Raw genomic sequence first — 221,771 nt, 5'->3', positions numbered from 1 at the left:
AATAAATAGATGGATTTCCAGGGATGGTGTCACTTTGGAGATAGTTTCTGTTGGAAGAGTAGCTTTTAACAAAGCTGCTCTTCAAGAATTCTCTGGCAGCCATCTCCTCTTTTAGGTGGCTTGAGTGTAACACTTTTTAGTGTATTTACTACATTGTCTGGGCTGTAGTAGTCAAGATGGCTTGTCAGTGAGATGGTCGGGAATTTATATGTAGGAAATAGACACTGACTACACTTAAAATCTCCTCCTTTAAAGTTTTAATTGTAACCGATCAGTGCTACAATACATCCTTAAGTCTCTCTTTTAGATCTTTGAGACATTTCAAAAAGGATTTTAATAGCCTCTGCAAAATGCAGGCATCCAAATTCAGCAATGTGCCTAATGTGACAATTGTTGAGAGAGATGATTAATTAGGACTGTAAAATATCCCCCCTAGCTACTCCAAGCCTAATTGGATTAGCTATTCGAGTATATTTATGTCAAAACTAAAATATCTCCCATCTGGCCTCTGTCACATAATGGCTGATTCAGCATAAGTAACTGTATTCGAATAATTGTGCAACTTTTTTTTGATTTGTTTGTGTTGTCCCATTGGGAATGTTCAGTTCTATGAAACAAATGATCTTTTTATTTTTATGTAAAGTTAATAGAAACAATAAAACTTGAAACCAATAAAAATTACCGCTAATGTCTAACGACTCCTCAACCCCCTGCTCTTATCAATGAAGTTAAATTGCGATGTGGCAAAACCCATCTTAAAACATGTGGTTTTTGAAAACGACGAACTTGTTGGTTCAAATTTTTTGAAAGATATCGGGAAAATAAGATAGTAGTGAACACCAGCATGTATTTATTCAGTGTATTCTAATAAGTTTTTAGCAAAGTATAAAATAAATTTCACTGTAAAGAGCAGAAGGCTAAGGGAGTGACCACCTCCTCACAGGTTTACAGCATTTCTGTTTGTTTTAACTTTTGACATTGCTCTTTAATTTCTTGTCTTAAAACTGATGTTTTTGTATGTTTAATTCAGAACCTTGTTTAATTTGCTCTTAAAAATAGACTATGGATTACCCAATAATGTCACTTAAGAACTAAACACGGGTTCGCGTGTGACTGCTGCAAAAGTTCTATGAATTTTATTATTCCAAAGATTTTGGGGGACATTTTTGCTCTACTGCATTAACTGGCAAAAAACAGTATTTTATTAGCGTATGAATTTTTCCGCCTAAAAAGGGCGCTGAGCCGTCCTAGCCGAGTGGTTACCGCAGTAGCCTTGAAATTCTGAGGACAAGGGTTTGAGTCCTGGTGTCGTTGGTTATTTGGTTTAGAACAGGGGTCAATGGTGTGATTCTGTAATCACAGTCAGAGTCGACCCAGCTCTATAGGGACACCCGGAGAAATCTGGGGGGGGGGGGCATGGGAATTTTCGGATGATTCGCCACCAACCAGACATTGGGCTCACTGCCAAAGGCAGAAAATTAAGAAATCCGCATCTACGTTACGCAGACCATTGGTCAGCATGCGAAAAAGTTGTTTTTTGAACAGCAATGGATTTGAACAAATTTTGTTCGAGTGATCCTTGTTTCTATTTTGGTTTACTTTGGCAATTATCCTATAGAGAAAAAATCTAATTTCAAGAAAATTTATGGAGAAGTCTGAAATGTGAAAAACGGATTTCCAGGTTACAATTTTACAGTGGATGGATTTTTTTTTTTTTTTTTTTTTTTTTTTTTTTTTTTTTTTTTTTTTTTTTACAAGTCTTTGTCTTAAAGTACCCTGCTCTTCAAGCCTTTATGCTCATACGCATATGAATGTAGTCGTGTTGTTTAAGCTCAAAATATTTTTAAAGTATTTGGGGATGTGCCAACACCTCAGCACCCGCATTCACCCTTAGAAGAAATACAATCCTAAAATTAAAAGAAGTTAGTGTGTAATCCCTCAATATTTATCTGAGTAGCTCGTGCTTTCCATGCATGGAAAGCCTCTCTACGAACTTGCCTGCCAAGAAGCGTCACTCTTGGGGGCTTCCCTATTAAATAGTTGTTCTTTTTCAGACTTACAGGCTTTTTCTCATATTGTAAATAAATAAAATCGTCATGAAGTATAAAAGTAAGTTTTATTTGGTTACCCGTAATTTGATTAAGGTTTATAACATTTTTGATTAACATTTTGAGAATGTGCTAAACCGAGATACAGTTGCAGGAAAAGATATAGATGAAAATGGAAAAGTTTGTAATACCTTGGATGTGAAGGAAGATTTGTCTAGTGAGGAAGAATTAGCCACAGTACTAAAATTTAAAATACAAATACGATAGATTAAAAAATAATAAAGCTCCAGGTGCTGATAGTGTTATAAATGAATTAAATGAGTTAATAAGCTATTGAAGATTATGAACATGATTTTTGAAAAAGAGAAGTACCTAATGATTTTAGGAAAACCTTAATTAAACCACTGTATAAAAAAGGTGACAAGAGCGAGTGTCGTAATTATCGAGGTAATAGTCTGGTCTCTGTAGGTAGCAAATTACTGAGTAATATGATACTTTTTAGACTGAGAGATGCTGTAGACAAGTTTTAAGGGAAGAACAGTGCGGTTTTAGAAAAGGTAGAGGATGTGTCGACCAAGTTTTCACTCTTAGGTTAATAATTGAGAAGTCCCTTCGATGTCAAACACCTTTGGTCCTCAGTTTTATCGATTATGAGCAAGCTCTCGATTCTGTTGATAGAAGAGCGTTAGCAAAGGTCTTATCCTTATATGGTATACCAGAGAAATACATTAAAGTGATTTGTGCTATGTATGAGAATAATATTGCTGCGGTTAAGGTAGGAAATGAGGTTAGCAACTGGTTTTGTATTAAATCAGGAGTTAAGCATGGCTGTGTTCTATCCCCCTTTATCATTTTGATGGACTTCGTCTTAAGGAGCACAGGAAAGGCAATTGGAGACCACGGAATCAAATGAGGAGGAAAAACACTCCTGGGCTTAGATTATGCTGATGATTTAAGCATATTAGATGAAAGTGTGAGCAAAATGAATGAATTTTTAGAGGTTTTGCGAGTTCAGGGTGCTATAATAGGCTTGAAAATTAATGTGAAGACGACTAAGTCACCAAGGCTAGGAATAAGTGAAGATGAAAAGGTGATGTTGGGTAACGAAAAGATTGATCAGGTTGGCAGCTTCACTTACCTTGGTAGTATTATTAGTAAAGACGGTGAGAGCAGTGAAGATGTTAAAAGTAGAATAGCTAAGGCTCAGGGTGTTTTTTCACAGTTCAAAAAAGTTTGGAAGAATAGAAAGATAAGTCTAAAAACCTTAGAATATTGGAAGCTACAGTGATGACAGTGGTCAAATATGGCTCTGAAGCATGGGCGTTCCGAAAAGCAGATGAAAATTTACTAGATGTTTTCCAGAGAAATTGCCTACGGATTGTTCTGGGTACCCGGCTGACTGACCGTATTTCAAACAGTAGGTTGTACAAAAAATGTGGTTCAATCCCGCTTTCTAGGGCTATAATGAAAGAAAGGTTGAGATGGCTAGGCCATGTTCTGCGGATGAAGGATGACAGATTGCCGAAGATTGTCCTTTTTGGCCAACCGTCTGGGGCTACACGGAAAGCAGGTCATCCTTATCTGGGTTGGGAGGATGTCATAAATAAAGATTTAAAGGAAATGGGAAAATCCTGGGAGGGTGTAAAGAGGGAGGCCTTGAATAGATTAGGTTTGAGGAGGAGCGTGCGTAACTGTTTTGGCCTCAGGCAGACAAATGACGGATGCGTGTTTATTTGTTTTTTTATTTTTCTGTTTTTTTTCCAGGGGTGATCGTATTGACCCAGTGGTCCTAGAATGTCACAAGAGGGCTCATTCTAACGGAAATTAAAAGTTCTAGTCCCCTTTTAAGTGACCAAAAAAATTGGAGGGTACCTAGGCCCCCTCCCAAGCTCATTTTTTCCCACAGTCACCGAATCAAAATTCTGAGATAGCCATTTTATTCAGCATAGTCGAAAAACCTAATAACTATGTCTTTGGGGACAACTCACTCCACCACAGTCCCCGTGGGAGGGGCTGCAAGTTACAAACTTCGACTAGTGTTTACATATAGTAATGGTTATTGGGAAGTGTACAGACGCTTTCTATCTGAAACTATACTGCAGTCAACTATCTGAGTTGACTGCAGTTTATTGCTATTGATAGTTTTTGGTGCCTGACAAACAATGAAATTGCCGTCAAGACAAAACTTGTTTTCACCTTGAGATTCTTGACACTAACTGCGGCGGTGTGGACCAAGTCGCTACTCCCCCATTTTCAGTTTTTCTACGCAAAATTTGTTTCGTGTTCATCATCGTAGCAACAGTTTACGTCTTTAGCCTATTCCGAAGCTTTGGCTTCATGTTTGACAAAACTGAGAACTGCCGTTCTGACTCAGCAGGCGAATGGGGGAGACAGCATACCCGCAACATAAATTCGCAAAGATCATCAAACATCGCTTTCCCCCTACCATCTTTCACCAACCGCAAATTTTTTCAGAACATATAAGGTTCAAAGCTGTCACTAAGTCTATTTTTCACAAAATCTGTCCTAGACTGTAATTCTGACCACTGAACATTAATAAAGTCTGTTTTTATTCTTTTTTCCTATCAAGACTCCCCAACCAATTTAGAAATCGACCCATGGATGGTACTAGTGTTCTGACTGAACTGCTCAAAGCAAGGGCAGGGTCGATGCACTTCAAGTTCTTGAGCGTTTCAACCTCGTTGTTGAAATTTCTTGGCAATCTGCCTATAGAACTTTACATATATGGCCTGCAGTTCTTCTGAATTCTGCAAGCTTCGGCAGAAAATGACTGTAACAAATGACACTCAGTTTTTGACGAGAGGTTCAACTTGCTCAGAGGAAGAACTACACTCTAGAGTGTCTAATCCTCCAGGGAGAGTTTCAAACCTTCCTCGTGTGCAGCACTTTTTATCAAACTGGGCTTCACAAAGCACTTCAGTAGCAAGGTAAGTATACTTTTGGTGCTATTCATAATACTGTAAGCGCAAACTGCTCCACTCTGAAACTCCAGATTGAGCACATTGATCTTCTTTAGCGTGAAAGACAGAAAGTATTGGAAGGCTTTGCAGAAAGGGTCGTTCATGAAACGGTAGATCAGCCTTGCCTTCTCTCGACTAGCCCTATTAGTGGCAGCATTGTTAGTTTGATCACCCAGGACCAGAACCAAGGTCCTCCAATGTTCTACAATCCTGTAAACCGCTACTTCAAGAGACAGCCATCGTGTTACACGGATGGACACCAGCCTGTGTTTGGCAATATTTGTAAACTTTTGTAACTGTTCATGTTCCTTGACCGGTCTTAGGACAAAAACAATATTGGTCTCTAAAAAAGTTTTCCACGCTTTCAGGTAAGAGTTTTAAAGCGTGAGAAGAGCACAGTGCAAAGGAGTGACTAGAACAATCAAAGTAAATGGGCGAGGCACCTGTTCTTTGAGTATATAATAATGATTTCCAATACAAATTTTTGGCAATAAGTTAAAAAGTTATAACTCATTGCCAGTATTTTCTTTTTCTTCTTAAAGTTGCATCCTTTGCAGAAGCCATATAACAGGTAGCATTGCAAACTTGAAAAAAAAAACTGTATAGAAAACTTTCCATGTTTTTCTAACCTTTCAAGTCATTTTTAAGGGTCAAGCACCCCTTGAAGACTCCTGGGTGTAATTGAAATCAGCGTGTTCAATATGACTGTAAACTGTTTTCAGATTGCATAAAACAGATGTGTCATAGACGACAGACGACCTGAAAATAAGCGTGTTTTTGTCAATTGGCACCTTGACTATAGGATATCTTGATTCCCTATGTTTGAACCATTTTTCCATGCACGTCACAATAACAGGCCTAGTGTATGTTTGACCTACATCGGGAGGAAACATACATTAGAAAAATCAGTCAAAATCTGTTTGGAGGACTCAATAGTTTTTGGTTTCTGTCCACTCATTAGAAAAAAAAAAACATAAAATAGTTCATGGGTCAGTTTTTCCTTCCCCGTGAGGACTTACCGCAGCAATGGGTGCTGTACATCCTTTTTTATTCAGCTTTTCACCACTTTTCGGAAAAAAAACCCTGCACCCTTGTTCTTTGAACACCTATCATTTTATTCAAAACTGTCATTAAAAATAAATTACTGACTGCAGAATTCATTCGTCAATAAAAACTAAATTTTTTGGTTGTATCCAAGCTTCAGATTTTCAAAGCTTCACGCGATATATTGACGTTAATAAAGAGGTAGAAGGGACTGAAAGCGAAGCCGTAGAATAAAAAATATCATTTCAGACAGAGAGAAATGTTCAAATTTTGATCAACAGAATGAAACTTAGCACAAAAGTCGTTAAACATTTTTTTTCATATTTCTGGGAAATTTACTAAAAACTTACTAAATTTCCTAAATATTCAAAAATTTCCTAAATTTGCCCTCGATTTACTAAATTTACTAACTCGGGTCTGTTTTTGCTAAATTTAATAAAATTTTACTGAGTGGCAACGCAAATACCAAGCAAACCATTTTTCAAAATAACAAGGGATTAAGATCCTAAACTAACGTAACAATTTTGAAGACAGACAAGTAACAAAACAGTGGGCTTCATGAAATCAGTATATTCTGGTAAGTTAATCAGATAATTTCTTAGATACAAAAAGAGAGATAAAAATATTAAATGAAAAAAAAGTGAACGCTGAGCTGAATATCTCAATGAGAGACATGCTTAACCTATGAAAAATTAATTCACGTACGACTTTTTCTAGTCACTCTTTTATTGTTAGGTTTTGCCAAAAATTGTCCACGACGTGTCCAAATTTTTCGTTCGCTAACTTTGTCCTTTGCATCATTTAAGATGTTAAGTCGCCATTCGTCAGTGCTTCCCAGATAAAAACACCGTTTGCTACTAACCTGGCTTTCGCTTTGAAGACTTTCTTACTACATCATTGTTTACATATTTAACTGATACAGAGGGAGGGGCTTTACTGTTTAGGGACGTGTTGTTAAAAGCAAGAGGAATTTTGGATATGTCTATATTCCTAATTCAAGCGGCATTTATTTCAATCATAATCTTTTTAGTTGCGAGAAATTGCTGGATTGTTGATTAGAGATCAGGCCCCGACTGCTCCTTTACAGAAAAAAATTCACGAATCAAGCAGAGCCTCTTGCTCAAATCTATCTAATTTTATCTCAATTTTCATGATTTTTTCTTCTTGATTCATAATCTGGAAGCGAAGAGATTGCAATGATTGTTATTAGTCAACAGTAATCGCATCGTATGTTTGACTAATAACGTCCTGAGATGACCGGTGAAACGAATAGGCATGTGATAACTCTGCATTCACTTTTTTTGCTATATCTTACGTTAATTATCGCTTTGTTGTCTCTAGGTCCTGCCTGTAGAAATGTTTTATCAATTAACGATACACATCCTCCTATAGTTCTTTCATTAGCTTGTAATGCATTGTAAATCTGCGAAATGGATTCGTAGATATCGGTTGAATTTTTCAATCCCTCGAACGCAGCATTTACACCTGCAGTTTATTTATTATAAGTACGACTGGAGCTTAGAATATACTCTAATAGCGTACGGGCTACAGCAATAAAAAATCCAGGAAAAAATAAAAGCTTCTTATACTGTTTCAATACTACACATAGACAAATTTGACTGGGAAGGGTACCTTGAAACCGAATGTCGATAAAAGATTGCAAAACATTAAGATGACTATCCCTCCATGAATTAAGACTCCTCTAACAAGTGTTATCGTCTGATTATATCACATAAGCACTCACGTTTCTATTCTTTAAACGTTCAACAAAAACAATATAATTGTATTTGTACATTTATGGTAAGTTCGCAGACATAGATAAAAGGATCTCTTGGCATGTCACAGTGGTCATTGACAAATGGTGGGGTTTTTCGGTTGCAATAAGATGTTATTTTGGTTCTAGACGTCTCTCCCCTCCGGTGATTACCCCTCCCCCAGGAAAATACCCCCGGAAAATTGTGTTTGTTTCTTTCAGCTTAGAGCGAGACAAGACAAAAACAAATGACATATTGTATGGGAAATATACAATTTGGGCTATATATTAGCACATATGTAGGGGGGGGGGTAAAGTATTTAGAGATTTTGAAGTCAGAAACAATTCTTACTTCATAATATGTAGAATAATTGTACCTAACACATTTTGCATGCAGACCTGCAATACTTAATCCCCCCCCCCATAATGTGCAGATCTATAGCCCAAGTTTGTTTCTAAAGTAACGATGAAACTAACAAAAAATGCTTTGCTCTGGGGTTTTTACACAGCGTAAACTTGAGTGAGTGGCGCATAATACATAAGTGCCAAAATTTCTTCCCTCTACGGAAATAAAAAAACAAAACTAAAATAAGATTCTCAAATTTGGAAAGCCTTATTTTTCACGAGGGGTATTTTCCCGGGGGGGTTCCGAATTTTGAAAGGGGAGGTATTTTCCAGGGGGGGGGGGGGGGGGTAAATGGCGGCCACCGTTATTTCGAATCAGAACAGGTCGTGTCTAGGTGATTATGCTGGATTTTTTCGAGGGGAATAATACTTTTTAAGGAGGGAGTCTAATGATGTGAAACAGATTTCATTTGATAATGTTTATAAGAATTGCTCAGAAAGTCAAAAACAATTAGGATTTTCATCCCTTCGTAGTACCTGGACGTGTCATAGAGGTGGGTGCATCTCATATTCAGGTGTGAGACATAATACCCTTAGATGGTCTAAAATTGCCACCTTTTAAAAACAGTAAACATGTAAGTAACCGCATGAATGTAAAACAGAAAACTAGATTTGTTCTCTAATTGAAATAAAAGAAAAGGTAAACAGTAGTGTTTTTCCAGCTCAAGTAATCATTTTTGCTCTGGAGGCCGTTTCTCGATTATGCTACTCTAAAGCTACGCCTCTCCACCAAGGACCTTAACTGGCCACATTGCGAGTGTTTTTCGGTTGTATTCGTGTTGTCAGCCTCAGTTTGATCCAACAAAACTTAACCCTAAAAATTGCATTTTATTTGGTTTTGTTTGAGCCATTGAGTTCTTAGTTCTCCGTAAGAAGATTTAGTTAGAATTTTTTAACACATACATTTTTACGATATACTCAATATTATAGTGTACACAAAAGAAAGAAATTCCCAAGATGTTGCTTAATATGTTTGTTTATGTGAGCTACACAAAATGTGCCTTTTATGTCCGTTCTACATGAAAAAAAAATGTAGTGATTTTCCAATTTGCGAATAATCTTCGATAAAAATTGTCACAGAAACGCTATTTTTACCACCCTTTCTCTTTAACGATAGAAGGGTAGGTATTCGTAAATTTTACAACACCCAAACACGTTTTTGTGGTTGCCATGGAAACGGATGAATTGCATGAACCCGCCTCCCATATATGCTAATATATGCTAATATATATACGCTTAATATATTAAGCGAAAGCTTACCATCTACGTAAGTTTTTCACCTGTTCCAGAAAAAGGGATTTTTGATCAAAATTGTGTAATTACTAAGCTTCTTCGTATTATAAGGTGAGATTGATTTTCTAACGTTGTTTACAAGCTTCGTAGAAAATTTCGTCAGGCATAGCATATGAAAATGCTGAGCTTGGCTATTTTTTTTATTTAACCTATTTGTTCCCACCTATCTGTCGAACAAATAGAAATGTCGCGCTTAACAACACGTTTACACTGATTCCATTTCCAGCAGACCTATTAAAGAACAGGGTCGACCGACGACAGTTGGGACTGTAGGAAAAAATAAGGATATTCCGGAAGACCTGCTTGTGAGCAAAGGTAGAATTACAGGAATCTAATGTTCTGTTTTGATCAGGAGCTGACTCTAGTGTCTTATCTTGCTAAGCCATTAAAATGGTTCTGCTTTTGGCAAGTTGCCTTGATGGTACTAATATCACGTGTGCAATCCAGAAGCCTGAGATCATTGAATACTATAATAACACTAAAGGTAGAGTTGAAACATAGGACCAAGTGTAGTTCAATCTCAGCCGCTGGGAAGATCAGCAAATGGCCCATGTGCATGTTTTATTGGCTGATCAACATCGAATGCATGAACAGTTATGTCATTTACTTCTTCACTTCCTCCAAATCTGACGGAAAACCACGGTCACGAAAAGTTTTTCGTCAATGCTCTGTTCAAAGAGTTGGGCCTGCTGTGTATGGCCCCTCGTTCAGAAACCTTAATTTAGCAGCGTCGATCAGACTCAATATCAGTCATACAGCGGAGGTGACAGGTGAAATACGTTTAATGACGTCTCTGGAAGGGAAAAGAATGACCAGTAGCCTTTACTCAGCGTGCATTCGCCAAATGACTACCAATTTTTGCAACCACTGCAAAAAAACTGTTCTGCGATGAACACCATGTGAAGGCATGCATACCATATGACTCCAAAAATGACAATGATATTTTGCTCTGTTTAAGACATTTTGTTCGTCCGTAAATGATTTACTATTTTTTAAAGACGGTTTTTAGTTCCAGGAAGCAAATATCCCAAATGCTTCTTAAGATGTATGCAAGGCTGTATTTGGGGGAGATGTTCGGGGTTTGACCCCCTTCCTTCCCCCAAAATGTTTGTCCGACCAGTATGAATTTAGTATCTGAACTAAAAGGAACTAGCTTATGAACCTAATCGGATTACTTTTTGTACTGTATTGTGATTGCGCAATTAACTTGCGGACTTAATTGTGAGGGATTGCTCACTTCATACACAGTGAGTTATTATTAGTGTATAATTGAATATATTGGTGTTATCGCTGATTAAAAACTGTGATTAAGTTTGTGAATCTGCAGTATCTCGTCGGAATAAATGACGGGAAAAAAGCCCCTAAGGCTACCACCCGAGAAGGATACTCCCACTGAAACCCTTAGCCGGTCGCCATTCCGACCTACCTATAAAACTCTTCCTAGAACCCCCCCAACTACGCGATCCAAAACTGTTAGCCACTTGTCAGGAATTCAGGCCTTAGCCGAAACTACCTCTAATGAAAGAGGTGAGACGCCTGGCAAAAAGAGGAAAAAGGATGAAACTCGTTCACCAACGATAGTGCAACCCCTCTCTTCAAGTGTCCCAGAAACAAGTGCTAACGATCACCCCAATTATTATACTGTCTCAATCAAGAAAACCAATGGCCAACCCTTTTCAAAAGATCGAATAATGCAAATTAGGAAAGCCGTCTTTCTGATCACCAAGGTGAATTTTGAACTTGTTTTCAAGCAGGACGAGTCTATTGATATTTACTTTACGTCTTCTCAGGCGGCAGACCATGTCCTGTCAAAATCCAAAGAAATAATTCTTGATGGCTCAAAAATTTTAGCCACAAAAAAAGATGTGGAAAAGTTACACAAGTATGTGCTGTATGGTGTTGATACCAGTGTAAAAGTGGAGGAAATACAAACTGAACTAATAGATTCTTCAGGTCTTCTCATCAATCCTTCAACTGCTATAAGGCTAAGTTTAAACAAAGAAGGTTTTCTTCACCCTAGCCGTTCAATCCTCATTTCCTGCAAAGTTGAGCTAAGCGGAGAAATATTCTTGTACGGTATGTCTCTTTTTTACAAGATTTATAAGCCTAAGCCCCTACAATGCTCCACTTGTCTAGCCCACGGCCACAGCAAAAAACACTGCAAACAGTCCCATCCGTCTTGCCTTAAGTGTGGGAAAACAGGCCACGCAATTAGTGAATGCCCTGAGTCAGACCCTTTCTGCAGAAATTGTAACCGGAAGGGACACACAGCCCTCCAAAAACAATCTTGCCCAGCTCACCAAAAGCGAGTTGTAATCCTTAGAACATCTGATAAAATGAACCTACCCTACTCAGTTGTAGCTGCAAGAATCCCTTGGCAACCCACACCCCATCGGCCCAGTAGAAGCCAAGCAACAGTTGCTGTAGCAGATGCAAAGACAGTATCATTTCCAAAAGAGGCAAATAATGTTCATACTCAAGGTTCTAGTCATTCCCCCCATCCCTTACCTAAGTTTACTTCAACATCCTGCCCTCCAAAAGATTCATCTAAAAATAGCCAAGAATGGCAAAGGCTTGCAACTTATCTCACAGTCAGTCACTTAATTGAGGTTAGTAATGAAGCTGAGGAAACCAAAAATACTCTCAAGAAGAAAGCTATCACTAAACTCCTAGGTGATGACATATTAGAAACAGCTATGGCTCAATTATCCTCCATGAAAAAGGACATAGATTCCACATCAAAGCTAGTTAAGCCTGTAGACTCAACTGCAAATCAAATCAACGCAGGCTCTGAAATTGCCACAACCCCCAAGACGGTAATCGATGCCACTGCCCTAGTCAAAGGCAAGAAATCTAAGAAAAAAACGGCAAACTTTCCATCCCAGTCCAAAATTACCACCAATGATATTTCGTCGGCTGAAGAAGATTTCCAATATTCTAATCAAGGAGATGATGAAACTCAGACCACAATGGATGTTTAAATGTGCACCGTACAAGATTTTACGTTTCTCACGAATTTATCACTGTGTAATAATGTTGTTTTTAACTATTACGATGACCAAAATAATTTGCCCACCAGCCCCTTAGCTAGCCCCGATAGCCCTTTAAACCAAATTAACTGTGAATATCTCGACACTTTTGATTTTGTGAAAAATGTGAAACCTAAGCTAATGGAAGAGACCAAACTTAATGTAATTTGCTTTAACATCAGAAGTATACGGGATAAGTGGGCTAATTTTAAAGACTTAGTTTTAATTAATGGTTACTGCCCTTTTGACGTAATTGGAATAACGGAAACATGGCTTTCAGAAATTGATGATAAGAATGAATTTTCCCTCCCTGGTTTTCAAGCTATTCATATTGAAAGAAAATTAACCAAGTCCTCTGGCGGCATTTCTCTTTACATCCGGTCAAGTCTGAAATTCACCAGGCTATTAGACTGTGAATCCTTATTCTCGCAACCTATAAATAATAGATGCATTTATTCAATAATCGTAGACATAAGTGTTGACGAGAATTCTTTTATTTTTTCATTATTTTATAAGCCCCCCTCATTTCCGACCCCTTTCTTTTGTAACCTATTTGATGATTTTTCTAGTTTTATTAATTTACCACAAAAGAAGGCAATAGTTTTTGGGGACTTCAATTGTAATTTACTAAATGTTAGCAATAATAATGATTGTGATACCTTTTTTGAAACATTCACCTCAAGTGGTCTTCTTCCCACAATCCTTTTTCCTACTAGAGTTGATCCTGTGAGGTCTACAGCTACTGTAATTGACAACATTTTTGTATCCACTTCCCTGGGAAACCACCTGTCCTCCAAAATAATATTTTCTGACCTGTCAGATCACTTTCCAATCTATCTCTCGCTACCCTCCCTACCAACTACTCAGCCCTCTAGAACTAAAACCCCTACGTATAATAGAATATATAATACTGTGAATATGAACAGGTTCACGGATCGTTTGAAATCCTTTGACTGGTCCAAGGTTTTGGATTGTCAGGATGTTAATTCAGCCACAAATGGTTTTACACAAGGACTGAGTGATCTTATCAGTTCAACCTTTCCAGTTCGTAAATCAAACCGAAAAACTAGCCATATACGCCCCTGGATGTCTAATAGCCTGATAATCTCTTCATACCGAAAAAATGACCTATATAAGTTAGCTTGCAAAACCAGTAACGTTATTGACCTGACTAATTATAAAAAATACAAAAATTTATATACCAAACTTGTCCGGGAAGCAAAAAAAAATTATTATTATTCGAAAATCTCTCATTGCAAAGGGAACTTGCAAAAAATTTGGTCAACAATAAATGAAATTCTTTCAAAAAAAAGAAGTTCAAGATCTGTACCTCTTAACCTTAAGGACATCAGTGGCAGATTAATTGACCCAAGTTCAGTACCGGATGCTTTTAATAATTATTTCACTAATATTCCAAATGCTAACTCCTGTTCCTTCTCCCAGTCAGTACAACCTAGCAAGAATCCTGGATCCATGTTTTTCTCTCCAACTGATCGTAAAGAGGTGCTTCAAGTTATCAAATGTCTCTCTAATAGTAGTACACCTGACTTCTTTGGCATAAGTAATAAGCTTCTTAGGACCGTATCTTCCTATGTTTGTGAACCCATTGTGCACATAGCAAACCTGTCTATGACCAATGGAGTCTTCCCAGAAATATTTAAATCAGCAATTGTTATCCCGATTCATAAAAAAGGCGATCCGTCTGAGATAAGTAATTATCGTCCAATCTCACTTCTCCCAGTTATATCTAAAGTGCTCGAGAGAATTATATTCCGACGTCTTTCTCCCTTTTTATTTGGGATTCATTCTTCAGATTCGTTGATTTCTCCCCATCAATATGGCTTCCGTTCCAAATTTTCAACTGCTCATGCACTAATAGACGCCACACAGTTTATACGTTCCCAACTTGACCTTAAAAATACTGTATTGGGCTTATTTCTGGACTTTTCTAAGGCCTTTGATATGGTTGATCACAGTGTTCTATTAAGTAAACTCAACAACTTAGGGATTCGTGGAGTTCCTTTCTCATGGTTTGGCTCTTATCTCTCTGGTAGAGTACAGAGTGTGAGTCTGGGCGGGTTGACTTCACATCCCCTATCTGTCCGAAGGGGCGTCCCACAAGGCTCTGTTCTTGGTCCAATACTTTTTCTCCTTTATATTAATGATTTGGTTACGGACCTGGGTCCATCAGTGCACCCAGTACTTTTCGCTGACGATAGCAACTTTTTCATCACCGGTCCTAATTTACCATCCGTTGTCGCCTCTACTCAAACCCTTCTGAATAGAGTAGAGGAGTGGTGTCTAGTTAACTGCATGACCATTAACATCAAGAAAAGTCAGGTTGTATTATTTCGAACCCCTTACAAAAAAAATGAAGCTCAGCAAGCACTTGGCCTAAAATATTCTACCAATCTCCTCCCACAGGTCGAAGTTGCCAAGTTTCTTGGTGTTCACATAGACTCCTCCCTATCATTTGCAACACACGTGTCCTACATCAGAGCCATAATTTTGCGACAGGTAAGTATGATTAATCGTGCGAATTATTTTCTTCCTCCCGATATCCTTGTCACCCTTTATTACTCTTTTATTTACCCATATATCTCATACTGTGGATCTGTTTGGGGCAACACTTTTCCTTCAGTTACCAATAAATTAAAATCTGCCCAAAACCGTGCCATCAAAGCAGTTTTTCGGCTGCCCCGACTATATCCCACCCAGGACTTGTACTCCGATTTTGGTATTATCCCTTTTGAACAAATCATCAAAAAATTAAATCTATACCTTGCATACTCCGCTTACCATAAAAATCTTCCTCCTCAATTATTATCTTATTTTAATATTAATAATTCTGAAGGCCTCTGTCTCCGTTCATCCAACCGTTCCTTCATTGTCCCCAAGTGTGTCTCTAGTTCCGCCCAGCGATCCCCCATTTATAAATCTATACTTCAATGGAATATAATACCCTCCAGTGTCGAGCTATCCACAAGTTTTCGCATGCTGTATAGCAATGTACTAAAATTTTGATATTATAACTCTCTAAATTCTTATTCAATTTGCTTTAGTTACTCATGTTTTCTCTTTTCTATTTTTTTCTCTCTTCTTCATTTTCAATTTTTTGTGGTTATGGTCCTCAACAAGTTCGCTTCCAGGATCTTTATTATTATTGGTGTTATATTGTAGTTTTATTTGAATAAATTGAATTGAATTGAATTGACTCGTTAAAATGTAATAAAATGCATAAAACACATTTGTTATGCAGTTTTAGAGGTTTTTAACCATCGGAACAAAAAATCCTCTCCGTAGAAAAATCCAGAATACGACCCTGTATGGGTGCGTTAATAAAGAATAATCTTGTCTGCTTTTCCGAAAACACTAGTAGGAAGTAGAACACAGCGAGTAAAGCGTTTAGCAAGACTCCAAGACAACTTATTTGGATTATTTTAAAATCTATAATTTCATTCAGCTTCTGTCCACCTTCAAATGACAACCGTGTTCAGACATAGCCCCGATACTTGAAATGAAACAGCGAGTAACTTCTTGTGAAAAACTACCCTAAGAATAATCCGTCGCTGTTACGACTATAGGTCGCAGCGGATATTTATAACTACCGATAGAATTACGAGAATTTGTTTGCTAAGCTTTTCTCAAACGAAGGATAAGCAGTAGAATGTTGTCATATGTAGATTGTATATGTAGAAATGTAGATTAACATGTTGCTGTACACGGATTGCCATGCTAATCCTCACATTGAGAACAGCTGTGCAATTATTTGCATTATTTAGATACATCAAAGTAATTAGCTTTTTATGCTGATTCAAAGTCATCAAGTTTAACGGTAACCATCAAAAGTTACAAGGCAGAGAAAATTTACATGATTTTGTAAAAAGAGGGAACAGTCCCAAAGAGTCAGGGAATCTTAATGAAAATCGCACTATCAGATTCAAATTCAGCATATAGAATAAATAGATTATATATCGAATATAGATTATATAGATTATATATAGAATATATCAGCATATAGATTCAAATAGAACTCTGTTATAGAGGTTTCAAGCTCCCATCTAAAAATAATGTGGAATTTTGTATTTGTTACCAGAAAAAAGATTACGGATGCGTGTTTGTTTGCCTCTGTTTAATTTTGTTTTTTGCCAGGGTGATCGTCAATGGCCTTAAGAGATCGGAAGAGAGCTCATTCAAACAGAATTGGGAAGTTCTAGTGCCCTTTTTAAGTGACCACCTTCCATGACCCTTTTTTCCCGAAAGTCATCAGATCAAAATTTTGAGATAACCATTTTATTAAGCTTAGTTGGAATGTCAAATAGGCATACCTCTGGGAATGATATGGCTCCCAAAGCCCATAGAGAAAGGGCTGTAAGGTATGAAATTTGCCTATTGTTTACATATAGTATTTTTTAACGGGAAGTAAATGAATATCTGTCGAGGAGAGAAAGTTTTGGTGAGTGAGGGGGAAAATTATCCACGGGGAGAACTTTCCATGGGAGGAAAGTTTTCGGAGATTAACTTTAGAGGGGGAATTTTACACGGTGGAATCTGCTAGAATTTCTATACGAAATTCTTTTCATTTGTCTTTATTTCTCTTTACCGAATCAATTTTACATGTAAAAAGGTTCTGGGAAAATTGACCGGGTGAAATTTTTAAAGGGGTTGGAAGTGTCTGGGGGATTTTCCACGGGATAAATTCTCCATAGAGATCTTCTGCGGAAGAAATTCTTCGAAGGGGAATTTTTCACGGTAGAAGTTTTCGAGTGGAGAGGTGGATTTCCAGGAAAAAATTCCATGGAGAGGAGGGATTTTCGGCATGATTTGAAAAAAATTGGAAACTAAATGAACAACAAGTCTTTTTTCAAATAAAAATAGGTTCAGGAGAATTTTCCAGGTGGATTTGAGCGCAAGAAATATTCTGGGGGAATTTTCAGCGAGGATGGAATTATCCGGGAGAAGAAGGATTTTACATGGGAGGAACTTTCCATGAAGAAATTTATAGGAGGGGATTTTCTATGGAGGAGGGGAAGGGTGGATTTCCCGATATTATTTGAAAAACGATCAGAAATTAAATGAAAAAGCAAGTTTATTCAATTGGAAGTTAGGAGCAACATTAAAACTTCAACGAACTTTAATTATTCCGTATATGTGGGGGATACCCATCCTCAATATATCTCCATTTACGCTAAAGTTTGACTTTATGTCCTAATTCTTTAAGAATGACTTCTGAAAAACAATGACAGTTTAGTTAGAATAAAAAGCTTTTTTAAAAGTTAAAAAAAAAACTTTGGTGTGAAGAGTGAGGTATTGAAGAGCGAGCAGCCCCCTCGTCCATGGAACAATTTCTGTTTGTTTTAATGGTAAATGTTTAGTTTCGTTCCAAGCTGTCTAAAGTGCGTATTACTGCATATAGCAAGATTCTGATGATCGCATATTGTTTCTTTGTTATTGTTAAATATAAAAAAAAAACTAGTTTGTTTAACTGAAAGTAAGGAGCGACACTAAAACTTAAAACGAACAGAAATTACTCCGTGTATGAAAGGGGCTGTTCCCTTCTCAACGCCTCGTTCTTTACGCTAAAGTTTGACTCTATCTCTCAATTCTACTTTATTAAACAGTAAAAAAACTTTAGCATAAAGAGCGGGGCGTTGAGAACGCAACAGCCCCTTTCATACACGGAGTAATTTCTGTTCGTTTTAAGTTTTAATGTCGCTTCTTACTTTCACTTAAAAAAAAAACTAGCTTTTTTTATTTAATTTCTGAACGTTTTTGGATTAATACATGTTTGATTTTGGCTCTCCGCACATAAATCATTAAAATGAAATTTGCATATTAATTCTTTCTTTGGCTGAATAGTTTTCTCTTAGTTTTGATCAGACGATTTTGAGAAAAAAGGGGTGGAGGAGGAGGTCTAGTTGCCCTCCAGTTTTTCGGTTACTTGAAAAGGCAACTAGAACTTTTAATTTTTAACGAACGTTTTTATAAGTAAAAAATATGCGTAACTTAAGAACTAACTTACGTAACGAACTTTAGTATTCTTATGTTTTATTATGAATATGAGGGGGTTTGTCCCCTCTTTAATACCTCGCTCTTTAAACTAAAGCTTAAATTTTGTCCCAACTCTTTAAGAATGACCCCTGAATCAGAAAGGCCGTAGAATAAATAGTCGAAATTACTAAAAATACTTTAGCGCAAAGAGCGAGGTATTTAAGAAGAGATGAACCCCTCATATGCGTAATAATCTCTGTTCGTTTTAAGTTTTAATGCTGCTCCTTACTTTCAGTTGAAAAGACTTTTTCATATTTATTTTTTCATTGTTTTTTTTTATAGTAATGTTAGAAAATCCTGCGCCCCCTTCTTTGAATTTCTCTTCCCCCATGACATATTCATCCAAGGAAAGATCCCCCCACATATCCCCCTCCCCCACCCCACCCCCAACCAAAATAATCCACCTGAAAAACGTCTATACACTTCCCAATAACCATTGCTGTATGTAAACACAGGTCGAAGTTTGTAAGTTGCAGCCCCTCCCCCGGGGACTGTGGGGAAGTAAGTCATCCCAAAGACACAGTTATTATGATTTTCGACTATGCTGAGCAAAATAGCTATCTCAGAATTTTGACTCGTTGACTTTGGGGAAAATGAGCGTGGGAGGGGGCCTAGGTGCCCTCCAATTTTTTTGGTCACTTAAAAAGGGCACTAGAAGTTTTCATTTCCGTTAGAATGAGCCCTCTTGCGACATTCTAGGACCACTTGGTCGATACGATGACCCCTGGGAAAAAAAATAATAACAAACAAACAAACAAATAAACACGCACCCGTGATAACGGCAATCAAAGGGATAAAATTAACCCTTGACTGGGCTGCCCACTTAATTCAACAATCGTGTCTTGGCTTTTTTCTACAATTGGCCATGACTTTGACTTTTCCCACAACTATTCCCTCTTTTTTAAATTCAAAAATGAGAAGTTTGCACTAGAAGAAAAATGCACTAGAAGTTTTCATTTCCGTTAGAATGAGCCCTCTTGCGACATTCTAGGACCACTTGGTCGATACGATGAAAAAAAAAAAAAAACACGTACCCGTGATCGGTCTTCTGGCAAAAAATACGAAGTTCCACATTTTTGTAGATAGGAGCTTGAAACTTTTTAAAGAGGGTTCTCTGATACGCTGAATACGATGGTGTGATTTTCGTTAAGATTCTATGACTTTTAGAAGGTGTCCCCCTTATTTTCCAAAATAAGGCAAATTTTCTCAGGCTCTTAACTTTTGATGACAAAGACTAAATTTGATGAAACTTATATATTTAAAATCAGCATAAAAATCTGATTCTTTTGATGCATCTTTTAGTATCAAATTTCCGTTTTTTAGAGTTTCGTTTTCTGTTGAGCCGGGTCGCTCCTTACTACAGTTAGTTACCACGAACTGTTTGATTAGAGAAGCGGATCCATTTTTTAGCTTTCTAAAATCCCCCTCCAACGAGACTTAAAATGTATAAAGTGGGCTTGCTTACAGGTAAAATTACTTAATAGAGCGAAGCGTATCATTCCATGAGCCCCGCGGGCAGCGGAACGAGGTCTGTAGTCTATATTTATTCAACAAAGATTGAAAAGACTAAAAAAAAAACGTTTACGGTTTAGGTTTATTAAATAAATTTAGAATACAAACCTCGCCCTTCGGCCCGCGGGGCTCATGGACTAATACGATTTCCTCTATAGGTAATGTTACATGTAAGCAAGCCCACTTCACGCATTTTTAGTTTGCCCCACGGAGGAGAAGAGTCAATCAGGAATGGATGTGCTTCTAGAATTAGCATTTCTAAGTGCTCTAAACTGGAAATTATGCTACTTCGGAGCATAGTTTCCAGTTTAGAGCACTTGGAACGAAACTAAACATTTACCATTGTAAGTTTTAATGTTGTTCCTTACTCAAAGTTGAAAAAAAAAACCTTTAGCAACATATGCATAGCCTACGCAGAGAGGATAGGGGAATATCTCCCCTGAGACTGATCAATTGGACCCGAGACAACCATGGGGAATTCAGGCTAAAATTTTGGAAGTTCCAAACAGAGGCACCATTTTGGCCAAATCTTGGGGTGGGCATGGGGCATTTGACAGAACTTGAGACTTTTATTATGAATCTAACCCACTTTCAAAGTTTACAATGATTAATAGCAAATAGCGTAATTATCCCAAGAGTCGTCAGGTAATTATGCTCTTTGGCTAATAGACGTGCAGTTGGTTCAAATCATTTGAATAGAATGGATTATGTTGGACATAATGGATAATTATGGCCGGAAAACGGCCCTTTGTGGTGGAAGCTTGGGCCCCCCTGTGAAATCTGGTTTGGGCATTTGCCCACCCCTGACTCCCCAAGTGGCGCCTCTGGTTCCAGAGGTTCTCTTCCCTTGTAACGGATGGACGCCAAGACACCCCTCCCCACTTTTCGCACATCTTCGTCTTTAATAATCAGTTAATTTGTTTTGTAGTTTCGACAATGGCCGCAATAGCTATAAGGCTTTTTGGCAAATTTTTCTTTTTTGTATTTTTTAATTCTCTCTCTCTCTCAAAATACCTCTCTTAAAAAGAACACCCCCTAACCACGTCTCATATCGAGGCATAAAAAAAAAAGGTGAAATGAAAAATGTAAATGCTATAAAGTTCTTTTGGTTACAATACCAGGCATACCATTGGCATGACGTAAGCATCGCGTTATGCCGCTTACCATAGATTTATTAAAGGTACTCAGCTTTTCAAGGATACTTAAAATTCCAAATGGCTATATGTTAACCCAATCACGTCAAACGACACCTGTGCTCAAGCAAGGGCGACCCTCAAAGATCACGTGGGCGGGTGTAGTTACCGAAGTTTGGTCATGTCAGATCAAGTTTACTCTTGCAGTTTTGGTGATTGCTTTCTTAGGATAATTATTACTTGAAGGCAGTCCTTTTTTCCTTATCAAGTACATAAACATCCGGTCTGAGGTGAATTTGTCAGGTGCCAGCAAAACTTAGTCGGAGACGTGAGTTTTTTGTGATTAGTTCATCAGTTGTATTTTGACATGATTCTGAAGGAGTTGGTGAAGATTCTTCAGGTAACGAATTCTTTATTTTGAATAGAAACAATAAAATACAAAAAAATTACTGGGGGTCTATTGGATTCAAGTCGGGGGTACTAAATCATCGGCTGCCTAGGATTTGCGTGACCTTGCTTTCCATTATTGATTGTCATATTCCTAGGCTAGAATTTTGGTTAGCCTACATGCTTTTATTGTGCTCGATAGATTCATAGAAATATAAGCGATTACTGCGAAAAAAACTATATTTTAGCCAGGGGGGGTGGTTACATTTGACATTACAGAGAAATCACATGAACAGCATTTGAAAGGTAGGCTATATTTCTTGGTAAAGATTTAGATTAGGGGGCTACTGAGAAGGAAACATGTCAAGAAAATTCTTACTTCATAGTACTCATAATATGCAAAATAATTGTAGCTAACACATCTTGCATCCAGCCCTGCTATACATTACCTCCAACCTCCGTAATGGGCAAACATATGAACAAAATTATGTATTTCCAAAGCATTCCACCACATGTCACTCTTGTTTTTCCAGGTTTTTATCCCATCACCGTTGATCCAATCTTCGGGTACACGGGTTGAAACAAGAGAGACACATTGAAAAAATACATGGGAAACGTCTAATTTCGATCATAGGCCATATTTGCACGTTAGGGAGGGAGGGCTAAAGTGTAAAGGAAATTCATACAAAATGTATTAGGTACAATTATTTTACATAACATGAAGTAAAAACTATCTTCTTAATATGTTATTTTCTTAACAGTCCCTAATAATGGAAAATTTTCCATTGTAATTGCAAATTCGACCGTGATTAACAGTGAAGCCTCTGAAAGAATCGAATCTAGTTGACTCTAGTTCGGCATTGTGGAGTGACATGAGAGTTGTAGCATAAGTGGGAGAGGGTAACGTCGGCAATGAGGGGGGAATTAGTGCCAGGTTTTTCTTCTACTCAATTGGATTATCTGTCTTGGCTTTTTCTACAATTAGCCATGACTTGATGCCCACAACTATTCCATTTTAATTCAAAAATCACGTTTCTTTACGAAGAAACGCACGTGGCCTATTCAGCGCTATTTTCAACTATAATCAAGTTCGCTATTTTGTTTTGAATTTTTTCCAGCTTCGAAAATATTTTGCCGTATCGACCAGGTGTTAATGAGACGTTAGTTCAGAAAAGTAATGAAAAAAGAAAAAAAAATAATCAGCACACTTATTTGTTGTTTAAGAGTGTATCGAAACACTGAAGGGGGTGGAACACAGTCAGTTATTTCATTCAGAAAGAGCTTAGGATGGGGAATCCAACGGTATATTTCTGTTTTTATTTCTGTGTCACATCAAGTATTATCACGAAGAGGGAGTTTCCCCTTCAGGCCTCTAAGAGACACCCTCTAAAAGTAACCTGATCTTAATGAAAATCCCATCATCAAATTCTGGATGCCCAAGGGCCTCTTCTTCTTTACCAGAATTTTTAACACCTTAATTACGAAAAAGCGAAATTTCATATTTTCGAGCTTATCTGTGTTGTTTTTCTTTCATCTGAGGTGACAGTATTGACAGACCAATGGTCGTAAGTTTAACAGGAGAAGTGTCATTGATTTTTTAACGACGCTTCTCGACTATGAAGGCCACGAATCGTCGTTATTTGAAGAAAAATTGTAAATCCAATCGTCTTTTAGTTTTATGGAACCGAAAGCGATCGGAGCCCAGGGTCAAAGTTTTGCAGATAACAATTTAATCAAAAAGGTTAAAATGTAGAAATAAATGTCACCGAAGGTAATACAACTATTTCAGATCCCGGGGCAAGGGCTCAAAGTGATGAAGATTTGATCATTTTTGTATAAAAGGATTCACCGATAAATTTTCAGATATTAGCTGGATGAAGGGAAGTTGAGCATACAAAGCCAGCTGTACAGCGTTGAAGTCAGGACCGTATGGATATTTTGATCCAAGATTTTTTTTTGGCGTTTCTAAAGAAATTTCGGGAAACGACCCCAATTTACACAAATGACTAATTTAAAATAAAACAGTTTACTATTGAATTGCAACAAACAAATTAGAAGGTTACAAATTGTTTGAATTTTGGCTCGTATAATATTTACAGGGAGGAATATAATGGGTCAAACATAATAAGTTTGAGATTGCTTACGCAGGATGTAAGCGATCTTATTCATAGAAGAGTGTCTCCAAGGACGAATAATCATGTAGTGGCCAAGATTCCCTAAAGTGAGCTTATTTGTTGAAGTAGTAGTAGTTTCAATTTGCAACACACAGAAATCGTATCAAGAACATTCTTGGGTACCAAGGACCCTCTCTTTTATGCAAATGGACCTGTTACGCAAATGATTTTTTTAACTAAGCACTATTTGATAAACTTTAGGGCAATATCTTAACATTCTGATCTGAACATAGGGAGCAGACGTAGTTTTGTAGGATTGATGGACACCATACTCTCTTCCTCTCTAAATCCCTTAAAACTACGGTCACAGGGGCTGCTGAAATCAAACCCATGGTCATGAAACGCAGCGAAAACTGGAATACTGTTTGAATAGGAATATCGGGTTTTTGAGTCTTTTTTTCTAAGTTAGAAGTAATTGGAGGGTGGGTAACAAAACCCTTTTTATTGCATTTTGGCCTGGGGTTCCCTGTGGCGAAATATGATCTGAGATCGAAAATCAAGATTGTCGTGGTTTTTCCAATGATAAAGAATAAAATGTAGGGAAACTATGATATTTAAAGCAAGATTCAGGCTGAAAATAAAAAGTGATATTAAAACCCTAAACCCATCTACCAGCACTCTTTCCGCAAGAAGTTTGGTTTTTTCAATCAACGTTTCAAGATTTAAGGCTCTTAGGGAAGAACAAAGTGATGAAAAGTTAAATGGGTACTTGTATGATGAACCCCCCTACCGCTCAAGAATTGAAGTTAGGTTAATCCTAATAAAATATACCTAAGCATGATAAAAATATAATATTTTAGAAACAAATTTGGGCTGTATATTTGTACATTAGGGGGGTGGGGTAAAGTACAGTGGGTCTGCATGCAAAATGTGTTAGCTACAATTATTCCGATATTATGAAGTAAGAATTGTTTTCTGACTTCACACTGTCCAAATATTCCCCCACCCCCCTAATGTGCAAATATATAGCCCAAATTATATATTTCCCATCTATTTTGTTACTTCTCTTTGTCTTTTCTGACGCCAAGTGGAAAGAAACTAGCGAAAGAAACCGGTTTACAGTGCATCAACGCTTAAGCAAGTATTGCTAAATGAAATGAAATTTTCAGTCCATGCCTTCTCAAAGGGAAATCGTAAATAAAATAGTTGAAATTATCAACTAGTGATAAGGTTAGGTTAATCACTAGTCAAAATTTATCATGAAAAGTGGAGGGTTAAGGGTTCCACACCCCCAGCTATGTAGAATCATTCCTGCTCGTAGTGAGTTTTGATATCACTCATTTCTTTCATTTGAAGAAACTTGTTTTTTTATGTAGTTATATTACCTACTTTTATTTATACAAAACGTCTTAAAACTGCAGCAATTTTTTGTGACAAAATCAGATTCATGCACCAAAAGCTATAGTTGGCACTTCTAACTATGAATGGTTTTGCTACTTTAATTAAATGGAAACAACTTGTAATTTATTTTGTTGAATTTAACAGCTAGGCTATGTCACGAGGAAATAGCAAATAATTTGTGAAAAAAAATTAAACAATTTGACTTTGCTTCAGAGTTTCATTTTCTTACTTACAGAGTGTAAGTTACTTTTGTATTTTATCGACCACACTCAAGAAATGAAGTTAGGTTAATCATAATAAAATATACCAAAATATGGTGAATATATAATGCTTTAGCAACAAAATTATGGAAACTACGATAAAGAATTATGAAAAGCAGGCCGCCCAGAACGCATTGTATTAAATACCTAACCTAACCAACTTTAGATATAAAATATTTAAAAGGTACTTGTGTTTTAACAAACAAACACAACTTGGAAACAATAGAGAAATTTTCTCAAGACAGTGGAATCCAATTCAGTGAATATTTCGGCCCTATGTCCAATGGCCGTCTTACTTTCAGCCTAGATTTTACTTTAAACATCATAGTTCCTGTACATTTCATTTTTATCATTGGAAAAACCACGATATCTTGATTTTCAATCTCAGGTTATATATTACCACAGGGAGCCCCAGGTGAAAATGCAATAAAAAGGGCTTTGTTACCCACCCTCCAATTACTTTTAACTTAGAAAAGACTCGAAACCCCACTATTCCTTTTCAAACAGTATTCCGGTTTTGGCTGTATTTCATGACCCTCGGCTTGATTTCAGCAGCCCCTGTGACCATAGTTTTAAGGGATTTAGAGAAGAAGAGGGTATGGTGTCCATCAATCCTGCAGGACTACGTCTGTTCCCCATGTTCAGTTTAGAGTGTTAAGATATTGTCCTAAAGTTTATCAAATAGTGCTTAGTTAAAAAAATGCATTTGCGTAATAGGTCCATTTACATAAAAGAGAGGGTCCTTGGTACCCAAGAATGTTATTGATATGATTTCTGCGTGTTGCAAATTGAAACTACTGCTACTTCAACAAATAAGCTCACTTTAGGCAATCTTGGCCATGATTATTCGACCTTGGAGACGCTCTTCTATGAATAAGATCGCTTACATTCTGCGTAAGCAATCTCAAACCGATCACCTTTGACCCATTATATTCATCCCTGTACATATTATACGATCCCAAATTCTAACAAGTTGTAACTTTCTAATTTTTTTTGTTGCAATTCAATGGCAAACTGTTGTATTTGACATTAGTCATTTTGCAGATTGGGGTCGTTATCTCGAATTTTCTTCAGAAACGCCAAAAAAACTCTTGGAACAAAATATTCGTACGATCCTTACTTCAAAGCTGTAGGCCTATTGCTCGCTTTGTATGCTTAACTTCCCTTCAATCAGCTAATCTTCGAATATTTATCTGTGAATCCTTTTATACAAAAATGATCAATTCTTCATCACTTTGAGCCCTTGCTCCGGATTCTGAACTAGTTGTTCTACCTTCGGTTATATTTATTTCTATGTTTTATTCTATATATTATTCTCTCTCTCTCTCTCTCTCTCTCTCTCTCTCTCTCTCTCTCTCTCTCTATATATATATATATATATATATATATATATATATATATATATATATATATATATATATATATATATATATATATATATATATGCTAAGCACAAATGCTACTATTGTCTTTAATTCGGCTAAGGGATGGTTGGTTTGGGGGGGGGATCCACTCTTTTTTGTGGTAATTTATGGTCGATCTAAGTTCAACCTGATTATTCATTTTTATTTCTGTTCGTTTTAGGTTTCTTCTATGTTCATCAAAAACAGCATCTGTCATTTTTATATTTCATGTGATTATCCATTTCATTTATGTGCGTCTGATTTTCTTTTATTGTTTCATAGGAATATTTGCTCATTATGAGTTGGAATTATTATAATACTTCATTTCTGATCGTTCTAGCCTCCTCACCTTTCTTTGAAAAACCTTTTTTAACCGTTTTTAAGCTAAACTCAAGGTTTGTTTTTTAATTCACATGTCGTTATTATGGTTTGAAACCTTTATTTTTACTTTTCTATGATAGTTTTTTAATAGCCTTTTTAAAATTAATCAAATTAAGATCATTATAACTTATAAGGGCCGAATCTAAGCACGAATGTCGGAAAACTTTTATAATACATTCTTTTTTTGTATGAATTTGTTCGCAATGGTTTTGTTACTTTATAACTGCACAGGTATAATTTTTTTTGTTTTTATTTGAACAGTTTGGAGATCTACCACACTGAGTGAGGTGTTGGTAACTCTGTAGAGTGATGTACCAGTCTTTTAGTTTCTGCAGTTTCAAAAATACTATTGTTAAGCAGTTTTAGAGACCGGCCAAAACGGAGTGAGGAGCTGGCATTTTCCTCGAATAATGTTAAATGCTTTACTTTACACAATTTACAAAAAAAGTAAAGTGATTACTGAAACCGGCCAGAGGTAAAGGGCAAGAACCGACATTGCCATGGGCGGTGAAAAACCTGATAGCTGCCTCAAGTACCGATGACAATGCAAAAATTAGAAGTGAGGCATCAGTTATTACCAACAGGGTCGCCATCAAGACAGTGTTCCTATCGAAAAGAAATTAGTAAGTATGTGAACGAAATTTCATTATTGATATTTTTTTAAGAAGGATTTAAGTAAAGCTGTTTACTAGCTGAAGCTGTTTATTACCACTGGAAAATTGTCAAACAAAAACTTTTTTATTCCAGATTTGTCAAGTGATAGCATTGATTTTAAGCTCGGCTAATGCTTTTCCACACGCAAAGGCTCGATTCGTTTTCCCCGAGGTAGAAAGCCTTGCATCCTTTGCAGAACCAAGGGGGTTGACGTTTGGCAGCTCTTCTGAAAGAGAGGAGCTTGGGAAAAGGCCTATTATACCTCGAACTGAAGCAAAAATTAGTCTAGGATTTCAGAAGGTAAGAAGCGGTGAAAAATTACAGGCACGTACGTAAGAGGGTTCCTGCAGGCCCGAGCCATCTTAAAAACCTCATAATTTGTTTTTTCTTATGTTTCTATGTAATTTAGCTATCTGATTTTTACTGTTTTCACGAATCCCCCTGAAACAACTTTCTACGTACGTGCCTCAGTAACTTTATTGCAATTTATTCCTCGAGTATGCCTATAACTAATTCGCATGTTTCTCAAGGGATAGTGTAAGAAGCTTCAGTTGTCTCCGGAGAGGTCAGCGATGTCTTTTCAGTTTCCCTAAGAAAATGGCTTTGAGAGCACGAATACTTCAAGGGTACTGGGGCGAGAGTGAAAAAATTGTACCCCTTTCCTCCCTCCTTGAGCAGATATTTCCTCTTTTGGTCCATACTTAAAAGTTTTGAACGAAAAGAAAGGAAGTACCCCTACAGTTTTCGGTAGATTATTCGGTAATTATGGACGGAATGGGATAACTAATATGTTACGATAAGGAACGAACCACAAGTTCCTTAGTTACATTCTACACACTCTTGAGAACCCCATATTTAACCATGACAATATTTTTTATTTAAAGACGTAATGTACACCTTTTTCCTAACAAGGGCGAATTCAGACATTTTTCTTGGAAGAGGGGAGGGGGAGAAGCTGACCAACCGGATTCTGGACAAAGGCCTTAATAAAGCTTGGTTTTTTCGAAAGTAAACTGTTCCACAAAGATTTTGTCGCCAATACGCCTATAGCTCATATTTGAAATTTTCACATTTCTGAGATAATCGCCAAAAATGTGTTGGATTAACTATTCTTAAAGAGGAGATGAACAGGGTAACATAGGTCAAGGGAATCAAAGTATGATTGAACGTATACTGCCCTGCCAATCCTCCTTTGAGATCAGATTAGCAAACAACTTTCATCAATTGTATTGGCAGTTACGAATCAGTAATAAATTATCTCAGAAGTATACTAGATATGACTTCTGGGCGTGACAGCGACTATTCACTCCTTAGAAGCTGCTCTCCATTCCCTCCCCTTGTCGATACCCCTTTTTTCTAGAACATGAATTACCAAGAAATACAGTGCACATTGAATTATTGTTTTTAAGTCAAACACCGTAAAAAAAAACGATTAAAAAGCAGAAACACATGAATTAAAGAAATAGATTGTCAAAAAATAGCAAAAGACAGATATCAATTTTTGATTCCTATGAGAATTGAATCAAATCGAAATTTCAAACCGATAGGAATTTGGTTTTTTAATGGTTAAGAGCATAGTCTATTCTCCCCAGAGCATAGCATTAGGCGAGGATTAATTTCTCGTGCACATAAATAAACGTATTAGACACTGAAGTAAAGTAGCTATCTTTAATAAATAAAAGTAAAACAAAACTGACAGTCATGCTTTTATGTGAAAATCGTGATCAGTTGTCTATTCTTAGAAGAACAATTCAGACAATGCTTTGTCATTACTTTTCACGTAGCAACATAAAATACAATACTTTGGTGTAATTCATAATTTCAGTAATTTTTGAATTATAGAAAATAATTACTCCTGCAATCCTAAAGTCTTTAGCCATCTTGGGGTGGGAGCATCGACCGTGTAGCGAAGAGATATTGCTTCATCCAAGATTACAGGATTTCCAGAGGGGATATTTTTGGTAAATGTTTTGTTGGGTTTTCTGCGTAAAAATAAAAGGATTATGAAAGTTTTTAGTGAAAGATTAACTTTTATTAAAAAAGTGTATATCGACAAAAAACAGACTATAAACTCAACTGAAAGTTAAACAGAGATCTGACGAGCCAACGAGCAGAAATTTGGCTATTTTCTACTCGCCTCTACGAACTTTTCCAAAAAACTTGCCTGCCTGTATATACTGCCAGTGCTGAGCCCCCTGGAGCGGCTAATTTTGGTGCCTGGACTCGAAAAAACATCTAAACATGTGAGTTACATGCCAAACACATGAAAATACGGAGCATTTGGGGTATCCGGGACCAAATGTTTCCTACTCTTAGTGCGTGTCTGTCAAAGGAATGAGTCACTCCCTTTAAAGTGTTGAAACGAGATCTTAATTCAGTGACATTTATATTCTGTTCTTTCTGTTTTCCAAGAATTATGGTTTTTAAGAGGGTACCCCCTCCCTGGTTCATATAGTTGGTCTAAAGGAGAATAATTCGGTATCCTGTGGTTGGGGGGATGCGTTATAAACCTACTTTAAGGCACAACTCAGTTAAAACTCATTTTTTAGTGTTGTACTGCGTCCTAATCTGGACGCAGATTATATACATTGTTGTACATACTTCTGAAGACTTTATTGTCGCGAATAAAACTATGAAGAAAATTGATGGCTCGCACCGCATGGGAAGCCTCAGCCAATCTTTCTTGGAGTAGCAACCTCCACTAGGTCTAAAACTCCTGAGCTCAAAAACTTCGACAGTTTTTTTTTTTTGTCCCAGGACCTGTCTTCCAGCTAGCTGTATCGCCCATCTAAATCATTCCTGCTGTCGGATATAGCCGTGTACTTCACTGTAGAACTGTGAAGGCTCTCTGATCATTCCAGAGGAATCAGAGTGGAGGCACGAGGGTACGCTGCTATATCACCTAAATTTTTCGCACAACACAGATTTAGATGTCTCTTTTTCAAGCACATTGTTGAGTCTCCGAAGGTTTCTCTCAGGGTTGCCATCCGGTGAAGAAAAAAATCACTAGATTCTTGAAAAAAATCATTAATCTAGCATATAAATCACTAGATTATTGACTATAAATCGCTTGAAGTCACTAGAATTATAATATTCTTTATCATTGTAATTAATAATTGTTTTTTTTTCTTTACAGTGTATTATGCGGGCGCAGCCACAGGAAGGGGGTGAACTTACCCCCCTGAACGTGGAAAAATACCTTTAGATTGACGTTTTGTTTTTCTCAAGCGAAAACTGCCCTAGAAATTTTTAAAAATGCCTTTTTGTATCTTTATTGGAAGAAAAAGGGCGCCGGCAGAAAATTTTCCAGGAGGGAGCTAGACGCCAAAATAGCCGTGGTGGTTAGGTGACAGTTTAAGTGACTTAGGGTACCAAACTATGACTTTACCCTGAAAAGGATGAATTTGCAATCAATATAAAATCCTGAGAAGCTAATTCATTTAAAAGCATCAATAACTGTACTGTAGGCTTCCCAGATACAAAAGAAGTAATGCCACACGGTGGCAGTACTGGAATCAACCTATTTGATTGGCTTTATATGTAATGAAATTAGGCTACGTTTGGTGATCTTTAATTTCGTATCAGCTATAATATGAGGGGTTGGATTGAGTCATTGTTTAGGTGGAGATAGGGTAGATTCCTACAAAAATACATTTTAATAGACAAACTGCTTACTTTTCATTAGGCTTCAGATAAATTTTAAAAGAGGTAGGGGGAGTAAAAATTAATTAAAATGTTTGTTATACAGCTAATATGTTACATCCCCATATCTACCAGCACAGAGGCAGAAAAGGCAAGGCAGGTCATATTCAGCCCCGCCATGAAATTTCTTTGGGGTGGCAAATACTGCTAGGAATTTAGTTTTCAGCAATTTTAAATGGTTATATTTATCTTTTTCTATTTACATGAACTACTTCAATGTATTTAAAAAATGCATGTAATGTGTTTATCGATAAGAAAATCCAATTGTAGAGGTTGTGATGGCTTCAGTTATGTACAAGTTCAACAATATCACAGGAATTCCATCCATACAAACACTAATATTCCTTTTCATCTAACCGGACTTCTCTAGTAGTAATATTAACAAGGACTTCTCAACAATATTACTATTCATTGCCAATTTTTTAAGTATATTCAAATTTTATCCAAAATTGAAATTGCAAATTTTAAACGTAGGACGGTACTAATCAATGTATAACTGTTGATTTACACATTTTAAAAGCAACCAAACAGGGATTTAAGGGACCTGTAGCTCAAATTATATCTTGGTTAGGCCTGATTATGATTTGGAAAACAATCAGAAATTAATTAAAAAAGAGCTTTTATACTAGATTATTCTTTTTATCAAAGGGGCTGTCTCCTCATTAGCTCCTTACTTTTTACTGTTAAGTTTGACTTTTTTCCAAATTAAAAAAAATTGCAATTGGTCGAAAAATTCAAAGCCTTAAAAAAACCTTTGTCTAATGGGCAAGGTTTTGAGAAGAGGGCACCCCCCTTATAATTCATGTTTGTTTTAAACTATACACTTGCTCCTTACTTTTGTTGAAAAACTTTTTCTATCTGTTCAATTGCTTTTCATGAAACTGTAAAGTTTTATGAATACAATACTTTTGGCAGTGCAGAAAAATCGATCAATATTTCAATTATCTCTGTTTGGGTTTTGATGGGTAATCAAACAGTTCATGGTAATGTACTGTAAGTAAAGAGCGACCCGGCTCAATAGTGACCAAAATACAAAAAAACGAATCATGATACCAATACATATATCGAAAGAATTGGCTTATTATGCTGATTCCAAATATATAATTTTAGTCTTACCCATCAATAGCTACGGGCCTGAGAAACTTTGTCTGATTTTTGAAAAAAGAGGGAAAGACTCCTTGACGTCATAGAACTCACACCATCGGATTCAGCGCATCAGAGAACCCTACTTTAGAGGTAGCTCATATCTCATATCTGCAAAAATTGGATTTTTTTGCCAGAAGAAAAATCATGGATGCTTGTTTTTTTTTCCAGGGGTTACCGCATAGATCCAGCACCTTGCTCTTTGCGCTAAAGTTTACATTTTGTCCCAATTCCTTAAATACGACCCCTGAAACACTAGGGTTGTTTAATTAGAGCAATAAGTAATTTTCTTTAAAGTGCCAAAGACTCTGGTGCGATGAGCAAGGTGTCGAGGAGGGGAGCAACCCCTCTCATATATGTAACAATTTCTATTCGTTTTAAGTTTTAATGTTGGTCCTTAATTTCAGTTGAAAAAAAAACTTGTTTTTATGGCACTTGGTATTAACCAAGTGACATATAGCGATCGCAAATTCTGTCGGTCTGTCTGTCGGTCCCGGTTTTGCTAGTTTAGGCACTTCCAGATATGCTAGGACAATGAAATTTGGCAGGCGTATCTGGAACTAAACCAGATTAAATTAGAAATATTCGTTTCCCTGATTTGACCATCTGGGGGGGGGGGTTAATTCGAAAAAATAAGGTATTTTTAACATACGAATGGGTGATCTGATCTTAATGAAATTTGATATTTAGAAGGGTATCGTGTCTCAGAGCTCTTATTTTCAATTCCGACTGGATCCGGTGACATTAGGGGAAGTTGGAGGGGGAATCCTAAAATCTTGGAAAACGCTTAGAGTGGAGGGATCGGATGAAACTTGGCGGGAAAAATAAGCACAAGTCCTAGATACGTGATTGAAATAACCGGAACAGATCCGCTCTCTTTGGGAGAGCTGGGGGGGGGGGTTAATTCTGAAAAACTAGAAAAATTAGGTATTTTTAACTTACGAAGGAGTTCTCCGGATGTTAATGAGATTTCATATTTAGAAGGACCTCGTAACTCAGATATCTTATTGTAAATCCCAGATCCAGTGTCATTGGGGGGAGTTGGGGCGGGGGGAACCGGAAATCTTGGAAAAGGCTTAGAGTGGAGAGATCAGGATGAAACTTGGTGGGGAGAAAAAGCACAAGTTTAAGATACACTGATATAACCGGACCGGATCCGCTCTCTTTGGGGGAGTCGGAGTGGGAGTCGAACGGGTGGTCAGATCTTAATGAAATTTGATTTTTAGAAGGATCTTGTGCTTCAAAGGTCTTATTCTAAATCCTGACCTGATCTGGTGACTTTTGGGGAAATCGGAGGGGGGAGCCGGAAATCGTGAAAATTGAGGTATCTTTATCTTACGAATGGGTGATCGAACCTTAATGAAACTTGATATTTAGAAAGATTTTATGTCTCAGATGATCAGTTTTAATTCGAGTTGGATCTGGGGACACAGGGGGCTGGAGGGGGAAGCATAAAAATCTTGGGACCAAAAATCTTGGAAAACGCTTAGAGTGGAGAGATCGAGATAAAACTTGATGGGAAGGGTATGTACAATCTCTAGATACATGATTAACATAATTGGAACGGATCCGCTCTCTTTGGGGGAGTTGGGGTGGGGGGGGGGGGTTAATTCGGAAAAATTAGAAAAATTCAGGTATTTTTAACTTAAGAACTGGTGGCCGGATCTTAATGAAATTTGATATTTAGATGGAAGTTATGTCTCAGAGCTCTTACTTTAAATCCCGAGTAGATCTGGTGACATTGGGAGGAGTTGAAGGGGGAACCGGAAATCTAGGAAAACTCTTAGAGTGGAAATATCGAGATGAAACTTGGTGGGTAGAATAAGCAAATGTCGTAGATACGTGATTTACGTACCGGACTGGATCTGCTCTCTTTGGGGGAGTTAGGGGGGCTCCAGTGCTTTGGCGAGTTTGGTGCTTCTGGGCGTGCTAGGACAATGAAAATTGGTAGGCGTGTCAGAGACCTGCACAGATTTACTTGATAAAGTCATTTTCCCCCATTCTACTATCTGGGGGGCTGAAGGGAGAGGAAAAGTTAGAAAAAATGAAATAAAAACGATAAATTTTGATATTTAGAAGGACCTCGTGTCTCAGGGCTCTTATTTTAAATCCCAGCCGGCATTAAGCCTCTGATATTCCTTTAAATCAATATATTGATTCTTAGAATTTTGCTAGAGTTCATGCCATATGAGCTTTTGGCTCTTCCGGCCTCGTCACAAGTGCCATATGAGCTCTTAGCTCTTGTTTTCTTTATTCAATGAAACTTAGAGACAAACATTTTTCTAAAGGCAATGGAAAAAGTATGTCAATTAAAGTAATTGTGTATAAAAATGAAAAAAGTAAGTAATTGCAAAAAATACTCAAAACAATAGTCTAGTTAAAAAGCTAAGATATAAACTCCCAGTATTCAGTTCTGTTGAACAATGTCGAAGCTATGGACGGATATTTTTTTAACAATATCGACAGTTTTGAACTTGGTTATCCAACACCAAAATATTTAATACCTTTAGACTCAGTGTTTATTATAAGAAAAAACGCATTATCAAAGCAGTTTGTTCAAAGTAAAACATTAAAATCAAGATTAAGAAAATCAAATAAAAATGCTTAATTCAATATTTTTAATTTAGTTTTGAATACCAAAATTCAGTATATTTGACATCTATATGCTTCATAACTGTAAATAATTAAATCTTTTTCAAAGTGACAACTAGATAAATACAATCACTCCTGAAAAAAAACAAAAACAAATAACGTATCTGTTCAGGGGCAAAATACAGAAATTCCCAGCATTTCGTTCAGGGGAAACATTTCTGATTACAGTGGCTTCATATATCAGCTCATGGGTACTCTTGCAATGCAAGCAAAGGGTTGAGAGCACATTCTTACCAAAATTGCCCCTTATTAAGTTGTTTTCCTTTTGTTTTCTAAGGGAATGCCTTATTCTGAGCACTTTAGAGGCTGTTTAGCTTGGCTTTGCGGATCTATTTGTATTATTCTCCCAGATGGTGCTTTTCTGTCAAAGCAATCTCTTACTTTCTTCAAATGAAGGTTTAATATATGCAGTAGACCTATAGATGGATAGGACCAGTAACTCGTCGGACATTTTCGAATTGCTTAGTGTCCTGAAGTATGTTATAAAAATAATACGTAATCATGTTGTATTATTACATCATCAGCTCCAAATGTATCGTGGTTACAGAAAAAGGAATATTAGAAGCAAAAGATATATGGATTATAGGTTCTGTAATAAAAAACCATGATCATCAAGCAGCGTTTTGCTGCCATGCAAGCAGCAGGTTTGTCTTTAAAACTTGATCTGTGGAAACCCGTGGGTGTTGCGAAATCAATCTTCTCCCTTTACTCTTCCCAGCCTGTCCTTGATTATCATTTATTTACTTCGTTTAAAAATTTTCATCAAAATAGAAGTAAGATAGGATTTTTCTTTTTTTGAACTTTGATAAAGATCAGTAATATAATATAAAACACGAGAATAAATAGTTAGTGGCTTATTCGTCTGTCCGTAGTTATTATGGCTACTCTGAGTTCCAGTGTCATCGATAAATGTAAAGTATATAGTGCATCTGATCTGTGTGTTTTTGGGTCCGAAATCCCACGGGGACGGATACTCAGTAGGGACAGTTTTCAATGATAAAATACAAAAAACAGGTGGGTTTGATAAAAAGTAAGAAACTGAGGAGAAAAAATTTAGAAAGCCATGCCCGAATCCCTCCTTGCTAGCAAAACAGTCCCCTTAAAAAGCTTTGCCCATTAACTCCACATGTATATTGTGGAAATACTGATCATAAAAATTATTTTCAGTATTTCGTGTTCCCCCAAGAAATATTAAAAGCGTGTATGTTTCAGGGGGTGGCAGCCTTCCTCAAATTTTAAGAAAGCCCTTGTTCAAGCAGGTCTTAAAAACAAACTGTTAAGTTAAGGGCGATCCTTAAACAAAGAAACGACCGCTCTAAAACGAAACTTTGATTACAGTGTAAAAATCAGCAGAATCTATTTTTTATGGCGATTCTAAGTATGCGAAAATCATAAATTTCCAATTTACCCATCATATTATTTCAGAAATGAAAGGTTAAACATACCATAGTTGCGAATCAGCTATAAGGGTTGAAGTTACCATATTTGATATGGGTTTGGGTACTCAGGGCTTTAAAAAGTGCAAATTAGACCCAAATTTCAAGACTTCCTGTGAAATGTGAACTTTCGTGAAATTCCGTGTCTTATGATGAAGTGATTAAAACCCTTTTAAAGGGAGGGGGAACACATTCCAGTATAAACGTGTTTGTGGGATCTGTCTGGTGAATTCTATTTGACAACATTTTGCTATCTACTTATCTTATATTTTGACTTGGTTTTTATTTTTTAGTACCTTATTTCATTGCTTTTTACACATTATCATTTCGTAAACTTTAGCCAGGATTTTGCTGTGGGGTTTCACCACCCCCCACGGGAAAGAGCATCTTCCCGTGTGCATTGTCTGAGGAAAATTAGAAACTATTCTCCTAGATCCACATCAAGAGCCCTCACCCCTTGTGAACGAGTATTCGTCCGCTAGGTATACTAGTGTATCTTTTAAAGGTGGTTTTCTTTTCTTTTATTAAACAGTGACGCATAAGCAGGAGCGCCAATTCACAATTATGCGGCTTTTTTCTTTCTTTTTTAAACAAAACATAAAAAAACTAGTTTTTTTTAACTAAAAGTAAGGAGCGACATTAAAACTTAAAACGAACAAAAATTACTCCGTATATGAAATGGATTGTCCCCTCCGCAATCCCTCGCTCTTTACGCTACAAGCTTTTTATGGTTTTAAAAAACAGAATTGTGGCAAAGAGTCAAACCTTAGCGTAAAGAGTGAGGGATTGCAGAGGGGAGAACCCATTTCATATACGGAGTAATTTCTGTTCGTTTTAACTTTTAATGTCGCTCCTTACTTTCAGTTAAAAAAAACTAGTTTTTTTTATGTAATTGCTGAACGTTTTTGAATTAATGCATGTTTGATTTTGGCTCTCCACACATAAATTGTTAAAATGAAATTTGCATATTAATTCCTTTTTTGGCTAAATGGTTAACTCTCAGTTTTGATCAGACGATTTTGAGAAATAAGGGATGGGGAAGGAGGCCTAGTTGCCATGCAATTTTTCGGTTACATAAAAAGGCAACTACAAATTTTAATTTTTAACGAATTTTTTTATTAGTAAAAAATATACATAACTTAAGAATTAACTTACGTAACAAACTTTTATATTCTTTAATTTTTATTATGTATATGAGGGGGTTTGTACCCTCATTAATACCTCGTTCTTTTATACTAAATCGTAAGTTTTGTCCCAATTCTTTAAGAATGACCCCTGAATCAGAAAGGCCGTAGAATAAATAGTAGAAATTACTAAAAATACTTTAGCATAAAGAGCTAGGTATTTATCTCCTCCTAAATACCTCACTCTTTATGCTAAAGTATTTTTAGAACCCCTCATATGCGTAATAATCTCTGTTCGTTTTAAGTTTCAAATGCTACTCTTTACTTTCAATTGAAAAAACTTTTCCATGTTTATTTTTTCATTGTTTTTTTATAGTAATTTTAGAAAATCCTCCGCCCTTTTCATTGAATTTCTGTTCCCCCATGACATATTTCTCCAAGGAAAGATCCTCCCACATAGCCCCCTCCCCTCAACCCCACCCCCAAAATAAAATAAAAAATCCCCTGAAAACGACTGTACACTTCCCAATAACCATTCTTGTATGTAAACATTGGTCGAAGTTTGTAACTTGCAGCCCCTCCCCCAGGGACTGTGGGGGAGTAAGTCATTCCCAAAGACATAATTATTATGGTTTTTGACTATGCAAAACAAAATGGCTATCTCAAAATTTTGATCCGTTGACATTGGAGAAAAAATGATCGTGGGAGGGGGCCTAGGTGTCCTCCAATTTTTTCGGTCACTTAAAAAGGGCACTAGAAGTTTTCATTTCTGTTAGAATGAGCCCTCTTGCGACATTCTAGGACCACTTGGTCGATACGATGACCCCTGGGGAAAAGAAAAAAAAATAACAAACAAATAAACACGCACCCGTGATTTGTCTTCTGGCAAAAAATACGAAATTCCACATTTTTTTAGATAGGAGCTTGAAAATTTTGCTATAGGGTTCTCTGATACGCCGAATGCGATGGTGTGATTTTCGTTAAGATTCTGTAACTTTTAGGGGATGTTTTCCCCTATTTTCTAAAATAAGACACAATTTTTCAGGCTCGTAACTTTTGATGACAAAAACTAAATTTGATGAAACTTATATATTTAAAATCAGCATGAAAATCTGATTCTTTTGATGCATATTTTAGCATCAAAGTTCCGTTTTTTACAGTTTCGTTTACTATTGAGCCGGGTCGCTCCTTACTACAGTTCGTTACCACGAACTGTTTGATTAAGATAGAGAAAAGACATTTTTAAAACTAAAGTATTATTTTTTTATTTTTTTTGTATTTTTTAAAAATGAGAATAACTAAAGAGCTATTTTTGACGATCTATGGTGGTTATCTTCCCCCTCCCCCGGGTTGGCATCCCTGTCTGTGAGCAGTCCAAGTACTTTCGTATGCGAAAGATTTGCAGAACGAAGTCTAAAAGACGATTTTTGTCCCCTTCAAAAATGTATGTGACGTTTTCAGGCCAGCGATCAATGACCAAGGGACAACAAGCAGGGCTAAACCAACCAACCTTTTTTGTTGTGCCAGATTTATTGGTCCTACTCTTAGCTTCAGGGCAGATACTATGCAAATTTTCTTTCATTAATAACTTTTAACGGGTAGCGTTAGACATAGTTCATTCTATATAGTTGAATTTTCAATGAAATACCAGATAAATTTGAGGTATATGTTACTGTGAATGACCAAAATCTGGTCTATGTCAATATTCACCGGTGAATGTCAGAAATTCATTTTCCTTTGCTTAGACTCAATTAGCTCTGCGAATCAGATTTTTCAGTCTCGTGCAAGCTTTGATGATTAAAGTTAGGTTTGGTTGGGCTTGGTTAGATTAGGTTATAAATCTCAGAAATGGGTTTTAAAACCAAACCCAACGTAACCTAGCCTGTCACCATCAAACTCGCATAAAACTGAAAAAGTTGACTGGCAACGTTGAGTAAATCCAAGGAGAAAAAAGAAAGTATTTCGGATATTCACCGGTGAATGTCGACATTCACCAATTTCGGACATTTACGGCAGGGCCGTGTCCAGGATACTTTTTCGTAGAGGGGGGTTACTGAAGGATTTTTCCGGGTGGGTGGTGCATTTAATCAATTTTTTTGGGGGGGATAAATCTTAAAAAAACATCAAAAATGTTTTTACACTCATTTTGTTATGGTTATGCGAGCCGGAGAAAACATTTCAGGAGGGGGATTCAATCCTCCCCTGGATACGGCCTTGATTCATGGTAACATGGTACTCAAAATTCTTTGGTTACTATCGGCACGTGTCGCTATTTCATGAAGTTAGTTATCACGACTTAAGTGATTACGATCATTGAACAACCGTGCGCTACAGTTTTTCTTATTAGTTAACGGCCAGAAACGATGATTTCACAATAGTAATAACTTTTTCCTCTCCCTGTTTAATTTAGTTAACATAAGATGAGATTTTATTTATTACCAATTAGGAATATGTTTGTAAAGAAGATGCAGGCGCTGAACGGCAAAAGAATTTAAATTAATCTTTTTATAAAAGTTTTTTTCCGGCGGAAGAGATGTGTCTAATGTCATTTATATTCTTATCTGGTTATGGTAACTGAGTCATAAAATTAGAAATTCAAGGTATCAAATAGACATGTCTAGTGCTAATTACCATTTTATTCCCGTTTAATTATCAAAAGAAGTTAATAACAGATGAATTGCCAATCACGTTTCGGTTCTCAGCTTTAATTTAATACTTTACAATAAATCTGTGTTAAAAAGGGCAAGTGTTTACAGCGGTGTAAGTGCATTTATATACATGATTTATTCGGGGGCAGGGATAAAAAGGCGAGTTAAAGGGGCACAAAACTGACGGAAAATTTATAAATCCTGTGATTCAGGGAGGGAAATTGAGGTGTCTTGCGTCCAAATCTGCAATGATGCACCAAAATATCGTCGCCAGGAGCAGAAATGAATCCTCCTGGGTTGCTACTCCTAGTGATTTATAACTTTTTTTCTTGTATTTTTGGCCAGTAATTCTTAGGGATGGTTTCCAAAAACCCGGATTTTTTTTATCTAGTGACTTTTATGGCATAGCGCGCCAATTCAAGCGAATAAATCATCCATGAAGCTAATTATTAAAAAGCAAAAGAACGCTTCACTGACAACTTCACTGACGGACAGTGGATACAGAGGCGCCATTTGGGCCAAATCTTGGGGTGGGTATGAACTCCATCTTGGCCTCCCCCCTGACTCACTTCATGTCACTTAAGAAAAAACGCGGGTTTTGGCAGCACACCGATCAAATATTCTAAGTAAAAACGCATTTTCAGCACCTGTATATTGCTTGGAAATGTACTGTAACTAAATGTGGAACTCAGCCGCACTGACCTCTAAGATTAATTATAACATCAAAGATCGCAATCAACAAGGTTAGATGATTAAGCTTAAACTGGAAAATTCAACCAGACTACAGGCTGGCCTTCCTCAGCAAGAAACTTCCTTGTTTAAGCAAACAATACGTCGGTGAAAGTAATCTTCATTAACATGCTGAGGGTTGTAACCGAAATCTTGGTTTTCCTTCAGCAGAAATCTTTCAGATCAAATATATTTACAAAAAGGAAAAACATAACCAGAGAAAAATATTACAACACTCAAGGTAACAAAAGATGAAACACTGAGGTTTCATCTTTGCAAAATTGTCAACAAGCTGGTCGTAGTCCAATTTTTTACTAAATCTTTCTCTGCAAACATCAAAAGGAGGCGACTGAGACAATCGTTTCCTGTTGTAGACTGCAGGTAGTTTTTCAATATTTCTAGGCTAGAAAACAATTGCTCATTGCTTGCTGTTATCAAAGGAAGTGTGGCAGCAATACAAAGTACTATAAATACCTCTGAGTAAGCCACTGGTAATGCATGAAGATGGTCAACAATGTCTAGAAAGTTTTCCGGCTTTTTCTCCTCATCAAGTAAGAAATGTTTGGCAATAGCAGCTTGAGATTCGAGAAGAATGTCGTTGATATCCAGCTCGCCGTAAAGAGCAGAGAAATGCTTGAGCGACTCTGTGTCCATAAACTTGGTCGAGCTTGGATCTAAGGCTTCAAGTGTACTCATCACTGGCAAATTATCTGTGAACCTTCTGTCAAATTCGGGTAGTATATGGTCGATAGTCTTGGAGTACTCTCGCTTCATTTCATCCGCTAAAGTAGTAGTCCGATTTCCAGATTGGATGAAGTTCTTTCCTAGCGTCAAAGCTGTCACAAACTGTTTCAGGTGCTTGGTTATCTTTTGAGTTATGATGCTAATGGCTATTAATACCTTTATATTTACCTAACTAAAAAGTTAATAGGCTTAATGATGTAAAGTCTTCTACTTCTCACTGTGCTCTTGTCTTTAGAGTAAAATGGTAGTGTTTGCCTACAATCTGGGGTTTGGCCGGTAGAGGATGTCAAGTGTCTCTAACTTGCATATGGTTTATGTGTTAACCACAAATATGTTTACTTACACATATGATACAGTAAATGTACATAAGACAAGAACAGAAACAGAATAAGAACTGACTCGAGTAATCTAAAACGGTGGCTTATATTCACTAAAACAAGGAAATAAACATCGAAAAATTTGACAGGAACTGACCTATTTTAATCTATCAACTTAGAGGAATTACTGCAAATATTCAGGATTTATAATATTTATATAATCATCTAGGAAATGGGCATTCGACAGAATTTCAGAATTTTATTATGTATCTAACCTACTTTCAAAGTTTACAATGATTAATAGCAAATAGCATAATTACCCCAAGGGTGGTCAGGTAATAATGCTCTTTGGTTAATAGGCGTGCAGTAATTTCAAATCAATTGGACATAATGGATTATTATGGTCGGCAAGCATTTGTAGTGGAAGCTTGGACCCCCTGGAAAACCTGGGGTGGGCATTTGCCCACCCCTGACCCCCCCCCCCCTAAATGGCGCCTCTGAGTGGATAGCCAAAAACTATTCTGTTTGTCAAACAGTTCGCGGTAACGAACTGTAGTAAGGAGCGACCCGGCTCAATAGTAAACGAAATTCTAAAAAAAGGAATTTTGATGCTAAAAGAAACTTCAAAAGAATTGAATTTTAATGCTAATTCTAAATATATAAGTTTCAACAAATTTAGTCTCTGTTGTCAAAAGTTATGAGCCTGAGAAAATTTGCCTTATTTATTTTTTGAAACACCCCCCAAAAGTCATAGAATCTTAACGAAAATCACACCATCGTATTCGGCGTATCAGGGAACCTTATAGCAAAAATTTCAAGCTCCTATCTAAAAAAAATGTGGAATTTCGTATTTTTTGCCAGAAGACAAATCACGGGTGCGTGTTTATTTATTTTTTTTCCCAGGGGTCATTGTATTGACCAAGTGGTCCTAGAATATTGCAAGAGGGCTCATTCTAACGGAAATGAAAACTTCTAGTGCCCTTTTTAAGTGACCAAAAAAATTGGAGGGCACCTAGGCCCCCTCCCACGCTCATTTTTCTCAAAGTCAACGGATCAAAATTTTGAGATAGCCATTTTGTTCTGCATAGTCAAAACCATAATAACTATGTCTTTGGGAATGACTTACTCCCCCACAATCCCATGGGGAGGGGCTGCAAGTTACAAACTTTGACCAGTGCTTACATGTAGTAATGGTTTTTGGGAAGTGTACGAACGTTTTCAGGGAGATTTTTGGTTGGTGGAGAGGGGTTGAGGGGAGGGGGCTATGTGAGAGGATCTTTCCTTGGAGGAATATGTCATGGGGGAAGAAAAATTCAATGAAAAGGGCGCAGGATTTTCTAGCATTACTATAAAATAAACAATGAAAAAATAAACATGAAAACGTTTTTTTTTCAATTGAAAGTAAGGAGTAGCATTGAAACTTAAAACGAACAGAGATTATGAGGGGCTCTAAAAATACTTTAGCATAAAAAGCGAGGTATTTAAGAGGAGATAAATACCTCAGTCTTTATGCTAAAGTATTTTTAGTAATTTCAACTGTTTATTCTACGGCCTTTCTGATTCAGGGGTCATTCTTAAAGAATTGGGACAAAACTTACGATTTAGTGTGAGAGTATTAATGAGGGTACAAACCCCCTTGTATACATAATAAAAATATAAGAATATAAAAGTTTGTTACGTAAGTTAATTCTTAAGTTACCTATTTTTTTATTAATAAAAACGTTAGTTAAAAATTAAAAGTTCTAGTTGCCTTTTTAAGTAACCGAAAAATTGGAGGGCAACAAGGCCTCCTTCCCCACCCCTTATTTCTCAAAATCGTCTGATCAAAACTAAAGGAAAGCCATTTAGCCAAAAAAGAATTAATATACAAATTTCATTTTAATAATTTATGTGCGGAGAGCCAAAATCAAACATGCATTAATTCAAAAACGTTCAGAAATTAAATAAAAAAAACTAGTTTTTCTAACTGAAAGTAAGGAGCGACATTAAAACTTAAAACGAACAGAAATTACTCCGTATAATGAAATGGGTTGTTCCCTCCGCAATCCCTTGCTCTTTACACTAAAGCTTTTAATTGTTTCAAAAAGCAGAATTGTGGCAAAGAGTCAAACTTTAGCGTGAAGAGCGAGGGATTGCGGAGGGTACAACCCATTTCATTATACGGAGTAATTTCTGTTCGTTTTAAGTTCTAATGTCGCTCCTTACTTTCAGTTAAAAAAACTAGTTTTTTTTAATTTAATTCTGTCTCAGAAATCATAGTTAATCGAAAATGGGTTTACCAAATTTAATACAGACTGGGTCGATAAAAATTTGTTCGTACCGATTTGCATAAACGGTACTATCTAACGACTTAGTTGAGAAAGCTCCCTATCCTCAATCCGTCAGATATGTTAGTTTAATTTCTATATTTAGCTTTGCAGCAAGAACTGCTTTCCTGAAATGAATTGTTTTGATGTACCTTAATCAAGCTGTGAAATTGCTTGATATACATAAAAACAAAACCAGGTACGTATACCTGATCAAGGAGGCACACTCGTGCCTCTATAAAGAGGCGATACACGACAATGTTAAGCGATCTTCGGTTCCAGTGGTCGCAGAGGGATGGGGAGGGATGCATTTCGTAGCCCGAGCTCCAACTAAGAAACCTGCAAAATTTCATCCCCCTCCAACTTTTCCTTCATAGGGAAAATCTGGCCGAAAGTTTCGACTCGTCAACCCCAGCCCCCCTTTAACGTTGTCCGATCGGGCTGAAATTCACAAGTTAAGGTCCCCTAGGGTCCAGGAGCTTATCCGCGAAATTTCAGCTCGATCCGATAACTCTTTCCCTGTTTTTCAGAAACCACGCATAGCCACTTAAAATTCATTTACTTTTTTTTCCTAGACGCCTACAGGTCACATCCGACATCGGATCTGGGTGTACGAAGACTCATTCGATGCGGAATTCTCCGAGTAATTTTCCTGGAAAGTTTCGTAGGAAAATCTTAACCCCCCGAAAGTTTCGACCCTCCAACCCCCCCCCCCCTTTTAACGTTGTCCGATCAGGCTGAAATTCACAAGTTAAGGTCCCCTACGGCCCAGGAGCTTATCCGCGAAATTTCAGCTCGATCCGATAACTCCTTCCCTGTTTTCCAGAAACCACGCATTAGCTATTAATTAACGGATTTCTCTCTATAAGAGCCCATGTTAATTTGAAATTTTTAAAATTTATTGAGAAGTTATATTTTCACACATGCAAGTTATTAGCTCACTTGGTAGTGCGTGAGACTTTTAATCCTCGGGTCAAGGGTTCAAGTCTCTTACGGGCGGTTTTTTTTCACAACATCAAAAAAATTTTGATAACACCTGGACAGCTTATCATTTGAGAGATAACAGAATATTAGCTTCTTATGAGCAAAAGAAACATTTCGGTCATTCTATCTATTTTTTTTCTATTTTATACAATGATTTAAAAGCGGGGGGGGGGGGTTTCCTCTCCTAATTCCTGTACGAGGAGTACAGGAATTATTAAATTACATCCACCATGGATTGTAGAAAAACGTACAGAAATAATATGAAAAAAACTTCGTTTTCTCAAAGAGTTAAAGAGGCTGCGTCCCAAAGTCGAACCTTAAAACGTACAGGAATTAGAAGAGGCAGTTGGGGGGCTGCCGCCCCCCAAACCCCCAGCTTTTAAAGGCTCTTTTGTACAGGTTTTTTGTTTTTTTGCTAACCCCCCGCTCTTGGCTTGGGAAAGGCCCTCTTTTAATTAACAAAACATTGAAATGAATGAATAATGGAATAACTTCGAAAAATGTTAAACACAAGAGGACAGGAGAACCATTGCGCCGAAACTAGTAATTAGTAACAATGAAGTCCCCCCACAAAAAAAAACCTGTACAAAAGAGTCTTTAAAAGCTGGGGGTTTGGGGGGCGGCAGCCCCCCAACTGCCTCTTCTAATTCCTGTACGTTTTAAGGTTCGACTTTGGGACGCAGCCTCTTTAACTCTTTAAGGAAACGAAGTTTTTTTCATATTATTTAGTAATAAACCAGGTATAAATGGAAGCAAGCAATTGTTGGCAAAAATTCTACTATTTGTATATAATAAAGCTATTGTATTTGTATCATGCACATTCGGACAATGGAACCCGTTCATAATTGTTTACGTCATTTTACCGACTTGGAAATCTTTGTTTAGATCGTTCATCCTCTAAAGTAGTCAGGGGAGGGGGTAGTTGCCTTTCCTAGACTTAGTAAAATATTTTGTTGATCTTGAGAAATTTTAAATCCTTAATCCTTAATCCTTTATCCTCCAAAAATCCCTGTTTTATTGACAGAAGTGCACTGTGGCATCAATTCGTCAATTTGAGGGGGGGGGTTCAAAATGTGTTTTTTAATCTCTAGGGGCACAAATTTTTTGTTTTTTCTTCACTTTCAATGAAAATACCAATAAATGACATTTTATAATGAAAGAACATCAAAAGAAGGTATTTTCCAAAATCCTCCGCTGCTGCCCCAGTAATAACGCTAGTGATAGTTTCAACCCGTTTCATTAGTACCCCTGTGTTCATTATGATATTGACAAAAGCCAAAAAAGTGACTAAAACCGGCGATTTCAAAATCTAAAAGCATGTTGTCTGATTGTAGTGATTTATTTTTTACCTAGCAACTATCGGTCCAGGATATAGTAGTACAGATGCAAAAGCAAAATTTTATTTTAGGTAGTATGAAAATATTTCGGGAGGTGGTGGGGTAAATTAAAAAAAAATGCATAAACGGTGAATTATACGACATTTTTAAGAAGATTACAAAAACTGTGCTATATTTCTTTTTCTGGTTTGTGTGTGTGTGGGGGCAGGGTGTTAATAGCCTTTTGTGTTGGCTACTTACCTGCAATGACTTACCCAACTTTAATCGCTAGCCGTAGAAAACAATTTGTCCAGAAATTGAAATTTTAGGCGAGGTGCTGGAAGCTTATTTTCATGGATTACTAAAATAATAATAAACCACTATTATAATTAACTGGATAATAAGGCATCTCTTATAGCCACCACATCCAAGTTCTTGGTCTGATAGAACTGGTATCATTCCGTTTTTCAGTATGTACTCGGTGATAATTAGCTTAGCTTGAGAGTGTATACACACTACAATGCAGGTATATTTCAATTAAATATTTAGTTGGGATTTTGGTTAGGATAGCTTGGAAACCATTTAATATGATGCGTTTTTTTTTTTGGGGGGGGGGAGGGCGTGATTTTCATAATTCTGTGTTGTAGTTTCCATAATTTTGTTACTAAAGTATTTAATTTTCATTGTACTTAGGTCTGTTTCACTAGAATTAACTTAACTTCACTTGTTCAGTTTGGTGGCTATAAGAGATAAACAACGATAATAATTTATAACTTTTATCTCATAACTGACCGGTGACAGCAGTGCCATGGGCATGAAACTTCCAGAAATATGGCATTCTAAGATGTCTCTAACAACTGCATTCCTTTGGCTACGGCATGTTAAATGGTGTATTGTTTAATTTCAGGTGATACAGTCTGCAACGAAAAAGCCAACACGGCACAAACCGCTTAATTTTAAGCCGGACAAAATCGTTTTTGGTCCATCTATAATCAATAAAACCAAAATTTATGATGAAAATGCGGACGTGGAAGTGCTACCATCTTTGAAACCAGGTGGCCGCACAAAAGAAGACATGGTATTTTTTCCAGATGTAAGTAAGGATATAGACCATTTAATCAATAAACTTTGTAAACCCTAGAACAATTCATACTTTTGGTCAAGCATTTCTATAAAATAATTCTGTGCCCATTTCTGACGTAAAAGATGGCATTACGATTTGTATTTGGTTGGGCAGGGTAGCATCGTCCCCAGGTGGCCGAGTCCCTTTTATGAACCAACTGACACATAATTTCATTGAGTATTTCATTGTCAAGAAGTTTGTGTGCGATCACTTTATCCCCCAAATCGGGTAGATTGCAGTGACTTATGAACTCTTTAATTAAGGGAAGTTATTTGTTTGTTGTGGCAAATCGAAGATTTAAGTAAATTCAATCAGCTGGAAAGAAGCTCAAATCATGGCTAAAGTTTCAGATTCAGATAGTTTAATTGAGTGTTTCACGGCTGTAAAACATAGGACTAAGGACAATGACTTCTCAAAGAATTCTTGCCCGGAATTATGGTTTAAGATAATTTGTATCGGGGGTAAATGTCGACACTAAATTAAAAGGGCCATCAGCAGCGATTCATTGTCACAGGTGAAACCCTTCAGAGATGCATGAAAGGATTAGTGAGGCAACCAGACGCAACGGACAATAGGTGCCTGGTCTATATATATTTTTTCGTGACGAGAATCATACTGAATGTGACACCTCCTTCATCCATTAACTTTGCGTTCAGCCGCAGCCTTGTCCTCGCCAGGATTTCTGATGTCCCTGAAAGTCCTCTTGGTGTCCCTGAGAACAGTTGGCACAAGCAGGGGAATCTACTACTACTAATTTCAGTTAGTTTCTGCAACTGATCGTCTCGCAATGTAACGCTAGCTCATTCTCCACTACCATCTATTAAGAGCTATTTGTTTGGTCCAAATGCTTTTGGGGTCAAATCAGTTCAAGGCAATCCATGGATTGTCAAAACCACGAGGCTTCGTAACCTGTTACCATTTGAATGATAACAATAAGGTTTCTTTTTACTTAAAAATTATCTATGAACCTCAATAAAGACTCTCGATTTAAACCCATTCTGATGGCAAGAATAATTACCGCGGATTAACATACGAACATTGTCAAGGCCTTTTAGAGGGGCAAATATGATAACAGTTGAACCACAAACTGGATTGATATCTAGGCGTTAGTTTGAAGTGAAGCTTCGGTCATAGCACTTGGAATATTTAGTTTTATATATATAAATTTTAATCTATGAAAAATTTGATTTTTATATTCCAAAAAGGATCAAACTGAAGATAAGGCGTTATAAATCTAATAGATTATGCATTCAAAATTACTTACATGTTTAGGCTTATCTTGAGTTCGCTTATCCATTATTGAAGCTCCGATTTCATACTGTTAGTAATGTCTCATTCTCAATCCGCTTTTATACGAAAACTCCTGCTGATAACGTATTTCAACTTTCATTGCGCTTGTTTCTTAACTAACACGAGCTCTAATTTTGTGCTCACATAAGTAAACAAATTATTTAGTCTTTGGTCCTTTTACAGGGATAGTAGCCGGTTATTCACATTTTGTTCTAATACGGTTATGCAAATGAGGTACACATAAGAGTAATTAGGGCCATACTACTACTTAAGATGATGGTACGCTGAATCATTTTCTAAGCTTGTCTGACTCTATTAAAAGCATATGTATTGGCATTGCAGCTTCACAGTTCAAAAGAATCGATGCTTAACGAGACGGTCTTATTTATTGAAATACAGCCATCGATCTTCAAAAGTCAAGGCATTTGTCTTTGACGTGCACTTCTAAAGCAAAAGAAGACCTTGTTCAATGATGGGGTAGGGAATTTGATTTATGATGACCTTAAAAGCGCTGTACTGTCTCTTCGTAAGCTACAACGTGAGTTCTAAATTTAATCTTATTATTAAAAATTAAGACTTAACTACTCTAATCCGAGGTAATAGTGACAATATGGAAAATGAAACTGAAAGAAGAGAAAAGAGAGAATGAAACTGGATGGAAAGAGACCAAAAGATAGCTTCAAAGATAGACACCATATAAAAACCAATTAATACAAGGAAAACAAAACAGAGACATTGCTATGTTGCGTTTGAAAATGTAAAGAATTTTTTAGATTTGGTAGCAGAAATATAAGGTAAACGATGTTAAAGAGATAATTAGGGTAAAATAACCGAAATAGTAGTGACTGTGTTCCAGTTTCCTCGACAGTTCTATCCCGCCATTTAATTACAGCCCTATCCCGCCATTCCATGACAGCCCTACCCTGCTTTCAAAGATATACTTATCCCGTCATTCCCAGGACAGCGAGCAGGTGCATGTTACATCCAAGGGAATGTTTTCAAGGAGACGTATGTGCATGTTACGCCATAGGGATGTTTACTTTTGCATGTTATGTTTGCTTTTTGCATAATACTTTCCCTGATTCTTAAAATACCCACAGGACCCCCTGCCAAATCAAGATTTCTTTGCTCGTTATGTTTAAAAAACCTTCACGGTTCCCGCCAAGTCAAGATTTCTTTGCTTGTTATGTAATAAGGAATGTTTAGAGTACGTTAGTCAAGCGGGGAAGTCCTTGTAAAAAAATCCGCCAGTAACTGTTTGATCCATGTTGAGTCATCGTCAATGGATACCTGAAAACAATAAAGAAATTTTAGTCTCTTGAAGCATTTATGATTTTCAGCTGTGAAAAGAGTATCAATCTAAGGGCCAGTGGGTCCTCATATCCCTGTTCATAGAGGCAACAATAAAACACTACTAGCATATACTATATATGTAGCATATAGGTCTTGAAAAAAACCTATTGGGCAATGCCCTCAAATCCTCTTTCTTATAACGTTAAGTTTTCTACATTAGAATACATTTTTTCTAGAAGCAGGAAGATCCTAGTTATTCCCCCTTTTATTCACCCGAATGGAATGTCTTATTTTTAGCCATTTTCCCGGGGTCTTCCCTCTAAATTATTGGAGTCGGCCCCCTATAGTAAACTAAAGGGAGTGTGTTACTTTTTAAAGATGGGTAATATTATCAATATTCTAACAGCCTGAGAAGTTTAACTCGCATAATAATTTAGTTTTTAGTGTTAAATAACAGCGAAAAGCCCTTCAAAGCCTTTATTAGGCTGAAAATAATTATTTTTAGGATAAAGGCGATACGGTTAACCCCCCCCCCCTCAGAGGTAGTGAACAAGGTTCCCAACATCCTATTTATTTTTCCATTTGTTAGTTTGAATAAAAATATACAGTAGGTAGAAAAAGTGGTTAGTTTTCGAGAAGCATAAACGAATTTACACTTACATTAAGATCGACAGCTGCATCTTGGTTGGGAGTAGAAGACACAATATCTTCGCCATGGGGCGGGGGTAGGTAAAACACCTCATATCTTTACCGCATTGTACTGAAGGCCCGGGAACTCCAACACCTTGTATAGGGGGCGTTCGTCTCGATGGGCCGGCACACAGAATGTCTGTTGGCCTTCAGGGGTTTGCATCTTCGCATTGCGCAGGCGGCACAGCTCTCGAAGGCTCTGCAGCTGGACTATCACGTGCCTGGGGTGCCAAAGGGGTAGTATCATCCCCGTTGTGTGTAATTCTTGCCTTCTTTTGGGCAGGACATTGGTCAGAATTTTCCTTAAAAAGAAATAAAATTTCAATTTTCCGTGAAGTTAAAAAATATATCTTATGGAAATTATTTTTTTTTATAAATAGGGCATATATGACTAAACTTGTTTTTTTTACTAACTTCACTGCTCTCCCTACTCACCTTGACGGTGCAGGGTCCCCCCAAAAATTGAATGATACCGGACTATGGATGACAAATGATGTTTGAACCCCTTTCCTTTATGAGTAATTTGAACTTTCTTAATCTCAATAAGGGTAGTATTTAACAGAAAAATATGAATTAGTGAATATTATCACCGTCCGTAAATGTTTCCTTGTGTTTTTTTTCTTGCTATAGTATACTTAAAGAAAACATTTGAGCTGAAAATTTTTATACAAGTGCGTTTAAATGTAATAGAAAAAAGAATAAATCACGCCCGTTTTGCCCCAGTGCCTACTTAGTTTCCCCCTTTTTTCATCATTGTCAGAAACCTTTCCTCTCCAACTTAAATGTCAGCTTTATCTGCAAGTATCTAAGTTTAGAAGTTGATTTCCTGAGAATAAAAGGAACTTCTTCAAAGAAAAGTATAAGATTTGAAAAAATTTGCCATTATTTATTCGTCTGAGAATATTAATGTGTCAGTTCCAGGGGCAAGAACTCAAAATCCAGATCGCAATGCAGCAATCGATTGAGAATACATGGTTTGGTTTAGATCCGGGTAAATTGATTTACAGATAATTTTTTTAAAGAGCGATAAAATAAGCCCGTTACATGTTTCAAAATACCTTCCTAGAACAAGTCTGTAGACCCCGTCTCATTTCCCTAACCTAACTCCTGTTTCAAGATAGTGAAAAGTAGAATTTTTCGAGAGTTAAAGTACTATTTATGCGAAATATTTATAACAGAATACGCTAGAAAAAAGCCATAGAATCAGTAAACTTCAGGGTTACATGTGACCCTATCCTGGGGCGGTGGCTCAAATAATTCGATGTTATTGTCAGAAAAAAGCTTGTTTGTTATTTTTATTAACATTTTGAAAGAATATTATCCACCCATTTCCTTTAATGACTAGATTATTTACATTTTTTCGGAGTGTTTCACGCTAAAATCAAGTATTATGTTTAATCATAACACCCCAATTTGCAATTCACTTGAAATAACATAGTTTCAAATTTACTGGCTGGAAAGAATCCCTTTCACACAATTATTTAGAGAGCAGCTCTCCGACAGAAACTAAGCCATTGCATGGTGGAAAGTTATCACTAGTAGTATAATACGTGCTGGTGCTTATACGTTTTTAGCAACCTGCTGGAAAGTGACTTAATAGTGTTTTAGTGAATTTTGCGAGAAAATAAGATTAATTTATTATTGTGAGAATCGTGCAATAGCAGGAGAGAGAGGGTTTTAAATGTCTATCTAATATAGAGAATCTTAGTAGGTTAAATTTGCGTATGATCATCTTTTTGGTGGGGGAGGAGGTATATAGAAAGAGAGGCTCACCAGCATATAAGCAGAGGTCCAATCCTTTTTTGAATTTCTGCGGGAATCCATTTTTTAAAAGGTGTGTAACTTTCAAAATCTTACTTAAGACTGATGGGGAAGTTCATTCAATACTTGTTTTTACCCCCCCCCCCCAGAGACAATAGAAAATTACTTGGGTCCCGTTAGAATAATAGTGGATGATGCTTCTGTTTTCGTGATAATAACGGAATACCAATAAGCCTTTGTTCATACGAAAATCAATAGTCTCTCTAGCGGTTCTGATTATAAAAAAGGCGGCGAAAATCTTTTTTTTGCTGACAAGAAATGGTGGAAAAGCACGAAAACATGGGAATGATGTAAGGACCATGCTCGTACTTGAGTCCTGTTTTCCTGGAAATAACGGAATACCAATAAGCATCTGTTCATACGAAAATCAATAGTCTCTCTAGCGGTTCTGATCATAAAAAATGACGGCCAAAATCTCTTTTTTGCTGACACGAAATGGTGGAAAAGCACGAAAACACGGGAATGATGTAAGGATCATGCTTGTACTTGAGGGAGGACCCTGGAGGTGTTTTAAACATAACAAGCAAAGAAATATAAATTTGGTTTGGACCCTGAAGGTTTTTCCTTGCCCTCGTGGGTTTTTTAAACAATCAAAGAAACTATTAGTTAATGTTTGCATCTTGACTAGCAGATCCTGAAGGTTTTACCCTGGGCCTCGAAGGCTTTTTAAACATAACAAGCAACGAAATCTTGATTTTTTTTAGGGGTCTCATTTTAAAAGAATGGTCTTTTTTTTTAAAAGAATCAGAGAAAATATTATGTAACAAGCAAACATAACATACAAAAGTAAACATTCCCTATGGCAAACATGTACCTGCGTCTCTTAGATAACATTCCCTGTGATGTAACATACGCCTGCTGGATGTCGTGGGATGACAGGATAGGCCTGTCGTGGAAAGTAGAACCCCGTCACTACTAGCCGACAGTGAAGTGAAAGTGTAGTGCAGTTAATTATATATGTACATATGGTAAATAAGATGCTACGTGGTAATAAGGTAGTTTTAAATGATAACGCTCGCTTTTTCGCTTAGTCACAATATTCTGTTTTGTTTGTAATACGTTTTATAGATACAAACAACACGAATTGAAAGTGTTCATCATGCCTTGCTTTTTGCTAGCTCTTTCTGCATTTTCGCCAAGATTTTTCTTTCTGTCTTTCTTTCTGTTTACATGGGTTATTGACTTGCAAGTTAAAGATTATGTGTTTTAAATTTTAGAATATGATTTATAGAAATAGTTTGCCGAACAATTCGGTGATAGCAGGGACTCCTCTTCAGTGAGGGATAATAAAACAAGACAATGAATGAAAAAAAAAAAATACAATACCAGGCTTTTGATCGTAAATGGGAACTACGTCAAGGGTAAACTCTCAAATGTAAGAAAAATGGTGAATTAATGCCTTAAGAATCTGTTATTAAGCTGAATTAATAATATATATATATATATATATATATATATATATATATATATATATATATATATATATATATATATATATACATATATATATATATATATATATAAATTAGCAATCTATATATATAAAAATAAGTTGTCTGTGGATGGATGGATGGATGTGTCAGGTGACGTCACCTGAAAAAACTGGATCAGGTGACGTCAAAACTGAAAAAACTAAAAAAAGGCAAAAACTACAAAAAAAAACTAAAAACTAATAAAAAAAATAAAAAAGCTAAAAAACTAAAAAAACTATAAAGGTAAAAACCAATAAAAAACTAAAAAAAAAACTGAAAAAACTAAAAAAAGCCAAAAACTACAAAAAAAACTAAAAACTAATAAAAAAAGTAAAAAAGCTAAAAAACTAAAAAAACTAAAAAAAGGTAAAAAACTAAAAAAAATAAAAAATAAAAAAAACTAAAAAAAAGGAAAAAACTGAAAAATAAGCTAAAATAAAGGTAAAAACCAATAAAAAACTAAAAAAAAAAGGAAAAAACTAATAAATGACGACACTCAAAGAGAAAAAAAAGGCAAAAACTACAAAAAAAACTAAAAACTAATAAAAAAAATAAAAAAGCTAAAAAACTAAAAAAACTAAAAAAAGGCAAAAACTACAAAAAAAACTAAAAACTAATAAAAAAGCTAAAAAACTAAAAAAACTAAAAAAAAGGCAAAAACTACAAAAAAACTAAAAACTAATAAAAAAAATAAAAAAGCTAAAAAACTAAAAAAAACTAAAAAAACTAAAAAAAGGTAAAAAACTAAAAAAACTAAAAACTAAAAAAAACTAAAAAAGGTAAAAACTAAAAGAACTAAAAAAGAAAAAAATAAATGACGACACTCAAAGAAAAGCGACCAGGACAAAAGGAATGTTCGATTAGCAATCAACAAAGCACCGGGACACAGGGAGTATAAATGACGACCCGGGGGAAACAGGGGGATATAAATGACGACCGGGACAAAAAAACTAAAAAGAAAAAAAAACTAAAAACTAATAAAAAAACTAAAAAATCTAAAAATCTAAATAAGCTAAAAAAGAAAAAAAAAGGAAAAAAATAAAGGAGAAAAACAAAACTAAAAAACGAATGTATATACAGACCGGGACACCGGGATACAAATGACGACCGGGACCCGGGACACAGGGAATATAAATGACGACCGGGACACAGGGACACAACTCCGGTACACCGGGATACAAATGACGACCGGGACACAGGGAATATAAATGACGACCGGGACACAGGGACACAACTACAACGGGGACACCGGGGGAAACAGGGGGATATAAATGACGACCGGGACAAAAAAACTAAAAAGAAAAAAAAACTAAAAACTAATAAAAAAACTAAAAAATCTAAAAATCTAAATAAGCTAAAAAAGAAAAAAAAAGGAAAAAAATAAAGGAGAAAAACAAAACTAAAAAACGAATGTATATACAGACCGGGACACCGGGATACAAATGACGACCGGGACCCGGGACACAGGGAATATAAATGACGACCGGGACACAGGGACACAACTACAACGGGGACACCGGGGGAAACAGGGGGATGTAAATGACGACCGGGACACCGGGACAGGGAATGGTCGATTAGCAATCACCATCAACAAAGCTCAAGGGCAATCATTAGAATCATGAGGTATAGATCTGAATACAGATTGTTTTCCCATGGACCATTATATGTTGCATGTTCAAGAGTCGGTAAACCTGACAATCTATGACACCGGGGGAAACAGGGGGATATAAATGACGACCGGGACAAAAAAACTAAAAAGAAATAAAAACTAAAAACTAATAAAAAAAACTAAAAAATCTAAAAATCTAAATAAGCTAAAAAAGAAAAAAAAAGGAAAAAAATAAAGGAGAAAAACAAAACTAAAAAACGAATGTATATACAGACCGGGACACCGGGATACAAATGATGACCGGGACCCGGGACACAGGGAATATAAATGACGACCGGGACACAGGGACACAACTACAACGGGGACACCGGGGGAAACAGGGGGATGTAAATGACGACCGGGACACCGGGACAGGGAATGGTCGATTAGCAATCACCATCAACAAAGCTCAAGGGCAATCATTAGAATCATGAGGTATAGATCTGAATACAGATTGTTTTCCCATGGACCATTATATGTTGCATGTTCAAGAGTCGGTAAACCTGACAATCTATTTATATGCAAAGACAATGGGACAGCAAAGAATGTTGTATATTCGCAAGTTTTACGTAGTTAAAACCATATATATATATATATATCTATATTCACAGGTGGGACATAGGGACACAACTACAATGGCGCGTAACTATTATGGCGCGTAACGACTTACGCGCGCGGGGGGGCTTGGGGGGGGCGCGAAGCGCCCCCACCAACTAGGTGTTGGGGTGGCGCGAAGCGCCACCCCAACAGCTAGTGAGTTATAATTATAAAAGCTGAATTTTTGCCCGAGAATCAAATTTTTAGCAAGGTCCACGGAATGGTCTTTTTTTATGGCTGCAAAGACATATTGGGTTTGAAGTTTGAATTGTATTCTGTTACCTAGTGTAATTGTCAGTTACGCCCTTTTTTCAATAGAACCAGACAATCGTTAAAAACTGGATCTTCATGTAAAAAAAAGGAAAAGGACAACAGAAACAAGACAGAAGTGGAGTGTTATAAAATGTTAAAAAGTATTGTTTTTTATACCTTAGTTTTAATGTATGTTGCTTTTAGCTTAGATTTACACGAGGTAACATATTTACACGAGGAAAAAGAAGAAGAAATAAACCTAGTAAATAAGGTCTTAAGGCTGACCAGGCAGCTTCTGTATAATTTGAAAAGACTAATGTTTGTGCTCTGTGGTGTAGCCTATTAGAGGTGAAAGCAAGCATTTAAACAAAACAGTTCGTATTCATAGGAAAAAAAATGCAATCAACAAAAATTATAGTTTCAAATGTGCATATGCAGTTTACCGGCGATTTGTGCAGGTGTTGGTAATGGGTGGTGGTTCTTTAGTCCTGTCGTATTTTCAGATGGCGTGGTTAATATCCCTCTTCAGTAGTATGTACAAATATTTGATCTCTAGACCTGATACATTTCAGGACGTGGAATTGATCACAACGAGTGAAACCCCAAGCGACAGAAGTGACCAAGACGACCAGCTTCAGGGACAACCATCTTTCGAGGCGAAACCTTGCGCTAATGACGTAATGTGTGACGATTCTGAAGAATATCCAGGGTAAATAATTTAATGTGCTTAGTCTATGTGAATTAATGTTCTGTTGTTTGCTTAAATTAAAGAGAAAAACCGCTTTAATAAATTTAACTCTGCTTCAATAAACCGAAAACACTTTTGAGTTTGCCTAAAATTTTGCCTGTTCAAATACTTATAATCAAAAATCTCTGGCATCGTTTTCTACCAAATAGCTTTGATTATTCTCCAGCTCAAAGAACAAAATGGGCACAGAGGATTAGTTGAGGAAGAAAAACAAACAGCATATGTTGTCGCATTGGCAGGCGTAAGGTTAAGGTGGTTCAGTGAGTTAGATGACATATATGAATTAATTGAAAAGATTTACACTGATAAGACTGTCAATATGCTGTAAAGGGAAGACCGATCTATTGTGCAAGAGAAAAGAATTGGCGCAATTTGTGGCTATTCAAGGTCAAAACCATTTGGTGAAAGGAAGTTTTTTATGTATAAATATAACAGTAATTTCAGATCAACTTTAAAATGGAGTCTTATCCTGCAATAACTGGTACTTGGCCTAAAATATGACAGTTTTAACGGTTTTTCTACTATAAAATATATCTCCGTTTTCAGCTTAATTTTTATAGTTATTCGCCCTATTTCTTTCTGAAATAAAATGGACCAAAATTAACAGGCACAAGTTGCAGGGATAACTCATCCAAGCGTCCTTGAACCTGTATCTACAGTGCAAAGTGCTTTTACAAAACGTCTCATTCCAAATAGTTTGATAATAGCTGCTGATATTTGCAAGCCATGACTTTCCTGGACTTTGAAGAACTTCTAGAATCACCGTTGCATGCGTCTATTTCTTCCATGGTTCTCTCGAAACTCAATTAAAATTACACTTTCTTGTCCCTTTAATACACATCACCGGCTTATTATTAGTCTTCTTTTTTTTAATCGAACCGTAACAAAAACCAAAGAAAAACTGAATTTACACATTAGATATTAAGGATATCTCACAGTATATCATATTACGTTTGGTGGGGATCATTTTCAATAGCTATAAGGAAGCTTTTGTAGTGGGTGCATAAGCATGCTTTTTGTTGGAAACATTGGATTTTGGTGTGGGGATTAAAAAAATATGCTAAAATAAAGAAAGTTATAGGAAAATCCTCAGACCTTAGAAATGGACCCAAGGATCACGCATGCAAGCCTGATGTGGTATAGATGAAGCATTAGCTCTCTGCACTTTTTTACAGACACATATAAAGGTCCATACGTACAATATGATAGAATACTCAAAGTATGGCTTATTAAAAGCGAAAAAAAAGAGAAAATTCATACTGATCTATTTAAGCGGAAATGTATATTGCTATAAAAGCGAAAATTTAATGTCACCCCGCCTTGGGGATAAAGAAAAAATTAATATTCATAATGATGATACTATTCTTGTAAGAGGTCCTGATTGCACGTGTATTGTTAAAAACGAATTATGTTATATTGTTGTTAATTAACCACCTTAAAGTCATATGATTGTATAACTAGAATTTACCTGTTTTACTTGTTCATGATACATCACTTCACTGATATTTACTTTGACCAACCAGTTTTAAATTCTTGGAACTTGTTAAGACATTTTATGAGTTGCCAATTAAGGAATTGAAATCATTTGCATACATTTTGGTTCTGCATCTAATTGTTGCTGTTGATTGCTCTAAGATTGGCGATAAATCTCTTGGTAACTAATTTCAATGCTGTAGTAAAGACAATCACAAAAATGTTATCTAATTATTTTGGACATATTTTTAGGTTTTTAGTTTCTTGTCACACTTATTTAATTCTTCTTTTTAAGATTTTATATTTCCTTTGTGCTAAGGCTACGCAAACCAATAACAAGACGTGTTTATTGTTCAATTCTTTAACGATACAAATAAACTATTACATTGGATATCTGCCTAGAGATGATTCTTTCATGGACGCTTGTTCTCTACTATTCTCTGCATTTGCTTTTCTGCTTTCTAATAATAGTAACAAACTATTGAACCTAGTATTCGTCTAAAAATAATGCCCTCATACACACTTATTCTCTACTAATTACCCTTATTCTACTAATTATTCTTCGCTACTCTCTACACAATGTTTTCTGCTTTCTGATGTTTCTAATCATATATTGCACCTGGTATCTGCCTAAAGATAAATATATTCTACGCATTTATTCCAGGGGTGTATTTGCTATGGGGTAGGGAAGGGGTCAGATGCCCCCTCCCAGACCTAGTTTGCCCCCCAGACCCCAGTTCATCCCCATCTGAAAGTTAGTTTCTTCAAAAATCTTGTCAGAAGAAAGATAAGCCTGCATAATTGAAGTATCCACAAAAACGGTTCAGTTTTCTTTAGTATATATTTACCTTTATGATACTATATGCCTCATTTTTCAGTTGACGCTGTCATTTTGACTTGATTCGGGAAAAATGGCTCCAACTTTGTCCCCTCCCCCGGGATTTTGACCAAATTACGCTACTGATGTATTCTATAGTATTTTTATTCTACTTCTTATTCTCTGCTATTCTCTATACACTATTTATTTTTAAGATTTTTCATATTACCAGTGAACTATGGCACCTGTTAGCTGCCTAAAGATAATTCCCTCGCCTAGATTTATTTTCTACCAAACCCTATTCGAATTCGCCTTTGCCACCGCATGTTATTAGGCACATAGGCGGAACCATGTTCCGCAGTGGTTGTTTACAAATTCTATAAACACAGAAAATATGGAAAATAATTTCAAGGAACCGGCCGCAAGGCCCGTCCTCCCTTACCATATAATGGAAGTTATTTCTGGCTTATTTTGTCACTCAAACTCATTTGAAATATGTTGTCAAATATGTAAATCCCTGACAGGAATTTAATTTTAACTTGTTTTCTTTTTTTCAAGTTTACGATATTACTTTTGATTTCAGTATTTCGTGACGTGCCAGAATATTTATAACTTTTCTCTGAATTTTCACCCGAAATCAATCATCTTAATATTCAAAAGCGTGTTATCTTATTTATGATTCTTTTGGTTCCTCTGAAAACTCTCCCCTGTGATCCTTACCCCCCAGAAAACTTACCTTTAGTGAAAACTTACACGCAGACCATTAATCAGCATCAATCCCGAAGCTGCGCCGACAATCTTTTAGCGTGCTGCCGCCGATACGGTGGGTGGCGGTGCGATGCCGGAAATTTCAAGCGCCGATTGATTTCAGAGATTATTGAGAGGCAAATGTAACGCAAAGTCTTCTATCTAAAAGTATAATTAAAATTTTGGATCCTTTCAATTTGTTTTTGAATCTATTCGCCAACGATGGACTTTAGATTATCATTCACTTATTTCTGATTTCTTCGTTATAGTGTAATATTTTCTAATTAAAATGAGTTTTGACTAGCCATGATATTCCTCGAATACCTTATTTATAAATGTTTTACCATATGCGAAAATGAAGCTATTCTACAATGGCCAGAAAGCAAGGTGGAAAAAATTTATAAGTAATAACACGCAATCAATCCATCTATTGCCTTCTGGAAAAGATATTCTACTCAGCTGCAATGGATTGCAGCTTTGGCAGGAAAAGTTCCATGGTTGTCGGCAACAGGTGCTGCAGCAGAAAGCGTTTTTTTGTGGTGCAGGACTGATTGTTGCTGCTAAGCTCTATGCTATGCACTGCTTAGTTCTATGTTGGCCCCGCACCGTGTAAATAAGCTTATTTTCGTACATGATAACTACAAGCTGGTCAAAGCTTTAAAGGAAAGTTTATAAAGTTTATTTGTAGCCAAGTGTTCTGAATTTCTTATTCTGCTTCCTTAAATTGCCTGAGAATTGAAAAAATAGGGAATTTAAAACTTAGTTGAAATTAAATTCAGAAATTTAAAGCCATATTTGAAAATGTAATAATATATAGTATTTTTCGTTACAAGATTCTGCTTCTTTTACTTTTCACATCTGGGCACAGCTTAGATTAGCTGGAGTTATGAAAACTCCTATCTTGCCCATGAGAAGCTTTTGGTACAGAGCTCTGAACTTGGCGCCTCCTCTAAGCCCACGCTCCGACGCGTAGATCGTACCACAACACCATAGGTGGGAACACAATTGTGTTTTGTTGCATACGTAGTGGAAATGCATGGGAGGTCTATTGGTATCTACGCTTTGGTTTCCTGTCTCCAGCCGCTAGCATCGCTACCGCGCATTGTGTCCCAAAAATAAATCGAGTTTTCATAACTGTATTGGTATCTAAGCTGTGCAAACTGTTCATAAAGAACACCATGCTAAGTTTTCTGAAAATTGGCTGGGTAAAAAAAACAAAAAAAACATCCAAAATTAAATTCTATACGCTAAAGGAAAACTTTGATCGTTTGATATGTTTACCCACCAAGTACATCCACAAGTTCAATTACATCCACATCAGCGAGACCTTAATTGCTGAGATTGGAAGGAGAATAAATAAGCTCTTATCCTCTATATCTATAGATTATTATTATATCTATAGATTACTATAGATATAGATATACTATACTATATATACTATAGGTATACTATAGATATATATATTACTATATCTATAGATTATTATTAGAGGATAATAGCTTATTATTATAGGAGAATAAAGGTTGAAATCTTTAATTCTAAAACTTTTACTATATCACTATTAAGTATATCAATCTTGAAGCAATAAGAAATAATAACTTCTGTAGTACTGATAGTGAGGGGCTGAGAGGTAGGGTAGTAAAAAAAAATGGAGTTGTGGTTCCATTGAGGTTTCATAAATTAGCCATGGATTTATGGTGCAAGTAAATTTGTTCAATCCAAATTTTAGAGGTTCATTTAGATTAAATTTAAATGACCTATTTTGTTGGATTAATTCAAATATCAGGCAGTTCAAGGTCTCGCTGTCAATCCTTTGGGTTAAGGGAAACTTTTGTGAGAATTAAGATTGATATATCGTCCTTATTTTGTCCGAGGTTAAGTAATGGTAATGAAGGTCAAAAGGAATTGTGGGCCGAATTCCAATAAAAACTGATACCAATTTATTGTTCAAAACTTTTTAAAAGTAGCCCAAAAAATTCTAAAAATCAAGCAAACGCCGATGAATTGATGGCGCCCCGCCAATAATTTTCTACAATTATCTGCCAGAAAATTTAGGCACCACCTGTGGCGCACCGCCACCGTCGTAATTTTGTCTGCTTCCGCTGAATTTTATTTTGACGCGATTTTGGGGTCTAATTAGCATACAAAGAAAAGAAAGAAAGAAAAAACAACCGAAAAAAGCTCCCTAATAACGGGAATTTGTCCCCCAACTAAATAATTTATGCCATATGACAGATTTAAGATCGTATTACACCTTCAACCTTTAAAGTCAACATACTAGCGGCGACTTAGTAAAGGACGATGTATGTCTCATGTATTTTTTCCTCGCCGCTTCATATAGAAATATCAATTGTAGAAGCTTGGGACGGGACTCCTTCGAGGGATTTCCAAGTAAAGATACCATAAGTGAAGAGAGTCTGGGCTTCCTGCCTTTTTTTTTCTTGGGATGTAACTTTAAGGTAAAGTATTGAAGGGCCAAGTTTTTTTGAACGGGAGTAAGTTGGGCATGACTTTACCTTGGGTGAATTTTCTCTTTCTAAGTTTTGTAATTTTTTGGGAGGGAGGTGGAGTAAGGTTTCAGGTGGTAAGTTTTCCTGGATAGCTTATCAAGAGTCGGGTTTTCCTTGGAGTAAATCTCTTCAGGAACAAGTTTCCCCTGGACGAGCTACCCAGATACAATTTTTTGGAGACAATTTTTCCTGGAGAAACTTTGGCATGGTTGAAGTTTTCTGTGCATCGGTTTTCTTGGGGGCAAATTTCTTGATTGTAAGTTTTCAAGGTCAAGTTTCAAGAAGCTACTTTTCTTATTATGTGTGGTTTATAATGTTTTGAGTTTAATTTTGCTTTATAAATTCGCTCAAGTTGCTGTTAATTTAGGTCTAGAATTTTAGAATCCCTGCTTCTTCCCATTGGTTGAAAAAAGTGTTTCTACTTTTAATGGGCTTTTTCCATTTGAAAATTTCATCTCTGAATTGTTCACAACATCCTTTTGTGTTTTTCTCCCACTGTGACTAGAAATGTTAAAATCTTATGTTGTTTGTGTTGTTACTCGTTTTACACTGCATTATTTCAAATGGTAGATCCCTTGCCCCCCTCCAGGTAGCATTCCGGGGTTTCAGATTTCCGAGGCAAATAAAAGACGGATTAGAGAAGAGCGGAGTAAAAAAAAAGTCGTTAACTAAGTTAATCCTTCAAAACATAAATTCTGGCTTCCACAACGCGTCGCGCAGTTTTTTTTTCCGAAGGTAGCACAACTCTGAATTAGGACTAGGAATTATTCTTAGGACAACATGACACAAAGTTTTTTTTTTGTCATAGCATTTCTGGAATCATATAATCTCAGCAGGATTAGTCCATTTCTTACGTTAGAAAATTTGTGTTTTAATTTATAATATTAATTTCAAGGATCGGAGGATTTATTAGCAAATATATTTAAGAAAATACATTTTTCTGTATCATTTAATTTTTCTTTACAGTGACGCCGTTTTAAGAAGGGTACTGTCCAACTTCGAAGCAGTGAAGGAGTTTTTCCGTCAAGAAGCAGACGTTTCGGTAAGCAACTCAAATGCAAATATTCATCGCACTGCATCAATACCTTTTAAACCTGCAATACTGGATACTGATCAACCATTTTCCAAGTTGCAGGCGAGCATCGACATTGGTACGCGTCGAGGCCAAGGCAACTCCCCATTGGACCCTTACTATGAAGTAGATGAAAAACCGCTCTGCATAGCTGAGGTTTGACTTCTTCCATTCTCTGTTCCAGTAGAAAGCTTTTAGATATCTTTTCTTGGTAAGATCTTTCTAGTTTGGTTAACTAAGCGTATGTATTTGGTGTTTCTATTTTTGATGCTATTTTCCATTGGCTGAAGCGTTTCTAATACTAATTTTTTAGCTATGCAAAATGTATTGTTTGTAGCTTTGCAATTTCGGTCAAACAGCTATTAACAAGGCAACCCTTCAAGACCAAAAACGAACAAAAGAGTAATAATTGTAATGTTCGAAAATGCTATGACGCTTTCCAAGTAAAAAAAAAAGGAATCCTAACCTTAGCCTAACAATGAAATTTTTGAATTGACATACCCCTTCCCATTTTGAAAATTTCTATAGACACCCTTGGCTATTAATTTTATGCTTGCCTGTCCATAGCGTATGTTATAACGAAGTCAATAATTATTCACCATCTTGCTGTTTTCATGTTTTTCACCTTTTTTTTGGAAGGGGAGTTTGAACCCCCCTCCCCCCAAAAAGAATTGTCTAGCCCGTAAAAATGTTACAGAGATGCACATAAACATTTTTTGATGCGCTTTTTTGTAATTCTACTCCCCGAAAAAAATAACTCCCGAATAAAAAACCTGGATACGCCCTTATTAACAGCCGTATATTACAAGTTTCAAACCTTTATTTGCCTCTACCATTACCATGACTTCTTTCTCCATATTCTTCGAAAATTCTTTCCAAAAAGAAACAACTTAACCATATACGTTACAGTTAGTGACAATGCGTAAGAATGTAGGTGAGAGAGAAAGACTTTGCCTTCTTGACATTTTAATAAATAAAAAAGTTCTTCCGAAGGAATTAAAGAGCGAAGTTGAAACTTAAAACGGAGAAAAAAATTATTACTTCAACTCCCATCTAATATGTATCAATGAATCTGGTACAAATAAAACAATTGATTATGTTTCCCTATGTTTTTAATCATAAAAAACAGGAATATTGATTTGGGAGTCAAAAGTGATTATGTAGCTTGACAACAATAAACGAATTTATAAAGCTTTTCGTAGTCTTAAACCAGTTGTGACATTAGTATCTTTCAGTGTACAATTAAAATTATCTTAAAAACATAAGCGTAAAATTATTATTTTTTTTTATTAACCGCAAAGTCATTCAACAGCATACAGAAATATTGGATTGATTTATCAGGTTGCATTTTGGTATATAATACTAATAGTGAGTAATATACAATTTTAAACTGTAAGAAATATGCTTTAGTATGACTTGAAATGAAGATCAAATAAGACATTATATGAACTCTGGAATTCTTGGCTATTTCTCTCTATACAACAATGAATTTCAAGCTATGATAAAAATCGTAAGCTAGTCTATTTTCATAATCCTAGCATGATGGATTTTCTTCGAACTTGTCTAAAAACTAATCATGACATATCCTTTTGAGAACCAAAACGAGAGCCAGTCATTGAACTGAGCTATTGTGCAGAAGTGACGCCAAATGAAACGAAAAAAAAGCTACAATCCTAAAATGTTTTATTTTTATTCTGTAAAAAGTGTCCTTAATTGGTTTGCTTTTACTGTGCCAAAACTCCTGTATTATTTTGTGTTTTCAGCAAAGCGCTAGTTTTCTATAATCCTAGAAACATAATTAGTTGTTTTATCTGTACTATATTTATTGATATATATTAGGCAGGCTGTGAAATAATAATTTTTGTCTTTTTTAAGTTTCAACTTCGCTCTTCACTTCCTTCGGTAAGAACTTTTTTTTTCTAATTAATCTTTGCTTTTTTTATTAAAATTTTATGTAGAAACAACTCCACCATGATGTTTTCTATTTATACGGAATGATTTCTGTTCGTTTTTGATTTTTAATGTCACTCCTTAGTTTCAGTTTAATTCTTATCTTCTATATATATAAAAATAAGTTGTCTGTCTGTGGATGGATCAGGTGACGTCACCTGAAAAAACTGGATCAGGTGACGTCAAAACTGAAAAAACTAAAAAAAGGCAAAAACTACAAAAAAACCTAAAAACTAATAAAAAAAAAAGCTAAAAAACTAAAAAAACTATAAAGGTAAAAACCAATAAAAAACTAAAAAAAAACTAAAAAAACTAAAAAAAGGCAAAAACTACAAAAAAAAACTAAAAACTAATAAAAAAAAGTAAAAAAGCTAAAAAACTAAAAAAACTAAAAAAACTAAAAAAAGGTAAAAAACTAAAAAAAATAAAAAATATAAAAAAACTAAAAAAAAGGAAAAAACTGAAAAATAAGCTAAAATAAAGGTAAAAACCAATAAAAAACTAAAAAGAAAAAAAGGAAAAAACTAATAAATGACGACACTCAAAGAGAAAGCGACCAGGACAAAAGGAATGTTCGATTAGCAATCAACAAAGCACCGGGACACAGGGAGTATAAATGACGACCAGGACATAAGTAAAAAAAAAAAAACTATCTATATATATAAAAATAAGTTGTCTGTGGATCTGTGGATCGTGGATCAGGTGACGTCACCTGAAAAAACTGGATAAGGTGACGTCAAAACTGAAAAAACTAAAAAAAGGCAAAAACTACAAAAAAAAACTAAAAACTAATAAAAAAAATAAAAAAGCTAAAAAACTAAAAAAACTAAAAAAAGGCAAAAACTACAAAAAAAACTAAAAACTAATAAAAAAGCTAAAAAACTAAAAAAACTAAAAAAAAGGCAAAAACTACAAAAAAAACTAAAAACTAATAAAAAAATAAAAAAGCTAAAAAACTAAAAAAACTAAAAAAACTAAAAAAAGGTAAAAAACTAAAAAAACTAAAAACTAAAAAAAAACTAAAAAAAAGGAAAAAACTGAAAAATAAGCTAAAATAAAGGTAAAAACCAATAAAAAACTAAAAAAAAAAACTGAAAAAACTAAAAAAAGGCAAAAACTACAAAAAAACTAAAAACTAATAAAAAAAGTAAAAAAGCTAAAAAACTAAAAAAACTAAAAAACCTAAAAAAACTAAAAAAAGGTAAAAAACTAAAAAAAATACAAAATAAAAAAAACTAAAAAAAAAGGAAAAAACTGAAAAATAAGCTAACATAAAGGTAAAAACCAATAAAAAACTAAAAAGAAAAAAAGGAAAAAACTAAAAAAAATTTTCATCTAAAAAACTAAAAAAAACTAAAAAAGGTAAAAACTAAAAGAACTAAAAAAGAAAAAAATAAATGACGACACTCAAAGAGAAAGCGACCAGGACAAAAGGAATGTTCGATTAGCAATCAACAAAGCACCGGGACACAGGGAGTATAAATGACGACCAGGACATAAGTAAAAAAAAAAAATTAACAAAACTAAAAAGAAGGTAAAAACTACAAAAAAACTAAAAAGAAAAAAAAACTAAAAACTAATAAAAAAACTAAAAAATCTAAAAATCTAAATAAACTAAAAAAGAAAAAAAAAGGAAAAAAATAAAGGAGAAAAACAAAACTAAAAAACGAATGTATATACAGACCGGTACACCGGGATAAAAATGACGACCGGGACACAGGGAATATAAATGACGACCGGGACACAGGGACACAACTACAACGGGGACACCGGGGGAAACAGGGGGATATAAATGACGACCGGGACAAAAAAACTAAAAAGAAAAAAAAACTAAAAACTAATAAAAAAACTAAAAAATCTAAAAATCTAAATAAGCTAAAAAAGAAAAAAAAAAGGAAAAAAATAAAGGAGAAAAACAAAACTAAAAAACGAATGTATATACAGACCGGGACACCGGGATACAAATGACGACCGGGACACAGGGAATATAAATGACGACCGGGACACAGGGACACAACTACAACGGGGACACCGGGGGAAACAGGGGAATGTAAATGACGACCGGGACACCGGGACAGGGAATGGTCGATTAGCAATCACCATCAACAAAGCTCAAGGGCAATCATTAGAATCATGAGGTATAGATCTGAATACAGATTGTTTTCCCATGGACCATTATATGTTGCATGTTCAAGAGTCGGTAAACCTGACAATCTATTTATATGCAAAGACAATGGGACAGCAAAGAATGTTGTATATTCGCAAGTTTTACGTAGTTAAAACCATATATATATATCTATCTATATTCACAGGTGGGACATAGGGACACAACTACAATGGCGCGTAATTATTATGGCGCGTAACGACTTACGCGCGCGGGGGGGCTTGGGGGGGGCGCGAAGCGCCCCCACCAACTAGGTGTTGGGGTGGCGCGAAGCGCCACCCCAACAGCTAGTATTCTTATATAATTTCCAATCATTACCGATTTAGGTGAGATAAGACATCTCTAGAAAATACTGCAAACAAGCTTGACAGCTACGAAAAACTTTCAGTTTATAACAAAAACTTTATTATTCATACTTTACAAAACAATACCTGTTTTTCAGGAACGTTTGTTTTTCGATGAGAAAAGTTGTTTTTATTCGGTTGACTTCGCCTGCAAAAAGCCATAATAAAGACAGGGCTTTATAAATCGCCTACTGATAAGTAGAAACTGGAATACTACTGTAACAACAGAGAGCTGTTTAAGGGCTCATTTAGTTTTTAATTTTACACCTAATCACTTTTTCTAAATTTGACTTGATAGAACATTCCCATAAAGTGCATTTCGGTTGTTTCCCCTATTTTTTCAAACGGAAAAAGTGCCTTTTCCAGTGAAATGACCACAGAAAGCGGTTTTTCAAAACCTAGGCAGGAGTAAAAACTAAGGGGGCAAGGACTCCCCTTCCCCTCAATTACCGCCGTTAGAACTAGCACACAGGCTTCGTCGCAGAATGAAGTTTGATGGTTCAATTCAAAACTTTAGTTGAAAAGTTTTTAGTTTTAGTTAATTTGTTTTCGTAATAACCTTTTACTTTTAAGATGAGTAGGCGATTTATGAAACTTACTAAGATGACTTGGAGGGGGAGTATACGTGAGGGGTTCTTATACACTTTCATTTAACGGCTTTGGACCATAATTATTGCAATGGTACTGTTTTATGCTTCTAAGGTCTTCCACTTAAGAAGTCTTCTTTTTAGTGCTATATGGCACTTATGGATGATAAAATTGATAAAAAGCACGTAGATATGAGTAATAGCTTTTAAAGGAGCCTTCCTGGGATATGCTTTAAAAAATGAGTGCATCACATTTGAAAAAATAGGGGATTATCTTAATAGTAATCAAACAGTTCATGGTAACGAACTGTAGTAAGGAGCGACCCGGCTCAATAGTAACCAAAACTCTAAAAAATGGAATTTTGGTACCAATAGCTACATCAAAAGAATCGCATTTTAATGCTGATTTTAAATATATAAGTTTCATCAAGTTTAGTTTTACCCATCAAATGTAACGAGCCTGAGAAAATTTGCGTTATTTTAGAAAATAGGGGGAAACACCCCCTAAAAGTCATTGAATCTTATCAAAAATTACACCATCAGATTCAGCGTATCAGAGAACCCTACTGTAGAAGGCAGATCACGGATGCGTGTTTATTTGTTTGTTTTTTTGTTGTTTTTTTTCTTTTCCCCAGGGGTCATCGTATTGACCCAGTTGTCCTAGAATGTTGCGAGAGGGATCATTCTAACGGAAATGAAAAGTTCTAGTGCCCTTTTTAAGTGACCGAAAAATTGGAGGGCACCTAGGCCCCCTCCCACGCTAAATATTTTCCCAAAGTCAACGGATCAAAATTCTGAGATAGCCATTTTATTCAGCATAGTCGAAAAACCTTGTAACTATGTCTTTGGGGACGACTTACTCCCCCAGAGTCCCCGTGGGAGGGGTTACAAGTTCAAAACTTTGACCAGGGCTTGCATATAGTAATGGTTATTGGGAAGTGTACAGGCGTTTTCAGGAGGATTTTTTGGTTGAAGGCAGGGGTTGAGAAGAGGGGGATATTCTGGGGGAAGTTTCCATCGAGGAATTTGTCATGGGGGAAGAAAATTTCCATGAAGGGAGCGCAGGATTTACTAGCATTACTTAAAAAAAAAATGAAAAATTAAATATGAAAAAGTTTTTTTTCAGCTGGAAGTAAGCAGCAGTATTAAAACTTAAAACGAACAGAAATTATTACCTATATGAGGGGCTCACCTCCTCCTAATACCCCACTCTTTACGCTAAAGTATTTTTAGTAATTTCAACTATTTATTCTGCGGCTTTTGTGATTCAGGGGTCATTCTTAATGAATTGGGACAAAATTTAAGCTTTAGTGTAAAGGGCGAGGTACTGACGAGGGGGTGAACCCCCTCATATATGTAATAAAAACATGAGAATACAAAAGTTCTTTACGTAAGCTAATTTATAAGTTACGTATATCTTTTACTTATAAAAAGATTCGTAAAAAATTAAAAGTTCTAGTTGCCTTTTTAATTAACCGTAAATCGGAGGGCAACTCTCCCGCTCTTTTTTTCTCAAAATCATTCGATCAAAATTATGAGAAAGCCATTTAGCCAAAAAAAAAATATATACAAATTTCGTTTTAATTATTCCTCTGTGGAGAGCCAAAATCAAAACATGCATTGATTCAAAAACGTTCAGATGTTAAATAAAAAAACAAGTTTTTTAAATGAAAGTAAGGAGCGACATTAAAACTTAAAACGAACAGAAATTACTCCGTATATGAAAGGGGCTTTTCCTTCTCAACGCCCCGCTCTTTACGCTAAAGTTTTTTACTGTTTTAAAATGTAGAGTTAAGAGAAAGAGTCAAACTTTAGCGTAAAGAGCGGGGCGTTGAGAAGGAAAAGCCCCTTTCATATACGGAGTAATTTCTGTTCGTTTTAAGTTTTAATGTCGCTCCTTACTTTCATTTAAAAAACTTGTTTTTTTATTCAAGTCATAAGAAGAGACAAACTGTGAATGAAAAAAAAAATTCAAGCAGGAATCGAACGCATGATAATTTAATTTGAAGTGCAGCGCCGTACTAACAGAACCACGCCTCTAATAATCTAATTTATTATATTGTTGTTTGTAGGACTTTAATTGTATAGCTTGTTCAGGGGGCCTGAAGGAGGAACGTACGGGAGGCGTTCTTGCAAGCTTCTAGTTAAGGGTTTTGGACCATAATTATTACAATGATACCGTTTTATGCATCCAAGATTTTCCACTTAACAAGTGGCACCAAAAGTGTTGTTTGAAGTGCTATATCTCACTTACAAATGGTAGAATTGATTAAAAGTACTTAGATATGAGCAAAAATTTTCAAATGAGCCATTAAACATCAATCTAAAAAGTTTTGTGGCCCACAAGCCCCAGCTATTCCACTTGAGACATGGCACCAAGTGCTGTAGTGCGATTTGAAATTTGCAGATATTGGCATTTTTAGGAAGAACGTAGATATAAGTAACATATTTTGTATGAGCTATCAAAAACCTATCTACGATTTTCTGGTAGCCTGCTAGACCCACCCCTCGAGAAATGGCATAAAAAGTGCCATTTTTCGCGCCATATGACACTTGCAGATGATCGAATTTATGTAAACCACGTATATATGAGAAATACCTTTTTGAATGAGCTCTTAAACATCTTTCTTTGATGTCCTAGTAGCCCACTAGGCCTGGAAAAAAGAAGACAAAAAAGACCGTTTTAACGTTTTTTAACTTTTAGTTACTATGGGCAGTGGTTTGCTCTTTACTAGATTGCGGCTACTGCTTCAACCATGACAAAGAGTTCATTGCAAATTCTCCGAAGAAACTAGTTAACATTGAAATCCGTGAAATCTAATAGATGGTAGAATTTTTAAAAACCCAGTAAATATGAGCAATGCCTTCTAATTGAGCCATTAAACATCTATCTATGACGGTGTGATAGCTTGCTAATGTTGCAGTAGCTTACTGGTGAGCAGACAATTTATGACACTTACTAAGGGGCTGGGATGCGGAGTGTATGGGAGAGGTTCTTTTAAACCTCCAGTTAAGGGCTCTGGACCATAACTATTACAGTAGTACCTGTTTCGTACTTCAGAGTTTTTCCACACAAGAAATGGCACCAAAAGTATTGTTTTCAGCGCTATATTGTACTTACGAATGATAGAATTGATAAAAAGCACGTAGATATGAGCAATAGCTTTCAAATGAGCCATTAAACTTGATTCTTAGAAGTTTTGCTAGCTCAATAGTCCTAGCTTTTCCACTTGAGATACGGCACCATTAGTTTCGTTTTTAGTGCCATTTGAAACTTTCAAAGGGTGGAATATATAGGAAGAACGTAGATATGAGCAATATCATTTATATGAGCTATAAAAAACCTGTTTACGATACTCTGGTAGCCCGCTAGTGCCACCCCTTGAGAACTGGCAAAAAAGTGCCATTTTAGTGCCATATGGCACTTGCAAATGGCAGAATTTAGAAAAAGCACGTAGATATGGGAAACAGCTTTTGAATAAGACATCAAGCCTCTCTATGATGTTCTGGTAACCCGCTAGGCCTGAAATCTGACGCCGTTTTCTGGGGGTTTCAGGATTTTTTCAAAATCACCATAAATTCTTCTCGCAATAAATTTTCACTTTTAAGGCGAACTGAAATAATAGTTACCATTCTAAATAAATTTCAAATGGCAATTTCTTCACTAGGCATTTTTTTTTCAAAACGTGTTTTTTAGCTTTTAGTTACTATATGCTTTGATTCGCTCTTTACTACGTTGCAGCAACTGCTACAACCATGAAAACTGTCAGTCACTGCCTTTCTTAGCCTAAATGATCTAAGGCCTAAGAATTTCAAAGGTTGTTTAGCGGTAGTCAAATAAAATTGGAAAGTTGCAATATCATCGCACTGAATCACGCATATACTTACTGTTCCTTTGTTTTGCAATTTAACCGTGCCGAACTAAAAGAATTAACGGATTAAAATTCATAATTGTCTGACAGAGTAAGTAACGTTTAGTTCATATTTATTTACTTATTCTGTGAAACTCTTTGGCCTTATTCCAAAAGTCCAAAGATCACTTATAGAATAAGCAAAATGAATTATACGTTTTTAGACGAGCAGGACCGATCTGGACTGATATTGGTTGCCATGTAATTCTATGACATAAGCGTAATGATGACATAGAATATCACATAAAATGTGTTCTAAGATTTCTGTACAAGGCGCAAGTGCCCTCTGTCCCCTCCCTAAAACCGCCTGTGCTCCTTTTTGGCTTACAAACGAAGGGAAAATGAATTTTCAGCCGAATATCACATAAAATGTGCGTTTGTTCATTGATGAAACGAAATATCATGATCAACCAAATCTTTAATTTTTAGCATTAAAATTTTATATTTTTTCTGTAGGCAAGCTTTTTTTTATTATTTTTTTTGTAATTAGAGACAGAAGCTTTTCTTATCTTCATTTAAGATGCCTATGCGTGTTTTAGTGTGTCACGCCACTTTTACTGCTTCTTGCGCCTTTTTTGCTATTTTACTGCTTCCGTTTATAGCACCGCTTTTATAAAATACAAGTGTTTACATCAATTTAGTTTTATATATAATTTGAGTTCAACATCGTGTAAAATTTGCAGATATTTTTGTACAAACTACGCACTTTTTTTGCCTCTGCGCTTGGAGACTTGATATATAGATAAAAAGAAAGAAAGTAGGCGGATAGAAGCAAGGAATTGATTTCGTGGTTGTAGTGACTTTAGAAATAAACATGACTTGAAACAAATATGGGAACTTCAGTGGAAGGCTTGAGCAAAACCTCTCCTTTCCAGTGGCGGTTCTACTTACTTTTATTTTCAAGGAATGGTGATGAAGATGTGGGAAAACTGATAATTTTGGATTCAATTTGCTTTTACTTACTGCCAACTGCGCCCTCTTCTATTTTGATAAAAATAAATTTCAAAAATACAAAATGATTAAAACCGTGAGATTATTTATTTGGAATTTTCCGCCCCTAAGATTTCTGTACAAGGCGCAAGTGCCCTCTGTCCCCTCCCTAAAACCGCCTGTGCTCCTTTTTGGCTTACAAACGAAGGGAAAATGAATTTTCAGCCGAATATCACATAAAATGTGCGAGGTTCATTGATGAAACGAAATATCATGATCAACCAAAACTTTAATTTTTAGCATTAAAATTTTATATTTTTTCTATAGGCAAGCTTTTTTTTATTATTTTTTTTCGTAATTAGAGACAGAAGCTTTTATTAATTTTTATTTCCTCAATATTTCTATTTAAATTCTAACCACAGTCTGTTTTCTATTCTCCCATGAAGTAAAGGTGCGTCTGCAAATTCAGACAATTAATATTATTATGATAATAACTGTAATATTATATTAATCCATTAGAGAAATCTTCTTAGTTTTAAAACTCTTTTTGAGAAAATGTGCAATACACCTGTGTGTTTTTTGACGCGGTGATTTCCATCTTTGCAATTTTAGGCTACAATTGTTAAAGACTTTTTTTTTAGCTTTTTCTGTATAAAGAGTAGACTTGGAGACTTTCCCAAGAAGGTGTCTTGAAAAGTGAGTTTTTGGGTTCAATAGAAAACAAGTTCTTAAGGCGGAATTCTCAAATCTTTTCAAATCACAGCTGAACTTTTTTTTTATTTTATTTTTTAGGAAAAGTAAAACTGCCAACTGATTCAACGGAATGTTTTTAAAAGCGAGTTTTTAATGCCGACTTTTCAAAATTTCGTGATCTGGAAATCTTTTGGTATTGTTGGCAAAATCAGGTCATTGATGGGAATGAAGGGACTAGCATAGAAAAATATATAAAAATAAAATCTTTAGAAAATTGTAACAAGGATGAAATCCTTAAAAGTATAAACAGAAGAGAAAGAAAGAAGAAAGAAATAATGTTCAAACTGTATATTACGCTATATACGCTATTTTATTGCTAAGCTATTTCCGTATGTTTCTTTCACAGTGTGGCGATACTTTTGTAAGCTGCTCTTTAGCTAGCAACCCTAAAACCATGAGCGCCACCTGGAAGTTTTCCATGAAGGGGGGTCAAGTGATGCCAGGAGCTTTATTTCTACCCAGATTTGAGAGAGACAATTTCTCATTTTCCTTTTTTTATACATTTTTTAATGACTTCATGTTTATAAGAGGGAGAGGGGAAATTACCCTTCACTCCTCTCCCAGTGCCCATGTCTCAAATATTTGATTTCCTCTTGAACTGCTGAATTTTCTTTAATGACCAGTTCCACGGCTATTTTTTTTTTTTATAAGTTTTGGACATAATTTTTTTTTAGTATGGCTATTATGCTTCCTAATTATTTTTAATCTGCTGACGTCAAGACAAAATTCTCATGACATAATAAGGAAAGAAAATCTCCAACCAACTAACGTCGCTTCCTGAAGAAGAGTAGCCGTGAGAAATTTTGAGTTGAGGAAAATTAATATAGGAAAAATGAAGCCGATACCTAATTATGACGAGGTTAAATTCTATCCAGTGAGTCATTGGCCAAAAACATATTTCTTTCAATTTTTTAATTTTGTTTCTTTTCTAATCGAATTTTCTAGTTTCCTAGCTAGCTAAAGCTACCTAGCTAACTAAAGCAAATTTAGCTACCTAGCTAAAGCAATAAAAAAAATTCTAGGGCTCGTGAAAGAAAACTACTTCTGTGGCAAACAATTGTTTCCCTTTGTTATAGTTCCTTCCCACTTTGATCGATAAGCTAAAGCAAAGGCCAATATCAAATTCCCTCCCATTTTATGCCTCGCTCAACTACACATTATAAAATAATGAAAATTATTATAAAAATTCACAACTCGTACATTATAAAATACATTATAAAACGTATAATTATAAAACATACGTATACATTATAAAACGTACGTATACATTATACGTACATTATAAAATAATGTACTAAAAATCACTCGAAAGTACACAATTTCTTTGACTGACCAATGAAGATGCCTTGCCAAATAAAAAAGTTCACCAAAGAAATCCAAAAAAGGCTGTCGCTTTTGTTACATAATGCTACCTTTTTTATGTGTAGCAGTGCTTGCATAGATGGCAAACGATTATTTAAACTTTTTAATGTAGCATTTTATTAAAGCCCTATTATCATTTAACGTTTTACAGATAAAGTAGAAACTAAATTAACCAATGAGAAATGGTTTCTGATCGAAGCCCTCTTCTTGTATTTTCGTTGGTTAGTTTGATTTCTTTGTCCTTGAAAAGTCAAATGAAAACAGGGCTTTAATATGTCTCAATTCATCTTGTCATTAATAGTTGTGACTATTTATTTTATGATTACTTTCCCGTATGAATACAGCATCCTTGGGTCAAAAGACTAGTCAATTCAGTGAGTTAACGATAGCAGATTAATAAGTTAAGTCACACTGTGTTCTAAAGGATTTATCATAGATCATATAATTCCTGGTTCTGTCAGGTTGTTCGCTTAGTGGGAAAGGGTATTTTGCATTGTATATAGGAAAAAGTCTTCTATTCATTGAAAACTGATAGTAAGTGGGGCCTTTGACTGCTTATTAAAGGAAGAGGAAAGACATACACATCAGTAGTGATTTTCTTCATGTGATTCATAAAGTGAGTCCCTAAATGTCGAAGGATAGTCTATAATTCATGATTAATTAGTATAACGGCGAAAGCTGATCAGCAATATGAAAATACAAGGCGGGTGCAAGGAAACTATCTTGATCCTCAAAATAAGCTCAAATGAAATTCTAAAAGGCTTCAAATAATCGCTTTTATACTATTTCCTTACTATACCCTTATTATACCCGTACTCTTTATGCTATATTCGTCACTTTTGTACTTTTCCGATTTTTTTTCTGTTTAAAAAAATGAGGCTGTTCTTTACTAGGTGACCAGAGATGTGTTAGCCATGGCTAACAACCAGGGTTGTATCCAGTTTTTTTTTTTGGGGGGGGGGATGGGTACAAAAACTTAAAACGCATTAAAAATTTGTTTTTATTATAGAGTCAGACAAAAATTGGGGGTGGGGTTAACGCATTAATACAAGGCGGGTACAAGAAGACTACCATAATTTTCAAAAAAAGCTCAAACAAAACTCTAAAAGGCTTCAAATAATCGCATATATGTTACAAAAAAGAAACTAAAACATAAATATGAATTTACATCATACAAACATTCAAAATATGTTTTTCAAAGTCAAAATGGAGGACAATTTTTGGTACTTGTATGATATAGCCCTGACCTAATATTCTTCATCTAAGTAGAACCTGCTTCTCTGACGCTCAATCCCAATGAAATATAGCTAAGTATGATAAAAATACTTTAATAATACTTTATTAACGAATTTGGGCTATATATTTGAACATTAGGGGGGGGGGTATATTGGGTCTGCATGCCTAATGTGTTAAGCACAGTTATTCTTTATATTATGAAGTAAGAATTGTTTTCTAACTTCACACTGTCCAAATATTTTACCCCCCCCTAATGTGCAAATATATAGCCCAAATAATATATTTTCCATCTATTCTTTCACTTCTCTTGTCTTTTCTCTCGCTAAGCTGAAGGAAACTAAGGAAAAAACCGGTTCTACAATGCGTCAATGGATGAACAACTTGAGTGGTCAGGATTATATCATTCAAGTACCCATTATTTTTTTTTTGTCTTTTTTTTCAATGGAATAAAAAAAATCTCAATAAAAATGCTTAAACACCATACTTTCAAAATCTAGAGTGGGGGGGGGGGTCTGTTGAGCAAATGCCTCCAAATGTAAATTCAAATTACTGAATTAGGACTGATATGGCCCTTGGGTACTTTGTCGAAAGTTTCATAAGATGCTTAAACTTTCAATCTTTTGGATTAGTTGAATGAGTAAAAAAGCGAATCTCAACTGGTGACAAGATTAAACCAGATAGGAAGGGAAATTTTTAAGCATAAGATTCTAAAGGAGGTCCCAGTGTAAGGGAACCTATCGGTGAAAAATTAATTATTTTTATGTTTGCATTTTTATTATTATTACTATTTTTGCTCTGTCTTGGATGTTCAGGATTCGCCTGTTTTTTTTATGCTTTTTTTCTACTTTCTTAATTTTTTTGCTTCTTGATAGGTCTAATGTATTTTTTACTCCTTTAATTTGCCTTTTGCTCTAAATCGCGTTTATCTTTTATTCTCATTGTATTATGTTATTAATAAGCCTGCAAGTTAAATTTTTGACTTATCCTCATTTACTTAATAAGCCTGCAAGTTAAATTTTTGACTTATCCTCATTTACCTAAAAATATCCTATTAAAATAATCGTGGCGCAATCTATACACTTGCTCTTTGTATCTTTGTATATTTTCTGCTAATGTAACAATAAACTCTGCTTTCCTTCTCCTCATGTTTCCTTAGCTTCAGTTGAAATGTTTTTTTTTGTCTTAGCGTATAAGCTTTCTTTTACTGCTTTCTGTTCTGCTTTACTGCTTGCTCTTCTTTTTTTTTATTATTTATTTTTTCCTAGTATATCAAAATAATAAACTTCATTTTCTTCATTTTTTTTTTGTTGCTACTTTTTATGTTTTCTAAGTTTCAAAGAAGCTGTTTTTACTTATTTAAGTTAATACCTTCTGTTTTTCTGCTTTCTATGCATGTGCTATACATCTTTAGTGTACTTTGCACTAATATAATTAGTAAAATGGCTTTTCCCCCTAGTGGTATTTTTCCAAATTTTTCTTAGCTTCAGTTAAGACGCCGATGCTTGTTTTAGTGAATAACGCTACTTTTACTGCTTCTTGCGCCTTTTCTTGCTATTTTACTGCTTCCGTTTATAGCATTGCTTTTATGAAATACAAGTATTTTACATCAATTTAGTTTTATATATAATTCGAGTTCAACATCGTGTAAAAATTTGCAGATATTTTTGTACAAACTACGCACTTTTTTTTGCCTCTGCGCCTGGAAACTTGATATATAGATAAAAAGAAAGAAAATAGGCGGATAGAAGAAAGGAATTGATTTCGTGGTTGTGGTGACTTTAGAAATAAACATGACTTGAAACAAATATGGAAACTTCAGTGGCTTTTACTTTCAAGGAATGGTGATGAAGATGTGGGGAAACAGATAATTTCGGATTCAATTTGCTTATACTTACTGCCAACTGCGCCCTCTTTTTTATTTTGATAAAAATAAAATTTCAAAAATACAAAATGATTAAAACCATGAGATTATTTATTTGAAATTTTCCACCCCTAAAATTTCTGCATAAGGCGCAAGTGCCCTCTGTCCCCTCCCTAAAACCGCCTCTGCTCCTTTTTGGCTCACAAGCAAAGGGAAAATAAATTTTCAGCCGAAAAGGTATTATCGCTATGATATACAGAAATGAACCACATGGCATGCTCTTCTAACTAGTGCAGTATATTCAAAATCTAATTTACATTTTATTTTTAACTTTTTTATGTTGTTTATGGCTAAGCATGCCAGGCATGTGCTCAGATATCATCCTGGGTAACTAACCTCTTCTTGACGGAGCTGAATTAATATAATTGTGTATATAATTTCTTATCATACCTTTTGAAAATTATTCTGGGTTAAATTAATGCCGTTCACCGAAACATATATTTTGCTATCCTTTAGTTAAAAAGCCCATTTGTTAATTTTATGTATGCTGCTGTGCTATATATGCCTACAATATTTTATATTATTTTTATTGTCTTTTTTCTTTATAATACTTTTATTTAAAAGAATTCTTTGAAAATTATTCTGAAGCAAAATAATGTCCTTCAACAAAATATATATATCTGCTGTCTTTTTGTGTAGTTAAGAATTTCCGCTCGTTATTTTTATGTGTTCTCCTGTGCTAATTATATATTACAGTGATGTTTTATTACTTTATTACCTATATTATTTTTTGTTATGTTCAGTTTTATTATATTTTATTATTTATATTATTTTGATTTTTCAAATACTTATTGAAAATAATTTTGGTGTAAATTAATACCTTTTTGCCAAAATATGCATTTTGCTAGTTTTCTTTTTTTTCTTAAAAACTCATTTGTTGGTTTTATATGTATTGCTTAATTAGTTAAATATTACATCTAACTTGTTTCTATTTCAGTAGATTTTTCATTTTCAAACCCATTTTATGCAAATTCCCAGTTTTATGAAGCGAACAATAAATGACTGCACACTTATTCAAGCACTTTCGGCATCCACTTTAACACGAACTACCCAAACCTGTTTAAAGGAGAACTGGTATTTATGGCACTTTAATTTGTCCGTAATATTAACTTTCTGCATGACAAGACTGCGAAAATAAGAGTTTATTTTGACCACATCCAGATAAGAAAAACTTGAAGAAATATTTGTTCGTCTATTTATGTATGCTTCTTTTTTTTTCCTATTTTATTGAGATTGAACTAATTAATGCTATAACAAATTTGTTTTATAATCAAATACTTCGTGGTAACGACCCGTCGTAATGAGCGTCCCGGCTCAATAGTAGCCGAAACTCTAAAAAATTGAATTTTGATACTAATAGTGCGAATTTTTACTGATTTTAAATATTTAAGTTTCATCAAGTTTAGTCTTACCCATCAAAAGTTACGAGCCTGAAAAAATTTGCCTCAGTTTAGAAAATAGGGGGAAACACCCCCTAAAAGTCATAGAATCTAAATAAAACCTAATAATTATGTCTTTCGGGATGAATTAATCCCCCACAGTCCCTGGGGGAGGGGCTGCAAGTTACAAACTTTGACCATTGTTTACATGTAGTAATGGTTATTGGGAAGTATATAAACGTTTTCATTAGGACTTTTTTGCGTTGAGGGGTGGGTGGGGGAAGTGAGGAGAGGAGGTTACGTGGGAGGATCTTTCCATGGAGGAATCTATCATGAGGGAAGAGAATTTCCATTAAGGGGGCGCAGGATTTTCTGGCACTATTAAAAAAAAAATGAGAAAATAAATGAAAAAGTTTTTTCAGCTGGAAGTAAGGAGAAGCATTAAAACCTAAAACGAACAGAAATTATAACGTATATAAGGGGGTTTGTCTCCTCCACAATACCTCGCTCTTTACGCTAAAGTATTTTTAGTAATTTCAACTATTTATTCTACGGCCTTTGTGATTCAGGGGTAATTCTTAAAGAACTGGGACAAAATTCAAGCTTTAGTGCAAAGAGGACGGTATTGACGAGGGGGCGAACCCCCTCATAAACGTAAACAAATATACAAATATAGAAGTTCTTTACTCCAGTTAATTTCTTAAGTTACGTGTATTTATTTCTAATAAAAACAATAGTAAAATAAAAAGTTCTAGTTGCCTTTTTAAGTAACCAAAAATTGGAAGGCACTAGGCCTCCTACCCCTATCCCTTTAATAAAAATCGGACGATTTTTATCAAAATCGTCCGATAAAAACTATGAGAAAGCCATTTAGCCAAAATAAATTAATATGCAGATTTCGCTGTAATTATTCATGTGCGGTGAGCCAAAATCAAAACATACATTAATTCAAAAACGTTCAGAAATTAAATAAAAAACAAGTTTCTTTAACTTCAAGTAAGGAGCGACATTAACACTTAACGTTTTAAGTCCGTATATGAAAGCGGTTGTCCCCTCCTCAACGCCTCGCTCTTTAATCTAAAGTTTTTTATTGTTTTAAAAAGTAGAGTTGTGAGAAAGAGTCAAACTTTAGCGTAAAGAGGGAGGCGTTGAGGAGCGGACAACCCCTTTCGTATACGGAATAATTTCTGTTTGTTTCAAGTTTTAATGTCGTTCCTTACTTGCAGTTAAAAGAACTTGTCTTTCATCTTTAATTTCCTAGAAAGTACTTACTCAAACCTCGCCATGTTTTGTATGGATTTTGTGTTGTTTTTTTATGAAACAATACGTTTTTTCCACTAAGGATACTTTGCAAGAAAAGGTTGTCAATTAATGGTAAGAAGACCAAGTCACTGAGACTAGGAATAAATGAAGGTGAAGAGGGGGTGTTGGGTAACGAGAAATTTGATCAGGGGGATAGTTGTGATCAGGAGAAAAGCAGTGTTGACATTTGTTCAAGAATATTAATGACCATCACTCAGTTACTGTCAGCAAGCACTATTCAAAACTTACAGTGTAAGACGTCGACATTATATCGATTGTCAGTCTACTTTGTAATGCTAAATCAAACGCAGGTCAGATGTCCCACAATTGTGTACAAACCAGCTTCCATTATAAATTAAATAGATGACGTTGCGGTGCTTATAACTCCTCTGTTTTAATGTTGTTTCTACTGTGCTAATAGAAATTATTTATAAGTAGCGGAAAAATAAACTACAGAAATTAATTCGAGGTTGAGGGTCAAAGAGGGGGCTGAAACTTTCCCTTTAATACCCTGTTTATCGTTGTAGTTGACAGTTTTCGAGTAATTTCTAAGATCTTTGATCCTTCCATACCTAGTTCCGTATTTGTAGAATAGCATCTCCATTTTATTACGAAATTAAATTCCTTTGCCATTATGCCTGTAAAGCCAGTTCACTACTCTTCCTTTTTCCTTGGTGTAAAAAGTGGGTAGATTGTTCATATTACTGTTTTTTAAAGCAATCTTGATGAAATGATCTCAAGGATGCTGCCTCTTAGTAGGAGGGCGCAAAAAGCAGAAAAGTTAGCTACTAGAAAATTATTAGTAACTTCAAATTATGTTTCTAGATAATAATTATTATAAAACCCACCATATATGTTCTTTTTTGTTGAAAGTTATATGTTAGTTTCGTATTTTAATAATTAATAGACTCCCAAGACATTTTTCCAATCAATTAATCTGTATTTGATATTCTTCTTCCTGTCAAACACAAGTAACAAAAATAAATAAAGTTCGTCAATATTTTTATTTATTGATGTAAAATCTTTTTGTTGTGTTCCACCATTATACTAACAATAAACAATTCCTATCGAAGTTTTTTCTTATATTTGATTTCTGGATTTTTTTTTTTTTTTTATAAAGGGATTAAAATTTCAGATTTCTTGTGAGTTAGTTTTGGTGAGTTATCATACAGTAATGCACTATTATTTTGTAATATTATATTACAATAATATTATAAGATAGATATTACAATATGATTTTATCTAGTTTTAGAGCTTATTTTTTTATTCTGGAGAATATTTCCTCTAGTTTTGCTAGCTCACATTCTGGTGCTTTGCTCATTGGCGGCTTATAAACCCTTACCCCCACCCAAATCTGAAGATTCTTACAATCTTTCATACGAGTTATTGTATTTTTACATATAAAGGGTCGTTAATCGCAAATTTCTGACAATTTCGTTCCATCTCAACAATATTCAACTACCTCGATATTGCCCAATTTACTAATTTATAGTTATTCACTTTTTCTGTTAATAACAAAGACAAAAAAGAAAAAAACAACCTTTAATTCTTCTTTCTTATTTAATTAAATGCTTGTACCTGCGCAGGTCCGTTCTCTGTGTATTAAATAGTTCATTTTGATTTTCATCCTTCCTCAAGCGTTACTCCGTCATATTCCGTCATATTCGTCATATTATCTGTCATTTAATCAATGATGGTGTATGAGGATATGCCTTGGTCGATCTCCTCCTAATTAACATTCTTCTTTTCAGTCAATAACAAGATATCCAAGAAGAGCTAAAACAGCGAGTGATAATTGGCTATTAGTTGTAAATCATGAAAACTACACACAAGGTGTCCGGATTGAAAAGTGCGTTGCAGAGAACTCCGAGTGTTTCCTTGGAGATCAGCTAGCGCCACTTGGATATAAGACTGTATGTCGGCAGAAGTTTGCATATAGGAAACTTTTGGCTATAACGCCAGATGGAAGAACAATTGCAGAATCATTTTCAACACCTTCTTGCTGTACCTGTCACGTAAAGGTAACTAATAGCTTACCTTTAATAATATAATCTGCAATAACAGGCTATATATTGAGTAATTATGTGAATTACAGCTTACAGAATGCATAAAAATAATGTTCCCTATCTATTCGTGAAAAGAAGAAAGGTACAACTAGTGTTTTTATTTTTACAGAATATGGTCAGTTTAGAGCAACAAGACAGGTAGACAGGTGTCATTGTTCTGGTAGACCAGAGACATTGGTAAACCAGTGGTTCGGTCGATGCTTTAGTATTACCTTTCTGCAGACTAGTTGGTCTTAACCTATCCTAGAAAAACAAAAACCATCAAGAGAGAATTGTAAACCGTGGATTAATTTATATTTCTAAAAGCTACACACATAAACTATTCACAAAAGAGATAATGACAGTTTAATCCGACTTATTCCTACTCGTAGGCAGTCGGAGTTTGAACAAAATTTTGATGGATGGAGTCAGAGTAACAGAAATAATGTAAGACCCTTTGGAGTTGGAGTTGGAGTTGGTGTTATGGAAACACTCAAAGGCTGTAGTCAATCTAAATGCTCTGAAATACCATTAAAACGTGGCAATAATAGACAAAGTTGATATTATAGGCTAAATATAGTGAAGGATTTTTCGCACCATTGTACCACAGTCTTACTACAGAAGCAATCGGAATTAGAGTTGGAACAAATATGTTTAAAGTTTCTGGCTTCGGAGTCAAAGTTGGAGTCGCTGCATTGAAAGTGTCTGGAGCCGGGGCTGCTCGTCGCTGATAAAGTGGACCAACTCCACATCCCTGCCTATAAGCGCTTGTGAAAGTTGTGTGTTCCATTTGCAGGGCCCTTTGTGATTTTGTTTGGGCAGTTTTTTCATGGAGCCGTTAAGGATCCATCCCAGGCTATTGTCCCTAAAATGTTGTAAGCCATTTTCCGTACGATAAACGATAACTCATAATATACTATATTATTTCAAATTCAGATTTCCTGCCTGTTGTTGAGTTTTTCAGTTCTGAATTTCCATATTACCTCTCATATTTCTGAACACAACTTCAGAAGTCATTTTTCACGTTTAAGACGTGTGTAATGCATGACATAATGTACTTTATTGTACTTTTTCAGTCTCAAGTACTCTCTTGTACATAGAGGCTTCAAGTACCCAGTCATTTTATTTAAGTATACAATATTAATTACTTCAGGGCAGTTGTGCTTGAATACAAACACTACAATTTTATACTTAAGCAGTACTTGAAGGACTTCCCAACACTGGAACCAAATATCTACGAAATTTGGTATCGAGTCATATCAGTCCTAGTCAAAACGTCTGAAAAATTCTGTACATGATTTGCATAGTTCGCGTCACATCCTAGCTTTGCTCCACCCTCGCATTGCTACTATAATAATGACTTATCAAACTGACATAAAGGCTGCATATATAAGGAAATAAGAGGTAAGATGTGTCGTACTAAAATGAAATAAATATATTTTTGAGTGGTTTAATTTGCTATTTCCTTTAAAAAATTTTAATTCGACACTGCAACTTTTTTCAAACCAATTGGTTTCCAGGGTTGTAAATGATTAATTACCAGGCTTAACGATGCTTCTATCTTTAGTGAATATTAATTATTATATTATTCTACCTTTACATTTAATTGAAATTACGTGTAATAGCTGACTACATTTATTGTCGTCTAAACCACATATTGGCCATAGCACCAGCATTTTTCTTATTTTTTTTTAAACTCACAATCCTTAAATCAATCGTAGAGACTTGACAAAAACTGTGCAGCTCGAAAAATCAATAAAGATAATTTCTAAGAGCTGCTACTTTCTAAACCGCATTTTGTCACAACACCAGCGTTTTCCTTTCTTTTTTTTAAAGAAAAGACTCACTGAGAAGATTCTTAGAATAGTTTCCAAGACTTATCGTTGCCTAAAATGCATATCAGCCACAAAACCATTGTTTTCTCATTAAAAAAAAAAACTTTCTTTATGAATCCTTAATTCAACCGTACAACCCTGACTTTTGCAAATCAATGGGTTTACAAAACTGTAAAAGTATGACAGTCCATGATTGGTATAATGCTATTTTCAGCACACGTTAATGGTACCGTTATTTTATTTTCATATTTATCTGGATTTATATGTGAGAAGTTAACCAAAAGAATTTTCAAGATTTATAGATGTCTAAACCGCATATGGACCACAACAGCGTGTTTTTGAAAATTTAATTTACAAGTCTTTAATTTGATAGCCCTAATGAACTTTTTCAAGCCAATGGTTCTCCAGCTTTGTAAAAATATGGCAGCCCTGGATATTGGCGGTATTATTTTAGCATAGATAGAATTTAATTTTATATCATCTCTGCATTTATCTAGATTGAAATGCAAAAAAATCCAAATCAGTTTCGCCCTCCCTCTCCCTTCTAACCTGCGTACTTACATCACCAGGATATCAAAATAAAAAAAAAAATGGTTTTACCTTTAATTAAAGGGGGGCACAAGAACTAAAAAGAGCATAAGTTATTCTGTATGTGAGGGGTTTACCATCCCTCACATACTTTCTCATCACTCTATACCTTGAGCAGTACTTTTATTGAAAGCAATTTAAAGTTCGACATTTGTAGGGTGTTGATAATTCTAAGTGCAGTTTTTACCTGCTCTTTTCCAATAAATCTGATCTGAAAATTGTATTGTTGACGCAAATTTGGTCTAATAAGTTATTTCATTTTTAAAGCGCAGTGAAAAAAAAATGTGACGTTGTCCTGGGCAGTGTTCACTTTTGAGGCGTTGAAAAGAAGTCAAACTTTAGCGTAAAGCTAGGAGAAGGTTGAAGAGGCGGCGGCACCCCCGCCCTTATCCCCCTCTTATACAAGACAATTTGTATTCGTTTTCAACTTTAATGTCGATCTTTGAAACATTATTTTTTAATTTAGTTTTCATTCGTTTGCAACAATATATTTAGAGAGTTTCAGGGAGTTAGCCTTCAGAAATGTCGCTTTCTATTTTTCTCATTAGAGTAAATATCTCGAATATCGATCCCACATAATGTTTCGCAATGAAGGGACACAGGACTTCGCCTGATATTCTATACCTATCACTACGATTCGGACAGCCCCCCCCCCCTAATTGCAGCTGGGCGAAAATAGGGAGGAGGGCGAAATATCGTCCTTCATCCATACAGGATTACAGGTGGTTTCAGTGTTCAGTTCAGAATTTAACAATATGCTCACCTTTCTCCTAGAGTTCTCCAATTAGACCGTTGGACCTAGAATTTGGTGTTAGCGCAATTTGTTCATCTGCATGAAAAAAAGAAGATTTTTTATTCCTATAATTGTTCAAAAAAATTGCAAACTTTTGGTAAAGTTTCTCCTTTAACAAAAAAGAGAAAATCTTCCCCTTAATCATCCTTTCTTTACCCTTGTCGCTAGTTACATAAGTTGAATACTGATTTATGTTATCGAAGTTATTTTTTGTTTCTTGTATTGATAATTAGTATTTAATAATTGCATTAGTGGTTCAATAATTCCTGTTGAATGGTTCGGTAATTTACTTTTAATAAAATAGCAAGTTAGCTACTTACTTTCCCCTCCCCAGGCTATGTACAATAAATCCCCCTAGATTTCGAAAATACATTCCTTGGTATTTTTCTTGAAAAGGTCGAAAAAAAAGAAGTTTAACCTCCTAGACTTTGAACCTCATCTTCATAAAAAATTAAGAAAATCCTCATCCACATTTTCTGTAGTAGGTGGCCCTGAGCATTATGAAAAATATTTGTTTTAATTTCTTTCGAATTGTTCTTATGTTTGTGCATTAGTTTTTTATGCGCTGGATGTAAAAAAATAAAAAGAGTGAGGAAATCTCTAATATTTGGTTACGTTTGTCTTATGTCATTTTAAAATAGATTCATTCTTTCATGCACCAAAATTGACTAGTCTGCTTGCAAGATCTGTGGTGATTTATATAGGTGCAACATTCTGCTAAGTTGACTACTTTTTTTTAACTCCATTCTCTATGTTTCTAATAATATATATTTTTAATTTTCTAGTTGATTTATCCAGCCCTGCGTTCCAAGCTGAAAACATCACTTCGTCGACAAACTTCTCCGCAGCGAACTGTCTTAACGTGATTTAGTTTTCACCGGAAAAAAGTTGATATTTGAAATTCTATTCTTTCTGATATCCTCTCGATTCACACAGTTCCACATGTAAATGTTTCAAATATTTATTTGCTTAATTGTGATATTTATAAGTGAATGACCATTTTCATATTATAAATTTTGTAGCGACTTTGAATATAAAAAATAAGTTATTTTTTATATGTTGTTTACGAGTTATAGGTTAAATTGTGCCTAATAAAAAGATAAGCAATCATAGACAGTCAAGTTAAGAAGGAAAATCTTCATAAAGATTAGACCAACTGTGATGACACTAAAGTCCAAGGTTTTTTATGGCTGCAACCGAAAGGTGTAATTACCAATTTGTTTTTTGTAATAATTCGCAGTAACTGTAGGATTCCACACCCAATCCAAAGTAACAAATATTTAACCAAATTCCCACCTTAGGTTATTTATAATAACCCAACTCCTATTTAATGTGCTGTGAAAGCGCGCTTTTGAATCTGAATTTGTTTATTGTATGAAGATTGATTTCTAAGTTAACTATTTTTCATTCATTCTCAACATGCCTAGCGTTTAAAGAGTTTAATATATATATATATATATATATATATATATATATATATATATATATATATATATATATATATATATATACGACGGACTATAAAAGATAGATAAAATGTCTAGAAATTTTTTATTAAACTGAAGACATCTTTAAAAGGCCATTTGCTGAATTTATACTGATAAGACTTATTTATAGTTTTAGCACTTCCTTTGGCCTGGGAATGGAAGTCGACAATTGCCAAATAAGCTATTTTGAAACTTTTGAAGTTTCGTCCACTGGGTCCATGTTTGAATATATGTATCTCTTTGATCGAAGGTAGGTGGTACCAAAAGTATCTCAGCACCTCTAGCTGAAATACAAATATATATGCCTTACATGCACCAGAATAAAGCTATGTTTTCACCTACCGACCAAGAGAAGGAAAAATCAATCAAATTGGTTTGAAATTAGAAAAGAACTACTAAATTTAATAGGGAAGTGCAAGAACATTAAACTTGCTAGCCAATTATTTAGAAAACAAAAATTCTAATATTCACAGTTCAAACAACATGGAGTTGGAGGAAAATAGAGACAAGGCGCTTAGTTTTAATATCTCAGCAATTTTTCCATCCAATTTTGTCCAGTTGGAAATTTCATGAAAATCTAGCTAGGTGAATTTTAGCTATGAAAATTTTTGTTAATTTTGGAATGAAAATTGTTTATTTAGTACAAGATTTAAATATCTACTATATTTTTGTGGAATTCCAAACTTCATCAAAATTAAGGATTTGGAGTTCGAATAATATTTTAAAACCTGTTTTTGAAATACAAAAATTTCACTCAAAGAATATTTTGTCTGGGGCTGGGGGGAGGAGGCATGTGTTTCCGTTAATATGTCCTGTTTGTATTTTTTCATGCATTATGCTTTCACATTTTGCTATTTGCGTAATGAATAGGTGTAATAATGTTTTGAGTCGATATGAGCGTCTCCCTTGAGGTCTTTTTAAGGACCACTCTTATTAAATGCATATGATACAAAGAATTAGAGGGATTATCAGGGAACTAGAAATGAACAAATTATTTCTTGACCATAGTGGATCCAGAACTTTTTTAAGGTTGAAGGCGGGTTAAAACACAACGTGTTAAGAGAGAGTGACACCTATTCAATATATATTATAGGCAGGAGAGATTATCATGTTGCCTTTTTAGAAGACTTCAACATATCATTGTAAGCTGCCTTCTTGATACGGTTATCAGGCAAACTCAATATCTGTTGCCTAAACTTGATCAGTAGCTGTATAATCCTCTTATAACGAAAATTGAGTAAACCCAGATCACCTTTAAAAACCAAACCACTAAATTATTGTTCAAGCCTACTTTTTTTTTTAATTCAAAAACTATGGACACTCCAATTGCCTCGAAATAGTACCCCCCCCCCCCCGCAACTCGCAACTATGCTGGGGAACTGGTAGGTCATGAAGAAGTGCTTATGCATCTTAAGGTGCTTAATTCGCGTTATGTGTTTTTGACAGAGTAGTTCGCATGCAGCTGCCTTTCCATGAGAAATCATCACGTGGTTCGATCCATGTGCCAAATCTGGTTGCGCGGTTTCATTAAGATCTGCTGACTTTTTATGGGTGGATTCCTATTTTCTGAGAACCAGGCAAATTTTTTCCAGCCCTTAGCTTTTGATTTGCAACATTAAAATTAATTATTTTACATACTTGGAATCAGCATAAAAACTAATTCTTTTGATGTATCTATTTTGGCAAAAATTATATTTTCGGACCTGCAGTTACTATTAGGACGAGTTGCTCCTCACTTACAGTTTCTTTTAACGGGAGCTGTTTGATAATTGTTCTGGTAAATCTATATTTCAAGCTTTACATTCGATTTCCCAGACCCATTACCATTTTCCTAGGCTTAGACTTTAGCCTATATTTGGGAGAGTGAAGTTGTTGGTAAATCAATAATATTATACATCTCCCAAAAGTAGTGGAAATGAGTTGTGAGCTGATAAACTAGCACTTTTGATAAATAACATATACGTAATAAACACATGCCAATAACATTTTTTCTCATGATATGCGTTCAACTTCCACTCTAAACGCTAACTGCAATATTTATAGTATTGATGGTGTGACAAGGGTGGCAAAGTCTACCCCCTCCCTTGAGAAAAAACCTAAATCCGAATTGGTAAATAAGGATGTTTGTCTGTGAAGCATTGACCAGGCTGTGTAATTATGCATAGTCACTATGCCATAGTGTATTTTCCAGTGGTGCGTAATTCAGAATTAATGGTCAAAAAGTTGCTGAAAACCTGAGAAGTGAAAAGCATCAGACTTTATTTACATATTTATTAATACCAATTGAGGTAAGCTCTACAAAGCTTGTCAATCCAACAACTCCTAATACTCTTTTCATGTTGATTGAAAAACACTTTCGATGATTTTTATCAATGACTGATTCCTTTAATTGCTTAGACTGAAGGGGTAGAAAAATATTGTAACCACAAAACAGTAATTTACTTTCACTATTATTGACAAGATTAAGAGTAGTATCAATATCGGACTGTTACACACAATTAACATATGTTCTCATAGGTATTATGAGTAGGGCACAATATGTTGGTCAAAAACATTTTAAATACCAAAAATCACAGTTCTTCACGAAACGATGCTGTGAATTTGCAATTTTTTGTAAATATTATGAATAGTAGCAAATGGATTTAAAATGTTATTCCAGGTCAGTTATATCAAATTTAAGATTGTCAGTTGCTGAAACTATGCTTCATATAGATAGGCACGTATATAGGAATTTATTTTGGAAATAAGAGGAGTTTTTGTGGCGGGCGTAACTTTATTGAAACTACAGAGACCAAATATACGCATAATTCGTGTTAAATTGTGTAGAAACCTCCTGAAAATTGTAAGGTTTCAGGGACAAAAGCTTACCCTACCCCGCGTATTTATCTAAATATACGGACAATAGCAAATATTCTATGCAATTTTAAACTAATTTCTTAACCAAAATCTGAATTAATTATAAATTATTTTTAAGCAATAGGTTAAAAAACTTGTAGACCCAGAGCAAGACTTGAGACCCCTTCAGGTTTTACCAACTTTTATAATTTTGTTCATTTGTTCATATAAATCTTATTTAAACCGTTTGTTCCTTGGAGAATTTGTTTAACGTGGGCGAGGCCTGTTAGGCTTTGGACTAGACACTTGTTTGCCTGTGATTCCAGGCGACTTAACGGTTATACGTCAATTCTATAACTTGGCCAATCTGCCTGAGACTCTAGGCGGGCGTGTCTCTACAAAAGCTAACACACAAGTATTTGTCTTATTTGAGAGTGATAGCTATTCCCACCCTTTGCCCGTGCAGTTTACCAAAACACTTTCTCCCCGTTCGCCTGCGAGTGCAAGGGACTTGTCGGTCAAGTGTCAATCCTAAAAACACGGTAGTCTGCCTGAGACTCTGAGCAGGCAAACCTGTTAGGCTTAGGTCACTTATTTGCCTGTGAGTCCAAGCAAATTCAGCCCCCCCCCTTTACATATAAGTCCTGTTGACATTGTCCGTCATGATTAAACCCAAAAATGTCAATCATCCCTTAGTTCTATAACTATTTCCCTTAGTTCTGCCTTAGGATGGATGAATGGATGATAAATTATCTATCAACAAGTGAAAATGACGTTCTTATACAATCCTGAAAAAGAACAATGCCAGCTTTACCTCTCAATCAGACTATCTGTCTTGGCTTTATCTAAAATTGGCCATAGCTTGATGGCAGCTTGAATATAATTCAAAATTGATTCGTTCTCCTACCCCCTCCCGAAAAAGGAAAATAAACAAGATTGGTTCTGACGTGTCTGGACGAATCATCATAAAATTTACCCACTAAACTTTTTGTGATCACGACCTTGCCTTTTGTTATTTATCAAGTTATAATTGCTTCTTAGAGTATGAAGTAGGAAATCAATAAAGTAGTTTCATTTATATTTTCTTAGCTAAACAGAGTTATAGACGAAAAAAATATGCTGGAAGAAACAAGATTTAAGATAGACCAAAATAAGGGATTTTGGCAAAAGTGAAACAGGTAATCTAAAATAAACATCAAAAACCATTCATTTAAGACGAAAGATAGTTGATATGATCCCAAAAATAATCCTACGAAGATTCCTTTCCTAGATTATTGATATTTGCCCTCATTTTATCATGTCCTTCCTTCGTGCAAAACGAACGTCTTAGAAGCTTTCTGCCTTTCTGTACCCAATAGAAACGAGGGCTAAAGTCAAATGCACTTATAATAGAATGTCCTTGGACCTTGGACTTTAGTTGATTGTAGTTGAAATGCATCTAACATTGGGTTTTATTCTTCGTAGTCACTGCTACTCTGATCGTTTCGCCCTCTAACTCTAATTAAATAAAAAAAGTTTTTAAGGAGCAGTATTAAAACTCAAAACGAACGAAAATTATTACGTATATGATGGACTTGTCCTCTCTTCAATACTTCGCTCTTTACGCTAAAGTTCTGATTTTGTTCCAAATTTTTAAGAATGACTCTTTAATCACAAAGGCTTTTGAATTAGAATAAATAGCTCTTTTGAAAGTACAAAAATACTTTAGCGTAAAGAGCAAGGTATTGACGAGGGGACGTACCCCCTAATATACGTAATAATTTTTGTTCATTTTAAGATTTAATGTTGCTCCTTTATTTCAGTTGAATGTTTTTTTTAATTTAATCTCTGATTGCTTTTTAAATAATACTGGGAAATCCGGCACCCCTTCATGGAAAATTATCTTCCCCCATCAAAAATTCCTCTATGGAAAGATCCCCCCCCAGTGACGCTTAGACTTAGACTCATTGCAAGGCTATACCATCATTTAGTCGTATGTTTAATGTGGTAGAAGTCTGTAGTAACAAACCGCAAGTAAAGAGCAACCCATATCAAAAGGAACTAAAAAAAGTTTTGGTACCGATATATACATCAATAGAAAATGTTTTATAATGTTCCTTCCAAACATAGAAAATATATTAGTTTTTTTTTTTAGTCTACCTATCAAACGTTAGTAGCATAAGATAATTTGTGCACTTACAAATGGGTTAATTTGTATTAAGTTAAAATAATTTTGAATAGAGGAGAGGAAGGAGATTAGCGGGTGGCACTGTTGCCAACAGCGGTACAATTGTACCATTTTGGTACATTTCACCTCTAAAGGTACATTCTGGTACAATCACAAATTTCCTGGTACATTTTATAAAATGTGGTACAATATGGTACAATAAGATTTGACTGGGCGTCAGGACGCAGCAAGCGGAGGGAATTGTAGTTTTTATTTGTTTTCTTTTTTCCTTTAAGTTTTCCTTTACATATTTATTTAAGTGCCTGTTGTTTGCCTCTTGCGGTCATAATATAGCGTGAATCAGCACAGCCATCTGCACGGTAAGTACAAAATAGGTGAGCAGCTATTTGGAGGAGCGACACCAAAATGGTCTCTGCAGGGGAAAGGAGGTCTCCCAAATATCTTTGAAAGAAGATATCTCATACTTTGTTCTCTTTATTATATAATTCTTTATTTTTTAATCTAATTTTCCGATCATCCACGTGCGGTGAGTAGCGCAAAAAAAAAAAAAAATTTGTCTTGCCCGTAGCACAACACGCCAAAAAAATTATATGGTACAATTTTTGAATCAGTGGTACAATTTAGAGCGTTTTGCGGTACTTTTTCTTCCGAAGCGTTGGCAACACTGGCGGGTGGTAGCTATGCTCATATTTGATATCAAAAACGCAATTAAAAATTTGGACCATCATAATTGAAACAGTATGCTGGTCTATGAATTTAACATGGCTATTGAAATTTGCCTATCAAAAGCTCCATTTCCCAAGTTTTTTGTGAGTAAGAAAAGTTAATATAGAAATTTAAAAAAAAAAAAAAACGTCTTCTCAATGTCTAGAGAATTGGAGACGAGATAGAAGAAAAAAAAATCAGACCAGTCAGCTTGTTAGGGGATTTGCTTGGGTTTGTTATTCGGAGCTTAATAAAATAGCGTTCCTAAATATTATTAAGAGAAAAAAAGTTTTTCCAGCTGACAGAAGGGAGCACCATTAAAACTTAAGAAGAACAGAAGTTATTACGCATATGAAGGAGGTTGCCTCCTCCTCAACATCTCATTCTTTACGCTAAAGTTGTTCAGTATTTTTAAAAAACGTCTTGTCTTATTGTTCTAATTAAATGATCCTTGTGTTTCAGGAGTCATTCTTAAAAAAGGGGGACAAAATCCAAAATTTAGCCTAAAGTGTGAGAAGTTGAGGAGGGGGAAACCTCCTTCATATATAAAATAATTTCTGTTCCTTTAAAGTTTTAATATTGCTCCTTACTTTCAGTTAAAAAAAACTTGTTTTTTGTTTCATTTCTGATAGTTTTTCAAATAATGCCAGAATATAGGGCCCATCCCATGGAGGAATCCCCCTTCCCACGGAAATATCCTCTAGACAGTTCAATCCCGATGGAAATTTACCCCGGACAATTACTCTTAACAACTCCACGTGTAATGTTGAGACGGAAAAGAGAAAGCAAGACATACAAAAAGAATTTTGTACAAGAATTCTGACAAATTCTCCCATTGAATAGTTTTCCCTGACAAGTTCATTCCCTGGAAACTTCCCTCCATATGGAAAATAGCCCCGTGGAAAAATCTCAAGCTCAACCGGAAATGTATGCATACAATAATAATATACTTAGACAATAGGCAAATTTTATAACTTAAAACTTTTTTCCTAAGGCTATGGGGGTGGGGGGTCATGTTATACCGAAAGGCATAGTTATCAGGCTTTCAACTATGATGAACAAAATGGCTATCTTTATCTGATTTTTGATCGGATAATTTTGGGAAAATCTTTTTGGTCAATTAAAAAGGGCACTAGAACTTCATATTTCTGCTCAAACGAGCCCTCTCGCAATATTCTAGGACCACTCGGTCAGTACGATCACCTTGGAAAAGCGAAAAAAGAAACAACAACAAATAAACACGCATCCGTGATCCTTCTTCTGGCTAAATATTCAAAATTCAAAATTTTTGCAGATAGGACCTCTACAGTGGGTTTTTGATACGTTGATACTGATGGTGTGATTTTCATTAAGATTTTATGACTTTTCGGGGGTGTTTCCACCTTTTTTCCGAAAATCAGGTAAACTATCCGAGGCTCATAACCCTTAATGGAATAAGATTAAACTTAATAAAATTTTAATATTTGAAATTAGCATAATAATATCAATTCTGATGTATCTATTTGTATCAAAATTCCGTTTTTAAGAGTTCTGGTTACAATTGAGCAGGGTCGCTCCTTACTGCTTTTAAACAGTTCGTCACTGCGAACTGTTTGAAAAGCAAACAGAAATAAATAGGAAGAACAAGGATTTTTTCAAATGAAAGTAAATAGCAGCATCAAAACTTAAAAGGAACAGCTCCTATATGTAAGGAGGCTACCACCCTGCTTCACCCGCTGCTCTAAGCTAATTTTAATTTAGAACATTTCTTGTTTCAAGAATATGGTATACTGCAAATGCTTTCAGAAGAGCTCTTGTCAAACTCGAACGTAAAGAACGGGACTGAAAGGGTCGTAGCCGACTCCCCATATATAATAAATTTAATATAAATGTAATATATTTAATAGTAATAAAGGAAGCAGTTCTTTCCTTTTTAATATTGTTCTTCTAGTGCTGAGATTGATTAACTCTTTATAGGTTTTCTTTTTTTTCTCATGCGTTATTATTATATTCCGTTTTACATGATCTTGAATATCACCTTCTAATAAGATCAGGTATGAATTAAGCGCAAAAAATTTAGTGTAATACATAAAATTTGTAACATAGAATTTTGCTAAATAAACAAACCTGAAAACATAATAAATGAATATGAAAAAAGATACAATTTTTTTTTAGCAATTATGAAACTATTACAAGCATTTTAAAACTTATGAAACATTTAATTTAAATACACTAGCCTAAATAAAAATAATATTATTTAAACAGTATTTTATTCCATTTAAATAAAAATTAAATAATAACAAATTTATTTTTCACGTAATTCTTTGAATTGAAGATAAAAATAGATACTTCCAGGTAGTAATTCTTCTACTGTCACTTTTAACATCCCATACAATCGAAGCGATGAGCAATACCACAGTATTGGAAGAAAGAAGCTTTCAAACTAAGAAACAGTTATATTATGAAGATACTCAGAGTGACGGATACCGAAAGCCGACTTTCGAATCATACCCAGGAAAACCATTCTACACCTTCCCACATTTGCCACAAGATTTATCGACTCCTGATTTATATACTCAGCCACCAGCAGCTTCTGTGAATTATGCACAGTCCTATGTCCCCCAGCCCCAGCAGCAGTATCTGGCGACACCAAACCCATACATTATAACTGCTCCAACTGGGTCTTACGGTGCATCTAACCCTGTTTACGGCTCACCACAACATTCTTATTCTTCACAAAAACCGACTAATCTAGGATATTATGACGCTTATGTTGTACCTCCAGCAGAATCAACTTATGACTCTTACGAGCCGTCATACCAAGGTGGTGGATATGAGGATGAATATTCAGGAGGCTATGGATACAACAAAGGTTATAAGCACCCTTATAAAGTAAGGCCTTTTGAAATTTTTTTTTTTAATTTCAAATATATTACATATTTTTATTTTTTATCTACCCAGCAGGATTGACCCTACCCGAATGAGGCGTGGACAAAATAGTCCTTGATCTTGATCATTTCTGCCTAAATTTCTATCTAATAAACTTGATTACTTAAGCCTTAATTTCGCAATTCTGACCTAAAAAAAAAATAACAATTATTGCCGCAAGTGTTATCCTTAGATTTATATAGCCGAAACTAAGTTTAAAAAATGATGAACAGACAGAAGAGAGAGAGAGAGAGAGAGAGAGAGAGAGAGAGAGAGAGAGAGAGAGAGAGAGAGAGAGAGAGAGAGAGAGAGAGAGAGAGAGAGAGAGAGAGAGAGAGAGAGAGAGAGAGAGAGAGAGAGAGAGAGAGAGTAGGCAAGAATATTACTATGAACATTACATTTGAAAACCCTTATATGAGGTTAATTGAGCCAAAACCGGATAAATCCTATTATACCACGAATACAACTTAATTGTCCCTGTTTTTTTGTGTGTTTTTGTTTTGCGTGGACCCTTATTGAACAGATCGTCGTAGAAGTTTGTAAAAACAACATTTTCAATAGAAACTTTCAAGCTCCACAGCCCTCGCAACAATATTTTCAATTATGGCAAGTGTTGGTGCCGCTATGGTCAAAACTATTTTTTTTTTTTTTATCAGAGACAAAGTTGATGATTCAACTGTCAGATTGTTCCATATTTCATGCCCAAATATCAGTACATGCTGTTCTTGAGTCTCTTGGCATCTTGACTTAGAGAGCCTCTCTTTTCTTTGATTCAAGATCTATACTCTTATTATTATTATTACTTCTAAACTACGACCCACATTAATGAACTGGAGCAAATACCCACTTGGAAGGACGTCGCAGGCTCTAGCTATTAACCTAAAATTGCTATCGTGGCAAGAGGTGGTGCCACTGTGGTGAAGCTAAATATTTGTAGATGCTGGGAAATTTTTGTTGCTGTTGGATGAAAATGTTGGATGCATTGTTGCTGGAAAATAAAAAGCTTAAGATTAGACCTGGCATGTCTAAAAATACTTCTATCCTGAATTTCTGTTCATTCGACTTTTGATCAGTGTTGCAGCGACAGCTGCAACCTATCAAAGAGCGAATCATGGTTCTAAGTAACTGAAAGTTTAAATATACAATTCAGAAAAAAAATAATTCTATCGAGAAAATTTGTAATGAGAAGCTACTTCAGGAAAATGTAACTATTATTTCGATTAGTCTTAACAGTAAAAGATTATCACGAAAACAAATTGATAAAGATTTCAAAAAAGAGCCTAAACCCCCCTCTAAAAGGCATTGAATAACAATGAAAAAAAGGATACGATCATGGTCAAAAACCTTAAATGGGAGAATCACAACCGCCCACCTTCAACAATAAGGAGAATCAAAATTCTTTCCATCGGAACCACTGTTGTCTCTGGTTTTTCTTTTCCTTGTTTTTTCATCCCAAGGATAACCGCATCAAACCAATGGTCGCAGAATGATAGGATAGGGCCTATTTGAAATGGAATTGCAATATCTGGTACCTTATTTGAATAACAAAAGAGATTGTGCCTTAGCAAAGTGACGTATTTCCGGCATTTTGTGTCACAAATTATTAATTCTTGCCAAAGAGTGTTATGACGTCAATGCCGCTGTCGTTACTAATGTATTTGATAAATATCCAACATATCACAACCTTTTTAAGTAAAAAAGAGATCATGCCGCAGCAAAGTTTCCTACCATTTGGTGCCGCAAAACGTAAATTTTTGGTCAAAAGAGGAATTCTAAACATAATGAACCCATTTGTCATTGCGTAACACCCTCAACTGGAGGTTTTAAGCACTCCTTCTTGAAAAATGGAGAAAATCATTTTTAACCAGGGATAACATGCATCTCATTATTTATTTCTAAATTTTTTCCGCCAGGACTAACATATTACCATAAGATTGCAGGGAGATGTTTCATAGCTCACTTAAAGGTACTACCTCTCTCTACGCACCTCTGTTCTGAAACGTCTTGAAAAATGTCTTGAAGAAAAATGTCTTAAAAACATTCTGAATTGTCTTGAAACTTCAAAAACGTCTTGAAGAAAAATATCTTGAAAAACCTCTTGAAGAAAAATGCTTTAATAAAACCCGTCCGCTTGACTAGTGGACTCTAATACGTCCTATTACGTAACCCTATTAGTAACATTCAAAAAAATCCTAAATATTCTCTATAATGTAACATGTAAAAGTAAACATTTCCCATGGCCTAACATGCGTCTCGAAGAAGCTTAAAAAATGTCAGAGTCACGATTCGAAGGGATAGGACTCTGCTCAGAAGCAGAGAGGGGATATTATTTAAATGTCTCCGGCGCGTAAATCAAATCCCTTGCCATGAGGGCTGTATGTTATTGTCATCTTCAAAGACACAATTACTTGACCTTTCAACTATGCAGAATAAAATCATTATTGTATATATTTTGGGAAATGATGGGCGTGGGGGGGCTGGTTGCCCTCCGATCGCTTTTGACAATCTAATAGGGCATTAGACGTTGCAACTTAAGTAGATTGAACCCCTTTCGAAGTTTCTACGACAACTCCTTCTATACGGAGTTCCCTGGTCTAAAAAAAAAAAAAAAAAAAAAAAAAAAAAAAAAAAAAAAAAAAAAAAAAAAAAAAAAAATTGTCCAGATTGCTCTTTTCTTAGGCAGTATTATCGTGCTACCTATGATTGTGCATGCATAATAAGCTTTGTGAATAGCAAAGTTAAAACATAAAACGAGCAAAAAAATATTGATTTGCATATTATGCAAGATATGTCCAAAAAAAGGCTCATATAAACTGACTCATGATACTTTCCAAATATGTAAAACTCGTAAGGCAAATACTTTACAGAAAACTGAAGTTGGTTGAGGCGTTTCAGAGAATTGTAATTGTAGACTAAAAATTGCCAATATCATGGCTGGTGAACGACTGTTAGGAGACTTATTAATTAGCTTTCTATATACGTCTGTTTTTGGGAGGCTGGCTTTGTATTTCCGGTAAAGCACAATTATTTAAAATTTTAAGGTAAACAATTAGAAAGCTAACAAAATTTTAAGGTAACAATTAAAAGAATATCACAAGCAACTTTATTTAAGCTAGCTTTTAAATCTAATTTGTTTAACTTACGAAGAAATAATTTTATCCATTTTAAGCTTCAACTTCGCTCCTGACTTTCGTAAGTAAACTTTGTTTAAAAAAGAAAACAAAAATACCGAGTTAATATCACTTCCTTTCCGATCACTACCGTGTTCTTCAACATTGGCTAAAAGTCAAATTATCATCTTGACGTTACAAAAAAAAAAAAAAAAAAAAATAGCGCACAACGTTGCAAAAAAGATAAAATAACACATTAACGCTTACTTTCGTTTTCACTTGACTAATCGACATTGTTATGTGTAATTATTTTTATAGGTTTGATGGATGCAAACTTTTATAGGTGCAATATTCTAATAGATTAAGGGCTTTTCTGGCAACCCCCAAAATATATAAAACCAGTGCTTCGACCTTCAAGCTTAATGTCCAATCCTAAGACCGTTTCTTTACACTAGATTAAATAAAAAAAACAAGTTTTTTTTAACTGAAAGTAAGGAGCGACAGTAAAACTTAAAACGAACAGAAATTACTTCGTATATAAAAAGAGGCTGCTTCCTCATCAACACCTCGCTCTTTACGCTAAAGTTTGACTCTTTCTCTCAATTCTTCTTTTTAAAACAGTAAAAACTTTAGCGTAAAGAGCGGGGTGTTGATGAGGAAGCAGCCTCTTTTTATATACGAAGTAATTTCTGTTCGTTTTAAGTTTTACTGTCGCTCCTTACTTTCAGTTAAAAAAACTTGTTTTTTTTATTTAATTTCTGAACGTTTTTGAATCAATGCATGTTTTGATTTTTGCTCTCCGCAAAGGAATAATCAAAACGAAATTTGCATATTTTTTTATTTTTTTTGGCTCAATGGCTTTCTCATAATTTTGATCGAATGATTTTGAGAAAAAAAGAGTGGGGGACGAAGCCTAGTTGCCCCCCGATTTTTTGGTTAATTAAAAAGGCAACTAGAACTTTTAATTTTTTACGAATCTTTTTATTGGTAAAAGATTTACGTAACTTATAAATTAGCTTACGTAAAGAACTTTTGTATTCTCATGTTTTTATTACATATATGAGGGGATTCACCCCATCGTCAGTACCTCGTTCTTTACACTAAAGCTTAAATTTTATCCCAATTCATTAAGAATGACCCCCTGAATCACAAAAGCCGTAGAATAAGTAGTTGAAATTACTGAAAATACTTTAGCGTAAAGAGCGAGGTATTAGAAGGAGGTGAGCCCCCCATATGGGTAATAATTTCTGTTTGTTTTAAGTTTTATTGCTGTTCCTTACTTCCAGCTGAAAAAGCTTTTTCCCTTTTATTTTTTAATTGTTTTTTTTTAAATAATGCCAGTAAATCCTGCTCTCCCTTCATGGAAATTTTCTTCTCCCATTACAAATTCTCGAAGGAAAGTTCCCTCAGCATATCCCCCTCTTCTCAACCCCTCCCCCAAACCAAGAAAATCCTCCTGAAAACGCCTGTATACTTCCCAATAACCATTACTATATGTAAGCACAGGTCAAAGTTTGTAACTTGTTGCCCCTCCCACGGGGACTGTGGGGGAGTAAGTCGTCCCCAAAGACATAGTTATAAGGTTTTTCGACTACGCTGAATAAAATGGCTATCTCAGAATTTTGATCCGTTGACTTTGGGAAAATAATTAGCGTGGGAGGGGGCCTAGGTGCCCTCCAATTTTTTTGGTCACTTAAAAAGGGCACTAGAACTTTTCATTTCAGTTAGAATGAGCCCTCTTGCAACATTCTAGGACAACTGGGTCGATACGATCACCCCTGGGGAAAAAAAAACAAAAAAAACACAAAAAAACAAAAAAACAAATAAACACGCATCCGTGATCTGCCTTCTGGCAAAAAATGCAAAATTCCACATTTTTGTAGATAGGAGCTCGAAACTTCTACAGTAGGGTTCTCTGATACGCTGAATCTGATGGTGTGATTTTCGTTAAGATTCTATGACTTTTAGGGGGCGTTTCCCCCTTTTTTCTAAAATAACGCAAATTTTCTCAGGCTCGTAACTTTTGATAGGTAAGACTAAACTTGATGAAACTTATATATTTAAAACCAGCATTAAAATGCGATTCTTTTGATGTAGCTATTGGTATCAAAATTCCATTTTTTAGAGTTTTGGTTACTATTGAGCCGGGTCGCTCCTTACTACAGTTCGTTACCACGAACTGTTTGATATCTCTTTAAACTAAGTAGTCTAGCTAATAAAGTCAAACTGGTTTTTATTCAGGTTTTAGTATACATTAGTTTTCACAAACTGGTTACTTACTTTTAATTACTTCTAAGACTGACAATTTGCTTGTTTAATAGAAAAGCTCATTTTTCTCATGTTATCCCCGAAAAGGACGGTAACAGCTGCATGTTTATTTATTTGTTTTGGTTTTTTTTTATGAGGGGATTCTTTGACAATGATTATTTCGTGTTGAGATATATAGAGAGAATTCAATCGAATGGAAATCTAAAATTCTTCTGCATATCTTATGTAACACAAAAGCTCACGCTTGAGCAAAGTGCTAATATCTGCCCTTTTTGCCACTATGGAACAATATCTAACAATAGGCTGAAATTGCCTGGATTGTCAAATTACCCCCACTATTATAGATGGACACTTCCCTGCAATATATATTTAGATTTACAGTAAATTGTATAATATAAATTGTTCAGAAAACTAATATGTCCGACGTGGGAACAAACTGCAAGGACAGGCTCGTTCGAATAGTATCCGACACTCTAAAATCAGAGGCCTTTTTTTCTAACGATTCGTATTTTTTATGGTGATTCGTATTTTTAATTTCGTATTTTTCCGAAAAATTTGAAAATAAATACATCTTTGTTTGTTGCTTATCCAAGGAGTAGACATATCCTCCTAAATATGATATCATATCCCAGAAGTAGTCGTATTTCCCAGTAATTATACAAAGTAGAGATCGTCAGATATCAGGATGGCTCAGTTTTAGTCACTTTTTAAGCAGTAAAAGAGATTCTGCCACGGGAATCTTCTGATTTCTGCCATTTTGTCCCGTAAATCAAAATTCTTGACCCGAACAGGGCTAAAATACTACCGACTGAAAAGTTTGAGACTGCAAATCAGTTTGGAATTATCAAAAAGGTTTATATATAGGCCAAAAGTTAAAGGTTTTACTAGAACAAAGCGCTGATTCTGCTTTTTTTTTTGCTGCAAAACACAAATTTCAGCTCAGCTACGGTAAAGCGCCTTCGAGTAGAAATTCGGAAGTAGCCCATTGATTTAGAAGTGCCCAAAGCTATATCCATTTTTTCTCGATTTCAGAGGTCATATTGCCACATGGTCCATTTTCACACCTGAACAAATAAAGAGCTCATACAAAATGATGGGCACTAACATAGAACGGATATACAGTGTTACAAATGGTTACGCAGTATTGTATGGATCACACTAACTATTAATGGGTTGACTTTAGATATTTTCGTCGGGAGTGGGGAATGGTGAGGTACCCAAAGCCTCTCAATCATATTGAGAGCATAGAATTTTCCCACTTTTGTGAGAGTTATCCATATATATATAAATAAGTTGTATGTGTGTTATGTCTGTCGAGTGGCGTCATGTCATCATGTCGTCATGTCGTCATGAAGTTAGTTGTCGTCATGTTTGTTATGACGATGACGTCATTAAAGGTATTTAAGAAATTCGTTCAAAGACAATTTTTGAATTGTAAGAAGATCGTGGACGGAAAATGTTTAATTGTAAAATGACTGAAGAACCTACAATGACAACAGCCGAGGAAGCTGCTCAAAGTGTCTATGCCAAAAAAATTGCTGCTGATAGAGAAAGTAAGAAAAGAAAGCGTGCTGAGGAATCACAAGAACAGCAAGAAAACAGGCTTGCGGCTGATAGAGAAAGTAAGAACAGAAGCCGTGCCGAGGAATCACAAGAGCAACGTGAAAACAGGCTTGCGGCTTCAAGAGATAATGCCAGATTAGGAATGTGCAATTTCCGTCAACGAAGGCGTGTCGAGGAACTACCAGAGCAACGCAAAACCAGACTTGCTGCTAAAAGAGAAAGTGAAAAAACAAGGCGTGCCGAGGAATCACAAGAGCAACGTGAAAACAGGCTTGCGGCTTCAAGAGATAATGCCAAAAGAAAGCGTGCCGAGGAATCACAAGAGCAACGTGAAAATTATCGCATGGCATTCAGGTACAGCCCAGTCAATGATTATAGTAGATGTGTTCAAATCAGAACTATGTCTAAAATTTGTCCTTACTGCAAGGCCTTGAAATTTAATGGTGAAACAATGGGAATGTGTTGCGCCTCAGGAAAAGTTAAACTTCCTCAACTGGCTGCACCCCCAGAGGCATTGGAGACTTTGCTTACTGGAACTACGTCAGAATCTAAGCGTTTTTTTTTTTTATCAAAAATCAGAAAATATAACTCATGTTTCCAAATGACGTCGTTTGGTGCCCAAATCGAAAATCCAGATCAATTTATGCCTACTTTCAAAGTAAAAGGGCAAATTTATCATAGAGCAGGGCCCCTTCTACCATTCTCAGGCGATAATCATAGATTTTTACAATTGTACTTCATCAGTGATAGAAATTATGAATTGAATGAACGTTGCGAAATTTCTCCCGACGTTGAAAGGACAATCGTTTCCCAATTGCAACATCTTTTCCACGAAAATAATAATTTTGTGCGTCTGTTTAAAACAGACATCGATTTGATGCCTACTGATACGCATAAAATTGTTATTTCCACTGACAAAACGCCTCCTGGCCAACATGTGCGTAGATACAATGCTCCAACTATCGACGAAGTGGCAATCGTTATGGTCGGTGATCAGTTTTTACCTCGAGATATTATTCTTCATAAGCAAAACGCTCAATTGGTAAGAATTGCTGAAACTCATCGATGCTACGATGCCCTACAATATCCTATCATTTTTTGGGATGGAGCCGACGGCTATCACTTTAATAATAAATTGATAAATCCAGCCACTAACAAAGAAATGAATAAGAAATGCAGTGCAATGCATTATTATTCCTATAGACTAATGATTTGGTAGGATGAAGACAATTATATTTTAAAATGCCGTCAATTGTTTCACCAATACATCGTTGATATGTGTGCAAAAATTGAATCAGAACGTTTGCTATTTATCCGTCTGAATCAGACCAAGCTCCGCTCTGAACAATACATTCATTTGCGAGATGCAGTTGTAAATGACGGTAATACAACCAACGTTGGAAGATGAACGATTTTACCTTCGTCATATGCTGGCAGTCCCCGTCATATGCATGAATATGCTCAAGATGCTATTGCGTATGTTCGTCTCTATGGTCGTCCAGATTTATTTATTACATTTACATGTTATCAATCGTGGGACGAGATACAGCAGCTTTTACTTCAAGGACAATCGGCGGTTCATAGACATGACATTACGGCCCGTGTCTTCCGGCAAAAGTTGAAATCACTGATAAACTACATAGTAAAACTTGAAGTGTTTGGATCAGTAAGATGCTGGATGTACTCAGTGGAATGGCAAAAACGAGGATTGCCACACGCACATATACTAATCTGGCTACATTATAAAATTACTTCTAATGAAATTGATGATGTGATTTCTGCTGAAATACCTGATGAAAATGTCGATAAGTGGCTATACGATATTGTTGTAAAAAATATGATACATGGACCTTGCGGTGCACTGAACGAAAATTCACCATGCATGGCCAAAGGAAGGTGCACAAAGCAATTTCCTCGACTTTTAGTACCCAACACAATTACTGGTAATGATGGTTACCCACAATATAGAAGAAGATCTACTGAAGATGGCGGTAAAACAGCAATAATAAAGAAGCGTAACGGTACCACCATCGAAGTATATAACCAGTGGGTTGTTCCGTATTCCCCATTATTATCAAAAACATTTAATGCACACATAAACGTTGAATGCTGTAAATCCGTAAAGGCAATCAAATACATATATAAATACGTCAACAAAGGCAGTGACATGGCAGTTTTTTTCTTGCAGTCCGAAATCAAAGATATCGACGAAATCGTACAATATCAGGCTGGAAGATTCATAAGCAGTAATGAAGCTGTTTGGCGAATTCTTTCATTTCTGATACATGAACGTAGTCCAGCTGTTGTTCACTTAGCGGTACATTTACAGAATGGTCAACATGTTTATTTTTCGGAATCCAACGTGCAACAAAGAGCCCTGAATCCACCGGATACAAAGTTAACTGCTTTATTTTCGCTATGCAAAAATGATTCTTTTGCAAAAAAGCTGCTGTATACTGAAGTGCCTTCGTATTACACGTGGAATACTAAAAATAAAGTATTTGAACGTCAAAAACAGGGTAAGTCAGTCGACGGCCAACCTACCATCTTCAAAGATACCACGATAGGAAGACTCTACACCGTTCACCCCAATCAACATGAATGCTTCTTTCTACGCCTGCTTTTGGTGAATGTACCTGGTCCGACGTCCTTTGAGTAATTGTGAACTGTAAACGGTACAATACATGACACTTACCGTGGTGCATGCTAAGCTCTGAATTTATTGGAGAATGACCAACACTGGGATAACTCCAAGTCAAATTCGTGCATTGTTTGGAATCATACTAACAACTTGCTCTCCTTCAGCTCCTACAGAGTTTTGGAAAAAATATAAATCGAAAATGTCCGAAGATATACTCCATCGAAAACGGTTAGAGACGTCAGATATGACTTTTGATTTTACATCAGAAATTTATAACTACACTTTAGTTATTATAGAAGATTTGTGCGTATGTATGGCAAACAAACCTCTTCAGGATTTGGGAATGCCTTCACCTAATCGTACCGCTGCTGTTTCGACATGTGTAGAATTGGATCGTGAATAAAGTTACAACACGATGATCTGTTGTCGTATGTACAAAATAATATTTCTATATATTATTTATATATAGAAAATTCACCATGTTTCTATATATGAGCAAAAAGACATTTATGATACGATAATGCATTGTGTCGATAACAACGTTGGAGAAATTTTCTTTTTGGATGCGCCAGGAGGTACTGGTAAAACGTTTGTGATAAAACTGATTCTGGCATCAATTCGATCAAAAAATGATATGGCGTTGGCTAATTGCGTCGTCCGGAATAGCCACACCGTTGCTGCCTGGCGGAAGAACTGCTTTGAATTCCGCTTTGAAATTCCGCTTTAAAATTGCCTCTGAATTTGCATTCAAAACTCCCACGTGCAATATTTCCAAATCATCTGGGATGGGTAAAGTATTGCAGCAATGCAAACTTATTATTTGGGACGAGTGCACAATGGCACACAAAAAATCGTTCGAGGCTCTGGATCAATGTTTGAAAGATTTGCGAGGGAATTCGAAACCCTTTGGCAGCACATTAATATTGCTTGCGGAAGGTTTCAGGCAAACATTACCTATAATACCTAGATCAACCCCTTCAGACGAAATGAATGCTTGCCTGAAAAATTCTAATTTATGGGCGCACGTAAAGACATTAAAATTAACTACAAATATGCGTGTCCGATTGCAAAACGATGAATCTGGTCAAACATTTTCAGACCAATTGCTGGCAATTGGAAACGGAAAGCTCCCAGTAGACTCAATTTCAGGACGTATACAACTACCTGCTGAATTCTGTAATTTAGTGACGTCCAAAAATGAATTGATTGAAAAAGTATTTCCGAATATTCTAAACAATTAAGGTCAATCATTAGAAAAATATGGTATAGATCTTAATACTGATTGTTTTTCCCATGGACAATTGTACGTTGAATGTTCGAGGGTCGGTAAACCTGACAATCTATTTATATGCAGCGACAATTGGACAGCGAAGAATGTTGTACATTCGCAAGTTTTACGCAGTTAATTTGTATTGTATCTATCTATCTATCTATCTATATAAAAACGAGTTGTGTGTATGCATGTTTGTTTGTTTTTAAAAAGAGCGTTTGCATATGACGTCATTATAAGTACATAATGCTTTGTATATGCACAGACAATGGGAAAGCCAAGAATGTTGTATATTCGCAAGTTTTACGTAGTTCAAAACACATATAAATCTATCTATATTCATAGGTGGTACACAGGGACACAACTACAATGGCGCGTAACTAATATGGCGCGTAACAACTTACGCGCGCGGGGGGGCTTGGGGGGCGTGAAGCGCCCCCACCAACTAGGTGTTCGGGTGGCGCGAAGCGCCACCTCAACAGCTAGTTCCAGATAAAGAAGATAGAATTTGGCCTCTAAAATTGTGTAGTTTAGACGATTGTATATTGAGGTGGCATGTAATGTTGATGCTAAGGAGTAAAAGCTCTCATATTATTTTAGGACTGTTTCTAGCCGGAAATGACAGACCATGTTCTAGTATTTACACGCGCAAATACAGTAGACCACTTTTTGGCATTCCAGACCCCCTCTCGCCCAAAAAAATCAGGGGCGCTCCTTTATGACGGATGGTTTTTGGGCAAAGGTTAGACTTTAGTGCGAATTCCCAAAGGGAATAGAAGAGCTGTAGCTTCCTTCATATTTAAAATTATTGTCTGAAGTGTAATTGTTATTTTTCAATTTGGTACATTTTGGGATCCCACCCTTTCCCCCTAAACTAACAAAGGCTCACAATCTTAAAGCATTTCCCTCTATTCTCTAAAAGACCTGTATCAATCTCTCAATTAGTTTCTCCTATAAATGAGGAGGATTACCACTTCCTCAACCAGCCACTCTCAACGCTAAATTTTCACTATGGCATTGCTCGAAATAGAACACGTTTTCAACGGATTGTTGTTACTATACAAGTATTCAGAAAAGCAATTTAAATGTCTGCTTTACTTATTCAGCCGTTTTTCCTGGAAAGTCGGAGATTTTGAAAAAAATTCAGTTTTAAGGTTTGGTACAGTTAAGTGTAACAAAACTGAAAACTGAACAAATGTTTTTATTAGTGCACATCCCTCTTATGGATTTAGGTTATTTAATAGTTAAGAACGATGGTCACCTACTAGAAATTTCGACCTGGACAAGCCTGCAAAACTTTATTATAAGAGAAAAGGGAATGTTCAAAAACATTTTTTTTTTACCCAGAAATTGTCATAGTTTTCGGAATTTCTTTAAAAGTAATAATTTTAACATAGTTTTGCGTTTCATTAGGGGTAGGCCTAGCATCAGCTTTGCCTCCCAATCCTGCCACAGGTGTCCGCTCCGCTTCTAGAGTTTTGACCATTCACTAAACGGAAAATTTGTAGGGAAACCTTTCATCCCTTTGGAAAAAAAAAACTTTTTTACTCATATTTGGAATAAGATTTAGCTCTAGGGATACTATTGGCTTCTCTTGAGCCATTAGCAAAGCCCTCGAATATATACATTTTTAAGAACTGTGATAATTTGCTAAAACTCCTGATTCTATCCGCTTCGAATGTTCTCTGACAATATTTTGTAGGGTTTTCAAGCTAGCAACTAAGCACCAGTATTTTTCTGAAAGCCGCTATTTTTTTAAAAACAATGCATATTAATCATCTTTCAGTCTTATCCAGATGTTGAAGGAATGAAAAAGTACTTCTTATTCAAAGTATATGGCAGTCTAGTCAAAGCAAAGGGAGCCTTACTTATTGGTGTTGGAAAAATTCTCAAATTGAAAGGAAAGATATTGCTTGCCAAAGGAGAGGCACTGGAGGACATTGGATATTATTTAAAGGTCAGTTTAAACTCTCCTATTTTGCTTTCTTAATTTAAAGTTGGTCATTGTAAAATGCCGCAGCAGAAATTCCAAATTTGTTAATATGAAGCTGATTTAACTTCGAATTTTTCATCCTCCCCAAAATGAGTCCGCTGAATAGGCCCGTTCCAGTGGTGAAAATTCACAAAAATGTTGGGGGGAGGGTAAATGGATTTTTAAAAATCTTTGAGAGGGGCAAAGACAAGGCCAAAATGGTATTTTCAATATCTAAGAGGGTGAACACCCCCTCCCATTGGTACTGCTGAATAAGATGATCCAGGGTTCCCCCTCGTAATGTTAAGATACTGTGTGTGTTTTACTCGAAACAAAACAAATTTTGAACAAATTCAAATTTAGTGGGACTAAAGAAGTAACTTGATTCTCAGCGCGGTGGTTTATAAGGGTGGTTACCACTCCCTATGCAACATAGATTTGTAAATTTTAGTTTCTATCTTCTATGTAAAATAATTTCTGCTCGTTTAATATCGTTTAGTAACTTTTACTTTGACTTTCAGAAAATGTTGTTTTGTTTACTTTAGGTTTGCCAAATTAAGAAAGATTACTATCCGATTTGTTTTTAAACATGCAACCTTTTAACTGGAATTCCTACATTACTCTAATGTTAGGAATGTAATTCCTAACTCAAAGCTTGTCTCTTTAATTCAAAGAATTAACAAACCAAAATAACCTAACAGATCCTAACTTGGTCCTTTTTAATAAAAGCTCCACTTAGTTCAGGTTTTCATCCTGTTGTTTCCTTCTTCTTACATCTACGGTTTTACGGAGTTTTTATTTATTGTTGCCTTTTTCTATACAGAATTCAGTTTACTGAGTATAAGACAGAAACATTATTTTATTAAACCATTAATACTTTTAATCCTCAAGGTCTCACTGGTATCAACTCATTAATTCATAGCTCACTCCGATTGTAACCTTACACCAGTCATTGCCTTGGAAAAGAAAAGAAAATGAAAAAAAAATTCTTTTTCAAACAGAGAATCTATGTTTAGTGAAAAAAAAAAACATTAAATATAAGCATATTTGAAGTTCAGGTAATAATTGTATTCTCTCTTTTTTTAGGATGTTAAATTTAATACTTACATGTCGGATCCTTATGGGTATGGACATGAAGATGACATCCTTGAGGACTTAATCGAAAAAGGCCACAAACATAAGGGATACAAAAAATCTAAAAAAGCGAATGGTTTCAAGAAACCTAAAAAAAGTTATGGTATCTCCAAAGGACCACCTTATGTACACGAAGATAGTTACTATAAGAGAAGAAAATCTGGAATAGGTAATGTCAAATAAAAGAATGATAACAATACATACCAACCACTGCTTTGCATTTATATTGAAAATATGTAATAAATGAGGCATTACGAGAGGCTGTGAGTGTCTCATATTGCTTCATTTACCCTTTACTGAAAAGCAAAAACGAACAAACAAATGAACGTGGACTGTCAATTTAATTGACATATACTAATATTTGTTCCTTAAAGTTTTAATAATTTTTTATTTATAAATGTAAAAATGAAAACATCTAAAAGATTTTTTTTTCAATGAAGCAAAAATTATGTTCTGATCTTAAGAAGACAGTGTGTGCTATCAGCCCTACTCATGTTAATTTTTGCTCGTTTTGAGTTTGACTGGGCTATTTATTGGAATTCCTGTCCGTTTTGAGTTTCATTTATTTATTGATGCTGATTTGTGGTAGTTCTGCGCTTGGAAGATTATTTAGCTTTATTTTTGCTCATTTTTGGCTTAATGGAGCTCTTTGCTTTTCTTTGAAAAACTTGTTTTGTGGAAAAATTTTTTTAAATTAATTTCTGTTGGTTTTTTATTGAAATATTTTTTTTTCATGGAAAAAATTTATATCTTTTAATTTTTTGTTTCCATAAGAATTCATACTTTGGTTGCTATTTGTACGTTGGAGAAACTTTTTCAACAATTCTTATTCTCGACACCAACAGTATTTCTTAATCTAATTTTATAACTCCTGAAGTTGATCTAAAAAAATAAAGCTTAATATAATTCCCGAAAGGTTCTATCTATGCTCTTTAACAACCTAGATACTCTTACACTGTTTTTATTTATTTAAATTTTAAGAGCAGAAGTAGTAATAGTAGCAATCCCAAAGATGCAATTTAATACCCCAGTCGTTCTCGATATATTGCTGAGGTGTCTTACTGGTAACTATAAACGCAATGCCTTTTGAAAAGGAACATTTAGTTTCAAAGCATGGGCCAATTGCATGATTGTTGGGGGTTGACATGCCCAATTTCCCTAAGGAGTAGTACTGCTATGCTGAACAAAATGGCTGTCTCAAAATTTTGACTGGATGCGTTCGGAAAATGAATGGGCTTGAGAGAATGGTTCCTTGCCCTCCGATCTCTTTCTACTCTTAAAAGGGCACCAAAGCTTTTAATTTTGAATCGAATTGAGTTCTTTAAAGGTTTTTAGGTCTTTTAATTTTGAATCGAATTAGCTTGATATTTCTAGCTATTATAGAGTGGTGGTGTCAGTGATATAGCTCCTACGCCCTTTTGAAAATCTGTATGAATACAGTTTTTTCGAATAATTGAAACTCCTCCTAAACATTCCCTGAAAGTTTCACCTTAATACCCTTATCGTAATTAGTTACAGTAAATGTAGTGGTAGTATTAAAACTATACATATGCTGCCTTCTGGATAGTTCAAAATCTCCCACAACTTACCCTTAAAAGTCTAGCTTAATGATATAAGTTGTTCTTCCGATATTGCTTTGTCACCATTTTTGAAATTAACATGCTCATAGTTTGCTTTGACTTAGTTCAACATCCCCCTAAATATTACTTAAAAGCTTCATCTTAATAACCGTAGCTTGTGTAGTAGCAACAGCATTAGTAGCAGTAGGCGCATATCAGCTTTGGTTTCTTCAATACTCCCTTCAACACACGCTTAAAGTTTCAGCTCGATGCCTTCAACTCTTCCTGGAGATGCGAAGAGTGGCTGCTCCTTGGTCACTTTTTCTCTTATAAAGGCCACTAGAACATCTGATTTTCAATCCAATGAACTTCTTCTGGAGTTTATACGATCACCCTTTCCATAAAAACCTTGTATGTCCTCGGAGCATAGCTTAACACCCTTGCGCTCAGGGCTGTAGAAGGGGGGGGGGGTTATCATCCTCAAAGACATAATTTCCAGACCTTTCAACTATGCTGAACAAAATGGCTTTCTCAAAATTTTGTTTAGATGGGTTTTGGGAATTAATGGGCGTGGAGGGGCTTTTTGCCCTCTTATCACTTTTTACTATTAAAAAGGCCACTATCCCTTATAACATGAAATCGAATAAGCCATTTAGGAAATTTCTACGGCAACAAATGGCCACCTCACAATTGTCACCAGATGCATCCCGGGTAAATATGAGGTGTGGGGGAGGGGGTAACAGCCCTTGGATCACTTTAGATTTTAAAAGGAGCACTTGAACTTCTGATTACATATCCAAGAAGCCCCCTCCAAAGCTTATACGACTGTCTTTTCTATGGAAAACCTTTTATGCCCCCATCGCATAAGCCATGACCCTTGTTCTGAGGGCTGTGGGGGAGTCATCCTCAAAGACATAATTTCCAGACCTTTTTAACTATGTTGAACAAAATGGCTATTTAAAAATTTTGATTGGATGTGTTTGGCGAAATGGTGGGAGTGGGAGGAGGGCTGGGTGCCCTCCAGCCACTTTCGACTAATAAAAAGGGTCCTAGCCTTTCAATTTTCAATGGAATGAGTCCTTTTCGAAGTTTCTATGATAACACCTTCAATACGAAGTGCCCTGGTCTAAGAAAAAAAGAACTTTGCGCCCACATCGCTGTTTACTTTGGCAGCGCTATTGCGCTGCCCACGACGAAACAGATCAGTTTCTTCTAAAGTGCCAGTTTGGCAATTTTAAATCCACTTGTCCCCAAAAGAACCAGAATGCCTTTGGACAAGTTTCATGTTGCAATTTTGATGAAAATGGTAAAAATTTTGAATGAGAACTATTGAAAGCAGACTCATAGTTTGACATATATTCATGTTATTTTCAGGAAATCTCACCAATTTTTATTTGTCAAAGCGATAATTATAATTGATCAAGTGCTTAGAATATTCTTTTGCGCAAAACGCAAATGGCGCTATGCCATATAAAAGGTTCCAAAGGCAGGCCTACTGTTTGTAATAATTTCTATTCGATTCAAGTTCTTACAAGATTATTCCTTTTGATTTCTGTTCATTTAAGGATTCTTTTATTCATAGATATCAATATCTATTATCTTTTTTTTACTTAATTATTTATTTGCCTGTTATGGGTTGCTTATTAATAGTATAATTCCTATTAGTTTGAATTTATTATATCATTTATTTCCGTTCCTCTTAGGTTTTAATATTACTATTTACTTTTCCTTGAAAAGATTTTTTATTATAAAACATAATTTAAAATTAATGTTTGTTTGTTTTTGATAGACATTTTATTGCCATTTAAAATTGAAATAAAATTGACATTTTATGTTTATTTTATTGATTAATATTAGAAATGTGTGTAAAGTTTTTGAGCTTTCTCTCCCTTCCCACTACAAAATTGGAATTCCTGCTCCTATCCTCTTCATTCTCCCACGCAACCTGAAAATTTTAACTCCAGCCCCCAAGCTGTTCTTGAGATATTGCAGATAATTTATTTTTATAAACTCGATGCTGTAATGTCATTTGGTTTAATTTTACTGTCTCCTTTCAAACCATAGTTGGAGGTTCAATTTCACCTCACTCTCCTCGTCAACACTCCCTGCAACTTTTGACTTGATACCCCAAGTTATTCTCAATGTGATGCAGATATGCCATTTTGATCATTTGTTAAGACATAGTGTCTTTTGATTAACCTAATAAGTGGGTTTTGTTCCAAACTCTGAATGTGAAAGCAAGTTCTTATAGTGCAAAAACGTCTGCTGAATCAGACACGAAATTTTAGCCTCTTCCCTCTTCCACAACTTCCACAATTCAGCCTCTCCCTCTTCAAAAATTCGAAACAAAAAGTCTCCTTGCTCTGTTCCTCAAGTTCCAACGTTGTTTTCCAGGATGTTAACAAGATATTACAGATATGCTGTTTAATGGCCTGAAAGGATTTATTCCACCCCGCATCCTTTTCCTGAGGTTTTGTAAATAAGATATTATGGCAACCTGGTTGCACATAGGGTCTTTTGATTTAGTTATATCTTCTCCTCTAAGCCATGGCTTAATGTCTAATTACCCTGACCCTCTCTGGAAATTTCAACTTTATACCCAAGGTTGCTCTCAAGCTATTGCAGATTCACCATAAGGCATGGTGTCGTTTGATATGAGACTTTAAATACTATAAGAGTTTGAAGTTATATGTTGTAAAAATGTTTTAATGGATTAGAGACATAAGCTTAGAATTATTTTCCACATCCTAGTCCAATCTTGTGCTTCACATTGTCCTATTATATGAATGTCAGCCTTTCCCTCGACACTGAAGTTAATTTTGAAAATTTATGATCTAGCAAGGACTGTAATTCAGGAAACTAACCGTTCTTCATTTAATCCCTTGCTTGATTTTAAATCTCCGTTTGTTTTCTGGCTTGGGTATCTTTCAATTTCCTAGAATTCCATTGCAACTTTCCCGCTGCCCTATGCAATAATATATCTTTTATTTTTGGTCAGTTGCCTGCACTTCCAACAACTAACCGATTCCTTGTAAGTTGTGAGGGGTTTAAGTTTTGAAATTGCCCATAAAGGGTATACTACTGGAGCTACTAGTCTTTCAAAACGTTATCACGCGATGGGTCCTACGTAATACTACCAACCGGTGGTACGCGTACCCCAGGGGGTACGCGAAACCCTCGCAGGGGGTACGCGAAGGTCCCAAAATTAATTTAGTCTACATCTTTAAAACTTGTTTCTGACTCAGTTCCAACATTTCCCTCAAAATCAGATAACATAACCCATTGTACGTAATTTCAGACTCATTTTCAAAACTTTCGCTTTCAGTAACCCGCTAATTTTTCTCCATAGCCGTAAGGTCTCGATGCTAATTTTTCTCCATAGCCGTAAGGTCTCGATTTAAACTCAGCGAGTTCAGTATCTTGTCATCTGTTGAAACACGAAGTTCGTGAATTGTGGTTGCAAACAAAGATGGATAGATTCCTGATCAGGAATAACAAGAAGCCGAATGATGGTACCCAAAACTCTGAACCTGCACCTAAGAAGAAGAAATATGACAAATCATCGGTCAAAGTGCGTCGATATTTGTCAGAATACCTAGGGCTCGGATTTAGTGCGACAAAGTCTGATCCAGTGAATGCACAGTGCGTTCTTTGTGGTCAAGTCTTGGCCAACAGTTCCATGAAACCTGCACATATGAACCGGCATCTCAGTACTGTGCACCCTTCTCATGTCGGTAAGCCCATAGAGTTTTTCAAGCGTAAACAAGAAGCATTCGCTAGTAACTGTTTGGAAATTGCAAAAGTGGCATCAGTTTCTTCAAAGGCTCTCCGGGCTTCGTATGCTGTTTCATATTTAGTTGCGAAACAGAAAAAACCGCACACCATCGCCGAATGTCTGATATTACCAGCACTAGTGAAAGTCAGTGAAATAATGTTTGACACGAAAACTGCTACTGCCCTTCAGTCTATACCTGTGTCGAACAATACCATTTCAAGAAGGATAGAAGACATTGCAAGCGATATTGTCATGCAGGTTATTGAGCAAATAAAGTTGACGAAGATGTTTGCGTTACAGCTTGACGAAAGCACGGATGTGTCAGGTGAAGCCCAGGTGATCGTCTTTGTTCGATATCAAGATTGTTCTGACATAAGAGAAAATATTCTGTTTTGTCAAAACCTACAGTCAAGAACAACAGGAGAAGAACTATTCAAGGTGATTGACAAATTCTTCGCAGAAGGGGGCATCTTGTGGGACTGGTGTCTATCAGTTTGCAGTGATGGAGCTGCCGCCCTAACAGGGAAGAATAATGGGCTCATGAACTGGATAAGGAAGAAAAATCCAAAGGTGAAGTGGTTGCACTGCATCATTCACAGGCAAGCTCTTGCATCGAAAAGGATGAACGAACATCTGCACGAGACCCTCAACGAGGCTGTAAAAGTGATCAACTTCATCAAAGCCCGACCACTGAACTCAAGAATGTTCAAGTTGCTGTGCCAAGAGATGGGTTCAGAACATCAACATTTACTTCTGCACACAGAAGTTCGCTGGTTGTCTCGTGGGAAGATTTTAAACAGACTTTTCGAGCTTCGACAAGAAGTTCATATGTTTCTTCTGGAGCAAAAATCTGCATTCAGTTCACTTTTTGCAAACCAGGACTGGTTCTGCAGGCTGGCCTATCTTGCGGATATTTTCGACAAACTGAATGACTTGAATCTGTCAATGCAAGGTTTCCGGACGGACGAACTCTCCCTGAATTCGAAGATGTGTGCTTTCATCAAGAAATTGGAGTTCTGGCTTAAAAAGGTTCAAAGAAACAGCGTTAGTGTCTTCCCGACCCTTGACAAGTTTGCGGACGATAGTGAAATTGATAACCTCAACACAATCTGTGATTGTATTCGGGAGCATCTGACAAAGTTGCGAGATGAACTTGTGTCATATTTCCCATCGATTATGAACCAAGATAGAACGCAGGATTGGATCCAAAATCCATTTGTTGAAGACGTGACCTCAAGCTCCGGTCTTAGTGACAAGCTTACAGAGAATCTAATCGAACTTGCCAGTGATCGCGCCTTAGAACTGAAATTCCAAAATGTAACTGTTTCCCAGTTTTGGCTGGAGGTGAAAGGAGAATACAAGGAACTAAGTGAAATCGCCATGTCTGCTTTGTTACCATTCGGATCCACTTACCTTTGTGAAGTGTCATTTTCGGCAATGTCATTGATCAAAACCAAACACAGAAACAGACTGAGTGTACAAAATGACCTTATAATTGCCGTTAGTGACATCGAGCCAAGATTTGATAATATTTTAGCAAAAAAGCAGCCTCAAGTTTCTCATTGATTTTGTACGTACATTTAAGCACCGTCATATTGGACAATAAATCTCGTGTTTTTGAAAATCTGATTTTAGTTAAGAAAAAAGTAAAACAACGATTCTCAAGAAAGGGGTACACAAACTTTTTGGGCCTTGACTAGGGGTACGCGGACCGAAAAAGGTTGGGAACCACTGCTATAGCACTCATATAACGGTAAAGTACATCTGAATATTACGTAATAAGGTTTGTTTTTTCTTTGGCTGTTTTAAACAGCCCAGGAGGGCCAGAAAAAAAAACTTTCAGGGAATTCAGGTGCCTGTTACGTAATAGGGAATGTTTTCTTCAGGACTTTTCAAGACGTTTTTAAGATACTTTTCTTCAAGACGCTTCAAGACATTTCAAGACGCTTTTTAACACATTTTTCTTCAAGACGTTTCAGGACATTTCAAAACGTTTTTAAGACTTTTTTCGTCACGTTTCTCAAGGTGTTCTAAGAAATTTTAAGACATTTTAAGGCAATTTTCATCAAGACATTGTTCAAGACGTTTTAAGACATTTTTCTTCAGGACTTTTTCACGTTTCAAGACATTTCAAGTCGTTTCTTAAGACATTTTTCCGTCAGGCATTTTTTTCAAGACGTTTCAAGACATTTCAAGACGTTTTTTAGGACATTTTTCCCAAGACATTTTTTAAGATTTCTTTGGTTCTTACGTAATATGGAAAGTTTACTTTTTTGAGGGTGATGCAATCTTGCGTGTCTTGTGAGAGGCAAGGGGGCACCAGTCAAGTGGGGAATCCCTGCTTATAACTGAGAATGACGCATTCTCGCGTGAATGCTAGAATTCAGGGGCCCATGAAGAGTGCACAGACGTAAGTTCAAGCCATATTAAGAGATATTTTTTTAGGTTCTAATGAATATGCCTTGTCTCTTTGAGCCAAGACCATGCATTTCTGGGTAAATACTGCACATTTGAATAATATTCTTCTCCGTATTCCACATAATCGCATTAGAGGTAAATTTAATCCACATTAAGAGCTATTTCTGAGATATTTTAATGAAAATACCTCGTTTCTTTGACCGAGTGTTAGATTTTAGTTCCCCTCCCTCGAAAAAATCCTTTAACACCTCCCAGATTATCGTTAAGCTGTAGAACACGTAAGTCTAAGGCCGTTGCCACCACCGTGGCACCTAATGGCGGGCTCGTAGCATGCTTTAGAACGCATTATTACACCACAAGCATATTCTGACATTTTCCTGCAAAAAATAACCGCATCGACTAGAATCGATCGTTCATACTTAAAGTAAAATTCTCGATAGTATTTCTTCTGCTGACTCCTGGCAATTGACATTAGCGCGGCACAACATGCCAGCTAGTGGCACCATCTAGTAACCGTCATCATCACTTGAGCGTTTTCTGGCAGTAAAATCCAACACTTATCATACACATGGCGTTTTTGGGCATTTTCCTGCAAAAATATTTATTTACATTCGAATAAATTGTTTAAACTTGAAGAAATATTCCCAATAGCATTTCTTAAGATGACTCAAGGCAATTCAATCCAAGATCTCTTTTGTTATTACATAATATTGAATGTTTACTTACGTTGAGGGTGACGCAATCTTGTGTGACTTGTAAGGGGTCAGGGGCCACCAGTCAAGCTGGAAAGTTTTGCTTGTAACTGAGAATGACGCATTCTCACGTACCATGCTAGGCTTCAGGGGCTCGCAAGGAGGGCACAAACGTGGGGTGTTACATAATGACGGCACTCACGTGGGATGTCATGTAATGACGATGCACAATTGGGATGTTATATAATAATTCAAGAGTTTTCATTTTCTTTCAATGCGTTTTTTTCTCAGGAAACCTTTATATTCTAAAGATTTTTGTCCGCATTAGGATTCGAAAGAGATTTCTTCTCAACAGAACGGAGTGATAGACAACTGGACCAAGAAAACGTTTCTAATATTATTGTTCGGATAATACTTTCTAATGGAAATGTTTCGATGAAGATATAGGTTATATGTTCCTATGTCTGCAATAATTGACATGCGAGGGACAAAATTGATTACTAGAGATTGGTTACATTTGATGTGTACCTGTTTTTTAAGTAATGCTTTAGAGGGTATTATCAGATAATGTTGGGGATTGTTCTTCGCATATTCTTTAATTAGTAGTATTTTACTCTATCTGAACTTGATTGTGCTATCAGAGATGAAATAGAAGCGAGAATAGTAACATAAGTAGAATGTGATACACCTTAATATACAATCAAAAGTCTATCTTTTCCTCTTCACTACACAGGATTTAACACTGATTTTAGAGGCAATATTGAACGAGTATACATATGCACATAGGCTATAAATATGCTTAAATTGCATTAGCTAAATATACTGAAGTTTTATCCTGAAACAAGAAATCTAAAGAACGAAGGTTTTTTTGTAGATACAAATTTTATTAAGGAAAAAACAATATAAAAATCATGAAATCACAGAAGAAAGCAATTAAAACTCAACAAACGGAGCAACAAAACGTGAAAAAATCTAAATAGGATAAAATTATTTCTCTGAGAGGGTTTGATGAAAATGCCTCATTTCTTCGAGCTAAGACTATACATTCCTGGTTCATAAGCGCACATTTGAATAATATGCTTCTTCATATTTCTCATAATCTCGTTAGAGGTAAATTTAACCAATATTAAGATATTTTTCTGAGAGCTTTTAGTGAAAACGCCTCGTTTCTTTGACTGTGTGTTAGACCTCAGTCCTCCTCCCTTGAAAAATTTCTTTTGACACTTCCCAGCTTAACTTTAAGCTGTATAACATGTTAGTTCAAGGCAGTTACCGCCACGTGACACCCAATGGCTGGCATGTGACATCCACTGGCACGCATTATCACACTATAAGCATTTTCAGACATTTTCCTGCAAAAAATAACAGTATACACTAGAATCGATTGTTTAAAATTAAAGCAAAATTCCCAATAACGCTTCTTCTGATGACTCTTGGCAATTTACGCCAGCACGGCACAATATACCTGCCTAGCGGCATTTTCAAGAATCCGTCACCATCATTTGAGCGTTTTGTGATGTTTGAATATCTCGATAGCTAATTTTTTATTTGAACTGCAGGAATATAGCATCAAAGTTGTTTTATCGTGATAGTCCAAGGCAGTTACTGCCCACCGTGGCACCCAATTGATGGCTCATGGCATCCTCTGGCACGTATTACATACCTCTGTCATTTTTCGGTCATTTTCCTGCAAAAGCAATCGTTTACACTAGAATCGATTGTTTAAACGTAAAGACAATTCCAAATAGCGTTTCTTCTAATGATTCCTGACAGTTCACTTCAGCGTGGCACACCATGCCTGCCCAGTAGCACCATTTTGTACCCATCATCATCACTTGAGTGTTTTTTGACGTTTGAATATCCCGATAGATAATTTGTATTTGAACTACTGGAATATAGCATTTCACTATTATATCATAATAGTCCAAGGCAGTTAACGCCACCGTGGTCCCCAATGGCTGGCTCATGGCATCCTCTGGCACGCATTATCACACTTCAGGGTTTTCCAACCGCTTTCCCACAAAAATAGCTTTATAAACTAAAATTGACCATTACTTTTATTTGAACAGCGGAAACTTGCCATTTAATTGTTAAATTGCGATGTTCCATGGCAATTCCCAGCCTGTGACGCTCAATGGTTAACACGCGGAACCCTCTGTCAAGTATTATCACAAATATGGCATTTTCGGGCAATTTCCTGCAAAAGCATCCGTTTACACTAGAATCGATCGTTTAAACTTAATGAAAAATCCACGATAGCGTTTCTTCTGATGACTCCTTGCAATTGAGGCTAGCGTGGCACAATGTACTAGCCCGATGACACCCTCTGGTGTATATTATCACACCTAAGGGTTTTCCAACCTTTTTCTCACAAATATGACTTTATAAACTAAAAATGACCATTATTTTTCTTTGAACAGCGGAAACTCGGCATTTCAATTGTTAGATTGCGATGTTTCAAAGCAATTCAAGCCACCAAGGCACACAATTGCTGGAAAATGGCACCCTTGTGATGCACATTATTAATCTTAAGGTATTTTCAGATTTTTTTCTTGATAAAAATTATGCTTTAAATCCAATAGTTCGTGTTTTCTCAAGCCACCTCCTCGGGATGCCCCCCATGGCCATTAATACCACAGTGGCAATATGTGCATGGCTCGTTACATCCCTGTGATACAAATTCTAATTCCTAAGGCATTTTCAACCTTTTGCTGATTCTGGTTTTTTTTTCTGTGGCTGCCCCATGGTAGCTTATGGATGGTCATCAACAATAGCTAGTTATTGTAAGTTTTTGACCATTATCATTTGTACAAACTTTAAAGCTTTACTATAAAAATTTTCAAAGTTTTTGTTTTAGTAGTTTTAGTTTTAAAGTTTTGTATTAATATTATCAGTTTTAAAACATAGGTTTTAAAGTTTTTTATTCTAAAAGTTTTAGTTTTGGAATTACTGTTTTTGCCCTTGAATCATAGCTTTATTTTTAAAGTTTTAGCTTTATTATTCTGATGAATTGATAGGTTTTTATGTTTTCAACTTAAAAAATTTAGTTTTGAGGGTTTTATAGTTATAAAGATTTTACTCTTTAATGCTTGACAGTGGGTGCCGTGAGTCAGCCATCGATTATCAAAGGCTGAGAATTGCCATGAATTATTGCAATCTAACCATGAAATGGCAAGTATCCGCTGTTCAAAAAAAAAGCCAAAAAAAAAAAAAAAACAATGGTCAATTTTAGTTTACAAAGTTATTTTTGTGTGAAAACGGTTGGAAAATCCTTAGGTGTGACAATGCGTGCCAGAGGATGCCATAAGCCAGCCATTGGGTGGCATGGTGGCGTTAACTGCCTCGGACTATCATGATATAACAATTAAATGCTATATTCCAGTAATTCCAGTAAAAATGAGTTCTTTCCTGGCCATGAAGCCTTAAGGGGGAGACAATGCTGAAGTGGTCTTCTTTTGATGTAGTTTTAAAGGTTAAATAAAAGAACTTAAATCTTAGAGCGCTACTCCATTACACAAATTTGAAAACCAATTGCCCCCTTCTCCCCTCACTTTCTTTAATAGTACCTTAAATTCTTTACTTCAAACGCCAAGCCGTTTTCAAAATATTGTAGTTATGCAATTTCAATGACTCAATACCCACACTGTTTCTTTTTATTTACCCCTACTCCCTCCCATGTGTCAAAATTTCAGGTGCACTTAACCACATCCCAAGAATCCCTGAAAGTTTCAACTTCATCCCCAACCATTAACCAATACCTCCTTGAGAATTCCCTGAAACTTTCGTTTTAACATATTTAGCCATCCCTGATATATAAAATACTCTATTTTGACAACTTGGGTGACCATAGTATGTTTTGATTTAGTTAGAGAGCCCCTAAGGGAGCAATGAAGTCCTTAGTGAGTCCTTACTAAATTTGAAAAATTTAAAACGGAACTTTGATAAATACAACTGTTAATTTTCAAGAGGTTCCAGAGTTTGAAAATTTGTGAGTTAGATAAAGTTTTTGCAATTGGTTCTGATAAATCAGTTGGTGAAATTGTTGGAATTAAGGTTACGTTTTGAATTGCAACATGTGTTACTACCATCGGTTTCGAGCAAGTGATATAAGACACTTTTCACTGTCCTAATAAAAAAGTGTTTGCAACAATGCTACTGACAACTGTGCTTCCTGGCAAATCAAACACTTTTAATAACACGTCTGAAGTAACTCACCCATTTACTTTAAACTAAAGTATAATTTGAGCAAATATTTGACTCTTGTATCCCTCCTCCTTTGCAGAAGATGTTTGCTCCTTCATAGAGGCAACTTTCTGTGCGTTCCCTTTTCATTACCCATTCAGGAAGATCTTTTTTGTGTAGTTGGGAATTTGATTCTTATTCTTTTTAAATTGACAAACAATTATGAATCTTTAAAATTTCCTATGTGTGAGAGAGAGGAGAAAGACCCAGAGAAAGAGAGAGAGAGAGAGAGGGAGAGAGAAACAAAGAGAGAGACACAGGGGGAGAGAGAGAGAAAAAAAGAGACAGAGAAAGAGAAAATACGAAATTAAAATAATCAATCGTTCAGCTTCATCCCAAGTTCGTTTTCCAGGTAAATCTGTTGACCTCTTGCCAGCTGGTTCAACAAATCAAGATGATATAAACGTCGAGCCAGGAAGCTCTCAAGGTCCACCGATACCCCTTTCTCTGAGCAACAGTGAATCAAAAGAAGAAAATAAGCCAGCAAGAAAGCTTCAAAAAGAAGGTGACTCTAATTTAACAACAAAGCAAAGTTTACTGCCGACACCAAAGAGAGCAAGAATCAAACTAAGAAATAAGAAAATAATAAAACCTAGTCCAACAGCCGACTCCGGATTCAAACCTATGCTGGGTGTAATTGACTGCGACGGGTGTGTGGAAATCCCCAATCGTAACGGATGGCAGCCAATATAAGCTAAATAGTGACAGAGAATAGTCCTGTAATTTCCTTGGATTTAGAACGGACAAATATTGCAGCTAATGTTAAAACTATCAAATTTTCCCTGGGTGTATTTAGTTAGTAGCTCAGTTTCAAAAACTGACTGAAGATTTAGTCTCATCGACTCAAATATTTGAAACAGTGGAAGGAGTCTGATCTTGTTTCGTTGTGAGGATTATTTTATTAGTGTTGCCATGGTTCTTAGTTTTCAATCTCGTTTATAATCAAGTATCAATTAAAACATGTTTAATTTAAGTTTCTAAATAAGACATTTTAGTCTACCCACTGGTGATCAATTACTTTTTTTTACAAATTACTAGAAAGGTTAAACTAATCCCCAAAACAAAAAATTACTCATTTTAAAATAGGAGACATTCTATCCCCCCTTATCAAACTATATTTGGTAGACCTCAGCGAATAATTAGAAATACATGGAATTTCCGATAAAAAAAGAGACTGAAAACTTCTACCACATCAAGGAGATTCTGGAGGACTGACTAATATTCTGCTTTTAAAAAGGTCTTTGACTGTTAAAAAATTCAGAAGTTCATGATAACAAGCTATAAGAAGTAACTCGTGCTAACAGTAACAAAACTCAAAATATAAGATTTTGATAATATATATATATATATATATATATATATATATATATATATATATATATATATATATATATATATATATATATATATATATATATATATATATATATATATATATATGTCTATTAAACGAATTAGCCTTTTTATGGTGGTTCCAAATATGCAAAATTTAAAATTACATGCTGAAATCTACAAGCCATAGAAAACTTAAGTAATTTCTAAGAACCAGGAAAACAGTCCCAAGAACGGGTGTAATCATGATGAAAATTGAATTATCAAATAATGCTTACTAGAAAACCTAGAACAGAAGTTTTGAGCCCCTTGACACAAATATACAAAATTTTGCTGTTTTTTTCTAAAAGATGGAGACGGGTACGGTTTTATTTGCTTGTTTCTTCTCCTTTTTTTTGGGTCAGAGTTGGTCATGCCGGACTAGACTTCCCTTAACAATGTAAGACGGCTCATTACAACGAAACATGAAAGTTGTAGTGTCAGTTTTAGGAGCCAAAACAGATCTCACCCCTGCAAAGTGGGAGTTCTCGGTCATTTTTTGTTGTGAAAAAAAATGGCCCGAAAAGGGTCAAAATATAATCAAGCAAAGATTTTGAGGAATCCAATCGATTTAAAATTGTTGAAAAGCTATGTGCTTAGCTTCGAAGTTTCAGAGGACATACTAGGGCGTGACGACGCAATCACTGTAGAGACACCAGCAGTCGATACAAAATCAATAACATAGACAATTATTTTAAACTTTATACCGCTGAATTTATTTATCCGGGCCTTCATAAAATTCAGACAGTTCTTGGTAACAAACTATAAATAAGGGGTGACTCGTGAAAATGGTAACCCAAACTCTGAAAAAAAAGATATTTGGTAAGTTTAAAATTGTATAGGAATTTATGAGCCTCAAAAGTTTTTCTGAATTTTAGAAAAAAAGGGAAAAATCACTAAAAAGGGGATTGATCTTGGTAGAACTTACACCGTCAATTTCAGCCTACCAGAGAGCCCTTTTTTAGGGTTTTGTTCTTGCACCATTTTTTTTTTTTTTTAGTTTAGCCAAGATTGGCCCAACTGACCCAGATTTCAAAGGATACCCGGGAAAGGCTCACTAAAAAGGAAATTGACAGTTCTAGTACCCTTTTTTAGTAGCAAAAGGAACCGTGACGGAGCAAAGCAGTATATTTTTTGACATTTTGTGGGACAAAGTAGTTTTGGCCCACAAAGGACCAGCGTGCAATCAAATCAAGATTGTGGCATAGCCAAATTTATAATTATTGAAAACCTGTATATTGAACTTCCCAGTTAGTAGTATCCCCTCCATGGTTTTGAGAAGACCCATAGCCCCTACTCCTTTCTTCCTTTATTGATTTAAGATGGTGAAGAAGGTTCGACGGTGATTCCCTCAGGGCAAGCTGCAGGTGCATGTTACATAATAGGGAATGTTTTCTAAAAGATTCAGGTGCATCTTAAATAATAGGGAAAATTTATTTTTGGTTGTTAAGTAATAGGGTTTGATTGTTACATCATAAAGAATGATTTCTAAATGAAGCAGGTATCAGCTACTTATAAATCTAAGGGTGTAGGGAAAAAACATTCAGGGGCTCTGCCAAATCATGTTGTTTTGGTTGTTCTTAAAAACATCTACGAGGTCCCACCAAGTCGGGATTTCCTTGTTTGTTACTTAATTGGGTTTGGGTGTTACCAAATATAGAGTTTTTAAAAATACCTTCAAGGGCCCACAAAATCAGGATTTCCTTGATTGTTATGTAATATGGTTAGGGTGTTATCTAATAGACAGTGTTTTTTTTCTAAAAAAGCTTCAGAGCCTTCCCTCAAGCAGAGGCATGGTCCCAAATCTTCGTCCCCCAAAAATTTCATGCTTTACAGCCGTTTCACGTCAAAAAAGGGATTTTTGCCGTTATTTTCTAGGAGCAGAACCGTTATAGAGACTAGACGTATAAAGATTTTGTTGTTAGTAAACATAGGCTGTACTGCTATTTCTAGGAAACAGAAGGGTCTCGTGATCTGCTATTGATTTTCTAGGAACAATGGATTCCTGTTATTCCTTTAGTGTGGCCAGGAGATTTTCTATTGTCCCCGGGGGGTATAGAAAAGGGCTTTGAATGAACTTCCCCATCAGTCTTGTATTAGATTCTGAAAGTGACATAACTCAAGACTTTCTAAAATTGATTCCAATAGAAATTTTAAGAAGGAATGAAAGTCTTCTTATATGCTGGTGAGTCTCTTTTTCTGTATACCCCCACCCCCACCCAAAAATAAAATGATTATATCCAAATTTAACCTACTGTAATTTTCTTCCTTAGAACAAAAACTTAAAATCCTCTACCTCCTGCTACTGCACAAATCTCTCAGTGACAAATATATCTTATTTTTATCACGTCAAGATGTTCTTTACTGTGAGAGTCACGTCCCATATTAAATCACTTTCAAGCATATTCCATCAGCGGGCTAAAATTGTATAAGCTTACAGATGTGTTTAAGCCAAGTTAGTTACTATCCCTCGTGTGTAGGGTGCATTTCAGCTTAGACCATAATTACCCTAGGATAGATCTCGAGCATACAAATCGTTAAATAATTGGACCAAAAGACTCGCTTTTATAGCAGCTGCTCATATCTGGTAAATATCTACCTAAACAAATTTAAATTCTATCGCAAAACGGTTGCGTAAATGTTACTTTTTTAGACACTAAATGAGACTGTGGATAATAGTATTTCCTTATAGTATTTAAAAATAGCAAGAAGTGTCTTTTTTGAGAATAATATTAGACTATTTGAGAGACCCCTCCCTTAATAGGGTCAGATGTAACCTTAGGCAACAGAATAAAAGTTTACTGATTCTATAGCTTTTTTCCTCTAGCGTAAAATCTTATTATGCATATTTCTCATAGAAAAGTTTCATAATTTCTCCAAAGATCCTAAGTTGCTACTTTTTGCTATCTTGAATAACAATTAGGTCAGAAAAATGATTCTTTCAGAAATGGGCCAAGAGAATTGTCCTAGGAAGCAATTTCTAAGTATGTACTAGGCTTGTTTGATCGCTCTTAGTGGAATAATGCCAAATTTTCAAACCTTTGTTTCTTTATCTTTCATAATTTTTATGTCTATCATCGTGGACTGTGAAAACGATTTCTAAGCTTAAATACTTGCATAAAAAGTTGGAGAACTGTTTGATGATAGGTTTCTGAAAAGCATAAAGAAGTTTTCTGATAATGAGAAAGTAAGCACATAACTGGGGTATGAGGACAAAGGGGGGTGATTTATTTAATTGAATTTATTCTTTTTCAGAAAGTTTCGCTCATTACATTTAAACGGCTTTGTATAAAGCCTTTCTAGCTCAAATGCAAAAAAGACTGTTTACTTTTATTATTGCTTGTTTTAGAGAAAATAAAAATTACAAGGAAATACTTAGCGTCTATGATATTCACTAATTCAAATTTTTTTGTTAAATATTCCATTTTATACTTACCCCCTTTAAACCCTATTAAAGTTTAAGTTCCTCCTAGAGCAAAGGGCCTGATCATCATTTGCACCCGATAATTCTACATAATTACGGCATATTTTTTCAGACCAGGTGAGTTGAGGAGCAATGAGGTTATTTCTGAGGGCTAAGAAAAAATGAAATTAAACCATATATGTCCTTTTTTATAAAAACTAATTTTCATAAATGATAAAATAAGATGTATTTTTCGTTTCGTGGAAAACAAAAATTTATTTTTATTTCAAGCAAACCCCAGCCAGGAGGAGCTTCCTCCCCAAAAGAGGGCGAGGATAGGAGTTGGTTCAACCTAGCAAAGTGATGAGAACGCGGGCCGTCTAAGCTCCCCACACAAGTAGAGAATGCACTCCCTCGCGCTCCCAACCCCATGGCAAGAATGCTGGACCATCAGGACCAACGCCTCCCCTGCAAACCTACGATGTGGGGCCTTCTTCTCCCATGCTAGATGGAGCTGTCAAAAAAAATATTGATATTCCTTCATGAATCCTAAGTATTGCAAGTAAAAAAATACGCTTTTTATTTTTCTAGCTAATTTATATTCCTTTTAGTTTACTCTAAGGGCCTTTTCGATAGTTTTGAGGGAAGACTCCCTCGGCCTCCTAAGGGAGAAATAGCTAAAAGTAAGACATTATTTGGGTTACTAAAGAGTCCAGACCGACGCTGCTCTTACAAATCCTAAAAGAAATAGCTAAGATAACACATCCTTTTTCAGCTTAATAATTTGCCCTGGCCTGTCAGTTCTAAAGGGTTTGAGGTACCACTGGCCCTTAAATTAATAAAATATTCTTTTCACTGCTTGAAGTCATAATTTATGCAAGGGATCTGTCTGCCTGTCTGTTTGTCTGTCTGGTCTGTTTGGTCTGTCTGTCTGTCTGTCTGTAAGAACTTTTATTCTTTTTCCAGGCCACCAATGATGATGTCTCAGCATGAATAAATTAGACGCTAACAGATTTTTCTGGTGAAGAAGGATCAATGGACAAAAACTCCGCTCAGTAAGTTTGTAAGACACTTTTGGAACATTATGATACATGAAACATAAAGGGGGTGCACTCCAATCCACATTTATGTGAAAATTTCCGGTCGTTAATTTCTAGCTTGTATTGTGAGGGCTAAGGACCTGAAGGAGCCTCTTTGGGGGTCCCACTATGATATACTTTCTGATCATTGAACCTTTAGTTGGTACCTTGGTCTTAATAAATCCGAAGGGTAACTTTGGGGGTCCGCGTAAGGAATAATTTCTGGTCATTGAAGCATTAGGTATTAGTTCCTTATAGCTCTAAAGGCTCACTCCCAAGTATATTCTGTTCTATCTCAGTCAAATATGAATTCTTTCACAGGATGAAATCTAGAATGTTTCAATAAGCTAGTAAGCTTTCATTATTTCCTAGATTCACGTACCGGCATTACCATTAACACAAGGGGCGTACATCGAAAACGTATTGCTGCCGCCTTCTGATATTAGTGACAATTCATGTACGAGATTAGTGGAAAATGAATATGAGGGTGATTATAGAGGGGCTGAGCCCTATCAGTATAATTTTACCCAACTTTTATCTAGACTCTGTAGTGAAAGATTTTAGCCTCGATGTAGAATTCTTAGACAATTTATTAAATCAAGGGCCATCTAGCAAGATCTATACGGTGTTAAAAGATCAATTACCCACCCCTCCCACTAAGACTAATATTAGGGAACCAGGACAAAATGGTGCCGGGGCACCCCCTGTTTTACCTGAATTTTATCCGGCCTATACCGCTTTTTGATATATTTATGATTTCAAAGCTGAGCTTGGAGATCCTCTTTAATACTCTTAATGATCTTACAAGTGTTAGTATCCATACAGATCCATTAGACTTTATTCCTATGTTAGCAAGATTTGGACACTTCTTGAACTATAAATTCGGGAGGTGGAAGGGTGGGAAACTGTGGAAGCATCAATCACGCAAAAATATACATTTTTTTAATGAAAACTTTGCCGGGGTGTAATCTTATTACATGCAAATGGAAATGCAGACCCTTCACCAAGACTTACACAATTTTGAGGATTTTTTTCGGATTGGTTGGGAATCATTTTTGATAGGGTGAGAATCACAATGAAAATGGGAGCTGGTAGATAGTTTTATTCATAGAAAGCTTAGAGTTAACTGTCACAAAGTTTAAAAAGGAATTGATTTGAAGATGTGGGAGGGGGAAGGAGGGGTGCAAGATATACTGCAGATTTAAGGGGTTGTGAAGGTGTACAGCGCTTCTCTTTCGATACAGGCTTAAAGTGCTTCAAGTATTCAGTCCTTGTCGCAAAACATAAACCTAAGGCAATGTATGACACAAAGATACATTTGGAAAATTTGGCAGTCAATGGGGGTTGGGTGAGGCAGAGTCTCCAAAGTAGGTTTTAACTGTTTGAAGGGATAATATTGTGCAGCACTTAAGGGGATATATATTTTTGAGAGGGCATATGAGCATTTTAATATTGAAGTTTTACTGTTATAGTATGATACAGGATATGAAGAGGGTGAACTTAAAGATAAAAAGGGGGTAATATATTCAGTAAGGGCTCTGTCCATTGAAAACAGTGAAACACTGGGTATGGCTTGTCTACGTGCCTGCCATAACATGTATTAGTCAGATTTTAAGTCGGGGGATGAAGCAAACTTAATGCTACTATTGTCCAATGTGTCTCTCAACATTCTATACAGAATTAAAATTAAAACAACACTTGATGCACTGTAAGTATCGTGGGTGCCAATATGTGAAGACGGTTTCTTGTGACAATGCTATCTTGTGGTTGCTAAGCTAACGTCAAATTTAAGCTCATGGATGTCTGCCATCCATCAAACCCAAGTCGTTTTAAAGAGCCCGAAGGCTTTGTAGTCTCGTCTGGGCATGCTCAAAGAGTCTCGATCAAAACCATGCAATTGGTAGAGGTTTTGAGACACTGGGTGGGGAAGATTGTGTAGGTGCAGCTATAGTTGCACTTATTAAAACAGCTAATAAGTAGATTTCATGATTGCGCTACATAACTAAATCTATCACCACAGGACGAGTTGGTAATTAAAAATAAAGATATGTGTTTGGTCTGTAAAGGGAAATTTGTTGAGGGTAGTGGGGAAATTTCAGTCTGTAACCATGAGCATGCAAGTAGTCCCATTTTATCGGGAGAGGGACTATCTTTCGGGGAATGGCACTTAAATTCTTGAAATTTAAGCGTTAAACATCAGTATTTCCTACCGGTCATATGCACAATTCTAACTGTGATTTGAAATTCATATTACCAGCGTTGGCACCTTTGCTTAAAGGTGAAGTTTCAGATGATGCATGGGTATATTGGTCTTTTTCCTATAATATCATGCCTAAATCATCTAAGTTGTTGCTGCTCTTAGAATTCAAATGGAAATGGTTGAAATAGGTAATACGTACTGGAATAAAATTCAATTTTTAGATTCCTATAGTTTTCTCCTAGAATCTCTAAGTCAAATCATTCAAGTACAAATAATCGACGGTTTTAATTGTTTCCCCTCGTTAAGCAACACTTTCCAGATGATGAAATGTATGATTTATTAAATTGTAGGGACATATACCCTTGAGTACTCCATCTCCACCTCGAGGCTACGTGAGGAAGAATTGCAAGTCATCAAAGCGTTTTATAATTCATTTCACGATCGTCAATGCACCGCTACCTACCATTAACTTGTTAAAAAGGTTTGGGCCAAGGGAGGGTGTAAGAATGGGGAGGATTATTGTAAAATTTACCTACAAGGGATGTATTGACGTTGTTGGATATTGTCTGTAAAAGACAGACAAAATTTGGAATAGTTTGGTTAGATTTGGCTTACGTTGGGGAGGGGTTGGACTGCTAAAAAAAAGAACCATTGGATTTAAAGCATATTTTTATAATGAAAATATCTGAAAATACCTCTGCAATGACGAGGTCACCAGTGGGTGCTGGTTGACATCAAAAGTTTCCCACGGTGGAAATAATTGCCTTGGTCTAACATGTTCTACAGTTTGAAGTTAATCTAGGAGGTGTAAAAAGAATTTTTTCGATGGAAGAGGACTAAAATCTAACACTCAGTCAACGAAACGGGCCATTTTCATTAAAATTTCTCAAAAATATCTCTTAATACGGGTCAATTTTACATATAACGAAACTTTGCGAAACAAAAAAGAGGAATTCTATTCAAATGTGTGCTTGTCAACCAGAAATACTTAGGCTTGGCTCAAAGAAATGAGGCATTTTCATAAGATCCTCGGGAGTTGTTAAAAGAATTTTTTGTCGAAAAAGGGGGACTAAAACCTAAGACCTAATCAAAGAATCGGGACATTTTTTATTAGAAGATCTAAAAAATATATCTTAATGTGTGCTAAATTTACTTGTAACGACATTATGCAAAATACGAAGAAGAATGTTGCTCAGATTTATTCTTGTCGACCAAGAATGCATAATATTGGCTCAAAGAAACCAGAAATTTTTATTAAGACTTCGGGAGTTGTTAGAAGAATTTTTTTCAACGGAGGAGACTGAAATCTAACACACAGTCAAAGGAAACGGGACATTTTAATTAAAAGCTCTCAAAAGTAGCTCTTAATGTGGGCTGACTTTACCTCTTGTGGCATTTTGCGAAATACGAAGAAGGATATTATTCAAATGCGTGCATGTTAACCAAGAATGCATAGTCTTGGCTCAAACAAACGTGGCATTTTCATTAAACCTTGGGAGGTGTTCAAAGAATTTTTCTCGACGCAGGGAGACTGATATTTAACACTCAGTAAAAAAGGGGTTATTTTCGTAAAAATCTCAATAAATTTTTTTTTTATAAGAGCTAAATTTACTTTTAACGACATTATGTGAAATACGAAGAAAAATTTTATTCAAATTGCCTTGTTAACCAGAAATGCATTTTCTTTGCTCAAAGAAACGAGGCATTTTCATTAAAACCTCGGGAGGTTTTGACAGAATTTATTTTTTGACGGAGGGGGGACTGAAATCTAACACTCAGTCAAAGAAAAGGGTCATTTTCATTAAAAGCTCTCCAAAATATCTCTAAATGTGGTTTAAATTTACCTCTAAGGAGATTATGCGAAATACGAAGAAGAAAATTATTCAAATGTGCGCTTGTCAACCAGAAATGCATAGTTTTGAACCCAAGAAAAGACATTTTCATTGAAACCTCCTAGAAATATCTTTTAATATGACCTAAATTTACCTCTAAGAATAGCCCCCTCTCCTCCCTGGAATTACTTGCTAGGAGTAGACCAGCCACATTTTGTCCCGGTGGCGTGAATATGCATAGTTTTGGCTCAAAGAAATTTGGCATTTTCATTAAAATCTTTCAAAAATAATCCAATACAAAAAGGGTTTATTTTTCTTCGTTTAATTGTTTCATTTATTAGCGAGAAAACGTATTGTGAAGTTGACATTTTTTCGTATTATTACCATTCCAAGTAATAAGGCTTCTATTGCATATTGTGTAATACTTACGGTTCATTCAAAATATAATTTTGCTAAGACCAAGATATAAATTAATGGAATATAACATACAGGTGCATCTAGGTTCACCACGAACCCAAGATCTAGGGACAACTGTACCGTATAGGCGCACGGGTTTCCCCAAGGGACCCTGAAGAAACAAACCACGCGAGAATGTGTCATCCTTAACACAGTTAAACATTCCCTATTACGTAAGAGCTAAAGAAATCGTGAAGAAAAACATCTTAAAGAAAAATGTCTTAAAAACTTCTTGAAATGTCTTGAAAAACATCTTGACGGCGAAAGTGTACGCTATAACCCTGGTGGAGTTGGATGCTAGGGCCCCTTTGCAATTGACCTCTAGCCCCTTCCCCCGTCGAAATTGGTTACTAGGGCCCCCGGCTGAATTGGTTGCTAGGGGCTCCATATGGAATAGGTTGTGAGGTCAGATTAGTTTAGGTTAGAGGTCCCCCCGTGGAAGAGGCTGACATGGGCCCAATAGATTTTTACTGCCAGGGCCCCCATCAGAATTGGTTTCTAGGGCCGGGTGTCTTGAAGGTTCCCTATTGGTGGCCCTTGAACTCTAACAAGTCCTATTACGCAACATCCAAAAAAGTCCTGAAGTAAACAATCCCTATTACGTTACAAAACACCTGCATCTATTAGAAAACATTCCCTATTACGTAACAGGCACCTGCGTCTTCAAGAAATTAATAGCATCTGCGTTTTGAAGGGATACTCGTTAAACCTCTTCGTGGTCTTGAATCATTAAAGAAAGAAAAGAGTAGTGGCTATGGGTCCGTTTAAGAGCAGTGAGGCATCGCTACTAACTTGTTACCACCAGCAGTAGCAAGAATCTTGCCTTCGTCATCAACTAATATTCTCATGTTTGCATTGTTTTTTAGCACTATCATCTCTGTAAATCATACTCTCACAAATCCACTATCATAAGAGTTGTATCTTTTCGGTATTCCAAAAGAGTATAGTCTCTTACTGTCTTGACAACGCACGCATACATTTCCAATAGTGTTATAATTAGTAGTTGTTTCATAATTCAAATATTTATCTTTGTCAACCTTCAATTCAACGATAACCTTATCATGTGCACACACTTTCTTCGAATATTTCGTCTTCATCTTTTTTTAAATATGATTTAAGTGTTTATGGTTCCAGTGCACAAATGATATTGATCAAAACATGCAATAAACCATCTAATGTCGATGACCAACCATTGAGTACCACGGATGTGGCCACATAAAATATTGAAAAGATAACAATGTAATTCAATGAAGTATTCTTATCAAAATAAAGGCAAATACAATGCTACATATTTACATAAACAATTCGTATGGCATAATGTAGTTTACTTTACAAACTTCACAATGTTTTATCATACTCAAAATATTACAATTCACTTTCTAGTGCTAACAGTCGATTTTTACATTTTCCACAGTCAACAACAAAAGTACACATTTAAATATAATACCACAAGATGATTTTTCCAAACCAATAGCAAAAGAAATTTACTTGTGATATTTTTGAAATACAAAATGAAAATGGTACACATATGTTACTTGTGATTTTTTTTTAGAAAAATAATATTTGTAGTAACGTTTTTTGATCCAGTTTTTTTTTAAATTTTTCCATTTTCTTTAAATTAAATGATATTAAGACTCTATTTTCGACGGGTTTTAATATAATACATTTAAAATTCCACCTTACATTCGCTCAGTAAAAAAAACTTGTGATAATGTAACCGGTTTCATTCAACCGGAATAAAAATTTATTGATAGAATAAGAATTAAAAAAAATCTATTCTCGGCACCTTTTAATATATTACATTTAAAATCCCGCTTTATATTCACACATCGTAGGAAACATATAAAAATGTAAACATGTTTCATTCAACCCAAATTCAAATGTATTCATATGAAAGTCATGGATTTTAAGAATATATACTCATGTAAGTATGCAAATAAGGTTCTCATGAGAAGGAATTAGAGAATATTAGGTACCAGCTGGTACATGCAAATGAGGTTCTCATTTAAGCGTGCAAATAATATATTTCTTGTAGTATAGGCAATCTGGTCGCTAGGGAAGGTTCATGACCGTATTTGCTAGGTAAACCGGTTATGCAAATCATGTACCCCTTGTACTCATAGAAGATCTTTAGAGCCTCAGGCGTTCCTGTTGGAGTATAGGCAAATTTTGTTCTTATCGGCTCCACGATATTATTACAACTAATTTTATCACCTTTGCCCGACGGAAATCCCTTATGGCACAGTGTTGGACCAACAAAATATTAAGTTGTGTAGGGTCCCAACAAGTCATATTCTCGTGGTCGGTGGCTTCTTGTCGACTTCACACAGATGAAGCAATAAAATCATTGTCCTTCGGTCAACAGAAGTCGTTTATGACATTACGTTGAGTTTTTTATTTAGGTTTTTTAGGGCTCCGTTCGACAAATCGTTTTTTAGTGGGGCAATTGGTTTCTGTTAACTTCACACAAGTGAAGTAGTTAGCTTTATCGGGCTTCAACCGACGAAATGCTTTCCAGAAGCTTCACTTGGTGCCAAAAGATAGTGACTTTTCATGGACCTAGCCCAACAAAAGTCCTTTATGATTACCTTTAGGGGTATCCCTTATCCTCCCCCTCCTTATTGACGCCTCCGAATATAGAATACTAATTGAAAAAATATGCTAAAACATTTATTATGAGAAATTACGGGTTTTAATTTCAACCTGCTTAGCTGGTACTCCATTCAATCTCACAACTTGCACATTGTGACTTGGATGTGTGTTGATCAGCCCCGACAAATTCTAATCAAAAAAGGCAATATTAAATGAAAAACTTTCGATTTTAAAAATAGTTTAATAAATACTTAATTATCTACATTTGAAATCAGGCATACAAATTTTCTGATCGATTGATAAAGAGGCTGAAAGTGTATCATTGATGTGTGAAATATTGAGAAAGCTTCCTTCCCATAATTATCATGTATTATTATACTTAAATTATCTGAAATTATATTAGTCATTTTAAGAGAATAATCCTGTGATGTATTTAGTTTAATTCGAGCTTTTAATACAGTAACAACTCCTAGGGAATGACTTCGTCTCATACATACGGAAATATAGTTATCTTTCTATTGGTAAGCACCAATTAGAGCTTGATTTTAACAGGATAAATGAATGATTATAAAACGTAAACACGATTAGGGATTCTCAACTTCAAATTTTGGTATTTCCCTTCAATTTACTTTGTAATCAACGGAACCTTAACTAAATTAGATTCAGTCGATAAGAGAAGTAAATTAGTTCTATACAAATAAGTGTAATTGAAAAAAAGCTTGAAAATGTATTTAAACGGTGGAAACTCCATGAACATAGTGTTTTTTTTATTTTGCAACTATTTGCAAATCCTCCATTCTTCGGATTTCTGAAAGAGCTAGAAAATTTCGTATTTAACTCAGACAGTCTATTATCATATTTTTAACAATATACGAATTTAGAATTCATGCCATTTTGGAGGGCTGAAGAAAATGACAATTCCCTCATGGCTATATTCAACCTTAGGCTCTTCAAATAGATCATGGTAACGAATTGTATGTAAAGAACGACTTTAGGACTATAGAATCGATAGAACTCAAAATTCTAAAAACGAAATTTCGATGACAATAAATAGATACAAAAATTACTTTATCTGATTCCGAGTATCTAGAATTTTGAAATATAGTATTATCCCAAAAATTTACGAGCTTGAGAGAAACATTTCTTAAAAGAGGTGTGATCTTGATGAATCACACTAACATAGTCCGCATTTTCAACAGTCCTAGTAGGCCTATAGATGTCTCAAATTCATATGCGTAAGAATACAAAATTTGGCATTGCCCAGAGAAATTTGATAGCAGATGATTGTTTATTTTCATTGTTTTTTTTTTTAAGGAGTGACCATATCAGAGTAACCAAATCTGTACCAAGGTTTGAAAGACCATACTGCCATATGGTGCTGCTTTCATCCTTAAATCCATGCAGTCCATACTCCATACAAAGCCAAGGGTTACAAAGCCAAGGGTTACGATATAGAATGCGTATATCAGCTGTCGGGGGAGGTTGGAAGGTCAGTGGATCTCATTATGATCGAGGGGACTCCCCAACCTTTAATAGCGAATTTTAAGCCCAAAGTTTTCGAGAGGTCCTTCTTATAAATTGAAGGCGGGATTAGCTTCTATCATACTTTCATATGAAATTATATATTCGGACTAATCCTGTAATATGGTTGCTAAGAGGAAAACAGCTCCACTTTCAGCCCCATAGCCTTGGTACATTGAGAAAATATTTATAATAGCCAAAAAATTCTGTTGTAAAGCGTTTAAAAAAAAGTAAGTTTACAACATTAGTACAGATTGATGTAAGTTTTCAAATGTCTTTGAGGTGCCAGTGATGGGGTTGCATGTTGGCGTCCGTCTCTTGACGAGACAAATAAGACATGACTCTGAAGCTTATTGACTATTGCATTGTTGAATACTCTGCATTGAGGGGTTGTTTGGGGGTTGATTTGTGTTATATGAATACCCATTTATTTAAAACTATGTGGAACTTATTATCAGTCTCATTGTTTAAACGTATTTCTTTCAATACTCTTTAGAATTTGAAGATCGTAAGCTGGGATGTAAGAATAACGTGTCGAGACACGAACAAAAGCGAAACATCTTGTTACAAGTTGGTCTAACTGTCCTTGAAACTAAATAGTCCTTCCATCGTAAAAATGTAAGCCAAAGGAAAACATACATAATACACTTGACCGTCAATGGCCTGACAAATATAGACAGTTAATCGAGCACAAATTCCAAGTTTGATCGTTCAGCTGGGTAAAAGATAAACCGTATTTTGAATGTGTTGTTGGACTCAACTTTGTGCAACAGGAGGAGGGCTCATCAACTCTGATCAAAAAAAGAAAGATTTTGTGACCATTTCTGAAACAAAACAATTTCACATTTACTGGGAGACAATTAGATTCCCATTAGGTCACTGCATCAACAGGTATCAAGGTACCTGTGTAAGTCTCGGTAAGTAACAGGTATCAGGGTAAGTCCAATTTTCAATTTAATAGCGGGGTTTATTCAAGAAAATGAACAACAAGAAAATACAGAAAGAAACTCTTAAAAAGTAAGCTTTCGCTTGCTTGGAGGCTAAGCTTCCGCATAAAATCTAATTTTAAAAACGAGTGCATATAGCTGGGAGCTCAAACTCAAGTATTAGGAAAGGTCAATTATGCAGCATCAAGTCGTAGCCTTGATTGAGCCCACAATTGAGTTCCATTGCCAAAAAAGATAAAGCAAATACAATAAAAGACTTCAAGAAAGCTGATTTTAATTGTCAACATTTTTTGTTCCGACTAGATATTGCCGTATAATAAAATTCAAAGTTAATAATGCATGTGAAGTAAACACCTTTGGACTCACTCATGACCCGCAGTTTATATTTTTGGTAAACATACTGCAACATGGCGCCAATTCCCTGTAACGCTAATTCTGTATGTAGATTAGAATTACATAGAAATTCCGAATTCGAAAATTTGGTAATTAAATCTTTGCGTAAGCCCGTGACCATAATTTAAATTAAAGAACTAGCAGTATCAAATAATGTGATTATGGTTGTCAATCTTGGAGATCCACTGACCATATTTTGGGGGATGTTCACATAGCGATAACCTTTAAAGGCATGGGTTGCATATCGAAAACTCCCACCATTTTAGTTCATCTTTGGCTGATGAATACAACTTAGGCCACACATGTAAATGTATCCACACCAGCCATGAAGTCTTGGAAAAGGGATTTGTAAGAAAAACAAAAACGGATAAACAGGTAAGACCTAGGCCCCAGCCCCCCTTTCTGTTTTTAATTGAAGATCAGGAAATGTATTTGCACATTTCTTAGAGGGTATTTGTTACAAAGTACACTGATAGACATAATTTTTCGCTCGTGAACTAGAACATGCAATTTTGACTAAATTTTTTGATTGGTTTCGAAAAAAAAGTGATTTTTTTTCCATCACACGCAAGTTAAATTTATTTAGTGCTTGATTTCTGTAGAAGAATATATTTAATGGCTTACATAAATTTACAAATAATGTTTCTAACGACTAATTAAAAACTTAATTCGATTTTTTTCCCTAGCTCTCACAGCTTTCACTTAATTTTTTTTTTGGTAATCCTTCCTACAACACCGAAAATTCTGCCAAAATCGTTCGTAAAATAAATTGCATTAAACATTCAGCGTTAAAAAAAGAGTTAATAATAGTTTTTAGTTTCGTTATAAAAGCTTTTCATCGTGAATTGGTAATATTTTAGTTATTAGGGTAACAAAGAAAATCAGTCGTGCTCTTCAGAGATGTTATCATGGGTGCAGCAGCAACAGCACACTTGTCAAGAGTGGCAACATCATACAGTAGCCATATTCGACATATAGTATAAAGAAAAAGAAACGAGTTTGAAACCAAATGCCCAATGCTTACTAAAGCTAAAATGTCTCAGAACCCATTTGAACTGCTTACCAGTTCCTGGAACACTTAACTCTTATGCCTAAAGGTTAGACACTATTTTTTACATTAGTTTGAGCCTAAGGGTTATACACTATTTTTTACATTAGTTTGAGCCCTCGGCATCTTCTCCCCTGCCTCTATCTCCGCTTGATTTCCTCTAAGTCGTTATCTAGTATTACCATGCATATTTCAAAACTTGTCTCGGGTGCACACGAAGTAGCATATTACGCAGTCCATTGCCTTTGACACTGAAAATTTCGTGGAAATAGCATTTTAACTAAGCCAAGGATTCACTTTTTGGCGTGGATGCTGGAAATTTTCTGCTTTCCACCCTTCGTTTGGTCCTCGCTCTCCTCCACAGGATACCTTCTGACTTGAGAATAGCTATTTAAAATGTTTGTGCCCATCATGTTTATCAAAGTAGTGACAAACAAAAAAAGAAAGCAAAATGCAACCAGTAGAAAGAGAAGTTGAAAAAGAAGGGAAAATAGTTTATTGAACAATATGATATTTCTATGAAAGGAAACTTCAAAACTTTTTTTTTTTACGGTAGACAATTAACCTAGATTATTGTGGTAAAAATGAGAAGGGTGGAACCATTTAAAAAAGAACCAGAAACTCAGTTCGAGGGGATTGGAGATATATAGAAACTTTGCTATTATAAACACTGGAAACAATGGTGTGCGTACTTTTAAGTTACTGTACAAAAAAACTAAAAAAAAAATCTTACTAGAGGCATTACCTACAGGTCCCAACTTCTAATATAATTTTCCTTACGATTGTCTTCATAGTTTCCTTGGCTAAAGCAAAGAGGGGGCTTTAAACTTAAAATGTGCAAAAACAAAGCAAAATGAAAAGTAGGCTGTAACCTCCAGTAGTTTTTCTTGCAGATCTTAACAGGTTGGGCACTTTATTGAAAGTAGAAAAGGCATATCTAGCCAACATTCGAACCATGGAAGTATGCATCCAAGTCCCAAGATTACTGATAAGAGGTTGAGAATTGAACGATGGCGAACACATTTCAAATCTGTTGGGTCCACAAGCCCATCAACTAGACCATTCTTGGCCTCAAAATCACCTATCTCTCTACCATCACCTAACCACCTCAGCCCTTCAGGAGCTCATGGACGAGTAAATGTGGATGCTCCAACGATCGGGGGAATAAGTGCAATCATACGACTTGTAAAAATAACAAACCACCGGGCGAAGATCGATATCACCTGATATTTACAAAGCTCCTCCGTTCAACAGTCCAGGAGCTCTATCACATTACATGCAAAGTCTTGGAGTAGGAATATATACAACTGGACTTGAGGCAGTATATTAACGTTCCAGTATTCAAAAAGAGGACAAGGTAGAATGCAAAAAAAGAATCTTTGTAATTGATATAGCAGCGAAAACCATTGCTCATGAAGATAAAGAACATCATAATTATGGGCAATTTTTATCTATATCGTTAGGATACTTCTTGACATTAACTTTTCAAGGACAAATAATCTCATTTACATATTGTAAATAATTTTAGTATATATTTTGTTTTCAAGAAAATAGAAATACCAAAAACCAGTTCAAATATTTCACGTTTGAACATAGAATAAACCCTTGACAATTTCGATCAGCTTGATTATCACGTTTCTCGTTATTTTCAAAGACAAAAGAATTAAGTAATTCCAGCATATTTTTCGGGTTTTCATTAAAACACTAAATCTACAACAACACACAAAACTAAATTTTAAGAGGACAGTCTACTTTTTACTTTGGATTATTTTTACATATCTTAAGCTTTAACTTCGCTCTTTACTTTAGCCGAAAAAAGTAAACGTTTTTTAAACCAATACTTTCTTATTGTCTGACATATTTTATTTTGAGATACAGGATTTGTGTCTTGATTGAAAAGTATCTTAAATTTCTTTTATATGTTCGTAGGTGTCGGCGGCTGCAAACATAAGCAGAGGTTATGCACAAATAGAAGAAGAATATGGGGTTGAAAACGACTTAATGGACTCAGCGTAAGATATAAATCCGAATAATCCTTTGTCCTATTTAATACAAAAAACAAGTTTTTTTTAACTGAAAGTAAGGAGCGACATTCAAACTTAAAACGAACGGAAATTCTTCCGTATATGAAAGGGGCTGTCCCCTCCTCAACGACCTGCTATTTACGCTAAAGTTTGACTCTTTGTTATAACTCTACTTTTTAAAACAATAAAAACTTTAGCGTAAAGAGGGGGCGTTGAGGAGGGAACAACGCCTTTCATATAAAGAATAATTTCTGTTCGTTTTAAGTTTTAATGTCGCTCCTTACTTTCACTTATAAAAATTGTTTTTTTTATTTAATATCTGAAAGTTTTTGAATTAATGCAGGTTTTGAATTTGGCTCACCGTACACGAATAATTAAAACGAAATATGCATATTAATTTTATTTTTTTTAAACTAATAATAACCTTATAATAACCTAAGTTTTATTTTTGTTTCAGTTTGTTTAAGAATGACTCCTGAATCACAAAGGCTATCTAATTAGAATAATAGCCTCTTTTAAAAGTTAAAAAAGAAACTTTAGCGTAAGAGCAAGCTACTGAGGAGAAGCAACCCATTTCATATACGTAATATTTTCTGTTCGTTTGAGTTTTGATGTTGTTTCTTACTTTCAGTTGAGAAAAACCAGTTTTTCATTTAATTGCTGATTGTTTTTAAATAATGTCGGAAAATCCAGCTCCTCCTCCATGGAAAATTCCCTTCCCTCACGGGAAATTTCTCCGTGGAAAGATTCTCCCTTGTAGCTTGAATTAGCTGGATTTGCGGGACTAATTTTGTAAGGCGTAGCAACAGAACGGCCAAATAGGTCGAAACTATTATTATGAAAATGAGAGTCACAAGTTGAGCAATTCTCAAATGACTGAAATGAATGAAAGAAAAGATCTTTAAAAGATATACGTAGTAATTTATGCTCATTTAAGTTTTAATGTTATTCCTTACTTTCAGTTGGAAAACACTTATTTTTTTATTTGATAAAGTCCACAAGCCGAACGCATAAAATATCTTTGGTTTATTATCACATAAAAATCATATATATGAAGTATAGTTATATATGAATATATAGTTATGAAGCTGCTTAAGGTAAAATCAAATGCTAAGATTAGCCAGAAAATAACACAAACAAACTATTCCTTATATTGGCCATTATTTTACAAAATTTGGACTTCAGCGTAAAGAAAGAGGTATTGACGAGGGGGCGAACTTCCTCGTATACGTAATATGAGGGGGTTCTCCCCCTCGTCAATAACTTACTCTTTACACTAAAGTTCGAATTTTATAAAATAATAAAAATTTCTAAAAATATTTTAGCATAAACAGCTAGGTATTGGTGAGGGAACGAATTCAATTTTATACGTTATAATTTCTAATTCGTTTTAAGTTTTAATGTTACTCCTTACTTTCAATAGGAAAAACTTGTTTTTTTAATTTAATTTCTGAGTGTTTTTTAAATAATGCTGGATATCCAGCGCCTTCTTCATAGAAATTATCTTCCTCCATGAAAAATTCCTCCATGGAAAGATCCTCCCACGTAAACCAATCCCCCCGCCCCCACCAGATAACCCCCCCTTGAAAACGTCTGTATACTTACAAAGGCGCCGGGAGAAAATTTTCCAGGGGGGGCAGACGCCAAAGTAGCAGTGGTGGTTGACAGTTTAGGTGGCTTAGGGCACCAAACTACGACTTTACCCCAAAGAGGAGGAATTTGCAATCAATTTAAAATTCTGAAAAGCTAATTGATTTACAAGTATCAGTAACTATATTTTAGGCTTCCCAGTTACAAACGAAGCAATGCCAGGCGGTGGCAGTACTGGATTCAACTAAGTTGATTCGCTTTATTTGTAATGGAATTAGGCTACGTTCGGTGATCTATAATTGCGTATGAACTTTAATGAAGGGGAGTGAGTCAGTTAGGGAGAGTAGGAATTAATTAAAATGTTCCTCAACACAGCTAAAATGTAACATTCCCATATCTAAAAGCACATAGGTGGAAAAAGTAAGGCAGGTCATATTCAGCCCCACCAGGAAATTTCTTTGAGGTGGCAAATGCTGCTAGGAACTTAGTTTTCAGCAATTTTAAATGGTAATATTATTCTTTTTCTATTTATATGAAGTACTTTAATGTATTTAAACGAATGTATGTAATGTATTTATCGATATGAAAATCCTATTCAAGCGGTTGTGATGGCTTCAGTTATGTAGCAGATCAAAAGTCTCACAGAATTTCCATCCATACAAACAATAATACTCCTTTTCATCCAACCGAAATTCTTTAGTAGTAATATTAACAAGGACTTTTCACCAAAATTACTATGCATTGCCAGTTTTTTAAGTATATTCAAATTTTATCCAAAATTGAAGTTGTATATTTAAACGTAGGACGGCATTAATCAACGTACAATTATTGATTTAAAAATTTTAAAAGCCAGTAACCTGGGATTTAAGGTGAGGTACCTCAGATTATATCTTGATTAGGCCTGGGTATGATTTGGAAAACAGCTAGAAATTGAATAAGAAAAGAGCTTTTCAACTGAAAGGAAGGAACAGATTTGGAACCTACTTGAACAGTATATTCTTTGTGTGAAGGGGGCTGTCTGTTCCTTAGCTCTTACTCTATACTGTGAAATTTGGCGTTTTTCCAATTTCAAAGAAAATATGATTTAAATAAAAGGAAATATGAAAAAAAAGATTTTCAAAGCACTAAAAATTTTTCTTTAATGAACTAAGTGTTGAGAAGGGGGTAGCCCCCTTATATACATTTATATTTATTTTCAGTTGTAAACTTGCTCCTTACTTTAGTTGAAAAACCTTTTCTATTTGTTTAATTACATTTCATGAAACTGTAAAGTTTTATGAACACAATACTTTTGGTAGCGCAGAAAAATTATCAATATTTCAATGACCTCTATTTGTATTTTGATGGGAAATTAAATAAAAAACAAGTTTTTTTAAATGAAAGTAAGGAACAACATTAAAACTTAAAACGAACAGAAATTAATCCGTATATGAAAGATGCTTTTCCTCCTCAACGCCTCGCTCTTTACGCTAAAATTTGACTCTTTCTCTTAACTCTACTTTTTAAAACAGTAAGAAACTTACTGTTTACCACTGTTTACCACAGTAAGAAACTTACTGTTTACCACTGTTTACTACAGTAAGAAACTTACTGTTTACCACTATTTACCACAGTAAGAAACTTACTGTTTACCACAGTAAGAAACTTACTGTTTACCACTGTTTACCACAGTAAGAAACTTACTGTTTACTGTTACCACGAACTGTTTGATCCTTGACGTCTACCAGTAAGATCGACCAGCTCCTCTTTTTCTTTGAATTACAATACGCATTCCTGAAAACATTTTCTCATATTAAGGATACCAACCAGCTTTTTTATTAATCAATCCATTTAGCCAGTGAATTAATCATACGAGGATTTCTAACGTTATCATAGGTAACGCAATAGTGCTGCCTAAGTAAAGAGCGATGTGGGCACAATTAAGGGTGGATCCAGGGTTTTTTTTAGGAGGGAGGGGTGCATAATCGGTTGCTTCGATGAACTTGCGAACAAAGAAATACCCACAATTTAAAGGGAACTCGACAACTATGTGTCGTAGGTAGGTAGTGGAAATGGTCGTAAATTTAATCGAAAATCTGAGGAGGGTTAAAGTTTTAATACATCTGTTGAAATTAAAATGGTATAAAAATATTGATACAAAAAATAGTAAGTTATAACAACCATCCCGCCAAAAAAAAAGCTGTTCACACATATAAAAAAAAATATGATATTTAATATTTTCTTCATGTTTTTTTGCCTTTGCACTTCTGACCACTATAGCGAGTGAGTTAAGCTTTTTATCGAAAAAAAAATGGTCTTGAACCATATTTTGGGGTCATGCAATTATAGTGACAATTTGTGTAGGTCAAATCATTTAGTATGTCGCCTAACTTTGCGGCATCGCTTAGTAAATATGATAGTAATGAAGAGCAGGAAATGAGGATAAATATACAACTTGTATATTCATAAGAGATATATAAAACATTAAATGCTAGTTCTTTTAGGGGTGTAACAAGAAAAACAGAACGGAGAGATAGAAATACATAGAATAAATTTAAGACGAGACTTTTAAGTATAGGCAATAAAGCGTTAGCTAATCACTGTTTCTTTCTAAAAATAGTGTTTTAATAAACAGTATCCACTTTGACGAAATCTCAAAAATTTACTAATCAAAATTTTACTTTTCATGACAACGTAGTGTATCTTTCAACTTTTTGAAGTTCGATATATTTTGCTTAAATTACAGAATTCACAATTTTATAAGGAACAGTCGATTTCTCTATTTCCACTCCCGCCATATCTATTTATTACACAGTCGATATCTACCTTAATATTTCGGGGGACCTTTATAATGGCTAGTCCTGTCGGTCTAGAGCCCTGTCAATTTAAATCTCTTCGTTAGTATTTCCTCTTCTATTCATCCTAAATATATGAATAAAGACCAAAATCGTCAGATAAATATGAACTCTAATAAAAATGTATGTAGGTATGTACTTCAAAATAAGTACACGAGTCGAAATGCTCTTTAAAAAATTAATAATAATGTGTTTGTTATCTTTGTATTTGATAGGTATAGATTGGTGATTTAAATTCTCAAGGTTTCAAACTGTAGAGATTTCTAATTAATTTTTTTTTTTAATCTTGAGACTTTCAGATATTCAAATTAAACGTTTAAACCTCGATATGTCTGTTGATCACAAAAATAAAAATTGAAATTTGACTCAGATTTGACATTAAGTAAGGGAATTGCCCTGTAAAAATTTTGATTTATAAACAACTAATCGTAGAAATATGATTGGATGGCATGTATCAAAATAAGTATAAAAATCAGTTTGGACAATTTTATGGGCAAATATATGCAAACCCTATGCAAAAACGTAACTTTATTTCGTGACTGGTTTGTATTGAGAAGATGAGAAATTCTGAAGTAATATTGTTGTTGCATTCCGTTTCCGTGGTTGACTCAAGTTGTAAGAATTTCCGCTTTTTATCAACATTTTATTAGTAAACGTTCGAAAAAAAATCAATGCCATTCCATTGATTCAAACTGAGTATTCAGAGTCCCGTCTATACCATCTAGAAAAAAAAAACACATAATTATTTGCCTTCTTTCATAAACAATTTTTCGAAAATCTATTCTTCTTAAAAGATTACTCCAACCTTTAAAGGACTATTTCGACTCATATACTTAGTTTTAAGTATATACTTATACGAACCTTTAATAAAGTTCTAAGGAGTTTGGTCTTTATTTTAATGTTTTAGGATAAACAGAGGAGGGGATATGTCATGTAATGCAGAGCTTTAATTTGACTAAAATCCAAAACTTAAATAAATAATCTTCTCATACATTTACTTTCTATTATACAAATCCCCTAAAAAACAACAATGTTATAAAAACCACCCCACTTCACAAAAAAATCAAACCTAAAAAACCAAAACAGACAGCCAAAAAAAGTAATGATATCGATTTCTTTGCCTCAGTGCCATAGCTAGACTAGAAGACACATCTTTGACAGTAAAAACAAGTAAATATTTTGCTTTTCAGCCCCGTTGTTACCGCACAATCCAGAAATATCATTTCGACAGCCTAAAGAAGTTAGGATTTTAAATTTTTCCTCCTTGTTATTACAAAATGAAGATTTTCGCCGCCCAGTTGGCTTTTGTGGCATTTAAGGTTATATGGAAAGGGTGATCATATAAACTTCCGAGGGGGTTTGTTGGATCGGTAATCAGAAATTCTAGTTCCCTCTTTAAGATTCAGAGTGACCGGAGGGTGGATACCATCTAATACAAGTTTTGAGGTTGTCATTTGTTGTCGTAGAAACTTCTAAAAGGGCTAATTTGATTGAGAATAGAAGTAGCTAGTGCCCGTTTTAATAGTTGAAAGTGATTAGAGGGCAATTAACCCCCCTCTTACGCCCACCATTTCCCCAAACACATCCAATCCAAATTTTGAGATAGTCATTTTGTTTAGCGTCCTTAGAAGGTCCTGACATTATATCTTTCAGGATGACCCCTCCCCAGAGTCTTCAGGGCAAGGGTTGTAAGTATGGAGAGGGTGGTTGTAGAAAATTCAAAATGGGCTCATTGGATTAGAAATAAGATGTTTAGTGCTCTTTTTAAGATTCAGAGTGACCAGAAGGTGAATACCCCCCACACCTCGTATTTTCCCGAAATGTATCAGATAGAAATTATGAGATAGGCATTTCTTGTCGTAGGAACTTCAAAAAGAGCTCAGCTGATTGAAAATTGTAAGGGTTAGTGCTCTTTTCAATAGTCAAAAGTGATTAAAGGACATCTAACCCCCCTCCCACGCCCACCGTTTCCTCAAACACATCCAATCAAAATTTTGAGATAGCCATTGTGTTCCACTTACAAAGGGCCGGAAATTATGTCTTTGAGGATGAACCCCCCCCCCCTTTACAGCCCCAGGGCAAGGATTGTAAGTTATACCCTGGGGGCATATAAGGTATGTATAGAAAAGATGATCGTATAAACTTCGGAGGGGAATCATTCGATTGGTAGTCAAAAGTTCTAGTGGCTTTTTTTATATTCAGACTGATCGGAGGGTGGATAATCCCCCCCCCACACCTTATGTTTTCCCAAAATGCATCTGATCGAAATTTTGAGATGGTCATTTGTTGTCTTAAAAACTTCAAAAAGAGCTCAATCAATTGGAAATTGAAAGGGTTAGTGCCCTTTTTAATAGTCAAAAGGTGATTGGAGGGCAACTAACCGTCTCCCTCGGCCACCATTTCCCCAAACCCATGCAATCTAAATTTTTAGAAAGCCATTTTGTTCAATGCAATTGAAAGCTTCAGAAATTACGTGTTTGAGGATAACACCCCCCCCCCTCAGGCCCTTAGGGCAAGGGTTGTAAGTTATGTTCTGGGGGCATATAAGGTATATGTAGAAGGGGAGATCGTATAACCTTTGGAGGGGGGCACATTGGGTTGATAATTCAAAATTCTTGTGCTCTTTTAAAGATTCGCAGGTATTGGAGGGTGGATACCCTCCCCTCCCGCCACACCTCGTATTTTCCAGAAATGTATCTGATTTTAATTTTGGGATGGCCATTTGTTGGCGTAGAAACTTCGGAAACTCTCCATGCGATTGGAAATTGAAAGAGCCAGTGCCATTTTAATAGTCGGAAGTGATTGGAGAGAAACTACCCCCCCCCCCCACAAGCCCAGCATTTCTGCAAACACGTCCAATAAAATTATGAAATAACCATTTTTTTAAACGTAATTGAAAGATCCGGAAATTATGTGTTTGGGGATGAATACCGCCCCTCCCTCAACAGCCTTCAAGACAAGAGTTATATGTTACACCCTCGGGACATATAGTATATATATAGAAAGGATAATCGTATAAGCTTCGGAGAGGGCTCATCGGATTCGTAATCAGAAGTGCCGTTTTTAAGACTTAGAGTGATCGCAGGGTGGATACCCCCACTATACCTCGTATTTTACCGCATCTGATAGAAATTTTGATAGGGCCGTTTGCTGTTGTAGAAACTTCGACAACAGCCCATTCGATTGGAAATTGAAAGGACCAGTGCCGTTTTTAATAGTTGAAAGTAATGGTGGGCAACTAACCGCCTCCCTTATCCACCATTTTGTCACACATATCCAATCAAAATTTTGAGATAGCAATTTTGTTCAAAGTAATTGAAAGTACCGGAAATTTTGTATGATTCAGAGTGACCAAGGGTGGATATCCCCCACCCCTTCAAAACCTCATATTTTCCCGTAATGCATCTGATAAAAATTTTGAGATGGCCATTTGCAGTCGAAGAAACTCCGAGAAGGCTCTTTCGATTAGGAATTGAACAGGCTAGAGCCTATTATATTAGTCAAAAGTAATTAAAGGGCAACAAGCCCCTCCGCACCCATCAATTCCCTAAGCAAATCTAATCAAAAATTTTTGAGATAGCCATTTTGTTCGGTGTAGTTGAAAGGTCTTGATATTATGTCTTTGACAAACCCCATACCTTCTCAAGACCACACCCTTGTTTATACTTTGCTGAAAAAAATGTCTGTGGATTGTCAGTTTAGTATGCATATACAGATACTAATTCCTTGAAGCTTCATTAACTTTTAATTTCTTAAAGTTAAAAAAGTTAAAACACCTTAAACGTATTTTGTTTATTTAAATCATACAATAAAACACTGAGTTAAACTCAAAACGAGCAAAAACTAAAATGATTTGGGCTGAAAACCCCCATGTCTTCTCAAGACCAGAACACAGTTTGCACTTTACTAAAAAAAAAAATATATTTACAATATTTTCAATTTGTTTTTACGTGTTTAAAATGATTTTACTGGATATATCAAGGGAGAAGTCCTCCCCACTGCACTCCAATTACAGCGCGAGTGTCTGGTGCCCTTTTTAAGAGTAACAATAGATTGGAGGCCAGCAGTCCTTTTCTCGAGCCTATTCATTTTCCAATCGCATCCAGTCAAAATTTTGAGACAGCCATTTTGTTCAGCATAATAGAACGGTCCAACAGCTATGTCCTTAGGGACATTAGACATGTCAACCCCTACAATTATTCAAATGGCCCGTTATACTTTAAAACTAAATGTCGCTCTAAAAATAAATCAAAAGGCATTGTGTTAAATGGTTGCCAATAAGACGTCTCTAGAATGACTGGGGGTATTAAGTTGAAACTTTTGGAGATACTACTAATGCTACTTCTGCTCTTGCAATTTAAATAAATATAAAGAGAGTGTAAGTATATCCAGGTTGTCAAAGAGCATAGATAGAATATTTTGGGAATGATATTAAGTTTTATTTTTATGGTCAACTTCAGAAGCTATAAAATTAAAAAATATTGTGGGTGTCAGGATTAAAAATTGCTGAACAAGTTTCTCCAACATACGAATAGCAACCCATACAATGGATTCTTATAGAAGAAAACTAAAAAGATATACAATATTTTTTCCATGAAAAAAACTATGTCAATAAAAAACGAACAGAAATTAATTAAAAAAAAAAATTTTTCCACAAGAAAAGTTTTTCAAAGAAAAGTAAAGAGCTCTATTAAGCCAAGAATGAGCAAAAATAAATTCAAGTAATCTTCCAAACGTAAAATTACCGCAAAGCACTTTCAATAGATAAATGAAACTCAAAACGAACAGAAATTACAATAAATAGCCGAGTAATACTCAAAACGAGCAAACATCAACATAAGTAGGGCTGATAACCCCTATGCCTTCTCAAGACCAGAACACAGTCTGCGCTTTACTGAAAACAAAATACGCTTGAAATGTTTTCACTCTTCTTACTTTCACAAATGAAAAATTGTCAAAACCTTAACGACGAAATTTCAGTATATGAATGAATGAATGAATGACTGTATTTAAAGCCATTTTTCATGCCGTTTAAATACATATACAACAACAAACTAACTAAATCATGTAACACTGACTTTCGAATAATAAGACCTTTCCGGACAAAATTTCCAACTGCTACTGTATTTACTTTTGACGTTGACTTTAAAATTCCAAAAAGGGGCTCACAACCACCCATCCCAAGAAAGCTCCCTCTTACCTCTTTTAGCCCCTTACATCTGAAAATAAAATGGTCCAGCCCATCAAAATCACCGCAAATCGGGCAAATATACCACATTCCCGGGTAACACATTTTTTCCAAACTCTATAAAGAGGGAGACAGTTTGCTCGCACCTGCATCCATAACCTCAGGGATTCTTTTGGAATCCCCAATATAAAATAAAACTCTCACCATATTTTTCTTTCACCTTAGTAAGAACTTAAGCTTTCCGACTGGCTATGGTCGCTCCACCATTTCTGGATTTCTTGATTTTCCAGTCTTAATTAACTTTGTAATCTGAGATTGGGCCATCACCTCCATTCCACGAATAGGCTACGATAAACCTGTGCTGTCCAGGAGTTTTTTGACATGGAAGGGCCATGAAGATTTTTTTCTCAGAACAAGTAATTTATCATACACTGCTCAGATGAGTATTGGGGAGGGACATTGCAGTATTTTCAGCCAAACCCTAATTAATTGGGTCTGTCTATGTTTTCCTCATGAAGAAAAGTTCCGAATTTCCCTTGATGAAAAGGGCGTGGGTTGTGGCGTGCAGACCTAGCATTCATTTATAATATTGTAGCTGTAGAGTTTCTAATGAATTTGTCACTTCTAGGCCCCATACTTCTCCCCCATAATGCAGGATTGGCCTTATTTTTGAGTTGAACACATTTTTGTGCATCTTTATGTCACATATTCCCATCAAATTACTGTTCCTGAACAGCGTTGCAATTGCCGCTTTTCCTCGATTTGCTCGATTTTCCTCGATATGTCAATTTAACTGATAATCCACGGTCATTTGATTGTTTTTTTTTTTCAGTAAAGCGTAAATCATGTTCTGGTCCTGAGAAGAGATAGGGGTTATCAGGCCTACTTATGTTATTTTTGCTCGTTTTGAGTTTTACTCGGCTATTTATTGTAATTTCTGCTGGATTTGAGTTTAATTTATTTATTGTTATTGATTTGTGGTAGTTTTAAGCTTGGAAGATTACATGACTTTTTTTTGGTCATTCTTGGCTTAATGGAGCTTTTTACTTTCATTTGAAAACTTGTTTTGTGGAAAAAAGCTTTTTAAATTATCACTAAAAATACTGGCCTTTTCAATTTCCAAAACAACTTGGATAAAATGCATCCATAGTTTAGGCTAAAAAAAAAATACTGAAAGTGAAAGTTCAAAGACATTTACATAAACAAGAAGAAAAATTAGCTTATGTAAAATTTTACCAGCTTTTTGGCACTCGGGCAAGCTTACCAGCGAAGTCCCCATGACCCTAGTAGAGTGTCTAACTCTACTAACATATTAAAGGTTCAAAAAAGAAGTTTAACATAAAAGTTTGTAATGACGAACAATAAATAAAGGGGATCCATGCCAATAACAACCAAAATTAAAGGATGGGGTTTTTTGATAACAACATCTACAAAAAAATCTCATGTTAATGGAAACTATGCAAAATTTAGCAGGTTTAAATGTACATATCAAAAGTTATCAGCATAAGTCATTTTGTGTTTTTTCAGAAAAGAGGAGCATCACCCCCAAAGACGTTCACTAGTAGGTCCTCAGTGATAGTTTTAGTTAGATTTAGGATGCCGAAGAAGACCACATAAAAAGTTTTCTAACTAGGGAAATTTGAAGTTTCACTTTTACCGTGTCACGGTTGCGTGTTTGTGTTTTTGTCTTTACTTGTTCCTTATTTCTTTCACCCGGAGTGAGCGTATCAAGTATATGGTTCAACAGTTTTCAGATCGGTTTAGTTCACAAAGGAGTTTCGAGTTCTAGTGCCCTTCAATAGTCAAAGCGAATGAAAAGTAAGCCTCCTTCCACACCATGCGGTACCTCAAGAACACGTTGGGGCCAGATACGGCGTCGCTTCAAAATTTAAAGGGAGGCATTTTCATTAGAAAGGTCAAAATGCAAAATAATATGTCTCCAAATGTAGTATGACTTGTGTAGCCCCCGAGACAAGCTTAAATAAATTTGTATTATTTCAGAAAATACGAGAATCGCCTCAAAAGGTGTTTCGTCCTCAATGGTAGTTTTACTATTAAATTTAAAATGCCCAAGAAAACCATAAAAAGTTTTTAAGCCCCTAACTAGGAAAATATTAGGTTTCACACGTTGAGCCTTTTTTCTTTAATTTGGGTCTAGGCTTAATCAGAGGGGCGACGGGAATATTTATTTCACTAGGATATCAGTAAAAAATTGCTCATTGGAATACAATTATATTTCAAGTTAAAGAAATGCTCTCAAAAACTGGTATTTAGCTTAGTAAATAATTTTGCTGAAATTCGTTTGATGTTTTTCATAATCTTAATGCTATCTCTGTTTTTCAGGACAATTTCAATGATGCTAAAAGCACCTTTACCAATAAATAGCCTTTCTAATGAAATAAAGTTCCGAATTGGCCGAAAAAAGAAGATGAAAGAAGATAGTATGAGTTACAGTCCATCTCCTAGCCCAGCGCAAGATCCTATGAATACCAACTTTGGATGGGATTTTCCAAGTCCGCCTTCTTTTTCTCCTCCTTCTTTCTTTCAGAACCCAGGATATGGAGGAGAGTTATCTCCACAGTCCCGTCCTTCAGAGCATAGTGCCCCTTTGCAATCATCCCAAAGTTCCTTCTCTTGGCAAGGGGAAGCTAGCCCAGGGTTTGATTCGTACAAGGGAGATAATGGCGATTTTTCTTCTGTGCATGGCAATCCCACGCCACCAGGAAATATGAATAGGGAGCCTTTTGGAGGGGCGAGTGATAACTATGGAAGTCAAGAAGATTTTGTAAAAACGACGAATGTAGTGCAGCCTGTATATTACTATATATATTATCCTTATGAGGTAAGGACTTAAACTTTTTCTTAGCATAGGAAAAACTGTTGTTATAAAAATTTTTTTTCATTAAGGACGTCAAAACGGGCATAATAAAGAAAAAAGATCGTCTTGATACAACTGCATTAAAATCGAAACTAGAATCCACCTAGTTGAAAATTTATCCATTTAAACAATAATACTGACAATAATAAAATAAGGTAACTAGTGCAATTGTTAAGAAATTGACCTATTTAACAGCTTATATTATCGAAAGATAAAATGAAATTCAGGCTAAAGAAATAAACTATTAACACATTTCCTCAACGAAATAAGGCCCAAGAATTTGGCTTCTTCAGTTTTTGACTTTGATTCTTATGACCAGGTCACACTTGTGGATAAAACCGAAAATTCGTACGAGTACAGCACCAATTGTGTGTCCCGCTTGTAGTCCAATGAACTAAACGATGCTCAACTTTCTGACTGAGATCTTGAGATAGATCACCATATCAGAGTAAACATACAAAATTAGTCTGAAATTAGAAAATATGGAAGCTTGGACAAAGTCTTCCCTATCTGTGAATTGAATCTGGCAAATAATACAAAGACCTACTTTAAGTACCAGCCCTATGATTGTCATCCATTTTTAGGCACTTAGCTTCAATAATGTTACTGTTTTGAGAGAGCATTCGAATAAAGAGAAAAAGATAGACTATCATCCCTTACTTCCACGCTCAAAACTGGCTTTAATCCATTGGTTTACTTTTGTGACTTCAGTTTTTTTTTTCTTTTAGCCAATCACATTGCTTCTTAAGCGTACATTAGAAAGGGAAGCCAAGTAACCATTGGTATCAATTAACAAGACTATAGGGCCGAGGGACATTTTGTATTTTTTTTTTCAATGACAATACAAAATAAAGCTTTTTCAACGAAAATACCATAAAAACTATTTTTCTAAATCTATGGGGAGCATATACCCCCCTGCCTTCCCCCCGATTGACACCACAAACAGTTTGATAAACAAGGCCTCTTGAAAATGAATATAAAAAATGTCAGATTTGAAGTAAATTTAAACCAGTTGGTAGAAAAAAGTTATGTAAATAATAAAAAGTAAGCATTTTGTTGTTCTTATTATAGGTAGTTTAGAAGTGGAATACTCGAAGCAGTTGAACTTTGAATACTAAACTATTTACAAGACCAAAAACATTACTACTTGGTTCATACTAACTACTAACACAAATTCATTAATTCGTTAATCGGCTGAATTCAGTCGGTTCCTCCATTTAAAAGCTAATGGAAGCTTTAAATGCTTTCGAGACAAAATTCTGAGATAGCCAATAAATTTAGAACTACCAAAAGGCAATGCACATAGCCTAACAAAAACCATTGTCTTCGTCTATAGTTTCTAATATCTAGGAATATAGCGTTGACCCCAATTTAAACTCTGCATCGATTATGTTTACAAGATATTAAATTAAAAAAAAACAAGTTTTTTGAATTGAAAGTAAGAAGTAAAATAAAACTTAAAACGAAAAGAGATGATTACGCATATGAAGAGGGTTACTCCTCCACAATACCTCGCTCTTTACGCTAAAAGTTTTTAATACTTTTAGAAAAAAGCTTCTTATTGTTCTAATTAAACAAACATAGTTTTTCAGGAGTTGTTCTTATGGAAGTGGGACATAATTCAAACTTTAGCGCAAAGAGGAAGGTGTTGTGGCGGAGTAAACCCCTTCATATACATAATAATTTCTGTTCGTTTAAATTTTGAAGTTGCTCCTTATTTTCAGTTGAAAAAACTTGTTGGTTTTTATTTCATTTCTAATCGTTCTTAAAAAATGCCAGGAAATCTAGCAACTCCTCCAAAGAAAAATCCCTCTTCCCCAAGGATTTATTCCCTAGAGAATTCTATCCTGGTGAATATTTACACCGGACAAGTACCCTTAACATCTCTGTGCGTAAAATTGAGTTGGCAATGAGAAAGCAAGACATAGAAGAATTCAGTATAGGAATTCTGGCAAATTTCACCAGTGAAAAATTTCCCCTGAAAAATTCTCTCCCTGGAAACTTCCCTCAACATGGATAACTATTCCCAAGGAAAATCCCACAAGCAGAAAATTGCCTTCCCCCGAAAAATTTATGCATGCTTCCCAATAACAAATACTCTACGTTAACAATGGGCAAGTTTTGTAACTTAAAGATCTTTCCCCAGTGGCTGTGGGGGGTCATGAAATCTCCAAAGGCATATCTATTCGGCCTTTCAACTATGCTGAACAAAATAGCTATCTCAAAAATTTGACCAGACGATTTAGAGAAAATAGAAGCGTGGGAGGGGTACTGATTGCCCTCGAAGGTTTTGGTCAGTTAAAATGGGCACTAGAACTTTTAGTGATATTCTAGGGCCACTGGGCTGATACGATCATCCCTGGGAAAAACAAACAAAGAACAAACAAACACACACCCGTGATCTTTCGTCTAACAACAAAAATACAAAATTCTACATTTTTTTCAGATAGGCACTTGAAACCTTTATAGTATGGTTTTCTGATACGTTGAATCTGATGGTGTGATTTTCATTAAGATGCTATTATTTTCAGGGGGTGTTTCTTTTTTTTCAAAAATCAGGCGAATTTTCTCAGGCTCGTAACCTTTAATGAGTAAGACTAAACTTGACTTAAAGAAATTATGTATTTGAAATCAGGATGAAACTCAAATTCTTACGATATATCTATTGGTACCAAAATTCTGTTTTTTAGAGTTTCCGTTATTATTGAACCATGTTTCTCCTTACTTATAGGTCGTTAACACGAACCATTTGTACTAGCATCAAAATATTAGCTAACGTGTTCTGAGACAGTAAAAATGGAAACAACACGAAAACTGATCAATTTTCTTTCAAATTATTCATCTGGTAATGAAAATACTGTAATCCCAAAGTAAATATTAAAAAAACCCTACCAACTGTGAAAAGATAATTATTCGTTAGAACCACTTCCGTCCTGAACTGCTATGCTAGGTTGTATGTCTAGAAAACACAAAATTTTCGGCCTTGTATCTTTCATTTTAATGGATAAATAGCTTACATAAAACTTGTTTTTATTTTCAACAACGGTAGCTTTTACGAAGTCACGTCAATCATTCCATAGATACTGTGGGTATCATTTAAGCATCGGCGCTGTATTTGTTTTTCAGAAAAACAGAAACGAAAAAAAAAACAGATGAAAAAAAGAGAACAGAACAGAAACACGCCCTTCCTGTTCTGTTCTTTTTTTTTGGAAAAGCAGAAATACAAACAGGTTAAAAAATTAAGAAGCAAAAAAAAAATGAAAAAAACCTTTTTCTCCTTTCTGCTCTGTTTTTTGGAAAAAACAGAAACAGAAACAGGTTAGACAAAAACAGAAACAGAAGTAAACACAGAAACAGTGCCTATGCTTAGCACTGACGCTGTTTGAATTTTTCAGAAAAACAGAAACGGATAAAAAAGATTAAAAAACAAAAACAATACAGAAACATCAACAGGTCCGTATTTTTCCTTTCTGTTCTGTTTTTTGGTAAGATAGAAACAGAAACAGGTTAGACAAAAACAGAAATATAAGTAAAAACAGAAACAGTGCCGATGCTTAGTGTCAAATAGCTGGTGTTAATTTGTAACCTGTAGAACCTTGGATTTCGTCAACGTTTGAGCTTTTTGTTCGTTTGATTGTTGAAAACTTCATGTACATAGTGTTTTATAAGTTTTTAGCGTCAAATAGGTGTAAACTAGATTGGGGACTCCTTTTAGAGGAGTGCTAGGGGGCAACAATTCTTCACTGTTTAGCAATAAGTCTCAGGACATTAAAGCCACTGAAAAGGAATGGTTTACCACCTTCAGATGATTCTCGGCATTTATCTCTAGCTTTTTACGAAAAGGTACTCTTGAGCTAGGTCCAAAAACCACGAAAAAATACAAATTTGGAAGTAACTGACTGGTATTTCAATTAACTTAACTTTCAGCGGCCCAGAAAAACATGGTTGAAGAAGATATCAGCAAAGGTTACCGACGCAAAAGCTAAACATTATGAAGAAAAGGGAAAGAAACTTGTGCAAAAGGGATACAAGCTAATATACAAGGTAATTAGCTTAATATTTCTCTATAGCCCCAACCCCAATTGGCGGTTATTTTATCCTTTTTTCCGAAACTATTCAAGTTTTCGCATGATAACAGTTTTTGACAATCAGACTTAGAATTAATTACTTTTGCTTGTTCGAAATAAGCATAAATAGTAGATTCTGTTGAAGCAAAAACTGTAGACCTAATCCAAATCTTTTAGAGCTTTGACTATTTTTTTTTGCAAGGGATGTTTTACTATGAACTGTTGGTTCAAGACTCTCTTAAATGGAAGAAAGGTAGAGACTCCTCCCCTTCCTCAAACCTTTTTTTTTAATTCAAGTTTGATGTTCGAAAACAAATGTTTATTCGCAAATGATGGTCATCCACGAAAAAGCCAAGATCTTAAAATATTTTTAATGGCAGGGGGGCTAGTAGTATACGATAGATGGGTCTTGTCAGCACCATCTCTCAGGCCATTTGAAATTGCATATATCAATGAGGCCCTAGCAGCCAGACCCGGTGAATGACCTACCCTAGCAGCCAGACTATCTACGTTACGGAGGGTAAATCTCATTTGCATGCTTACATGAGTACTTAATATTCTTTAAGCCCATGACAATATTATGAAAAAATTTTCATTCAGGCTGAACAAAACCGGTTTACATTTGTATAGGCTTCCTACATTGAGTGAATATAAAGCAAGATTTTAAACGCATTTTATAATTAGAACCGAATTTTAATGAATCAAAAAGTGACAAGTCTGCTACCCTTTTTTCTTATGACGCGCGCTTGGGTAAAGTTAAGCGGTGAACTTTAGTCCCCAATCGATTATTATGGCGTTTTTTGAGAGGAAACTTATAGTCATCCATGTCCCACCTCCAGAGGTCCCCTACCCTCCAATGCCCATACCAAATCCTTTCCCCCGTTCTTTTTGAACTAAGAACATTTTTTTGAACAGCGAATTTTTTTAAATTATAAATTTTTTTAACTTTTTCTGTATGGGAATTAGAGATTTTTCGACTTCTTTTCATATGTCTTAAAATGACATACAAATATACTTATAAGAAAAGAAATTCACTTGTGATATTTTCAAAATACGAAATGAAGGTAATACAGATATGTTAGACATGATTTCTCCTATTAAAAAAAGACATTTTTCCTTTTTTTTACTTATTTTGTTTAACTTGACTATTTTTCAAACTTTTTTGGGACTTAAAATTTTTTTCAACAACATATATGACCCAAGAATGGAATAAGTGCCACGCCAAGAGAAAATTTAATGAAATATTTTATGCTGTAGATTCAAAGCATTCATTTTTATTTTTTATGATGATATTATACATGCCGTTATTCTTAAGTGATCAAATATTATTAATCAAATAAGATGCATTTTAACTGTCTGTGCTATTACTTCAGAAGACTAAACCCCAAGTTCATTAAATGGTCAAATATTATTAATGAAAATCAAATTTATTTTAACCATACATGTTTTTGTTTCTGAAATCTAAAACGCAAGTTTCTTAAAAACTCAAATATTTTTAATACAATAACATTTTTTAAAACTGTGCACATTTCTTTTTATGAAAAACTAGAACCTTAGTTTCTTAAATAATCAAATAGTTTCAATAAAATCAAATGTATGTTAAAAATATGTTTTCTTATTTCTGAAATCTAAAACCAAAGTTTATTAAATGCACAAATATTTTTAATAAAAAAGAAATATTTTAACCATACGTGTTTATATTTCTGAAAATATAAACTACAAGTTTCTTAAACGCTCGAATATTTTAAATAAAATAAGATGTATTGTAACAGAGTGCGTTCTTGTTTATGAAAACTGGAACCCTAGTTTCTTGAAAGATTAAATGCTATTAATAAAATCAGATGTATTTTAAGCATGCCTATTCTTAGTTCTGAATACTAAAACCCAAATTTCCTAAATGATCGAATATTCTTAATAAAGTCAGATGTATAATAACCGAGTGCATTCCTTTTTTAATGAAATTTAAAACCTTGGTTTCTTAAATGATCAAATATTTTTTAATAAAATCAAATGAACCTTAACCATATGCATCATTATTTTTTATATTCAAAACTCAAGTTTCTTAACAGCTCAAATATTTTTGAATAAAATAAGATATATTTTAACCCTGGGTGCTCTTTTTGATGAAAACTAAACCCCAAGTTTCTTAAATCATCAAATATTAGTAATAAACTCTGACGTATATTAACCATGTTTTTTCTTATTTCTGAATATTAAAACTTTAGTTTCTTAAATGATAAAAATTTTTAATAAAATACGCTTCTAAATCTTGTGTGGTATTATCAAGATCTTGTCTGATATTAATAAACATTATTAAAATCTAGCAGGATATAGTGAGAATCCTTTATTGCATTATCAAAACCTTACGTGGTACTATCAAAATCATGCAAGTTATTAACAAAATCTTGCATTATATTATCAAAATCTTAAGTGGCATTAGCAAAATATTTTCTGGTACCATCGAAACGTGTCTGATATGGTCAAAACATAAAATGGTGTCGTTAATATCATATCTGCTATTACTCAAACTTAATGTAGTACTATGCAATATCGTGGGCTATTATCAAGGTTGTACAAAAATCGCCAAAATCTAACACCAAAAACAAGAAGAACAATAGGGAATTTTGTAAGACAGTGGGAAACAAATTAGAATGAATATTTCGGCCCTATGTCCAAGGCCATTTTTCTTGTTTTTGGTGTTTGTGATGGAAAGGCAGTGTGGTCTTCGTCGTTATTTAATAACAAGATCTTGCATGGTATTATCAAAATCATAAAAAACATTAACAAAATATTTTCAGCTACAATAAAAATGTATCTACCATTACCAAAATCAAATATCAATATCATTTTAACTATTATTTTCTCACTATTATTTAAATATCATTTTCAAATATCAATATCATTTTCACTATTAACAAAATTTAACATGCTATAACGTTAACGTGCTATAAAAATCGCATCTGCTATAATGAAGATTATCAAAACCTTGTTAAATATCACCAAAACGTGTCTGATATTATCAAACATCTTCTATGGCAGTATTAGTGTTTATATGATATTACCAAATCTTTCTAGGTACTACAAAATCTTGTCTTGGCATTATCAAAGTCTCGTGTGATATTATGTTTTTCCTCTCTGATATTACCAAAGTCTTGTAAGTTATTAACAAAATCATACATAGTATTATCAAAACCTTGCCTGATATTACAAAAATATTTTCTGTTACTAATCAAAATCTATCAGGATGATATCAATTTTGTATCTGTTATTATCAAAATCGACATTATCAAATCTTGCGCGACATTATCAAAATCTTGTCAATTATTAGCAAATCTTCTCAGAAACGATAAGAATCCTACATCTGGCATTAACGAAAGTGTTTTCTGGTACTATCAACCGCGGTGTATAACAGCAAAATCTGAAATAGTCATAATCATGTCGGTTATTATCAAATTTAAAGCGGTGCCTTTAAATTACATCTGTTACTATTAAAATCTTGGCAAGTGTTTCTAAATCTTGTGTGATATTACCAAAATTATGTCTGAAATTATAAAAGCCTTGTCAGATGTAAGGAGTATCCTCTCTGGTATTACCTAAGTCTTGCAAGCTATTAACGAAATCAAGCGTGGTTATTATCAATATTTTACTTGATTTTAACAAAATATATTCTGTATACATTTATTATTATCCAGATCTAACATGATCATATCAATTTCGTGTCTGTTATTATCAAAATCATAGTAAGAATTATCTCACTCTTGTGTGACATTATCAAAATCGTATGAATTATTAGCAAATCTTGTCAGATACGATAAGAATTCTCCACCTGGCACTAACAAACATTTTTTTGCATAAAAACGTGCCTGATATTATCAAAATCTGAAATTGATTTATCAAAATCGCGTGTTTTATTATCGAATTTAAAAAGGTGCCGTTTAAGTGCTACATGTTACTATCAAAATGTTGTCAAGTGTTTCCAAATTTTTCTGGTACTATCAAAACATGTCTGATATCGTCAAATCTGACATGATATTATCTAAATGGTGTCTACTATTACAAAAACTTAATATAGTGCAATCAAATCGTGTCTGTCATTATCAAGATTGTCAAAATCTTGCCAAGCATTCCAAAACCTATGCCAAGTATTACCAAACTCTTGTATCATATTACCAAAATCTTGCTTGATATTATGAATCATCTCGCACTAAATTTTCAAAATCATGTTTAATGTAACGAAAATCCAATATGAAGACATGAATACCATACATGATATTATCAAAATTATGCAAGTTATTAACAAAATCTTGTATGGTTTTATTATAATCTCGTAAGTCTTTGACAAAATATTTTCAGCCACAATCAAAACATGTCTGTTATTACCAAAATCTAAAATAGTTCTATCAAAAATTAAGTTAGCAATTAAGAAAACTTAACATAGTACAGTTAAAATCATGTCTGCTATTATCAAGATTGTCAAAATCTAGTGAAATATTATCATACCTTATAGGATATTATCATAGTCTTGTATGATATTACCAAATTAAGTTAAACATTAAAGAATGATGTCTTGCATTTTCAAATTCTTGTGAGATATTATTAGAATCCTTTCTGGCATTAGCTACATCTTGCCACAAGCTAGAATGGTGCTAGCAAAATCGTGTCTGGTACTATCAAAGTCTTACCAAACAATACAATAGTCTTGTTCGATAATATCAAAACCTCCTTGAAATTATCAAATATTTTATGCGCTACATTATCAAAATCCCACATGATATAACGAGACTCCTCTGTGATATTATAAAATTTTTACAAATTATTATCAAAGTCCTGCAATTTATTAAAAGAATATTGCATCATATGGTGAATTGGCAAAATTTTCTTTGGTAATATAAAAACATTTCTGACATCGTCAAATCTGACATGATGTTATCTAAGTCGTGTCTGCTGTTATCAAATTTCACATAGTTTGATAGAGTCATGTTTGTAATTATCAGAATTTTCAAAATCTTACCAGGTATTGCATAGCTCTTGTATGATATTACCAAAAGCCTTTCTGATATTATGAAACATCTTGAACTCCATTATCAAAATTTTGGCTGGTATAACGAGAATTCTCTACGATATGATATAATTATATTAAATTATAATATCAAATATATTATTATATAATATTATTTTAATATTACTCTGTAATATTAAAATCATACATGGCATTATCAAAATACTGCAATTTAATAATGAAACCTTGCGTGGTATTGTTATTTAATCTCACAAGTTATTAAGAAAATTCTTCCAGCAACAATCGAAACATGTTTTCTTTTATCAAAATCTAATATGGTGATCTCAAAATTATTTTACCTATAAACGAAAATTAACAGAATGCTATAAAAATTGTGTCTGCTATTACTAAGACTATCAAGATCTTAGAATATATTATCAACATCTTGCATTATATTATCAAATCTCGTTAAATATTACAAAATCTTGTTTTGCATTATCCAAATTTGTGAGGTATTATGAGAATTTCTTTCTGGCATTACCAAAATCTTGCATATTATCAAAATCTTGCCTGATATAGCGAGAATCGTCTATTGCATTATCAAAACAATATGTGGTATTTCAGAATCGTACGTGTAATTAACAAAATCTTGCATTGTATTATCAAAATCTTACCAGGCATCAACAAAATATTTTATGGTACTATCATATCTAATATTGTTAAATGTAAAATTATATCATCAAAATCATGTCTGCAATTACCAAAATTCAATATAGGACGATAAAATTGTGTCTGCTATTAACAAGATTATCGAAATCTTGCCATGTATTATAGAAACGCTCTGTAATACTATCAAAATTCTGTCTGATATTTTCAAACCTCTTGCACTACATTAAAAAAATATCGACTGCTACAATGAGAGTTCTCTATGGTGTTATCTGTATTGCATTTTATTATTGCATTGTGCATTGTATTATCAAAATCTTACCTGACATTAACAAAATAGTTTCAACAACAATCACAATTTGTGTGATATTCCTAAATTCCAATATGGTGATATCAAAATCATTTCCACTGTTAAGGAAATTTAACTTAGTGCTATCAAAATCGTGTCTCTTATTATCAAGATTATCAAAATCTTGTCAAATATTATGAAAACTTGATACTTTCAGTGAGTTTTACATTTAAAAGTCTAGATCACGATATTACTACCTGAAGATCTTTTGTCATTTTGGCTTTAGTTATAGATGGCATCATAACTGAATCTTAAGCTAGGTTGTATTGAATGAACTGCTTTCAAGTTAGGTAACTCAACTAGCTTAAAATCATCAAATAAGATATTGATAATATTTGACAAGACTTTGATGATCTTGATAATAGCAGACATGATTTTGATAGCACTATGTTAAGTTTTCTTATTAGCTAACATAATTTTTGATATTAAATTTTGTAATGACTGACGTTTTGACTGTAGCTGAAAATATTTTGTTAATAACTTGCGAGATTATGATAATACCATACAAAATTTAATAAATAACTTGAATAATTCTGATAATATCATATATGGTTTTGATAAGGTCATATAGGATTCTTTTTGCATTAGTCATGATTTTGATATTGTAGTGCGAAATGATTCATAATATAAGACCAAATTTGGTAACATCAGAGAAGAGTTGGGTAGTTATGGGTTTGGTAATACTTGGCAAGATTTTGACAATCTTGATAATGACAGAAACGATTTGATCGCAATATATTAAATTTGGTAATAGTTGACACGATTTAGATAATATCATGTCAGGTTTGAGGATATAAGACATGTTTTGATAGTACTTGAAAAATATTTTTGTTAATATCAGCTAAGATTTTCATTACATCATGCTAGACTTTTTAATAGCTTGCAAGATTTTGATAATACTATGTCAAGGCTTGAGAATATCATAGAGGACTCTCATTATACCTTGTGGGATTTTGATTATTTAGCGAATGTTATATGATAACTTCAGACATGATTTTGATAACATTACACAACATTTGGAAACACTTGGTAATATTTTGATAATAGCAAATATAATTTTGACGAAACTGTGTTAAATTTGATAATAACAGATATGATTTTGACATCACCATTTTAGATTTTGATAATATCAGACACGTTTTGATAGTACCAGAAAATATTTTTGTTAAGGTTAGGTTGAGGATTCTTATCATGCCTGTCAGTATTTGCTAATAATTGACGAAATTTTAATAATGACACACAAAATTAATGTAATACTTGCCATGATTTCGAAAAATAACAGACACAAAATTGATATCATCATGCTAGAATTTGATAATATCAGATAGTAGCAGAAATTATTTTGCTAATATCAGGTAAGATTTTGATAAAACCATGCATGATTTTGTTAATAGCTTGCAAGAATCAGGTGATACCAGAGAGGATACTCATAATATCTAGCAAAACTTTGACAATGCAATACAAGATATTGTAATATCTAGCAAGATTTGATAATATAACGCAAGACATTAATACAGCAATGTAAGATGTTTGATAATATCAGACAAGTTTTGGTAATATTTGACAATATTCTAATAATTTTGATTATAAGAGAAACAATTTTGATAATTTTCTTAATAGTGGAAAAGATTTTGATATATCTATTTTAGATTTTTGTAATGGTAGATACGTTTTGTTTGTAGCTGAAAATATTTTGTTAATGCTATATAAGATTTTGATAATACTATACAAGATTTTATTATTAACTTCCCAGATTTTCATTTTATCACGCATGGTTTTGATAGTACCATAGAGAATTCTTATTATATCAGTCGAGATTTTGATATTGTGGTGTAAGATGTTTAATAATATCAGAGAAGATTTGATAGTACCGCACAACATTTTGTGATAATGGCAGAACTGTTTTCATAATACTACATTAAATTTGGGTAATAGCAGACATGATTTTGACAACACCATTTTACGTTTTGATAATATCAGACACGTATTGATAGTGCCAGAAATTTTTTTCAAATACATAGTAAGATTTTGATAATCTCATGCAAGATTTGGTTAATAACCTGCATGATTTTGATAATACCAGGTAAGGTTTTGATAATTTTATATCAAGCGAGATTTAGATAAAGTAGTGCAAGACATTTGATAACATCAGACAATATTTTGATAATACCAAACAAGATTTGGAAACTTATTTGATTAAAAATATTTGATCATTTAAGAAAATAAGGTTTTTTTCAGAAATAACAAAACAAACGGTTACAATACATCTGATTTTCTTACTTATATTTGATGACTTAACAAACTTGGGATTTAGTTTTCGTAAAAAGAGCGCGCACGCTTAAAATTATCTTGTTTTCTTAAAATTATTTGAGCAGTTAAGAAACTTGAGTTTTAGATAAAACAAATAATGACGCATATGGTTGAAATACGTTTGATTTTATTAAAAAATATTTGATCGTTCAAGCAACTAAGGTTTTAAATTTCATAAGAACGCACACAATAAAACCATTTGATATTATTATGAATATTTGATCAATTAGGAAGTTTTGGTTTCAGATTTCAAAAATAAGAACACATTGCTTAAATACAACATATTTTATTAAAAATACATGATCATTCAAGAAACTAGGTTTCTGGTTTTAATGAAAAAATGTACACTGTTAAAATCCATCATACTTTATTAAAAAATGTTTGAGCTTTTAAGAAAATTGGGGTTTAGTTTTCAGAAAAAAAACATGTATAGTTAAAACATATTTTTTTTATTAAAAGTATTGGAGCATTTAAGAAACTTCGGTTTTAGATTTCAAAAATAAGAAAATTCACAGTTAAAATACATCTGATTTTGTTATAAATATTGCATCATTTAAGAAACCAAGGTTCTAGTTTTTCATAAGAAGGAATACATTCGGTTCAGAAAAATTTTCACTTATTCAAAATATTTGAGCAGTTAAAAAACTTGCGTTTTAGTTTTTGGAAATAAAAATATGGATTTGGATTTGATTAATAGTATTTGATCATTTGGAAACTTGGGGTTTAGTTTTCATGAAGAGAAACGTACATGGTTAAATTATATATTTTTTTATTAGAAATACTTGAACATTTAAGAAACTTGGGGTTTAGTTTTCTGGAATAAAAACACACAGACAAAATAATTTGATTTTATTAATAATATATGATCACTTAAGGATAACTACATGTAGAATAACATCATAAAGAATAAAAATGAATGCTTTGAATTCATTCCATAAAATACTTCATTATGATTTCTCTTGACATGGCACTTTTTCCATCTTGGGTACATATAGCAGTTGTTGAAAAAATCTCTAAGTCCTCCCCAAAAAATTGAAAAAACTTTTAAGTTAAAAAAAAGTAAAAAAAGAAAAAATATTACAACAAACGTTGTTTTTCTAATAGGAAAAATCATGCCTGACATATTTATATTACCTTCATTTCGTATTTGGAAAATTTCACAAGTAAATTTCTTTTGTTACAAGTATATTTTCTTTCATTTTAAGACGTCTGAAAAAAAGTTGAAAAAATTTCCAAGTCTCCAAAAAAGTAGAAAAAAATTTTGTCATTTTTTCTTAAATTTCAAGAAAATTCTTAGTTTTAAAAAGGGGAGGGGGGCAAAAATTTTGAAGAGGGGCATTGGGGACCCTTGGAGGTCGGACATGGTTGACCATGAGTTCCCTCTTAGAAGATGCCATAATAATTGATTCATTGGAGACAAAATTTCGCCAGTTTACTTTATCCAAGCGTGCGTCATAAGAAGAAAGGGGCGGCGTACTTGTTACTTTTTGACTCAATAAAATTCGGTTCGTATTAAAAAATATTTTAAAATCCCGCTTTATATTCACTCAGTGTACGAAGCCTATAAAAATGTAAGCCGGTTTCATTCAACAGAATAAAATTTATTCATAGAATCTTCAAGGGTTTAAAGAATATTAAGTACTCATGTAAGTGTAAAAAAGGGATGTTATATCTGTAGTATAGACAATCCGGTTGCTAGGGAAGGTCATTCACCGGATCTGGTTGCTAGAGCCTCATGGGTTTATGTAAATTCAAATGGCCTGAGGGATGGTGCTGCCCGGACCCTCTATGGCATACTACTGGAACTGTAAAATATCAATAAAGAATTTTGTGTCATCAGTTCTACGGATTTCAAGGGAAATTCTTTGAACTTTTGAAAAAAAGGTTCTATGGTTTTCAAGGGAAATCTTCGAATCACTGTTTTTTATAAGGCATTCCCAAAGTCTCCCCCGTATTTGCAGATAATTATATAGAATGCAATCTTTTGCTTTACATCTAGAAATCGTCCTGCAATAAGAGGGCAGCTGTCTACACCCAGCACACATTTTACATGCTTTGTCAAGAGTATTACTCGAAATGAAGCAAGATACGAGGGAAACGATAAAAACAACATCCCCTATCCTTACCCTTTCAAAATACCCTTCTAAAGCTTATAAATAATTGTCTATGTTAGTTGTTTGTTTTGTGTAGACCGTGTTTAACTTTAGGAGCAAATGCGCCTAATAATGCAAATAATCTCAACATTATGCCCTTTGAAACTGGGAAGCTGAATATGCTGCTACGAGTACAATTTTGGCGAATCTTCTCAGGCTCATGACTTTTGTCAAATAATTTTAACTTGATGACTTTCATGTATTTGCAATCACCATAAAAACCTAATTTTTTTGAAGTATATTGCTATTGAAAATTCTTATTTTACAGTTTCGGTTACTGTTAGCACGAGCCACTCATTAGTTATAGTTCTTTCCCAAGAATCGTTTGATTACCACGAACTGTTTGAAAAGTGTTCTGTGCACACAATTCCTTGTTACGAAAAGCAAGTTAAATTCCAATCATTTCCAAAGACTTTTCTTGGGGCGCAAAACGTGGACGTAAATCTTTCTACGCAACCAACAACAACCAAAACACAAGGTATGAATGTTCTAATTCAGGGTTGAATCCATATCATACCGAATGCGACTACGTTTCACCGATTCTGGAAGTTTAAAACATACATCTTTTATTTTTTTCCTTCAAAACTAAATTTCTACCTTAATTCTTGGTGTATACTAGTGAAATCACATCTGTAAATCTGTAACAAACTTGCTAGTTGGACATAACGCGCTTTGATCCTGACGGCAAAGTCTTTTAGAGCTACTGCGGCAGATTCAAAAAAGTATTTTTTTGCTTCTTGCACCTCTTCAGGCAACATACTATCCCGCCATAGTATATACAAAAAAGTTTTATAATAAAATACTTCATTTACATCTGTTGACCGCACCGTTCACCTGCACTGTGTTTTCATTCTCGTTGTATGTGAGAGGTTGCCCACTTTTAAAAAATCATATCAGCCAGGTACAGGCCATGCGTTGTGCAAAATGGGTCATGATTGGCGGAAATACGTACGGTAAGGTGGAAGTGTACATGAGTGATGGAACAAGTAACACTTCAAAAAGTACACCAGGTGGCAAAAGATTGGGCGACCCTTCAATTTTATGGATAAAATAGCAAAGGAATCAGTCGATTTAAAACAAAACAAGGCTTTAGTGTCAGTACAGTCTTGACACCAGTGCTACTCTATCCGGTTCGTGGTGTATAAAGTGTATACGCCCTTAATAACTTTCAGTTTCAGATCTTAGTACACTGAGAATACATATGGGCGACTTTAGGTATAATTGTCTCAGGTAATTTAGACATTGTTTTGACTGACCGCACATCAAGCAGTAAGCTAAACAAAAAATATGGTTTAATTCCTCTCTCTAGGGCTATAATGTAAGAAAAGTCAAGATGGCTAGGCCTTGTTTTACAAATGAAGTATAACAGGTTGCAATCGATTGCGCTTTTTGGTTATTGATCAGGTGCCAAAAGAAAAGAAGGTCGTCCCAAATGGACTGGGAAGAGATCTTAGGAAAAGATCTAAAGGAGATTGGAACTAGATGGGAGGGGTTACAGACTGAAATTTTGAATAGATTGGATGGAAAAAGAGTGTGTACAGCTATGTTGGCCTCGAGGCTGCATGGTACTGTAGCGAGCTGTTAGTATTGCTGGTAATAGATATTGGGTAATAAGCCCCCTTTAAAGAGTCCTGAGAGGTTAAATTATTTTCATTACATTTTTCGTTTATCTACAAGACACACGGTGTTTTTGAGCGCGTTCGGAAACGTTTAGCAAAACAGTATATTTCATAGGGAATTTATTCTTATCGAAAAGCATTAAAGAGCAGAGATGCCTCTGGAGCACACACAACTATTTAAACAGGGACACCATTTTTTGTCCTGGCCGTATATTCATCACTGCGAATAAATTTGAACCTAATTTGAAATAAACTCACCGAATTTTTCAAGATGTTTGCATTGAACATAAGCATTAAATATATAAAGCACTGTTTATTTTCAGTTTTTTATTTTTTTGTGTCGATCTCGAGACGCGCAAGAGTAAAAAAAAAAAGAAAACTAAAAGCTTTTTTCATTCTGAAGGGGGGGGGGGTAATGCTTACAACAGAATAGTGTGCCTTGTATAGAGCACTCGCAACCATTTTTTCTTTGGAGGAGGGTAGAGGGGTAACTACCGCTCTAAAATACGTGCCATTGGTATCTCTAACTATTCCTGGACTTTTTCATTAGTCCTATTGGACTTCGTTTGAGGTATAATCTTGATTAGAATAACATTGTGTCATTCATTACATTGTATTCTCTCTTTGTTAACCTGTTTCTAGTTTCAAAATAGAGTAAATTTGTATCAAAGTCATACAAAGAGATTATTGTTTACAAAAGAATTTAGGTAGTGAAAGATATTTTGAAACTAAAGTCAATTAAATTTCTTCCTTTTTATTTCTTTTCAGAGCCAGGAATTGGAAAAAGTCAGACAAAATCTAGATGATAATGAAAATTATCCAGCTTCCGATACAGGTAAATATTAAATAATGAAAATTCTGAAATGCCGCTTTGGAACCAGACACGTTAGAAGAAGAATATTGAATTCGATTATTAAAACAAAGTGACTTTACTTCAGCTGGATAGGGAAATTTTCCTACGTAGCATAGCCATACTAAATCCAGGTAACACCCTCTCCCCCCCCCACAAAAAAAGAGATAAAGAAAAGCTTTGTGCCTGATGGACTCCATCAGGCACAAATTCTGGGCGTAGGGGCTCCATCTTCCCCCGAGATTCTCATCTCCTTTTGATTTTATAATCATTCTTACATTTTGAACATTACTCATCTCTTAATTTTTCTTCAAGAAAGATACATTTCCCCTTCAAAATGAACATCTACACACATGTTTGATCCATGTATTTGACACCGAAAGGCACAGCGACTGAGCGGAGGCAGGGGCGCAGGTTCAAGCATGTATATACATACATTATTGCCTTTATATACATAAAAAAGGAGGAAACTATTATGCATTTTTATTATTAAATATAATGCACAGACTAAGGGCGTATCCAGGGTGATAGGGTCTGGGGATAAAAACGTAACAAAAGTTAATTTAAACAAATTTTTTATATGTTTTTGAAGTTTTTGCCCCCAAAAAACCATGTGTAACCCCCCCCCCCCTCCCCACACATACACACACACACAAAATTCAGGATACGGCCCTGACCCTGAAGTCACTAAAATGCTCAAAATTTCTGCCAGATGCTGCTTTAGGGGTGCTTAAAGAAAGGTTTATAGCAATTTTTTGGATCTATGTTCAAAATTTTCAATGCGCTATTAGTTCAATCCCTATCTTAAATATATGAGCAGCCTTTGATTATAGAAACTAACAAATCGCTTTGACGAGATAACACCCAACAGTGAGACTGTCTGAAATGGCTGTGTAGCACCGAAAAGGCCTTGCTTCAAATATTCCGTCTTAGGCTGCTCCTCTTGTACCTAATCAATTAAGAAAATCTTCATATAGTTAAAAAAAAACGTTTACATGATTATTTTTTATTTTAAACTACCAAATCAAATTAAAGAAAAGCAGATTAAAAACTAAACTAAGAAAAAAATAAATTCATACAATAAGTAAACCTATGAAGAACAGAAATAACTACGGATTAAAGAAATAGAAGATAAAAACGAAAATTCAAGTCACAAGCTCAAAACGAACAGAGTTGCCGCGAATAAACATGGGAATATCATCCCCAAAACATCCTAAGACTAAGATTTCAGGTTTCAAGCCGTTTTTGGGCCATTTTCTCGGGCGAAACCATACCTTTGTCTTGCTCTCGTTTCTGCATCGGGGTGCCAAGGCCTTACTGGAATAAGTTTAGCTGATAAAAAGTGCTTGGCTTACTCTTAGGCCTAACTACTGGGGACTAATATGCCCCAATTACTAGTTTCTGCAATTTTTTTTTTCTCTGCTTTGAGAAGGAACTTGTGAACTTATGCTTCAAGCCGTAAGAAAAAAATTGAATCTTTGAGTGACCATTTTTAGAGGAACCATTTCTTTTCTTTTGATTTGAGACCCTCTTGGCCACAGGACTTAAGGATACACGTTTCAAGCCGATTGGTAATTTTTTTTAGATCTTTTTGGGTCCCTTGCCCTCCCCTAACCAAACGAAAGTCATTAGAATCTGTTTGGCCCGGGAAAATACGTTTATAAGTTGCGAGTTGGCCTTTTTTTAAAATTTGGCCTTTTTTCGGACCCTATTTTCGAAGAACCAACTTTTTTCTATTTTTCTTTGGTAATGGTGTCTCTTTCACCTGGGAACTTAAGGACATAATTTCAAGGTCGATCTGGAAAAAGGTTCTTTGGCCCCTTTTCCGGGCAAATATTACTAAACAAGAAATGTTTCATGTATTAAGCTTCCCATGGCCCATAGACGTGCAGTTTTAAGTTTCAATCAGTTTAAAAAGATATTTTTGGCCATATTTTGGGGCCCATCGCCCAGATAACTTTCCCTAAGGGGATTAGGATTCCTTTGGTCAGAGGCTTCATGGATCAAGTTATACACGCAGGCATATTGAACCTTTCGACTATACGAAAAAATTACTACCAAGTAGACATTGTTATGTGCTGACTTGATCTTCAGTCTTAGAATACTTATTGAAGAATCAAATGAATGGCAGACTTAAATCATAATGGCTTTCATCGATTTCTTGAAGAATTTCAAATCAGTCCATAGAGATTCCCTTTTGAAAATACTGTGCTAAAATGGCTTCCCTGAAAAAATTCTCAGAATTATTATGGCATTATATAATGAACAAATGTGTGCTGTTCGGACTGACAAGGTGGTTCTGAGTGGAATGTGGACAGAGTGGTTCAAAGTCCCCTCAGGTGTTCGACAGGGGTGCATTCTTTACCTAGTGCTGCTTACAATACTCATTGACTTCATCTTGCGGACGTGCAACTTCAAAGGCGGAATCCAGTTGAATGATAGTCGTACTTCATTTGATGCACATTTCACAGACGATATAATGCTCCTTTCTTACTTAAGAGAGGAGCTTCAGTTCAACAAAAATGAGTAGGTGAACGAATAAGTTTGGCAATAAGCACGCAAAAGACGAGAATCATGCACATGTGAATAAACTAACTGCTGAGCCGCTGACAGTTAAAACAAAGAAAACTCAAGATGAGAAGAAGATTAGATATCTAGGGAGTCTAGTGAGCACCGATGAAATCCCTGAGCATGAAATTGCTACACGTATTGCATGCACAGAAAAGGCCTTTGACAAATTAAGAAAAATTTAGAGAAGCACCACTTTCTCTTTGAGGCTGAAATTGGGCTCTTCAATAGTAATTTCCTGTAAGTGCTAATGTATGGTCCTAAAAGCTAGGCACTGACAAAAGAGCTAGAGTAAAGATATCAGCGTTTTGAAAATAACTGTCTTCGACAGATAATTGGAATCAGCTGGATGGACAAAATTGCCAACTCATTTATCAGAGAGAAGACTAAACAGCAACTCGTTATCGATAAAGTCATAAGAAGTCAGCGGCAATATTGGGGACACATGGTTAGAATGGGGAGCAATCACTTTTCTCAAGATGTTTGACGTTGGACTCCTCCAGGAGTCCGACGGTGCAGACGACAGAAGGCTACACTTGGACGATGCCTAGAAAAAGATGCAGCGCTCTCAAGGACATCCCTTGATGATATTTGGCCGAAGATGCTGGAGAGGTCATCATGGAGAGGCAACGTTGCCGCCATATGTGCCGACTGGCGAAGGAAGACTTAAGTCTAAGTAAAGAAACTTTGACATAGGGAGTTAAAAGAGGACATTGTTAAAAGGTTGGTAAAAAAGGGCTTGGAGGGTCCTGATCATCTTTCAACAGCTTTTGACCCATAAAGAACCAGTAGAACTTCCAGCTTTTAGTCCAACGAGTCTACTCTTAAGCTTCTATGACCACCCCTTCCATAAAAGATATCTGCGGAAAAATGCAGTAATAATATAGGAGATGCACTTCATTCATTATTAAATCAACGCTATTGTGTTGACTCTGACCAGACTAAGCAATGTATCTATGTTTTTCGTCTTGTAGCCATAACAAATGGTGATAAAAGAGATAGCTGCCCAAAAATAGATGAGTAGTAAATCCGAGCAATCAGAGAAAGCACATTCTTGTCACAGCAGACCGACTTGTAGACCAGGCAAAAAAAAGTATAGCCCAATATTGTAATTTAAAGGACGAATTTTAAAGTCCTATCAAGGAATTCTCACATTCAGCTTATTCACTATCACAATTTCAACACTAACTTTTCACAGAAATCTTCTCTTTTTAACCCCATAGGTTTTGTTTTATAAATTACTTTTAATGATCAATTTAAACCTTGATAAAACTTGCAAAATTACAAGATTTTTACTGTATGTCCACAAAACCCCACGTGTAAGCATGGCTCACTATGGAAGTGTCAGTCTGTATCAGCTAATCACTTGGAACTCTGGTCATGGATATTGCTATATTCCTATATAATTTTTCATTTCGAGAAAAGCTATTTCTTCCGTTACTGCAGCGTTAAACCTCCTCACTCACAGACACAATCGCAAATACTATGCCCTGTGTAACCATTTTTAAGCTTCTGCCTTAGCCGTCTCTTTATAACTTTTCTGTAAGCCATAAGTTTAGTATCCATTTCAGCCATTCTATTGCTCCCTTCTCAGTTAGTTATTAAAACTAACCTCAGGATACGGTCCATGACAATCCTTAGGTAGCTATTCAAGCTACCTAAGCAGGTCTTACATGAAACTCACGGTGAAAGGAATCATACTTTCTACTTAAAAAAGAGAGTTTGGTGACTCATTATTTTTCATTGTGCTTGTCAAAGTAACTCCATAACATCCGATCAAAAAAGTTTAAAGAATACTGATACCGATTTTTATTATTCAGGTTTTTTTTGTTTTTTTTTCTAATGGAAATATTTGCAAGACCGAATATGTGACAGCTTCAGTGGTGCATAATGCTACGTTTGAACTGATCTTCAGATACACTGGAGAAGCAACTATTTGTGTGTCTTCAGTCATTGTTTTTTAAGTTATCTAATAGCCTCCAAGGGCTTGTCTTATTAGCAGAAAAATCTCTATCATAACTATTTTTTTTTTCATAGTATATACCTGAAATAAAATTACATACATCCTTAAAAATCCTGAGCATTCAGTTTTATACAGGGAGGCATAAATATACATTAAGAATTATCACTAAATCATTTTATGTTTTAGGTTCCATAACGCCACCAACATATGAAGCCCAGATTCCAAACCCCGTTGCACCACCTCCCTTGCATAGCCTTGAAGCGTTTCCTGAGCAGCACCAACAATCATTCGCCGGAAATACAAAATTTCCTTGGGCCAATAATGACCAGGGTTCTGTACATATAACCAAAGACATTCTCAATACAATTCAAAATTTGGCACCAGTAGAACTAGATTCAACTCCTTCTGTGGTTGGGCCGCAAAGCCAACCACCACCAAATCCTCCAGCATTGCCAAGTCAGTTGCCTTCGACTGACACACAGCAAAACTTATTATCCTCCAATGATACTCCTGAGTTACAAAATAACATGTATAACTTTTTCGCTAATGCTGGAGCTGATATAATAGGAGCTGGCCTTGCCACGTTTGAGTTTGATCAGTATCCTCAACAATTTAGGAACAATGCACCCAACACGAGTATCAACGGAAGCTACTTGAACAATCAAAACCCTGGGTTTTCTAAAGAACTACCAAAAACACAAGAACAGCCTGGAATCAGCACTTATAGTATGAATCAAGGTAATTTTAAGGCACACTATGGATCTATTGACTGGAAAGACATAGGAAATCAGAATTCAGGTAAAGTTAACACCAACACTGTATCTGCAAATAGCCCAACCCGCGAAAAAACACAAGTACCTGGTATGGCTGCATATCAGCAAAGTGGCAACTCCGCTGGAAGTGGACTAAGGTACCAACAAAGTCAAAACCAGACTAGAGATTCACCAGCTCAAAAGAGACCAAATAATATAGCAAACAATCAGAAAACTCGAGATTATGTTGAAGGTTCATTAAACACTCAGGCACAATTAAGGGCAAACAAAGTAAACGACCAACGACAATTCAATCATAATAACGGCTTTCACCAACCAATAATTCAAAAACAGAGTCAGTATGACCAGCGAAACAGAAATACTATAAAGATCACCGATCCCTTCAAGCCGTCAAAGCTTCTCAGTGTAAAGCAGAATGCATCAACGCCATTATCTATCATGGGCCAGACGCAGTTCTCAGACCAGCAGAAAAATAAGCAAAATGCTGCACAACAGTCGAGTCCAGCACAACCAAGCCAGAATCCACCTAATCAGTCTCTAAGAGTTAATGAGAGTCAGGCAACAAAACACCAGGGAGCTTTTAATTTAGGCAATTCAGGCCAAACACAAAGTGTTTGGAGCAGAGACCAGCAAAGGCCAGCAAGCGAATTTCCCTATAATGATAACTGGCCGTCGCTGAGGCAGAATCAAGACCAGATACCTGACCCTTTTAAAGAGTTTATGAAGTCACCTAAACAGGAATCAGGGCAGAATTTCCCACAACTAAACAGGGCTAAGCTACCCGACTATGTAATCGGCATCATAGGGTCAAAATCAACAGAACTAGAACCTATTGAAAGTGAAAAAAAATCTTCCGAAACAAATGAAGCTAATACCAATTACCAAAATACAGAAGATAATGATTACGAATTTAACTTTGAAGATGATGTTTACAATGGCTTTTTTGCAAACAATGATGATCAAAATCCTGAAATAAAAGAGGAAATTCAAGATTCAGTTAATTCACTGGAACAGTTTTTTGACCAGAAATATCAGTCACTAATTTCTTGGCCAGTTTTTCGGTCATCTAGAGGTATAGAAAAGTTGAAAGCAAGTGTGCCAGGCTATTTAATGAACAACACCAATTCAAACAGAAGTGAGGTATTTTCCGAACCAAAGTTTCTAGCAGAAACTGATCAATCGCTAAATACATTTCCTTTAGAGTCAAAAACAGAACCTCTACAAAATTTAAATGTGATAAAAAGAATGGACGAAGACGAAGAAAGATTAGATGAAGGCAAACATCTATCAGCGCAAGGAATAAACCACTATTTACTAAATAGTGATGGAATCCACAATTTTCGTGGACTCCCACTACAACGAATGACTAATCACAAAATTGATAAAAAAGGGACAGAAGTACGAAGGCTTACACTGGAGGTACCATCACAGAATGAACAATTTAAAGAAACTGGAAATATTAGCCGACAACAAATTATAAATCCTGACGACAACTTAGAGATCCCAGAAACAAATCCGGATAATAATACAGACAAATCAAAAAGGGAGGAAAAATTGCCAAACACTGAAATACCTTTTAAGCAGCAACGCAAAGTTTTCACCAAAGTCAAGGATGGCCAGAGTGACGTTAAGACTTCAGAAGACGACAATCAATTAGATAGTATTGAGGAAGGACCTGGTAAAGTAATAGAGGCTACTATGCCAGCTGAGGATGAAGCTTCTTCCGACAACATTAAATCAGCTATTAACTCTTCCATCATCCGTCACTTGATACGCGGTCCGTTTGATGAAGAAGATGAAACCATCACAGAAAATATAGATCAAAACCCCTTACAACTTGATATAATAAACGTCGATTTTACAAATTCGTCAAATACGAATGGCATAATATTTGAAAATGTGAAGGAAAGCACAGAAGAAACAGAACAAGCTAAAGCAAAACAAAAAAAAGTAACCAACAAAGACGGTGTAAATGCAGATACGCTTCCAAATTCCACCTCCAATGAAGAAACAGGTTTGGAGTTAGAAAAACAAGAAAAATCAAAGCTGGATGGTAGAACTAAGGAAAACGAAAGAAAGAATGCAAGCCTAAAACGAGTACACAGCAATAAAAAGAATTTACAGAAGTATGTAAAGATAATAAAGTACAGAAATCGAAATGAAAATGTAAGAAAACAAGAACAGCAAACAGAAAATTACACTCCCTACAATACACCGACTAATTATCTTATTCAAAATACAGTGTCAGAAACTTTTCAGCTTCCAAGAACAGATTTTGAGGATTGGAATGACCCTCGGGATTTTATTTCAAGGATGGTATCAAAAGGATTCTCTGATTCGGATTGGAGCTTTCTAAACACACCAAGCTTTCATAACAGCCAGGAAAATCAGATTTATAAATATAGGCGCGACGATACCAAGGCTTCTCACAAAGAAAAAGAAAAAAGTGTAAATAATATTACAGTAAATGATGACAATGAAGGAAATATTCCAAAGAAAACTGAAATAAATGCGTCTAACGAAGATTTGATACAAAATACAGGTGGCTACACTAGCGCCAATGTTACTGACAATCCAAAAAACGGACAAGGAGTATATTTAATATATAAGGATGATTTGCATCAGCCGAGCAATCTGAAAGTAGATATGTATAATTACGGATTAGCAACTCAAGATGACAGAAAAATTATCAATAGCTGGAATTCTGAAGAAAATACCAATAAGAAAAGAATCGGGCATCATAGAATTCGACCAAGACAAGGCAGTGAGAAACAGGAAGCAAGTGATATCATTTAACCAGGTAGATCGTCTCATGTTAATATGAACACAAAGTGTAAAAAAGAGGTAAGAAAAGAAAAAAACAGAGAAAAAGAGAGGGAGGGTGAGAAAGAGAGAGAAAGAGAGAGAGAGAGAGAGAGAGGGAGAGAGAGAGAGAGAGAGAGAGAGAGAGAGAGAGAGAGAGAGAGAGAGAGAGAGAGAGAGAGAGAGAGAGAGAGAGAGAGAGAGAGAGAGAGAGAGAGAGAGAGAGAGAGAGAGAGAGAGAGAGAGAGAGAGGAAAACAGACAGACAAACAGAAAAAGCCCTATTTTACAGATGGAGTAAAATGTGGTAATGAAATAAAAAAGTAGTAAAACAAATATTAAAGAAAAGAGGGAGGAGAAAGAATGAAAGCGAGAGAGAAACAGACAGACTGAGAGTGATTTATTTTATAGACTATAAAGTCAGTAGCTTAATATAAACTTTCGGTATTTAAAACAGTTTTTTAAGGTTGTATGCAATATCCTGTACAATGCAATGGCTTGTTCTAACTTTATTCTATTTGTTATCTTTAGCAATTTCCAACTTTTAAAATAAATTTCAGGTTTAGCGTTCAGCAGCAGCATCTATCGTCAAATGTAAAACGTTGTATTATTAGGCGAATAGAACATCACCTAGCGTAAAACATGCAAGGCAAAGACTGAGCATGTAATGTAAAGAACGGCGTTTTTACATCATTATATAATAGTGCATAAGAACATGATTTGTAAATTAGCCATTGATTTACGACTGTTTTTAAAAATAAGCCTTTCCCTTCCATATTATTTGTGTCACTATGTTATGAGAAATTTTGTGTTATTTATGATGTCCACGGATTCCAAATCAATTTAAACATTTTTCCCAGTCAACATAGATAATTTTGTAATCAATCGATTAGTGTATATATTATACAGAAGAAGCCGCGGCATTCCTGTGATTACAGGATTTTTTTAAAAATGTCTGACTTCATTTATTCGAAACCTCGACTTAACTTTAGTCTATTTTATCTCTCGGCTATTAGCCAGAATATTATAATAATTTCCGATACAAGTCGGTATCACAGTTGTCTACTGGTCTCACAAAACTTTTAGCAAAAATAAATGCTTCAATTTCAATGACTTCCCATTGGGATATTAGGAATCCACGTAAATTTTAAAATTAATTTTCCGGTTTCAGTCCACTTTAACACCCAGCCCTATATATCTATTTATTTTTGTCGGAAATTTACAAAAAAAGCATAATTGATCGAAAATTGTTTTTCAAAAAAAGGATGAATAACGATGAAAGATTCGTTTGTTCTCTTGTATACCTGTTTTCAAATTTACGAAACAGAGGAAGTAAACTTGGCTTTTAAATCTACGGTAAATACATGCTAAAAAAATTTCTTTTGTTCCAGATGTCAGACGGAAGAGCTTACCTACAACATGAATCCTTCTCTATTTATTTGAGTTTGTTTTAAAAGTTATGTTGTGAAATACATTCCATTTTTAGATATTCGGGCCATTAAAAAGTTTTCAAGCTGATTATGGTATACTAATTTTTTTTTTTACAAATTATAAGTTGTAACATTAACAAGGTTATTTTTAAAATTAGAATTCACGTTAAGAAAACCGTAGAAGTTTACATTTTAAGTAGATATTACAATATTCAGAATTAGTGAATAATAATGAATTGAATTGGTAACTCATTGTTGGTTACTGGCTTTCAGTAATTAAAGATCGGCCGATTTTCGAAAAGCAATCAATGATAAGAAGTTGATTAAAATTTACACAACATGTCAACAATTAGAGATTATTTATATTTATTCTAAACACTAACTTAAAAGATTGCCAAAAAAATCTACATTGTAACTACATTGGTGCATCGCTCCTATTTTTACATTATCAACGACCCAATGAAATTTAACCAACCTATCTCGTAAGTTCATAGATATGATGCTTAAGTTGGCGATTACGCAGAAGTTAGCTTGGCAAGGAGACTCATTATCGAGGAGAGAATATAAGTGCGTCAGCAATGAAAAACATGCAGGAAAAATCGCAGGAGTAGGGCTATTTTGAGAAGAAGGAAGGATCCGAAGGGATGCCAGCATCAAAGTCCCCCTACCAGTAAAACTCTTTGAATATTTGCATTTTTAACCAAAAGTTCAGGTGGTCCTGATACTACCATTACTAAGAAGAATTTTCCAGTGGGGTAGTAGTGCAAAGCTTAACTAGAAACTTCATCAAATAACAGTCCAAAACATAAACTATCTGTTACATAAAATCTTATCATAAACAATAAATTAGTCGAGTCTGTTGTTTATTTTAAAACCTAAAATATTTGAAGTTGCCTAATATATGGCTCAGTTTTGACAGTAAAAATCATCGTGTCTCATTTTCCATGACCTTTAATTAAAAAACAAGAATTATCACAGCATTTCAAACGTCGACTATGATCCCTTAATCTTTTCAAAACCTTTTTGTACAGAACAATCATAACTCATAAAATTCAATCTAAGGGATAGAGTTCTCGGAGCCAAGGTCGCGGGATATACTGAGCACCATCATAATTTTCAAAGTAGATGTCAATTAACGGGTGATAAACCTAAAATAGAACAAGCTTAATAAATAGTACATAGCCATACATATTGGGGAGAGGTGCATTTTTAGTCACTTCACTGGAAAAAAGTAAGCAAATGAAACAGAGAAGGTTTAGAAGTACGATCAAGGAGATGTTAATGATGGTTACACAAAAGACTGATGGACCCTCTATACTTACCTCCCTCATTCAACATATTTTATTCATGAAACGTAACCCAATGTTTGAAAAATTGACGTTAGATGCTCATAGTATACATAAGACTCATAGCCTTCAAAAATGTAACTTGCAAATCTTGGGAGCTACAGCCAACAGTGCATAAACAAGGATAAATGTTAAGCTAATCCATTTGGTATAGGCTTTTTTAATTCGACCTTAAAAGTGCATCACAAGCTTTCCTAACGCAAACAGTGCGCTTGTTACAAAAAAACAAAAACAAAATGAAACAACGTAACATGTTGTGTTTACATATTACTTAGTAGTTTACCGGACTTTAATATTTTTAACACAGTTTCATTTCACGCCATCTTTTTACATACAACTAGTAAGTTTATGCTTTATCTTCATCGAATGTAGTAACAATGTTAAAATCTTATATGACAACGGAACTTATGACCTACAAGTTAACATCAAATGCACTTCGAGCATGTTGAAGAAAACTGCTTAGTTCGGAGAGCACAGGAGTTCTGAGCTTCCTATTCGATCGGAAGTTCTAATAATTTCAAAAGCCCATATAAAAACATAGAAAGTAAAAACATTAATATAACAAACTACTGAAGTAAGACTTTAATAGGGTCGAATAAAATCAAGTTTATGAGGATCCTTTCAAAAGTATCTCAAGGACATTAAAAAATTTCTAAAGCTCGAACACTCAATTTTAATGCGTTAACTCAAAAGGAGTTACTTAGCACCTGGTCGAATGTTCCTCACAGTCATTTTGGCCTCATCCTCAAGTTTGGAGCCATTAAGAGAGTCTTGAGGAATATCACCCTTCCTGATTTCAATTTGCAACTAATCCGTCTTGGAACAACTACCTTAATAAGATCCTGCTCATAAAAACTGAGAATATTTTTTTGTTCCAAAAGCCTTCTCTCATCCAATTCTGCCATCTATCCAAGCATGTATAGAAAATGGGAAGTACCCATTGCCACCGAATATGACTAGCCGCTTTACGCTTGGACACAAAAGACTTATACCAGATTACCACCCCAGATTATCAAGAATAGAACTTAAACCGAAGGCTGTAGCAGCACACAAGATTAACTAATCCTTTAAAGAGAACACATTAATACGGTATATGTGACTGTTTTTTTTACGAAGACCTTCCATTTATCTCCGTTAAAGGAATCTCTTCATGTGCCATCTTGTATCAAAGCGACAAGACTAACACGCAGACACAAATCGCACTGATTGACCTATAATAAACTTTCTGAGATTATGTACTTTATGAGACTAATACCATATAGCTTTAGGTTAAGGAAGGTTAGGGGACAAGATTGCCACATCCTTACAGCTAAATATGCGGACCTCTTACAAAAAGTTACGAAATTTGGGCCTGATAGTCCTTAGATATATCTAAGGATATACCTAATATAAATTAAACCCTTCCAATGAAACTTTAAATTACCGTAAAAGAACCAGTTACTTTACATGGACTGAAAATGTCTTCTCGGACAAAATTTTTCATCGCACGGCAGTATCTCTTCAAAGTTTGTGGAAATTTTATACTAGGCATTTTAGTAGTTTTAAAATCACTGGCTATATCAGAAATGTTTCCCTCGGTACTCGATTTTTAGCAACCTTTTACCTGGTAGCATTTTCGCCTTATTTGGCACAGAAATTGGTCTTAGGGACACAAATTTAGCAAAAAAATGTTTTTTTCGTGCCATCACCAATTTTCTATTGAAAAGAGAGCTAGAACCCAAATTCATGTTTGAACAAAATAATTTCAAGAAACACCAGTTCGACAAAATCAGACTAAGAGGAAAGAAAATAAAAAGAAAAGGAAAGGAAAGTGACATATCCTTGACTAGCTTCATAACAAAATAAAAAAAATCGCATTCTTACAGACAAAGGCAGGAAATTCCTTTCTGAGGTACTCAGACACGCTAAATTTGAGGATGCAATATTCCTCATTTTTTTAAATCCTCTTTTTTTTAGGAGGAGGGGGGACTTTTCTTTTATAAAAGGATTAGAAAGATGACTGTTTTTATCATCTTCTAAAAGTCAAATGCCTGCATGGGAAGAATCTTTAAACCACTAAATTTTCTTTTACATATTAAGATATATTTTAATTAAGTTACCCCTGACTATTTCAGGAAATCAATGACACACTAAACTTTCTCTAATATGCTAAGACATATTTTAATTTCAACGAATTAAAACAGTGAACAAATGCTGATGATTACAGTTTCCACTGACAGAATAGCAAATACTAAGAAAATTTTTAGTTACGAAGTTACTAACAACAACAAAAATTAAATGCAGAATTTCATGGAGAACCCTAGTAATAAATAAAAATACATAGGAGCAAAATCAATTTCTTGCTGCGCAGCTTCTAGCAAATCAGTGGTGCAGATTACCAAAACATTTAGCCCACCCCTCCGCCTTTTTAGTAAAAAAAAAATGACGAAGTGCCCCTCTATAGACATTATTAAGTTATCATAACGCACCTATCATTTGATGTGCAGGTTCCAGAAGTGTCCAAAACTTAATATAGAGAAAAAGGAAAGGTACAACCAAAATATCTTTTCAAAGCGTAAGGTGTATTAAGATTCAGTAGTTGATTGACCACTTCGTCTCTCTCTGACACTCTTACCCACTTATATTGATATTAACAACAATATCAACGTCTTCGCTCTCTCACCAACTTACTTTGACATTAACAACAACATCAACATCTTCTTGAGGAACGTAAACCAGTTGAGGAGTGGGTCTATCTCTGGTGTCAACTAAAATTACAAAATGAGGTTGGTCTTGCCAATTTGAATCAAGTCTTTCTCTTTGTCTGAACCAAAGCTCAGGGGCCTGAAAATAATCTTAAGCTAAAAAACAAAACAAAAATCAAAGGGTAGGCATTATACTACCAAGCATAGTGTAAACACTTAAATCGGAATCTGTATTACTATAGCGCGCCTGTAACGGCAAAGTACACCTGCATATTACATAATAAGGTTTGTTTACTTTTGGTTATATGTGGTAGGGATTGTTCGCTTTTGATTGTTATGTAATAGGGTTTTTTACTTTTGGTTGTTACTTAAAAGGTTTGTTTTCTTTTGGTTGTTACGTAATAGGGAATGTTTATTTATGTTGACGATGATGCAATCAAGCGTGACTTGGTATATTTGTTGGGATTGACGCAATCTTACATGACATGTTAGATCTCGAGGTCCACTAGACAAGCGGGCAGAGCCTAAGTAATGTGGAATGTTTGCTAATGTTGAGAGTGATGTAATCTTGCGTGACTTAGTAGATTTATTCGGAATGACACAATCTCGCATGAATTGTTTCTTCAGGGGCCTGTCAGGAATCCCCTCTTGTAACTGAGGAGGGCAAACACGTGGGTGTTACATAATGGCAGTGCACAAGTGACAGTTACGTAATGACGGCATACCATGACTAATGACAATGTACACGTGGGATCTTACATAATACTTAGCAGATCTTTCTTTCAGGGCGTTTTTCTTTTTTTCAAGAGTTTTTTTTTGATATTTCATTTTATTTCAAGACTTTTTTCTCAGGGGACCTTTAAATTTAAAGGATTTTTGTCCCCTTTAGGAATAGAAAGAAATTTTCTCTCAATGGCAGGGAGTGCTAGATAGCTGGACCAAGATGATGTTATGTTGGTTCAGGGAATACCTTCTATACCTACTCTGTGCATGGAGAGTCACTGCCCGTTTCTAGAATGATTAAATGAATCTTATATTTCAAACCCTGACCATATGAGAGAGCAAAAAGATCCCAATGCTATTGATTTTCGCTCTATTAGATGCACCTGCATGCTACATTCCATAAACTTAAATCTTGGAATTAGCAAAACCACATTTTGAATGAGCCGTAAGTATTACGCATTATGCAGCAGATGCATCATAGTAGTGAATGCTTTTGAGGTCCCATGACATCCCTATCCCACCATTCCCGTGACATCAATTTGGAATGACGAGGGTGCAAGAGGTTGCTGTGTGCCATCCATAGTTTCCCATGATGGCGTGAATTAGCTTGGACTAGCTTGTTCTACAGCTTAAAGCTAAGCTGGGATGCGTTTAACGAATTCTTTGACGAAGGAGGGGGATCGAAATCTCGAAAATATATCTTAATGTGGGTTAAATTTACCTCTAACGAAATTATCCAAAATACAAAGAATAATATTATTCAATCATGCGTTTGTCAACCGGGAATGCATAGCTTTAGTTCAAATAAACGAGGCATTTTCATTAAAACTTGGGAGGTGTTAAAGAAGTTTTTCAACTGTGGGGGGGGGGCTGAAATCTAATATTGAGTCCAAGAAACGGGACATTTTCATTAAAGGCTCTCAAAAATATCTCTTAATGTGGATTAAGTTTTACTCTAGGGGGATTATGCGAAATACGAAGAAGAATGTTAGGCAAATGTGCGCTTGTCAACCAGGAATGCATAGTCCCGGCTCAAACAAAAGAAGTATTTTCATTAGAACCTCTCAGAAGCAACCGAATGCACAAAGTGCTTCTTTTTTCTTTGTTTGCGTGTTTCATTTACTAGCGAGAAGACTTATTGTGAAGTCGACCTTTTTTTATCATTACTATTATAAGTAATGAGGCTTCTGCTACAACTTACGTTTCATTCAAAATATGATTTTGCTAATACCAAGATTTAAACTAATGGAATGCAGCATGCAGGTGCATCTAATAGAGAGAAAATCAACAGCATTGGGATGCTTGCATACTCTCATAAGGAAAGGGTAGGAAACATGCGAATCATTCTATAAAGTGGGTAGGGAATTCTCCGTGTGTGGAATACGCTATTATATAGAAAATATTCCCTTAATCAAACTAACATCAAATGTTTCTTGGTCCAGCTGTGTAGCGCTCTATTCCATTGAAGAAGAGAAATCTCTTTTGATTCCTATAGGGGACAAAAATCTTCGGAACATAAAGATTTTCTGAGAAAAAAGATTTGAAAGAAAAATCTTTTAAAGTATTAAGTAACATCCCACGCGTGCCTCATCAGTATGTAACACCTCATGTATGCGCTGTCATTGCGTAACCATTAAGTGTGCACTATCATTACGTACCGATCACGTTTACGCTGCCATTACGTAACTGGCATGTGGGCGCTGTCATTACATAACACCCATGTATGTCCCCTCCTCAGTTCAAAGCAGGGATTCCTCAAGGGCTACTGAAGAAACACGTCATGCAAGATTACATCATTCCCAATAAATCTACCAATTCACGCAAGATTGCATCACCCTCAACATTAATGAAGACTTCATATTACGTAAGCTCCCCCGGTTGACTAGCGGACATTGAGATCTAACAGGTCATTTAAGATTGCGTTGTTCCCAATAAATCTACCAAGTCACGCAAAATTGTATTACCCACAATATAAGTAAACATTCTCTATTATGTAATAGTCAAAGAAAACAAACCTTATTACGCAACAACCGAAAGTAAACAAACCCTATTACACAACAATCAAGTGTAAACAAACCCCATTACGTAAAAATCAAAGTAAACAAATCCTATTATGTAACATATAGGTGTACTATACCGTTACAAGCGCATTATAGTATTGCGTAAGAACCAGGTGCGCGTAATAACGTCTTGAGGGGCTAGAAGATCTATTAGTATATCCCCTATGGGCGTACCCGGAGACCTTATAGCAACACTACTCTCTCAATTTCTGATCTAATAAGCCGTCTCCGACTCTGACCATGAGGTGGGAGTGTAGATGAAGAAGAGACCTAAAAGCCTAGAACCAGGTCAACTAAGTTACGAGTACGGCCATATTTTTTTCTTAGGGAAGGAGTAGAAAATGCTACCAGCATTTTTGTTTTTAACATGATTTATATGGTGTTATTTCTAATTGTCCTACTTTTATGAATCTTTTAATATCTTGCTGTTTCTTGTTTCTAGCATAACTTGTCTGAACGCGTGAATCAACTTTTTTTCTGGATAGAAAACCATAAAGTATAGGGTTAAATGAAAATACAACGAATTTTTTGTTCAGTAAAGGGCTGAAAATTGTTTTTGAAGGAACAAAAAATCTAGCGGAAGCGGTTCCATTCCCCCAGCTCCTTGCCAATTGACGTCCCGGTATAGAAACTGGAGATCCATAACCATTAAACCGATAAAGTCCCATGGCTGCTTTAGATTACTAACCAAAACTGAATAAAACAGTATTTTTTCTAAGTTTTCTACCATTAAACCGATAAAGTCCCATGGCTGCTGTAGATTACTAACCAAAACTGAATAAAACAGTATTTTTTCTAAGTTGTACCCCCTCCCAGCCCCAAGGGTTGAAAATTTGAAATGAGACCAATAAAAGTGGGCACACCACCAAAATATCAGATGTAAACTCAAGTAAAATATTAAATATACTAGAAATGAAGCACTTTTTTCTGCAAACTTTGTTCGCAATAATTATCACACAAGTTTCAACCATTTGTAAAACTTATATTTGAACGGCCCGTGTAGCTCTATGTTGCAGAGAATACGTCTCATTTGGTTAAGAGATGCATCTAATTTTGTTAGTATGGCTACTACTTTTGGATTGTTTCTAAGAGCACTAAGACTTTTCAATTTAGTAATAAGATTATTCGGTACAGCAAAATTAATCAAATTACTAACCAAAATGACACATCTTAAGTGATTTAGGTAGATCGCGTCATGAAAATAATTGTTACCAGACGCTACAGCTTCTTTAAATATAATCCTTTTATTCAGGAATCCAAGGGAGGATATTTAATTTGACTTATGAACTATTTTGAACAAAATGGCTATCTCCAAATTTGGATCCAGTGCATTTTGAGGGCAAACGGCATATTAGGGGGCTGGTTGCCCTCCAATCACTTTCGACTCTTAAAAGAAACACTACAACTTTTAACTTGCAATCGAATGAGTGACTGAGGATTAATCTCAGTCCCAAATAGAAATTTTTAGCTTTCTAGCATCGATTTAAAATTACTAACAGAACAAATTGCATCTCAATTAGACGTACGAAGAGCCTTACTCAAATTGATTACCAGAAGATTGGGATTCGTTAGAAATTAAGAAAATATTAAACCAGAAATTAGGTGTAATAGCATATGATCTCGTTCTCCAAACCTTTAAATACAAACGAATAAAGCAGTGATAGAAATTAATGTACTGTAAAAAAGAAGTAACCACTTGCGGTAACTTTCGCTCTCAAAACGTCAATTTTTCAGACTTGTAGGCTAAGCAAAATAATGCCAACGAACCAAAGCATACTTTCAATTTAAGAAAAATTGAAGAAAACACCCTGCAGATGATATGAATAAAAAATATCGGAAAACAAAGTAAATATCTGATGAGGCAGATTTTATTGGCGTATACAGTATGACATCTTCCTATACGACTTGCCGCCATATGTAATTAAATCCTGCTCATCTCAGCAGTCATAAAACTCAACTGCATATAATTGAGCTTTTTTTTCTTCTTACCAATAGCAATGCCGCGTGAGGGTAGTTTTAAATTTTTCTGCAAATTTGGAAATATTTTTTGGAAGTACCCCCTCCCCCGTAAGATGATTCAAGGGCCCTCCGAAATGAAACTCCGTATTTGGCACGATAAGATACCAACGAGAGAGCAAATGGAAGATTTAAAAACAAAAGAACCTATCATGTAAGGTATTCCACATTGAATGTGTTCATTAAGATTAATCATTTTAAGTTGAACTTTTGTTTTCAAAAAAGCTCCTTTTGAAAAACATATTTAAATAGTAGCATTAAAATAACCAATAAGAAAGATTCGTCTCACTGTTTGTAATGGAGTTGTGAAACTCCATGAGTTACTTATTTAAATATTTAAACTAAGACAATACAGGACATGCCACGTGCTGTGGTATTGCAGAAAATATTATTCATTCTCTTCTTCGCATTTTCGGTTCGGTTGTCTTTAAAAGAAGAATTACAAATTGTTGCGAAATTGAGCTGGAAAGCACTTGCTTTTAATTAAAAAAAGGTACTTGTGTATTACTCAGAACACAGTCAATAAGTGAAGTTAGGTTCTTTCTTGAAACAAACTACGATACAGGTACATTTTAATAAAATATTTTATATATAAAGGTGGTTAGGTTAGGTATTTGATATAATGCATCCCCCCTTGTGTACAAATATATAACCCAAACTTTTGACAAAGCTAATGAAATAAAACAAAATATGATGAAACGATAATGCTTTATTAGGAAAATTGCAAAATTACAACTTAGAATTATATACCCAGAACGTAGAAATGTCGTTAAGAATCGCATTAAAAGGAGGTCTTCCTTTCTGCCTTTACTGCCGCTCGCCACATGCACTCTACTAAGTATGACTGTAAATGATGGCAGGATGTACCTCGGTGCCATTTATTACGCCACCTTACAATAGACTTAATATATAACCACATTCTCTCTACTTTTGGGTAGAAGCACCGGTTTCTGGGTCGACAAGTTGTTTGCTTCATGAAAGAGCACAACTTCACTTATTGAGTGTGTCTAAATAATACACAAGTACCAAAAAATTATAATTAAACTATAAGCTATTGAAAAAAATATAGGAATTTTTCAATAAAGAGCATTCATATTGCTTGATTACAATTGACGCTGGTAGCCTATTATTTTTTTTTTTTTATATATAGAGCACAACGAATTACTATTCTTCTTAAGATTAACATAAATCCAATACACATTGGAGGATTCACGGAAAGGCATATTACAATCACGTTAAACATTTATCTGGAAGTCAATTAACTTCCTATGAAATCAAGTCAGTTCAGCGTTAATACCGAATTAAACTTACATGAAATTAATTGCGAACTAATTAAAACCAGGAAGTATAGTTATGTTTAGCCACTTTGGGAATTACCAAATTAAACTACAAGAGCTTACAGGAGCCAGAATTGTTCAGATTAAGTCTAGCATTACTAAGTGAACAATGATGCTAAAATTATTGACAATTTTATTGGCGTGTGTAGTGGCTATAGTAAAGACAGCAGTTCCTTGTGAACCTAGCAAGTTTCCTTATAAGGTTGCGGACTCCAGTCAGTGTGACAAATACATTAAATGCCACAATCAGCAAGCAACAGAGGAACTGTGCGAAGATGGGTATGTTTTCGAGGAGTCAATCCAAAACTGTGATTTACCATTTAAAGTGGACTGTACATCACGTCCTACACTGCAACCTCCACGGGCTGTAGGAAACTGTTCTCGTTTGAACGGAATTTTCCCATCAAATAAATGTGATGAATATTTGTACTGTCAAAATGGCGAGGAAAAAAATATCAAATGTGACTTGGGTCTTGTGTTTGATCCAAAGCAAGGTGTTTGTGAATTTCCTGATATTGCGAGGCGTCCAGGATGTCAATCAGAAGATATTCTAAATTTTAGATGTCCAATTAAGCCAGAAGATGAGGAATACCGTTTTGATGATCACGAACGCCATCCTCACCCCAAGGACTGTCGCTATTACTTTAAATGCATGAGAAATGGGATGCCTCGACTTGGGGGCTGTAAAACAACTGAGGTATATAATCCTGAAATAGGAGTTTGTGACTTGGCGAAAAACGTGAAAGGGTGTGAAAATTACTATAAGGATGTTTAAATGTATATCTTGTTTCAATTTCCGCTCTATTTATAAAGAATACACGGTTTGTTTTCTCAAAAACATTAGAATATTTTTCTTTTAGGTTCGTTAGGTTATTCGAAGTTTATTAATAGTCAAATGTCAGATGCAAAAAAGTTTATGTTTTTGAATGGATTTTACTAAACTATGCATCAAATTTGTATATCCACAAAATGACGAAAATTAAAACCATAGGAGAAAGTGTGCCAAATCTGAAATTCCAGGGGGGGGGGGGAACAGTCCACTGTACCTACTTCTCTCTGCAGTATGTATATTTTTCATATGGGTGGTTCGAGAAATAAATAACGAACATTAGTAAAATATTCAACCAATTATGAAGTCTAGTGAAAATTTGTTCTTTTATATGACAAGGGGGATGAACTATCCAGTCTTAAGGTTTATGGCGAAAAAACTTTTCCAAAGACCTATCAGGCTATGGACTTGTGATGGTTATACGTAATAAAAATTGTGTAGAATATACTTGCATAATAAAGTTCATACTGGCTTGAAATAAGGACTGAAGATTCTGCTGAAAACGAGGGCTCTATTTTTTCTCGCAAAGACATATCGCACCTTCTTAGCAGGAATTTATTTCGAGGGTGGGCTAAACGAAAAAAAAAGACGAGCAAAAAAGGGAGTTGCATGAAGAAAAAATACGTGGAAAATAATTAGGTAAATGGTAAAAGTATGTATACTTCATACGTATACTTCTCCTCGTTTATGAGACTATATTATAATCAAAACGATTTCAGGATGGAAAATTCACCTACCCTAAAGGCGCCTCACAGGGTTGTCGAACTTTTCATTTCAAAATGACATTTCAGGGATCGAAAACCTAGGTTGGTTTTTTTTTTAGAAGATAATAGTGTTATAAGTATAGTAAGTAAGCATAGCAAATGACATATACATTAAGGTACCGTATCTCTTCTTGCACACCGTTTATATAAACTGTCGTCACTGGTAAGTTCAGAGACGCTGAGAAAACGGCGTACGTTCCCTTAAAAACAGTACTGCAGACTTTTTTTCAAGCAAGAAAAATTCTAACTAACAATTTTCCTGCCTCTTTACATTTACATGATCTGTTTCTTTCTTAAAAGATAAAATTTAAATTAAACAAATATACCTGACATGTCGCTATAATGCGCAAAAAATAAATCCTCCATGAAAATACCAAAACAAAGAAAAAATTGTGTTTTGGGTATTGTAATCCATTCAATGAAAGTAGAGCTTACTTTTTCAGTGCAAAATGACCTGCTTCAACGAGGGTGCTTGTATGATACATCCCATTCTGATTTCAGATACTATCATTGCAGTATAGCTACCACACCACCCCTCCGAGACAGTTTTCACAGAAAACCCTTTTTCGATGTATCTGGACTTACAATAGAGGACTATAAATATATTTGAAACGTTGATAAAAAAAAGTGTCTAGTATCACCTGGTTCCACCCCAAAGTAAATTTCCTGACTTTTCTCATGAATTTTCTCCCTCCTCCACCCCTCCATCTTTTGTGCCAATAAGAATTTTACTGAAATCTTGTTTGTTATAAAAGAAGACATTTTTCTGCAATGAGAAGAGAGCTATCACCCCACAGCACCATTATTCAGGCTTAGTTCAAATGAGGGGAGAACAGAGATTAATTCCCACCTTCGACCCTTTTCTATATTTATCTAAAGATCCACAGATAATTGACAATTTAAGCATTAAAATGGACACTCTGAGGCATTTGGATCCCCCTCCCACCTACACAATGACCCATCGTAGTACATTATATTGCAGATCATCAAGTGAGTCAGCTTATTTAAATAAAGCTTCAATTTGTCTTTATTAACCATTTATCTTGCATAGAATATGTGACTTTTTAGGAACAAATGGGCCAATGTGTAGGATTAATTTCTCTGAAACTGAGAAATTCAATATGCAGAACTTTGGTAATTTTAAATCGGCTATCACAAGAGTTTTCAATCGAGAGTAATTTGGATCTCTTTGGGGTAGCATCTTACTTTGATGTCACATAATGGGAAAAAACACTTTCCCGTGGCACAATTGTTTCGGCTATTTAAAAAGGAACTAGAGCTTCCAATTGTCGTTCAAATGGGTCTCTCCCTCTTTTCAAAGGTCCACTGGTTTGATAAAATCACCCCTGAAAAAAAATAAGTGGGCACGCCTACGTGATCTTTCTTCTGGAAAATAAGAAGCAAAGTACGACATTTTGAGCTTAAAACCTCTCTAATGGGGTTCCTTGTTATGCTGAATTTGATAGCGTGATTTTCATCAAGGAAACTCGCCTTTAAAGAGTTGTTTACCCCATTTTTTTAAAAACAGGTAAATTTTCTCAGACTCGTAGTTTGTGATATATAACTTTAAATATAATAGATTTTATACACTTGAAATTAGTGTAAAAGCCAAATTTTTTCGATGTATAAGTTCAAATAAAAACTCAGTTTTTCAGAATTTCGGTTGCTATTAAACCGAGTCGCTCCTTAATTACGGCTCGTTACCACAAACTGATCAAAATACAGATGTCCCACTTGGATTCAGATCACCACTCCGCTTACTCGTTTTGTAGGCCCAAGAGACCATTTCACCAATGCGTCTGAGCTAACATTTGCTTCCTATTTCAAAAATATCCAATTTCAAGGAATACAAAATGAAAATTATCTTACGTCAAAGTCATTCTGAACGACATTTACTGCTTCGAGTGAAATTTCCAAGCACAAATTCAATTTACCTGTATTTTTCACTTTGCCAATTTTGCTTGTCATTTAAACTGTACGCAGTAAACACGATTATTCTCAAAGTTTATTTTTAAAAAAATGAACAAATAAGTAAAAAAAGACCGCTGAAGAAGTGGTTTTTTTTTCAGATTTTGGATAAATAATAATCTTGAGAATATGACCCAGCTTTACAAGCATCAGCCTTAAACTGAGGTAGTGAAATAATAAGTATTACCGCACATGGTTAGGAGAAGAGGCAACCAATCTCATGAATTAGCTTTTGGAGGCTATTTATCAAACAAAAGGAATCCTACGTTTCGTATAGACTAGGAGTTCCCAGACTTTTCTTTCTCATAGACAAATTTCAAAATTTTCCTAGATCCCCTGCACCTGAATTTCTACCGGAGATTCTTCTTGCGGCTAAGTTTCAACAACAAATTAACTGTTTTCGAAAAGGAAAGCGAGAATTGATTAGTTAATCATTTAATTGAGTGTGCCGTGCGTGGAATGCTAGGCGTTTCCCTGGGAAAATCCCCCCCCCCAATAATTCCCCCTGGATAATTTCAAATGTTCGTTGGAAGGGACATTGAAAAGCTCTTATCACCTGTTTAAATCAGAGGCAATGCTAAAGCGTTGCTTATAGTAAAGAGCCCTAAAGCTTTAATGTATTATTGTTATTCATTTATTTATTTTTTCCCAGAGGCACTTCATATAGAAGAAATGATCGTATAGACTTCAGAGGGAGTTCACTCGATTGCAAGTTGAAAGTTCTAGTACCTCTTTTACGAGTCGAAAGTGATTGGAGGGCAAGCAGTGCAAGCCGTTCGCCCCCCCCCCCAAATGCATCGGATCCAAATTTGGAGATAGCCATTTTGTACAAAATAGTCTATAGGTCAAATAACCATGCTCCTTCCAGCCCACGGGGCAAGGGCTATAAGCTATGCAAGGTGCTCATTGTCAACATATGAGGTTATTTTTATTAAGAAAAAGGGCACGTTTGATCCTGGATCTCCAAAAAAGCTTAGAGTATTATGCTGAAACTTTTAGGAAATGTTGAGTGGGATAACATACACAGTCAAAACACGCTTTGTCCTTGGTGTTGTGAAACGAGAATATCAGCAATATCTAAGCAACGGTTGATGTACTAGGTTGAAACTTTCAATGTATGTTGAGGGGGGAGTTGAAGACAGATTAAAGGGCAACCAGCCCCCCTACCCATCCTTCGCCTTTTTATTCATCCCCTCTCCTGGGTCTGCAAAAAGGTCAACGGTATAAAGGTAAAACCTTTAGAATATGTTGAGAGGAATATCAAACAAAATCAAAACACTATATGATGGAGGACTATCAAAAAGTTTCAATAGACAAATCTAAGGAATACTAAGGGTATTAAGTTGGAACTTTTGAATCATATTGAAAGGGGAGTAAAAGTCATGTTGAAAAAGAAACGGAAGCCAATCGCCTCCTCCTCTTGCCTTTTTAGACGTTTCCCCTTATAATGATAAAATTTTAAAAATCCGTTTTTGAAAATGGTTCCATAGGACAATGGCTATGCCTCCGGGGCTGCAATGAGCCCTCAGCCCCCGAGAAAGGATTGTAAATTATCCAATTTGTCCAATATTAAAATATAGGATTTGTTGCAGGAAGGTGCGGAATGTTTGGCCCTAGGTGTGTCCAAAAAGACTAAGGGCACTGAGGTGAAATTTTGAGGAATGTTGAGCGATAAGTTGAGCTAAATCCAAAGACACTATCTGCATCTAAGTAATAAAAAAAGGCATATCTGCAATATCTTCACGTTGTTCTTGCGATTCCTCGGCATGATTTTTTTCGGTAATTGTGTTGCGAGAGCAACACTTTGGTTTTGTCCCGTTTTTTTTTTCCTATGCCGCCGATGTCGGCTTATTCCTGGAAACTGGTAAGGGTCTAACCTGTGCGGTTTTTACGAAAAACGTGGACCTCAGGCCGTATTGATGAATATGGCATTACATTTTTGGAAAGCTCCGCACAACTCTTGCCTGGGGCCAAGAAGGATGGTTTTTGCTTGTCCACGAGCCAGAGCCTATGGGGTGCGAAGTGAAGTGGAGTTAAGTAGCCTATGTCAGAGAGGAGTATCTGAAGTTGTGCAGCCAAGCTTTCGTTTCATCAAACCATGTTTCTGCTTTCGTGTGGAAAGCTCCGTTCTAGCAGGCAAGCAGGCAGGCACCGCTTTCAAATTGAAGATGGACTAAAATCTATAAGTGTTAAATATATGCGGCAGTTACCTGGCCCCACAGCCAATATATCTTCTTTGAGTAATAAATAGAAAAATTTACAGAAGCAAAAAAGCGGCATTTTCCCACGGGTCCGAAAGTGCTGCCGTGATTTCGGCTGGGTTTATCATTTGTTTTTTCGGACTTGGGATTGAGGTAGAGAAATGTTATCAGATGTAGCTCTTGAAATTCAAAAGTTCTGTCATTGCTAAGGAAATTGGAGCTTATCCTTTGCTCCTTTCTAAGTGGTGACGTTAGAAAGTTGGCCTACGGCAAAAAAATCAACTTTTGAACTAAGACAAATAGATTTTTTTTTCGACGGCAATCGATAGCTCTTGATGAGCTGATCAAAGTATATGTCATCCATTTTTTGGTACAAAAATTCCTTCATGAGATATATTAGTTTGAAAGTTTCAAGGGGTTGACAACTTTAGTAGTAAGGTACACACTGAAACCAAAAATAGGCCGATACCAATTGTGAGACATGTAGGGGACTTGTAAGGAAAGGTCGGCTGTTAGCTCATAATCATCTTCGGCAGTGAGGGGGTTGCAAATTTTTCTATTTGGTGTACCTATTATTTGTTTCCAGTGTATTTGATGGTAAGACAGAGTTGGTTCCAGCTGTAAGACATGTAGGGGACTTGTAAGTAATAATCGTCTGTTAGGCTACAATCACCTTTAGTGAAGAGGGGTTTGTAACTTTTGCTAGTGGGTGTAGCCTACCCATACTCACTGTAACCTAGAATTAAGTGTCTACGCAACGGGTGCACACGATAACGTAAAACAACGAGGCAGTTTCGTAATAATTAATAGTGTCATCTATTTTGATGCTGAAATGTTACGGATAGCTTTATAATACCAACTAGATCATATAAGATACTGTTTCAATTTTTCATCCGTCACGATGTCTACGATTGATAAGGATAACGTTCAACTGGCTGCAAAGTCAATTTAGTCCCATCTTTCGGTATTATCGATAGCTCGTGATGAGCTGATAAAGAATATGTCATAGTAGTTTCTTCATAATTAATAGTGTCATTTATGGTATTTTGATCCTGAAAAGTTACAGATATCTTTATAACACCAACTGGATTATATAAGATATTGTTCTAAGCTTCCATCCGTCACGATGTCTACGATTGAAAAGGATAAAGTTCAACTGGCTGCAAAGTCAATTTAGTCCCTTCTTACGATATTCTTTTGTTATTGTTGTTTTTTCAATGCTGAGGAATAGCCTTTGATCATGTGATTACTGATCGCGTTCTTCTTTGAATGTAACGTTTTAAAAGCTTCGATAGGCTGACAACTTCAGGGTTTAACCGATAGCAAAGAAACAAAACCAAAGTGTTGCTCTCACAACACTTTTTTCGGCGAAGCCGGACAAAGGTTGCCGCAACACTTCACGCTGCTCAGGCAACTTAGGTCTAGTATCTCTTTGAGCCGCAAGCCTGTTTTCACGTTGCTCTTGTGATTCCTCGTGCGACACCGAGCAAGTGAGCGAGTCAAAAGTGAAAATGAAACACAAATAGACATGCCGATAGAAGAACAGTGGCATTGTGTCAAAAATGAAAATGAAGAGCAAAGACACGCGCAGTTAGAAGACATGCTTTACTGTTTACTGTTAATTTTGGTAGAAGCTGCGGCAGGGTAGATAACTCAAACAGAACAATTTAACAACCATCCTTAGGCATAATGTAGGTTCTAGACCCATTCCTAAACCTAAATAATAGTTAAATTCTAGTTTAGTGACTTTTGACTATCTTGGAAAGGGGTAAGATTAAGAAAATGAAACTTTCAGGGATGGGTCTAAAGGCTGAAGTATGCCCCAGGAAGGTATGTTGAAGTACCTACCTCTACTCCCTCTCCCTCTAGAGGGTCCTGACCTTTGATGACCTTTAAAAGTATGTGTGTTATAAAAGTGAAACCTTGCAAAAACGTTCTGCTTGAATGAAGTACAACAAAATTGTTTTTAGCTTCACAACTTTGCTCAATCCAAGTTTATAAGATTTTAAAGATATGCAAATACATTTCCTAAATTTTGGAAAAACATTGATATGGCTCAGGATTCTACTCATAGGAATTGTATTTTTGAGAACTAAAGGCAGAGAAAAGGCAACTGGTAACTGAAAATTAAGGTAAAATGTTGTTTTGTCAAAATTTCAATAGGTCATGTAGGCAAATGTAGGCAAATGTAGGCAAACCTGTCATGTAGGCAAATTTCAGGGTCCTCTAGAGGGAGAAGGAGTAGAGGTGGGAACTGCTACGAACATTAGGAACAACGTCTCCATCAATGCATAGCTATCAAAGGGAGCTATTTTGAAGGGGATAACATTGACATTTGGAATAAAAACCTTTTTTTAAAAAAAATCAAGCTCATTACTTTTCTAATACACCTCGTATGAATACGCAGACTTGTCGCATTTGGTAAGTTGCAATAATGGTCAGACTAATGGTATTTGGTTCCATATTATGTGAACAAAAGATTTCGTCTCATTTCAAATTAAGTAAGGTAAGATTTATCAAATCCTTGTGAGGTGTTACAAATAGAGAGAAAAAGGTGGTGACAATGAGAAAAAAATCTTTATACCACTTTTTTCAATCTGTTTCTAAGGAGGTGTCCTTCAAACCACTGTTGGAGGGGTGGAAATTTGTTTGGTCAACCTCAGGGAGGAGTTTTCCCAATCACAGCCCCCACTCTCATCCCCGTGGGAACAGCTATACAGTTAGCCTAAGTTCGTCACTTAAAGGTAAAACCAGCAACAAGGTAAAAAGACAGTAAAATCGTTATATATATATATATATATATATATATATATATATATATATATATATATATATATATATATATATATATATATATATATATACAAAAAAATGAAGAATATTAGGGATCATTATATTTCTAGTATTACATTCTTTCTCTTTTGTCGAGAATGCTTCGCCATAATTATTCAAAATACTTTCAACCCATTTTAGAATAAGCTGACCTTGAAAAGGATGTTCTTGCAGCCATTATAAAATTAAGGTAAATGATTTCATATAATTCTAACTGTTCTTATATTTTTTATAGAAAGAGGAACAAACCCCACTCTCATCTCCTGGCTATGTTACTGCAAAACAAATTCCAGAAATAACTTTGTTTCCAACTAATCCCATATTTAAAGAACAAAAATGACCAACCTTGGCGTTTAAATCCCAGCCAGTAACAACACCTCTGTATTTCCACTTCTTATGCTGCACAACTTGCCCAACTCTAAGCACCAGACTTTTTGGTCTGATATTCCTTGGTATCGTTGATGTTCCAAAGGTATCACTAAACTTCTTACTTCTATATTCAAGAACTTCTTTTGCTGGGGATTCCCCTTCGTCATTGTAGTCAAATTTGTTGCCTAAATTTAAACAACAAGACTAATGAACTAAAATAGTAATTGAAACTAGCAGCCAGAAAACAAAAATAGTATGTAAACTGCAAACAATAGTAAGTAACATTTGGCTATTTAAAAGTATCATAATATTAGCCAAGAAGTGAACCAAACTTTCTTTTTCTTTCCTTTATAGAAGAGCAAGCGTCAAGGTTTCCATCACTGTTTCCCCTGTCCCAAGAACCCCACTTGCCTGCTTTACACCAGCTTTGGCAGGCAACATTCGTCCCTCAAAAGAAACGGGAGAGTAACCTAAGACTCGCCAGCTATCAGCAGTAACTAACCCTTGTCTGTCACAACTGATACTAACAATAAAAACTTCTTTCTCCATTCAGATTGCTCCTCAAGTAATACGTTCTAGCACCACGGTCAGCACTTCAAATGTCCAAGGAGATTGAACCCTTGGTCATGATTTTGGCTGCCATTACTGGCTTCAATCCATCCAATCTCGGCAGCGTATTCCACAAATTACCCTGCATCATAGTCACACAATGGACAGGCAGTGAGCTTTTTACTAAACAGTGACTTAATTTACATTTGGCTAAACAGTAACTAAAATTAGCAATACTAAGCCCCAGACTAACAAGATTAATACAAAACACTAGGGTATATAGGAGTGTCAATATTAACGTTAAAAGTAAAGATTACCATCTAGTAATGTCTTGAGTTAGTTTAGGGCTGAGATTTAGGAAGAGTAGCTACCTTCCAGAGAGTTATGACATTGATAAACTGCAAAATTAGACTTTCAGAAGAACTTTCTAAACAAACATAGATATGAAGCTGGAGAGTTTAAAATTTGACAATACAGAATACGGATGGAGTAATTACACGAAAATATTTTATGAGGTAGAAGAAGATGCCATAGGGATGAAAGTTAGAAAATTAGCTAGGAATATTAGCAAAAACGCTTTGCTAAGGATCAGAGAGAAGATGTTTGTAAAAGAAGTTTCTCAGCAGTAGACCTTACAAGAACCAGGGGGAAGTACAAAAAGTAGAGAAGGCATTAAAGTGTCAATTAAGGAGATATGACGTGGAGGTCTTGGAAAAATTGCTGATGATCTGGAGGATACCACTAGATGGCCTAATAGTAAGATTGCATTAGCAAGTTGGAAAATTGAGATGCGTTGTCCTCAGACGGTTTGGTGCCGAAGAGATAATTTGGAAGTGAAGGAAGATCCATTTCACACGAAGTCGTTAGAGAGTTGTAAAAGGAATGGAAAATAATATGGCTTCAGGGGCTGACAGCATGAAAATGGGTTTCAAAATATGATGATTGCGGAATTACATATAAATTATGCTACTGAAGATTATGAATACAGTTTATTAAAAAGAAGAGGTGTCTAGCAATTTAGGAAGAATTTAATTAAACCCTTTTATAAGAAAGGTGATAAGAGGGAGTGCAATAATTATATTAGCTCAAATTCTATAGCATGACGACACTTATTACATTAAGAGATGGTGTAAATAATGTTTAAAGAGGAGAACTAATGTGGTTTTAGGAAGCAAAGAGGATGCGTTGACGAAATTATCATTCTTAAATTAATAATTGAGAAAGCGACTGCCTGAATTATCAGACCTTTTTACTCCGTGGTTCCAGATATTAGAACAGGCCTTTTATTCAGCTGACAGAATAGCTTTAGTGGAAGTCTTTATTGTTGTATGGTATACAAGATAAGTCCATTAAAGTGATTAATACAATGTACAAGAATAGCTATAATGCATTTAAGGTAGGTAGTGAAGTTTGCAGTTTGTGCGGTGTGAAATCACGGGTCAAGCAGGGTCGTGTCCTACTCCCGTTTACATGGATTGTGTTGATAGACTTTGCCAAAAAAAAAAAAAAAAAAAAAAAAAAAAAAAAAAAAAAAAAACCAGCAAAGGCTATTGAAGAACATTGTATTAAATGGGAAAGTAAAACTCTCCTAAAGTTAGATTACACAAAGTTTTTACGGATATTATCACAACAACAAACTAATCTTTAACACTTTTCATAGTCCTACAGTAGCTGTGATATTAGTAACTTTCAATATACAATTAAAATTATCTTTAAAACTTGGACATAAAAACAATAAGTTTGATGTCCTTACATACCATATTAAATAATAGATTGATTTATCAGGTAATACCTTGGTTTCACCTAGTATTACTCAATATGAAGAAGATATCAACCATAATGTAAATTCTGGAAATCCAGTTATTTCTTTCTGCCAAACAGAGAATTTTTAGTTGTGATACAAACTCTAAAATAGGTCTGTAGCCCTAATACTAATAAGATTTCTTCACTTCAAACTTGTCTACAAAATAATCATGAAATGTCCTTTTCAGACCCAATATGACAGTCAATCATTGAACTGAGCTCATTGTGCAGAAGTGATGTCAAATTAAACAAAAAAAAAATTAAATAGAGTAACAATCTAAAAATACTTTAGCCTACTTTTGTACTGTTAAAAGTGTTCTTAAAAGTTTTATTTTTACCATACCAATAATCTTATATTTTTTTGTATTTCCAGTAAAGCACTAGTATTCTGTAATTCTACAAACATAGGGAAATATCACTAGTTGATTTATTTGCACTGATTTTATTGATATATGTTAGATAGATTCTAAAGTAATAATTTTTGTTTGTTTTAGTCTTCAACTTTGCTCTTTACTTCCCTCAGAAAAATTTAGTTTTTTTAAAAGTTAATCATTGAAGAGCCAACAAGAATCAAAGGTAAACCCTTAAGAAGAGCTAGACAAAGCCCTAGGATGTGTACAAAGCTTGCTGTTTTTGAGGGTTTTCACTATTTTTTTGCTCATTTCTTATCAACAGTTGGTGCCAAACGAAACCTAAATTTTTAAAAAGTGGGTCGATTAATGTATTCATCTTCTAGCTAGCAAGCTATTCAAAAATTAAACTTCATTGGATTCTACTATTATTTTGTTTAAATTGCAACTAAGGTAAAATTTCAACTTGCAAAACTAGTCTTTACTGTTTAGGCTTAGCCATGTACTACACCTAGCACACAATTTTTTAAAATCAATTTTAAGTTCTTGTAAAGAGGGCTTGGCAGAATTCTAGATAAGGGTCTTTTGTCTATCTTGGAATGTAGTTGATTTAGGTGAATGAAACTCTCAGAAATGGGTCAAGAACCTCAATGGACTCTGGGTTAGTATTTTGAAGTACCTACCTCTATCCCTTCCCAAATACTAATAAGAAAAGGGTAAAGATAGTAGCTTGTTAACACATTCTTGGATACATTTTCTAATCAACTCATTAATGAGATGGTTAAGAAGTAGACATATCTTTAGACTCAGAATTTCATACTGGATTCAAATAAAACATTCATTTGCATCAGAAAAGAACTTTATTCACATGCCCTTAATTGAAAAATATAGCCTACCCTGATTTAAACATATGCAATGAATTCTCCATAAGTCACTTTTTTCCAAATTGATCTAATAGTTTGTACACCATTCTATGTAAACAATTCAAGCAAGGTTCAAGTAAGATTAAAGTTTACAAAGTAAAGTTAATTCCTTATGCAGAAAAATCTGAAATTTTATTAAGGATAAAATTCTGATTCTAAAGAGATGTCTATTTCTTAGCTATCTCACAACTGAGTTAACTGAAAAATTTATGCATTTCTGTGGTATATTTTAGGGTCTGCATACATTCCTTAAAGTTTCATTTATGAAGCTCAACTATTTTCCTAGATACAGAGAAATACCTAAGCTAGAACTTTAATGGATGTTTCAACAATCAAGAACTTATCCTTAAAATACTATGTCTATTAGAGAAAGCATAAATTTGTAGCTGATAACAAAATTAGCTATGATGAAAGTAAATAGCCTAGATCACCAGATGCATTTTTTTTTTATGTTATCTCATTATTCACTAATTACTTCAGGGGATACTATATTTTGAGCCCTTAAAGGGCTTAAAGCAGCTTATATTAACAGGGGCATAATTTGCTATGGGACAGGGAAACATGTTAAGAAAACAATTTTTACTTCAGAATATACAGAAGTATCCTAGTTAACACATTTTACAGCAGGACAACCTTTATCATCACTTCTTTCACTGTTGTATATTTTATTAACAAAATTCTGAAAAATAAACATGTATTCAACTGCATTTTTTCCATTTTTCAAATAATCTATAGATGTAACTAAACACACCATCTAATAATTCCTCACACAAAAAAACTATTGATAGACAAATACTGGTAAATTAGGTTAAGTTGGGTTGGATTAGTTAGATGGCAGTTGGGTCTTTGTTTATAAACAATTTTAAAGACTTATAAAAAAGATACAAATATTTAAAAATGTGACAGACAAACTGGAAATACAAGGAAAATAGTGAAGATAAAGATCCCTCCTCTACAAAATATTTTAACCAGGATTATTTTGCATATTCTGAAGTACAAATTGTTTTATTAAATGTTTCCTTATGTACTGGTAAACCCCAAGGCTTATACCCAGACTCTTTTTGTAATACCAGCAAATCTGTTTTAAAATGAAATTTTACTTTTAAAAGTAAGGAAAATAATAATCACTAGGGTAAGGTTTATATTAACAGACTATTAAGGTAGCTAAGAAATAAACTTACCTCTATAGGCCTAGTCAGAATTGCATCCTGAATCCAAATTTGGCATGCATTTGTTTCAGAGATGAACTTTACCCTCACCACTATATATACAAATTCAGGGTTGCACATTAGTGGGGTGGGGGACAAAGTTCAAACTTACCTCTATAGTCAGAATTGCATCATGAATCCAAATTTAACATTCATTTGTGTCAGAAATGAACTTTATCCCCCCCCCCCATTTGGAAACATATACCCTGAATTGGTATATAGAGGGGAGGTGGTTGAGTTTATTTCTGATGCAAATGCATGTCAAATTTGGATTCAGCCTACAATTCTAACTATAAAGGTAAGTTTATTTCTTAGCTACCTAAATAATCCATTAATATAAACCTTAGACATTGAAAAAAGGTACCAAATTCCTATGTATTCACTCTCATCCTAGCTAAATCATGTTGTCAGCTAGAAATTTACCATTGTCAGGAAACTGACTACATGTTTTCCAGAAAGAAAACACTGATATTAAGGCTTGAAATACAACATAAAATACAGACATCTTCTCATTTTACCAAACTAACCTTTGCTATTTCTATACAGAACTTCATCCTCTCTGAAAATATCTTCAAATTTTGAGTTAAACCATGTCTTGAACGACCCAGCAACACTATGTAAATTTTGTTGGTCAAACTTAAAACCTTGCTGTGATGCTAAATAATACTGAAGGGGAACAGCAGAAAATAGCATGGAAAGCTGAAATATTTCTGTCCAGGTTAGTGAAGTGAGCATTTTTCATCGACCATGCTTCAATACTTCAAAGTTACCGCCGTAACGAGCCATCTTTTAACGTCAACTAAAAATAAAATAGGTTGCTCTTAAAGATAAAACAATTTGAAAACTAGAAATATTGGAACTGGAATTTTATAAGCCAGACATCTTCAGCATTTTGAGTATATTCCAACGCTAAGTCATCTTTGCCTTAGATTCAAAGAAAGGTTAGATATATATCATGGCAGAATAAAATAGAAGATGTTTTGAAAAAACAAATTGATCCCATAAATAGGCTAGCCTTACTGCAGTTGCAATTTAAGGTTAGGGGTTTCTGACTGGGGGGAAGGCGAGGAAAAAAGGTGAGTTTGTGCCATAGGACAGCAATACAAGAAAAGAAATAAATTATGCAATATGAGCCCCTCCTAATCTCCAGGTTGGTATCTAGGCAAATACCAAGGATTTTGTTATCTTGGAAATTAGGCTAACTGAGTTCTTTGGGTAAAATTCTAGTGTAGTGACTTTTGGCTATCTTGGAAAGGGGTTAGGTTAGGAAAATGAAACTTTCAGGGATGGGTATAAAAGCTAAAGTATATCCTTGGAGGGTATTCTAAAGTACCCATCTCCACTCTTTCTCCCCCTAGAGAACCCTGAAATTTGCCTACATGACAGGTCTATACCCATTAAAATTTTGAAAAAACAGCATTTTACCTTAATTTTCAGTTACCAGTTGCTTTTTCTCTTCCTTTAGTTCTCAAAATACAATTCATGTGAGTAGAATCCTGAGCCATATCAGTGTTTTTTTTTTCAAAATTTAGGAAATGTATTTGCATATCTTTAAAATCTTATAAATTGAGATTGAGCAAAGTTGTGAAGCTAAAGACAATTTTTTTGTACTTCATTCAAGCAGAAGATTTTGCAAGGTTTCACTTTTATAACACACATTTTTTTAAATGCCATCAAAGGTCAGGACCCTCTAGAGGGAGAGGGAGTAGAAGTGGGTACTTCAAAATACCTTCCCAGGGCAGGGGTGGATCCAGCCTTTCATTCTGGGGGGGGGGGGGGGGCAAATCTTACCAAAAGAGTAGGGGTAGTGTCCTTTTTGTTGGCCACAAGGCTGACTTTATTTTTTATGTTTTAAGTTTCCCTGAATGTCTCTTGTTTAACAAAAATGTGGTCTTCATATATTACAATAATGATTACAGAAACTATACTTGATCAACTGACAATTGTTTACAAGCAAAATTCAAGCTTCCTGGATCCACTGTTTGCAAATCTGTTGATTACTCAGTCAGTGCTGATATCAATGTTACAGTGCACATTAAGGAGGGCCAAACCACTGAGTCTAGTTTGCCCCATCTGTGCTCTGAGCCAGGTTTTCAGTTTGTGTAAAGTTGAGAAGCTATGCTTGGCAGATGCTACACTCACTAGAAGAGATATAAAAATATCAAGAAGTGAGCTGACATAAGGGTATAGGTGTCTGTCACATTCCTTGGCAGTTTCTTCTACTGAACAAGGAAAAATACCTCCTTCTCTCTTAACCCAAAGCCATCTACTTCTCCACACATGCACCTCTGCCAAATTAAGTGTTGCCCTGGTAGACAGCATGGTTAAGCCAAGAAGTTGACTGTACATGCTAGAGATCTCTTTGACAGAAGATTGCAGCAAATCATCAGTACAATTCACAATATTTAATGGCAGCAGTATGGTTAACCAGAAAGAGTTCAGCATGTCTTTTGAGAATTGGCTCTTTAAGTCACTTATGACTGAGTTGAGCATATTTATAAAAACAACACATCAATAATATTCTTCAGGCATAGTATAAGGAGGATTATTTTGATGAACCTGTATTTGTGTAATCCTTGGAGCTTCAACAGCCAATTGGATTTTATCTGACAATTCTTTTACTTGCTCAAATACTAATGCGAACTCTTCATCACATGGTTCCCATTGATTTGCTAGAATATCCAAAAGATTGGAAACACAGCCATTAGCAGTACCCACGTCCAAAGTCTTCTTCTGGAATAGCCGACTAAGAGGCAAGGTCATAGCACAAATACTGTGTAGACACTGAAGGGAAACCACAAATTCCATACTATGTAATGCTGTGACAAGCATCTTTGCCTTCAGAGCAGTCACTGATTCACTCCAGTGACTAATGTGTTCCAAAGACTGGATGATTTTTTGAAGTTCAGACACAAACTGCATAAGTGACTCATGTTGCTCAATTCATCTCGTCTTGCTGATTCCCATGAGCTGAGCTTTTAGAACCTTATTCAAGATGTAATTTCTCTTTGCAGATGCATTGAAAAATGCAACAACTTCTTTGATAATGCCTATGGCATTTTTGATGCTCGAAACGTCTGAGCTTCTTGACAAAGAAAGGTTCAGAGCATGGTTAAAGCAGGGACAACAGGACACATTTTTAGCTTTTTTGTGAATTTCAACTACAGCACCACAGTTATTTGATACCATCATTGCACACCCATCCATACCAATTCCAACACAGTCAAGTAAATTCAAACCCATTTCTTCTAAAAGGCTTAGAACTTGCTGGCCAATCACTTTCCATTGACAGTTGGCTCTTCGTCTGCAGTGGAAGGTTCAAAGGTGGCATGATGAACATCAATAAAATCTATGAAGTCCTTGTGTCTATGGTTATCAAAGCCATAGCAGAGAGCTATGATCACTGTGAATGCTAATGGGGTTAACAGAAGATTGCAAAGTGTTAGGAATTTGCAATGGAATTTGCCAGTGTTTGCCACTTCCAACAGAATTAATTGAAGAGCTACTTCAATTTATTATTCAAAAAGAAAAGAAAACACATAACAACAACACTAATAAAGATCCTAGAAGCAAACTTGTTAAGGACCAAAACAACAAAAAATTGAAAATGAAAAAGAGAGAGAGAAAAAAGAAAAGAGAAAACAAGGGTAATTAGAGCAAATTGAATAAACTTTTATTGAAATATAATATCAAGATTTTAGTACATTGTTGTATAGCGTCCGAAAACTTGTGGATAGCTCGACACTGGAGGGTATTAAATTCCATTGAATTATAGATTTATAAATTGGGGATCGCTGGGCGGAACTAGAGATACACCTGGGGACAATGAAGGAACGGTTGGATGAACGGAGACAGTGGCCTTCAGAATTATTACTATTAAAATAAGATAATAAGTGGGGAGGAAGATTTTTATGGTAAGCAGAGTATGCAAGGGATAGATTTAATTTTTTGATGATTTGTTCAAAAGGGATAATACCAAAATCGGAGTACAAGTCCTTGGTGGGATATAGTCGTGGTAACCAAAAAACTGCTTTGGCGGCACAGTTTTGAGCAGGTTTTAATTTATTGGATAACTGAAGGATAAGTATTGCCCCATACAGATCCGCAGTATGAGATATATGGGTAAATAAAAGAATAATAAAGGGTGACAAGGATATTGGGAGGAAGAAAATAATTCACACGATTAATTATACTTACCTGTTGCAAAATTATGGCTCTGATATAGGACACATGTGTTGCAAATGATAGGCAGGAGTCTATGTGGACACCAAGAAACTTGGCAACTTCGACCTGCAGGAGGAGATTGGTAGAATATTTTAGGCCAAGTGCTGGCTGAACTTCATTTTTTTGTAAGGGGTTCGAAATAATACCACCTGACTTTTCTTGCTGTTAATGGTCATGCAGTTAACGAGACACCACTCCTGTACTCTATTCAGAAGGGTTTGAGTAGAGGTGATGACGGATGGTAAATTAGGACCAATGATGAAAAAGTTGCTATTGTCAGCAAAAAGTACTGGGTGCACTGATGGGCCCAGGTCCGTAATCAAATCATTAATATAAAGGAGAAAAAGTATTGGACCAAGAACAGAGCCCTGTGGGACGCCCTTCCGGACAGGTAGGGGATGTGAAGTCACCCTGCCCAGTCTCACACTCTTTACTCTACCAGAGAGATAAGAGCCAAACCATGAGAAAGGAAATCCGCGAATCCCTAGGTTATTGAGTTTACTTAATAAAACACTGTGATCAACCATGTCAAAGGCCTTTGAAAAATCCAGAAATAAGCCCAATACAGTATTTTTAAGGTCAAGTTGGAACGTATAAACTGTGTGGCGTCTATTAGTGCATGAGCAGTTGAAAATTTGGCACGGAAGCCATATTGATGAGGAGAAATCAACGAATCTGATGAATGATTCCTAAATACAAAGGGAGAAAGACGTCGGAATATAATTCTCTCAAGCCCCTTAGATATAACTGGGAGAAGTGAGATTGGACGATAATTGCTTATCTCAGACGGATCGCCTTTTTTATGAATCGGGATAACAATTGCTGATTTAAATATTTCTGGGAAGAATCCATTGGTCATAGACAGGTTTGCTATGTGCACAATGGGTTCACAAATATAGGAAGATACGGTCCTAAGAAGCTTATTACTTATGCCAAAGAAGTCAGGTGTATTACTATTAGAGAGAGATTCGATAACTTGAAGCACCTCTTTGCAATCAGCTGGAGAGAAAAACATGGATCTGGGATTCTTGCTAGGGTGTACTGACTGTGAGAAGGAACAGGAGTTAGCATTTGGAATATTATTGAAATAATTATTAAAAGCATCCAGTACTGAAATTGGGTCAATTAATCTGCCACTGATGTCCCTAAGGTAAATAGGAACAGATCTTGAATTCCTTTTTTTTGAAAGGATTTCATTTATTGTAGACCAAATTATTTGCAAGTTCCCTTTGCAGTGAGAGATTTTTGAATAATAACAATTTTTCTTTGCTTCCCGGATGAGTTTGGTATATACGTTTTTGTATTTTTTATAATTAGTCAGGTCAATAACGCTACTGGTTTTGCAAGCTAACTTATATAGGTCATTTTTTCGGTATGAAGAGATTATCAGGCTATTTGACATCCAGGGGCGTATATGGGTAGTTTTTCGGTTTGATTTACGAACTGGAAAGGTTGAACTAATAAGATCACTGTGTAAAACTGCTTGTAAAACTACATCTCCTGTGTAAAACTACTTGTGGCTGAATTAACATCCTGACAATCCAACGTCTTCGACCAGTCGAAGGATTTCAAACAATCCGTGAACCGGTTCATATTCACATTATTATATATTCTATTAGACGTAGGGGTATTAGTTCTACGGGGTTGAGTAGCTGATAGGGAGGGTAAGGAAAGTGATCTGATAGATTGGAAAGTGATCTGACAGGTCAGAAAGTATTATTTTGGAGGACAGGTGGTTTCCCAGGGAAGTGGATACAAAAATGTTATCAATTAAAGTAGCGGTAGACCTCATGGGATCAACTCTAGTAGGAAAAAGGATTGTGAGAAGAAGACCACTTGAGGTAAATGTTTCAAAGAAGGTATCACTATCATTGTTGTTACTAACATTTAATAAATTACAATTGAAGTCCCCAAAAACTATTGCCTTCTTTTGTGGTAAATTAATAAAACTAGAAAAATCATCAAACAGATTACAAAATAAAGGTGTCGTAAATGAGGGTGGTTTATAAAATAACGAAAAAATAAAAGAATTCTCGTCTATACTTATGTCGACGATTATTGAATAAATGCATCTATTATTTATAGGTTGCGAGAACAAGAATTCAAAGTCTAATAGTCTGGTGAATTTTAGACTTGTTCGGATGTAAAGAGAAATGCCACCAGAGGACTTGGTTAATTTTCTTTCAATATGAATAGCTTGAAAGCCAGTGAGGGAAAATTCATTAGTATCATCAATTTCTGAAAGCCACGTCTCCTTTATTCCAATTACGTCGAAAGGGTAGTAACCATTTGTTAAAATTAAATCTTTAAAATTAGCCCACTTATCCCGTATGCTTCTGATATTAAAGCAAATTACATTAAGTTTGGTCTCTTCCATTAGCTTAGGTTTCACATTTTTCACAAAATCAAAAGTGTTGAGATATTTACAGTTAATTTGGTTTAAAGGGCTATTGGGGCTAGCTAAGGTGTTGGTGGACAGATTATTTTGGTCATCGTAATAATTAAAAACAACATTATTGCACAGTGATAAATTATTAAGAAACGTAAAATCTTTTAAAGTACTTGTACTTGTGTTTATTTGACTGTTTCTTAAGCAGTAGTTTCTGTGCTTCTGGACATTTATACAAATAACAGGGGTGGTTGGAGGAGCCACAGAGAGCACATTTCATGACAAGTTGACACGGGTTTTCTTTGGAGTTCTGGTGGTCACCAGCGCATTTAGAGCATCTCGGGGAAGCTTTACAGTTATTTGCGGTATGGCCGTAGCACTGGGTAGGCAAAAACTTGTACTCAGTTATGGGTAGACGCTCGTAACCAATAACAAGGGGATTCTCAGTGGCATAGTTTAGGTGGTCACGTGACCCAAACTTGAATCGAAAAGACCTCGTACTTCCTAACTGAACAACTTCTATACAGTTATTAGCGAGATCGCATAGGTCACTTTTAGATGTTCCGTCAGGCACTCGGCGTACTATACCGAAAAAGGCAGGACTCTTCACTTTAGCATTAATCGATCGGTCTGCTTTGCTTAATGCATCTGCCAAAGTATTGGTGGCACCCTTGTCCGACAGAACTACTTGCCATGCATCCCTCCTAGGCCTCAAAACAACTATGCTTGAACTGACACCCCCACAAGCTTTATCCAGGAAATCTTTTCTAGCGTCAGGATTATTCAAGTTTTTTGGTGGATTTTTCACAATAACTGAATAGGACGGTTTTGCGGGTGGGGGAGGTTTCATTTCAGGAATAGTTTGCACGACTGACCTTGCTTTATGGTGCTCAGTGAAGCTTTTAAATTCCATGTAGAGTTCATTAACCTTTCGAGTTAACGTAGCTGTTGTCTCCCCTGGCACACATGGGACCTGATCTGGCTTGAAAATCAGAAACTGAGGTAGGATGATCTTTTTTTCGTCACAAAGATCAAAGGCTCGAACCGTATCACTTACATTATCAGTCACTTTGGGGCACTCAGTTACCCTAGTAATAGAGGCGTCAGCCCACAAAATCTTCTTTGCTTCAATTAACATCTCTCCTTTGAATAAATCGCAAGCAATTTTTACAATATTATCAGCTGAACAACCTGCATTTCTAGCCCGTGAAATGAAATTCAACATGGGATTCAAGACAAGTCTTTCACCTGGCATCAACCAGTGAAATGATCAAATTTCATCAAAATTCGTCGGCGGGGCCACAATAGTTGTCAGTAAAAGCAATAGCAAATCAGGTAGCAATACTCACAAGATGTATATTCAGAAGTTGCGTACAGAATTTTAATTATCCAAAATATCCAATTATTCAAAGCAAATTGTTCACAGCACGTTACACAACTTCAATAGTTGCGTACACGATTTTAATTATCCAATTATCAAAAGCAAATTGTTCACAGCACTATATAGCATTGTACACAATTTCAGTAGTTGCGCAATGAAATAAATATCCAAACAATAATCCTCTGTAAATTAACCAACCAATATAAACTGGTTTTCATCCATATAGGTCAAAGACTGAATGAAGACTGTACTTGCAGTTACAGTTACACTATCCATTCTGCAAGACTTTGAAATGACAAAGCTGTCAAGCGTCTTTTGTCCACGTTTTCCCAACATCAATATTGCTTAAATGACAAAAATCCTTGTGACACATGCACATTCAAATTTCATTATACACTGGAACGAAATGTTTGTTTTGACACTTCAGGTCCGGTTGTGTTGCACAACCCCATCCACTTCCAATGTTTACATTGAAGAGGGAGGTGAGAACTAGCTAAAATTTACCGGGTGAGCTGTTGCTATGCTATGAGGTGACAAAAAATACTCAAGGCTAGCTTGATAGTGGAAAAGTTATGTAATGTAAAAAGGTTTTATAGTCTAGTTACAGTAGTTAGAACATGCATTAACGCAGACTTCTGTAAGTGCAGAAAAAAAAATTACAGCCTGTCTAGGGGGGATGATCATCCCCTCGCCCCCCTGGATCCGCCTCTGTCCCAGGGCATACTTTAGCCTTTAGCCCCATCCCTGAAATTTTCATTTTCTTAACCTAACCCGTTTCCAAGATAGTCAAAAGTCACTGAACTAGAATTTAACTATTATTTAGATTTAGGAATGGGTCTAGAACCTAAATTATGCCTAAGGATGGTTGCAAAATTGTTCTGTTTGAGTTATTTACCCTGCCTCAGCTTCTACCAAAATTCATTAACAGTAAGTATTCATTGGTTCCACTTTCCATAAAGGAACACTATGCAAAATGTGCAAATGTGATTTGCTTCACTTTATCCCCTTAACCCACCCCTCCCCCTAATAGAAAATTATTCAGCCCAAGTTATATGTATTTAATTATCAGTAGTTTAAATCTTTTATGCTTGTTTACTGTTTGCCATTAAATTAATAAGGAGAAAAGAACTAAACTATGATGAACTAGGTAAATGAGTGTTTTAATGGAATGATAAAAGTAAGTATTGTAGAAGGTTTTAAAGTAGTTTTGGAATTCTGAAGTTTTTCCTATGGTCAGTTACATTGCTATTAAACCACTTAACATTTACTGCCCTAACCTTTGAGGAGTTAGGATAGACTATGCAGCATGAAACTAAACTCCCAAAAGTGTAAAGTCATTCCAGAAACTGATCTATAGCATAAATAGTAAAAGGCTGAAGAAAGCATTTTGAAACTTACATAATACTGATTTGTATTGATTTGAAGAATTTAGAAAAATGTGTTGTTAGCTTTAAAAAAATTGAAATAAACTGAGTCCATTCCAAGTGGAAAATTTCGTCAAAGGGATCCAAGACTTTAAGGCCTGATCATAGTGTAGCCAATACACATAAGAATGGCCTAAAACCCCACTCAGATCAATGGAATTGTATTTTCAAAACTCTAGAGCCAAAGAAAAGTAGACTTAAACCAAAATAAGAGAAAATCGTATTTCTCTAAAATTCTCTAAAGATAATATTGGTGTCTTCTATGCAAGAGCATAGAAGGCTGGCATATTACGTTCTGTGCAATTTGTTATCCCTATGAATAGGGAAGGAGTATAAATAGGAGCATGAAAAGAAAGCCATTGAATCTTAATTATTGTATTTAGTCTAGAGCTATATTAAGCCCCATTAGGAGGAGTCTGGGATGCAACTGCAACAGTAGTTATTGATATATGTCAACAAAGTATGAAATATGGAATTGAAGGGTATATTTATTTTATTTTCTATTTCTGCTCTAAAATGTAATCTTATTGTTCTTACTTTCAAATAAGGTGCATAATGTATTCTAAAACTGTCAAAATAATTTCAATTCCTTACCTGAAGTCATGCATTCTATGGAAATCAAACATGCTCATGGAGTTCAATCTGGTTTTCTGTCAAAGAATTCCATCCCTAATATAAAATTTAATGCACCATTGGCTGATTTTTGGCTCACCTTTGACCAAATAATTCTTTTTTAAGAAATTCTTGTGAATGATCTCACTCCTCAGGTCATTTAAAAAAGAAGAAGAAAAAAAGTTTGCTGTACCTTGATCAGTGGTTTGAATCTGTTTGATACTGTTTTGAAAATCTTTTGTTAAAAACCTATTCTAAGAAGACACAATATCTTTCCATTCTCGTTATTATAATACTGTAAGTAGCTTCCGGCAGTAAATCATAAGTAGTAGTAAAATATGGAGCTACTGATACCCTTACTGCTTTGTTTAATTGTAAGAAAAAAGTGTAATCTGTCTTTCACCTTTATTTGGTCTTCTAGAATACTCTGCTTTTTTCTTGTAATTGGAACATAGATCTCATTCATTCATTCATTCATTCAGTATTCCCAAATATTTGATCAAAGAACTTTCAAGCATAATTGGAAAATTTATGGCCAAAGAATACAGTTTTTCATGATTCTGATCCACTCCCTCTATGAAATGCTTGCATACTCCTTTTAAGGCACATATCTAGTATATCTATGGTATGTGTGTTCAAAGTCTAGGAAATATTATCAAGATTAATCATTAATTACCTCCAGTTATGAAGGATTAGTAGTCTTTACATGGAATGGTATGGGAATTAGTAATCCAAGGAATAATTCAGGTCTGATGATTTAACTGATTATTGGTAATAAGTGTAAGGAAATATCCTACTTGTAATTTTTTCACATCTAGGGAACAGTTGTGCATATGCCCAGCTCTTTAGGAATGCAAAACTAATGCTGTCAAAGCTTAGATAGTCTTGTCTTGATCCATCATACAAACAGTAACAATATAATTATCTACAGGCTTTATTTTTCATAAAAAGTTTAGGGAACAATCATCTGTTGAGAGATTAGATCATAGTGCTAGAGATCCAACATTTCTTCATATATCAGAGGATTTCTAACAGGGTGCATTTGACTACCAGGGAATAATTTGACTCCTGTTGCTTCTTATTTTCCAATCAAAATGCTCAAAGTTTGCAATGTATATTTAGTTTGTTGTTTATTATATGTATATTTTTAGTTGGATTTACCATTACTCAGCTGCAAACATTAACATTAGTTGGAAGAGGCAATGAGCTACCCTGTTGTAGCTGTAAACTGTGAAAATGAAGAAATTTGCTCCAATATTGTTAACCAGTTGTTAGCAAAGCTGGACAAGAATTATGTTGGCTGTTCTACTCCACAGAAAAAATGTGAAGTAGAAATAATTACTAAATATTACAAGGCAACAATCTATATTGAAGTTGTGAATGGCTTGAAAGACTTGGGTAGTGCACCTCACTCATATGAAGGATTAATATATTATGAAGAAAAGATATCTGACCAAAATATAGGACATATTGAAAAGTATTTAAGTAATTCATCAGTTTCTGTTAAGATTCTAGCTTGCTCTCAGTTAGAAGAGAGATATTTTGACAAAATAATGAAAGTTTGTATTGATAATGACACTGAGCTTGTTGATTTAAACAGTCCAGAAGATGAAAATGATGAAAAACAGGGTGTTGATAGGATAGCAGAAATTCTAGAAACCCATAACTGGCCCAACAGTATCACACTGAAAAACTCATTGAATGATGACAATCAAGAACCTGTTCCATTTGAAGAATTGTTTGCTAAATTTGCTGTAATGAAAGCAACAGCTGATAAACTAGAACCCAGCCAGAGAAAAGCTTTTGCAGAAAGTGTTGTAGCAGCATTCTGGACTGCAGCTGGTGGACCAGAGGATGAGCTTTATAGCTGTGACGAAGATTCAGACTAAGCAAACTATGTACTTAAGTTTGTTTTATAAGAATAATGTTTTATGATAGGACATGTTGAACAGTGTACAACTCACAGGGCAGATGCACCACAATAAACAAGCTGGTGTTTTATAACATTTGAGTGTGAATTTGTGGATGACTCTTGTATAGTTGAGAACATATATGATATACAAAAGACAAATATTTATGTGCTTCAAAACAAGAGGACTCAAAAATATAATTTTTAGAAAAATGGTATTTCTGTGCCGAACTTAATGGCAATATACACTTTATAGTCTCCTTTGTTGCATTATAATGCTACTGTTGTGATAATCTAGACTATGAATGGCTACTAATCAAAAACAAACAAACTCATTGTATTGTGGTTCTTCTGCTGTAAATCTGTAACTCAAACTTCTGGCAACTAGTAAACTCTTACTGAATATTGGATGTTACATAGGTGGTAAACACTTTGGAATCCCTACATTTTGATGCATTAAAGAAAAAAAATATCTTTATAAGAGGCAATGCTGTACCATTGACTATAGTAAAGAGCCATGTTCCTTTATTATACTACTTTTCCTTCAGCTTCTTTGTAAAGAATGGTTTTGCTCTTGAAACCTGAACAATAAAGTTCGTTTGTTGGAAATTTCCTTTTAAGGGTCAAAAGTAAAAGGAGGGCAACGAGTTCCCCTCTCATACCTTTCATTGCTACCTGTGTTCTTTTCTGCTAACAGGTCCCTTCTTAACCCCCCATGGTATGAGCTATAGTTTTAGGATTTCTTATTGTTCAAAATGATTGAAAAATCTAATAGATATACTTCCAGTATCAACATCATCTGATAGCCATAATAATGATAGCCCAAAATTAAACAAATTAGCTTTTGCTTGTAGTTTTCGAAATATGTTATCAACAATATATAGGGAATGCTGGGAGGATTTAGTTGAAGCTTTCAGGGAGTATAAGGAGAGGGCAAGTGGACATCAAATTTTGACTTGTGGCAGAGGTGAAGCAAATGACACTATGTCTATCCAAGTCATTGAAACACCCTGTAGTATACCTTCAATATCTTGGGAATGAGTTTGAGTATGGGGTTAAGACCTCTAGGTATTGTTGGGTGAAAGAAGGGTGGGCAAAAGAATATCAAATTGCATTTTGGGGGAGGAGAGGGGCTAAAGTATTTTGTATTGATGTGGCCTAAACATCCTTACACTAAAAGTTCCTATGGTACTAACCTGGCATGGTTAAGTAGCAAGATGAGTTGAGAGACACTATGTGTTGCCGTTTTTTCAAAATGGTATATCTTCAATGTTCATGGAATTGTGAATTGGTGAACATTGATGGAACAGAGCAAAATTGAAAGTGCATCCACGTTATCAAAGTAAAATATCTGCAATATCTTCGGAATGTCTTGAAGGATGAAATTGAAACTTCCATGTAATGTTGGAAAATAAGGGGGGAGAGGTATCAAAATAGGAAATGTGTAATATATTCAGAATGGCTTGATATATCAAATTGAGACTTTCAGTGAGTGTCAGTGTGGCCAAGCAAACCTATAATTATAACTCAAGGGGGAAGGGGTCAGAGAGATATGGCTAAAGAGTGTTCCACCTAAATGTATTGGCACTGTAAAGCCCATATTTGACATATAATTTTTTCAAGTTTAATCAGGAAGGTAACTCAAAACATGTTATGTGGCACCAGGTACAGAATCCTGGGAACAGCTTTGGAGGTCAAGTTGACATGAAGGGAGTGCTAGAGTGGCAGTGGACATATAATCTTGGCTTGGGGGAGGAGGCAAAGGGTGTCTAAAGAGCTTGGTCTTTTATATATATTTTTTTTAATTGCACAAAGTCCCTGTGTAACTAGAGCCTACTCTTTGTGAAACAGCAGTGTAAAAATAATGAGCCTATGTGTACCCAAGCTATCAAAATAGAGTATCTACATCTTTTCAGGGTCAGCTTGAATGATTGAGCTGAAATATTGGGGTAACGGATTTGTGTCTCTGATTCTCCTAAAAGTCTTCGCACTATTAGCCCTAGTGGAGCTCTGAATCCATACAGGAGGAAGGGGTGATGTGATGTACTGGAGTATGTGTCCGCCTATATATCAAAACATAGTATGTACATACAGAAAATCAAGATAATATATCTGTAATATCTGGAGGATGATTGGGGGAGAGGGAAGAATTGAAACTTCTAGGGAGTGTTTGGGGAGTACAGTTAAAGTTCGAATATTACGTGCCAGAACATTTTTTTCTCTCAAATATTGGTTTGCTGGAAAAGGGCCACCATTTTTTTCCTTAAATGTTTGAAACTTATTTCCATAAGTTCTTTCGTCAATTGACACCCTTATGCACATTAAAAAAAGATGTTTTTGACCGAAAATGGACCAAAAGCTTTTCTCTGATCAGCTAGGACACATAAGGCTTTTGTTCAACCCAGTCACTGAACTTCGAGTGTTTTTGACCATTATCAACCAAAATAATAAATGATTTGAGACCCACAAAAACGGTTTTAAATATTTTTTCTTTATTCGTTATGCGCAAGTTTCTAGGATAGACGTAACCAATGCAGAAAACAAACTTGAAACTAGTTTACCGATTTATGACGTCCAAAAAGTATGCCCAAAAGCTGATTCGCGTTAGGTAGGCTTTTAACTAGCAGTGCTTATTGTCTGGTGAGGTAGAGCTCAATGAAGGGATAATATTTTGAAGATTGTTTGCATCAGCTTGTGATACCTGAAACTGGGTCAACGAGATTTGTTGTCTCAAATTAGGTAGCCTAAACCTTTCAGAGAACACAGACAGAGACCTCCGTGAGGTAGATCTCCATAAAGACAAAAGCTGTGTCGAAAATGTATTATTGATTCATGACTCCAAAAAATAAGCTCAAATTTGGGTTATCCCTGACCAGTTTGTAATTTGATGTTATGCATACCAGACCAATTGAATCCAAGAAGAAGCAATATTTTGAAAAGAAATAGGTTGTATCAATTCGTGAAATTCAAAAGGAATGAAACATTGCTTTTCTACAATTATCTTGAAACTGTCAGGATAATTAGACCGAACCAATAGACCCTGGCGAGGACAGAGCATTTTGGAAGAAAAATTTTGATGGAATAATTTTTATCAGGAAAATTTAGATTCTTTTTTACGCGAAGAAATTAAAATGAATAATTTCATCAAATATAAAGATAACAGATGCTGCTACGACTGAACAGGTAAATCTTGAAAAGAACAAAGATTAAAATGTATAATAAAGCAAAACTTGAAATGAAGAGAAATTACCATAAAAAATACTTGGACCCCCACCAATAAAAGTTCTAAAAGCCAGAGCGTCGTTTGCGCTTTACCGAAAACAAACTACCGTATATTTTAAAGAGTTTTCCTTTTTATATTTATTGTATTAAACAATAAAAAAAAATGCTCAGATATCCAGTATTTAATATCATTATATTTTAAACATTCGGTCTACTCTCATTTGTTCTTTCCTGTAATCATGATGATTATGGTGATTTTCTTTCTTTTTTATCTATATTTTAACAATAATATTCAAAATCCATGTCATTTTTGCTGAGATTGTGATGAAACTGTAGCTGTTTAGATGGTTGAAAGGAAGGGGAGTAGCACCACTCTTATTTACAAGCTTTGTTTAG

General features: G+C 35.2%; 6 protein-coding genes across 9 annotated transcripts; 5 read left to right on the top strand and 1 right to left on the bottom strand.

The window, feature by feature from the left end:
* The first annotated feature begins 21,401 nt into the window (after positions 1 to 21,401).
* LOC136032190 (protein spaetzle-like) lies at positions 21,402 to 88,658 on the top strand. Of its 3 annotated transcripts, none has more exons than XM_065712391.1 (8): positions 21,402 to 21,649; positions 27,943 to 28,149; positions 47,858 to 48,043; positions 57,709 to 57,845; positions 64,398 to 64,473; positions 64,567 to 64,659; positions 84,094 to 84,363; positions 88,389 to 88,658. In XM_065712391.1, the coding sequence occupies exons 1-8, from the start codon at positions 21,617 to 21,619 to the stop codon at positions 88,467 to 88,469; spliced, it is 1,083 nt and encodes a 360-aa protein (XP_065568463.1). In that variant the 5' UTR covers positions 21,402 to 21,616; the 3' UTR covers positions 88,470 to 88,658. The 3 variants fall into 3 exon arrangements, with proteins under 3 accessions (XP_065568463.1, XP_065568461.1, XP_065568460.1); XM_065712389.1 differs by having other exon boundaries at positions 64,561 to 64,659; XM_065712388.1 differs by having other exon boundaries at positions 64,398 to 64,659.
* A 2,961-nt stretch (positions 88,659 to 91,619) lies between these two features.
* On the top strand, positions 91,620 to 125,321 carry LOC136032505 (uncharacterized). The gene is made up of 5 exons (XM_065712811.1): positions 91,620 to 91,749; positions 97,132 to 97,668; positions 110,343 to 110,513; positions 111,615 to 111,831; positions 124,701 to 125,321. The coding sequence occupies exons 1-5, from the start codon at positions 91,738 to 91,740 to the stop codon at positions 125,039 to 125,041; spliced, it is 1,278 nt and encodes a 425-aa protein (XP_065568883.1). The 5' UTR covers positions 91,620 to 91,737; the 3' UTR covers positions 125,042 to 125,321.
* A 12,412-nt stretch (positions 125,322 to 137,733) lies between these two features.
* Positions 137,734 to 182,340, top strand: LOC136032185 (GATA zinc finger domain-containing protein 14-like). The gene is made up of 7 exons (XM_065712383.1): positions 137,734 to 137,802; positions 143,120 to 143,202; positions 155,170 to 155,668; positions 159,632 to 159,748; positions 172,636 to 172,702; positions 177,435 to 180,821; positions 182,214 to 182,340. Exons 1-6 carry the CDS (start codon positions 137,758 to 137,760, stop codon positions 180,815 to 180,817), a joined length of 4,194 nt encoding a protein of 1,397 aa, XP_065568455.1. The 5' UTR covers positions 137,734 to 137,757; the 3' UTR covers positions 180,818 to 180,821; positions 182,214 to 182,340.
* An 847-nt stretch (positions 182,341 to 183,187) lies between these two features.
* LOC136032187 (F-box only protein 21-like) lies at positions 183,188 to 206,997 on the bottom strand. The gene is made up of 4 exons (XM_065712386.1): positions 206,742 to 206,997; positions 201,358 to 201,566; positions 186,269 to 186,421; positions 183,188 to 183,400 (listed from the first exon to the last, which is right to left on the bottom strand). The coding sequence occupies exons 1-4, from the start codon at positions 206,947 to 206,949 to the stop codon at positions 183,305 to 183,307; spliced, it is 666 nt and encodes a 221-aa protein (XP_065568458.1). The 5' UTR covers positions 206,950 to 206,997; the 3' UTR covers positions 183,188 to 183,304.
* On the top strand, positions 192,278 to 193,256 carry LOC136032188 (protein obstructor-E-like). The gene has a single exon (XM_065712387.1). The coding sequence runs from the start codon at positions 192,528 to 192,530 to the stop codon at positions 193,191 to 193,193; it is 666 nt and encodes a 221-aa protein (XP_065568459.1). The 5' UTR covers positions 192,278 to 192,527; the 3' UTR covers positions 193,194 to 193,256.
* A 28-nt stretch (positions 206,998 to 207,025) lies between the features above and the next one.
* LOC136032186 (alpha- and gamma-adaptin-binding protein p34-like) lies at positions 207,026 to 220,374 on the top strand. 2 transcript variants are annotated; one of them, XM_065712384.1, is made up of 2 exons: positions 207,026 to 207,155; positions 217,396 to 220,374. In XM_065712384.1, exon 2 carries the CDS (start codon positions 217,447 to 217,449, stop codon positions 218,131 to 218,133), a length of 687 nt encoding a protein of 228 aa, XP_065568456.1. In that variant the 5' UTR covers positions 207,026 to 207,155; positions 217,396 to 217,446; the 3' UTR covers positions 218,134 to 220,374. The 2 variants fall into 2 exon arrangements, with proteins under 2 accessions (XP_065568456.1, XP_065568457.1); XM_065712385.1 differs by lacking the exon at positions 207,026 to 207,155 and adding an exon at positions 214,554 to 214,690.
* Positions 220,375 to 221,771: the final 1,397 nt, after the last annotated feature.

Source organism: Artemia franciscana, chromosome 10, assembly GCF_032884065.1.
Source record: "Artemia franciscana chromosome 10, ASM3288406v1, whole genome shotgun sequence".
In the NCBI taxonomy this organism is placed as follows: domain Eukaryota; kingdom Metazoa; phylum Arthropoda; class Branchiopoda; order Anostraca; family Artemiidae; genus Artemia; species Artemia franciscana.
Note: the sequence above shows the minus strand (reverse complement) of the source record. Positions and strands in the feature narration are given on the sequence as shown.

Excerpts from the sequence above, each read along its gene's own strand:
- LOC136032188 (XM_065712387.1), top strand. The coding sequence starts at position 192,528 with ATGATGCTAAAATTATTGACAATTTTATTGGCGTGTGTAGTGGCTATA.
- LOC136032190 (XM_065712388.1), top strand. The coding sequence starts at position 21,617 with ATGATTCTGAAGGAGTTGGTGAAGATTCTTCAG. Across the intron at positions 21,650-27,942 it reads AGTTGGTGAAGATTCTTCAG|ATTTGTCAAGTGATAGCATT; the intron begins GTAACGAATTCT and ends TTTTTATTCCAG. Across the intron at positions 57,846-64,397 it reads GATTCTGAAGAATATCCAGG|TGACGCCGTTTTAAGAAGGG; the intron begins GTAAATAATTTA and ends TTTTCTTTACAG.
- LOC136032185 (XM_065712383.1), top strand. The coding sequence starts at position 137,758 with ATGACTTCGTCTCATACATACGGAAATATAGTTATCTTTCTATTG. Across the intron at positions 137,803-143,119 it reads ATATAGTTATCTTTCTATTG|GTGTCGGCGGCTGCAAACAT; the intron begins GTAAGCACCAAT and ends ATATGTTCGTAG. Across the intron at positions 155,669-159,631 it reads ATATATATTATCCTTATGAG|CGGCCCAGAAAAACATGGTT; the intron begins GTAAGGACTTAA and ends CTTAACTTTCAG.
- LOC136032187 (XM_065712386.1), bottom strand. The coding sequence starts at position 206,949 with ATGCTCACTTCACTAACCTGGACAGAAATATTTCAGCTTTCCATGCTA. Across the intron at positions 186,422-201,357 it reads GCTGGGATTTAAACGCCAAG|GCCCCTGAGCTTTGGTTCAG; the intron begins GTTGGTCATTTT and ends GATTATTTTCAG. Across the intron at positions 183,401-186,268 it reads ATGTTGTTGTTAATGTCAAA|GTTTATCACCCGTTAATTGA; the intron begins GTAAGTTGGTGA and ends GTTCTATTTTAG.
- LOC136032186 (XM_065712384.1), top strand. The coding sequence starts at position 217,447 with ATGAGCTACCCTGTTGTAGCTGTAAACTGTGAAAATGAAGAAATTTGC.
- LOC136032505 (XM_065712811.1), top strand. Across the intron at positions 97,669-110,342 it reads GTTATAAGCACCCTTATAAA|TCTTATCCAGATGTTGAAGG; the intron begins GTAAGGCCTTTT and ends ATCATCTTTCAG. Across the intron at positions 111,832-124,700 it reads GAGAAGAAAATCTGGAATAG|GTAAATCTGTTGACCTCTTG; the intron begins GTAATGTCAAAT and ends TTCGTTTTCCAG.